The sequence below is a fragment of the Lissotriton helveticus genome, chromosome 4_1 (assembly GCF_964261635.1).
Source record: "Lissotriton helveticus chromosome 4_1, aLisHel1.1, whole genome shotgun sequence".
In the NCBI taxonomy this organism is placed as follows: domain Eukaryota; kingdom Metazoa; phylum Chordata; class Amphibia; order Caudata; family Salamandridae; genus Lissotriton; species Lissotriton helveticus.
Genome location: NC_136063.1, coordinates 85,347,857 through 85,587,139, shown reverse-complemented (window position 1 = coordinate 85,587,139; position 239,283 = coordinate 85,347,857). Strand labels below are relative to the sequence as shown.

Below are 239,283 nucleotides of genomic sequence, written 5' to 3'. Positions count from 1 at the left end.
TAGCATGCGCAGGATGTTGAAGCACGACGAGGAGACGGCGTTGACTTGTCTGGTCATGGAGAGGGAGGAGTCCAGGATGAAGCCCAGGTTGCGTGCGTGGTCTGTTGGTTTGGGTGCGCTGCCTAGGGCGGGGAGCCACCAGGAGTCGTCCCAAGCGGCGGGTGAGGATCCCAGGATGAGGACTTCCGTCTTATCTGAGTTCAGTTTCAGGCGGCTGTTCTTCATCCATTCGGCTACCTCTTTCATCCCTTCGTGAAGGTTGGCTCTGGCGGTGGCGGGGTCGTTGGTAAGGGAGAGGATCAGCTGGGTGTCGTCGGTGTAGGAGATGATGTTGAGGTTGTGCTGGCGTGCGATGTCTGCGAGGGGGCTCATGTAGATGTTGAAGAGGGTTGGACTGAGCGAGGAGCCTTGAGGGATGCCGCAGATGACTTCGGTGGCTTCAGATCCGAACGGAGGGAGGTGGACTCTCTGTGTCCTTCCGGCGAGGAAGGAGATGATCCACTCCAGTGCCTTCTCCTGGACTCCGACGTTGCTGAGGCGTTGTACTAGGGTACGATGGCAGACAGTGTCGAAGGCCGCAGAGAGGTCCAGGAGGATGAGGGCCGCTGTTTCTCCGTTGTCGAGCAGCGCTCGGATGTCATCGGTGACTGCGATCAGGGCGGTCTCGGTGCTGTGGTTGGCCCGGAAGCCAGACTGCGAGGGGTCGAGGGATCCATTCGTCTCGATGAAGGCAGCCAGCTGCTTGTTGACAGTCTTCTCGATGACTTTTGCAGGAAACGGGAGCAGCGAGATGGGGCGGTAGTTCTTGAGGTCGGTGGGGTCGGCTGATGGCTTCTTTAGTAGAGCGCTGAGTTCGGTGTGCTTCCAGCTCTCTGGGAAGGTAGCGGTGTCGAAGGTGGTGTTGATGATGTCCCGCAGGTGGGGTGCGATGATAGCGTCGGCCTTGTTGAAGACGTGGTGAGGGCAGGGGTCGGTCGGCGATCCGGAGTGGATGGAGTTCATCGTGAGGACGGTGTCTTCGGTGCTGATCGGAGTCCAGGCGGAGGGTGGTGGTGGAGGGCGGTGGTTCGGTCGTGGTGTTCGTTGGTTGAGTGCTGAAGCTGTTGTGTATGTCAGCGATCTTGTTGTGGAAGTAGGAGGCGAGGGAGTTGCAGGGTCTTGCGAAGGGGTGATGTCGTTGTTTCCAGCGTTGGGGTTGGAGAGCTCTTTCACGATGTTGAAGAGTTCCTTGCTGTTGTGTGCGTTGTTGTCCAGTCGTTCCTTGAATGCTGTTTTCTTGGTGGCGTGAATCAGTTGATGGTGCTTTCGGGTGGCGAGCTTTCGGGTGGTCATGTTGTCCGGTGTTGGGTCTTTTCTCCAGGCTTTCTCGAGGGCTCGGCAGTTCTTCTTGGACCTCTTGAGTTCGTCGGTGAACCATGGGGCCTTCTTGCTGCCGTGTGTTTGTTCTACAAAAGAAAGCTCCCCACTTAGAAGTATATTTGGTAGTAACCGCTTTCTTAAATGCTGTCGAGAAATGCATGCGTTTAAAATTCAATGACAAGGTCAAAACTAACCATGTGCTATGAATGTATATTTTCATTCTGTTATATGTGTTTTTTTCCCCTTTTTTCCCCTTTCTCTTCCAGAGACCAGTGCGTCTTTTTTCATTTTTTTAAGCTTCACACCGGGCCAACTCATGCCCTGAAGCACAAACTTATTTTTGCTATCGGTTTGTAGGACTCTAGGCAAAATATTTAGAACTGAGTACCTCCTAGTAGGGACCACCAGAGGTCCTGATGATCAGACAGTAGGGGACTGTCTGTGAAACATGTCGACCTGGTAGGTGCCAACAGCCCTACCTCACAACCCCTTTTTAACATTCCCAGCCAGGGAAGCGAATAAAATTATTTTTTCCACTAGCCAGGGAATTTTTAAACCTTTTAATCATATCACCAGGTCCCTACACCTCACTACCTCCACTGTCACTGCACTAACACATAGTCATTCACCACAAAATAAAGTGCTCCCGCGTAGCTCGTAGGTCGTAGCACGCCCCGCCCCGTAGAGGGACGGGAAGACCCCCATGATGAAGCATGACACTAAGGGATTCTTAGTGTGTGAGGGGTATTTTAAAAGCACATAGTGCCTTCATCCCACTGGTCTGATGAAGAGCCACACTCTACTTTTCTTTCAATAGAAGAAAATTGAAAAAATCCTAAAAATTAACACTTGCACTTTTTTTGATAGAATCTCTTTGTTTATACGGATCTACCAGGAGGGTGATTCTATCATTTCCTCTACACTTCCTTTTTTGTTTTGGAGCACCAACACAGGTTCCAGGCACCTCCCATGAGACCCCTGGTGTTAGGCTCTGGCACCCCTATGTGCCACGCTGAGGTACCCTTCTGTACCCATCTGCTTCCAGATCGCCCTGTAACTCCGCCACAGCCCTGGAGACGGTGACCGTCACCGCCAGGGCCCCCCACTACCCCGCTCTTTGTCTCTTACCTCCAACCCTTCTGCTCTAAAGCTTCCTACAAGTCTAAACGGAACTAGTCCATCCCTTTTAGCGATAGGTGGACCCCATCAGCTTCATAATAACCTTTGACCCTTTCCTGGATCATTTTGTGCAAAATGAAACCTAGGCCCCTCTGCTCCGTGAATTGGCGCATGGAGCTGTTAACGCGTCTCCTGGATCGCTCCGTGCCACACCCTGCGCGGCACGATCTCTGACCATCAGAGCTCACACTGCCCCATGCACTTGCTGACCTTCCCCAAATCAGAGTTCATCATTTGCAGCAGTAAAGTCTTCCAGAGGTAGTGAGGTCATTTCCCCCCAGATGTATCACCAAACAATTGGGAGGGGCTTCCAGCGTAGCTAGCGAGTGCTCAAGTCTGTTCATGAGGCTGTTCCAACGCATTCCTGGGTAACCCAACCACTCAAACTTTGTCTGTGAAAATCCACGCATCCAGTTCCTGATCGATGCCCAGCGGGATAACCTGGAAATGGCCGAGTGCCCAATGACCACACCCTGGAACCTGATAAAACAAAGGACACGTTTCAACTCAGAATTTTTATTAATACCTTCATTATGCTATTGTTCAAACACTGCTAAACACCACAAACCAAATTATCACACGACACTGCAAGCTAAGTTCTACAACATAGACACCCTCACGTGTAGATATAGAATTTGTAACATTGGGAATCCCAGCGTCCCACTTTCTTCACACCTGCCGGATCCATGCATGATTTTAAGGCAGAGGTAGCGGCCCCAATCTTGAACGAATGGCTGGAATATTTTTTGCCCGAGCAAAGGAGGCCAGCCCTGGACAAGCACGCCTCTATTATGCGCTCCATCTGATACTTAGTTAAAGGCCCACGGTCTGCGGGGATCAATAAATACTCGGGTGCCGCTGGGTGCAGCGCTATGTACTCCCTGACCTTGAAGACCGGACAGTATCTGGGGTCACCCAACGGACTTAACACAACCTCTGCGCCCTTCCCTGCCTGATCTGTTTTCGATTTCCTGAGGTGGACCGTGATGGAGCGGGATAAAAAACAAAAATTTGTTTAAACCCATGAAGTCACACTTCCATAAATAAATTAATAATGCTAACAACTTGTGCTGTGTGTATAATAATTCAACCTAGTTTAAAGTTGCATACACAAAAGACATGTGGGAAACTAACATGTGTGCTCATAAATGTGCATTATGTTGCATTCTTATGTATGTGGAAAATAATAAATTAATCTTGTCTATTGTCATGTCATAACTAATAGCAGCTGTTTTTAAAATAATGGCATGTGCTTATTTTGCTTCCCTTGTCTATGTGATGTCATTTCTACTATTCTAGGTGCACATAAGGCTTTATGGATTTATGAAGACTGGTAAATATAAAATGCTGCTTTATTTGTGCTTTACTGCTAGGTAATTTAGACTAATGGGTTAATAATTAGCAATGATGGGAGGCAACAGAACAAACTGTATTTCTTTCATTAATTATTCTTTGTGTTTGTTTATATAATAGTTTTACAAGTGAAGCTTAGAGATGGCTGCAGGAAAATAGTACCCTTTTAAAAGTGACGCAGGGACAGTGGCGCAGAAAATTGACGCTTTCTGAAAGAGGCCTAATGATGAAAATGGCTCAAGTGAAAATAATTCCAAGAAGGATGGAAAAGGCCTCTGAGCTTTTATTTTGAAAGGTTTTGGAATGAACTGCTAAAAAGATGACTTTCTGGAGAAATTTGCTAACGTTTGCTAACGTGCCACGGGAGTTCAGAGCTGACTAAACTCAAGGTTAAAAAGGAAGCTGTCGCTACAAAATGTAGCAGTCTAAGGAGAGCTGCCAAGACTTCTAAATGAACAATGGACTAGTGAATTTTGCCCGGGCATGTAAGAAGGAGGTGTCACAGTTTACTGTGGTACGAGGTGGCTCAGCCAATGGAGAACTAGAATTCGTCTGCTGGAATGTGAAAAATAGTTAGCTCAGCTAAAATTAGGGTATAAGAATAGGTTCAGAGAACACATAGTTGGCTTACGCTCGAGAAATTCTGGAGGACGATGTTATGCTGATGGACTTTACACGTGAGGACAGGAGTTTTTTATTAATTACTTTATTACTAGGTGATGAGGGTAGAGACAGAAATATAGTTAGGATTTTGGGAAATGCTTAATTTTACTTATTCCTGCTAATGAATAATAATTCTTGATTTATGCTCTTTTTATTAATACTGAATAAATCTTTCTTTATGACATTTTCTAATGCTTGTTTAATAAAATACCAAAACCTAAGTTTTTCTAGATGTGTTAAATTAAACTTTCTAAAATGACAAGCTGGTCTTGATTATTGCAGATGGTTTAAACAACTATATTTAGATCTTATCGCCTCATGATTCAAGCGCTCTATTGTTGTTATGGGCCTAGTGTTGTAGTGTAAGTTTTGTGGTAGTAGATAGTGTCATTTGTGCAATATTTTGGTGAGAGCGCTGGATCAATTTCTGGTAGCCATCGGACGGTTTATATATGTTGTTTTTGACATACAAGTTACATGCATGATACATATATGTTGGTAAATTCATAGGATTAAGTTTTAACACATGTTGAGTTTGTTTATTTTGTGCTATGTGTGTACCGGTACAAAAACTGTGTGATGAGAATGTAGTCATGCAGAATATCTGATCTGTTTCTGTGATATCGCCGAGTATCACTGTTGGTATCGCCGTGTACCAGAAGTATTGTCGCCGTGCAATACAGTGTTGTCGCCGTGCAACACAGTTTTAGGGCTAGGTGTGAATCTTGTATAGTGAGGGTTTTCTAAGAAATTAGAGCAGCATGAGAATAGGGACAAAGCGCCTTCCATAAAACTCACTGTGATAAGAGTATTAGTTATATTCGAGCTTGAGTGAAGGGCAGGGTAATGTCGGTGCATGATTATCTATAAACAGGTTAGAGTCCTGTACGGGTACATGTTTTATATCTATAAACAGGTGAGAGCCCTGTACGGATAACGGTGTTATTTTGCTAACGGTGCATGATTTCTATAAACAGGTGAGAGTCCTGTACGGATTTCATGTGTGACTGAAGTTAGGGAATTTTCAGTGTGAAAGTGCGTGATTGTTTTGTAAGGTATGTTCAAGTGGAACTCTTAGAACTTTCACTTCGCGGTGGGTTCAGAGCAAAATGAGTTCATATTCTTACGTGTTAGAAGGGTAGGGTAAGAGTTGCTCTACTGGCAAATGGAAATTATCCTTAGTGTGAATAGCGCCGTCTATTCCGAAGTGTGGGTACTTGAATGTATGTAAACTATCCTAATTAGAGAAGCAGACAGATGTGTTTCGTTTTAAATATTCACTAAAATGTACCAAAAGTAATTCTAAGGTACTTAGGAAAGTTCAGGATAAAGTCTGTACCATTCTAAGACTTTTTATGATGTTGTGCAGTGTTTAAATACATTTAAAAGCTCTGCACGTTAATAAAAATCAATTGAAAAGTGTTCAGCATAGTTGAAAAGTATAAAAAGGTGAACTATGCTATTTTAAAACATTCAGGAGCATTTTAGAATGTTTTGTGTTAATTAGGCAATAATTAAGGTATTCCACGTTATTAAACTCGTTAAAATAAGTAAAAAGCGATTAATATTCATTTTATAAACATTCCACACTTTAATTATAATAAACTGTTCTCCGTGGTTTAAATCCATTAAAATGTGCCCCGATCGAAAATTGTAAGGGAGGGGCTGGTTTTAGGAGTGGGAACGTGTGAGGAGAGAGCCTGCAGCTGCAGCAGCTGCTTACGTCAGAAACAGCCGCGCTCGGATTGGATAGAGCGTCTGGTTTGTCATTAAAAAGCTGCCCCCTGATTGGCTAAAGACGTCAGGAGTGACTGAGCAAAGCCGCGCTCTGATTGGGCTAGAGCGTCGAGCTATAATTCACTGGAGTGTTTCAATTGTTAAGAAGTAAATGCGCTTAAATGCGCGTCACCACAGTTATTATAATTGTTTATAAAAATTAAATGACCCCGTTTTCATTTATTTCTTTGCTAGCTATAACTGCGAGTATTTTATTAGAAGTTCATTTCATTTGAAAACGCGAAGAAATGAGAGCGGGAACAGCTGTGTGAACCTGTGACTCTATTAATTAAAAGAGGAGCATAGCGACTCTGTTAAAATACAAAAAGTAAGGGAGGGGCTGTTTACTGCGAGTAGAAACGCAAGGGGAGAGCTGCCAGCTGCAGCGGCTGCTTGCGTCAGCCGCCGCACTCCCATTCGTTAAAACGCCGTCGCGTCATCGCAAGGCCGCGCACCCATTGGATATCGACGCGCAGCGTCATAGCAGGGCCGCCCCTTGATTGGTCTAGACGCCGTCGCGTCATAGACAGAGCCGCGCTCCTATTGGGCGAGGCTCTGTAATTGTTTATAGGTATCTTGTTATTGAATAAAAATTAAAACCCTGCGTTAGCCCTTTTCCTCAACGCTTTAATGAATTAAAAGAAAAGCGTGTTGTGGGTAAAGTGAAAGAACGAGTGCACGCTAAATAAATTTGCATAAATAAATTAAGTTAAAGCGATTGCGCGTTGTATTTAAATAACAATTTGGTAAAGCGCGGAGAACTGAGAGCTGCAGCAATTGTGTGATGCCGCCGCGCTCTGATTTGTTGGAATATCCGAAGTGTTAGGGTAAAGCCGTGCTCTGATAGGTTAAGGCTTCAGGAGCGTCAGAGTAAGGAAGCGCTCCGATTTGGCTGAAGCTTTCATAACGTCACCGCAAAGTCGTGATTGTGATTGGCTAGAGCTATCGAACATTATTATAAAGCAACTCAATGATTGGCTAGTGCTCCGAGTTGTTTGCAATTTGTCCCCGTTTTGATTTTTTCCTAAATGCGCTAATAAATTAAAACAGAGTGTGTCACATCATATGAATAACAAAAGTTGCGCGCTGTATTTATTAAAAAGAGGTTAAGCTTGAAGCTGCTGTGGTAGGGTGTGATAAAGTCGACATGTTCTGATTAATAGAAATCGACCAGCGCGTCATAAATAGAGCCGCGCTCCTATTGGGTGAGGCTCCGTAAGCCCCGCTCTGATTGGGCGAGGCTCTCCCATTAGTTAATATATGGTCTGGAGTGTCTTGGGGCTGCCTCGCTCATAGGAAAGACATGCTGTGATTGGCTGGAACCGCGAATGTCCCCGTTTTATTGATTGTCTAAGTTGTAAGGGAAAAAGAGTGTCACAGCTGATGTGGGCCAGAGACTGTGCGCTATATTAAAATATTTCTTGAAGCATAGCGCGAGTGGGGGGAGAGAGATTGCAGCAGCAACAGCATACATTAGCATCAGTTGCTGTGTTGTGATTGGCTGATGCGATGTGTTGTGATTGGCTGATGAGCTATTGATGAGTGTTAAAGCCGAGTAGTTACTTTAAAAGGGAGATTAAAATGCTGTCATCGCGCTAGTGTGAGGTGATGTTTGTGGGGGCATAGAAAGGCTGTGGAGGCATTTAAAGGGCTGTGGATATTGGAATGAATGCTGGTGAGCGCTAAACAAAGTGCAGTAGTGGTGAGGTGGAGGAAGGCAGATTCACAAGCTGGAGATTGTAGGGAGTGGTTTGAAGTTTTACAGCAGTATCATTTATATAAAATAAAAGGAAAAACGAAAATTCTCAAAATTAATGTACAAATGTATAAAAATTATGCCCAGTCACATTTAAAGTGTTGAATAAAATTTTTATATTGCTGTTTTACAAATACAAAAAAAAAAAAAAAAAAAAAAAAAAAAAAAAAAAAAAAAAAAAATGCCTTATGTTAAGGAGAGCACTTCAAAGTGTTCTGTTTTTAAAAAATGCTGTAAGATGACTCTGGTATGTCTGCTCATTTTAGTTCTGCTCTGGTTGGTACTAGCTGTGATTATCCCTTTAGAAATGAATAGAGAATTACACAAAGTTAACATAACAAGCAAAGCTCTGGTTAGCCAAACTAAACATAGTACATCTGCAAAAGTTATTAATCATCAGCCTAACGTTCATCAAGATAAATCAATAGGTGATTTTTCAAGTAATACATTCACAAAGCTATTGAGTGAATATGTAAAGGTAATGGATGCAAAAGACTGCTATGTCTGTGTTAAGTTACCTACTTCTGTTTCTGAGGGAGTAACATATAATATGCTTCCTCTCACTTATGCTGTAACATGTAGTGTATTAACTAGTTTATTTTATCAAACTGGTCGTTTAGAATATTACTATTCAAATTATGATGAAATTTTTGCTAATGTTAAGATTGACAATGCTTTAAATAAGCATAAGAAAGCAAAACAAATGAGAGAATATTTCCTTGTTACTAACGAACTCACTTACGAGTATGCTTACAAGAATAATCTAACATGTAAATTAAGTGCTGAAGGAAAGAAATTTTTGAATATGGTTGAGGAGAGAAGAGCAATTTATAAAAGAAATGAATTAGTCAAGCAGACTAAGTCAGCCTTCTGGCAAAAAGAGGATGAAAGATTAAATGGCAAAATGCTTGAAAATATTGCAATTCACATAGACAAACCAGTTAGTGGAAAACTTTGCATTAGAAGAGATAATACACTTTTTGATAATTATTTTGTAGGTGCAAGTAACTGTGAAGATACTTATCAGATTATGGGAGGTTGGGGATTTAAAGGTGGAAAAGATCCTATCTTTCCTGGGATTTATTTTGTTTGTGGTGACAAAGCCTACTACAACCTTCCAGACCATTGGTATGGAACTTGTTATGTGGGAATTGTTTTTCCTAAAGTGTTTCATGTTGACAGAGATTCAGAAGGATTATTTAAAATTCATAATTATGTAAATAGAGCTAAAAGAGAAACTTTTACTGAAGTTCTGGGAGATATTTTCCAAGCTGTAATACCTTTTGTTGGTATAACCCTAAATGCAGGGAGAATCAGAAAATTGTCCACTATAGTTGATAGATTATCAACTGACACTGCTGATGGGTTTCAATTAGTGAATGTTGAAGTTATTGCAATTAGATCCATGGTAATTCAAGATCGTCTTGCTTTAGACATACTCCTAGCAAAGGAGGGAGGAGTCTGTGGCATTTTACATGTCCAACATTGCTGTACATATATACCGGATGAAAGTAAAAATATTGAAATGTATATTAAGAATATTACACAAATGCATTCTGAAATAATTCCTTTAGAAGAAGAAGATTTTACTGGGAAACTTTCAAATAGGTTTCAAGCAATTAAAAACTGGTTTCATAATATCGGAAGTTCAATTCTTGGCAAGATTCTGGCACCTTTGATTATAATTATATTTATTTTTATTTTGACTAAAGTAGGATGTCTGTTGCATAAAAGAAAGAAGCATTTAAAAGAAAAGAAAAGAATCTATAAACTCAGAAAAGAAGAAGAAAGGGAGATCGAATTACAGGAGTTACATAGAGAGCGTCATGTTAATTGCAAAGATTATGCAGAAACAGACTTTTAGGTTTACTGATACAAATGAATTTGAATCGATTTCTTATAAATTTAATTTACCAAAATTTTGAGTGCTGGTGTGGTGATTTGTTAATCACCAGATGAGGGAGTTGATGGAGCGAGATAGAAAACAAAATTTTGTTTAAACTCGCAAAGTCACATTTCCATAACATGAATAAAATTATTAATGATTTGTGATATGTCGTGCTAATACAACTTAGATTAAACTTTACACGTGGGGGGACTAACATGTGTGCTCATAAACGTGCATAAATGTTGCATCTTTTTGTTCGTACAAAATAATAAAATAATTTATTGTTTTCGTTTTTTGTCATTACTAATTGCTGCAAACTTAAAAGAAGCATGTGCTTGTTTTGCTTTTCTTTGTCTGTGTGATGTCATTTCTACTATTTTAGGTGCATATGGGTCTCATGGAAAAACGGAGACTGGTAAATATAAACGCTGCTTTATTTGTTTGCAATGGCTAGGTAACATTTTGATTAATCGGGTGGGTTAATTAATTAGTAAACCATGGGGTGGATACAGAATCTACTTTATTTCTTACATTAATACTTTTCTTGTGTTTGTTTTATACTAGAAAACATAAGTTGCCTGCTTTTGGGCCTAGTCATTTGAACCGCAGAAAAAGAGCTGACATATAATTCTGCAGAAAGTCACGAGACGCCCATTCTGAATTAAAGCGTTTGTCAAAAGCTGCGTTCACAAAGCAAAAACTAATGCTGTCATCATTCTGTCGGACATGGCCAAGGTCGAAAGTGAACATTTTGTCAATCCTTAACTTGGCATCCGCGGAAGTATAATGAAAGTCAATGGACGCTGTGAGAATGACTTAATACATTTGTTGCAATATGAGGAAGCTTCTGGCTTCACGTGGAAGGAACAATGGTCTCTATGAAATATGATTTAGTGGAACTTTTTGAAAACTGGGTGACATGTCACTTGTCACTCTCAGCCAATGGGACGTCGAAGATTTCTGAAAACTTTCCTTTGCTTAGTTCAGTTAGCGTAGAAAGGTATAAAAAGTCATGCCCTTAGGGATGGGCTGGCTGCTGCTTTCTGACTTTCCGATGAGGGTGAAGTGCTGCTGGACTTTGCGTGGAGCACGTAAGAATCCTCAAAGATCTTTACTTTAATTTCTGTCTATTTAGCTCAGTTAGGGAAATAGATTTTAGAAATGCTAAACTTTATATAATTTCTTTAAACTGATTCAATTGCTTAATTTGTATTTTTCTTATTTCTTACTATCATGCTTGCTTTATTGCAAATAAATTTCATTTATAAAACTTACAACATATATACCATAATTTAGAAAATAAAATCTTACTTTTAACAAACAAGCTGGTCTTGGTTATTTAGAAGTATAGGTTACCATTAGCTAGATCACGTCGCCTATAGTGGTCGTTTAAATGGTTGAGTTTTATTCTAATGACGATATTCTTTCTGCAAATGTATAAAAATGTATATATTGTGTAGATAATGTGTATATAGATTTATTCTGACCACCTGATTCAGTAGGCCCAAAATATATCAGGTTCATAAATGGGTCCATGTTTAGTATAGAATTTTGTTTATAGGTTATGAAGTTGGGTAGCGTAGTTTATGATATATTTTCTATAGCCCGCTGGATCAATTATTTCCATAACATGAATAAAATTATTAATGATTTGTGATATGTCGTGCTAATACAACTTAGATTAAACTTTACACGTGGGGGGACTAACATGTGTGCTCATAAACGTGCATAAATGTTGCATCTTTTTGTTCGTACAAAATAATAAAATAATTTATTGTTTTCGTTTTTTGTCATTACTAATTGCTGCAAACTTAAAAGAAGCATGTGCTTGTTTTGCTTTTCTTTGTCTGTGTGATGTCATTTCTACTATTTTAGGTGCATATGGGTCTCATGGAAAAACGGAGACTGGTAAATATAAACGCTGCTTTATTTGTTTGCAATGGCTAGGTAACATTTTGATTAATCGGGTGGGTTAATTAATTAGTAAACCATGGGGTGGATACAGAATCTACTTTATTTCTTACATTAATACTTTTCTTGTGTTTGTTTTATACTAGAAAACATAAGTTGCCTGCTTTTGGGCCTAGTCATTTGAACCGCAGAAAAAGAGCTGACATATAATTCTGCAGAAAGTCACGAGACGCCCATTCTGAATTAAAGCGTTTGTCAAAAGCTGCGTTCACAAAGCAAAAACTAATGCTGTCATCATTCTGTCGGACATGGCCAAGGTCGAAAGTGAACATTTTGTCAATCCTTAACTTGGCATCCGCGGAAGTATAATGAAAGTCAATGGACGCTGTGAGAATGACTTAATACATTTGTTGCAATATGAGGAAGCTTCTGGCTTCACGTGGAAGGAACAATGGTCTCTATGAAATATGATTTAGTGGAACTTTTTGAAAACTGGGTGACATGTCACTTGTCACTCTCAGCCAATGGGACGTCGAAGATTTCTGAAAACTTTCCTTTGCTTAGTTCAGTTAGCGTAGAAAGGTATAAAAAGTCATGCCCTTAGGGATGGGCTGGCTGCTGCTTTCTGACTTTCCGATGAGGGTGAAGTGCTGCTGGACTTTGCGTGGAGCACGTAAGAATCCTCAAAGATCTTTACTTTAATTTCTGTCTATTTAGCTCAGTTAGGGAAATAGATTTTAGAAATGCTAAACTTTATATAATTTCTTTAAACTGATTCAATTGCTTAATTTGTATTTTTCTTATTTCTTACTATCATGCTTGCTTTATTGCAAATAAATTTCATTTATAAAACTTACAACATATATACCATAATTTAGAAAATAAAATCTTACTTTTAACAAACAAGCTGGTCTTGGTTATTTAGAAGTATAGGTTACCATTAGCTAGATCACGTCGCCTATAGTGGTCGTTTAAATGGTTGAGTTTTATTCTAATGACGATATTCTTTCTGCAAATGTATAAAAATGTATATATTGTGTAGATAATGTGTATATAGATTTATTCTGACCACCTGATTCAGTAGGCCCAAAATATATCAGGTTCATAAATGGGTCCATGTTTAGTATAGAATTTTGTTTATAGGTTATGAAGTTGGGTAGCGTAGTTTATGATATATTTTCTATAGCCCGCTGGATCAATTATCTGGTAGCCATCGGACGGTTTATATATGTTGTTTTTGACATACATGTTACATGCATGATACATATATGTTGGTAAAATCATAGGATTAAGTTTTAACACATGTTGAGTTTGTTTATTTTGTGCTATGTGTGTACCGGTACAAAAACTGTGTGATGAGAGAAGTGTTAGGGTAAAGCCGTGCTCTGATAGGTTAAGGCTTCAGGAGCGTCAGAGTAAGGAAGCGCTCCGATTTGGCTGAAGCTTTCATAACGTCACCGCAAAGTCGTGATTGTGATTGGCTAGAGCTATCGAACATTATTATAAAGCAACTCAATGATTGGCTAGTGCTCCGAGTTGTTTGCAATTTGTCCCCGTTTTGATTTTTTCCTAAATGCGCTAATAAATTAAAACAGAGTGTGTCACATCATATGAATAACAAAAGTTGCGCGCTGTATTTATTAAAAAGAGGTTAAGCTTGAAGCTGCTGTGGTAGGGTGTGATAAAGTCGACATGTTCTGATTAATAGAAATCGACCAGCGCGTCATAAATAGAGCCGCGCTCCTATTGGGTGAGGCTCCGTAAGCCCCGCTCTGATTGGGCGAGGCTCTCCCATTAGTTAATATATGGTCTGGAGTGTCTTGGGGCTGCCTCGCTCATAGGAAAGACATGCTGTGATTGGCTGGAACCGCGAATGTCCCCGTTTTATTGATTGTCTAAGTTGTAAGGGAAAAAGAGTGTCACAGCTGATGTGGGCCAGAGACTGTGCGCTATATTAAAATATTTCTTGAAGCATAGCGCGAGTGGGGGGAGAGAGATTGCAGCAGCAACAGCATACATTAGCATCAGTTGCTGTGTTGTGATTGGCTGATGCGATGTGTTGTGATTGGCTGATGAGCTATTGATGAGTGTTAAAGCCGAGTAGTTACTTTAAAAGGGAGATTAAAATGCTGTCATCGCGCTAGTGTGAGGTGATGTTTGTGGGGGCATAGAAAGGCTGTGGAGGCATTTAAAGGGCTGTGGATATTGGAATGAATGCTGGTGAGCGCTAAACAAAGTGCAGTAGTGGTGAGGTGGAGGAAGGCAGATTCACAAGCTGGAGATTGTAGGGAGTGGTTTGAAGTTTTACAGCAGTATCATTTATATAAAATAAAAGGAAAAACGAAAATTCTCAAAATTAATGTACAAATGTATAAAAATTATGCCCAGTCACATTTAAAGTGTTGAATAAAATTTTTATATTGCTGTTTTACAAATACATAATTTTTTCAGGTTTATTAAAATTAAGATACAAAAAATTAAGGCAAAACTAGTTAGGTTTTCTTTTTCACAGGTATATGTTGCAGAAGGTGTGTAAGTGAAAAATAAGTACATTTAAAACACATGTGATTATATGTTGATATTTACTGTTATAAAATAAAATTTTGCGTTACTACTGTTTTTGCAAATTAAAATTTTTCTCTACAGGTTAATTAAATTTAGTGATACAGGTAAATTAGGAGAAATATTAAATTGACCAAATTATTAAGTTTTCTACACCTGATAGTATTAAATTAATTAATTAATTGATCAGCAAACGCTGCAAGGCAAATTTAGAGAGTACATTTACCAAATTAATTAAAGAAAATGTCTTCCTTATACAAGAAAATGAAAAAGGTTGTTGCCAAATGCGAGAGTAAATTAAAGATTCCAAAATTAGCGAAAATAAATAATAAAAGTGTCAGAGTAGAAAATATTGATCAGTGTAAAAATAATGTTGTAAATATTGATCAGAACAGGAATTCAATAGGACCCCCAGAACAGATTGATGTAACGCCAAAAATGCCAGATCAGATTGATAGAATGTCAGCTCAGACTTCTTCTGAAAATGATGCAACTGAAAAACATAATGAGATGCTTGGTACATCTGGAATTAATATTCCTGATTATGTAAATTCATCAAATGATTTGAAGGAGTCCATGAAAATTTTGGAAAAAGAGATAGTGCCTGTACTTAGAAAAGATGAAATTAATTCCGCAGTTTTAAAGGTTCCATTAACTGAAAAGGTTTATTCTATTGTACTTGAAATTGAATTAGTAGGGATTGCAACCGAGCAAGAAAAAGAGATGACTTCAGTTCTGGTAAGTGAGAAGTCTGATATTGATCTGATTAAATTGACACAGTCAGACGAGTCAAAATTATGTTCAAAGGAAAAGGAGTTTGAAATAAATGAGCTGAATGAACAGCTACAAATACAGCGACAGGTAATGGTTCAGCAGAATGACATGGCTTCATTGCCATTACAAATCTTTGTTAATGAACAGATAGACAATGCAGATACAGGATTAAATAAAGAACAGGAAAACAGTCCAAAAGGATTAAATGCACTTCCAGAATATTGGTATGAAAATGATGTTCTTTTGAGTGAAGACATTAAAATGAAGGACGCAATTGATCAACAGATTAAAACATTGACTTTTACAGGTTCGCTTATCAGAAATGCAAATTTGATTAAAGGGTTGATTGATGATATACAATTGGCAGAAAGGTTTGCTGTCATGATATGTGCAGCATACAAAATGAATGATGAACATGCTTTGAGTTCACTAATACTAACATCTGTAGTTGAAACATGGCAGAGAGTCAAAGATTTACAAGATGATGTAACTCATGAGGAGAAAAACACATGGTTGAGAAACACATGGTTGAGTACAGATTTTAAACAGCGAGATGAGGATGAGATTTTGACACACAGAGATGACAGAGTAGTTTTGCTAAATAGCATGATTACTGATATGGACAGAATGTACCATAGATTTATAGAATTTCTTTACCAGAAGTGTCTGACTTATCAGCAAGTAAACACAATTAAGAGAACAATTGTGGGAATAGAAACAGAATTACAGGAGAGTGGTTCGTTGAACAGATTACAAATGGATTTCTGTGAGATGTCACTGAATGACAAACTGTGCTACATTTTTGTGATTTACTGTTTGATTACTAAATGGGTTGAAACATTTCAGATGCGACATGATGATGAAATTACTGTTGCAAAGTTATCAGATAACAGAAGACATATTGAAAACAGATTGCTCCATTGTACAGATAGAATAGAAATTTTAGATGTTGAGGAGCATGAGAATGTTACTATAAAAGACAGAGATGCAAAATTGTGCCTAGCTGCAGGTACAAAGTGGACAGATGTTCTTCCACTTGTTTTGATGTTTCTGAGAAACACTACTGATAAAAAGACAGATTTAAGTCCACGTGAGATTATGATGGACAAGGTCATGAGACAGACATTCATACCAGAGAAAAGAATAATGACTATTATTGATAACATCAATTTGGAGAACTGCAGGAATTTATCAGATGAAATGATTTCTGTGTTTGATGAAGATGAAACTGAAGTACAAACAAGAGAAAAAGAGCAAGTACTTGATCAGTTACCAGGTAAAAGGATCAGGAAAAAGGTTCGTCTAAAAAGAAATTCTCTAGTGCCAAGGTGGCAGAAAAGGAGGCTAATCAGTCTTGTCACAACAAATGCAGAGAAGTGCAAAAGACTGAAGAGGTGGATTGACACTGACCATACTTTTAGTGTATCTACACCTGAAAATCCTGATGAGGATAATGTCACAATTGATGATTCAGATTCTGAAGAAGAGCCTGAAGAGAATCCAGATCTTGAAGATCGACAAGTTGGTCGACATCTGGAGAACATGAAAAGAAAACAAGCCTTGATTGAAGAAGACTTGAAAGTTGTGACTGAAGACTCAGAAAATGATGGAAATCTGCCAGAAAAAGAAGCAGAAGAAGAATGTGATCAGATTATGATTCAAGACCAGGAGAGTATTGAAAAGCAGAAAAGTAGCTCTGAAAGCAGGAACAAGAATTCTGAAACTGGGAAGTTGAAGGTAATTGAAGAAGAAAATGAATTGCCAAGTACCAGCTACAAAGATGACGTTCCTAACGGAGTGAAGCTGCTGAGTAAAGAAGTACCTGAGTCCAGAATGAAAATTTCTGACACTGAAACTGATGAAAGTGATGAAGATTCTCAGATGAGAAAATTCAGAAAAGGAGCTTGGAGAACAGAATGTAATGTGACCAAGCAAAAGAAGAAATTACCAAGAAAAAGTGATGAATGGTCAGGAGAAAATGAAGGCCTAAAATTCAAATTGAGATACAGATCAAAGAAACAGATTGATGAGATATCAAGTCAAAAAGATTCTGAAAAGAAAAGTGAGGCAGGAAAGAAAATAGAAGTGATACCTGTAATGGAGGTAAATAGTCACAGTCAGGAAAAGATTGAAAACAAAAGTGACAATGATTGAAGTACATGCCTGTTAAAATTTTTGGTTTCTATTTTTGGCATAAGGCTGAAGAAATCTTGTTAGATGACACAAGGTCGAAGAAATTCTGTTAGCTGAAAAAAAAAAAAATTTAATTTGTGACATTAGGTCGAAGAAAAACTGTTAGAAGGTTTAAAGAGTATAAAAAAAAAAAAAAAAAAAAATTTGAAAAAGGGGGGTGTTAGAAATTTTTAGAAAATTTAGGTAAAATTTTTAAAATTTTTGTTTTATTTTTCTTTGCAAGCTTAATGCAATTATAATTCTGCTTTGGATAATTTAGGTTATTGTTCTTTTAGAAATAATCAAGGAGAAGTTTAAAGTTTATATGACAAGCAAGATACAGACATTTTATTAGTTATAGTTTTTGCAACACTTTTGTCGAAGCTTAGTTGTATGATACACAAGAGAAAGAAATAGAACTAGAGGGGTTTCTTAAAACTCAATATGAGAGTTGTAGATAAACTGATGAGATAAGTCTTTAGAAATACTAACACAGGTGAAATTGAATCATGTTCATCTTAGATAAAATCTTTGCTAAATTTTTGGGTGCTGGTGTGGTGATTTGTTAATCACCAGATGAGGGAGTTGATGGAGCGGGATAGAAAACAAAAATTTGTTTAAACCCATGAAGTCACACTTCCATAAATAAATTAATAATGCTAACAACTTGTGCTGTGTGTATAATAATTCAACCTAGTTTAAAGTTGCATACACAAAAGACATGTGGGAAACTAACATGTGTGCTCATAAATGTGCATTATGTTGCATTCTTATGTATGTGGAAAATAATAAATTAATCTTGTCTATTGTCATGTCATAACTAATAGCAGCTGTTTTTAAAATAATGGCATGTGCTTATTTTGCTTCCCTTGTCTATGTGATGTCATTTCTACTATTCTAGGTGCACATAAGGCTTTATGGATTTATGAAGACTGGTAAATATAAAATGCTGCTTTATTTGTGCTTTACTGCTAGGTAATTTAGACTAATGGGTTAATAATTAGCAATGATGGGAGGCAACAGAACAAACTGTATTTCTTTCATTAATTATTCTTTGTGTTTGTTTATATAATAGTTTTACAAGTGAAGCTTAGAGATGGCTGCAGGAAAATAGTACCCTTTTAAAAGTGACGCAGGGACAGTGGCGCAGAAAATTGACGCTTTCTGAAAGAGGCCTAATGATGAAAATGGCTCAAGTGAAAATAATTCCAAGAAGGATGGAAAAGGCCTCTGAGCTTTTATTTTGAAAGGTTTTGGAATGAACTGCTAAAAAGATGACTTTCTGGAGAAATTTGCTAACGTTTGCTAACGTGCCACGGGAGTTCAGAGCTGACTAAACTCAAGGTTAAAAAGGAAGCTGTCGCTACAAAATGTAGCAGTCTAAGGAGAGCTGCCAAGACTTCTAAATGAACAATGGACTAGTGAATTTTGCCCGGGCATGTAAGAAGGAGGTGTCACAGTTTACTGTGGTACGAGGTGGCTCAGCCAATGGAGAACTAGAATTCGTCTGCTGGAATGTGAAAAATAGTTAGCTCAGCTAAAATTAGGGTATAAGAATAGGTTCAGAGAACACATAGTTGGCTTACGCTCGAGAAATTCTGGAGGACGATGTTATGCTGATGGACTTTACACGTGAGGACAGGAGTTTTTTATTAATTACTTTATTACTAGGTGATGAGGGTAGAGACAGAAATATAGTTAGGATTTTGGGAAATGCTTAATTTTACTTATTCCTGCTAATGAATAATAATTCTTGATTTATGCTCTTTTTATTAATACTGAATAAATCTTTCTTTATGACATTTTCTAATGCTTGTTTAATAAAATACCAAAACCTAAGTTTTTTCTAGATGTGTTAAATTAAACTTTCTAAAATGACAAGCTGGTCTTGATTATTGCAGATGGTTTAAACAACTATATTTAGATCTTATCGCCTCATGATTCAAGCGCTCTATTGTTGTTATGGGCCTAGTGTTGTAGTGTAAGTTTTGTGGTAGTAGATAGTGTCATTTGTGCAATATTTTGGTGAGAGCGCTGGATCAACCGTCAACCTGTCCTCCAGGCTGATATCTGGTATACCCAAGGCATCCCCTGAACTGTCAGTTTTCGAGCGCGCCACTAGCTCACTAATGCGGAAGGCTCCGAAAAAGGCCAAGCAGAATGCAGCCGCAAATAAGGAAGCCTCGAAGGGTGAGTGGGTGACCACTCCTAAGACATCCAGCATGGCCTGGGGTATATTAAAGTCGATGGTCGACCTTCTGTCTGGATCCCTGCGCTCCTCCCTGGCCCACCCTTTCAATGCCGCCCTGATAACAAAGGACTTAGCTGGGTCCTGCCCCCCTCTCAACCTGGCATCATGGCTGACTGCCACCAAATGTCCACTAACCCGGGAGTGGGTTTTGCCCTGTTTCCTCGCCCATACCACAAAAGCCTGTACTTTGCCCTCCATTGGTATCTCAGATAAGCCCAAGGCATCCACCACTTTGTTGAACAAAGTCAGCTGGCTCAAATAACGCTTCCTAGTACCTGGGGCCAAGGACTGCTCCCCCAGTGCTCTCAACTCTTGCTCCAATCCAAGATTCACCAGAGGGTTGACGGGAAGGGGGTTGTTAGAACTGGCTATTTCTGGTTGGCTAAGGCTGACGCCAAAGCTAGCCAGAAACCACCATTTCTAGTCAGGGCAAGGAAGTCACACGCCAAGATAACCCCTGCTCACCCCCTTGGTAGCTTGGCACGAGCAGACAGGCTTATCCCGGAGGCAATGTGTTAAGCATTTGCGCACGCACACAACAGCAACAACATCCTAGGCACACCACAAAAGGAACTCCACACAAGGTTATATAAAAATAACTTTTGTATTGTCAAAACACATCAGATAGTAATCACACAATATACATGGTGCCACCTGTCACGGGCAATATTCACAAGGGATTATTTACACCAGGACAGGGCCACGTGGGCCACTGTCAGAATCAGCACTTATTATAAATACTGTAAGAAATAGCACTTTTGAACATATAACAATTAGTAGTTTCACACATGATGCATAGAACATTCAGAGATGTAGGAAAGACACATGATGTATAAACATACATTCAGCGGTGTACAGAACAAGGCACATGACGCATCAAAACACATTCAGAGGTGCAGCACAGGAAAAACACATGATGCATAAAAACATTCAGAGGTGTAGGTAAGACACATAATGCATAAAACACATTCAGAGGTGTCACAGGCATAATGGCATAGCACATTACGAATAACTCACATTTGGGCCTAACTAGTAAAAACTACAGTAGGCAATCTCTCACTAGTCTAAACACCTTAGACTCTGCCCCTAAGCATAACTCACATTTAGGGACGTAACTCACATAGTGAAATAAACTCTCACTAGCATAAACCTACATAGATAAAATAACCTCATAATCACATTGCGCAAACATCACCTTAGGCAATTACCATTATAAACATAGTAAAATCACATTGCACAAAAATCACATATCAGCTCCCTGGCCAACTGGCCATCTAATAAAGGGACTCAAAAAGCCCGGTGTCCAGAATGTCAGGGCGTGCTGCCAATGCAGCGCCAGTCAGCGGTGCGCCACAGGCACAAACCTAAACGTTGCAGCTGCCCACTACTTGCTGGGCAGCTGGGAACAGTAACAAGGCCTAAACGTTGCAGCTGGCACTAAGTGCTGCGCAGCTGTAAAAGGCCTGGCACCTCTGTGCCATCTCTGTCCCTCCTAGGGACTCTATCTTGTGCCTAAACGGTGCAGCTGCCCACTAATTGCTGGGCAGCTGAGACATCAGAAAAAAACTGTGGCATGGGCTCTCACTAGCCCTGGAGCAAAAGACTGCGCCAAAACGTTGGCTCTGAAATCAATTATGCCCTCGGAGCACTCTGGCTCCCAAACCAATCATGCGCCCTAGAACTGGGGCCCTCAGGGGCAAGAACACGGGCCCCTCTGGCCCTCGGGACCCCCCTGGGCACTTCAAACACATGTGGCCCAGTCAGAGCCACACAGGCCCTTAAAAATCATAATGCCCCTCGGGGGAGCCACCGGGGCTCGAGAACTTCTGCCCGCACACGTTGGAGCGGCCCACTGCTAGATGGGGCCGTTCTGACTGCCACCGGGCCCTCACTTGCCCTCTGTCCTCCTTCACTGCGGTGGCCCTCTGTCAGGTGGGGCCGCCCAGTACACAACACAGAGCCCCCCCCCACGACACTCACCGGGTCTGGCGATCCCTCTCCTTCCACCTCCCCTCAGCGCGGAAGCACCTCCTCCTGAGGCAGTGGCGCTTCTCTCGTCGGTGCAGCAGCGGGCGGGGCTCTCTCGCTCCTGAGAGGGCCTCGCAGGGACCAGCTGTACCGTGCTTCACCCGGAGCAACTCCTCCACGCTGCAGGCCTCCCTCCGAGCCCTGCCGAGCCGCCATGCTTCTCCTTCCTCCTGGGCAGATTGAACGCGCTGCCCAATCAGAGCACGGGCCTAAGGAAGATGCTGCGGCCTGGGAACCAATCCCAGCGCTGCATTTACTGAGGGGGCTCGTCACTCTGAGCCAATCAGGGCTCCGCTCCTTCGGTTTCTCCTTCGGCTGCCCCGGGCAGCGGCAGTGAAAGTGGCTCTTATTATAAATTTAAATCAAAGCCACCAACAGGCATGTTAAGCGGGGTGGGCTCCCGTACTGAGTAAAAATCAAACATAAATACGGGCATATTTAAAATACGCGCTTCCAGGCGCTAGGGCAAGAAAATAAAGCGCTTCCAGGCGCTAGGGCAATACAGCGCTCTCAGCGCTAGAAATACAAATAAAGCGCTCAGGAAACACAAAGTCCAGCCAGAATAAAGCGCTCTCCCAGGCACTAAGGGGGCAGAGTCCATCAAGCCCCCAAGACAAAGACTCCCATAGAAAAGGGGTCCCAGCATCCAGCAGCCCATCAGGTATCCAGGGGGCTGGGCAGTGCCCAGGGAGGCAAGCCTTCCCCTGGGCCCAAGCAGAAGCACGCCCCTGGCAGGATTCAAGTCAGAAACAAGAACATTTTATAAGGGGACACAACCCCTTTTTATACAGAGAAATTCTTTGTCTAGCAGGGTGCAGGCAGTGTGAGAACCACCAGCTACAACTGGTTACAGGGAACTCCTTTCACAGGCCAGGCTAGGGACATCAGACGCACCACAGGGGGTGGGGCCAGCATTGTGTGGGGAAAGCCCAGCCCTATTCAGGCCCAGGTGCACCCTTCCCCTCACATCAACATGCTAAACACTCCATTCACCACCGGGGCGGACCCTCCCAGACTCTTAGAGCCAGGCTCACCAGACAATCACATGCCAGACACAAATTTCACAAATATGCCAACTTCTAAAAGTGGCACTTCTACACTAGACACAATCATGCCGCATATATCATTGCGCAGCATTCAATCTCACGAGTTCGCACATACCAAACTCGACCCTGCACTCCCCACACATCAGGAACTACCATGGTCATACATATTCCCCGTGCATTCCTACGGGAGGGCAGGTCACTCACCACACATACACAGAGAGCTCACGCACTTTACACTGTACCACAGTGAAAAAGTGCGCAGAGGCCTAAAATCACCAACACCAGGTCACAGAAACAGGCTAGGAAAAAGCAAAAAGTTTCGGGGTGAACCTGCCAAAAAGGGCCAGGTCCAACAGGGGTCATCTCTGCCCCCGCCTGCGGCCATGCCTCCCAGAAACGGTGGCACTGAAAAAGAGAGAGAGCGTCAGCTGCCATGTTTTTGACCCCCTCAATATGTCTGACCCTACACTCGATGTTGCAGCGCAATCTCCCTCTGGCTTGCTGTCTTAGTAAGCACAGCTTGCAGGCACTTGGCTGTCTGCCCATTAATGGCCTGTACCACCGCCATGTTGTCAGACCAGAATAGGACCTTTCTGTCTGACAGAATCTCTGGCCAAGGGTGGAGTGCGATGATGATGGGGAAGAGCTTCAGGACAGTGATCTTGGACATAATGCAGCACTTGCGCCAGGCGTTGGGCCATTCCTGTGCACACAATCGCTCACCCAGGATTGCCCCAAAGCCCTCCCTCCCAGATGCATCACTGAGCAAGCTAAGCTCGGGACTGTCAACCCATGGGGCCCTCCAGATAACCGTGCCATTGAACTGAGACGAGAACTCCCCCCACATAGCCAGGTCCTTCTTCAGACCTAGAGACAGCTTAACAAAGTGGTGCATCTTGTAATCCTTAGCAGTGGCCCTGGCCAATCTCCTGGCAAACACCCTCCACACCGGAATGACTCTGGCTGCGAAGTTAAGTTTGCCCAAGAGGCTCTGGATGACACCCAGCGGTGCCTTGTCTTTCCCCAGCAGTGACCGGATGTCCTGTTGCAATGCCTGCACCTTCTCAGCAGGGAGTCTCGACACACCCATCACCGTGTCCAACTCAATGCCCAGAAAAGTGAGAACCTGCGCAGGGCCTTCCGTCTTGCCAGGTGCCAACGGCACCCCTAGGTATCGAGCCAAATCCTGAAAGCATTGTAGTCCCCGGCTGCATTCCTGCGTACCAACTCCCCCGATGAACAGGAAATCATCCAGGTAGTGGGTCACCCCCTCGACGTTAACTTTTTGTGAGAGTGCCCACTGCAGGAATGAGCTGAAGGCCTCAAAGTAGGCACGAGACACCGGACCGCCCATGAGCATGCCCCTGTCGAAAAAGAATTCCTCTTGCCACTTGAAACCAAGAAGATGCTGGCAGTAGTCGGAATGCTGACTCAATGTCAGCCTTGGCCAACCATGTTCCCTTCCCTGTCCTCCTGACCATGTCGACAGCTATGTCAAGGGAACAGTACCAGACCGAGCATGAGCCCTAATACAGCCAGAAGTTCACTGAGTCACCCTCTGGGTAGGACAGATGCTGGATCAACCTGAAGGCCCCTGGCTCCTTCTTAGGGACCACACCCAAGGGAGAGACCACAAAGTTCAGGAGGGGGGATGCTGGAAGGGGCCCTCCCCAGGGCTACCTCCTTCCTAACCTTGGCTCCCACCACCTCAGGGTGATCCCTGGTCGACCTGAGGTTCTCAGAGTCCCTACCAACCATTGGCCCCTGATAAGGAATTTTGAATCCTTCCAGGAACCCTTGCGCTGACACAACCCTATCTTTAGCATTGGGGTACTCCCGTAGCAGAGGTAGCAATTTTGGAATGTCAATAGGTGATGGGCCTTTGGCCAGGGGAAGTCCGAGAAGCGCATCAGGGAGAGGAATTGCAACTGTGGCCTTAGTAGCGGGAGGGGGACGTGCAGGGGTGGCCAAGGTGTAGGAAGGGGGTGGTGGGGGGCCCTAGCTGCATTTGGCGGGTCAGAGAACTACTTGGCTTGTCTAGCGGACCCAGAGGAGGACACACGCTTGTCACACACGGTGGCGGGATGGGTACCACCACACTTGCTGCAGGTGTGAGAGAATCTACAAGCCTTCCCCCAGGAGCATTTCCCCCCATTATAGAGCCTGCACGTCCATTGAAGGGTCTTCTAGTTCCTTGCTTCTGCCTCCAGCCACGACCTCCCCGAAAGGACTGCCTAAACTGACCCTTCTTATCCTGCTTCTGTCTCTTGCTCATCTCCCCTTTCTTATGGTTAGTAGTAGCCTTCTCGCCGGGCTCCGACCTTCCCTTGCCCATGTGCTGCATCCAAAGACGCACTTCTATCTGGTCCCACCCCAGTTTTGGGCACATGGCCATCTTCTTCCCAAATTCACAATCGTACTTGTACCACCCCATGACCCCATTGGTCTCAGCCTCGTTGGTGATGATTCTTGCATATTGGAACAGACCCGTCCCTGTTCTGGGTATCGCTCCATCACTACCGCTGCCAGGATAGCGAAGGCCTGTCCCCATGTCTTGTATCGATTTCTCAGGCCATGCCTGAAAGTGCTCTTTCTTATCATCGTCCTTGCTGCCCATTTTCCTGGTATCTAGACCCTCTGCCCCATGCATTAGTAAAGTAAAAACATCAATGAACTCCCTCCGCCATATCCCTTCCTTGGCTGCAAGTGGCACTTCCCACGCTAAGGAGCACTGACCTGACAACAGAGGGGCCAAAGTCGCCACAAGCGCCGACTGCATCGCTACTCTGGGAGTGGGACTGGTCGTTGCTGGGAGTGCGGGTGGTGGGGGCACGGCTGCAGCACTTGACAGGGGTGGGGAGGGCACTGTTGTTGACAGCGCAACATGCTCTACCCTCTGCTGACCTCCTAAGTCACTTGAAGTCCCCCCTGTCGCTCCCCCCCTTGCATGGGTAATGTGTGAACTCGGGCCTCCTTGTGTCCCCACTGAATCGTCCCCTCCACCAGGGGCGGTGGGTGAGATTTTAAAGTGGTGGGGCGCAAAGTGATTTGCATATAGCACTGTAGCGAGCGAGCGCAGCAAGCGAGCCCGTACCCCAAAAGGGGGGTTTGGGGTGGTTCCTCCCCCCCAAGAAAATTTCGGAAAAAAAGAAGTAAAATCGTGCATTTTCAAGCAAATTTGAGAAAGCAGGAAGGTTAATAAAGCAATTGTGAAAGTGCAGTTATTACATTATTAGATGGCCTAACATAGGTAGATGCTTATTCAGTATAACCACAGAGCTTCATACATTCCGTCCTTTTATGCTCAGGTGCTGAATTCGGACTATAAGACTTTCATGGAAATCTCAGCTCTAAGAGTAGAAGAAGTTGCACAGCAGTGTAATGGTTGCCAGGCTCGTTCCGCAGGAGCGTCAGGAACTTGAAGAAAAGTCTACAGTCTTCCACTACGGCCTTCCGACTCTATTAGACTCTAGAGTAACGAATGGCACGCAAGGGGAAAACAGGGAAACAAAACAAGGAAAGGCGGGGGAAGAAAAACAGGTCTTGAGCGTGGGAACCTCTTCGTGAATTCTTGAAGAATAGGCACTGGCAGGCTGTAAAGGAAGATGTTACGCTCTATTCTTATCTATACCAGAGAGAGTATGAACCAGCACACACTTGTATATACAACCTACACAGCTTTCAGTCTTGGTTCTAGTAGACAAATGGTTAACATAGGTTGCAACAGAAGGATAAGATTATGAGCGCTATGGTCCAACACAATGTCAGTATATACAATAATAAGGTATGTATGGCACACCACTCTATTCCCAGAGAGGAGTAAGACGAGTACGTATTCTTCTGTAGGTTATACGTTCAAAGAATAATCTGCCAGGAGAGAGTGGTCAAAAGGTCACATGAAAGTCTTACAATGTACTGAATACAAAAAAGGCAGCGCAACGCGCTGTTACCGTGATTCTGGTTGAGCTGAGCTTTGTACACACACTTCACATAGGTCCACGCAAGTACCCCAAACATAAATGGTATAAAGGTTTTCGCAATTTGCCAAGGGGAAAGGTTTGATAGGCAACACAAGCAATGAATCGTTCACCCTGCGGGAGACAGGTCCGGCCAGTGAACAAAGGTGAGCAAATCTGTGTAGTCTCCAAATAGAACAAACACTACAAAACTTTTAAAAACAGCGATAACAACGCATTTCTTACCTCAATCAGAATTTTTTGTATTCTACAAACAAGTAGCAGCATTCACTTTTTGTGAATGAAATCAGCACGTCTGTCTTTCAGTGTAGCAAACTTGTCAATTACTTTCATGTTGAAGTCCGGTATCTTTTGGACTAGCTTGCTCTCTACAGATAGCATTGCCAAAGCATTTAGACTTTCCTCTTGCATGGTGATCCTGAGGAATGTCTTTATGCGCTTTAAGGCTGAAAAACATCATTCAGCTTCTGCTGTTGTCATTGGAGTCGTAATCACATTTTTTAGTAAAGTCACTGTCTCTGTAAGTGAGTTTTCCATATGCAGTTTATGAATTAAACTCAGCAAAGTCAAGGCGCTTGTGGCCTTCCGGTACACAGGCATTCTGTAGAGTACAGATAGCTCAGTTCTCAGCTGCTCTTTTTTGAGCATAGGATATGCTTCCACAGCCTGATTCAGAGCACGCTCAGGGAAGGATTCTTCATATTGTGCAAACTCTTTACTTTGCAATAAAGTGGCACTCACCAAATGTTTTGTAAATGAAAAACGTTCTTGTGCCTGCACAATTACAATGTCACATATCTCCTTTCCAATTCGAACCAGAGAGGTGATGTTTTGTCTGCGGTTTGCAAAAATAGAATTCTCCGGCAGTTTGCTCTCTAAATCGTCAACCCCATCTCTCACTTTCAAAATCTGTTGTACAAATGCAGATGTATTGGCTTTCACAGAGACAGTATCTAGGTCTTTTTTTTGCAACTGATCGTATAACACATCAACAGGAGTCATTATGTCATGAAATAAAAACAGTAAGAACTGAAACTCTTTGTCTTGTAGTGTTCTAATAAAGCCATGGGTTTCACCCTGACTTGTGTGATCAAAGTCTGCTCTGGATGCTATGGCGACAAAACATTTCTCAAGGCCCTCCCTCTGTTCAAAGATTAAGTTGACTGTACGAATGTGAAAGTTCCAATGAGTTGAGGATCCCCTTGGTACGCTTTTGTCCACAATCTCATGAAGGGCTTTTGTTCTTTTGGGGGAACGTGTGAAGAATGCTGCTATGCCTCCGATATCCTGAAAGAAAACTTGTGTCTCTCTGATCTTTGATACCGCCTGTTGCATAATAAGATTGAGTTGGTGGGCGTAACAGTGCACAAAATGAGCATTAGGGTACACATCTCGAATTCGTTTCTGTACTCCACTAAGGCTTCCACTCATTACGGATGCACCATCATAGCTTTGTGCAATAAGTTTTTGTTTTTGAGGCAGGTCTGGGAAAATTAAGTCCAGTTGATCCAGTATTGCTTTAGTGATGGTTGCTGCACTAGAGTCACTTCAATGTGTGAAGCCATAAAATCTTTCCACAACGTTTCTGTCACTGTCAAGGTACCGAAACACTAACACGGACTGTGTTTGAGTGGACACATCAGTGGTGTCATCAACCTGAATAGCCGCAAAGTCTGTGTTTCGCAACTCTTGCACAATATGGCTTCTTATAACTTCGAGCATACAGTCAAGGAGTTCATTTTGTATTGTATTAGAGTTGCCCTTAAAGACTGTAGCACGTGCTAAATGTCTTTCCAAATCCTGGTCTATGGTTGACATTAAATCCACTAGGCCTCGGAAGATCCCAGGTTTTGAGGAAGTTTCTGATTCGTCATGGCCTCGCAATGCCAGTTCGAAAGCACCACAGAAACGAATGCAATCAATGATCTTGGATAGATTTTGTCTGTTCTTATCAACAGCTTCATTGTGTTTTTGAAGGGATTTGCGATACTCATCATTTATCTGCTGCTCAATTGGTGCGTCTTCCCCCAACATTCCCAGTCTTGTCAGGTTTTCCAGATGATTTCTTGTGAGCGCATGCTTCTTTATTTTTTCAGCGATGTGCTTCAGGTCGACCATTCCTTGCCGTGTCCAAGAAAAGTCACTGCCAAACAGCAAGCAGGGGAAGCAGAACAGAGAATTTCTTATAGGGCACCCTGTAAGCCAATCAGCTTTTTTGTACCAGGCATTTGAGAATGTACGTTTTGACATTTTTCCTCTGTCCTGGGTAGTTTGCTGTAGGTTTATTTCAGGCTGATGAGGTCCTAATTGTTTTATCTGTAGTTTTTGTTCAAGTGGCCGTGACTGGAATGACTTTGTAATCAGCTCTTGTACTGTATTCATGATGGTGTGTTGCTGGCCTTACCAATATATATATATTAAAGAAACCTGTCAATAATCGAAGTACAACGTATATGGTGCAGTGCAATAATATCAAATTTCAGTATAAATACATTATACATATATCTTGTGGATTATCCTAATACATCTCAAATGACTGCTAAAAATAGAGCCGTACTCGCTCCTGCCTCTCTGTGCCATAGTGGTTGCTGGAGGCACTGAAAGAGACACTGCTTCAGGGCCTGGAGAGTTACCAGATACATAGCCCTAACTCCATGTAAAAAAAAATATATAGCATCAGTTTCCTTACCTTTAACACTGGTCACTGGTGTTTGCTGGGTTGTAGCTGGGGTCAGGTGAGAGAGCAGCAAAGGAGGTTGGGGTCCTCTTGTTGTTTGCTGATAACCCTGTCAATAATCAAAGTACAACGTATAAGGTGGAGTGCAATAATATGAAATTTCAGTTCAAATACATCTCCAACAGCTCCCCTTCCCACAAAATGACTGCTAAAATAGAGCCGCACTCGCTCCTGCCTCTCTGTGCCATAGTGGTTGCTGGAGGGACTGAAAGAGACACTGCTTCAGGGCCTGGAGAGTGACCAGATACATAGCCCTAACTCCCATGTAAAAGAAATATATAGCATCAGTTTCCTTACCTTTAACACTGGTCACTGGTGTTTGCTGGGTTGTAGCTGGGGTCAGGTGAGAGAGCAGCAAAGGAGGTTGGGGTCCTCTTGTTTGCGAAAAATTGGCCCAAAATGCGCTAATGTCTCAGGTTGTCAGGCTTGACCAGGCGCTGGAAATGAAAAGATAACAATTTATTTTTCAAACACTAGGGTAACACTAACTTTAACGAGTACACATGCACTTTTAGGGCCGAGGTAACTTAGAAATGGGTGCATGTATTGCCATCCTCTGTGGCTCTGTGCATTAAGACAGTTGTGCCCATCACTACACCACCAGACAAAATCAATCACCCTGTGCGTAATAAAATGAATGTGTTCTTGTGTGCTTATGAAAAGCGCTGCAATGCTTGCGGGTCGTGTTCGCGCTAAGTAAAACTGCAGAAAAACACACACACACACACTGGTGTGAACCTGACATAGTGGGTTGCGAGCGAATCTATCATAAACCTTATGTAATGTTGTTGTGTAACTGTAATGTGCTTGGTATCTTACACACTAGGTCGTGTAACCATCTAGTCCTCAGGCACACACACGCACATACAATTTCTCCGACACTTAGAGGCGACTTCCAAGTGTGCCACTGCCAAGGTTTCATCATTGGGCCTGCAAACAGCAAAGCAACCAGGCCTTTAGTGGGCCGGGCCCGGGTCCTGCCGGTTCTCACACTGACAGTTCTAAAATAGTAGATGCTGAGTCGGGCCACTATACGGCTCTCCATTTTTGCTCTCACCCTCCAGGTGAAAAGAAAAAACTCTGCAGCACCACCCTTTCCTGCCTTTGATGTAACTTCGAAGCACCTCGCCTTTCATAGTCTCATCATTTCAGAAGTGAAGTATTTTCAATATGATATACAACAAAACCATAGTTAATTTATGAGAAATTGGGATTAAAATAAGTCTCACTATTATGAATAAGTAACAGTAGGAAGCCAGATACACGAGCAAATGAAGAGCAACAATCTGGTTAAGAGAGAAAAACAGAATTAAACCTGCAAATCTGTCAAAGAGACAAAGTGAGCTCAGAAACACAGTTATTATGAAAAATGAGTGCTCCACCTGCAACCACACGCTAAGATTAAGCACTGCACACCACTTTAATCTAAATCCACCAAATGGAGCCATTTCATTGCAATAATGTATAAACGTTTTGTCCATGGTCGACCACAATATAGCAAACATAAATGCTGCAAAATCACTAGATTAGATTGAGATTTTAAGCACCTCACTCAGGGCTGACCTCACTTACTAAAGACCAGACTCGTCACATGTATAGATCTCAAACCTCCACTTCTGCACCACACACTAAAATGAATGCATATTGAAGCTGAAAGTCATTTCACACTGCACTGCATCATACCAGAGCTCTCATTGTGCTACTCTGACTGCTGCGCTACCACCAGGAAATGTGGTTCCCTGGTGGTTGTGGAGGTCCGCCGCCATAGTCTTAATACAGCAGTCGGACCACTGGTGTGGCAGTCCTCATCCGCCACCGCACCTTCACCATGGGAACTCGTAATCAGGCCCTTAGACTACCAAACATGATTTGCACTGGCATCAATATAGAATCTTATTTGTTTGCCATTTGGTACGACCTCCAGTAATAAGTCGTTCAAAATGGACTTCCCACTTTCCTAATCCTGGACCTCTCTTAGACCTTTGATACAGTGCACCTTACTCCCTTACCACACAGACTCAACAATCTCAGAATACAAGGGACTTCGCTGTAGTGGATCTCATATCTTATAAATAGTTCTCAAATAATCTCCCTTTCTTCGCCACGGCCACACTTTCCTCTCCTCTGCAGATGTCTCTTAATGCTCCATGACCATATGCCTATCCCAACCATTTAATGGACATCATCCAGTCTTTTAGCCTCTTCTGCAGCCGCTATGCTCACAATCCCCATGTAACCCTAAAAGTGAAAGATTTTAGAAGGAGACCGGCTCACCCTAGATGCTTGCCTTTTAACAGTGGATTAATAAATGTCACAACAATCTAAACCTCAGCGCTTCAGAAACAGAAATACTCACTTGTAGAACACCATTCCCCGAAGATTCTTATTACTAGGACTTCTCCGCCACTCCCAATCACTATCAGCAAAATTAGGACCCTCTCTCTTTTCTATTTCAGGAAAACAAGGTTACCAAACACAATAGCACTGCTCCTGACCGTAATCTATGAACAACCAGCTCTATCGATCACCAGGTCGGTAGTGAATTTTCTGATTCTGGATGGGGTAGCGTTGCAGAGCTTGGCCATCTGAACCTCAAAAGAAACCCCAATAAGGCAGAACGTTTTGACTCGAAGTGTGGTCAGGAGCAGTGCTATTGTTGAGCAGGTCAGTCTTGGTTAGTAGGTGCAGAAATTCTGTAGTAAATAAGATCAGCCTGGCATCATGGATTCTGCAAGCTTTTAAGATAAACATGGCTATTGGGAATCAGTGAAGGGCTTGGAGGGGTAGGTGATGTGATCATGATTGTGGATGTGTAGTAGCAGTCCTGCTTAAGCATTCTGATGCTGTGGTCTGCATTGGTTAAAGCATGTGGCTTGCCCTGCACCTTTGACAAATCCATTAGCATATTCTAAGCTGGGAGAACTATAGGGATGGTAGCCTGTACCCTTGGAGGGAATCTACTCTCTGGGAAGATAAAAATGCAAGGTCCCCATGGTGAAGGCGTGTTTGGTAACCTTGTTTTCCTGAAATAGAAAAGAGAGAGGGTCCTAATTTTGCTGATTGTGATTGGGAGTGGCGGAGAAGTCCTAGTAATAAGAATCTTCGGGGAATGGTGTTCTACAAGTGAGTATTTCTGTTTCTGAAGTGCTGAGGTTTAGATTGTTGTGACATTTATTAATCCATTGTTAAAAGGCAAGCATCTAGGGTGAGCCGGTCTCCTTCTAAAATCTTTCACTTTTAGGGTTACATGGCGATTGTGAGCATAGCGGCTGCAGAAGAGGCTAAAAGACTGGATGATGTCCATTAAATGGTTGGGATAGGCATATGGTCATGGAGCATTAAGAGACATCTGCAGAGGAGAGGAAAGTGTGGCCGTGGCGAAGAAAGGGAGATTATTTGAGAACTATTTATAAGATATGAGATCCACTACAGCGAAGTCCCTTGTATTCTGAGATTGTTGAGTCTGTGTGGTAAGGGAGTAAGGTGCACTGTATCAAAGGTCTAAGAGAGGTCCAGGATTAGGAAAGTGGGAAGTCCATTTTGAACGACTTATTATTGGAGGTCGTACCAAATGGCAAACAAATAAGATTCTATATTGATGCCAGTGCAAATCATGTTTGGTAGTCTAAGGGCCTGATTACGACTTCCCATGGTGAAGGTGCGGTGGCGGATGAGGACTGCCACACCAGTGGTCCGACTGCTGTATTAAGACTATGGCGGCGGACCTCCACAACCACCAGGGAACCACATTTCCTGGTGGTAGCGCAGCAGTCAGAGTAGCACAATGAGAGCTCTGGTATGATGCAGTGCAGTGTGAAATGACTTTCAGCTTCAATATGCATTCATTTTAGTGTGTGGTGCAGAAGTGGAGGTTTGAGATCTATACACGTGACGAGTCTGGTCTTTAGTAAGTGAGGTCAGCCCTGAGTGAGGTGCTTAAAATCTCAATCTAATCTAGTGATTTCGCAGCATTTATGTTTGCTATATTGTGGTCGACCATGGACAAAACGTTTATACATTATTGCAATGAAATGGCTCCATTTGGTGGATTTAGATTAAAGTGGTGTGCAGTGCTTAATCTTAGCGTGTGGTTGCAGGTGGAGCACTCATTTTTCATAATAACTGTGTTTCTGAGCTCACTTTGTCTCTTTGACAGATTTGCAGGTTTAATTCTGTTTTTCTCTCTTAACCAGATTGTTGCTCTTCATTTGCTCGTGTATCTGGCTTCCTACTGTTACTTATTCATAATAGTGAGACTTATTTTAATCCCAATTTCTCATAAATTAACTATGGTTTTGTTGTATATAATATTGAAAATACTTCACTTCTGAAATGATGAGACTATGAAAGGCGAGGTGCTTCGAAGTTACATCAAAGGCAGGAAAGGGTGGTGCTGCAGAGTTTTTTCTTTTCACCTGGAGGGTGAGAGCAGAAATGGAGAGCCGTATAGTGGCCCGACTCAGCATTTACTATTTTAGAACTGTCAGTGTGAGAACCGGCAGGACCCGGGCCCGGCCCACTAAAGGCCTGGTTGCTTTGCTGTTTGCAGGCCCAATGATGAAACCTTGGCAGTGGCACACTTGGAAGTCGCCTATAAGTGTCGGAGAAATTGTATGTGCGTGTGTGTGCCTGAGAACTAGATGGTTACACGACCTAGTGTGTAAGATACCAAGCACATTACAGTTACACAACAACATTACATAAGGTTTATGATAGATTCGCTCGCAACCCACTATGTCAGGTTCACACCAGTGTGTGTGTGTGTTTTTCTGCAGTTTTACTTAGCGCGAACACGACCCGCAAGCATTGCAGCGCTTTTCATAAGCACACAAGAACACATTCATTTTATTACGCACAGGGTGATTGATTTTGTCTGGTGGTGTAGTGATGGGCACAACGGTCTTAATGCACAGAGCCACAGAGGATGGCAATACATGCACCCATTTCTAAGTTACCTCGGCCGTAAAAGTGCATGTGTACTCGTTAAAGTTAGTGTTACCCTAGTGTTTGAAAAATAAATTGTTATCTTTTCATTTCCAGCGCCTGGTCAAGCCTGACAACCTGAGACATTAGCGCATTTTGGGCCAATTTTTCGCAAACAAGAGGACCCCAACCTCCTTTGCTGCTCTCTCACCTGACCCCAGCTACAACCCAGCAAACACCAGTGACCAGTGTTAAAGGTAAGGAAACTGATGCTATATATTTCTTTTACATGGGAGTTAGGGCTATGTATCTGGTCACTCTCCAGGCCCTGAAGCAGTGTCTCTTTCAGTGCCTCCAGCAACCACTATGGCACAGAGAGGCAGGAGCGAGTATGGCTCTATTTTTAGCAGTCATTTGAGATGTATTAGGATAATCCACAAGATATATGTATAATGTATTTATACTGAAATGTGATATTATTGCACTGCACCTTATACGTTGTACTTTGATTATTGACAGGTTTCTTTAATATATATATATATTGGTAAGGCCAGCAACACACCATCAGGAATACAGTACAAGAGCTGATTACAAAGTCATTCCAGTCACTGCTACTTGAACAAAAACTACAGATAAAACAATTAGGACCTCATCAGCCTGAAATGAACCTACAGCAAACTACCCAGGACAGAGGAGAAATGTCAAAACGTACATTCTCAAATGCCTGGTACAAAAACGCTGATTGGCTTACAGGGTGCCCTATAAGAAATTCTCTGTTCTGCTTCCCCTGCTTGCTGTTTGGCGGTGACTTTTCTTGGACACGGCAAGGAATGGTCGACCTGAAGCACATCGCTGAAAAAATAAAGAAGCATGCGCTCACAAGAAATCATCTGGAAAACCTGACAAGACTGGGAATGTTGGGGGAAGACGCACCAATTGAGCAGCAGATAAATGGTGCGTATCGCAAATCCATTCAAAAACCTAATGAAGCTGTTGATAAGAACAGACAAAATCTATCCAAGATCATTGATTGCATTCGTTTCTGTGGTGATTTCGAACTGGCATTGCGAGGCCATGACGAATCAGAAACTTCCTCAAAACCTGGGATCTTCCGAGGCCTAGTGGATTTAATGTCAACCATAGACCAGGATTTGGAAAGACATTTAGCACGTGCTACAGTCTTTAAGTGCACCTCTAATACAATACAAAATGAACTCCTTGACTGTATGCTCGAAATTATAAGAAGCCATATTGTGCAAGAGTTGCGAAACACACACTTTGTGGCTATTCAGGCTGAGGACACCACTGATGTGTCCACTCAAACACAGTCCGTGTTAGTGTTTCGGTACCTTGACAGTGACAGAAACGTTGTGGAAAGATTTTATGGCTTCAAACATTTAAGTGACTCTAGTGCAGCAACCATCACTAAACAATACTGGATCAACTGGACTTAATTTTCCCGGACCTGCCTCAAAAACAAAAACTTTTCGCACAAAGCTATGATGGTGCGTCCGTAATGAGTGGAAGCCTTAGTGGAGTACAGAAACGAATTCGAGATGTGTACCCTAATGCTCATTTTGTGCACTGTTACGCCCACCAACTCAATCTTATTATGCAACAGGCGGTATCAAAGATCAGAGAGACACGAGTTTTCTTTCAGGATATCGGAGGCACAGCAGGATTCTTCACACGTTCCCCCAAAAGAACAAAAGCCCTTCATGAGATTGTGGACAAAAGCGTACCAAGGGGATCCTCAACTCGTTGGAACTTTCACATTCGTACAGTCAACTTAATCTTTGAACAGAGGGAGGGCCTTGAGAAATGTTTTGTCGCCATAGCATCCAGAGCAGACTTTGATCACACAAGTCAGGGTGAAGCCCATGGCTTTATTAGAACACTACAAGACAAAGAGTTTCAGTTCTTACTGTTTTTATTTCATGACATAATGACTCCTGTTGATGTGTTATACGATCAGTTGCAAAAAAGACCTAGATACTGCCTCTGTGAAAGCCAATACATCTGCATTTGTACAACAGATTATGAAAGTGAGAGATGGGGTTTACGATTTAGAGAGCAAACTGCCGGAGAATTCTATTTTTGCAAACCGCACACAAAACATCACCTCTCTGGTTCGAATTGGAAAGGAGGTATGTGACATTGTAATTGTGCAGGCAAAAGAACATTTTTCATTCACAAAACATTTGGTGAGTGCAACTTTATTGCAAAGTAAAGAGTTTGCACAATATGATGAATCCTTCCCTGAGCGTGCTCTGAATCTGGCTGTGGAAGCATATCCTATGCTCAAAAAAGAGCAGCTGAGAACTGAGCTATCTGTACTCTACAGAATGCCTGTGTACCGGAAGGCCACAAGCGCCTTGACTTTGCTGAGTTTAATTTATAAACTGCATATGGAAAACTCACTTACAGAGACAGTGACTTTACTAAAAATTGTGATTACGACTCCAATGACAACAGTAGAAGCTGAACGATGTTTTTCAGCCTTAAAGCGCATAAAGACATTCGTCAGGAAAACCATGCTAGGGGAAAGACTAAATGCTTTGGCGATGCTATCTGTAGAGAGCAAGCTAGTCCAAAAGATACCGGACTTCAACATGAAAGTAATTGACAAGTTTGCTACACTGAAAGAAAGTCGTGCGGATTTCATTTACAAAAAGTGAATGCTGCTACTTGTTTGTTGAATACAAAAAATTCTGATTGAGGTAAGAAATGCATTATTATCTCTGTTTTTGAAAGTTTTGTAGTGTTTGTTCTATTTGGAGACTACACAGATTTGCTCACCTTTGTTCACTGGCCGGACCTGTCTCCCGCAGGGTGAACGATTCGTTGCTTGTGTTGCCTATCAAAACTTTCCCCTTGGCAAATTACAAAAACCTTTTATACCATTTATATTTGGGATACTTGCGTGGACCTATGTGAAGTGTGTGTACAAAGCTCAGCTGAACTAGAATCACGGTACCAGCGCATTGCGCTGCCTCTTTTATATTCAGTATATTGTAAGACTGTTTTTCTTCCCCCACCTTTCCTTGTTTTGTTTCCCTGTTTTCCCCTTGCTTGCCATTCGTTACTCTAGAGTCTAATATTCAGTATGTTGCAAGACTGTTTTTCTTCCCCCGCCTTTCCTTGTTTTGTTTCCCTGTTTTCCCCTTGCGTGCCATTCGTTACTCTAGAGTCTAATAGAGTCGGAAGGCCGTAGGGGAAGACTGTGGACTTTTCTTCAAGTCACTGACGCTCCTGCGGAACGAGCCTGGCAACCATTACACTGCTGTGCAACTTCTTCTACTCTTAGAGCTGAGATTTCCATGAAAGTCTTATGGTCTGAATCAGCACCTGAGCATAATAGGACAGAATGTATGAAGCTCTATGGTAATACTGAATAAGCAGCTACCTATGGTATGCCATCTATTAATGTAATAACTGCACTTTCACAATTGCTTTATTGACCTTCCTGCTTTATCAAATTTGCTTGAAAATGCACTATTTTTCTTCTTTTTTTTCAAAATTTTCTTGGGGGGGGCGGTAATCCCCCCAAACCCCCCTTTTGGGGTTTGGGCTCGCTTGCTGCGCTCGCTCGCTACGGTGCTGTATGCTAATTAGTTTGCGCCCCACCACTTTAAAATCTCACCCACCGCCCCTGTTAACCATGCGGTCCGGTTGAATCGCCTGGTTGAGATTGAAATAGAAGGCTCAGCACTAAATTTGTTCTGCTCTTCTCTTTCACTCAGAGAACAGTTGGTTGCTCTGGGGCAATTGGTTTCTAAGACCTTGACTTTGCGGTGTGGGGTCCTTCAGAGCTCGTCACTGAGCCCTACGTTGTTTAACATTTGTGTAGCCCCCTTTACAAGACTAATTTGAGCTTTTTGGATTTGCTCCAGTCCAATACGCAGATGACACACTGATTGTGGTGTCTATCTCGGAGGATGTGGATGAAATGGGCTTCCTGACATGCTTTACCATGGCGGCAATGCCGCCACAGAAAGGCATGCGAAGACTCCCTGCGGGGGCCCGTTGCGGGCCCCCTCGGAGTCCGGGGGGTGGGGGGTGCACATGGGTACCCACCCGCATTTCTAAGTGCAACATGGCAGGCACCGCGCTGTGCCTGTCATTTTGTGCTTTGAAATGCACAACGTGCATTTTTACCATTTCGGCGGGCGGCGCTTTCTGCACCGCCCGCCGCAATGGTATAAATACAGGATGCGCCCGCCTGTATGGTGGGCTCATCCTAATGCTCAAGGCGGGACCGCCGCTCCTATGGCGGGCGGTCCCGTTTTGCACGAGGATGGCGGGCGGGCAAGGTCCACCCGCCATCCTAATGACCCCCCTAGTTGCTTCAATGGCTGTAAGGGAGCCACTGAACAATGGATGAACAATACAATTCTTATTCTTAACTCGGCTAAGACCGAAGTTCTTCTGTTTAGCAAAGCTCCTATATCCTGGGGTCAATCTTGGTGGTCCCTGAACCTGAGCTCTCCTCCCACTCCAGTATTAAATCGGTAAGGAATTTGGGTATAATCCTTGATTCTGTTATGTTATGTTATGTTACGTTATGTTATAGGTGTTTGTATAGCGCACGGCTGCCCCAGCCAAGGGGCGTCCCGGCGCTAGCTGCCATTGTCCAAGGGGACAGCTGAAGATGTAAATTGGAGGGGAGGTTATCCTGAAGTGAACACAACATAACTAACTTAAAAGGTGAATTTTAATGGCTTTTCTGAAGGATAAAAGATCATTCATCTCACGGATCTGGGCTGGGAGTCCATTCCTGAGTTTGGGAGCTAGGTATCCAAATGAGTGACCGCCCATTCGGCATAGTTTGATGCGGGGGATGGTAACCAGGTTCTGTCCCTCCGACCGAAGAGTGCGTCGGGGAACGTAGGGAGAGAGGAGTGGGCATAGCATGGGGGGGAGGAGAGTTTCAAAATTTTAAAAGCAAGGCATAAGGTTTTAAAATGGATCCTCTTTTCAACTGGGAGCCAATGTAGGCTCTTGAGAGTAGAGGAAACCGATTTGTGCCAGGGTAGACCCGTCAGGGCTCTCGCGACAGTGTTTTGAACTCGCTGTAATCTGACCTTCACAGCTACGTTAGTTCCCAACAGCAAGGAGCTAGCGTAGTCCAACCGCGAGAGAATTGCTGATTGTACCACCACTTGGCGGGTCTGATGGTCAAAATATTTTAAAATAGGCCGAAGGTTTCGTAAAATTCAAAAACATGTGGCAGCCACTTTTTTAGTATGGTGGGTAAAGTTCAAGGCAGAGTCCAACCATACTCCTAGGTTTTTTACCACATTTTTGGGTACAGGTGGTTGATCCATAGTTTCAGGCCACCAGTTGTTTCCCCAGGCCGTTGTGTCTTTACCTAGCAACAGGGCCTCCATTTTGCCAGCATTAAGTTGGAGGTAGTTTGCTGACATCCAGCTGGTGATGTCTGCGCGGGTTTGTTTGAAATTCTGTGCACTCAGGCCGCTCTCGTCTTTTAGTGCTACCACCAGCTGGGTGTCGTCGGCATAGGATACCAGTGAGAGCCCACGCTTCCTGGCTACATCTGCCAACGGAAGAGCATAAACATTGAACAGGGTGGGGCTGAGAGCAGACCCCTGGGGAACTCCCTGTTCAACGGGACATTCCTTAGAGAGGAAAGGTGGAATGGAGACCCTGAAAGATCTGTCTCACAGGAAAGCCTTAAACCAGCTAAGAGCCTGCCCGAGAACCCCTACTTCCTCGAGTCTGGATAACAGCACCTTGTGGGAAACCGTGTCGAAGGCAGCACTGAGGTCTAAAAGAATCAGTGCTGCCGTTCCTCCTGAGTCAAGTATGGTCCGGAGATGTTCAATGACGCTCAGGAGGGCAGTTTCGGTGCTGTGCCCGGCTCGGAATCCATGTTGAGATCTGTCTAGAATGGAATTATTCAGAAAAGGGGGTGGTGATGAACAGAGTGTCTGAATTAAGCAGACCACTCTTACCCAGTCCAAAGATCAGGGCTTGATCATCACCGTTTTTCAGCTCACTGCACCATCCCAGCTCAGAACTTGGCTATATGCAAATTAGTCTGACCCTGGCCCAGTGCATCATGGGAACAGGGCAGACCAAACTACCAAGCCAATTCTTATACTGGAAAGGAAACAAGCTACCAGGGACCATTTTCTGGCATTTCAGCCGTCTTCGGCCCGGCTTGCTTGAATCCTGATGGTGCAATGAGCTAGGGACTCACATCTGAGTATACCCTTCCACGCTTATGGTGGACAAAAATGATTCAGAAAAGGGGGTGGTGATGAACATAGTGTCTGAATTAAGCAGACCACTCTTACCCAGTCCAAAGATCAGGGCTTGATCCATCACCGTTTTTCAGCTCACTGCACCATCCCAGCTCAGAACTTGGCTATATGCAAATTAGTCTGACCCTGGCCCAGTGCATCATGGGAACAGGGCAGACCAAACTACCAAGCCAATTCTTATACTGGGAAGGAAACAAGCTACCGGGGACCAGTATCTGGCATTTCAGCCGTCTTCGGCCCGGCTTGCTTGAATCCTGATGGCGAAATGAGCTAGGGACTCACATCTGAGTATACCCTTCCACGCTTATGGTGGACAAAAGTGATTCAGAAAAGGGGGTGGTGATGAACAGAGTGTCTGAATTAAGCAGACCACTCTTACCCAGTCCAAAGATCAGGGCTTGATCCATCACCGTTTTTCAGCTCACTGCACCATCCCAGCTCAGAACTTGGCTATATGCAAATTAGTCTGACCCTGGCCCAGTGCATCATGGGAACAGGGCAGCCCAAACTACCAAGCCAATTCTTATACTGGGAAGGAAACAAGCTACCGGGGACCGGTTTCTGGCATTTCAGCCGTCTTCGGCTGAAATGCCAGCTCAGAACTTGGCTATATGCAAATTAGCCCTGATCTTTGGACTGGGTAAGAGTGGTCTGCTTAATTCAGACACTCTGTTCATCACCACCCCCTTTTCTGAATCGTTTTTGGCCACTATAGGTGTGGCAGGGTATACTCAGACATGAGTCCCTTGCTCACTGCACCATCAGGATTCAAGCAAGCCGGGCCAACGACGGCTGAAATGCCAGAAACCGGTCCCCGGAAGCTTGTTTCCTTCCCAGTATAAGAATTGGCTTGGTAGTTTGGTTTGCCCTGTTCCCATCATGCACTGGGACAGGAACAGACTAATTTGCATGTAGCCAGGTTCTGAGCTGGGATGGTGCAGTGAGCTAAAAAACGGTGATGGATCAAGCCCTGATCTTTGGACTGGGTAAGAGTGGTCTGCTTAATTCAGACACTCTGTTCATCACCACCCCCTTTTCTGAATCGTTTTTGGCCACTATAGGTGTGGCAGGGTATACTCAGACATGAGTCCCTTGCTCACTGCACCATCAGGATTCAAGCAAGCCGGGCCGACGACGGCTGAAATGCCAGAAACCGGTCCCCGGAAGCTTGTTTCCTTCCCAGTATAAGAATTGGCTTGGTAGTTTGGTTTGCCCTGTTCCCATCATGCACTGGGACAGGAACAGACTAATTTGCATGTAGCCAGGTTCTGAGCTGGGATGGTGCAGTGAGCTAAAAAAAGGTGATGGATCAAGCCCTGATCTTTGGACTGGGTAAGAGTGGTCTGCTTAATTCAGACACTCTGTTCATCACCACCCCCTTTTCTGAATCGTTTTTGGCCACTATAGGTGTGGCAGGGTATACTCAGACATGAGTCCCTTGCTCACTGCACCATCAGGATTCAAGCAAGCCGGGCCGACGACTGCTGAAATGCCAGAAACCGGTCCCCGGAAGCTTGATTTCTTCCCAGTATAAGAATTGGCTTGGTAGTTTGGTTTGCCCTGTTCCCATCATGCACTGGGACAGGAACAGACTAATTTGCATGTAGTCAGGTTCTGAGCTGGTATGGTGCCGTGAGCTAAAAAACGGTGATGGATCAAGCCCTGATCTTTGGACTGGGTAAGAGTGGTCTGCTTAATTCAGACACTCTGTTCATCACCACCCCCTTTTCTGAATAGAATGGAATTAGACACCAAAAAGTTGGTCAAGGTGGAATTAACATGGGCTTCTGCCACTTTGGCTGGCCAGGGGAGCAGAGAGATTGGCCTGAAATTCTCAGGGAGGTTAGGGTCAAGTGAGGGTTTTTTTTATAATGGGAGAGACCCATGCTTGCTTCCAGGTGGCGGGAATGTTGGCCGTAAGGAAGGAGGAGTTAGTTATATCTCTGAGTGGGCCTAGTATTAGTTCACCAGCTTCTCTAAAAAATTCAGGTTTCAGGGGATCTGCGGGGGAACCGGATTTAATTTTGCCGCATAGTGTCAGATAATTTACATGACTAATGGCCGGAATGATGAAGAGTTTGGGTCTATGAGAGTCGGTTATGGAAGTGGGTTGAGACGTAGTCGTAAACAAGTTGTAGATTTTCTTAATTTTATCCAAGAAAAAAGTGGCCAGATTATCACAGAGAACAGGAGAGGTGTTAGGGTTATTTACAGTTTTCTTAGCGCTAAGCTCTTTCAGGATTCTAAAAATAGTTTTAGAAGCGTTCTGGCTGTTGTGAATCTCAGTGGCGTAATATGCAGCTCTGGTTCTACATATATTGCGGTGGTAGCTTTTTTGTAGCTGGACATATAGGCTCTTGGATGTGGGATCATAGTCCCTTCTCCATCTATGCTCTACTATTTTTAATTCTTTTCTTAGTAAAGTAAGCTCATTGTTGAACCAAGGGCTGGATTCATGGGTTCGAGGTTATATCCATTGAACTGGAATCAGCGAATCTAAAGCTTTGTTTATCTGGTCACAGAGACTGTCATACTCTAGATTGGGATCTTCATTAAGCATGGGGGAATCTGCTGTGAGAAGGGCGTGGAATTCCTCAAGACAAATTTTTTTCCACGGTCTTTTCTTAACCTGGTGGGTAGGATTAGGGTATGAGTCGCTCCCAGAGGGTAAATCCATAGTCACTAGGTGGTGATCTGTTCAAGTCATGGGGATGGGTGGTTTAACCTTCAGGTTGGGCAGGTTGGAGAAGATCGGGTCTAGGAGGTGCATACCACTATGCGTGGGCCCACTCACAAGTTGACAGAGCTGTAAGGCAGCTAAATCAGCAATTAAGGAATTGATCTTATCTGTGGTGGTGTCAAAGTGAATATTTAAGTCCCCAATAATAGAGAAATTGGTGGTTTTAATAACCAAGGAGCAGGCATTCTCTAGGAGAGATCTTATAAAGTTTGCATCAGCACCCAGAGGTCTGTAGATCAAAAGACCCGTGAGGGTAAGTTGGGGGTTAATCTTGATATTATATCGGGCGCATTCACAGTCCTCAATCTCTAGTCTAGTGAAGGTACACGTAAGGTGGGATTTAGCTATCATCGCTATCCCACCACCCCTAGTGTGTCTGTTTAGGGTATACGTAGTGAAGCCCTTCGGGGTTGCTAGATTTACAACAGAGTCCATATCATCCTTCAGCCACGTTTCGGTTACAAATAAGATGTCTAGGGTGTGATTGGACAGTAAATCGTGGATTTCCAGGTGGTGCTTTGGTAGGGCCCTGATATTCAGTAGTCCTAGACTGAGGTTTTGAAAAGGGGCTTTGATGCAAGACGGTAGAAGTGAAAGGGTTGGTGAGGGGAAACCACAAGGACAAACAGCGAGGGTGTTGCTGTGAGAAAGGCAGAATTTAGTCCAGTTGTCATGCCAACGATTGAGAGGTAATAACTTGTGTTTTGAGTATCTAAAATCACCTTTCTTAATTACTCCTGGTGCCTGGGCGAGGGGCGACGTACAGGCGCGGACGGGCGCAGACGGGCAGGACTCTGGCGCGACTCTGGCGCAGGTCCGGCGCATCCGCTTCTCTGTCTTTTAATGCACAGATTAATAAATGCACTTCTTCTTGTTCTTTGTGTTGTGTAAGATTAGGAAAAATCTCCCTTTCATCCCGTATGAACTCCAAGAAGTCGGTGGTTAAAGCCTTGGTGGTATCAAGGCTGGACTACTGCAATGCATTATATCAAGGCGTTCTCCAACGCCCTCTGAAATACTTCAATGTTTACAGAATACAGCAGCTCGACGTTTAAACAGAATTCCTAATTTCATGCCGGTGTCTGATACATTACGAGAGTTGCGTCGGCTCCCAATGGAAACAAGAGTCCGGTTTAAGGCTCTGAGTTTAACACATAAAACACTATGGAGATGGCCCAGCATACCTGAAGAAAAATCTTGTTTGGTATAGTCCTCCTCAAACTTAACGCTCAACTAACTCTTAGACTGTAGTGTTAAGGTTAGAAACTTGAAAACCAAGACTTGGGGAGGTAGGAGGTTTGTCAATTGTACTGCACATCTCTAGAGCAGCCTACCTGAACATCTAAGAGGTCAATCTGATCAAAGCAACTTCAGGAAACAGCTTCAAACCTGGCTATTCTCCACCCAAAGTAGTTAGATGCAACTGCGAGTCTTGTTGGTTTGTTCCCTACTCAGGGATGTAGTTATTAGTGCCAAGACCCCATTGGCGATGGCATGCGTTACAAGCATATCAATTTCAATTTCCACAATATGTCAACAAATAGCCACAGACTGTACATACTATGCGTACGAGCCAAGAATCACATCTACAAAAAATGTTTTGTTACCAAGGTTCGAGTTCTAAGACGCTTTCATGATCAACCAATGCGAGATGAGAGTGCCTACCGCCACAGATTGCACTGTTGTGTGTTTCAGATAATGTCTTATGTTTATTTACTGTTGGTGGAGGGCAGTCCCCTGATTGTTGACGTTTGTGAAACTGCACCTAAAAGCCCATCAGCTGAAGAAAGGCGCTATCTTCTACACTACATTGGGTCATGGATCGGTCCTATAAAGACTTCAATCACTATGTTTAACAGTTCATATAAACATTGACTCTTCCTCGCCCATCCACATTCCTGGTGCCCTGACTCCCAGTGTCCAGTGCTCTTGCACCCTCAGTCTTGTGAAGCTACTTTATTTTTCAACACGTCATTGTTCCGCTGGTTGGTATCCGTTCTTTTAAACGGCTTACTTGTGTTGGGTTCTGAATATCACCTAATTATAACCTGCTTGGAGTTAGCAGTATCTGTGTTTAGATTCAGGAGTGCCTGCGATAGGAGCAAAGGTCAGCTGGAACTGAGTGAGCAGTGCCTGTTCATGGATTAAGCAGGGACTGTGTTTTCATCAATAGTGATCGTGCCCCTGGGCTTGGAGTCAGCATTACCTGTAGTGAGTCTGGGGTGGTTGTTTCTGGAGTCAACAGTGCCTGTGATCTGAATCAGAATTACCTGTAATCCAGTGAGCAGTGCCTGTCCATGGAGTGAGCATTAAGTGTACTGGAGTCACGAGTGCATGTATATGGAGTAAAGAAAATGTATTTATAATTTAGTGAGTAGTGCCTGTGCCTGGAGTCAGCAGTGCCTGTGTTGGGAATCAATGATGGCTATAATGGAGTCAGCAGCACATGTGTTTTGCATCAGTAGTGCCTGTGTTTGAAGTCAGGAATGCCTGTAGCGCTCATGCTGGGAGACTGGAATGCCTGTGACTGGAGTTACCAGTACCAGAGTTTGGAAAGAGATTATCTGTATTTGCGTGAGCATTGCCTGTTTGTGGTTTTAGCAGTGACAGTATTTCACATCAGTAGTGCCCATGTTTAGCAGCGCCTGTATTTGTAGTCAGCATTATTTATCATGAATCGTGAGTGACTGTTCTTGGAGTGTTCAGTGCCTGTGATTTGAAAGAAAAGAGGCTGGGCTTGGAGTCACGTGCCATTGCGTGGAGTCAGTAGTGCCTGTGTTTTAAGTTAGCAGTGCCTGTATTTGGAGTCAGGGTTATTTGTAACTGAGGCAGCAGTGCCTGTGTGTCAGTACTAGATGCACTGGAGACAGTGGTGTTCTGTGTAAGAATTATCCATAACTGAGTGAGCAGTGCCTGTTCTTGGAATCTGGACAGACTATGACTTGAGGGCTATCTGAAATTGAGTCACCAGTGTCTGTGTTTGGATTCAGCAGTACTTGTAATTTAATTCAGCAGTGCCTGTGGTTGAGGCCAGTAGTGCCTGTATCAGCAGTGCCTGTGGTTGAGGCCAGTAGTGCCTGTATCAGCAGTGCATGTGGTTGAGGCCAGTAGTGCCTGCATCAGCAGCGCCTATTTTCAATGAGCAGTGCCTGAGACTGGAGACAATAGTTCCTGTTTTGAATCATATTTTTCTTGCACCAGCAGTACCTGGTTGGAATTAGCATTAGCAGTACCGCGGTCAGCAGTGCCTGTGGAGTGAATGTGATTGAAGTCAGCAGTGCCATTTGCTTGTAGTTTGGGTTACCTGTGTTTGAGTGAACAGTGTCTGCGAAGTAAGCTGTGACAGTGTTTACATTGGTAGAGCATGTGCTTGGAGTCAGTAGTGCCTAGTCACTGAATCGGGAGTGCCTGTGACAGCAGTCTAAACAACTAAACAAGTGCCAATACTGTTATCTCTAAATCAACCTTCTGAGGTTCTCAACACAAAGAATAAAACTTAGTGTGAGTACGAGACTTGGAAATCAGTCGGAATGAATCACTTTTATTTTTATATATTTTTGAAGACATTCGTTGGTTAAATTTCACCAAATTTCACAATTAACATAGAATAAGCAATACAAAAAACAATTTCATAGTAAAAACTTCAACCTCAACTTTCATACATCGTTGATCAACATTACACATTCCATTCTTACACTCTCACACACACCCGACAAGCATACTTTATTTACAATTTATTATACAGTGGTACATATAATTATCACCATAGACAGTAATTTGTTCAACTTTGAGAATTATATCACATATGTAGCTATTTTGAAGATCTTATGGTGTAGCAAAACGGTCTACGCGTTTCGAACCCCTATTGAGTATGGAGTTCTCATCAGGACCTCATAGCTTACGGCTGGAATGTGCCCTAATTCGTTAAGTACCCGGCGTGGAACAATCGCTTCGGGAATGCCAATGAAAAATGCAGGAATTGTTTAATTATTCGTCTTCCTGTGAGTGTTGACTGTGCCAATAGTTGTTTGTGGAACTTTCAATTTGCGATGCGTTCTCTGTCACGCAGCCTGTGTTTACAAAGGCGTGACAGCAGTCAGCAGTGCCAATGTCTGGCATGAGTGCCTGTGATTGGAGCCGGCGTTATGTGTGAGCAGTGCCTGTTTGAGGAATAAGTAGTGACAGTGTTTGACATCAGTAGTCCACGTGCTTGGAGTCAGCAGCGCCTGCTCTTGAAGTCCATGTTAGCTGTAATGAAGTTAGCAGTGCCTGTTCTTGAAGCCCACGTTAGCTGTAATGGTGTCAGCAGTGCTTGTGCATTGAAGAGGCAGTGCCAGTGACTGGAATCAGCAGTGCCCACTTTGAATCAGCAGTCATTGAGTTTTGAATCAGCAGTGCCTGTGTTTGGAGCTAGTAGTGCCTGTGGCTGGAGTCCGGTGTATCTGTGCTGGGGCTCATAAGTGCATACGGTTGGAGTCGGGAGTGCCTGTGACAGGAGTCTGTTATACCTGTTCCAGGAGTTATGGTTATCCGTATTTTAGTGAGCAGTGCCTGTTTTTGGAGTATGTAGTGACAGTAGTGTCCATGTTTAGTTAGCAGTGCCTGGATCTGAAGTTAGGGTTATCTGTAACTGAGCGAGCAGTGCCTGTGTCTGGAGCTATCATTATGTTTTTTGAGATTGAGGAGGGCCTGTGACTGGAGTCGAGAGTGCCTGTATTACGAGTCTGTGTTATTTGAAATGGAGCTGCCTGTCGGTAACCAGCAGTGCCTGTGGTCTCAGTGCCTACATTTGGAGTCGGGTGTGCATGTGGATTCGGTGCTGAATTTTACTTTAATGACAAATTAGGAGGAGAAGGGGTTATATCTGAGCTGGGAGATGGAATGTCACTGCTCCAACAACAGGTGACCTGGCACCCCTCCCCCACACAAGCCACAGCCTCTCCCCCCACACTGGAGTCGCTGCAGCTCCTACACCAGCCTCATCTCTGCTCCTACCCAAACGTAGAGAAACCCCCTATCTTGGAGACAGAAGAACGGGAAGAGCCTGTGCGTGAAGGGGGTCCGGGGGAAAGTGTAGAGAAGCTCCATGGAGTCCGCATTGTACAGGGACAGCCGCCCCCCCTTGTAGTCCAGATACACCCCCAGCTTCAGGGGCTCCTCACGAGGGGACAGAGGGGTCTCAGGGGAGGTCAGAGCCCTGTACTGACCCTTCCACCTCTCCACAGCCCAGACTCCCCCCTCAGGGGACCATGTGATCTGTCCCTTCCTCTCCACAGACTCTGCTGCGACCCCCACAGTCAATCCCCCCTCCTGCAGCAGCTGCACCTCCCAGTAATGTCTGCCAGAGGTGAACCCCTCACTCCCCAGCACACAGGGCCAGGAGGTAAATCTCTTGGGGGTGTCCATCAGGGGCTGGGCTATGCCTGTCCATCTAACACGTCTCTCCCCCTCGGATAGGCGGAGCTGCGGATGTGCTGTGTCTGGATCCAGAGTCACCATCACTGCAGAGAAGAGAATCAGAATTAGAGCACAGAGGACCAATCACAAAGAACCACACTGCACTTTACTCTGCACTAGCCAGCACCTACACGGAAGGAGCACACTGTACTATAAAATAAACCGCACTATACTGCAGTTAAAGGAATCTACACACTGTACTGCACTAGACAGTACCTATCCTATCATGGTCTACTGAGCTACACTGCACCATACAGCAACTACATGCAAGGAGCGCACTGTACTACACAATACACTGCACTGCACCACACCTACCTGGAAGGAGCACACTGTACTGTAAAATACACTGCACTACACCACACCTACCTGGAAGGAGCACACTGCACTGTACAATACACTGCACTACACCACACCTACCTGGAAGGAGCACACTGCACTGTACAATGCACTGCACTACACCACACCTACCTGGAAGGAGCACACTGCACTGTACAATACACTGCACTACACCACACCAACCTGGAAGAAGCACACTGCACTGTACAATACACTGCACTACACCACACCTACCTGGAAGGAGGGCACTGTACTGTACAATACACTGCACTAGACCACACCTATCTGGAAAGAGCACACTGTACTATACAATACACTTGCACTACACCACACGTATCTGGAAGGAGTACAATGTACTGTACAATATAATGCACTACAACACACCTACCTGGAAGGAGCGCACTGTAATGTACTGTACTACTCTACATTAGCAGAACCAATCCGGAAGGAGCACATTGCAGTGCACTGTAAACTGAACTAAACAGCATCTATCTGGACGCACTGCACTGCACAATATACAACATTACATTGTACCCACCTGGAAAGAACACAGTGTACTGTACACTGCACTATGCAGGACCTATCACAAAGAACCACAATGTACCTCACACTGCATGCAAGGAGTGCACTGTAATGTACTGCACTAGCAGCACCTACCTGGAAGGATACACTGAAAAGCCCTAGACACCACCTAATCTGAAAGAAGCATACTTATGTGGAGTGTACGCTGCACTAGAAAGTACTTATCGGTAAGGAGCGCTCTGTACAGTACACTGTGCTGGACATCACCTATCGGGAAGGCGTGCACTGCACTGAACACTGCACTAGACGGCGCCGATCTGGAGGAGCAGAGATGAGCTTTATACACACTTCTGTTGTAGAAGGAGCAGCGCACCCACGAGGCGCTAGATATGGAACATTAGGTGGATGTGGTCATGCCAAAACAGGAACTTGTCAGTACACTGCAGTACAGAGTACAACACAGCGAGTGCTTAAGAGCCCACAGTACTTAACACTGCACTACAGCACCCACTGTCCTAGGTGAGACTGCATTAAATCGCGATCTGCACTGAAAATGGTAATTGAGCTGGAGAACACTCTGTAGGTAGCACACACTGCACCAGACAAAATACTGCACCAGATCATGGACTGCACTAAAAAGATAACTGCACAGAACACGGCTAGGCAGACCACTGTGCTAAATACTGCACTAGAGCATCCACAGCACCAAGAGGACACTGTACTAGATGGAGCACTACACTAGACAGCACAATATACTCGAGAGCACACTGAAGACAGCACAGGGCTCTAAAGCACCCACTGTCCTAGACGGTAGACTACACTAGACAGCTTGCTGTACTACAGAGCACTCTGAAGAGAGTTAACTGTGCTAGAGTACACCCCACTGTCCTAGACAGAGCACTGTGCTTGAGAGACCCCTGTACTACACACTGTGATAGATACTCACAGTACTACACTGCATACTGCTCTAGGCCACTCTTTGCACCAGATGATACTCAGTAATACACTGTGCAGGGCAACGCACACTGCACTAGACAGCACACTCCATTAGATGGTGCACAGCTCTAGACAGCACACCACAAAAGACCACTGTACCTGATGTTAAGCTGCACAATATCTCGTAACAATACAGAAAGAACCCTGTGCAGAACGACAGCACAATGTTTTATAATTTAGTAGAGGAGGCACTGTGCACTGCTCTAAACAACACACAATGATAGGCAGCACACTGCAGTAGCTGCTATGCTGCACTGGGCATTACGGTGCTACAGAGCGCACACAGTCCTCGATGCACACTGCACTATTAAGCACACTATACTAGACATACAATCCATTCAACTGAACCCTAAAATAGTGCAATGTACCAGACCGTGCACAGCACAAATTAGCACACTGCATGAGATCGCTCACTGCAATAGGCAGCCCAAAGTGCTACACAATACACTATACACTGCACTAGAACTAACACTACATTAGCACACTGCACAAGAAAATACACTGTACTAGACAGTACATAGTTCTAGGCAGCATACAGCACTGGAGAGCACAACACAAGATACAATACACTATTTCACAAAACACTGCACCAGACAGCACACTGTGTCACACTGTATTAGATGACGCCTTGCTCTAGAGACCACACTGCACTAGACAGTACACTATACTACACTGACCACAGTGATGCACTAGACAGTACACAGTGCTAGGGAGCTCACTGCACTAGATGACACACGGTAATAGACGGTATACTATATTAGAAAGCCCACTGCACTCGACAGCTCACTGCACTAGTGGACACATTGTACTAGACAGAAATCTGTACTAAGCAGTGCACTGTACAAGGTGTCACACTCTGTTGAAAGGTACGCTGCAGTAGACATCACCCTGCCCCAGAGGGCACACTGTACAAGACAGCACAACTAGCAAGATATCTGTGTGGTGTTGAACACTGTACAAGACTGTACCGTGCACAAGACAGCATTAACAAGAACTGTGCACTGTATGGCACACTGCCCTAGAGGGTACACTGTACACAACAGTACCGTGAGCATGAGAGGACTAGCAAAACACGGCACTGTGTGGGACACTGCACTGGAGAGCGCACCGTACAAGACAGTGCAGTGCACAAGCCAGCTCACGTTGCTCTACATATCCTAGTTTACTAGAGATGCCAATGACCAGATACAGCCCCAATTTCAGGCTCCATTTTCACCCTACCATTATTTTGGATGTTTTTAAATCGGAGAGGTAAGTGTGTATGTGTGTGGATATATATATATATATATATATATATATATCTCTATCTCTATCTCTATCTATATCTATATATATATATCTATATATATATATATATATATATATATATATATATATATATATATATATATATATCACTGAAAAAACCATAGGTTATAGACCATATATAGTTAGGAATTAGTATTTACAAAACCTTATTTTACTCACACAAAACCATTGAAATTTGCATATATAGTTAGTTGCACTAACAATATATCGTGCACCCGCAATCCACTGCTAAAGATGTCACATATTACATCATTCATGACATGGTCAGTGACATCACTGATGACATCACTGATGACATCATCCAGTGACTGTATGTTTCTGTAAAGTTAAAATATGTCTTACATATTGAAGAATGAGTGGATATATAAGTGTCTGGATGAAGGATTTAGTAGGTGCATGACTGACTGTATGAGAGAGTGATTAAATGTGTCTACTGAGTGCATGGGTTAGTGATTAAACGGTCTTAATTTGTGCATCATTATGTCTGTTGTTCTGTAAACTGCTGCATGTGTTGATCAGTAGCTATATGAGTAACTATATGGGTTATTGATTGGTTGCCCAAGTATTTGTATGGGAGAGTGAGTGTGTGGGTGGCTGGGAGGTGTGTGACTCTGTGCATAGATGTGTGAACAGTTGATTCACTAGGTGTATGGGTTCAAAACTGCATGTGGAAACAGCTGTATGGGTGGTTGACTGTGTGCATGAGTGTATTAGTGAGTGAATGGATATCTCAGTGCTACATGTCAAAGTAAGTACATATGTAAAACACAGTACATGTGAGAGTTGACATATATAAATTACTGTGTATAAGAGCCAGTGAATGTGTGAGTGGCTGCATGGATCATTGAAAACTTGTATCAGTGATTGTATAAGAGAGTAAATATGTGTTAGAATATGTTTGAATAAGTAAGGTGTGTATAACTGTATAGTTGAGGAAATGGAGGTGTGATTGATTCTTTGCATGACTGACTAGGTGTATGAGTAACTCCATGGATGAGTGACAATCTGTGAGTGTCTGTTTACACTGAGTGTATCTAAGGTTATATTAGAGTCTGAAGAGGTTCATCGTATTATCACATGAATGATGTCATCAGTGATGTTGTCAGTGATGTCATTTGAGTTGTCATCAGTGATGTCACTGACCATGTCATGAATGATGTAATATGTGACATCATCAGCAGTGGATTGCGGGTGCACGATATATAGTTAGTGCAACTAACTATATATGCGAATTTCAATGGGTTTGTGTGAGTAAAATAAGGTTTTGTAAATACGAATTCCTAACTATATATGGTCTATAACCTATGGTTTTTTCAGTGCATTTTCAAGGTTTTGTAAATGCTAATTCGTAACTCTATATGGTCTATAACCTATGGTTTTTTCAGTGAATTTTCAAGGTTTTGTAAATGCTAATTCCTAACTATATATGGTCTATAACCTATGGTTTTTTCAGTGAATTTCAATGGTTTTTTAATAGCAAATATCAAAAGCTGTAAAATGTATTCTTCTTTTAAAGGAAAAATATATTTTATATGTATTTAATATAATTTTTTTATGCATTGCCAAACCCTGACCTCTTAATAGTGCACTGTGGTGGAAATGATTTGGGCACTATGACTGGGGTTGGTCTGGAAATGCTTTTAAAGGCCACCTTTCATCAATTGATGACACTTTTTCCCCAAACTGCCTTAGTATATTCCAATATATGCTAAAGACAGAAATGGAACTGGTCCAACCAATTTTGTCCACAATTTGAGAAAGCACGGAAACATGTGAATAAATCTGTTTCTGCTTACATGAGAGACTTTAGAATGGGTTCAATATACAACAACAACTTGCGTTACAACATGCAAGACATCTACAGAGGAGATGGTGTGCACTTCTCAGATGAGGGGAATAGAATATTCCTCCTGAATTTAAGACTGTGCATTGGAACCTACTTGTAGGTACCTAAATCAGCAAAAGAACCCAAAAGCTCTTTTCAGAGCTACCCTACCTCTGATCATTCAAAACGTTTATCTTTTTCTAACTTTTTTCACTATTTTTCACCAAAGTACGCTCCCCGGTACGCTTACCGGTGCGCGTACCGGTGCGCGTACCGGGCGCTCCCCACGTGAATTTTTTTTTTTTTTTTGCCTATATGAGCGTCCTAAGCCCCCCTCAGAAAACCTAGAGGGTCAGGAAGTGTCTACCGTGCCCCCTTCTACCCATTCCGGACATTGTTTGCCCTCCATCTTGTGTCTCAATTCTACCGAAACACAAAATGGAGGACTCCCGTAACGCTGCCGGTACGCGTACCGGGGCGCGCACCGGTAAGCGCTCGCTAAAAAAAGGTGGGAAAGTAATTTACAGAAAAACCACTGGAGACACTTTCTTCAAATATAGAATAGGCCCTACTACATAGCAGTCCCTACCATTTACCCAAATTTGGTGGTATTCCATTGAGCCATTTGGGCTGTAGCCCTGTCTAAATATCCTGAGGTAAATTACATGACAAAAACACATATGAAACTGTTTGAATTTTTAACCAATTAAAATGTTACTTACTTTTTGTACTTTTATGTGCTGACTTTGATTGGTTAAGTACATGAATATATATAAAAAATGAGAGGGAAACACAGCCATTTTGACTAACACTACCTAAGGTACATTTGGAAAAGAATTTGACAGAAAACTTCAACTACTTTGAAGAAGGTAAGTTGTTAATTTGAAAGGAGAACTATGTTATGCACTTTAAGTTAATTTTGTAACACGTTTTCAGATAGTTATATACTGTCCCTCTATAAGAGTTAGAAATTGAGAAAGGCTTATTTATTTAAATTATTGATTGAGTTAGGCTTCTGTGGTATAATTATGAATTTACTTAGGCTTCATCACAGGCACTTTTTAATAGTTCTACTTCCTGCCTGAAACCATACACTGCCCAAAGATAACTTCACTGTTAAAAACTCACTAGTACCTGTGTGAACTTAAACCCAACAGTGCCCTATCTCTACTGATATATTTATTTTTTATGCAATTTACAGCAAGAAAATGGAAGCACAACAAAATGAAAATAATATTTCATTTCAAATTAATATGGAAAACAATCCTAAGGAAGACATAGACTTTTTGGATGGCACTGTAGACCAAGACTTAATTAAATGTGTTGAAGAAATTGAATCATGGAATGAAAAGGAGGACATACCAGATGAATTAATGTTGCAAATTCTTTTAGATTTTGAAAAATCACAACAATAAATTTAAATTTTAAAAGTTAAAATTGTTTGAGACATTCTTTTTTATATGAAAATTATGAAATAGTACCCAAAAAGATATAATATAAAGTGAGACTTAAAATATACTGTGCAACTTTTTTGTGTTACATAGTAAGTTTGCTCATAGTTACTTCCTTTCTCCAGCGGCCGCTCCAGACTGTTTAGAATGTTTACAGACACCCAAGAGCCAATCAGCTCTCCGCGCGCAAGTCGCGTAGCGCGCCCGGAGCACTCCCCGGTGCGCGTACCGGGGCGCGCTTACAGATATATATATTTTTTTGAACCTAAATTACTCAAAATCTACTAGAGCACATATCTTGAGACTTAGCAAAGGCACATCGGACTACCAGTCCCTACAATTTTGCCAAGTTTCATAGAAATCCATTCAGCCCTTCGAGCTAAAAGTGAGTCCAACCACCCTATGGAAAACTCAATGTTAAAAACACGTTTTGGGACCCCCTTTTTTCTTGGCCCCCACTTCACGTAACCCCCCCAAACTTTCAGGGGACGCTCAGAAACAAAATGTGCCATTTTCCTGAAAATTTCAACCAATTCCGTCCATCAACGCCAAAGTTATTCAACATAGAATTTGCAGAAATCCCTATAAAATCCTAACTATATATACCTACTGGCGACCGCCAGTTGGTAATATATATATATATATATATATATATATATATATATATATATATATCTTGCACCTGTGCATCTGTGTTCTGAGTGAGAGAAGCTTGTTCTTCTGTATGTGTATATCTGGCCTGTGTGTGAGACCTGTTCTGAGTGTAGGAAGCTTGTATGTTTGCGTACGTCACCTTTCACCTACCCCTGCATGTCATAGACAAGCTCTGTAGAAGGGAAACCTGCACTTCTGTGTGTCTTTAACTATTATGAGTAACGGAAGCTTGTACGTCTTTGTCTCATGGACATGTGCATAGTGAGAGAAGCTTGCACCTCTTTTGCAAAAGGAGGGCCTGTTCTGAGAGAAGGAAGCTTGCACTTCCATGTATGTATACCTGGTCTGAGTGTGGAAAATGTGCACTTTCTGAATGTGTTAGACCAGTTGTGAACGACACACACTTGCACTTCTGCATCTCCTAAGCATGTTCAGAGTCAGGGAAGCCTGCACCTACACCAAGGAACACTACAAAACACACAGTATCAGTATACATTAAACAGTACACTCTACGAAACAGCAAACACGGTACTAGGCTGTCCTAGTGCACATAGTGTAAAAGACCCACTGTACTAGAAAGAGCATCAGACATCACACTGCACTAAACACTGCACTAGAGATTACACTGCAAACTACAGTACACGGAGTACAGCAGGACTGCTTTTGATTAATAGTTCACACTGTGCACCCTTCCCCGTGAAAGGACTGTACTGCCGCTTATACAGGCCCCAGGATCAGACACACAGTGTCTAAGGATGCAGAAACCCTCCCAGGACAGTAGGTGCAGTAGGCTGCATACACAGACCAGGCCTTCCTCGGATTATAATTTCACACTATGCAGCCTCCCCCGTGAGAGGACTGTACTGCAGCTTATACAGGCTCCAGGATTGGACACACGTTAGTTTCACTGTGTTCATGATCGAGCTCCGCCCTGAAGGGACCCCCTTTCAATTGCTCTGGGCAAGGGCCAGAGGCTCTGGACTTAGAAGGGGTCTTCTTACAGATCCGTGGGGTGGGGGTGAATGGGACCTATTACAAAACAACTAATTATCTCAAAGCCATCCCTGCACTCCTCCCTCACAGTGTGGGGTTTGTAGCACATGGAGTTGCAGCCAAGAAGAGAAATCCCAGATGATGAATTATGCCACGTCAGTGGGTGATGGAAGCTTTGCTTGTGCCATATGTCTCTAGTGCTTTTTTAAGTCTGTCGGTGGATAATCAGTTGTTTTGTAATATCCGCGCAGGTCTCAAAATTTCCCTTGCACCCTCTATCCTCCGTTCTGTATTTTCAGGGAATGGGACCGGTCAGCTTAAGTCCACTTACCTTTATATTTCTTGATATTTTCTGGAACCTGAAACTTCACCTCCTCACACCTGAAGGGACACAAATCATGTTAGTGTCACAGACACACAGAGGCAAAGGGATATGAAAAGGAACAGCACAAACACCTCAGTATTAGAAATAAAATACTGGCATCACAGGACTACCTGCAGGAAAGCACTGTCTTACTACACACACTCTCTCTCACACACACACACAACACCTTCACCTCTAGGGGGCATCCGAAAGTGTCACACACTCTGCCTTCCACTCTGACCCCTCCTCTGCTCAGAACCTCCCAGGGATTCGCACCCGATAATACAAGCTTCAGTATCTCGGAGGAAACAGTGAAAAACTCAGCTATCAACACACACGCCCACTCTCTCTCCATCTCTGTCTATTTCCAATCCAAAAATTCTTATTTCGGTTGTCAAAACCATAAAAGATACATAAAACACATTACTAAAATAGGAATATTAATGTCATTCATAAAACACATTAGAATACATTCTGTACATATAGGTCATGACACATTACAAGGAAACTAGGAAGTTTAAAAAGTTTTAAGACTTAGAGTTCAACGTCAATTAGTTGGGAACTTTTAACCCACATAGCTTGCAAATACTTGGAAAGTGCATACACAGTGGGACTAGCTCTGTCCGTCTTAAGAATTCTAAAAGCATAAGAGCATTTTCTGAAACCCAGATTTCTGCAAAGTGGCATCAGCCAGTACTTTCTGGATTTGGTGTAGGCTGGGCAGAAGAAGAGAACATGAAGTTCATCTTCTCTGTCACAGCTACACCAGGACAGGACTTGTTAGTAGAGGTCGACCACTTTCTAGTAAACTCCCTAGGTGTTAGGGTCCCATATCTCCATTGTATAAAAAGTTTCCTCGCTAAAATTGGGAACACAACATCCATAAAACCTTCAAAGAGGTAAGAGTTTTTGAAAGTTAAAAACAAATTGGTCAGGGTGCCGTGATTGGTGGAGCAAACTGCCCAGTTAATTTTTGTTCTCCCTGAAGATCCTGTTAAGATCCTTGCGTGACACATCCGAGCAACCCCTTTCCGGGTTGTGCCACATGTCAGACAAGCCTAGACTCATTAGTTCACGCTTAACAAACCTCGGGCAAGGGATTTTACAAGCCTTATTGTAGCTTAGTATCTGCTCCAGCTCTTGTGTATAGTTGAGCAGATCTGTTGTGACCCATACTCGACGCCAGAACCTAAGTGGCTTCAGTGCTAGCTCTTCTTGGATGGGGGCAGGCCCAGGTCTAACCTTAACAGTAACAACGGGGTGCTTTGTGGAAGTGACAGCAGCCCTCTTTTAAATTTTGTTTCTATTTTAGTAGTATCAGAGACTGGGGAGTGACCCCATAGCTCACCACCATAAAGAGCTGCTGCCCTTGCTTGGCTCTTGAAAATCTCAAGAGCTGGGCTCACCGGCTTGAATGTCGATGTATTAGAGACTTTTGAGATTCCGCCAACTAGCTGTGCTAATTTTAGTTCTGCGTTGACTTGCTGGGGTCGCCAGGATAAATTTTCATGTAGAGTAACCCCAAGTACTGGAATATCGTGACCCTTTCGAGCCTCACACTACCCAAGATCGGATTGGGTCAAGTGGATGGAGGAGGATTGAATATCATGAATTTAGTTTTGTCAAGGTTTATCTCGAGGCCACAACACCGGCAGAAGTCCCCAAAACCGTCCATGATTCGTTGAATCCCCATCGGGGACTTGGAAAGCAAGAGGGTGTCATCGGCGAACATGATCGCTGGCATCCTCCTGCCGGCCAGCCTGGGCGCATCATTATCAGGAATACCATCCAGATGAGAAATTACACCATTAACATATAGGCAAAACAGGGTCGGTGCCAGGACACAGCCCTGTCTCACCCCTCTGGCGTCGGAAAATCTTGGTGACAGAGCCCTGTTTCTACCGCATCTGACTTGGGCAAAGTTTCCCATATGTAGCCTTATCAGGACATTCAGTATTTGAAGCAGGACGCCCAGATCTTGTAGAACCCCCCAGGGTTTCACCCTCTGCACCAGGTCAAAGGCAGACCGGAGATCCACGAAGACTATGTAGAGGCTACCGCCCTCAATTGTAACAGATTTCCAGTACAAAAGGATCAGACGGAAAATCTGGTCAACAGTGGACGAGTTCGTCCGGAAGCCCGCCTGTAAGGGCCTTAACACATCATGGTCTTCCATCCAAGCTAGCAGATGATCAAAGACGAGCCGCGCAAACATTTTTTGTGGGACATCTATCAAACTAATAGGCCTATAGTTGGCTGGGAGCAGACGAGAACCCTTCTTAAAAATTGGGACTATCTCCGCTCCCAGCCAAGTACAGGGCACCTCCATCCCCCTCAGGACTGCATTAAAGAGAATGAGTAAATATGGTCCCCAGATCCCTGGTTGATGCCTGAAAAGGTCCCCAGGGAGCTTCTCGAGGCCCGGTGCCTTCCCTACAGCCAATTTGCTAATTGCAACAGATACTTATCCCAAGGTAAACTCCATAGGGTCAGCGGAGTCATTTAAAAATGTGGGTCCCACCATGCTACCTTCATCCAGTTCAGGTGCATATAGAGCTTTGAAATGCGATTCCCACACTGAGGCATCAGTGTTTGGCTCGATCGCAGTCTTCGGTTCTCCTGAGCCTATGTTTACCAATGACCAAAATCTGCGTTGGTCTTTGGCATCGAAAGCAGACGTTAAATTGGTCCACCTATCCAGGTCCCAATCGCTCTTTGCTTGGATGAATATTTTCTTATAGTGATGCCTTCTATCTTGGATTATAGCCTCATTGGTGCCGTCTTTTACCGCCATCATCAATTCAGCCTTAGCCTTCCTGCAAGTTGAATTATACCAGGAATAAACTGGTAATCTACTCTTCCTTGCCACCACCGTCTGCCTATTTATCGGATTACCTGTGTCACTCTCTCTTCCTCGGTCACATTGCTTTGTGTTTCTCTCTCTTGCTGCCTCTATGAGTGTCTCTTCCTAACTCCCTCTCTTTCAGAGAGCTCCAGGGATCTCAAAGGTAACTGTGAACATTCCTTGTTACTGCAAATGCAAACACTCACACTCACTATATGCCACACTCTCTACTTTGTTTCACTCTCTATCTCCTCCCCAACTTTTTCTCTCTCTGTGACTCTAACAGCACAAAGATCATTGTGAACAATTGCTGTTACTACACTCACTCCCTCTATCTCGGTCTCAACATCTGTATCACTCTCTCTGCCCCTCGTTACGTCATTGTTTAACTGAATAACACTTGTCACCATACACGGACGCTTGCACGCACACACACAAAAATACACACACACTTTCTTTTTCACTCTCACTTGGTCTCTTTCTCTCGCAGTTTAGGGGATGTGGGTGTACTTGTAAAGCGCACTGTGACTCCAAGGAGTATCCTGGCGCTGAAGACTGCTGGGGAACCAGTCCTGGTTTTCCCTGTGAGATGGTACCTTTCTGGGTATCTCCAAGGTGAAACCAGGCATCCCCGGCGTCTGTGGGGGGCCGTTGTAGAGATGAGGCAAGCTAATGCCCAGAGTTGCAGAGTGTGTTCCCTGGTTAGAGTGGGCACCAAGGTGAGAATTATCAAGTCCGTTTGACCCTGGCCCACGACCCTGCCGCATCGGGGATTGAACCCTGGTCCCGGGCCGTTCTCTGCTTACGGGTCTGCCGCCTCTAACTAGTGAGCCACACCACTCCACTAAGGGATCTCAAAGGCAGGTGTGAATAATCACACACACACACACACACACACTCTCACTCCCTCTTTCAATCTCTGCATATGCCTTCTGATCTTGTACTTGCTTTCACAATCTCCTGTCTGCACGTCGAAATCTCAGTAGTGCTGACTACAATAATCGGTGAAATCCTGCATCCTGTTGGTGAAAGCCTTCGACCTGGAATTTCTATATGTCCTGCATCTTCGAATCATTGAATCCCCGGAACCCTGCACACTGGACTCACTGAAGTTCTGCCTCTCAGAATTTATCAAGCGCTACACATTTTAGGCTATGAGCTCCCGCACCTTCTGGTCTATAAGTTCCTGCCCCTTGGGGTCTCTGGGGGTTCCCCCCTTAGAGTCTCTAAGGTTCTGCCCCTTGGAGTCTCTGAGGTCCTGCTCCCTGAGGACTTGTACCCTGTATTCTCTGAGGTCCTGCACCTTGGAGTCTTTGAGGTCCTGCACCTTGGAGTCTGGGAGGTCCTGCACCTTGGAGTCTGGGAGGTCCTGCACCTTGGAGTCTGGGAGGTCCTGCACCTTGGAGTCTGGGAGGTCCTGCACCTTGGAGTCTGGGAGGTCCTGCACCTTGGAGTCTGGGAGGTCCTGCACCTTGGAGTCTGGGAGGTCCTGTACCTTGGACCCTGCTGCAAATTCTGTTTGTGGATATCTCTTTCAGTCTACAGCCTTTGGGTTGACTGCGTCTTGCTGGCTGCTTCAAACACCCCCCTAAGATGGGTCCTCGACTTTTCTTCTTTCGCTTGTTGTTGTGAACTGTACCCAGGTGTCATTCTGTAAAGTATCAGAGGATTAGCCCCTCTGTCACGACCCAAACTGCTTTCACATTATCCTAAACCACGTGCACTGGAGATTCACTCCAGGGCAGCTCCAAAAGTGAAATGGTGCCACCAGCAAGCAGGGGCTCTGTCTCCAATTCCTGCCTGTGTCTCTTTCACTATCCTTGTCTCCACCTCCCTCTGCATTTCTCCCCCCTTCTCACTCCCTTCCTGGTCGAATCGCCTTGGTCTCTTCTTCTACCTCTTTCTTCTTCCACCTTCTCTCTATTTCTCAGTATTTTAGTCTCTGTCGCTCTTTCCTATCTTTGTTGCCTTAAGTGAGGGCTCTGGAACACTTTCAAAGGTTAGAGGATTGGTTTGATGCTGACCCGAGGATGCTGCAGACTGAAGGGAAGTCACTGAGGGACAGAAAGAGGTTTCTTTTCACCAAAAGCAGATTTAAGGAACAGGGTTGGGCTCATGAGGACTGGAGGAGCCCTTTGAAGACTGGAGCGATAGTACTAAAGAATGAGTAAAAAATAAACGCATTACTATGAATTAATATCCAGATTAATGGAACTAAATCTAACAAGTGGAACTGAAGGGAAAGCATAAAGTGTCCTTTTTTATAGAAAGACCAGTGGATTTATTTATAGCTGTATTTTGGACAATACATGACATTGTGACTCAGACACAGGTACAAGCCCATTTCTGTGCTCAGTGTTCCAGTGCACGCAGGACGTCTTAATTCAACTGCGACTTTCACTAGCCCAGGGCAAAATCTTAGAGTGCCATTCCCTCATGCGCATCTTTATGACACTGAATGATATCGACATAATCCATGCTTATTTTATATTGTCTCTATTTTCAAAAACTGCTGCACTCCAACCACTTCTCTTTTTCATACATTTTTTTCCTTTTGAAGCCCTCACCAGGGCTGAAACCGGTGGATTGATGTGCAGCGCGTTACACATGTCAGGTGAACACATCACCATGAGAGTAGAGTTTGCTTCAAAATGTAATAACTGCTCTAAAGCTTTTCCCCTGGGAAAGCCCTAGTGTTAATCACAAGTGGGTGAGACGTGTTTTGGCACAGCCTTCTGAACATAAGGAATGTGTGCGGAATGCACAATTATGTGTAAACCTCTGAATGTGAAATAATAAGCCTGAATAACAAATGTATTATAATATTGTAACTCTGCAACCACACACTTTGCCTCAGTTTGAACAAATAGAGTATACGTCTCTCTACTATACCCGTCGTTCTCTCAGAATTTGTTGCTTTCATATAGCTGCTAATTGCCCAGAAAAAGTTAGCAAATTCTTCCTACTCATTTCTATTGGTAATTTAACTCTGGGTACTGGAGCCACTTGCAGTCAGACAGGCACCAGCAATACGTAATGTATGTTCCTTAAACTAGGGCATAAAACTAGGGATGTAGCCATCTACGGCCCCACACAGGCTCCTTACTAAAGGATGAGACAGGGTTAGGAGAGGATGTGGGGTTTAGACATTTCCAATGATGTTTCAAAGCACTAGAGGGACATTTGAGGATGAGCACTGAAACCGGGAAGTACTGAAGGAGGTTTTGAGTTCTCGGTGATTGTGGAAAACATGAAGTAGTTTCTGTGGACAAAGGGGCTTTTCCTGGACACGAGAGAGTTTCCCTGGAGTGAGGGGTATTTTTATAAGACTAGGAGTTTGTGGAATCTCAAATGATTTTTTGGAAACTCAATTAATGTTTCTTAGAATGAAAAGGAGTTTTTAAAGACTGTGGAGGTTTTGAGAACAAGCCAGGGGGCCTCAGCACTGTTTGTAAGGTAGGAGAGTAGTTATGACGGGATCTGCATATAATAATTGTGTGAGGTGGTATTGCTCTGGCAGCAGAGTGGGTTTCTGTGAGCTCAGTACTGACATTTGCACACCACAGACAGACCTGCTCCATACACACTGAGAGGAGGACAATAAACCAACCTTACCTGCCCAGGGTGCCTCTGACATCCTGAAAAACAGAAGAACAGGCAGAAGGACATCAGTTTCCACAATCAAAATTAAATTCTCGCAGGCGTTTAGGTATTACTTGTGCAATTCAGGTTAATGCAAGGTTCTCATCTAAGGAGACACAAGGGTGCTGACCTCAACATAGACAGTCTGTGATATTCTTAATAGGGCCACATTACAGCACAGCTTGTGGTATCCCAAATGGGCCCTCAAGACAGCAGAACTTTTAAATTCAGAGTGAGGGCAGATGGAGTACAGTCTGATATATTCTGAATGCGTCATGTATTATATTCAAGAGTTCCTGAGATCAGGCAGCACACCTGCTAAAACTCCTCCATCACTAGAAATAATTGCTGACATAGCAGAGAAACAACTGTATCCATGCTCAAAGTACACCAGGCCAAAATACTTCTAACCCTTTTATACAGAATTAAATGAACCTCTGTAAAAAAACAAGGATTTTGGATAAAGCACAGGATTAGACCTTTAAGCCTCTTGTTTCTGTTAGAAAACGTCTATCCATACAAGCTGCAAAACGAGAACTGGGTATAACCTGTACTCAGGAAAATGCACTACAGTCTCCTATGCCAGGGTGTTTTCGTTGGAAACAGGAGGCTCTTAATACCCTGTTGAGAATGGGTGACACTTGAAATGGAACATAAAATTATTTTCTATGTAAAAAATTGGACTTTGCTCTGAATTGTTTCAGTTTGAACAACAAATTATAAAATGAATAAACGTACATATTTCGGGTCAGGAAATCTTTAGGGGGGGGGCTTGGAATAATCTCGCAAAGTACTCTGGCGGGCATGTCTCTGACTTTTCTCACAGTCTTGATCCCAACGATTCAATTGGAAATAATTGCAGAAAGTTTAATGAAGAGATTACAGCGAACTTGGATAAAATACTCCTCTTATTAAGTTAAAACCCTGTAACCATCTATCTGCCCCATGGTATAATCATTAAAAGCAACAAAACTAGAATGCAGACAATAAGAAAGGAAATCCCGTCTGTCTTACATGGAAGTAGACAAACCACAATAAATAAGTATAAAAAGGAGATACGCACAGCAAAAGCTGAGTTTTACACGATTCTATTTTAGCGGCCGCTAATAGCACAAAGAAGGCCTTTGAGGTCTTCGGGGGCTTATCTAATCCGCAGTGCTTAAAACATGATATTATTCCAATGCAGCAGCCGTGTGATGATCTTGCGGTCTTCTCTATAAAGAGATTCAGCAAGATCTGGGAGGACATTGGTAATTCTGCTGGGGTGGAAGCTGCACCTTCCAGTGATAGCACCACCATGACTGCTGCTTCTTTCTCTAATGGAGATGCTTTAGAAATGTCGAGGCTTGTGAGTAGTCAGAGCACCCATTGGAGGATTGAATTCTTTAAGCCAATTACAGAGGAAATCTTGTTAACAATTACTTTGTCCACAACGTCTGAAATCTCCATTGGACCCTCTTCCACCTAAACAGCGGAAAAAATGGATGGATGGGTTGGTGCCACCACTAACATTACACTGTAATCAATCACTAAACAACTACTACCTTGCAGCTGGAAGAAGGCTGTGGTCCTGCCTCCGATGAAGAAGCCATCAGCAAACCCAGCGGTTTTGAGTAATTTCTCACCTTCCTTTCCAGGTGAAAATTCTGGAGCGTCATGTTAGTAAGATCTTATCTTCCTTCTTAGAGTCTTACCTTTAGACCGGGCCATGGTGCAGAGACTGCACTGTATGAGATCCGTATGAGAGCAGAGAGTGGTCAGTGTACAGTCCTTGTCCTGCTGGATTTGTTGACCACTTTCGATATGGTCAACCACCACACCCTGCTGACAAGGCTGGCGGACTTGGGTGTTGGTGGGACCGTATGGAAGTGGATAAAATCCTATTTGCAAGATCGCTGTCAGGTGGTGGCGCTCCCCCTGATCAATCACTTTTCAGACATATTAAACTGGGGGGGCCCCAAGGTTCAGCACTGAGCCCGGTGCTGTTTAACATTTATCTGCAGCTTTTAATTTCTCTGATAGACGCATCACATTTCTGTGGTTAATTATGCAGATTAGCAGCTGATTCGGTCTTTTAATATTAATGGTGTCTTTTGATGTCATTTCACTATACACACAAATACCTCAGGAGAAGGCTTAGAAGCCCTGGAATATTTCCTTGAAACCTGTCCTAAACCACAAAGAGTGCCCACAGGATTTATCATAGACCTTGCTAGGATCGCATTAAAAAGGAACTACTTTTGGTTCATGGACACGTTCTACATGCAGGTGAAGGGGACCGTCATGGGGTGTCCTTATGCCCCGGAGATGGCGGTCCTCTTAATGGCCCTGTATGAGGAGCGCTTTGTGTACCAAAATAACCCCTATCGCAATCAGATCGTAACATGGTATCGTTACATCGACGATATTTGGTGTCAGTGGAATGGTACGACAGACACCTTGACTCAATTCCATGAATGGCTAAACACGAGACATCCAGACATCAAATTCACGGTCTCAAGTAGTAAAACCCGCCTCACATTCCTCGATGTAGAGGTTTTGCCACAAGAACAAAAACTAATCACCACATTACACCGTAAGGCAACAGATAAAAACACAATCCTCCACTATAAAAGCTACCATCCTCAAAACCTAAAAGCCAACCTTCCCTATAGGCAAATGCTTAGGATTAGGAGGAATTGTTCTAGAAATGAGGACTTTGCAGCACATGCAGAAATTCTCAGTAATCAGTTAAAAGAGCGAGGTTATCCGGGCAAAATGCTAAAACAGTCCGCCAAACGATCCAGGTTTACACCTAGAGAAGAATTGTTGACAAAAAAAGAACCATTGGAGAAGCTGGTATGTGTGACAACCTATGGGCCCTACACCAATAATTTCAAAGCCATAATCATGAAAAACTGGCATCTAGTAGCGGGTCTAGACATGTCCTTTGAAAAACCACTTTTTGCTCTTAAAAAAACAGGAGCATAGGACAGCAGCTGGTAAGGGCAGACTTAGGAGCAAGACAGGCTAAATCTGACTTACGTGCCAAATTGAAGTTAAAACCCATCGAAGGACATCATAAATGTGGCACTTGTATCTCATGTGCCAGCACGATTGAAGGCGTTGAATTCCAGTATAACTCCATCAAATGGACCCATAAGGAATTCACCAATTGCAAAAGCCGCAATCTGGTTTATGCAATTATGTGCCCCTGCCCTAAACTGTATATTGGGAAAACGACACAACAAATCAACCAAAGAATAGCCCAGCATAGATCGAGAATAAAACAAAACATACTGACAGCGCCAATGGTACAGCATTTCCAACAGTGTGGACACACCGAAAAAGAATTCAGGTGGACTGTGTTGTCCGCAATCAAAACCCCAACACGAGGGGGAGATGTTGATACACTACTGTTGCGCAGAGAAGCATATCTGATTTTAAAGTTCAATTGTGTGATGGATGGAATGAATGAACAGAGTGAACTACAAAGAAACTTACATTGATTCCTCTGTGTACACCACCGGCACCCTGCAATATCCACCCTGCATGAGCATCCGCAGGCATGGATCAATAACAATGACACCTATCACCCCCGAAAATGTGTTCAAACAACAGCAGTCGGTTCACAAAATAACCAAAAACTACTACTCCCAGAATCCATAGGAGGGAGTGCAGTCAGATGACACCAACACTGACTTCCGCATATACCTGCAGCCAGTCCACACCCACACGCCAAACAGGAGCAAGCATTTTGGAATTAGAGACAAACGAGAAAGGTGAGCCGCGATCTTTAACTTATGGTGGTATCCATAGCCACGTTAATTGAGCGCACTGACACACAGCTCTTAACTCTTTTTAGCCGGACACAGCGACCGCGGCCAAAAAGTAAAAAAATGGAGACGTAACATTGTATAACGGAGAGATGAACTTTTCACAAACAAACGTAAGCACCCGTTTGAGATAAAAAGACATTCGGCTCTCCAAAACAAACTCCGTAAGAAAATAACAAAAGTTCAACTCTTTCTTCCCATAGAAGAAGTTCAACACAAACAGCTTGAGTAACACGAACGGGTCTGCGCGTTTGAGCCATTAACACAAGTAAGTGTTTATATTGCAAAGATGTAGAAATGCCACACTAAAAGATAGTAGAGACATTCAATATGTCCCGTACTGTTTACACAGGCACCCAAAATTTTTAAGTTAGAGGAAGCACGATGACACACGCAGCGCTGGAGCATTAAGGTACTATTATGTTCTAAAAAGCGCTAGTTTAGCTGAAAAATAGGAGAAGGCACTAAAATAGTATTTTATTTTTAACTTATTAGGTACCCAGGTTGCCCTGAGAAAAACCTGTCCCGAATCATAGGACCGGGTTTGGAAACGCGTCGGCATTTCCAAAAGTGATTCATCCAGTATCACCAACGGCGCAAAATGAGCAATTGACTAACTCTTAAAAAAACAATACCCTTGGTGATATTCAGTCCCAAACATAATAAATAACAAGGAGACAGGACTGAAATTGAATATTTTGATTGCTTCTGGTGTACCATTATGCAACATGAGTAAAATATTGCATATTTGAGATTGAATGTACTTAGAATTTTGATCAATTTGAGTTGTTTTTGCTTAAAACGTGTACAATTTTGCAAATATATGTTTGTAATTGTGAACAAGAAATGTTTATAATTCGGTCAGGTTATGTTTAAACCTCAATGTTTGAATTCAAGTAAACGCTAATGTGAAAACAAGTGAAAAGTCACAGGAGCTATCTTAGTAATTGGAAGCTCCAAGTTGCTGATAAAATAAAAAAACAGCATCAAACTCGAGACCAGGCACGTTTATATTTTACAAGTAAAATCTTTCCAGGCCGGTTTAGTCGATGTAGTACATGGGATGCGTGCAAACTGCCTTAAACTAAACAGGAGTAAGACCACATTTTTATGCTGCTAGGCAAAAAAAATTCGATGCCACTAGCGATGAATTTTGGGCCACTCCCGACAGAGACTGAGTTATGCTTCTCAGAAGCAGTACACAATCTTGAGTCACTTTTGATGATCCTCTTTCCTTCGAAAAGTAGTTTCACTGGATTCGGTGGTATAGGTAATAGGGTAAGGTGCCTATAGGTAATTCCACTAGGTATTATGCAAAGGTCCTAAGTAGTGACGGTGCTCAAAGGGGTAGAGAGAACCACCTGCCTCTCTAGGATCTGTGGCAAAAGCAACAAGACATTAACAAAATGTATCCCCTAGCACACATACAATCAACCAGGTATATTCCAATGGGAATCACACACAAAACACAAAATCAATCTGCTATTTTGTCTCCTGTTTTCCTTTCTTTATCTTTATTTTGATCTTCAAGTTTTCAGTTAGTGAACAGTTCCCAAGCCAACACATGTTTCGTCGTCTCAGTAGAGTTGTACATACGACTTGTTCATGGCTGAACAGTTTCACTGTATTGCGGTGTCTAGTGCTGTGCAGCAATATTTACAAGCCACACTAATCCTGTGGCGTGAGGTAAAATCCAGATTTTTCGATCAAGAGACTGAATAGAGTTCAGGGGGCTGCAGCAAACCTGGTTTTAAACAGGCCACAGGGGTCGGCGGCTTCCAAGGCTCTGAGGGAGCTTTATTGGATCCCTGTGGAGCGGAGGGTTTTCTTCAAGGCAATGTGTATTGTGTTTCAGGTCCTACAGAATAAGGGTCCTACACCTCTGCAGCCTAGACTGAAAAGACATGCTCCGGGGAGGGCGCAACGGTCTGCAACCGCTAATCGTATTAAGGAACACGAGTTCCCGCAGGTTCGACAAGGGGGTTGCGCCTTTCCAGTGAAGGCTGCCTAGACTTGGAATAGGATACCGTCTGAATTGAGAGCTTGGTAGATTTGCTGAATCTTAGGAAAGCCTTGAAGACCTGGCTGTTTCCTAAATAATGGATGTCTGTAACACTGCACTGCCTTGGTTCTTTTTAATCCTTGTGTATACAATTGCTGCTACAGTCCAGGATATCAGTCTGGTCACAGTGAGTCCATAAATAATATAAATAAATACATTTAAGAACTTGAGCACCAACGGAGCTTGATTACAGATTGGATAAACGCCCTGAAACTGATTAAAACGTTTGAAACTAAATTATGGAGCCATATTTCACAATGTGACCGTTCTACAAGAACCTTCTTTCTTCATCTACGCACACGTGGTTTGTGGTTAAATGTAAATAAGGGGAGGTGGGACGGTGCTAGCGGGACTGACAAAAACTGCACACACTGTAGTAATTATATGTAGGGTCTCAACCAGTCAATGAATGCAAGCAGTCCTCACTCCATTTATTTAAATTCCATCGATAATAGCATTATTAGTAAATTATCAAATGTGTTATCATGATATTTTAGTATAAGAATAAAATGTAAATGTATTTATATTTTACACTGTTTTAAGGATGTTGATAGAATTCACTTTTCGATGCTCTAATTACCCTATGATGACGTGTGAGTTAGCATCATATGACTAACTAATGCATTTACGTAAACACACTTATGCTGAATTCTGAATTCATATTCTTATATATTCCTGTATATGTGTGACCATATTAGTTTCTTAGCTTAGCTTGTGTGCCACCATTTTGTGTAACTCTCTGTGCCTGCGGCCTCTGCTCGCTCATGCCCCTCCCGCAGGAATACAGAAATATACCGAGACAGCATTTTTCGTTTCTCGGCTCACTGTGACCGAAACTAACAATTTATGTTATCTGTAATGTTCTCATGCCCAGAGACGCCGAAGCCTAGCTCCCTGGCCTTGAGCAGAGATAATAATGTATCCCTCGCAGGTGCAGATGCCTGCTGTATGAGAGCATTGTTCACTGGTCTGGGACTCGGTAGTTTTCCACAAGGGGCGTACCCCATCTACTGTATTGCATTATAATGTATTGCCGTGATGCAGAGAGTCAGTCCTCTCGTTCGCACTCCCAGGAGTGAGGTCGGACAGGGCCCTCTCATATGAGTGTTGTTTGGCCTAATAAAAACTTTTGTTTATACTTCTCCACTGTCCGGCTGACTTCCTATAAGGTAATTATAGGTGAGTGCTGTAAGTCACTCCAGTGGATTTGAGCCACGCTTATCAGATGGCGCCCGAATAGGGACCCCGCGATAAGGATCTTTCTCACCCGTAAGTGGGTAGCAGAAGACCGGGGACCCGCTGGTCGGCACGGTGGGCCCGGGATCCCATTTGATGCCGAGCTTGGTTCTCGCAGCGCTGCCCCACCCTGCTGATCGGGAGAGGTCCCGGTTCGGATCTTACGCCGGGGTCCAGAAGGCGGAACTTGAAGCTGACCGTGTTGGTCCTGGCAGCCGGAGGTGGAGAACGGTAGAGGTCGGTACTGCACACGGAAGGTGAGTGGTCCACCTGTGATTGTTGCAGGAACGGGAGTGTTCCGGGAGACTAGAGTGTCTCCGATGGTTTGAGGAGCCGGTGTGCTCCTGGGGCTAGTGTGCTCCGGGGAACTCAGAGTACGAGTCGGTGCTCTGACAGACCTGACGGGGTTGGGGACGTATTTCGAGGTAATTGTTTGTGGCGATCCGACCGAATGGTACTGTGGTGAAGGCGTGGCTCATTGTGGGTAGACTCTGGTGCGCTTACCCTGAACTCCTAGTGTGGTGATTCAGTGGAGGTGTGATCCGGGTTTCCCGCGGTAAAGTGCGCAGCGATCCATAGTGCCGCACGGGTGGCGGATCCGTTCCCCGTCCTCAGAACAGTTAGCGTACTGTTCGGTCTGCGGTAGAGTCCAGGTTCCCCAGGACTTGGTCGACGGGCCTTGTCCCATTTGGTAACACGTGTTTTGGAGATATTGTATATGTGTACGTGGTTCGTCTATATGTTTGTGTGTGAATGAACTTGAGTTGTGATTCAAGATAAAGTAAAGATGCCGTGTTTTAGCAAGTTGCGATGTTTTGGATGCTGTTGTCGACCCTCAGACACTAGACTGGCCGAGAGCCAACCCGCACCCCCTGAAGGGACACCGAGTTTTGATATGTATGTTAAACATGGACTGGTCCCGATTTTGTTTGGTACTTTGTGGCATCGATACACTGCTGATAATGTGGATTTACAATGGCCTTTGACGGGTTCTTTTGATGAAGCTAAATTGGATTATTTGCAAGATAAACTGTTTGCTAGGCGTAGCCGCCAGAGTATGTTCGACTCTTTGCGAGTATGGCAGAAAGAGGCAAGGAAGCGTAAGATGCGAGAGGAGAAAGAGGAGTATAAAAAATACACGCAGACTATGGCGCAAAAAGCGAGGGAACAGGTGGGGAATGAGAATGCACTACGCATGGAGCGCGCAGATAGACTCTGTAGATTGAAAGAAAATAAAAGTTACGTAGTACGAGAGGACGACCCAGATGAGATGGAGGACATTTTGAATGCCCGACCCCCTCCCCCTTATGCCCCGCAGCCATTGTACCCCTCCTTGCCACTTTCGGCCCCTAGTAGCGCCATTCCAGGTCCTTCAGCGAGTGCCCCCCAACAATCCCTGCCCTCGACACCCCTCGTTTCTCTACTCCAGCCCACTTCACCCGCCCCCTCGCCATTTTCTTTAGCACTCCCTACTGTTTCAGCTAGCACCACCCCCAGTCAGGAGATGCTAACACCGAGTCGCGGCGCAGGTAGGGGATTGTTCTCACAGGTACGGAAACTGCTTACACGTTCTACAGTTGGTTTGGATGAAAAAAGTTTGGTGGCTAACTAGGCATGTCAATGGGCCAGGAATAATATTTATTCGTTCGAAGATATCTGGTCCACCATGAAAGATTTTGAGCCATTAATGCAGCAGCACGCTTTGTGGCACATGGCTAGTGTATTGATACCGCTATGGGAGCAGGGATATGGAGGTGTGGCTCCGGCGGTTTTGCGGGATATACAGGCTGGAGCGTACAGAACGAACACGGGGGTGAAGGAAGTGATGAGTAGTCTGCGCGCGCTATTGCAATACAGGAATGAATTGCCCTCTGCCGGTACACCCCATTTCCCAGGTCTCCACCCAATGCGAGAGGTGCACCCTATTTTTCATCCTGAGGTCCCCGAGTTGTTAGACCCAGTCACGAGGGCTGTTACAAGGAACAGAATTGATGCGCATTTTCAGGAGCAATGGGTGTATACGCCATGGAAGAGAAGTGAGGTGTTGTCATTGAAGGCTCAGCTGCCGGATTCTAGAAAGAATCCGACCGCCTATTACAAAGAGCTTACGGAAGCGGCGTCTTCTACTGTGATGACGTTGGCTGATGTTGAATTGTTTTTCGGGCTTTTGGTCCCGGTTGATGTGTGGCGACAGGTGAAAGGTACGGATCATACGGAGGAGCTGGGTGGTACATGGCAGGAGTTGCAGGATTGGGACAAGGAGCGTAAGCCAGGAGAGAAGCCGAATTCTGAGATATTGGCTTTGCCAGGGCGTATTATAAAATATATGCATTCTCTCATTCCCCCGAAGAAGGTGGATTGGGACAAACTAACGGCTTGTAAGCAGAACAAGGATGAGGCGGTCTCTGATTTCTTTACGAGGTTTGAGGAAACGTTTATGGATTTTAGTGGGCAGGATGTGTCACAGGATGGGGGGTTACGGCTCTTCGTCAACAGGTTTGTCACAAACTTATTGCCTGAAATATCAGCCAGGCTGCAAGCGTCGGAGAGCACGTGGACGACGTCCTCCCCTTCGGGAATATTAAGTATGGCGCAATATTACGAGCATAGGGAAAATGAGAACAAGGATAAGCAGGAGAAGAAGGCTAAAGATTTAAAGACGAGGGTTTTGTTGCAGCAGGTGGCAAGAGGCAGAGGGAGAGGTGCGGGGCTGAGCCGCGGAGGTGGATTTGGAAGAGGTGAGAGCAGGGACAGGCTGGGACCGAATCAGTGCGCCAAGTGCAAGCAGGAGGGGCACGGGTGGAGGGATTGCCCGCTGCTTCAGGCGAGCGCTGGTGTAGGGCGCGGACGAGGAAGAGGTGGTGGTGATACCGGAAGACAGGTGGTACGATCGGAAGGAGGCAGGAGGCCGGGGGGCAACTATTTTGACAATAATACAAATAGGCAACAGTTGCAGAGTGATGGTGCCCAGTACTATAACGATGATTACTCAGTTGATGATTTGACAGGGTTCTCCCACAACTAGGACAGCGTAGGACAGAGCATGGGACCAGTACTTATGGAAGTTGATAAGAGGGGACCTTATGTCGAAGCCGACTTACTAGGGTCTCAGCAGAAATTTCTAGTGGATACGGGTGCAATGAAAAGTTCAGTGGCTCGTTCTCGGGTCCCAGGGGCGGCTCTGTCTGGCAAGAATAACATATCTGTGGGTTTCGCAGGAACTCCGGTGATTAGCCCCATTTCTAAACCTCTCACGTTAACGATTGGTCCTTTTACTGTTGATTCACCGTTTTTATTGACATCAAATTGTGGTGAAAATTTGTTGGGCTTAGACTTATTGAAGAGATTGCATGCCACCATCTATTGTTCCCCGGATGGCGTGTACCTTACTCTAGGCCCCAATGTTGCCCGCCCACTACAGTGTTTTTCAAAAGACGACCCGCTGCCACCTGAGTTTCGAGGCATACCCGACAGCTTGTGGGCTGTCAGTGATAATGATGTGGGGAGAATGGACATTGCCCCGGTGTCAATAAGAGTGAAGGTGGGAGCCAAATTGCCCAGAATACCGCAATACAAAATACCTAGAGAGGGTGAGAAGGCCTTGTTACAAATAATTCAAGATTTAATACAGTCTGGAGTAGTGGAAGAGACTGATTCGAATATATGTAACAGTCCTATTTTGCCTGTACTTAAAAGACGGTCACCTGATGCAACTGATAATACTCCTGATGTCTATAGATTTGTGATTGATTTGCGCCAGGTAAATAGAGTAGTGGAGCCACAGTATCCGGTGGTCTCGGACATCACTACGATACTGACAATGATTCCACCTTCGGCAAAATATTTCTCTGTCCTGGATTTGAAAAACGCTTTCTTCAGTATTCCAGTACATGAAGATAGCAGGTACCTTTTCGGATTCTCATTGGCTGGCCGTAGCTTCCGCTTCAAGAGAATTCCTCAGGGGTACACTGAGAGTCCTAGTATATACAGTCAAGCTCTGAAGGCACAATTGGATGATCTGGAACTTCCACCGGGCAATGTAATGTTGCAGTACGTGGATGATATCCTAATAGCATTGGATGAAGAGCAGGGTTGTCGGGATGCTACTGTAAAATTGTTACACCATTTGGCTAAAAGGGGGCATAAAGTGTCCCTTCCGAAATTCCAATACTGTCGAACGGAGGTCACCTACCTCGGTCACCTCCTTTCGAAAGTGGGGAGGAGATTGACGCCGGAGCGCATAAAAGCGATCACTAACATGCAGGTACCTAACACGCAGCGAGAAGTGCGCGCGTTCCTAGGCATAACATCGTATTGTCGTCAGTGGATACCTAACTATGCATTACTAACAAAACCCCTATTGTATCTGACTACCAAAGAAGTGCGCGAACCCCTACCCTGGACCCCCGCATGTCAGGAAGCGTTTGAGTCACTAAAAACGTCTTTGTGTTCTGCGCCAGTTCTTGGAACACCTGATTACCAGAAGCCTTTTGTTCTCTACGTGCACGAGGCGGAAGGTTGCGCGTTGTCTGTCCTAACTCAGTGTTTTGGGGGGAAGCAGAGACCGTGTGCGTACTTCTCTGCAATGCTCGATAATGTGGCAAGAGCGCTGCCGAGCTGTCTGAGAGCCACGGCGGCTGCTGCGGTCTCTATAAGACAATCGGCAGGGCTCGTGCTGGGAACAGATCTCACAGTAATGGTACCGCATGCTGTGGATATTTTACTGAACAGGACACAGACGCAGCATTTAACAAGCGCTCGTCTGACGGGTTACGAGATGACTCTTTTTGCACCCCATGTGACAATTAAAAGGTGTGCCACATTGAACACCGCCACCTTGTTACCTATCCCCACAGATAGTGACACAAATGATGATGACATACATGACTGCTTGTATAGGACTGAGGAGGAGACAAAGGGGAGGGTGGATCTGACAGACAGGCCCATGGAAGAACCAGATGGGGAACTGTATGTTGATGGATCCTGTTTTAAATTACCAGACGGGACATCGACAGCAGCATATGCAATAACGACATTACAGACGGTGGTAGAGACTTCTAGAATACCTTACAATTCTGCTCAGGCTGCAGAGATTATCGCCTTACTGAGAGCATGTGAGTTGAGTGAGGGGTTGGATGTCAACATTTACACTGATAGCCAATAAGCCTTTGGCGTGGTTCATAATTATGGGCGACTTTGGGCAGAACGGGGATTCTTGACATCCCATGGACAACGCATCCAACATGGCCCACTGATATTACGACTGCTAACGGCACTGACTTTACCCAAAAGATTGGCTGTGATAAAATGTAGCGCACACAAGACGATAGTGGACGATGTCGGGCGAGGCAACGCTTTTGCCGACGAGACAGCAAAAGAGACTGCTAGAGAAAAATTACCACGAATGTTTGTGGCAGGGCCAGCACGATGGGTCCCAGATATTCATATGTTCGCAGACACGGTACAGAGTGTCAAGAACATACAGGGCAAGGCGACGGATGAGGAATTGAGAGCATGGAAGGATGGGCAGGGACGACTGGATGCGGATGAATGCTGGACAGATGTGACAGATAAGAGACGATGGATGTTACCGAATGCGTATGTCCTTCCGGTAGTGACGATGGCACACGGTCCTGCCCATGTGAGCGCGAAGGGCATTTGCAAATTGTTAGACCCAGTATGGAGCAATAAGAATATCTCTAAGATGGCCACCAATTTGGTTCGTCAGTGTATGGTGTGTTTGAGACACAATACTGGAAAGGGTACCCCTGTCCCAACTGGAAATTTTGCACCCCCCTCTTTCCCTTTTGAAGTGATTCAGATGGATTACATCGAAATGGAAAGAGTCAACAACTTGAAGTACGTCCTTGTAGTCGTATGCGCCTTTAGTAGGTGGGTGGAGGCGTTCCCAACGAAAGACTGCACGGCTATGTCTACTGCAAAAATGTTGATAAAGGAGTATTTCTCCCGCTTCGGATTACCTAGGGTGATCTGGAGTGATAATGGCACGTCCTTTAATGCTGAATTAGTGAAGAATATATGCAAAGGTCTACACATCACCCAGAAGTTCCACTCAGCCTTGCATCCTCAGGCAGCAGGACTGGTGGAACGGTTTAACGGCACACTCAAGTTAAAAATGGCCAAGATATGTGAGAGTACAGGTCTCCGTTGGCCAGATGCACTTCCCTTAGCTTTGCTTTCCACAAGAGTCACTGTAAATGCAAAAATGGGCGTCTCCCCGCACGAGGTGGTATTTGGCCGCCCGGCCAATATCTGGGGAGTGCCCCGACCTAAATGTTTTTCAGAAGTTCCTTACCCTCTGTTGACAGATTATCTGTATGCTTTGACTAAAGATCTTCGTTCTATTCATCAGCAGGTAGCAGACACTCTGAAGCCGTTGCCGGAGGGGCCTGGACACACCATCCACCCAGGGGATTGGGTCGTGGTGCGACGATACCAGCGGAAGTCCTGTTTGGAGCCGAGGTGGTCAGAGCCTCGTCAGGTGCTCCTCACCACGCGCACAGCACTGCGGATTGACGGCAGAAAGGCGTGGACCCATGCCTCTCATGTGAAGAGGGTCCCGCTCCCGTTACCCTATGATTAATGGGTACAAGACGGCATCGCTGACCAGGAGTTCGAACATATCCCGAGGTATGTTCCTTTCTCGGATGCTTCACTGATTGGAGAAGAGCAAAGCGGAATTGAAGATACTGTGAGCTCTACCACTCCTTTTGTTGCTAGCAAAGAGATATCGGAAAGTTCAGCATCTGCCACAGATACACCTGCTTTGTTTTCTGACCCCGAAGTGCCAGGGAGCACTCGTTACAATTTCCGGCCCCGAAGAAAATAAGTACAGTGCTGGAATATGATGGACTAAATACTGGAAGAAGGGCTTAGTGGACATTCTGAAAAAGAAGATTTAGTGGTAGGGATGGACTTGTAAGAGCCCTGGTGTTTAGCCGAAGATTGTGTTCTTTGAGACTAAAGCGTGGTGCGGGGCCCGAATTAAGTGCTTCCCTTATTTCAAAGTGTTGACCAACGACGTGGGAATAGGTATGAACGGTAAAAGCCTGCCTGTGAGGCTTTGAAGGACACAGGGAAGAAGATCCCTTTTTTAAGGGTTGAAGAACCCCTCTGGCCGGTTGAGGATTGTCTGGGACTATTTTTTTAGTAGTAGTGTGATTTTTATTTTTTTTGATTTTTGGTGTTGAAAAGCATACAGAATGTATCCGTTTGGGCGGCCAATTCCTGATGAGGAGCAGCCTTTTGCAGCTCCCCCGAGACGTGAGCCTGATTCCCCTTGGTTGGCCCTTTCCCGAAATGGAAAAATTGTAGTGGTCGTAATATTTTTAATTGCCTTTCTGGTGACTCTTGGAATATTGTTTTTTCTAGATAAACATTATCCCGTTCATACATTTGCACCCACACCTACTGCTGTTCCGGAACACAAAATGTTAACTGTTGAATATGGTGAGAGAATGATACGTGCCAACTATAAAGATAATGTTTTTATTAAGACTTTGCATCATGCACATGCCACTACCAACATGACAGATTGCTGGGTTTGTGGGCTTTTGCCTTCTGCTGCTTATAAGAAAGATAGATTCCTTGCTCTTCCTTTGACTCCGGTAAATAGTTGTGTGGGATGGTACACCCTTATAGGTCTAGTTAAATATTTCCAACAGCCAGATTCCCTAACACCCCGACTACAGAATAGGGGGTGGACAATGACAATGCGAGTACGCCCTTTGCCTTCAGCTTCCCTTGGACGAATATACACCGACGGACGTTTTGACCAGACTTTTATAGAGACATGTGAGAAAAGGTTGGGTCGATTCTTGACACCTAATGATACTGATAGGCTTAGGGATAGTTTCATGAAATTGAATGCCACTTTGTCTTATAGGCACCCCCCTAAGAATAACGACAGCTCCAAGTCTTTGATACCTCTGGCTGTGGTGGGTCCTCCTCCGTTTTTCTGTATAGAGGGAAGGGGTCCCATAAAGGTTGGAAATAGCTCTTGTAATGTGACTGCTTCAATACGCCTGCCCGTTAGCCCCTCATTGATTGCCCCACCCAGTGTCTATTTTGTATGCGGTGAAAATGGATACTTATGGTTGCCCGAGGGTTGGGGTGGGGTGTGTTACCTGGCTTATCTGATTCCTCCTGTGTATGTGGCCCCCTCTGATTACCACAGAACTCATCGACGATTCCCCAGTCCTCAAGAGCAGCCGCGAGAGCAGCGTAAAAGGAGGGAACTTCAGGTAGAGGACGTTGATCAGACAGATACCTCGTATCAGCAATGGACTGATTTTTCTAAGGGTCTGCTTCCTTTCTGGGGTCCTATATTCAACAGTAGAGCTATTAGACGACTTTCTAGGGTAATGGAAAAGGTGGTTCTGGTTGAGGCTGACATTACGACTAACATCTCTGTTGAGGTTCAGGCTATGAGATTATTTACGATCCAGAATAGGATGGTCCTTGACGTCATACTGGCTGATAGGGGCGGGGCCTGTCGCGTCATCGGGACCTCTTGTTGTGTCTATATCCCTGACTCCGCCCCGACTGTTAACTTGGCAGTGCAAAAATTGCATAGATTAGCGACTGAACTGCACCAAGATAATGGAACATGGTCCCTCCAAGGGTGGCTCTGGGGCGCCTTTTCTTCCTGGGGCTGGAAAATACTGATGGGTTTGGTTGGAGTGGTGAGTGTAATTTTGTCATGCTGCCTTTGCATATATTGCCTTCCTCCATGTTGTTCAATGTGTGCTGCAAATATACGTCCGAAAAAGAAGTTACATGGTCAATATACCACTTCTATGATTACTGAAATTCCTGCTGATGCAAGTTGGTTAATGTTTATTGCAGAAGATGTTCTCGACTGAAGTAATATAGGCCTGCCCCTAGAATGTATGTCGACACTACCTTTTGGCAAATAAATGAGGCTATAGTTAGCCAATGATGCTAAAAGGAGGGTCTGATAGAATTCACTTTTCGATGCTCTAATTACCCTATGATGACGTGTGAGTTAGCATCATATGACTAACTAATGCATTTACGTAAACACACTTATGCTGAATTCTGAATTCATATTCTTATATATTCCTGTATATGTGTGACCATATTAGTTTCTTAGCTTAGCTTGTGTGCCACCATTTTGTGTAACTCTCTGTGCCTGCGGCCTCTGCTCGCTCATGCCCCTCCCGCAGGAATACAGAAATATACCGAGACAGCATTTTTCGTTTCTCGGCTCACTGTGACCGAAACTAACAATTTATGTTATCTGTAATGTTCTCATGCCCAGAGACGCCGAAGCCTAGCTCCCTGGCCTTGAGCAGAGATAATAATGTATCCCTCGCAGGTGCAGATGCCTGCTGTATGAGAGCATTGTTCACTGGTCTGGGACTCGGTAGTTTTCCACAAGGGGCGTACCCCATCTACTGTATTGCATTATAATGTATTGCCGTGATGCAGAGAGTCAGTCCTCTCGTTCGCACTCCCAGGAGTGAGGTCGGACAGGGCCCTCTCATATGAGTGTTGTTTGGCCTAATAAAAACTTTTGTTTATACTTCTCCACTGTCCGGCTGACTTCCTATAAGGTAATTATAGGTGAGTGCTGTAAGTCACTCCAGTGGATTTGAGCCACGCTTATCAGATGGCGCCCGAATAGGGACCCCGCGATAAGGATCTTTCTCACCCGTAAGTGGGTAGCAGAAGACCGGGGACCCGCTGGTCGGCACGGTGGGCCCGGGATCCCATTTGATGCCGAGCTTGGTTCTCGCAGCGCTGCCCCACCCTGCTGATCGGGAGAGGTCCCGGTTCGGATCTTACGCCGGGGTCCAGAAGGCGGAACTTGAAGCTGACCGTGTTGGTCCTGGCAGCCGGAGGTGGAGAACGGTAGAGGTCGGTGCTGCACACGGAAGGTGAGTGGTCCACCTGTGATTGTTGCAGGAACGGGAGTGTTCCGGGAGACTAGAGTGTCTCCGATGGTTTGAGGAGCCGGTGTGCTCCTGGGGCTAGTGTGCTCCATAATTTTTAAGTTAGAGGAAGCACGATGACACACGCAGCGCTGGAGCATTAAGGTACTATTATGTTCTAAAAAGCGCTAGTTTAGCTGAAAAATAGGAGAAGGCACTAAAATAGTATTTTATTTTTAACTTATTAGGTACCCAGGTTGCCCTGAGAAAAACCTGTCCCGAATCATAGGACCGGGTTTGGAAACGCGTCGGCATTTCCAAAAGTGATTCATCCAGTATCACCAATGGCGCAAAATGAGCAATTGACTAACTCTTAAAAAAACAATACCCTTGGTGATATTCAGTCCCAAACATAATAAATAACAAGGAGACAGGACTGAAATTGAATATTTTGATTGCTTCTGGTGTACCATTATGCAACATGAGTAAAATATTGCATATTTGAGATTGAATGTACTTAGAATTTTGATCAATTTGAGTTGTTTTTGCTTAAAACGTGTACAATTTTGCAAATATATGTTTGTAATTGTGAACAAGAAATGTTTATAATTCGGTCAGGTTATGTTTAAACCTCAATGTTTGAATTCAAGTAAACGCTAATGTGAAAACAAGTGAAAAGTCACAGGAGCTATCTTAGTAATTGGACGCTCCAAGTTGCTGATAAAATAAAAGAACAGCATCAAACTCGAGACCAGGCACGTTTATATTTTACAAGTAAAATCTTTCCAGGCCTGTTTAGTCGATGTTGTACATGGGATGAGTGCAAACTGCCTTAAACTAAACAGGAGTAAGACCACATTTTTATGCTGCTAGGCAAAAAAAATTCGATGCCACTAGCGATGAATTTTGGGCCACTCCCGACAGAGACTGAGTTATGCTTCTCAGAAGCAGTACACAATCTTGAGTCACTTTTGATGATCCTCTTTCCTTCGAAAAGTAGTTTCACTGGATTCGGTGGTATAGGTAATAGGGTAAGGTGCTTATAGGTAATTCCACTAGGTATTATGCAAAGGTCCTAAGTAGTGACGGTGCTCAAAGGGGTAGAGAGAACCACCTGCCTCTCTAGGTTCTGTGGCAAAAGCAACAAGACATTAACAAAATGTATCCCCTAGCACACATACAATCAACCAGGTTTATTCCAATGGGAATCACACACAAAACACAAAATCAATCTGCTATTTTGTCTCCTGTTTTCCTTTCTTTATCTTTATTTTGATCTTCAAGTTTTCAGTTAGTGAACAGTTCCCAAGCCAACACATGTTTCGTCGTCTCAGTAGAGTTGTACATACGACTTGTTCATGGCTGAACAGTTTCACTGTATTGCGGTGTCTAGTGCTGTGCAGCAATATTTACAAGCCACACTAATCCTGTGGCGTGGAGTAAAATCCCGATTTTTCGATCAAGAGACTGCACAGAGTTCAGGGGGCTGCAGCAAACCTGGTATTAAACAGGCCACAGGGGTCCGCGGCTTCCAAGGCTCTGAGGGAACTTTATTGGCTCCCTTGGGAGCAGAGGGTTTTCTTCAAGGCAATGTGTATTGTGTTTCAGGTCCTACAGAATAAGGGTCCTACACCGCTGCAGCCTAGACTGAAAAGACATGCCCCAGGGAGGGCGCTACTGTCTGCAACCGATAATCGTATTAAGGAACACGAGTTCCTGCAGGTTCGACAAGGGGGTTGCGCCTTTCCAGTGAAGGCTGCCTAGACTTGGAATTGGATACCGTCTGAATTGAGAGCTTGGTAGATTTGCTGAATCTTAGGAAAGCCTTGAAGACCTGGCTGTTTCCTAAATAATGGATGTCTGTAAGACTGCACTGCCTTGGTTCTTTTTAATCCTTGTGTATACAATTGCTGCTACAGTCCAGGATATCAGTCTGGTCACAGTGCGCTCCATAAATAATATAAATAAATACATTTAAGACCTCGAGCACCAACGGAGCTTGATTACAGATTGGATAAACGCCCTGAAACTGATTAAAACGTTTGAAACTAAAGTATGGAGCCATATTTCACAATGTGACCGTTCTACAAGAACCTTCTTTCTTCATCTACGCACACGTGGTTTGTGGTTAAATGTAAATAAGGGGAGGTGGGACGGTGCTAGCGGGACTGACAAAAACTGCACACACTGTAGTAATTATATGTAGGGTCTCAACCAGTCAATGAATGCAAGCAGTCCTCACTCCATTTATTTAAATTCCATCGATAATAGCATTATTAGTAAATTATCAAATGTGTTATCATGATATTTTAGTATAAGAATAAAATGTAAATGTATTTATATTTTACACTGTTTTAAAGATGTTCACTGTTGACCTCCATAGGAGATTTTTAGCAATAATCTATAACTACATTCTGAATGAGGTCACGCGACACAGCGCAGTGTGATATTCTGAATGGGATCGTTTGACGTAGTACAGCTGTTCTTTATACCGTGTTGGGCTGTCAGTCTGTACATTTCGTTGGGTCGTCAGTGCAGAAGGATTTGCGTTAGTTTAACTTGTCTGCATATTTTGTTGGGTTGTCTGAAAATAGGAGCTCAGTGTGAATTAACCCTGTTTGTTGATCATGCATGTTCTCCACTTACATTCAACGCCTCACACGCCAATGAATGTAGCTCTTCTGTTTTGTCTTGTATTTATCAAGCGGTGTCTCACCTTCAGGAGGTCCAACGCTGATTCCTCGCATTTCTTCTCTAGATCTGTTATCAGGGCATTTAGAGAAGTGATTTGATTGGACAGTCTGGATATATTTGCATTTTCTTCCATGGTAATCCTCTTCTCCATCTCCTCCAGTCTCTGGTTCAGCGTCTGCTCTTTATCTCTCAGGAGCTGGCGCAGCTGTTCAACCTCAGTCTCAATTTTCTGCTTCTCAGCTCTCACCTTGTTCTGTCAGGATCAAAGAAATGATGGTTAGATTCTGGGAAGATTCAATGAGCCCCGCCATATGTAGAGTACAGGCTGGAGGGGGGTGGGGGGGGTCGCAAGGCGTTCTGAAAGAAACCAACAAAACTAGGGCTGGTGCCATATTTAGGGGCGCAGGTGGTGCAAAGTTAAAGCTAAGCACGAAAACTGTGTTTTTGCAGCTGCACACTCTTGCTGCCTTCCCTTCTGCTGTCTTAGTTGTCCTCTCCCACCAACACAGCCCCTCACTGGCTGTGCACTATCCACCCACCTCCCCCTGAGCTCTGCACGGTCCACTAACACAGCCCCTCACTGGGCTGCGCATTATCCACCCACCTCCGCCCTGAGCTCTGCACTGTCTACCAAGACAGACCCTCCCCCCATTGGGCTGTGCACTGCCCACCCAACTCCCCCACTGAGCGGTGAACTGTCCATCAGCACAGACCCCACAGACCCCCAGGGAGCTGTATAATACCCAAGCACACAGACCCCCCCCACTGAGGTGTGCACTACTGACCCACTTAGCCCTCCACTGAGCTGGCCACTGCCCACGGACGCAGCCTTCCACTGACGTGTGCACTGCACACCTACATTCCCAAAGAGCAGTACAGATCCTCTCTAGGCTGTGCACTGCCATAGAGGACCTACAGCCACTCTCTTGGTAGAACTGAGATCCTAAGCTGCATGAATACACAATGTCTCTGCAATTTGGAAAACTTCCTGTGATGAGCTTTCTTGACAAGGAGCTGAGGCAACACACAAGCAACGACTGGGAGATTCTTTAGGACACCACAGTTAGAGTACCTACTGCCAAATCCCCTCGCATGGTAAAGATTCAACTAGTCTGCCAGGAGGGGTGATCTTGATCCTGCTTCGAAGGAGTGACCTGAATGATTACTGTGGGGACACACTGGAGATATCCTTACATTCGAAAGAGACCGCTCAGAAGAAGAGGGGATGCAAAGGATGCCAGACAACTTTAAACCCGCACTAACACAAGTCAAGGTCATTACCGCTGTACTACAGGTGAGGTCCTGGATATGTCTCCCCAGTGAAGGTGGCTGCACTGACACGGAGGCCCAGAGTGTCTTAGAACTCAACAAGCTGCCTGTTCTGCTGTGCCGTCAAACACCAAACAACATATGAAGAACTAAAAAAGTTTGGGATGCAATCAGTAGTAGGGAAAGAAGAAATGACATGAGCAGGAAGAAGTAGGGCACAATCAGAAGGCAACTGCACCTGCACAGAGAGCTCACCCCGGGGACACAGACTGAGGGTAGCTGCTTGCTTGGGTGCAGGGTTTGAAATTGGACCCAAGAAGAAGGCAAGCTTGTGGTCAGGATCTCCTTGACCACAAGCAGCACAATCCCATCACACCCTCCTCTTGAATTGTGTTGACACTGCCACAGCTTGCTTAAGGTTGTGACCATCACCACCCTTATCGTGAATTGTAACCACCCATCGACTGAGAAGGGCAAAGATTGCAGCATCACTGCTCAGTGAGTTATGCATGGCGTACAGCATCCGGAATTAAAGGGAACCCGCAGAATAGAGACGTCGGCCGTCGCTGCCGGCACGAAAGAACTTCACAAACTTTTCGCACCAAGGACAGAGATGTACTGCAACATTCCAGGACAGGAAAGATGCAAGACTAGCGGGGGACAGAACCAGAATATTCAAAGTGAGCACCACTAATTGAATGGCCCCAATAGTATCACTGAGAACCCCCATGGCAGAGCCAGGGGTCAATGTGACTTACGGCTGGTCAGACCCTGTTGAGGGAGCCATGGGGAAGGCAGAGGGTCGAGGGCCTCAACCATAGGTCACTGCAAAGTTGGTCAAGTCCCACCCCCAGCCGCGGTCCGTGCAGGTAACAGCGGTGGGGCCAGGTAAGGAGGGATTTCGAGGGACGATACGGAGGGAAAATTAAATAAATAATTCATTTTCCCATGGCATCGTCGCACAAATAACTACTTGTGTAACAATATATCTGTAAGAGACATTAGTTAGTGATAGATTCCTTACCTTAGAATATCCCCAGGCGCCAGACTGGATCCGGAAAGTTTTGCTAGCAGTACCCCTGTGTGTCAGTAGGTGGCGTCCTGCAGCTCCCCGTCCGTCGCCGGCATCGTATGCGCCGAGATGACGTCACGGAGACTACTTGGGCGCCACCCATGCGCGCTGACGTCAATTCTGTACACGACTTTCCACGCCAGGACGCAGAGCCATGCAAGATACTGACCACTGGTGCATTGGTCCACTAGGGCCCTGGATGGGATGACCTTAACCCTGGGAATCAGTTCGCAGAACGGGGAGGATGGGAGGGGCTGTAAGGAATCTATCACTAACTAATATCTCTTACAGATATATCGTTACACAAGTAGTAACTTGTGCATCTGAAAGAGCCACGTTAGTGAAAGATTCCTTACCTTAGAATAGATACACCAGCAAAACCAACCTCAGTGGTGGGTCTGCGAACAAGATTACACCAGAAAGTCACGGAGAACAGAACGGCCAAAGAAGCCGTCGCTCTGGACTTGACAATCAAGACAGTAATGCTTGGTAAACGTGTGCAGTGAGACCCACGTAGCTACCTGACAAATGTCCTGCATGGGAACGCCACGTCGAAGGCAGTAGTGGCTGCCGTTGCCCTGGTGGAATGGGCACGCAGCCCCACAGGAGGCTCCTTCTTAGCCAACGAGTAACAGGCTTTGATTCAAAGAATGACCCACTGAGAGATGGTCCGTTTGTGCACGGCCCGACCTTTTTTGACGCCCACGTAGCCAACAAAGAGCTGGTCATCCACCCGGAACCGTTGTGTGCGCTTCAGAGAGAACGAGAGCGCACGTTTGGGTCCAGCAGGTGGAGCCTCTCTTCCTCCTTCGTGGGATGCGGAGGCAGAAAAAAGGTTGGCAAGGTAATGGTGTGCCGATGTGGAAGGGCGTAACAACCTTTGCCAAGAAAGAAGGACGGGTCCTTAAAACCACCTTTTCCAGATGAACAGAAAGGAAAGGAGGTTTAGAAGAAAGAGCCTGGAGCTCACTCACTCTTCTGGCAGAGGTGATAGCTACCAGGAAAACTGGCTTGAGAGTGAGAAGGCATAAAGGACAGTTATGAAGGGGCTCAAAGGGAGCGCACAACAGGTATGTCAAGACAAGATTTAGGTCCCACCGAGGCATTATAAACGGCACAGGAGGTAACATGTGCGTAATGCCTTCCAGGAAACAGTTAACAACTGGGGACTTAAAAAGAGATGGTTGATCAGGAAGCCATAGAAAGGCGGAGATGGCAGAAAGATAACCTTTGATATTGCACAGAGCAGAGGCCAGACGGGCCAAAGAAAGAATAAACAGAAGGACCTCAGAAAGAGGGGCAGAATGGGGATTCACAGCCTTAGCTATGAATCATGCCACAAACTTGTTCCACCTGCAGGCCAGAATGACATCACAGACTTCAGGAGGAAGATCGAAAGCAGTCAACTTTCGCCGTGCAATCTCCATGCATGAAGGTGGAGGCTGGACAGGTTCGGGTGGAGGACCATCCTCTGCTGCTGAGACAGAAGATCCTCCCGAAGAGGCAGTCGAATCGGGGGATTGATCGCCATGCTGAGTAGCTCAGGATGCCAGTATCTTCGTGACCAATCCTGAGCCACAAGGAAGACTTGGGCCGGTCGCACCGAATCTTCTTCAGCACTCTGGGCAGAAGTGGTATTTTCGGAAGGCGTACAACAGACCGCGACTCCATTCGCAACGAAAAGCGTCTCCTTGGAAATTCCAAAGCGCAGAATTGATGACATTGCACGTTCTCTTCGGTGGCGAATAGATGTAACCAAGGCTCTCCCAAATGCAGGAAGAGACCTTGCGCCACGTCCGAGTTCAGACATCATTCTGTCGCGTTCCAATCTAGGACCCCGATCAATACTGTGACATAATGCCCCTATACGGCTATAATACATTCATATCCCTATATTGGCATAAACGATCAAATGCAATATTCAGAAACTCGTCTCTGGCCTCAGACTATCAGAGCCACATTTCAGAATCTCTTCCTCTGCAGCTTCCTCTGCAGCTCTTTAGAGCAAATGTCACAGCAGAAGCCACTATCTGAGATTCCTAGATTACACTCCAAGTTCTTCAACAAGATAAAACTCAGCAACCTGGGAAATCCCCGCTTGCTATGTTTTGATTAGTAATAGAACTCTAATGAGCACTGAGAGACGATCACTTCCTAGTGACATCTTTATTGATGTCTTATGTCCAAAAACGTACGTCAAACCAGGCACCTTTCAGGTATAAATATTACCAACGTTGCCTTAAGCAAACGCTGATGAATGCTGATGCTATCGCTGCCTCAACGACATCGATGATAGCGATGGTGTGGTGAACATAGGAGCAGAACAGCTGTCCCCCTGCAAAGCCCAGCAGATGCAAGCTGCCCACGGATGCTGCCCCTCCTCCTCCTCGACGCACTGAGAGAGACGCTGTCTTTTCTCTTGCCAAGAAAATCCAGCTCCGGCGTTTCCAGCCCACTCTTGCGAGTGACTGGGATATCGAGTCCTGGAAGGAGATACAAGACCTCCAACATTCTATTCCAGAGGTATGGTGTTGACTAAACCCTTAGAGAGAATTCTTGAAGCAAACTTTGGCAAAACCAACTTAACTAAAATTGCTACTTACTTACTCCCTCCCAAGTATTAGGCTTAGGTCAGGTACACTGGGGTAGGCGTAGTTAGAAGCACCAGTTGAGTATGTTAGCCTAATGTATATATGTTTTATTCATTTTAAACCATTGTATGGCTAAGAAACCATATCAATGCTTTTACAGTATTATTTCGCAATCCTCATTTTACTGTACGCACTTTTTATAATAACTAGTCTTGCAATTGTGGCAATTCATTTCTCTTGCACGAGAAGAAAGACTGTTCAATAAATAATACCTTTTTATTGAAAACGCCCGTCTCTCTATTCTCTGCATATTGGTGAAAGTAATCTGCATAAAACTGACTGAGTAAAATAACTGTCTATTGTTTCACACGACTCTAGAGATTGACTCTTATTCTAAGGAGCAAAGATGTCATGTTTATGCGGTTGTTGGAAAACTGAATCCCTTCTTGTCTGTACCAGGGAAGCTGATCACTTCCTATTCAGTCAAGAAAGTTTCCAGTGACCTCTGAGCTAGTTGGTAACAAACCCAATTAAGTTTAGCATAGTCAGTGGAGACCTGGAAGATCCGCACTTCTACGTCCATACTACTGTTTGTTATTCCAATGCGCAGGGCCTATTGGGAAAATAGGAACTACACTACAATTCGTGATCCATCAAGCACCGGTGGCTGAGTTTGTCCGCCCTGGCGTTCAGAGAACCTGCCAGATGTTGAACCACCAGGGTAATGCCCGTATGTTCCAGCCATGTCCAGAGGTGCAGACCCTCCCAACATAGGGTCCAGGACCCAAACCCGCCCTGCTTGTTGCAATACCACATGGCTGTGGTGTTGTCCGTGAACACCTGCACTACACTCCCCCAGACAGAGGGAGGGAAGGCCTTCAGTGCAAGTCGGATCGCCCGAACCTCCAAAAGATTGATGTGGAGCCGGGACTCCGCCGGAGACCAAAGGCCTCTGATCTTCGCCTCTGCCAAGAGGCCACCCCATCCCAGGAGGGACGCATCAGTCACCACTGTGTGCTCTGGTTGGGGAAGAGAGAGGGATCTGCCAGTGACCCAGTCGCGATTAGTGAGCCACCATTGCTAGTGTTGTGCAGTGCCCTCCGAAATCTGGACGTGATCAGACAGGTTGCCCTGATGCTGTGCCCACTGGCACTGCAGAGCCCGCATATGCCATCTGGCATGTTGCACCAGCAGGATGCAGGAGGCCATCAGGTCCAGGAGCCAGAGGGTCATCCTGACTGAAACCCGGGATAGAGGCTGAAAAATCAGAATCATAGCCTGAATATCCAGGACTCGCTGCTCGGGAGTATAAACCCGAAACCGCATCAAATCCAGAACCGCTCCGATGAAAGGGAGCGTCTGAGAGGAACTCAGGTGCGACTTCGGCACATTGATGGAGAACCCCAGTGTAGCGGGAATTCCGTTCTCCTACAGAACTGTGCATAGAGACCTGGAACCTCGGTGAATTAGGATAGACCAAAACTCACCTCAGTACCCAAAATCCCCTTACCGAGCTAGCTAAAGTGTCTCATTGGTCATAACAAACTCCCAATGCTTAGACAGACCAGAACATGAACTTAGATTACCTCAGGTATCGTGGAACACATGAACACTCTTTCGTTATATAATCATTACAAACCAGAACGTGGAGTAAAAGAGGACACGTGCATGTTTGAAATATTTATTTACTAATGCAAGGTTCTCAAACGCGATATCTTGTACAATACTAGCAAACATATTATAAGCAACAAAGTTATCAGCATAGTTACTAGTCCATAAAAGGCGAATGGTGACAGCATACTAAGATGCTGTAATGAATAGGAATTAACAATACCTAATTCACACCCTCCCTATTTAGCATAGTATTTTATATCTATGAAGGTCTCATTTGGGTTTAAGCAGGGCGGGCCCATACCTCAAAATCTCAGTGGCAGAGGATCACATCATCTTCCACCAGTTCTCTGCATGCGAAGCACCATCAAGTGTGTCTCGTGTGTGTTCAGCAAAACAATATAAAACCCGCCTAGAGCCAGATTTTGGCAGCAGCAGGTGTGTTATGTCTATGGACGTGCGAAGATCAGACCTCACAACAACATCGTGTCTAGTTATCCTTGCGACCTTCAGCACTCACTGTGCAGACAGTGTACCGAGCAAAACTGATATCAGAGCAATAACATATTATTTCTCAAGTAAATCACGAAGCTCTTCTGGGTTGAAAGCTAAGACAACAATTATGTGTTGTGTGCAAAATGAGGCAGAAAGGTAAAAATGGCGTTTAAACATTTAATAAGCTCATGCTAAGTTAACACAGTGTATAGAAAAGAATTAGCTATATGACACCAGCAGATGCAGGAGGTTGACCGTAGTCTGGGGGTGGCTGACAACCATTTTGGGCGAGCCCGCCTTCAACAACCAGTCATGGAGGTAGGGGAAGACTGATACCCCTGACCTGCGCAGATGAGCTGCGACCATCGCCATCACTTTCGTGAACACCCGAGGGGCACTGGTAAGGCCGAAGGGGAGCACGGCAAACTGAAAATGCCCCTGGCCTACCGTGAACCGCAGGTAACGCCGATGGGCCGGCAGGACGGGGATGTGAAAATATGTGTCCTGCAAGTCCAATGCTACCATCCAGTCTCCACGGTCGAGGGCAGCCAAGACCTGAGCCAGAGTCAACATTTTGAACTTCTCCTTCCGGAGGAAGCGATTGATATCCCCGAGGTCCAAGATGGGGCGGAAGCCCCCTTAGTCCTTCTTGGGGACCAGAAAGTAGTGGGAATAACAACCACATCCTACTTCCGGCCCAGGAGCGCGCTCAATGGCCCCCTTGGCTAAGAGGGTCACAACTAAGTGTGTCTCGTGTGTGTTCAGCAAAACAATATAAAACCCGCCTAAAGCCAGATTTTGGCAGCAGCATGTGTGTTATGTCTATGGACGTGCGAAGATCAGACCTCACAACAACATCGTGTCTAGTTATCCTTGCGGCCTTCAGCACTCACTGTGCAGACAGTGTACCGAGCAAAACTGATATCAGAGCAATAACATATTATTTCTCAAGTAAATCACGAAGGTCTTATGGGTTGAAAGCTAAGACAACAATTAGGTGTTGTGTGAAAAATGAGGCAGAAAGGTAAAAATGGCGTTTAAACATTTAATAAGCTCATGCTAACTTAACACAGTATATAGAAAAGAATTAGCTATATGACACCCCCCCAATGATCCGAGCATGGACAAAATCAAGGTAAGGTAACACCAGAACAGGGGCATAACATGAAAGCAAAGTTCAATAATAATAACCTAAGCTAATCTGAAAAGGCATACATGAAGGCCTATAGTGGCCAAATAAAGGGTTCAAAATCCTCAAAGATAATGTCAATAGGCCTGGGGCGTATAAAAAGAACTCCGCGTAAGGAAAAGGCACCATAAAAAAAAATACAAACTGGTACGTGCCTAAATAATAAAAAGTTTCTGAGGCATCTCAGGGAAGCACTGTATACGCAAAATATGCAGCCACAGCTTCTAAAATGAAATCACTGTCATCATCCGAAAACAGTTCAGCCATCCAATTAAGCAGCTGAAAAGAATATACGTGCTCATCCAGCATTGAATCCTCTAGCAGCATCAGAGGACAACTCGGTGGGCTTTCAAGAATGCTATGTGCCAAGAACTCATGCGCCGCTGCGAGTATGTCCCAATGACCCATTAGTCCATGCATCGCTTCCAAGGCCATAATCCTTTCGCCAGAACAAACCAACTCGTGAGCAACTACGGGGCTCATCAGATGATTAAAATAGACGTCAGGAGACACCGTCAAGCAGAGACACAAATCAAGGGCCCATTCGAAATCGCAGCTCAGACAATGAAAAACAGGCTGGACACATGTGAAATGGGAAAATCGAAACGAAAATCGAAAAGCTGTGCTTAAAGTCGCAAGCGGCAGGGTGCCATAGTAATCAAGCATCCGGTTGCGAAACAGCAGTAGGAGGGGCTCTGCGGCTTCCAGCGCAGGACCAGCATCCATGTTTAACAAAACTAAATATAATCAAAACGCCTGCAGCTAATGCCAGCAAAACCGAGAAGCCGCCAAACAGACTCGAAAATATAGAATGGAAAAAGCTAGGGATGATTCCAAATATCTTCTCGAATGAAGTCAAGAGACCACTGCTAACCAATTTAAAAAAATGAGCCAGGCCAGAAGTGGAGGAGGCATTAAAGATTTGGTGAACCAGCTCACTGAAATGTAACGGTAAATCAGTGTTCAAAAGGGCCTGCACCTCTGTGCGCGTGTTAGCTATGTGAAGGACGAATGTTTCTCGGGCCGAACTCAGGGCCACTTCTTTTTGAGACAAAAGGGCTCTTATTCTAGTCATACCATTGAACTCCGCTTTCAAGGTTGGGATGCGCGGCCAGATGGAAACAGCTGAACTCCCATGCGTAGGGGGATACAGAACGTTTTTGCAACAGACGACACGCTCGGATACAGTTAACACATAAGCGACCCCTTTAATTAAACTACAACACTCCTCGATGTTCAACAGCAAATAACTACCATTCGCCAGTAATGTGAATGTGGGAACTATCGCAGGAACTGGGGTCCCTTTTAAAAAACAGGCTAAATTAGTCCGGTCCTGATTACAAGAACCATGTAACTGGATGTGTCTGCATATCAATGAATGGTCAGGGGACTCTGTGCATTCTTCCCCATTAAGGTACAACTCTTTCCCGTCTTTCAGGCATCTATAAGTGAATGGAAGAGACCACGTCTCGTGGAGGAATGAGTTCCCTAATGGTTCATATCTTCCTATAGCTATGTAACGCATACAATTAGTAAACTTGTACAAGGCAAACGGCAATGTGATTAATCCGTGGATAAGCCACGCAGCAGCAGTAGCTTCAGCAACAGAAATCGGTAAAGACTCCAAACTCTCAATGTGTAACATGGAAAATGAAGCATCACGCATTGAAAGCATGCGTTGTTTGTCAGTTAAATTAAAAGGGGCAAAAAGAGAGGAAACGTTCATGTAACTCCAAGGCACACGACCAGCCTTAAGCGTCTGCAGGGTCCAAACAAATTGCATAATAGATCGCAATTGATTTTGACCATGGTACAAAACAGACAATTCATCATGTACGATGTCAACAATAGATGAAACAATATTATTCAATGTATTAATGCGAAAAGAAAGCATGTTAATACTGTTATCCACAACAGCAAGCCCTTTTTCCCAATTAGCTTGATCTATCGCTCTTAGGCGCTTAGCAGCCTCAACCTGTGAAGTTTTCCAGATTTCATTGTAAATTGCATAAATCCATCTTTTAGATCTACCATTAGCCGGGCCCTTTATGAAGTCATTTAAATCCACATCAGTCAGTTTGGAAAGATGTAATTTAACAGCAGCTAATGTAGAATGTTGTAGCCAATTCTGACATAATTTGCCCACTGAGTAAGTGGTGACAGTATGGTCAGCATCAAAACGTGGATCAGGCCTGACTTGTGTAAAACCTTCAGCTAAACCTAAAAAGCGACGTTGGCAAGAATCAGAGCTTCTGTGCCACCTCAGCCAACCCCTAGGATCCCAACTGGATATATTGAAGGATGCATTGTGCATTAACGTTTGCAATTCTCGAATGGAAAACTGTGTATAATTATTCCAACCCGAATATTCTTCTAAATCAGGAAAAGAAGGGGTATTTCATTTTTTTGAAGTAGCCAATCCAAAGCATGTTGTCTGGAAAATGGTAGAATTTAAAAACAACATATGATTTGGGATGAGACATGCACGGTGCAAAGCCTCAGTGCCTTGTACCTGCCAATTATTAGAACCCCAAACCGATTTAAGGTCAATGGTTTCCCTCCATAGCTCATAGCCATCTGCAGCTAATCTGTCTAGAAAGGACTTCGAATTCAACAATTTAGTATCGGTAAGTCTAACTTTGGACATGGGCTTTTGTGTCATCTTAAAGTAAAAGGACTCAGGACTTGATTGATTAAAGTCGGTAAAATAAGTGTACTTTTTCAAAAATGTACTGGAGCTGCCTTGTAACGGTGCTGGACAATGTTCCCACTGTGAGTAATTTACAGTACCCCTTCTGGAACTTGTTTTATGCAAGAAATGGTTACCAAAATGTTGGAAGCAAAATAAATCACCATAATTAGCAGATTTTAAATACAAATCTTCAGCATCAAAGGCAGCATATTATTTCAAATCTGAAAATAATGATTCTACGACCTGAACATCCCAATCATCAGAACAAATGTTTTGTTTCACCACATCCCCCATGTTCACTCTAAGTACATTAGGGACATTAACCACTTCAGTTGGGCCATGGATTTGAAATTTAACTGCATCCCACACAATCCCATCAAGAACCGGCCAAGCAGTGATGTTCACAAAATTCAAGTCTCTCTTCAGTCTGTGTGCAGAATGGGACGAGGAAAGGGGGGCCAAAGTTCCATTAAGATGCTGAATGCATGTTCTCTCCTCGACATAGTGTCCATCGACTAGACAGAAAAAATAAAACACAAATCCAATTGACATAAAAAGATAAACTGAAAAAAGCACCAGCCAAATATATGTCCATGGCGGGACCAAAAAATGTTTTTTAAATAATGTGGCATATGTTGCTAGACGTGAGGGTTTCTTCGAATTTACTGAAACAGAGTCAAATGAGAATCGGGATTCTGTGGTCAAACGTGTCTGTATATCAGGCATCGACAAATCAGCAGGATAGGCATAGTCTAAGCCATCAATGTTATTAACGTGAAAAGTATTCAATAAAGGATTGGAAATGGCAGGCATCTCGAGGGCCACTTCTGGCTCAGCATTAGAAATAGTGGCCAACACAGAATTTCTCACAACCAAAGGACAGGAGACCGCCGGTGCCATACTATGAAGAATCGGCCACCCTGTGTAACTTGACATGGTCAATTGAGATAAACCTGTTTTCCTTACAACCTGGAAGTGGTGGTAAAACAACTGTTCTTGTGCCCTTCACTCCAAGAACGGGAACCGGTGCTCGATAGGAAGGACCAAATTATTTCTTGTTATCGATCTTCTCTCGAACCAGTTCTCCAACTTTGGGTAGCCAGCCAACTACCGGGATCTACAACGCATCATCCGATGTGGATGGCAAATGTTCCTTTGCAAGACTGTATCTGGTCTTTTGTAGATCCTGTAAAACATTGCAATGTTCATCCACGTCAAAGGCCGTGGCTTGAGCCACGCAGTCTAGACCGTCGAGGTTAGGGGCATACATCTTGATACCAAAGAGCATTTCGTATGGGGTCCCCCCACCCAGAGACCTTCAAGGGAGATTGTTTAGAGCACGCTGCACACCATTAAGGTGGGCTAACCAGTTTCTGCCAGTGCCTATAACTCGAGCTGTCAAAGATTGTATTAAGTCACGGTTCATTCGCTCCACTACACTATTACCCTCAGGTCTGTATGGAGACGAAAACTTGACTTGGACCCCCAACGAAATCATAGCATCCATATACGCCTTAGAGGCGAAAGCCGGACCCTGATCCGAATGGAAGGTACCACAGGCAAAAATCCCTACAAAGACACGCAAATCTCTTATGACAGTCCGTGAACCAGCGCTGCGATGGGGCCATACCCACAAAAAGCGTGTGCATAAATCAACTGCTACTAAGATGTATTTATACGCAGTATCAGAAGAAAAAGGACCGCAGTGATCTAAATAAACGCAACCCAGTGGTTTATTAGATATGTACGACTGTGTCTTAGGCGGATGCGCAGCAGTCGAAGGCTTGATCTGCTTGCAAATGTCACATTGAAGGACATAATCAGGCGTCTGTTTGTATAGTCCCCGCCACCAGAACCTCTGTTGAAGCTGAGTTACAGTGGTTGAGACGCCCGCATGCGCAGACGCCACACCTTCATGAGCCGCTGTAATCAAAGTAGCTCTGCGATCCGAGTTGGGAATCAAACGTTCACCAACACCAGGAATTTTGACATAAGGAACCTTATCGGGACTTAAGTGGTATGTGTACTTCGAAGGGAACCCCGCAGGATATTTACCTCCCTTCTCAGTGGCAGCAACCGCCGCCAAGATGTCATCATCTATTTTACTTTTGGACCGTGTAACTGCTGCAACTAAGTATTTCGATACTGCAGATTTCGCTGCTTCATCAGCAAGCGAGTTACCAACAGCATGGACTCCTACACGCTGATGGCAGAGAGTATGAATCACAAACACAAGTGGCAACCGCTCTTTAAGCTCAGCCACTCGGACCCAGATCATTTTATGTTTTATTGTGGTACCCTTGGAATCACGAAAGTCATTCTAAATCCAATAGATCAAGTTCTCATTGTAAGACTGGACACAGTAGTAAGAATCACTTACTATTAGAGTTGTCACACACGGATCAGCGTACTCTAATGCAAGCATCAGAGCACAACGCTTTGCCAATTGTGCAGTGCAGTCCCCTAGTGTCTGCGTGTGCACAACACTGGACTTAAACTCGTCGTTCACCATGGCACCGACCACAATGGCGCATGCGGAAACTTAGGCATGTTTAGAGCCATGCGCAACCTGCGCCGAACCATCAGTGTAAATGATGCAATGGAAATCCTCCAGGGGTCACATTGCTAAAGGAGCCGGATGAACGAATTCATACTGCAAGTACTCCTGCAACTGTAACGAGGCGTCAAAAATAAACGTGACATCCTGGGAGGTCAAGGATGCAGCCCATTGAATCCACCGAGGGTGCAAAGCCTTAGAATTTGGTACACTGGCTTTTGTGACTGCCTCGAAGGCAGGACACGGGGTAACAACCAACATGTGCTTTCACTGTGACAGGGCACGTTCCTTAAGAATTGCCATCTGCACAGCCGTCAAAACCTTCTCCACAGTGGAAAAGCGCAATTCAGCCGAAGTGTACAAGTGTGACTTGTAAGCAATAGGTACTGCCTCTCCTTCATTAAAAGTCAGGTACGTGAAACCCATCGTCCCGGGATAATTCTTATCACCAGGGTGGTCTGGTTATCACGAGTCAGTAAGAATTTAGAAGCGAGCAGATCAGCTTGCAAAGACTGCAGAATAGCCAAATGCTCTGGCAGCCAGCATGATTTGGAAAAAGATGGTTGTAGCAAAGAATAAAACGGCTTGATACGCTGGGCATATTCCGGAATGTATGTCCTCCCGAAATTCAAGAAGCCCAGTTGAGATTGTAATTTTTTCAGTGTTGTTGGAGCGGGCAATTGTGTGCATTTCTGCAGGAAGTGAGGAGCCAATCCCTTTCCCTCACTGTTGAGCTCGTAGCCCAGAAACAACACTGTGAACTCTGCAATGTGCGATTTTGCAAAGTTGAATTTGTAACCTAAGGCGGCAAAGGCACAAATAATCCCGTTGACTCGACACAGATGCTCCCAAAGTTCGTCGTCTGTGAGATATATGTCATCCACATACGAACAAGCATCTGGGTCGATTCCCTCTAAGAGGGGGAGACAATGCGGGCAGTGAAAATCCCAGGACTATTCTTATAGCCCATAGGCAAACGCCGCTATTGTTTTTTGACACCGCCGCAAGTAAAGGATGTCCATTGGGAATTTAGAGCATCCAATCGATGGGCATAAAAATCGTTGGAAATGTCAAGCGTGGTTTTAAACCGCTTACGCACAAGACTATTCACTAGAGCAGAGCCGTGTGTATTCTGTACTGCACCGTTACGGCAATGCGAGTTTAAATGCCGGTAATCCAATACCAAACGATATGAACCGTCTGGCTTGTTCACAGTAAAAAGAGGGTTATTCATTGGTGACACACAGGTTTCAATCACACCTTGATATTCCATTTGTTCAAGGATAGCCGCAACGGAAGCCTTTGCTTCTCGCCGTATGGGATATTGAGGTGGAGGCTGCCGCTGAGACCGTAAAGGAATCTCATGGCATGGGGACAATCTAGCCCAACCACATTGATTGCGATACACAGCCGGAGCTAGAGCCAGAGCCCACTCTTCTGCAAAGTGCAGCGCATCCTCTTTCGAAACTGTGTTCGCGAAACTGGGGAGGATGACCTCCTCGCCTCGCGGAGCTGCGAGCACAAAAGGTGGGGGCCAGTCAGCCTCCGAAAGCAAAATGTCATATGTAGATGAAAGATTTTCCCAAAATACCCCTTTTATGGTTTGCTGTATGTCACCCTCGATTAGCAGGACAATTTCAAAAAGTCTATCAGGGGGAGCAACTCTGGTATCAGCTGTTTCAATGACAACATAAGTATCAGTCGCTTTCACCTTCAGTAGTGGACGGAGGGCATCTCTCTCTATGGTAATCTCCGCCGCGCTGTCCAGCAAGGTCAGAGCCCACGTCAGATTCCGAAGCCGCGTTCTCACTATCTGGGGCATATCGATGCGCTGTTAAGGCTGCGACTTTCTTCTTGGCAAACTGCGGTCTCTTAGGCGTAGAGCCTTCCTGCTTTTCTGCACCGTTCCTCGTGCAGGGCTGGTCACGTCCTTGCTGGCCACCCCGACCCCTGCCGCCCCCTCCACCACCGGTTGTCGGGGCCGATAAGTCCTGAAAGGAACGAGGAGAGCGTTGGTCAGAAGCCTGAAAACGATCAGGAGCAAGTCATAAATACGTTCCGACTGAGCTGGCAATGGAGACGAAGGACGAGAACTTTGGGTCTGTTGTGGTTTCTGTTGCTTACCCGGTTTCTGTTTTGTAGGCCAATTTTGTTTTTTTGGACTTTCGGCTGAACTTCAGTTTCCGAAGCTTGTCCCTGGGGCTGCTTTTTCTCTTTAACAGAAAAAGGCTTAAGTCCCTTGGCATTGCGACCCACGGTTTTATAAGCCGCCACAATGATCTTCGCTAAATGTCGGGGTTTCTCAGCATCGGGAAGCGCCGCCAACACGTTAGCCACCTGAAAGTTCACTGCATCTCACTTGACATTCGCAAGGATCAGATCGCAAACCACATCAAAGGTGCCACACAGGTGAATGCCCAATTCAACCGCAGACTCCGGTCCGTGATCATCTTGAACACGTTTAAGGACCGAAGACAGCACGGACATAGACGGGGTGCCATAGCACCTCGCATAGACCGCTGCAAACGTCTTACCCCAGGTCTCACAGTCGACGAGCTCAGGGGCCAAATCTTTCGGCAAACTTAGCGTAAGAATCCGGTGTTTTTCACCCGGAGTCGTAAAAGGAAATACAGCTTCCAGCTGGTCAAACTTCTCGGCAAGCCTGAAAGGAAAATCATCCTTATCCTGGGCCTTCTTGCCCATGACCGCATTCACCATGACAGGACTCATTTTCAAACCGCCCTGTCCGGCTGGAAGCACCACACCCCCCGGAGCTCCACCCGGAAGATTACGGCCCATGTAATGCACTAAGGCTCTAATCACGGCCATCGCGACTACATGCAGTCGTCAGAGTTCAGCCATGTTACAATTGCCGTGTAGATGATGAGGAGTAAATCCAGCCAAAACAGGCCAACTAGCGCCTGGAATGGACGAAGGACCGAACCTCGGAGCGGTTAAAGAATGAGGTAGGGCGCCAACCAAACCAAACTCCATGCTGCCAAACATCAATAGGATCTTCCTGTGCCCTGTACGGAGTATACTCATTAGGTACAGCCGTGGGAGTGTACGTGTGGAATACACCAGAATTAGCGTCCACTGCCGGAAATGCCACCCACAAATAAAACAGTTCGTAAGGATAAGCATGTTCCGCACTCACCACCATGATCACAGCCAAGCCTTCCAAAGGCACATTGTACATCCGCAAATGATCTCGCACCGCAATGCGACTATGCTGCGGAATGTCCACGGCAGCCATGACGGCACATGAAATAAGAAAAGCAAGTAAACTTTGTAGCACAACTGGGTAGTAATTCAAGGAAACCGTTTTAGTAAGAATCAAGCTTGAAAAGACCTATTTCAAAAATAGGTAGGTTTTTCCGACACCACCGTTTTCCGGAAACGACAGTGAAGGGGTTAAGGTTTGAATGATATACTACTTGAGTGTCATGATATAAGGCCAACAACGTATGGGCGCCATGTAGCGGGAATTCCGTTCTCCTACAGAACTGTGCATAGAGACCTGGAACCTCGGTGAATTAGGATAGACCAAAACTCACCTCAGTACCCAAAATCCCCTTACCGAGCTAGCTAAAGTGTCTCATTGGTCATAACAAACTCCCAATGCTTAGACAGACCAGAACATGAACTTAGATTACCTCAGGTATCGTGGAACACATGAACACTCTTTCGTTATATAATCATTACAAACCAGAACGTGGAGTAAAAGAGGACACGTGCATGTTTGAAATATTTATTTACTAATGCAAGGTTCTCAAATGCAGTATCTTGTACAATACTAGCAAACATATTATAAGCAACAAAGTTATCAGCATAGTTACTAGTCCATAAAAGGCGAATGGTGACAGCATACTAAGATGCTGTAATGAATAGGAACTAACAATACCTAATTCACACCCTCCCTATTTAGCATAGTATTTTATATCTATGAAGGTCTCATTTGGGTTTAAGCAGGGCGGGCCCATACCTCAAAATCTCAGTGGCAGAGGATCACATCATCTTCCACCAGTTCTCTGCATGCGAAGCACCATCAAGTGTGTCTCGTGTGTGTTCAGCAAAACAATATAAAACCCGCCTAGAGCCAGATTTTGGCAGCAGCAGGTGTGTTATGTCTATGGACGTGCGAAGATCAGACCTCACAACAACATCGTGTCTAGTTATCCTTGCGACCTTCAGCACTCACTGTGCAGACAGTGTACCGAGCAAAACTGATATCAGAGCAATAACATATTATTTCTCAAGTAAATCACGAAGCTCTTCTGGGTTGAAAGCTAAGACAACAATTATGTGTTGTGTGCAAAATGAGGCAGAAAGGTAAAAATGGCGTTTAAACATTTAATAAGCTCATGCTAAGTTAACACAGTGTATAGAAAAGAATTAGCTATATGACACCAGCAGATGCAGGAGGTTGACCGTAGTCTGGGGGTGGCTGACAACCATTTTGGGCGAGCCCGCCTTCAACAACCAGTCATGGAGGTAGGGGAAGACTGATACCCCTGACCTGCGCAGATGAGCTGCGACCATCGCCATCACTTTCGTGAACACCCGAGGGGCACTGGTAAGGCCGAAGGGGAGCACGGCAAACTGAAAATGCCCCTGGCCTACCGTGAACCGCAGGTAACGCCGATGGGCCGGCAGGACGGGGATGTGAAAATATGTGTCCTGCAAGTCCAATGCTACCATCCAGTCTCCACGGTCGAGGGCAGCCAAGACCTGAGCCAGAGTCAACATTTTGAACTTCTCCTTCCGGAGGAAGCGATTGATATCCCCGAGGTCCAAGATGGGGCGGAAGCCCCCTTAGTCCTTCTTGGGGACCAGAAAGTAGTGGGAATAACAACCACATCCTACTTCCGGCCCAGGAGCGCGCTCAATGGCCCCCTTGGCTAAGAGGGTCACAACTTCCTGCTGGAGAAGCGCAAAGTGATTCCCCGACATGTGGTGGAACTGAGGTGGCATGGCCAGGGGTAGACTCGAAGGGGAGAGAGTAGCCCCTCCCGACAAGTTGCAGCACCCACTTGTCGGAAATGACAGAATGCCAATGGGGGAGGTGATGATGAATCCTGCCACCCACCGGCATGAGGTGCAACCCGAAGCTCAGACTAGGAAGGCTTCAAGGAAGAGGTCGTGGGGCGGAGGTGGACTGACCCTCACGCCGGTCCCCGGACCCACCTCGGTGGCCTCCACAGCATGCGGAGTTTGGTTTTGCGTAGGATTTGACTGAACGAGCGGGCAGGTGCGCCTCTGCCATTGCCACGAAAGGAATGAAAAGTAGACGTGGCCGGGCACATGGCGGAAAGGCCCAAAGACTTGGCTGTAGCTCGAGAGTCCTTAAAACGCTCCAGCGCACAGTCAGCATTATCACCAAACAGGCAAGTGCTGTCAAAGGGCATATCCATGAGCGAGCTCTGGACGTCCAAGGAGAACCCGGTGGACCTCAACCAGGTGTGGTGATGAAGCACCACGGTCGTGGAAATTGCCCTATCGAGGGAGTCCGCTGTGTCTAAGCCACAACGAATGGCGTACCTAGGCGCGTCCTTACCCTCGGCCACAGCCTGAGACAGCACAGACTGGACCTCTTCCAAGCACTGAGGTAACACCTCAGCAACAGTATCCCATACCGAGTGGGAATAGCAGCCCAGGAGGCATGCTGTGTTCACAGACCGCAGCCCTAAGCTGGCCGAAGAGAACATCCGCTTGCCAAACTGCTCCAACTTTTTTGAGTCCTTATCCGGCGGAGCCGTGGGAAAGGCACTCTGCCACGTTGAAGCTTGAATGACCTGAGACTCTCAGGTGGGGAATGAGTGGTCAGAAAGGCAGGATCACCCGGCACCGGTGATGAAGCCTGGCGACATTCTCATCCACAGGGGCCCCTGTAGCTGGCCGCGACCAAGTGCCCAACAGAACTTCCGTCAGGGCATCATTAATGGCTCTGATGAAGTGGACGCAGACTGGAGCACCTCAGTGAGGAGATTAGTCTTGAGGGTCAATGTTAGACCTGGCACCGTGGCGTGGTTCTCCCTTCCACTTTTTGTTGCTGTGCCTCATATGTTTTGCTGTTGTTAGCTGCTCAGAGCACTGTGCCACTGCCAACCAGGGCCACAGTGCAAGTGCTCCCTGTGTAAATTGCTATATTGATTGGATTCCATGATTTGCTTATTTGGTATGTCAGACCCTAGTACAGTGCACTAGGAGTGCCCATGGCTTGTAAATCCAAATGCTGCTAGTGGGCTTGCAGCACTGCTTGTGCCACCCACAGAAGCAGCCTTGTAAAGCATGTCTAAGGTCTGCCATTGCAGATCCTGCATGCAGGCTGGTACTGTCATGCTTACTGGGCAAGGGCACCTACTTGCCAGTCCCTAAACCTTCATATTAGTCAACCCTATGGTAGACCCAACGGCAGGGTGCATGGTAAGTATAAGGTAGGACAAGCCCTGATGTGTGTGGCATGTCCTAATCGTGAATTACAGCCATTTTCGTTGTTCCCTATTGTAAGGCTACCTGTTCTCCATAGGCCAGAATGGGCTGTTAGAATTATTACATTCAGTAATACTAACTGACTCACAGAACATGGTAGAAATTTGAGTTTAGTATGCCTGAACTCAGAATAATAAAATACATATTTTAGTAAAGTTTATTTTAATATTCTGTGTTTTCAAATACCACTTTTAGAAAGTATTTGCTTGCCTAACCATTTCAGCCCACCTCTGCTAGGATGTGTATCTGCTGTCTGTTTTCTGTGAGTGATAGGGCTAGGGGATTCCAGGAGACAGGCTGGGGCAGCCCGGTGGTGAATAGAGAGATTTACATCCAGATGGGTGGGAGGAGTGCACCTGAACTCTGAATAGGACTGTGCCTTTCCACCACAATGCTGGCTCCACCTCCTGTGGAGTGTCTGATGTCTCTAGCCTGCTCCCTGAATGAAAAGTCAGATTCATGTCAACAGAGTGCTCCAGAACTGGTTTAAACTAGGCACAGGCCTCTCAGCCCCAGAGGAACAAAGGATTTAGGGGTATAAGTATTGGGACCCTGCTCCCAAGAAATGAGATCCTGATCAGAAGAAGATACTTCAGAAGCCTCAGAAGTTACAAGAAGGAACCTCTGCCTGAAGAGAAGGAACTGGGAAAGCTGAAGGATGAACACTGTCCCGGACCTGGGGGATTGGCCTGCAGTGGTGCCTTGCTTCTAAAGGAGAGGAGAAAGACTCAAAGACTTTAATTTCAACTTGTGCAAAGATCTATAAGGGTTTGGAAGTGAGCTTGCCCCCTGAACGAAGTCCCAGGACCAGTGGACTTCACCAGCCTCGCAAATTGCTGCTGGAAATGCTGTTTTCAGCATCTACAGAGGCTGGGAGCTGTGTATGTCTCGTACGGTCGCATCGGGACCTGAACGCACCATACCAAGCTCCCTCTGTTACTTCGCAGCACCTCTAATCTGCTGATTTTTAGGAAGGGCCTTAAAACCTGGCTTTTTGCCCAGTAGTCTGTTTCTGTTCTTGCCTCTCCTTGCTTCAATGTGTTGTGTTACTCTGTGATGGTTGTATTAAAAGCGCCGGGACACTCCATGGAGTAGCCGTGCGCTATGAAAGACAAAGTTAACATAACATAACATAACCAAGCATAGCAGCCTCGATCAACGCAAGCTCTGCGCCCAACGACTCGTACAAACAGCGTCAACGAGCCGTAGCTCGCACCGTGACTGGAAGGCACCGCAAAGTACATTGCTTCACCCATCGAATCGCACAGGTCGGGACGACGTGCACACCGCCCCTGAGGTAGAGTCCGAGAATCGCACCGGAGTTGGGTACGCATCAAACTGCACGACTCGCACCGCTTTCAAAGACTGTATGCCACCCGCTCCCGAAGTACGGCTCGTACGCCTCAATATAAGCTGATCGCACCGCGCTAAGCACCGTCCGCCTCGATCAACGCGACTGAGTTCAACGACCCGTGCAGACGACGTCAACAAGCCATAGCTCCCACCGTGACCGGAGGACACCGCTTCGTACAACGCTTTCTTTTTGCATCGCTTTGTCCGTGACGAACTCATCAAACAAAGGTACTGTGTACGACTTGCATGCCATTTTGGTACGCATAGGACCGGAGCGTCCGCTGCGTTTGTTAGACTCTTTTGGGCATTCATCACCGTGAGAGCTGGACAAAGGGTACTAATCGCACAGAACTCTAAAACTAAGCATTTTAACAAGAACTCTTTGTTGCTAACAGTATTGTGGATTATTTTTGTCGTTATTTGGTCTTGTGCTCAGTCTTATATACATTTTTTGATATTCAACTAGTGTGGTGTCCATTTGTAGTGTTGTCACCGAGTTACTGTATGTGGTCACAAATCCTTAACCTAAAACGCCTCTGAAATAAGCCTTTTCTGCTCGTGTCACACTACCTGGAAGGTGAGCAGGGGTTATTTTGAGAGGGTAATCCCCTTGTCCTGACTAGAGGAGAGGGTCCCTGCTTGTCACAAGTACCTACCTGTGCCAACCAGAGACCCCCAATTCTAACAGTCACCGTGGGGAGATCGAGGTTAAGGACCTCAGCTACCCGACGGAGCACCACCGTGTACAAGGCACCTTCCTCCATAGTGGGAGGGGGGATAGGCAAACCCTGGATCAGAGGAGGCATCAAGGCCACCGGCCTCCTCCAAGTCGTCCAGCCAATCCTGCTCAGAATCACACTGACGAGCAAGAGGGTCCTCGGAACCCTCCCAGTCATCCTCCACCGGCACCGTATGTTGCACAGCCCTCTGTGGCGGGGCAGGGATCGGGGAAGGAACAAACGGCGCCGGGAACAGCGCCCGCCAGGACCGAGCCAGCGCCGTGCCCCAATTCAGATCCCAGGTGGGAACAAAACCGTCCGGGAACCGGGGCAGAGGTGGCACCAAAGGCATCCACTGTGGCGCCACTGGCGGAGCCGAGGGCAGTGCCGGGGCTGGAGCCGGCAGCATAGGACCTCTTGGAGCCGTGGCCGGAACCTGCGGCGCCGGAGCTGCTGGCGGCGCCAGGGCTGGATCCGTTGGAGGAGTCAACGGACCAGCAGGTTCCTGACACGGGACCGCGAGGCCTGAAGGCTCACCGGCGGGAACCCGAGGCCTAAACAGACAGTCCATGGCAGTAGGAAACTCTTGCATCTGTGCGGGAGTTGCCGATGGACCCGGGTAAGGCGGGTATGCCACGGGACTCCCAGGCTCTGAAGGAGCCGCATCGGTGGAACCCGGTCTCCCTCGTCCGCATCAGGGGGCCGACGGGGGGACGTCAAAGACCAAAAACGCGTCTTCGGCTTATTTTTGTGTCATCTCTTACCTGAATCAGAGGGTGAAGACTTGGATCCCGAGGAGCGGTGATGGTGGCTCCTCAAACGTTCACAGGAACAGCCCCTGGACATCGAAAGCTGCGGGGATGAATGCCAATCTTCAAGCAACTTCCGGCGCCTCGCCCTCAAGGCCTTCGGGGTCATGGACCTACAGTCCAGACAGGACTGGGAGTCATGGTCGCGCTCCAGGCAGTAGAGACAGACGTTGTGCGGGTCCACTACCGACATATTACGGCGGCAGGCCTGACAGGACCTAAAACCAGGCATTCCTACTCGCACCAGAGAAGACCAACAAGAGACAAAAAGTCTCAAAAAAGATACTCAAAAAATTACTTAGGTACGTGCTCTAACCCGATCTGCGCTTACTGGCACGGAAAAAGAAAGAACTGACGTCAGCGCACATGGGTGGCGCCTAAGTAGTCTCCGTGATGTCATCTCGGCGGATACGACGCTAGCGGTGGACGCGGTGCCGCAGGACACCACCTACTGATGCGCAGGGGTACTGCTAGCAAAACTTTCCGGATCCAGTCTGATGCCTGGGGAGATTCTAAGGTAAGGAATCTATCACTAATGTATCTCTTTCAGATCCTCGAAATCCCCCCTACGGTGCCCCACCGCTGTTACTGGCATGGACCGCGGCTGACAACCCCTTCACACTTGACACTCAAGGTAGCGAGAGTAAGCAGTCATAGGCCTCTCAGGACTGTAGTTTGGGGGTTCTCAAGCTCAGCGCTCAACAATCAAATAAAAGACACATCAATCTTAAAAGTTCCGCCCGGTGGTTTTCTTTAGGAGTATGAAAGTACTTCAAGCACACAGTTGTACTAAATTTTACACATTTCAATGAGCATACAACATAGTGTTGCGTGTAATCCCTGGAAGGCTCTGCCATTGCCCTTCTCCCTCTATACTGCTCCCCAGTGATCCCCCTGGATTAAGTTTCCCTTCCCTTTTGGTGACATGAGTAGAGTGTGGGCTCAGGTGCAGTTTATATGTGCCCACAGTCTGTTTGCGTCCTTCTGGTGTATCTTGTACAGGTGCTGGACCTACTGAGTGCCCAGTAGGCGATGCACAGAACCCACAAGTCTTCTGATGGCCGTCAGAGCCCGATGCAGGCCATGTCTGGCAGCGCACTCACCCAGCCCACATCAAGGCCTCTGCAATTAGGCAATTAATGCTCGCATCTGGCACTACAGAAATCTTGAAGTTGCAGCCCTCGGCTGTCACTATGGCAATCACTCAGTTACAACCATAACTAGACCGTTGAGGGCCACAGAACAATCATTCTCACCAGGAACTGAGAGCAGAGACTCGGGCGCACCAGGGTTCTCGTGAGATCGCTCGAGTAGTCTGCTTCATCCTAGACAAACTGGACCTCTCTCTTCCTGGAGAGTGTCATCACCTGCAGGGTCAGGAAAACAACTTACAACTCCTAGCAGACAGCCAGGCTTCAAGGCAGGTCCACAGCTTCTCCAGTAGATAGGAGAGACTTCATGTTATGTCCCTGCACCTTTGGGAGAATGGCTGTCGGCAAACATCATTCCTGATTGCACAGCAGTCTTTTTAGTAATATGCTAATCATTCCCATTAATGGTCATAATGTAACTAGAACAAAGTGGATGGTCCAATTTTATATACAACTTCTAGAAAGAGAATATGGATTCACTACGTCAAACTACAGAACCGGTTTGGGGTGACTTTTCTTTCAATATAACATAACATTTGTATTTGCAAAACACACATTCGATCTTGGGTCTCTTGCCACTGAAATAACAGATGTTTATTGTTAGCCAATTCAAAGTCACTCCTTTTATGGAGCTCAGAGGAATGAAAGGCTGAGTGGACCCACCGGGATTCCAACCTTTGACCATCAGATGATCCCCCTTATTCCTGGAGTGGGTACATTAGTCCCCTGACCCACCAGACCCAGCATGTGTTCTCCTCAGGCTGTTTCAAGAGGCCCCTTCAGGCTGCTCTCCAGACACAACCTTTGTGTAGAGTGATGGTTTTCACAATAGGTAGCACCGGGCCGTCTCCATTCTGTAGCATCCACAACAGAGCCATAAAGAGGAGTGAGATTTCTGTACCTAGATGTTATCAGCCCAACTGAAGGAGTAATAGGGACAGACAAAAGTGGAGCCCTCACCTAGAGACTTACTCACTTTTCACAACAGATTCTACAATCCCACCAGTCACCTTCACCCTCCACCAAATGGCAGTGCTCAGGAAGACTATTCAGCAACTCATTAATTGCAAACGAAAAGTCTCATTGAATTACAAAAGGCCCCCCTGTCTCCACTCCCCTCACTTCAGTCTCTGGTTATTTCTGTTTCATCACCCTTCACTTTGTTCTAGGCCTGTCTAGGGCTTTCCAAAATGGGTCCCATTCTCCTAAATTACTCTGACTCACTGACATAAGTGCTACACTCACAAACATGTGTGACATGCATTTGGGATGTCAGCACGAAGGACTGACCCTGTTATGTCAATTTGTAGACCGTGCTAATCACCCGCGAGGGTATCCCGGTGCTGGAGCAGGAGTAAAGGTGAGAGGTCCCTGCAACTTTATTCGAATAGCCGGGTCTTCAGTTTCTTGCAGAACTGAAGAAGTGAAGAGGAGGCTCTGATGTGCTGAGGGAATTGGTTCTAAGATTTTTGGTAGGATGTAGGAGAGCACGTGCCTTCCTTTTGTGATTTTACAAATGCAGGGGGCATGTACGAGTGAGAGTGTGCCTTTGCATAAATGTCTAGCAGGTTGACGAAAGTGTATTTGGCTGTTCAGGTATGCCGGTCCGGTGTTGTACACAGCTTTGTTCGTGTGCATGAAGAGGTTGAACTGAGAGTGTTTGTGAGTGGGGAGCTGGTTAAGCTCTCTAAGGTGAGTGCGGTGTGGAGGTTGAGGAAGCGTTCTGGAGTCTGTGAGTTGCTTGGAGATTCCCAAGTATTGTGCGTTGCTATAGTTGGTCTGCTCATGATAAGTGCCTGCGTGATGGCTCGACTGGTGCTCTGTGGCATCCATTTGAAGATCTTTAGGAGCATCATAGGATGTGGAACAGGCAGTGCTCACTGCATTGACTTGTGTTGTCATGTTGATCTTGTTATCCAGGGTGATCCAAAAGTTTCTGGTGTGGTTTGGGTGGTGTTGATGTTGGTTCTAGCTCAGTTAGCCACCAGGTGGTGCCTCTTGTTTCTGAAGACCAGTACTTCTGTCTACTCAAAAATAAACTTCAGGCAGTTGGTCCTCATCCAGTCTGCTACCATGGTCATGCAGTTGGTGAAGTTGGTTCTGTTGGTGTTCGTGTTGTTTATCAGGAGCGTGAGCTCCATGTCATTGTGTAGAAGATTATGTTAATGTCTAGGGATTGAATGGTGTCGGTTGGTGGTGTCATGTAGACATTAAAAAGGTTACGGCTGAGGGACGATCCATGGGGGACTCTGGGGATCAGGTTCCTAGATTCCGATGTGAAGAGTGGCAGTGTGACTTTTTGGATTCTTCCTGTGAGGAAGGATCCGATCCATTTGAGAGTGGGTCCTTGTGAGGTAATTGGAATTTTTATGGTCAAGTGTGTCCCCTAACGTAGACCCCAACGGCTCCATGTACGCACTTCGAGTACATGTAATTTCCCTCCACAACCGAATCTGAAGACGCAAATACATTTGCGTCCAACGTTAACATGTCCTCTATCAGATCCACCATGAATGGATCGATAATTCCGTTCCTAAGTAGGCAGTGCCACCATCTTTATGTGGTGCACTTTCACGTTTTCCTGGCTCTGCCGAGCTAGGCCCTGATTTCTGTCTTCAAGCCACTTCTGCCTCTGCCTCTGAAAGCTGCAGCATGGAGACGCATCCCTGACCTCTGCCTTACTTCCTGCCAACCGAGCAGTGCCCGGCTCGGCCTGGTCTGCCTGCCAAAAACAGTATTTTGCCTTCAAGTTATCAGCGTAGCCAGCTCAGCTCCTCGAAAACACATTCCTGTCTAGTGAAATACGAAAACATATCCCCGACTGCAGAGCAAGGGCCAAGCCTTCCTGTCCTCCCTTATGAAATTCATTGCTCCCGTTACCATGGTAGGCCCCTGGCTCCGAGCATTTGCACCTAGACACGCATGCATTCAGTAAACACATTCCTGTCTAGTGAAATACGAAAACATATCCCCGACTGCAGAGCAAGGGCCAAGCCTTCCTGTCCTCCCTTATGAAATTCATTGCTCCCGTTACCATGGTAGGCGCCTGGCTCCGAGCATTTGCACCTAGACACGCATGCATTCAGTATAGAATAGCCTCTGCCCAAGAGACCTTTTCCTCTAGATTAAACATCCTCCAAACACATGATATCAGATATGTTTAGGGACAGGTCGATCTGACATGCCAGACTTCTGTCTCTTCTACTAGTGTTAAAAGTCAGACTCTTAGCTTCCTCCAGATGTACGTCAATCACACGTCATATTAGCTGCGCGCGCATCCAGGCCATAGGTTTCAGCTGACTCTGCAAGAATTCTCTAAGCATCCACCCACTTATGACACTTTTCTGTGACGTTTCTAGTTCACGCCTCTGTGCACACCCATGTTCACGCCTTTTTGCTACGCACATGTGTTCTTATCATATACATTTCACTTGTCACGCCTCCTGTATTCAATGCTATTGTGTCATTTTACTATATATGTCATGTACTGTGAATAAATTGACATCTTTTCCTGCCATCATTGCATACCCGAACCCTTGTATTGATGGACTAGATCTCCATTGACTCGAGTCATTTAGTCATTTATGATTAAAGGCCTTAAGACTCAGACACCCCGGACTCTGCCTCTCATTTGATTGAGCTATTCTTTTGTAACCTGTCTGAATTTATATGGAAAAATAGTATACGGTAGAATATTTACCACATAATTTGGCGCCCGAATAGGGACCCCTCCCCCACCCCACGCGCCGGTGATGCGTCGCAGGCTTTGCCCCCGACTACAGCTGTGACGGACCCCATGCGCATCTGCAGGATTTCCTGTATTTCCCTCAGGCCTACGGGGGTGACGGAGACTGCGGCCGACATCCAGACGAGGCGGTGAGGAGTGCGGAGGATCCCGACCAGAGCCCAGCCGAGAGAGCAGTGTCCGAGGTATCGAGAGGCCCACCTGTAGTGTTGAGGCGCATGCGTAGTGCGCGGCAGAAGCAGTGACGTCAGTCAGTCCAGTCGAGTTTCCGAGGCCTTCCATTCCGTGCTTCCCGGTGAGTACCGTTGCTGGGGACGCATCTAGACGGGTGCATTAATTTGTGTCCGGTCAAGACGGGTTTGGGTACGCAGACCCGGTCTGCACTGTTTTAGCAGTGTATCTGTACTGTTTAGCAGTGCATCTAGTATCGAGGTATCAAGTTATTGTTGTTCGTTTCAAAATGTTTCAATGTGTTTTAATGTCGTGGTATGAGTGATTGTTCGCATTTTTTTATTGTGATTATTGTGTATAGTGTCTAGATCAAGGTAGTTATGCCTTTATTCTCGAAATTACGACAGATAGGAACTAGGAAAGGGATACTTGAAGAAGCTGTCCCCATACCACCCAGGGACACCCCCGGATATTTTATGTACCACAAGCACGGCTTAGATGCCATATTATTTCTCGACTTGTGGGTGGAATACACGAAGGACTTAGCAGAGAATCAGAGATGGCCCGTTACATGGCCGAGTGCATCATGAGAGTAGAAGAAGCGTTGTGGAAAAAGAAAGCCAGACAGTCACAGAAAGATGCCATCGAATTATGGCGTAAAGAATCACATAGACGGACAGAGAAAGCACTCAGAAAGGCAGAGAAAAGTAGAGAGGATTCTGAAAAAGCCAAAGAAAAAGAACTACTAGAAGAAGGAGAACGAGTTAGAATGGAACAACACGACAGACAGAGTAATGCCATTTTGACAGGACTGTATCCAGTCCTGGCCGAGGGCCTGCCCAAGGCGACCCCGGAAACACCGAAAAATCTGCCCCCTCCATTGGTTCCGACTAAATTACGTCACAAGACTGCAGCAGACATTTTCCTTTCTTCCTATTTAGACGACGTAGCTCCCGCATATACCAATGTACCTGCTCATGTACCCGTACCACCTGCTGACAATAATCTGCCACATGATCATCTGCCCCCGGGTCCGCAACAGCAGACCCCTCCCGGTCCGCTTCCTGCACCCTTACCCGTTGTTCCCCCTATTATACATCCGCTTAACCCTTTTGGGTCTGGCGCTGTTCAGATTACAACCCCGTTACAGCAGATACCGACCCTACAGCCAGGTTATGCTCAAGCCTCCGCCTCAGGAGGTGCTACAGGAGGTTATCGCACCCCGCCCCAGTTACATCGAGTGACAATGAGAGAATTCGCAATGTCGCGAACACCTAAAGGAGCCCCGGCCGAACAGCTTAAAGAACAGCTTACAGATCGCAGATATGACACAGTGCCTGGTAAAACAGGACCCATGTTGTTAGCGTCCCTACATTTAAGACGTGTTACAGATTATTTGCAATTACTACCAGAAATGCCAGATCATCTAGACAATTTGTATCATTTTATTAGAACAGGAGAAAGACCGGCGTGTGTTGGTGAAGCAATGTCACGTCAGAAAGTTGAGAACAAAGGTTTAATTATGCGATTTTTGGTTAATTGTTTGATAAGGGAACAAGATCAGACAGGCTTTCCACAAGAGGAGATGGATAGATTGAACAGATGGAGCCAGAATATTTCGGAGGGTAAACATGATAAAGAGAAATGTGTACATGCTATGGTTAGAAAGATCCGCAAAGAAATAATAGCAATACATGCCCGTCGAGAATCTGAAGAGCCACTCGAATCAGACGATCAGGACTCCTCGCAGGAGGATGAACCAGAGGATTCAGCGGAAACATCGCAACAGGCTGATAGAAAAATGGTGGCATATGTAGGTAGAGAGAAACTCCCTAGGCCGTATCCTCTTGATAGGCCCTTCGATAGGCCCATTCGTTTAGAAAACAAGAAACGTTACCTTTGTCCGATACCAGAGCGATGCACCCTTGAACATGTATTTCAAGCTACTGATAAAGTACTGAAAGAAAGGGTAGGTTATCACGAACTCAATACCTTACGTGATCAGGAACTAGCCCGGTCCGCAGTACAGTGGGCCGGAGATGACCGCATATATAAAGACGATTCAGTAGTGCAAACATTTTTAAGTCTTACTCCAGAAGAACAGCGACTAGCTGGTATATACATGACCCAACACCTCATTATACAGTACGAAAACCAAGCATCTGATCCAGGTCCGTTATATAGTTTATTGCAAGACTTACTCCTGAGAAGATGGAGAGGCCTAGGTACCGATCTAATTGAAACGATTTTAGAACAACGTCACAAATATAGAACTTTCTTGACTCCACATCTTGTTTCCGTTCCACCCCCAGTCAGGCAACCATATCACTTTGACAAACAGAATCCTTTACGAGAAGTACATCCAATCCGGAACCCTGATGATACCTTTGCACGTGTGTATGTATACACGCCCATAACTAAAATGGAACTATTGGAAATGAAGAAAATAGTGCCCAGTCATGATAAAGACCCTGCAGGTTTCCACCGTGAAATAAAAGACATGTTACTCATGGGAGATTATACTTATCCCGACATTATGAAAATATTGAAAGTGTTATTGCCTGCCGGTGTTTACGAGAAACTCAAAGAAAAAGAATGGGAGGTGGGAGACAAAAAGATTGATTGGGCTGCATTAGAAGCCGAAGAAACGACTCGAACCCCAGGTGTAGGACTTGGGGATAAAACTAAAGCATTACCAGGATTGTTAGTACAGGTTTTGCCACGATTGCTAGCAACTAAAAAGGAGGACTGGGATGCAATCTCAGCCTGCAAACAGAAACCCGACGAAGACACTAGTGATTTTTATTCCCGATTTGAGAAATGTTTTATTTTTAATAGTGGCCTGAAAACAAGTAGCGAGTCATACCCACACCTTTTTGTATCCAAATTGGTCGAGAATTCATTGCCCCAGGTTAAGAACCGTGTACTGAAAGTCGAGAGCACATGGCAAGCAAATTCGCCTTCCCAAATGTTACAAATGTTACAGTATCACCAGAATAGAATTAGAGAGGAACATGATCACGAACAGAGACGTATGAAAGACACGAAAATGAAAGTACTAGTTGCTCAGTCAGTTCCAGGTGACGGTCATAAAAGGGGTACGACTCAATCCAATAATTCAAATTCAGCAGCTCCTGTTAAAGGGATATGCAACTATTGTAAACAGCCAGGTCACTATGTAAACGATTGTGCAGTTTTGAAACACAACATAGCCACGGGTAAAACTAAAGAGAGACCGCGTCCTCCTAGACAGGACCAGGTCCAACAACACGTTCCACAGAATGTCCAACCTATGCAGGTCCCACAACAGACTGTAGCGGTACCACAGCCACAGCCCATTGCCGCAACACAACATGTCACACAGCAGATGTACCAGTATGCGCAATCCGACTACCCCGATTACCAGCAATACACATGAAACAGCCTAGAGAGGGAGGTTGGCTTGCCCCTTATCGAGGTTCCTGTAGATCAAGAAGGCCCTTATGTACACAGTCAGGTATTAGGGAAGGATAGAAAATTTTTAATTGACACAGGGGCAAGCAGGACAACCATCAGTCACGACGAGGTTCCAGGGGCACCCCTCTCAGGCTCACAGAATGTTTCCCTTGGATTTTCAGGAAAGCCTATTGTTAATGAAGTATCGAAACCAGTTCCCCTTGCAGTTGGTCCATTGTCCCGCACTACAGATTTATTGCTCACAAAATCATGCCCAGAAAACTTGTTTGGTATAAAGACCCTGAAGGCTCTAGGAGCTGTAATTTGTTGTTCTCCGGAAGGAGTAAAGTTGTTCCTTCGTGATTTTAAGGGACATTATGTATTGAGAGATTTTGACCCCAGGTTACAGAATGTTCCTGCACATTTATGGGCGAAAGGCCCCACTGATGTAGGTTGTATGCACATTACTCCATATCGTGTCACACTCAAGCCGGGAGTAGTACTACCACGCATTCGACAATACAAGTTACCACCAGATGCTGTAGTCAGACCCTCCAGGATATCGCGATTTCGCGATTTCGCGATTTGCCGCGAAATCGGCACTTTTGAAAAAATGCCGCGATTTTTGCATAAGTGCCCGCGAAATCGGCACTTTTGAAGAAATCGCTGCATTTTGACAAAAGCTGCTATATCCTGGGGGGTCTGGGGCCACTTACGTTGTTTATTGGGGCGGGCGGGAAGGACTCAGAAGCACTTAAGAATCACTTTTCAGGGCTTAATGGGGCATTAACAGCTTACTGTGACGGGCTTTGAAGTTCCCCTCCCTCCTCTGGCTCCCCGCTGGAGACCCTCCCGGTGACTGGGGCGAGGCGCCGCCCTCTCCCCTGGAGCCGAGGGTCTAGATGGTAAAGAAAGGGCATCGCCTCGGTAGACGGCTATAGTCATAATAAGACCCTATGACGTTGGTTGGAGCTTGTTCTCAAATAAACGGCTATGAAGAATATTACTCTTAATGAATGTTTCTTCTTAAAAACTGGGTATTGGCATCTAATGAATTCTAGTTTCCTTTTTACATGTTTATTTAACAAATGGCAATTCCTTCGTTGTTTTCAAACAACTGTTGCTCAGTGTAGAAAAACTCTCAGGAAGCCAGTGATTTAAATAGAAACCATAAATCATTTGCACGTATTTATCTGGAATACACAGCCGGATACATCGCAGATAGCACAGTGGGTTACTGCAAGCGTCTGTTGATCATATGGATAACCTGCAGGTAATTTGACTAAAGCTCAGCAGATCGACCACGCGTGTAACCCTTGAGAATTGAGAATTTTATAAAATAATGAGCAATTTTTTATGGAAATTCCTATAATTAAAGGAGCTTTGAAAAGGCAAAAATGTGCAGTACAGTGTGAAAAGCAATTAACAAGTTGGGGTGTAATTGAATCGAAAGAGGAACGTTTGGTAGAATGAGGAACACTTTTACTTTCTACAAAAATATCAAACATATGGTCTTTAGAAAGGCTTATTTAACTCATTCATATTTGCTAAAATAGTACACTGATCATGCATCAACGTGACTCTCTCTGGGATTCTCACTGGGATTACCATTTCTGTTCAGGTTCCTACGACGTGCATTGTTTCGAAAGCTGTGACAATTACATTAATTATATTAAAAATGGTCTGTTTATGCGCAGTGCTGTGACGCAACTTCTGACTTACCAATCACTGTACCCTGGCCCCCTTGAAAGGTGTGGGCCCTGGGCAATTGCCCACTATGCCCACTTTGACCGTGCCGTAAAACGTCTGATGGATCCCCTACAGAATAAGCAACAGTGGCGTAACACAGGCCATTACAGCCCCCGCAGTGCGGTGGGGGCCCCGAGCTGCAGGGGGCACCTTCAGCAGAGTATTCTGCCCAGAGAGCTGAATAAGTCTGGAGCGGGGGCCACGTACCTTGTAGGGCGGACCCCTCAGGTTTCGTTCCACCACTGATAAGCAGAGCAATTTAAATGATCACCAGAGAGGTGAATGAGGATCAAGAAAGTCCCAGTACATTTTTACCCTTGAGTGTGCCATACCACTGCAAGTAGGAGTTCAGGAGGTTTTAACAAAAAGTAACCCCTAAACCAGAGCCTTACCACTACATTGTGGACATTCATTTTGTGTAACTGTCAAGCTGTAGGAAAAGGGAATTACTTAAACCCACAATCAAGAGTGTTTCTATGGAGGAATGCTTACATTATTATACATACACAGCTTCATGTTGTTAAATAACTAAAAAAAACGAAGATATCTGTGTTTGTTGTATGAAAAATGGCCAAATAAAATGCCGCAAAATTGCCGCTAAATTTCCATATTTGTGCCGCTAAATTTCAATTTTTGTGCCGCTAAATTTGCTAATCCATGCCGCTATATCCTGGGGGGTCTGGCTTTACTGAAAATCATTGACGAGCTCATTGCACAAGGAGTGGTTGTAGAAACCGACTCAAATGTTTGTAATTCCCCTATCATTCCAATTCTTAAACGTACTGATCCAAATGCACCTCCAGTTTATCGATTAGTTATCGATTTACGAGAATTGAATAAATGCATTATACCGCAATATCCCGTGGTCCCGGACATTTCGTCCTCATTGACTGCTATTGATTCCAAAGCGACGTTCTTTACTGTAATTGACCTCAAGAACGCCTTCTTTAGTGTTCCCATTGATCCGGAAAGCCAATATCTTTTCGGATTCTGTTTAAATGGCCGAAGCTTCAAATTTGCACGCGCACCTCAAGGATTCACAGAAAGTCCCAGCATCTATAGCCAAGCATTAAAACGACAACTTGACAGTATTCACATGCCTGCCAATACTGCCCTACTTCAGTACGTCGATGATCTATTGATCACCGCCCGTAGTGAACCAGAATGTGAACAAGCATCGCTGACAGTTTTACTTTTCCTGGCGGACAAGGGACACAAGGTGTCTCCTTCGAAGCTACAATTCTGTGCTCAGCAAGTGGTGTACCTTGGGCACTTGCTGACCAAGTGATGTAGGCAGCTGACACCTGAACGCATTCAGTTAATTGCACATCTTCCGCAACCCAAGACACAGAAAGAAGTACGAGCCTTCATTGGACTCACTTCCTATTGCAGACAATGGATTCCACAATATGCATTTCTAGCTAAACCACTCATACAGTTGACAACACAGGAGGCAGCGTCTTCGACTGTCCTCCCTTGGACTCAGGAACATACACAAGCTTTTGACGAATTAAAGAAAGCCTTATGTCAAGCACCAGTTTTAGCGACACCATGTTACAGCAAACCTTTTACACTTTTTGTCACAGAACGCGACGGCACAGCGTTGTCAGTTCTCACTCAGTTACAAGCAGACAAACACAGACCGTGTGCTTATTTTTCGAGTTCATTGGATCCAGTAGCCCAGGCCTTGCCTGCGTGCTTAAAGTCAGTTGCAGCTACAGCTCTAGCAATCAGACAAAGCGATTCCATTGTATTAGGACATCCATTGACAGTACAAGTTCCACATTCTGTAGAGGTTCTTTTAAACAGAACACAGACTCAACACTTGACTGTAGCACGACTGACAGGTTATGAATTGACGTTATTCCAACCACACATAGAAATTAGACGTTGCAATACACTGAATCCTGCTACACTTTTACCATCGAGCACAACAGATCCTACTCCACATGACCGCGTAGAAGTGGTTGACACAGTTACGAAGCCCAGACAAGACTTGACAGATGTTGCATTACCCGATCCAGACCTGACACTTTACGTGGATGGTTCATGTTTAAGAACAAGTACAGGAGAGTTAGTGGCCGCATATGCAGTGACCACTGAAACTGAAGTCATAGAAACACATCGCATTGACACCCTGTCTGCTCAAGCAGCAGAGCATATTGCTCTGACCCTAGCCTGTATACGTGCAAAGAACCAGAAAGTAAACATATACACAGATTCACGTTATGCATTCGGAGTTGTACATGATTTCGGTGTCCTCTGGCAAGAAAGAGGTTTCTTGACCTCTCACGGAGCCAAGATCCAACATGGTCCCCTCATTCAAGCCCTATTGGAAGCAATACATTTGCCTACAGCTATAGCTATCATGAAGTGCAAGGCACATACAAAGGTCACAGACAAGATTTCTCAGGGCAACGACTTTGCAGATCGAATAGCGAAACATACAGCACTGACTCATACTCAAACGACGGACATGACCAAGACAGACGTAACTTCACAGACACATTGCATGACAGTCAGGGACCCCGCATTAGATGTCATCGACATACAGACACATGCCACTCCAGATGAAATAAAGAAATGGGCTGAACAAGGAGGGGTCCAGACAGATCAAGGATGGATGACGAGGGGAAAGACCACATGGTTTCTCCCCGACTCTATGGTTCAAGTTATCATTAACACAGCACTTAGTCCAGCACATTTAGGAGAAAAAGCCATGTTAGACAGTTTACAGAACCTTTGGTTCAACAAGCATTTACGAGCAGCAGCGAAACAGAAAGTGCGTACCTGCATGATCTGTTGTCAGTTCAATCCAGGAAAAGGGATTCCCGTAGAGCAAGGTGGATTTCATCCTCCCGACTATCCTTTTGAAGTCCTCCAGATGGATTATATCCAGATGGACAGATGCCGAGGATTTAAGTATGTCCTCGTAGTCGTATGTGCCCTATCCCGATGGACAGAAGCATATCCCGTCCCAGATTACACCGCCCCGACCACTGCCAGGCAGTTGGTTCGTGAGTTTTTCCCTCGATATGGTTTGCCCCGTGTCGTGTATTCAGATAACGGTCAGCCATTCTCATCCGAACTCATGAAGCAGGTCTCGCTTCTATTGGGGTACCAGTGGAAGTTTCACTGTGTCCGGCATCCGGAGGCAGCAGGTCTCGTGGAGCGGCACAATCAGACTCTGAAAACTCGCCTTGCAAAAGTGTGTAAAGAGAAGGGAGTAGATTGGATAGTGCTGTTTTTTATATGAGAATGGTAGCCCACTCTAGGACAGGGCTATCCCCGTATGAGGTGGTCTTCGGTAGACCTCCTAATATGTGGGGGACGCCTCTGCCGCGAAAGATTACCGATGTTGATAGTACTATGTTGACAGATTACCTTGCTTCCTTGATGTCTGCACTACAATCATGTCGTTCACAGGTCGCGGCAGCCTTCCCAGACAACACCGAGGTGAAGCCCCATGAACTGGTTCCAGGCGATGTAGTCGTCGTTCGCAACTTTGACAGATCAAGCCCTTTGGAGCCCCGCTGGAAGAAGCCGAAGATTGTTCTATTAACAACAAGGACTGCAGTGAAACTTGAGGGACGTAAGGGGTGGGTACACTCCAGTCACGTCAAACGCTTTAATGGACTTCCGCCAAAATCCGAATCCCAGGACTCCCACGTACCAGTGACTGATACCAAACTTCCCCTTCTAGAGAAAACTCCCCAAGAGGAGTACAGGCAAAAGTTGAGGTCTAGTAAGTCAGACAGTTTAATTGTTTAAGTCCCCTCCTGGGTGAAGCGGTTAGGCAGTTCTGACAATGTACAAGTTAGACCCAAATAGAGAGAGAGATAGTCAGGAGACCAAGAAACGAAAATACTGTAAAAGTCTCCGGAGCAGATGTATCTGCACATTACTTATTATGTTTTTTCTGAGTCTTACGATTATTGCTTTAAGTTGGATGCTTTATATGTATTTTCCTCTTGCACATTTTTCTAATAACACTGCAGAACACACGTTTAGTGCTCTACCCCCACACGAATTGTCTTATCGACTTGCGCTGCGCAACAATACATTCATTCGTATGTTACACCATTCTGCCCAGATCAACAATGCCACTAATTGTTGGATATGTGGCCGACTCCCTCCCTACCAGAACTACAAGGGAGCTCTGCCTCTCTTTCCTTACCCGTTTACACATAATGGTTCCTGTGGTGCCTGGTTTAGTTTAATATCTGCCATAGATACTGACTCTAAAGTTTCCCAAGGAAATTGGATAAGGGGAAATCTGAACACAGTCATGAACAAAGCATGTTTCCCGAACGAAGAAGGTCTTCCACAAATGACAGGGACAGATCTAGAAAACGAAGTGTATGGATTAGGCAATTTTACACTTAACCTCATGATTCTAAATGTTCAGTCAGAAACCAGTCCAGACCTGCCATCCATATCAGTTCTACCAGCGAAAGGTGTATTATGTTTCAGAAAAAAATGGTTCAGTACATCTAGGTCACAGTGACTGTACTACTGTGGTCGAATTCAGTGATCAAGGCAAGTCTACATTCAAAGCTTCCCGACATTCCTATTTTATATGTGGTCAGACAGCTTATGTCCGTTTACCTCCAGACTGGGATGGTACCTGTTTCATTGCATTCTTATTGCCACCAGTATTTCTAGCCCCATCTGACTATCACAGGAATTCCCGCCTTAATATTGTTAGACACAAAAGAGACCTCCCAATAGTTGATCAGACTGAAACTACATGGGAACAATATACTGATTTCAATAAAGGATTCTTTCCCTACTTAGGAACTGTCTCCAATAGTAAACTGATACGCAAATTAACCAGAATCCTAGAAGCAGTAGTGAATGAGACTACTTCAGCTTTGGGCAACTTAACAGAGGAGCAGTCTGCTATGAGACTTGTTGTTCTTCAGAACCGCCTTGTCCTTGACGTCATCCTGGCCGATAGGGGCGGGGCTTGTAGAGTCATCGGATCCAGTTGCTGCGTATTTATTCCAAATAATGCGCCATCAGTCTATAAAGCTATTACCCGACTTCACGAAATTGCCCATCTGATACATCAGAATCCAGGCTCCTGGACTTGGTCCGGTTGGCTCTGGAGTGTAGTAACGGCCTGGGGATGGAAGCTACTGTCATTCCTAGGAATCATATTGGCCATAGTATTCAGTTGTTGTCTATGTTTACAATGTGGACCAGCGATTTGCGGCTTGTGCGCCACAGCTTGTATTCCCCATTCAAGTGCACGTTCCCATTCCCGAAAACAGAAAGAAGAGCAAATGATGTTATATGAACAGATTGATGGTCTCATGAAAATCGACATATCATGAAGGGTCCGTAGGGGACAAGGAGGGAATGAGGTAATTGGAATTTTTATGGTCAAGTGTGTCCCCTAACGTAGACCCCAACGGCTCCATGTACGCACTTCAAGTACATGTAATTTCCCTCCACAACCGAATCTGAAGACGCAAATACATTTGCGTCCAACGTCAACATGTCCTCTATCAGATCCACCATGAATGGATCGATAATTCCGTTCCTAAGTAGGCCGTGCCACCGTCTTTATGTGGTGCACTTTCACGTTTTCCTGGCTCTGCCGAGCTAGGCCCTGATTTTTGTCTTCAAGCCACTTCTGCCTCTGCCTCTGAAAGCTGCAGCATGGAGACGCATCCCTGACCTCTGCCTTACTTCTTGCCAACCGAGCAGTGCCCGGCTGAGCTGTGCACTGCCCACCCGTACAGTGTAAGAAAGCAAAACTAAAGCCCATGTGGTATATATAATACTTAAACAAAAAATGACTATGCAAAATAAAGTGATCCAGCGTGGCTCTCAAACAACCCTCCCAACTCATCTCACTTTACCCAGGAGCTGGCTTGTTTTACTCATCCGTGGGGCCCATAGCACCGAGAGTCACACATTCACACACCACACTACTCCTGGGATCAGCGAAAACAGAAGGCGAGCTGCTGGACAGCGGAGCACCTTATTAACCTAAATCTAGAATATATATATTTCCAAACTTGCTTCGGTAACCCACCACCTCCAAATCAAAAGGCGCGTCACCGCTTTACGGACCTCCGAAACACGGTCCCACGTATGCCCACTTCTCCGACCAAACAATGGAAAGTCGACGCCGTGTCACTTCAAAAATGTCTTTTAATGTCAGCAGATGAAAAAGTTAGACGCGTTTCGCCTGCCCAGCAGGCTTGGTCACTAACATTTTAAATAAAGTTTTTCCGACATTTTAACTGTGTTTCTGAGAAAACTACAAAGTAATACAGGGTGAAGACATACTCGTAGTTTTAGCAAAACATTACAATCTGTTTAAGCAAAAGTGCCGAAATGCACATCAATTTCAAAGCGCAATTCAATGTATTGCGGTTAAACTATTTCAACCGTTGAGAACATTTGAAATCTATTCTTTGCCGATTCTGTTTCAAAAGATTTTAATTAAAACAGCGATTCCTGGAAACGGCATGTTATTAATGAGCATGTGATTTCGTACACATCATGGTAACAATATTCATCTCAATTTCATTAAAAGCCTAAGTGGGCTTAGCATTTCTTAATGAAAACCGCATGCATTTATCAATGTGTCTGGATTTTGCGCTAGTGCGCCTATCTTCTTATATTTATATGCAAACTGGCCCAAAATCAGGCCTAATCATGTGCACTGTTGCTATACATAAACTTACGAACTGCCTATTACACCTATTGTGAACCTGAGATTAAAAACCAGCTAAAATCAAGGAACGTATGGCAGCCTCCATATCTTATAAATCATAAATATGTATATAAATCTAGCAATAATTCCTATCTTCGATACGTGGGCCACAAACAAGGATTGAGGTGGGACATCGTTCGCTGCGGCCCATCTGCGGGCTTGAAATGGAAGATGGGAATTAGTGCTACCATCGAGGGATGCAAATAAAGGGACTTCAGTACCCATAATGCAGCAGTCATTTGACCGGCCAATACATGGAGTAATAACAGCATTAAAGGGACTGAAACCGGATATGCACACATTCAATTCCGAGAAGCCTCTGAAGAAGAAAGAATGAACTTTCAAAACGAGTCAGGTGGAGGAATTGCTATCCTAAGTGAGCAGAGAACAGAAGTCCTTCCATACCCGGATTAAAGGCTTACCACCTTATGTTTGTGGTCGTGTGCTGGCTCAACGCAGGGGTAACTTGGAGCATTGATATTAGGCGGCTGCCTAGCTGCCGCGCCGCGCACTGCCCCAGAACAGGAGTGACACGCGGCTAAGAATATTCTTGCCGATATGTGGGCCACAAACAGGGCTTGAGGAGGGACATCCTTCGCTGCGGCCCATCTGCGGGCTTGAAATGGAAGATAGGAATTAGTGCTACCATCGAGGGATGCAAATAAAGGGACTTCAGTACCCATAATGCAGCAGTCATTTGACCGGCCAATACATGGAGTAATAACAGCATTAAAGGGACTGAAACCGGATATGCACACATTCAATTCCGAGAAGCCTCTGAAGAAGAAAGAATGAACTTTCGAAACACGTCAGGCGGAGGAATTGGCTATCCTAAGTGAGCAGAGTAGAGAAGTCCTTCCATACCCGGATTAAAGGCTTACCACCTTATGTTTGTGGTTGTGTGCTGGCTCAACGGAGGGGTAACTAGGAGCATTGAGAGATTACACATACATATATATATATACATATACATATATATATGTATATATATATATATATATATATATATATACACACATACACACACACACACACATATATACATATATATATATATATTCACTTAAAAAAACATAGGTTTCAGGCCTTCTATAGTTAGGAATTAGCATTTAAAAAAGCATTGAAATTGCTCCTATATAGTTGGTTGTACTAACTATATTTCGCACACCTGCAATCCACTGCTGATGATGTCACATATTATATCATTCATGACATGGTCAGTTACAGCACTGATGACATCACTGATGGCATCTCATTTGGCATCACTGATGACATCACTGATGACATCATCCAGTGACTGTAAAGGTTAAATATGTTTTACATATTGAAGAATGAGTGGATGTATAAGTGTCTGGATGAAGGATTTAGTAGGTGCGTGACTGACTGTATGAGTGAGTGATTAAATGTGTCTTACTAAATGCATGGGTTAGTGACTAAACTGTCTGAATGTGTGCATCAGTATGTCTGTTGTTGTGTAAGCTGCTGCATGTGTTGATCAGTAGCTATATGAGTGGCTATATGGGTTTTGATTGGTTGCCCAAGTATTTGAATGGGAGACTGAGTATGTGTGTGGGTGGCTGGGAGGTGTGTGACTCTGCATAGATGTGTGAGCAGTTGAATCACTAGGTGTAGGAGTTCAAGAGTGCATGTGGAAACGGCTATATGGGTGGTTGACTGTGTGCATGGGTGTGTTGGTGAGTGAATGGATATCTCAGTGCTACATGTCCAAGTAAGTACATATGTAAAACACAGTGCATGTGAGAGTTAGCATATATAAATGACTATACATGAGAGCCAGTGAATATTCGAGTGGCTGTATGGATCATTGTGTACTTGTATCAGTGAATGTATAAGAGAGTAAGTATGTGTTAGTTTATGTTTGAATAAGTAAGGTGTGTGTATAACTGTATAGTTGAGGGAATGGAAGTATGATTGATTCTTTGCATGACTGACTAGGTGTGTGAGTAACTCCATGGATGAGTGGCAGTGTGTGAGTGTCTGTATAGGTGTATGAGTGCATAGGATAGTGTTGTATTGATGAGTGACTGCATGTATGAGTGATTCTATGGGTGAATGAGTGAATGTGTGTGTAGACCTAGGAATCAGTGAGTGCGTATGTAGTAACTGGTATTGGTGTGTCAATGGTTTCAAGAATGGTAGTCTGTATTTAACACTGGGTGTATCAAAGGTTATATTCGAGTGTGAGGAGGTGCATCGTATTATCACATGAATGATATCATCAGTGATGTGATCAGTGATGTCAAATGAGAGGTTATCAGTAATGTCATCAGTGATGTCACTGACCATGTCATGAATGATGTAATATGTGACATCAGCAGTGGATTGCGGGTGCGTGAAATATAGTTAGTACAACTAACTATATAGGAGCAATTTCAATGGTTTTTTAAATGCTAATTCCTAACTATATAAGGCCTGAAACCTATGGTTTTTTAAGTGAAGTTGCAAGGTTTTTAAAATGCTAATTCCCAACTATATACAGCCTGAAACCTATGGTTTTTTAAGTGAATTTGCAAGGTTTTTGAAATGCCCTTGGGGTCCTTCTGGGACCCCCTGAGAAGGGCTAGAGGGTTGGGGGTCTCTTCCCTGCCCCTTTTCGTGTTTTCCACTCTTGCTTTGGGCTCTCTTGTGCCTCAGTTCTCCTGAAAAACAAGATGGTGGCCAACCCTTCCTGGTGGTTTGGACAGTTTGGAATGTTGACAGTCGACTGCCAGCCAATCAGAAACTTGCTCGCGCACGTACGTGTACGGTACGCGTACAGTGAGCGCATATAGATATATAATTTGCTCAAATTCAATTTTCTCAACAACTACTGGAGGGATTTTCACCAAATATAGAAAAGGCACTACTGCATACCTGTCCCTACCATTTTGCCAAGTTTGGTGTAATTCCGTGCAGCCGTTATGGCTGTAGCCGTGTCTAAAGGTCCCATAGAAATTGCCATTTGAAAATTTTCAAATTCAATTTTCTCAAGAACTACTGGAGGGATTTTCACCAAACATAGCAAAGGCACATGTGCATACCAGGCCCTACCATTTTGCCATGTTAGGTGTAATTCCATTCAGCAGTTCGGGCTGTAGCCGTGTCTAAAGGTCCCTCTGGAAATTAACATGGGGAAAACACATTTTGGGACCCCCTTTTGGCCCCTGCTTGACGAATCCCCCCGAAATTCTCAGGGAAGGAGCTGAGCGAAGCTGGCCAAAATTCTGGAAAATTACACGCAGATTCCTCAATCGGCGCCAAAGTTATTCCCAATAGAATGTTGAGCACATATAGATATATAATTTGCTCAAATTCAATTTTCTCAACAACTACTGGAGGGATTTTCACCAAATAAAGAAAAGGCACTACTGCATACCTGTCCCTACCATTTTGCCAAGTTTGGTGTAATTCCGTTCAGCCGTGTCTAAAGGTACCATACAAAATGCCATTTGAAAAATTTCAAATTCAATTTTCTCAAGAACTACTGGAGGGATTCACACCAAACATACAAAAGGCACTGCTGCATACCAGTCCCTACCATTTTGCCAAATCTGGTGTAATTCCGTTCAGCCATTCGAGCTGTAGCCTTGTCAGAATGTCCCTATGGAAATTAACATGGGGAAAACACGTTTTGGGACCCCCCTTTTTTCTCGGCCCCCGCTTGGCGAATCCCCCCCGAAACTTTCAGGGAAGGAGCGGAGCACTGCGAGGCAAATTTAAGGAAAATTACAGGCAGATCCTTCAATCGGTTATTCCCAATAGAATGTTCGTAATTTCCTATGGTAACTAGGTCCTAAATATATATACCTACTGGCGATATATTCACTTAAAAAACCATAGGTTTCACACCAGTTATAGTTAGCTGGAAATTTTACTGACATAAAACCATTGAAATTCCCACGTTATAATTAGTTGGACTCACTATAACTTGCGCGCCTGCAATACACTGCTGATGACGTCACATATTACATCACTCATGACATGTCAGTGACATCACTCATGACATCACTCATGACACCATCCAGTGAATGTGTGTCTTTCTGAAAAATCAATATGTTTTATATATGTATTTGTAAAGGTCGATGGACGAATAAATGTTTAAATAAGGTGTATAAGTGGCTGCATGGGTTGATGAGTAGCTACATGTGTGTGTATATGGGTTATTAGATGTTTTTTTTAGTATCAGTATGAGTGTCTGTATGGTTTGGTGGGGGTGTTAACACACAGATGCATCAATGATTGACTCACTGTTTCTATGTCTTTTGAAGACAGCATATGTGCAGGACTGTATGGGTGGATGTGTGTATATGTGTGTGTTAGTGAGTGAATGACTGTCTCACTAGTGTCTTTATCAGTAACAGTAACAGTATCAGTAACTTTTGGATGACTGTCGGTGTGTAACAGGATGTATATGTGTATCACTACATATGATGAGTGAGTATATGTATGAGTGACTATATAGAACTGTTGCTGAATGAGGGGATGTGTATATAGATGGTGGAATTACTGAATTGGTTGTTGTAACTGGTATGGGTATCTCCTTTTTTTTGAAAATGTTAGTTTCTATTTTTGATTATGTTTTTCAAGGGTTACATTACACTGAAAGGAGGTCTCTCACTCTGTCACAAAGATGGTGTCATCAGTGATGTAATGAGTGATGTCACTGACCATGTCATGAGTGATGTAATATGTGACGTCATCAGCAGTGCATTGCAGGCGCGCAAGTTATAGTGAGTACAACTAACTATAACGTGGGAATTTCAATGGTTTTATGTCAGTAAAATTTCCAGCTAACTATAACTGGTGTGAAACCTATGGTTTTTTCAGTGAATTTAATAGGTTTTTTTAAATGCTAATTCCTAAATATAACGGATGTGAAACCTATGGTTTTTTCAGTGAATTTCATAGGTTTTTTTAAATGCTAATTCCTAACTATAACTGGTGTGAAACCTATGGTTTTTTGAGTGAATTTCATAGGTTTTTTTAAATGCTAATTCCTAACTATATATTCCGGCTGCACGGAATTACACCAAACCTATGTTTTTTTCTTTGAATTTCAAAATGTTGTTAATAGCAAATGTCTATAGCTATAAAATGTAATATTTTTGAAAATGAATGAATCCTATATTTTATTTGTATTTAAAACAATTTTTTTAATGTATATATATATATATATATATTTTTTTTTTTTTACCCTGGAGCGCTCCCGGGGCGCGCCCCAGTGTGCGCCCCGGAAAGCGTAGTCTTTTAAAGCGCCCCAGGGCGCGCTCCAGAGAGCGTCCTGTTAGAGCTATTGCCGCCAACGAAAACATCATCGTGACGTATCGCGTAGCCGCGTCCACGTGATACGCACGGCGTAAGCGCACCCGGAAGCACTCGAGCGAATACGATAGCGCAATGTAAACATGTAACGCGCTTACGCGACGCGCCCGGGGGCGCGCCGCTTAAGCGCGTCGGTCATGTGACCTGAAAATAACACTTTTTATTGGTGCAGAACAGTTTTGGTTTCATAATGATGAAATCCCTGGTCTTGTGACCTGAAAATAACACTTCTCATTGGTTCAGGACTTTTTTTTTCCAAATGATGAAAGACCCCACCTTTTTTCCTTATTCTGACTTTGTCCTTTGACTTAGGAAGACCTGTTTTGCAATCTTTGAGGTATATTTTGTACTTTGAAATGGCTTCAATAGCAGCAGCAGCTGGAGCATCTGCACCACCACCACAACCACCAAGAGGACCACCACAAGATTACATTGGTGGTCAACAAGAGGAGGAGGAGGAGGAGGAGGAGGAGGAGGAGGAGGAGGGGAGGAGAAGATGGCTGCAAGAACACAATACCCCATACCAGCCAAAACCGCACATTGTATGGGAGTTTTTTTCGATCCCAGAGGGCAAGAAAAAAGTAAATGCGGCCAAGGTGACTTGCCTAATCTGTGGCATGGAATTTTCCAGGGGGAACCCTAATAAAAAATACTCTTTTGGAAACAACACCATGATTCGCCACATGCAGCGCAGGCATCCGATGAACTATTCTGCTGCAGAGATGAGGGAACTGGCCAGTAACCCTCCCCAATCTTCAAGCACCACCTCCAAAAGAAAGCAACCCACTCCATCAGGACCAGAGGCAAGGGAGACGATCCCTTGCATTCAGCCACGGTTTGCGGATTACCGTATAACATGTATCCATTGTGGTAAGACCATCTCCTATGGTGAACTGAGCATAAAGCTTATCGTCCTTGCTGGGGACAACCACAAATGCCCCAAAAAACCTAATTTTTTCTTATTTTTTTTTTTGCTCCAGTTGAGCCATTTTCAATTCCCTGTTTTTTCATTTCTCCCCATAAAAATAAAAAAAATATATAAAATAGTTCATAAAATCCAAAAAAAAGTACAAAATGTTCCCAAAACACAAAAAAATATAAAACAACAAAAAGAAGAAAAAAAAAACTGTTCTTTTTAGAACTACCTCCAATTTATAAAAAAAGGCTAAATTTTTTAATAACTCTGTCATTCTTCTTTCCCCATGGGCCGCTCACCGGTCCGCTCCCCGGTGCGCGTACCGGGCGCTCCCCCTGCGCAAATCCCCCCAAAAATAAAAAATTATTTTGCACCGCGGGGCCCTTTTATAGCCCCCACATCAAACCTAAGGGGTCAGGGGGGGTCTACCCTGCCCCCTTATGGTCATTTCCCCCTTTTTTTTCCACCTCTTGTGTCTCTATCCTACCGAGACACAAGATGGCGGCCGGTCCGGACTGTTTCGAATGTTTACAGACACCCGAGAGCCAATCAGCTTTCCGTGCGCACCTCTCGTGTCGCGCCCGCTGCGCGGCCATAGATATATATATTTTTTTGAACCTAAATTACTCAAAATCCACTGGAGCACATATCTTGAGACATAGCAAAGGCACATCGGGCTACCAGTCCCTACAATTTTGCCAAGTTTGGTGGAAATCCATCCAGCCGTTCGGGCTAAAAGTGAGTTTGACCGCCCTATGGAAATTAACATGGAGAAACCACGTTTTGGGACCCCCCTTTTATCTCGGCCACCGCTTGACGAATCCCCCCCAAACTTTCAAGGAAGGACCGGAGCTCCACGAGGCAAATTTGAGGAAATTTTCAGGCAGATTCGTCAACTGGCACCAAAGTTATTCACAATAGAATTTTGAGATTTTGCATTGAAAAAAATCCTAACTATAACTACCTACTGGCGACCAGTAGGTAATATATATATATCCATCTATAGAAGGTTCGTCTCCTTCGTTGCTGGCGTGCTGCTGCGCATAGCGGTTTTCGTAAGGAGTTGAATATATATATATATATATCCACCTTGCGTTGGCGAAGAAGCTGTGTGCCACTAACAGCGGCGGGCCGGGACGGTACGCCACTCCCCCGTATTCAACAAACAGTCGTTTTCCTTTCTCTCCACAGAATGATATCCAGGCCACAGTTCGATTCAAAAGTGTTTTCTATTCACAAACGCACTCGACGCGTTTTGGGAAACAAGCTCCCTTGTTCACGGGTATATATATATATATATATATATATATATATATATATATATATATATATATTAGAATCCACAATCCTGAAGCGCAGAGGAAACCAAACGGACACAGCCAGGTACAGACCACAAACCAAGGATTTTAGAAGAAATAGTGTGCTTTTATTCCATCAATGGGGATGGCAGCATGACGCGTTTCGTCCGGGGAACCAAGACCCAGAGACATATGTGGTTATATACTGATGTACAAACAGAACTCCTCCCACAAGTTGATAGACATGGAAGAAATATCATTCACAGTGTAAAATGCAACATCCAAAAATTGCAGTATAGTAAAATTCCATGCATGAGTGCATACAATTATAACAAAACATTATACATATTGTAAACATCTAAACTCTGCTCATCGTATAGAGGGCAAGTGCCCAAATGGATTGCTACAAAATTAAAATGCATGTAATGACTGGATGAAATTAGAATCAGTGCCCATAGGGTCCGTTATTTTTTCAGTATATTGATCTAAAAACCACTACTAAGTTCAAAAGTGTAAAGAGAAAAGTGCAGGGTGCTAAATCCCAATATTAGGGAACAAACATGATATAACCAGGAAAACCCTGGAGCAGAAGAATTGTTCTAATAAAGTGCAAAGTGGCAAAAAAGTGCAAAAGTCGGCAATGCATAAATTATGTTGTTTAAGGGGAGATGCAATCAGTAATCTCATTATCTATAGCAGCAGTAATAGTGAGAAACCAAGATTCATAATGACACAGCTGGATAGTATATACATGTCGTATTCTTCAATAATTGATTAGATGACCAGAGCAGATCTTAGTAAACCATCCTCAACATGAATAAATAGATTAAAACCATAAATAGTAAAAAATCCATTATAAGAGGTCATGCATATGGCAAACTGAAATATTTACGGAAAGTTATTCAGGTCTTCTCCCATGTTTAAGCCATTAGGGATCTTACTGTTAAGCCTCAGAATATATTGGCTTTCTAGTTGCCTAAGTCTTTTCTCTCTGTCACCACCCTGTTTCGAATGTTTACAGACACCCGAGAGCCAATCAGCTTTCCGTGCATATATACATATATATACATATATACATACATATATATATACATATATATATATACATATATATACATATATATATATATATATATATATATACATATATATATATATACATATATATAGATCTTTTCACGTGAGCGGCATATATATATATATATATATATATATATATATATATATATATATATACCCCAATTTCTCCCAATATCGAGAAAATAAGCACTCACTGGGTAGCGTTGTACGGATCTGTTTATTTCTTCAACATACCGCGTTTTGGCGGTCTGCCTTCCTCAGTCTTACCGACACACCGCAGGCAGCAGTCTTTCAATTCATTATCGGCAGAGCAATAGATAGAGGACGGGATAAGATCATACATTTCATTGTAATACTGCCTCCATCTTTAAACAGTTTCTTAACCAGGATTTTCGTTTTTTTCGTAGCATTGCAACAAAATTTTTCAATTGTAAAATACAGGTATAACTCATATTGCCACATTTGCAATATATTCAGTTCTTTGCATATATGTGTAAATGTATTCATGTTCGCATGATTCCAAACTTTTTAGCTGTGGATCGGCAACGGTCCGCCATGAAAATAAATATTATGAAAGCGGACCGACATGTTGTTCATTCTTTTTGTGCTCAATAAAGCATTACAAAACCACTCTCGCCGTGAATCGGCAACAGTCCACTATTTATATCACTAGTGGACTTCGTACTTCATGCTCATCAAATACTGAATCCTATATTGAATGTAATTCTATATCACCAGTTATACATTACGCATTGAAATTGCTATATGCAGAGAATAGGGTCATAATTTCAAATTGCAATTTATCAAGCCGTATATCAGTAAATTCTCTGACATTCTGAACTCTTCATGCCGAACTACATCTACTTACTAGCAAAACTATTCTGTGACAACATAAAGGTAATACTTGAAATAAATCTATACTAATATAATAAAGAGAGAGCCCAAACCTTTGAGGCGGGTAATCTCAGGAACCACAGCACCAATCACAACACCCAATACAGCATTGGAAAGGGCAGTTGCAACAGAAGGACATAGGCTATGCAGACGCCCACAATATACATTTAAAAGGTACAAGAACCGTGCCAGCAAAGTAGTCCCTTGTGGGCGTGTCTGCGTTGTGCTGTGGGCGTGTGCTGGGGGCGTGACAAACGCTGGGGGCATGTGGTACGTTCCACCCTTCATGCCATGACTCATATCGTGTGCTGTGGGCGTGTGCTGGGGGCGTGGGCGTGTGCGGGGCGCGGGATTACGGAAAAAAAAAGCGAGCGTTGTGCCCAATATTTCATTGTTTTTTCTTCCCGGGTTCTGTACATTCCAACTTCAGGTGTCCACCCTGCTCCCTTTAAATACCCCTGCACCCCATAATCATAACCCACACTTACTCCTTAAAATACCCCAACACCCTTAAACACTAACCCATCTTAACCCTATAAATATACCCTGTACCCCAAAACCCAAACCTATCCCTAAACCCTAAAAATACCCCTGTACCCCAAAACCCAAACCTAGCCCTGAACCCTAAAAATACCCCTGTACCACAAAACCCAAACCTACCCCTGAACCCTAAAATATCCCTGTACCCCAAAACCCAAACCTAGTCCTGAACCCTTAAAATACCCCTGTACCCCAAAACCCAAACCTACCCCTGAACCCTAAAAATACCCCTGTACCCCAAAACCCAAACCTAGCCCTGATTCATAAAAATAACCCTGTACCCCAAAACCCAAACCTACCCCTGAACCCTAAAATACCCCTGTACCCCAAAACCCAAACCTAGCCCTGAACCCTAAAAATACCCCTGTACCCCAAACCCCAAACCTAGCCCTGAACCCTTAAAATACCCCTGTACCGCAAAACCTAAACCTACCCCTGAACCCTAAAAATATCTCTATACCCCAAAACCCAAACCTAGCCCTGAACCCTAAAAATACCCCTGTACCCCAAAACCCATACCTATCCCTAAACCCTAAAACTAACCCTGTACCCGATAACCCAAAACTATATCTGAACCCTTAAAATACCCAAACACCCCAAAACATATACCTCAGTACCCCAAAACATATACCCCTATACCCATACTTACCTTATCCAAACATTTTTAAAAAAACATGCTTTTACCATTCATGCATTTACAACGAATTTCGTTGTAAATGTATGCGTGGTAAAAGCATATAAAATGTAATGCCATGCGTTATAATGGCATTGCGGAGTCATGGTACTTTCGTAATGAAAGTATGCGGAGTGATGGTATGCGGAAAGAAAGTTGAGGAATAATGGGTGTTTACCCTCCCCCGGTAAGTACATTGGTGGCACGGCGGCCCACATCTCCAGCAACATACTCATATTTTTCACCACCGATTTGAAAAATGCACAGGTCTCTCTCATTGATGGCCAGCACCGACATACACTTTTAGACACACCTCCCGCCACAAGTTCTAGAATGGCGAACTTTAGAGCTGGGGAGCTACGTTCGAATCTCAGCATCAGCTCAACATCCTGGGATTCCAGGCAAATTGCTTTGTCTCTCCGTGCCTACCACAAATGAATGTGTTCTTCTGTAATCTAAATTGTGCTCATGCCATGTTGTCGAGTTCACGCTATATAATATTGCAAGGAAAAATAAAGTAGGGAAACTCGAGTTCACACACTACTGAACGCGCACTCTTAAGTGCATCAGCAGTGCACCGTGAATCGGAGCGTTTCACAGGCCTGTCACAGATAAGAAAAGCTATCAAAACGAAATCCTACAAAACAATATACTACTGGCCGGCAGCAATTCATACCCGGACAACGTCGGAACAGGCTGCTAGTCACAAATAAAGGGTAAAAAATCGTTTTAAAACCCCTCAATAGTATGCATCATTGCAGAAAATACCCAATATCACATTTTCTATCATTCTCATCATAGAGTTAATATATAGGTAAATGCTACAATACATCGCATCACACATGTTGTCTCAGAACTCTATTCTTGAATATTTTCATACATGTTCATAGATTCACATCCGGAATGCTATTTTTTCAAACTATGCTTATAAGGTTCAACAACAGTGGTTACCTTCCCAGATGTGATGTAAGCTCCTCACTGCTGTTTAGCCCCTTAGGAAATTTCATTTGGAGGTCTAGCATATATCAAGACTCTAATCTTCACAGTTTTTTTAACCTATCACCACCTCTTATGTGGTCTTTTACATGGTCAAGACCAAAGAACGATAGCAAGTTTCTATCACTAGAATGCTTTTCTGCAAAGTGCCTTGCCACAGGGTACGTTACATCATTCTTAGCAATCGCCCTTAGATGTTCAAGAATTCTGATCTTCAAAGGGTGTACAGTGCTGCCAATGTAGCGTAGGCCACAAGGGCAGACTAGGCAATATACTGTGTATGGGGTGCTGCAGGTCAAACATTTGGTTATCGGTTTCTTAAGGTTAATGTCCGTGATGTTATAAGACAAGACTCTTACTAGTGCTGCAGGCTTTACACCTGCCACATGGAAAGAAGCCACACATTTCTTTGAGGTTCCTTTTCTAGATAGCTATGAACCAAAGCGTCTCTCAGCGATCTCGCCTTTTTAAAGATGATCAGAGGAAATGGCGGTATATCCTCATTGATGATATCATCTGCTTTAAGAATGTGCCAATTCTTTCTCATGATCTTTTTTACAAAATTTGCCTCTCCTGAGTATGTCGTAATCATCCTGAACTTGCCTTGGTTTGGATCTTTGTCTCCTACCTGCTTTTTTACATCATCTTTGAGCAATTGCTCTCTTGATATCTTTCTAACTCTCTCTAGTGTGTTTTGCAAGAGTGTACGATAATAGCCTCTGACCTCAAATCTCAACAGACTATCTTTAGTTGCTGCCTCGAAATCACAAGTTCTAGAACTATTCCTCTTCACCCTCAATAACTCACCATAGGGTATACTTTGGTTTAGTTTTGGTGGATTATTGCTGGTCGCATAGAGAGTGGAATTACCCGCTGTTGTTTTGCGGTACAAAGCAGTATTTAGTTTGCCTTCAGACACAAACACTCATAGGTCCAGGTAGTCCACTGCCACTGGACTTACTGTACCCGAGAAGTGTAAATTTACGTTGTTCTCATTTAACATATCAATGTAATTGTATGCTGTCTCCATGTTCCCTTCCCACACGATGAAAAGGTCATCTATGTATCGATGCCAAACAATGGCACAACCTTTACTCTGTTCTCTCTTGTAGGTTCTGCCCACCAGCCTATAAACAAGTTTGCATACCTGGGGCAAAACAGGTGCCCATCGTTGTCCCTGATATTTGTTTAAAAAACCTTTCTCCAAAAACAAAGATATTATTAGTGAGACAGAAAGTAGCAAAGTCAATTAACATAGCATTGTGTTCGGCAAATCGTAATTGTATCTTGTTTAGAAAAAAAACGGTACAGCTTGTAGTCCATCCTCGTGTTTAATACACGTATACAGACTTGTGAATTCTAGCACCATCAGTAAATACTTCGGATCCCAAGACATGTTCTCAATCTTCACTGGGTTGCTGTTCCTTAAAAACAGATCTTTCTCTACCCCCAGCATAGACTTAGCATACCATTTTCTGAGTAGATTTTCAAAATCACATACACTTTGTTGATATTCCTTTTGTGTTGACGGGGCATAATATTTGGTGTCTGATAGTTGTCTTAAGGCTTCCTCGCAGTAATTTACTCTTGTCTGTAATACTACGTTTCCGCCTTTGTCAGAAGGCTTGATCACGATCGATGTATCCTGGAGGAGACCATTCAATGCTTGTTTTTCTTCCCAATTTAGGTTATACCTTCTGTAGTTCTTTACTCTTTTGCTCTGTCTGAATTTCAATAAATCATTGACAGTAGCTTCTGAAAAGACATCAATCACGTCAAACAGCATTTGAGGCATGAAAACAGATTTGGGTTTGAATGGACTTTCCTGTCTATCTTGTTCAATCCCAGCTTTTATTGCTCTCGTTGCCATAGTTTCCATGTCCTCGGATTGATTCTCCTGGGTGTTGGGAAGATTTTGTAGCGATTCCATTGCACACAAGTCATTACATGATAAGAGGTCTGTTGCTGTTATCCTTAGTGATAGATTTTTTCGGTTTCTCCACTGTAGGAAGGGGGAGTCTCCAGTTGGCGCAGTGCAACACTAGCGACAAGCAGGGACTCTCCTCTTCCTCGTCAGGGCTGAGGGTTACCTTCCAGACAACCTCTGCTTACCCTCTAGGTAGTGTGGCTTAAGCAGTCGTAGGCTAATCTTTGGGGCATATAGGTTAAACACTTGCAATAGTACACCTTTACAACCAACCCACCACACAACGAGACCAGACTGTATTCTGTAAAAATATATATCTTTATATAAATTTTAAGCAGGCTTGTGAATACAGTCAACGTACTTTACGATAACGGTTGCAAGTTACTCAGTTCAGGTTACCACAGTTCTTTCTAGTAGTTTAAGCGTTCTCTTAGGGCCCTCAGGCCGATGTCAACAAAAGTTCTTGTGGAGTCGGCGGCTTCCAGGGGATCTGTCCCACGTCGCGTTGCCTTCCCGGGGTCGCTGTTCGTTGCGGCTCTCAGCCGAGCAGTTCACGGGTCATCCGGGGCAGCGGTGTTCTGTGGCGGCAGGGTCCTCTTCTCGTCGTCCGCTCCGACCCTGGAGGCGGCGGCTGTGCGGTGGAGGCAAGTGGCAGTACGGTCCCCAAGTGCAGGACGTACCCAGCCAAGTGCCGGTGCAGCTGTGCGCTCACAGCAGGGCTGTCGGGCAGGCTACCGACCTTGCGGATTCTCACAGGGCAACTGTCCGTCTTTGCAGGTGAGTGGCTGCTCGTTGCGCAGTCAACTCGAGAGCTCGGACCGGACGGGTCCTCCTTTGCTTTGCTCTCGGGCTCCCGGTGCAGTTGCGGTCACGGAGCTCGGGCCAGCGGCGGCTGGTCCTCACTTTGCTTTCGCTGTTGCTTTGGGCCCCGGTCACGGTGGTCAGGTGGATGTCGTTGCCTTGGAGGAGATTCCTCCGTCGGTACTGCGGCGATGGTCAGCACCCGCAGTCGCTTTCTTTCAGGGGGTAGCGTCCACTGGTCCTGGGACGCTGGTCAGGGGGCAAGTTCAGTTGCAAGCCCTTGGAGATCTCTTGAGCAGAGTTTGGCACAAAGTAAAGCAAAAGTCTTCTCGTAGTCTTTTCTTCTTCCTCTCCTTCGGCAGCAAGGCACCAGACACAGGCAAGAGTCAGCACCTTTCCTTGTCTCTCACGGTCCTTCTCGTAGGGCAGAGTCCTTCTGTGGCCCAAACAGGATCTAATTCTCAAGGAGCAGGGCTCCTTCTTTTATAGGCCAATTCTTTTGTTCTCGCAGGCCAGGGGGGCCTTGCATAGCCACTCTCAGTCCTTGAGTACCCCGGTGGGTGTACTCCGGCTTCTGCTTTCAGTGTGAGGGGCAGGCGCATCAGACGCCCCACAGGAGGTGGAGCCAGCATTGTGCGGACAGGAGCGGCCAGAGTACCTTGTTGATGGGGGCTTCGCCCTTCCTGGGCCAGGTGCCGGCCGAGTCATCCGCCGCTCCCCAGGAGGGTGGAGCCAGCATTGTGGTGGCCGCGCACAGCTACAGTTCGAGTCAAGAGGCACTCCTACCTACCACTAAGGTGTAATCTGCGCATTCACCACCCGTCATCCCCCCAGCCCTGTCACTCACACGTCCCAGACAGTCAGATACACATACCAGCAGAGGCGGGCTGAAATGGTTAAGCAAGCAAACGCTAACTTTCTAAAAGTAGCATTTGCAAACCCAGGATACTAAAATAAACATGACTACAAGAAATATTTTATCATCCTGAGTTCAGGCATACTAAACACGACTCGCTACCATGCTCCTTGAGCCTGCTGGGATTATAGGGTGTAATAATTCCAGCAGCTCAGTCTGGCCTAATGGAGCAGGTAGCCTTCAATAGTGAGATACGGTTTTTAGTTGAAAGTCACTACTAGGACATGCCACACACATCAGGGCTTGTCCTACCTTCCACTTACAACGCACCCTGCCCGCAGGCCTACCATAGGGGTGACTAATATGTAGTCAAGGGAAGGTTCGAGGCTGGCAAGTGGGTGCACTCGCCCAGCTAGCGTGGCAGTACGAGACCGCACGCGGGTTCTGCGGTCGCAGTTCCCAGACACATCTTTACGGCTGCTTCGGTGGGTGGCGCAACCAGCGCTGCAGGCCCACCAGCAGTATTGGCATCTATAAGCCCCGGCACTCTTTAGTGCGCATTACTAGGGACTGACAGTAAATCCAATGCACCAATCATGGATACCAATCGCATGTACAATTTACAGTAGGGAGCACTTGCACTGCGGCACGGGTCAGCCGTGGTGCAGTGCCCTGAGTATCGGAAAACCAGCAAAACATCGGAGGCACACCAGCAAAAAGTGGAAGGGAGACTCACGCCAAGGTGCCAGGTCTAACATGTGTCCCCTCCAGCTGAAATGTGGGGGGAACTACCCTTCCCCAGGGAGTTCCACATCACTAAGGCGGAAAAATCTGGACAGACCGTCAGCGTTGGCGTGATCGGTGCCAGGGCGGTGTTCCACCGTAAAGTCCATATTAAAGATGATCAGAGGAAATGGCGGTATATCCTCATTGATGATATCATCTGCTTTAAGAATGTGCCAATTCTTTCTCATGATCTTTTTTACAAAATTTGCCTCTCCTGAGTATGTCGTAATCATCCTGAACTTGCCTTGGTTTGGATCTTTGTCTCCTACCTGCTTTTTTACATCATCTTTGAGCAATTGCTCTCTTGATATCTTTCTAACTCTCTCTAGTGTGTTTTGCAAGAGTGTACGATAATAGCCTCTGACCTCAAATCTCAACAGACTATCTTTAGTTGCTGCCTCGAAATCACAAGTTCTAGAACTATTCCTCTTCACCCTCAATAACTCACCATAGGGTATACTTTGGTTTAGTTTTGGTGGATTATTGCTGGTCGCATAGAGAGTGGAATTACCCGCTGTTGTTTTGCGGTACAAAGCAGTATTTAGTTTGCCTTCAGACACAAACACTCATAGGTCCAGGTAGTCCACTGCCACTGGACTTACTGTACCCGAGAAGTGTAAATTTACGTTGTTCTCATTTAACATATCAATGTAATTGTATGCTGTCTCCATGTTCCCTTCCCACACGATGAAAAGGTCATCTATGTATCGATGCCAAACAATGGCACAACCTTTACTCTGTTCTCTCTTGTAGGTTCTGCCCACCAGCCTATAAACAAGTTTGCATACCTGGGGCAAAACAGGTGCCCATCGTTGTCCCTGATATTTGTTTAAAAAACCTTTCTCCAAAAACAAAGATATTATTAGTGAGACAGAAAGTAGCAAAGTCAATTAACATAGCATTGTGTTCGGCAAATCGTAATTGTATCTTGTTTAGAAAAAAAACGGTACAGCTTGTAGTCCATCCTCGTGTTTAATACACGTATACAGACTTGTGAATTCTAGCACCATCAGTAAATACTTCGGATCCCAAGACATGTTCTCAATCTTCACTGGGTTGCTGTTCCTTAAAAACAGATCTTTCTCTACCCCCAGCATAGACTTAGCATACCATTTTCTGAGTAGATTTTCAAAATCACATACACTTTGTTGATATTCCTTTTGTGTTGACGGGGCATAATATTTGGTGTCTGATAGTTGTCTTAAGGCTTCCTCGCAGTAATTTACTCTTGTCTGTAATACTACGTTTCCGCCTTTGTCAGAAGGCTTGATCACGATCGATGTATCCTGGAGGAGACCATTCAATGCTTGTTTTTCTTCCCAATTTAGGTTATACCTTCTGTAGTTCTTTACTCTTTTGCTCTGTCTGAATTTCAATAAATCATTGACAGTAGCTTCTGAAAAGACATCAATCACGTCAAACAGCATTTGAGGCATGAAAACAGATTTGGGTTTGAATGGACTTTCCTGTCTATCTTGTTCAATCCCAGCTTTTATTGCTCTCGTTGCCATAGTTTCCATGTCCTCGGATTGATTCTCCTGGGTGTTGGGAAGATTTTGTAGCGATTCCATTGCACACAAGTCATTACATGATAAGAGGTCTGTTGCTGTTATCCTTAGTGATAGATTTTTTCGGTTTCTCCACTGTAGGAAGGGGGAGTCTCCAGTTGGCGCAGTGCAACACTAGCGACAAGCAGGGACTCTCCTCTTCCTCGTCAGGGCTGAGGGTTACCTTCCAGACAACCTCTGCTTACCCTCTAGGTAGTGTGGCTTAAGCAGTCGTAGGCTAATCTTTGGGGCATATAGGTTAAACACTTGCAATAGTACACCTTTACAACCAACCCACCACACAACGACACCAGACTGTATTCTGTAAAAATATATATCTTTATATAAATTTTAAGCAGGCTTGTGAATACAGTCAACGTACTTTACGATAACGGTTGCAAGTTACTCAGTTCAGGTTACCACAGTTCTTTCTAGTAGTTTAAGCGTTCTCTTAGGGCCCTCAGGCCGATGTCAACAAAAGTTCTTGTGGAGTCGGCGGCTTCCAGGGGATCTGTCCCACGTCGCGTTGCCTTCCCGGGGTCGCTGTTCGTTGCGGCTCTCAGCCGAGCAGTTCACGGGTCATCCGGGGCAGCGGTGTTCTGTGGCGGCAGGGTCCTCTTCTCGTCGTCCGCTCCGACCCTGGAGGCGGCGGCTGTGCGGTGGAGGCAAGTGGCAGTACGGTCCCCAAGTGCAGGACGTACCCAGCCAAGTGCCGGTGCAGCTGTGCGCTCACAGCTGGGCTGTCGGGCAGGCTACCGACCTTGCGGATTCTCACAGGGCAACTGTCCGTCTTTGCAGGTGAGTGGCTGCTCGTTGCGCAGTCAACTCGAGAGCTCGGACCGGACGGGTCCTCCTTTGCTTTGCTCTCGGGCTCCCGGTGCAGTTGCGGTCACGGAGCTCGGGCCAGCGGCGGCTGGTCCTCACTTTGCTTTCGCTGTTGCTTTGGGCCCCGGTCACGGTGGTCAGGTGGATGTCGTTGCCTTGGAGGAGATTCCTCCGTCGGTACTGCGGCGATGGTCAGCACCCGCAGTCGCTTTCTTTCAGGGGGTAGCGTCCACTGGTCCTGGGACGCTGGTCAGGGGGCAAGTTCAGTTGCAAGCCCTTGGAGATCTCTTGAGCAGAGTTTGGCACAAAGTAAAGCAAAAGTCTTCTCGTAGTCTTTTCTTCTTCCTCTCCTTCGGCAGCAAGGCACCAGACACAGGCAAGAGTCAGCACCTTTCCTTGTCTCTCACGGTCCTTCTCGTAGGGCAGAGTCCTTCTGTGGCCCAAACAGGATCTAATTCTCAAGGAGCAGGGCTCCTTCTTTTATAGGCCAATTCTTTTGTTCTCGCAGGCCAGGGGGGCCTTTGCATAGCCACTCTCAGTCCTTGAGTACCCCGGTGGGTGTACTCCGGCTTCTGCTTTCAGTGTGAGGGGCAGGCGCATCAGACGCCCCACAGGAGGTGGAGCCAGCATTGTGCGGACAGGAGCGGCCAGAGTACCTTGTTGATGGGGGCTTCGCCCTTCCTGGGCCAGGTGCCGGCCGAGTCATCCGCCGCTCCCCAGGAGGGTGGAGCCAGCATTGTGGTGGCCGCGCACAGCTACAGTTCGAGTCAAGAGGCACTCCTACCTACCACTAAGGTGTAATCTGCGCATTCACCACCCGTCATCCCCCCAGCCCTGTCACTCACACGTCCCAGACAGTCAGATACACATACCAGCAGAGGCGGGCTGAAATGGTTAAGCAAGCAAATGCTAACTTTCTAAAAGTAGCATTTGCAAACCCAGGATACTAAAATAAACTTGACTACAAGAAATATTTTATCATCCTGAGTTCAGGCATACTAAACACGACTCGCTACCATGCTCCTTGAGCCTGCTGGGATTATAGGGTGTAATAATTCCAGCAGCTCAGTCTGGCCTAATGGAGCAGGTAGCCTTCAATAGTGAGATACGGTTTTTAGTTGAAAGTCACTACTAGGACATGCCACACACATCAGGGCTTGTCCTACCTTCCACTTACAACGCACCCTGCCCGCAGGCCTACCATAGGGGTGACTAATATGTAGTCAAGGGAAGGTTCGAGGCTGGCAAGTGGGTGCACTCGCCCAGCTAGCGTGGCAGTACGAGACCGCACGCGGGTTCTGCGGTCGCAGTTCCCAGACACATCTTTACGGCTGCTTCGGTGGGTGGCGCAACCAGCGCTGCAGGCCCACCAGCAGTATTGGCATCTATAAGCCCCGGCACTCTTTAGTGCGCATTACTAGGGACTGACAGTAAATCCAATGCACCAATCATGGATACCAATCGCATGTACAATTTACAGTAGGGAGCACTTGCACTGCGGCACGGGTCAGCCGTGGTGCAGTGCCCTGAGTATCGGAAAACCAGCAAAACATCGGAGGCACACCAGCAAAAAGTGGAAGGGAGACTCACGCCAAGGTGCCAGGTCTAATATGTGTCCCCTCCAGCTGAAATGTGGGGGGAACTACCCTTCCCCAGGGAGTTCCACATCACTAAGGCGGAAAAATCTGGACAGACCGTCAGCGTTGGCGTGATCGGTGCCAGGGCGGTGTTCCACCGTAAAGTCCATACTCTGTAGAGAAATGGACCACCTCAACAGTTTCGGGTTCTCACCCCTCATTTGCATCAACCATCTGAGGGGCCTGTGGTCCGTCTGAACTCTGAAGTGAGACCCAAACAAGTAGGGTCTTAGCTTCTTCAGCGCCCAGACCACAGCAAATGCTTCACGCTCTATTGCACTCCACCTACTTTCCCGCGGAAGTAACCTCCTACTTATGAAGGCTACGGGTTGGTCAAAGCCCTCCTCAGTCATCTGTGAAAGAACCGCCCCTACACCATGCTCTGAAGCGTCTGTTTGCACTATGAACTCCTTGGAGAAATCAGGGGCCAGGAGCACGGGCGCCGTGCACATGGCAGTCTTCAGGGTGTCAAAAGCCTTCTGACAGGTGTCAGTCCAAATCACATTCCTGGGCTGCTTCTTCGAAGTCAGCTCTGTCAAGGGGGTCACGATCGTGCCATAACCCTTGACAAACCTCCTGTAATACCCAGTGAGCCCCAGGAAGGCTCTCACTGCAGTCTGGGTCTTGGGGGGTTCCCAAGCCAGGATGGTCTCGATTTTGGGCTGCAAGGGGGCTACCTTGCCACTCCCAACTTGGTGTCCCAAGTACACCACTGAACCCTGCCCAATCTGGCACTTGCTTGCCTTGATTGTGAGGCCTGCTCTGCGCAGGGCCATCAACACTTCCCAGAGGTGTCGCAGGTGTTCTGGCCAGGTGCCACTGAACACCGCAATGTCATCCAGGTAGGCGGCACTGAACTCATCCAGCCCAGCCAGCACCTGGTTGACCAATCTCTGAAAGGTGGCAGGGGCATTCTTCATTCCAAATGGCATAACCCGGAACTGGAAATGCCCATCTGGTGTAGAGAATGCCGACCTCTCCTTTGCCCCATCGGTCAAGGCGATCTGCCAGTACCCAGACGTTAAATCAAACGTACTAAGGAACTTGGCAGCCCCCAGCCGATCAATGAGCTCATCAGCTCTGGGGATGGGGTGCGCGTCAGTCTTCGTGACTGAATTGAGTCCTCTGTAGTCCACACAGAACCGGAGTTCGGGTGTGGCACCCGGCGCAGCAGCCTTCGGAACCAAGACCACGGGGCTGGACCAAGGACTGCTGGAAGACTCAACCACCCCGAGGGCAAGCATCTTGGAGACCTCCTCCTTGATGCAGGCCCGGACCCTGTCAGTCACCCTGTAAGCCTTATGCTTCACAGGTAAGCTGTCTCCAGTGTCCACATCATGGACGCACCAATCTGTGACACTCGGAACCAGGGAGAACAGATCTGGAAACTGCCCCAGCAACTGGCGGCAGTCTTCCTGTTGTTCGGCGGTCAGGGTGGGTGAGAGGTTAACTCCATCCACTGACCCATCTTTCTCACAGGCCACCAAGAGGTCAGGAAGAGGCTCCGACTCCTCCTCCATTCTGTCATCAGTTGCCAACAACATGCCCACTTCGGACCTTCGCAAGTGGGGCTTGAGGCGGTTGACATGTAGGACCCGCAAAGGGTTCCTGGGCGTCTTCATGTCCACCAAGTATGTCACGGGGCTCTTGCGCTCCACAACCTCAAATGGGCCTGTCCACTTATCTTGAAGGGCACAGGGCTCCACTGGGGCCAGGACATACACCTCTTGTCCAGGCTGAAGCTCGACCATAGTGGCATTCTGGTCGTACCACCGCTTCATTTCCTCCTGGCTTGCTTCCAGATTTGCCTCGGCAAGTTGTCTGAAGCGTCTGGTCTGGTTTCTGAAGGCCAGCATGTAGCTATATACATTCTGGGGAGGTTTCCTGGGAGATTGCTCCCAGCCTTCCTTTACCAAACTCAGCGGTCCTCTCACGGGGTGACCGTACAGTAGTTCAAAGGGGCTGAACCCTGGGGACTTCTGTGGTACCTCGCGATATGCAAAGAGCAGGCATGGTAAGAGGACGTCCCGCTTACGCCTCATCGGACCTTCTAGGCCCATGATCATGCCTTTCAGGGTTCGGTTGAATCTCTCAACCAACCCGTTACCTTGGGGATGGTAAGGCGTGGTGAACTTATACGTTACGCCACACTCTTGCCAAAGGGACTTCATATACTTGGATATGAAATTGGTCCCCCTGTCGCTCACCACCTCTAGAGGGAATCCCACTCGTGAGAATATTCCCATCAGTGCACGTCCCACCACGGGGGCCGTCACTGTCCTCAGAGGGATGGCTTCAGGGTACCGGGTGGCATGATCCACCAAGACCAGGATGAACCTGTTGCCCATGGCTGTCTTGGGGTCCAGAGGCCCAACGATGTCAATACCCACTAGCTGGAATGGCGTACCGACCACAAGGAAGGGTTGGAGGGGAGCCTTGTTCTTCCCTCCCGTCTTCCCACTTGCCTGGCAAGTCGGACAGGTTCTGCAATGAGCATCTGAACTCTTATGCATTTGGGGCCAGTAAAAGTGGGTGACAAGCCTGTCATAGGTCTTGTCCATCCCCAAATGTCCTGCTAAAGGTACATCATGAGCCAGACCCAGTAGGAAGGCTCTGAACTTCTGGGGTACCACCAGCACACGGGCTGACCCAGGTTCAGCAGCCTTAGGCTCCGAATACAGGAGGTCGTTCTCCCAGTACACGTAATGTGTTTTGGCCTGAACACCATTGGCCTGGTCTGCGGCCTGCTGCCGCATACCCGCGAGAGAAGGGCATTCTTTCTGCTCCTTTCAGAATTCCTCCCTGGAGGGTCCTCCTTCTTGCTGCCAATGGGTCAGCTCAGGCAGGTCCCCCAGTTCGGCGATCTGTTCCCCTGTAGGCTCCAGGGCATCCCCCTCAAGGTCTGCTTCCTCCTGGACCGTGGGAACCTCAGGGGCCGGTTTCCCGCGCCCCCTGCGCCTTCTCCCTAAGGCCGGCTCCTGGGCCTCTCCTTCAGGCCCCAGGACCTCTCGATCACCCCTACTGGCTGCCATTGACCGGATGGTCACGCACGCCCAGTCAGGCAGACCCACCATCTGCAGGTGAGTCGTCTTCTCCACCTTTTCCCAAGGGGAGTGCTCCAAGTCGTTCCCTAGCAAACAGTCAACAGGCATGGTTTTTCTCACACAGACCTGCAGAGTACCAGAGACCCCCCCCCCACTCGAAGGGAACTTGAGCCATCGGACACTGACTCTCAGAATTATCAGCGTTGATAACCCTACAGTAGGCATGGGGTACAACCTGCTCTTGAGACACCAGGTGCTGCCTCACTGCAGTCCCACTGGCTCCTGTATCTCTAAGAGCCTCAGCTTCCTTACCATTGATGATCACCACCTGCCCATATTTCTTAGTGTTAGAGGGCAGGTAGTTCGTAGGGATCATCTCACTGTCTCCTAGCGAGACTAGGGTCATGTGAACGGGATCTCCAACCCCCGGGACCATCATTTCTTCTCCCAGGTGAACGCTAGTCACTTGTCGGGGCGGAGCACTAGTGGGTGTGGGTTTTCCAAACAGGCAACACTTGGGGTCACTGGATATGTGCCCAGGCTCGCCACATTTGAAACAATTGAAGGGCCCCTTTGGAACAGGTTTACCTGTCGGGGCTCCATTCTGCTTTGGGGGTGGGGGAGGCTGAGAACCCTGCTGCGGGCTCCCCTGGGAACTACTTTGGGGGCCTTTTTGGAACCCTTTCTGTTTTCCCCTCTTGTCCCCCCCACTCTTCTGCTGGGGACCCTGCCCACTTTTGGCGGAGTCTCCCACGGGACCCTTGTGGACCCTGGTGCTGAGCCAGCGGTCCGCCTCCTCAGCAAGCTTCCTCGGGTTGGACAGCTTGCTATTGATCAGGTGTTGGCGTAACTCAGGAAAACAGTGATCAGACAAGTGCTCCCATGCAATCAAATCAAAGAGACCTTGAAAATCATTATCTTTGCTACCCTTCACTCAACCATCCAGTGCTCTGCAAAAGTAAGTCACATACTCCACATACGTATTCCCAGGCCGCTTAGTACATCCCCTAAACTTCTGTCTATACATTTCAGGGGTAAGCCCGTACCTGTTCATTAAAGCTTCTTTTATGTGGGAATAGGATCTCTGATTTTCAACGGGCAAATCTAGCAAGGTATCTCTCCCTTCGCTAAGGAACCTTCCCCACAACCCCGCGCCCCAATCCTTGTCAGGGACCCGGTGGGAGGACATGGCTACCTCGTATGCCCTAAACCATTGTCCTATGTCATCCCCCTTAAAGAACTCCTTAACTACGTCCTTCGGGATGTGCACTCTTGACTCTACCTGCACTGGCGATGCGCTGCCACCAGAGGGAGGACGATCCAAGTCTCTCTCCTTGAGACTTATCTCCCTCATTTTTACTTCATAATCCATTTGGTGCTTTCGCTCTTCCAGCGCCATTCTTTTCGTTTCAAGCTCCAGTTGGATTTTCAATTCTGCCAGCTTTCTTTCGTGATTCCTCGTTTCCTTCCTGTCCGCCAGCTCCTCTGGCGACAGGCCTTTACCAAAGCTGTGCACGCTGTCTTGCCTTTCGAGGTCAATCAGATCCCCAAGTGCATTCTGCTCCTCCGTTGCATTCTGCTCGGCGAGGGCGTCTTGATCCTCCGGGGTCTTTCTGGACTCTACCCAGTCTTTCAGGGCCTTGGAGAGCTGGGTCTTGTTTTTGCAACCAGCGTGCGGAACCTTGAGTTTCTTGCAAAAGAACTTCAGTTCATCCCTGGAATATTTATCCAGTTTTGCGGGGTCCCACTCCACCTCCAACACCTCGGAGGTCGTGGATTCCGCTCCATCCAGGCTCTTTGTGCCCGGCATGGCTTTCACACTCGGAATCTTCTTTTCGGCAAAATTCAAAAGCAAAGTCTGTGGCTAAGTAACTGGACCGTAATCCTTGTGTAGTGGTCAGAAGCTCAGGTATAGATATCGCAAGTGTAAATTCGAAATCCTCACCGCTGCGTCCAATGTAGGAAGGGGGAGTCTCTAGTTGGCGCAGTGCAACACTAGCGACAAGCAGGGACTCTCCTCTTCCTCGTCAGGGCTGAGGGTTACCTTCCAGACAACCTCTGCTTACCCTCTAGGTAGTGTGGCTTAAGCAGTCGTAGGCTAATCTTTGGGGCATATAGGTTAAACACTTGCAATAGTACACCTTTACAACCAACCCACCACACAACGAGACCAGACTGTATTCTGTAAAAATATATATCTTTATATAGATTTTAAGCAGGCTTGTGAATACAGTCAACGTACTTTACGATAACGGTTGCAAGTTACTCAGTTCAGGTTACCACAGTTCTTTCTAGTAGTTTAAGCGTTCTCTTAGGGCCCTCAGGCCGATGTCAACAAAAGTTCTTGTGGAGTCGGCGGCTTCCAGGGGATCTGTCCCACGTCGCGTTGCCTTCCCGGGGTCGCTGTTCGTTGCGGCTCTCAGCCGAGCAGTTCACGGGTCATCCGGGGCAGCGGTGTTCTGTGGCGGCAGGGTCCTCTTCTCGTCATCCGCTCCGACCCTGGAGGCGGCGGCTGTGCGGTGGAGGCAAGTGGCAGTACGGTCCCCAAGTGCAGGACGTACCCAGCCAAGTGCCGGTGCAGCTGTGCGCTCACAGCTGGGCTGTCGGGCAGGCTACCGACCTTGCGGATTCTCACAGGGCAACTGTCCGTCTTTGCAGGTGAGTGGCTGCTCGTTGCGCAGTCAACTCGAGAGCTCGGACCGGACGGGTCCTCCTTTGCTTTGCTCTCGGGCTCCCGGTGCAGTTGCGGTCACGGTGTTCGGGCCAGCGGCGGCTGGTCCTCACTTTGCTTTCGCTGTTGCTTTGGGCCCCGGTCACGGTGGTCAGGTGGATGTCGTTGCCTTGGAGGAGATTCCTCCGTCGGTACTGCGGCGATGGTCAGCACCCGCAGTCGCTTTCTTTCAGGGGGTAGCGTCCACTGGTCCTGGGACGCTGGTCAGGGGGCAAGTTCAGTTGCAAGCCCTTGGAGATCTCTTTAGCAGAGTTTGGCACAAAGTAAAGCAAAAGTCTTCTCGTAGTCTTTTCTTCTTCCTCTCCTTCGGCAGCAAGGCACCAGACACAGGCAAGAGTCAGCACCCTTCCTTGTCTCTCACGGTCCTTCTCGTAGGGCAGAGTCCTTCTGTGGCCCAAACAGGATCTAATTCTCAAGGAGCAGGGCTCCTTCTTTTATAGGCCAATTCTTTTGTTCTCGCAGGCCAGGGGGGCCTTTGCATAGCCACTATCAGTCCTTGAGTACCCCGGTGGGTGTACTCCGGCTTCTGCTTTCAGTGTGAGGGGCAGGCGCATCAGACGCCCCACAGGAGATGGAGCCAGCATTGTGCGGACAGGAGCGGCCAGAGTACCTTGTTGATGGGGGCTTCGCCCTTCCTGGGCCAGGTGCCGGCCGAGTCATCCGCCGCTCCCCAGGAGGGTGGAGCCAGCATTGTGGTGGCCGCGCACAGCTACAGTTCGAGTCAAGAGGCACTCCTACCTCCCACTAAGGTGTAATCTGCGCATTCACCACCCGTCATCCCCCCAGCCCTGTCACTCACACGTCCCAGACAGTCAGATACACATACCAGCAGAGGCGGGCTGAAATGGTTAAGCAAGCAAATGCTAACTTTCTAAAAGTATTTACAACAAGGGGTGGTGAGGGACAGAGTCTCTGAATTAAACAGAATACTCTCACCCAGTCAAGAGATCAGGGCTAGATCCAACACCGTTTTTTAGCTCACTGCACCATCCCAGTTTCAGAACCTGGCTGTATGCAAATTAGTCTGTTCCTGTCCCAGTGCATGATGGGAACAGGGCAAACCAAACTACAAAAGCCAATTCTTACACTGGGAAGGAAACAAGCTACCGGGGACCGGTTTCTGGCATTTCAGCCTCTTCGGCCCGGCTTGCTTGAATCCTGATGGTGCAATGAGCAAGGGACTCACATCTGAGTATACCCTTCCACGCTTAGGGTGGACAAAAATATTTACAACAAGGGGTGGTGAGGGACAGAGTCTCTGAATTAAACAGAATACTCTCACCCAGTCAAGAGATCAGGGCTAGATCCAACACCGTTTTTTAGCTCACTGCACCATCCCAGTTTCAGAACCTGGCTGTATGCAAATTAGTCTGTTCCTGTCCCAGTGCATGATGGGAACAGGGCAAACCAAACTACAAAAGCCAATTCTTACACTGGGAAGGAAACAAGCTACCGGGGACCGGTTTCTGGCATTTCAGCCTCTTCGGCCCGGCTTGCTTGAATCCTGATGGTGCAATGAGCAAGGGACTCACATCTGAGTATACCCTTCCACGCTTAGGGTGGACAAAAATATTTACAACAAGGGGTGGTGAGGGACAGAGTCTCTGAATTAAACAGAATACTCTCACCCAGTCAAGAGATCAGGGCTAGATCCAACACCGTTTTTTAGCTCACTGCACCATCCCAGTTTCAGAACCTGGCTGTATGCAAATTAGTCTGTTCCTGTCCCAGTGCATGATGGGAACAGGGCAAACCAAACTACAAAAGCCAATTCTTACACTGGGAAGGAAACAAGCTACCGGGGACCGGTTTCTGGCATTTCAGCCTCTTCGGCCCGGCTTGCTTGAATCCTGATGGTGCAATGAGCAAGGGACTCACATCTGAGTATACCCTTCCACGCTTAGGGTGGACAAAAATATTTACAACAAGGGGTGGTGAGGGACAGAGTCTCTGAATTAAACAGAATACTCTCACCCAGTCAAGAGATCAGGGCTAGATCCAACACCGTTTTTTAGCTCACTGCACCATCCCAGTTTCAGAACCTGGCTGTATGCAAATTAGTCTGTTCCTGTCCCAGTGCATGATGGGAACAGGGCAAACCAAACTACAAAAGCCAATTCTTACACTGGGAAGGAAACAAGCTACCGGGGACCGGTTTCTGGCATTTCAGCCTCTTCGGCCCGGCTTGCTTGAATCCTGATGGTGCAATGAGCAAGGGACTCACATCTGAGTATACCCTTCCACGCTTAGGGTGGACAAAAATATTTACAACAAGGGGTGGTGAGGGACAGAGTCTCTGAATTAAACAGAATACTCTCACCCAGTCAAGAGATCAGGGCTAGATCCAACACCGTTTTTTAGCTCACTGCACCATCCCAGTTTCAGAACCTGGCTGTATGCAAATTAGTCTGTTCCTGTCCCAGTGCATGATGGGAACAGGGCAAACCAAACTACAAAAGCCAATTCTTACACTGGGAAGGAAACAAGCTACCGGGGACCGGTTTCTGGCATTTCAGCCTCTTCGGCCCGGCTTGCTTGAATCCTGATGGTGCAATGAGCAAGGGACTCACATCTGAGTATACCCTTCCACGCTTAGGGTGGACAAAAATATTTACAACAAGGGGTGGTGAGGGACAGAGTCTCTGAATTAAACAGAATACTCTCACCCAGTCAAGAGATCAGGGCTAGATCCAACACCGTTTTTTAGCTCACTGCACCATCCCAGTTTCAGAACCTGGCTGTATGCAAATTAGTCTGTTCCTGTCCCAGTGCATGATGGGAACAGGGCAAACCAAACTACAAAAGCCAATTCTTACACTGGGAAGGAAACAAGCTACCGGGGACCGGTTTCTGGCATTTCAGCCTCTTCGGCCCGGCTTGCTTGAATCCTGATGGTGCAATGAGCAAGGGACTCACATCTGAGTATACCCTTCCACGCTTAGGGTGGACAAAAATATTTACAACAAGGGGTGGTGAGGGACAGAGTCTCTGAATTAAACAGAATACTCTCACCCAGTCAAGAGATCAGGGCTAGATCCAACACCGTTTTTTAGCTCACTGCACCATCCCAGTTTCAGAACCTGGCTGTATGCAAATTAGTCTGTTCCTGTCCCAGTGCATGATGGGAACAGGGCAAACCAAACTACAAAAGCCAATTCTTACACTGGGAAGGAAACAAGCTACCGGGGACCGGTTTCTGGCATTTCAGCCTCTTCGGCCCGGCTTGCTTGAATCCTGATGGTGCAATGAGCAAGGGACTCACATCTGAGTATACCCTTCCACGCTTAGGGTGGACAAAAATATTTACAACAAGGGGTGGTGAGGGACAGAGTCTCTGAATTAAACAGAATACTCTCACCCAGTCAAGAGATCAGGGCTAGATCCAACACCGTTTTTTAGCTCACTGCACCATCCCAGTTTCAGAACCTGGCTGTATGCAAATTAGTCTGTTCCTGTCCCAGTGCATGATGGGAACAGGGCAAACCAAACTACAAAAGCCAATTCTTACACTGGGAAGGAAACAAGCTACCGGGGACCGGTTTCTGGCATTTCAGCCTCTTCGGCCCGGCTTGCTTGAATCCTGATGGTGCAATGAGCAAGGGACTCACATCTGAGTATACCCTTCCACGCTTAGGGTGGACAAAAATATTTACAACAAGGGGTGGTGAGGGACAGAGTCTCTGAATTAAACAGAATACTCTCACCCAGTCAAGAGCCAGGTTCTGAAACTGGGATGGTGCAGTGAGCTAAAAAACGGTGTTGGATCTAGCCCTGATCTCTTGACTGGGTGAGAGTTTTCTGCTTAATTCAGAGACTCTGTCCCTCACCACCCCTTGTTGTAAATATTTTTGTCCACCCTAAGCGTGGAAGGGTATACTCAGACATGAGTCCCTTGCTCATTGCACCATCAGGATTCAAGCAAACCGGGCCGAAGACGGCTGTAATGCCAGAAACCGGTCCCCGGGAGCTTGTTTCCTTCCCAGTGTAAGAATTGGCTTTGTAGTTTGGTTTGCCCTGTTCCCATCATGCACTGGGACAGGAACAGACTAATTTGCATACAGCCAGGTTCTGAAACTGGGATGGTGCAGTGAGCTAAAAAACGGTGTTGGATCTAGCCCTGATCTCTTGACTGGGTGAGAGTTTTCTGCTTAATTCAGAGACTCTGTCCCTCACCACCCCTTGTTGTAAAAACTTTCTAAAAGTAGCATTTGCAAACCCAGGATACTAAAATAAACTTGACTACAAGAAATATTTTATCATCCTGAGTTCAGGCATACTAAACACGACTCGCTACCATGCTCCTTGAGCCTGCTGGGATTATAGGGTGTAATAATTCCAGCAGCTCAGTCTGGCCTAATGGAGCAGGTAGCCTTCAATAGTGAGATACGGTTTTGGTTGTAAGTCACTACTAGGACATGCCACACACATCAGGGCTTGTCCTACCTTACACCTACAATGCACCCTGCCCGCAGGCCTACCATAGGGGTGACTAATATGTAGTCAAGGGAAGGTTCGAGGCTGGCAAGTGGGTGCACTCGCCCAGCTAGCGTGGCAGTACGAGACCGCACGCGGGTTCTGCGGTCGCAGTTCCCAGACACATCTTTACGGCTGCTTCGGTTGGTGGCGCAACCAGCGCTGCAGGCCCACCAGCAGTATTGGCATCTACAAGCCCCGGCACTCTTTAGTGCGCATTACTAGGGACTGACAGTAAATCCAATGCACCAATCATGGATACCAATCGCATGTACAATTTACAGTAGGGAGCACTTGCACTGCGGCACGGCTCAGCCGTGGCGCAGTGCCCTGAGTATCGGAAAACCAGCAAAACATCGGAGGCACACCAGCAAAAAGTGGAAGGGAGACTCACGCCAAGGTGCCAGGTCTAACATCCACATTAGGTCTCAATTTGAAATACTTGTATAGTTTCAATTTACGTACAAAACAGAAAAGGTTGATTCTAGATTGGGAGAATTCCAAGTTACTAGTCAGGCTAAAGATTAAACCCAAAGATAGAACTTTCTTCTCACTATTTGATAACTGTTTTGGCATTAGATTGAAAACTGTTAGATTTTCTCCCGCTACTGCCGTTTGTTGAACTTCTTCTTAAGGGTTCTCCAGGCAGGAGGTCTTCCCCTTCCACCCACTTTTTGGAACATGAACACTGTGTCAATGACATAAAATGGACAGTAGTAGTACAGCTGTCGTCAGAGCAAGGACTCTTTGAAAAAGAACAAAGATGGTATTCCGTTTGGGGACTAGTATCCAAGGCCTGAACAACAACATCCCCTGTGGACAATTAGTATAGGGATTGTCCATTTTCTCAGCAACTTAAAACAGAGCCCACTTTGACTTTATGAATGATCAGTTAAATAAATGTGCAAACACGCTGAACAGTAACAGTGCTATGACAACCGCCTCCCGAGAATGTTATCCAACCTGACCACAAGCAGACACACACTAGAGCTTTTTCTTTGAGCATAGTATTAAGCCTTCCAGATACGTTGCAAAAGGAAATCAACTGAACTAGCCCAACAGCACTAGCATCTACGGTTAACAAGTGCACACCGTTTAAAAGTACAATAGTCTAACCTGAACACACACGGGCTCAAGGTCATCTTTCATGAACAGGACTCTGGGAGTCTGTTAAGGTACCGAATGTAGCTAGCCATTTTTCCGACAAAATTAGCACATTAGCAGTAAAGTAAATGACTGATTTTTAATGATTTTTAATGAATTACTTCAATTCAATTCCTTTGGGCACTGTACAAACTTTATTTTAAAGGGGGCATGAGCTACGTGGGACAAGCTACACGCATGCGCTAACGGAACACATCAGCATAGAGCCGCAAGCAGAACCGACAAGAAGCCATTAAAAGGTCAGGGAGGAAACGCCAATTAAACACTTAATCCATTATCTCAGCCCCGGAAAAGGTACAAATACCCCATCCTTTGACTCACTTCGGCATAATCACCGGAGCCACGGAAGGGTTGGTCGGGAAGCATTACCTCGGTGATATCGTGAGTACGTACAGCAAAGGGCAGCTCTGTCTCCACGACGCCAATGTAAGTAAGAGCAGCACTCAGAACTTCGTTTATCTCTCCAGGTGCAAAGCAGCAGGATGGACCCAGATGTTTGGCTCATGGGGCATCTCTACCCCTTCAAAACAGTATGTTACCTGCATACAGGGTCATGTAGGGTCTCTCTTTTTTCCTTACAGGGGCACTAAACAATATGACAAACATCTATGATTACAAACTGTGTTACTATATGAATAACGCCACACGCTAAATCTATAAAGTGTGTGTTTTATGTTATGTGTCAGTGAGTCTGTTCTGTCCTATTCTTAAAATTCCACTATAGGCACGAATTTCACCTATAGTATGTGAGTAAGCCGCAATTTTTGTCACCTGTAACCACTGGTCACTTTACCCACGGTTGTTGGAAAGAAAAGCGGACCGCCACAAAAGATATTTTGTCCTCTTCTCTTAACAGGTCGACTATACAGCGGCGTTTTGTTAGGTACATTATTTTACCTGCACTGTAGATCTCACTTTTTAGAGACTCTCAAAAAAAGTTAGAGAAACGTGAGTGAGGTGGGGATTTGTGTACCCCATCCCGAAGAAGGTGTTTTACACCGAAACATGTCTACGCACACAGGAAGGAGGTGATGCACATTGTTTTGCGTTGATAACCTCCCACACTTAATTTTAATAGCATCAGCCCGGGGGCCCATTAAAAAATTTTGCCACCCCACGAGGCAGGTACTTTTTAAACTTCACTCACTTAAGATTAAAACCCCACCTCACACTCACATCAAGAAACCTCATCCACACCACACATAGTCATTATAAGTGCTTCCGTGTATTCGCAGGTTGTAGCATGCCGTACCCCGTAGAGGGGTATGAGGACCCTAATGATGAAACATGACACCTAGGGGCCTGTTGGTGTGTGAGGGGACCAACAACACCAAGGGTACTCCCCATTACTGGAGGACACACCCGACACCCAAGAAGTGGATTCCTTTTGTTTATTTATATTAGTCTAGGGAGAACGAATCCATTTCGATCAACTCTCTCTCTCCACTTTTTGTTATTGATAGTAGAGCTCAGGATCTAGACATGCGTCCCTACAGGAGAATGCGGGGGCATTCGCTTCCCACTACGAAAAACTCTGTACAACTACATCCGGGTATACGAAACTAGAGGGCATAGAATTACTCAAAGATATCAACCTGCCAGGCTTGATGACTGAGGAAAGAGATGAGCTGGAAGGCAACTCGACAGTAGAGGAGATTGGCATGGCGCCCAGGCCATGTAGTCTGGGAAAGCCATGGGACTGAACGGTCTCCCACCGGATGTATTCAAATGTTACTGGACAAAGTGGCCCCACATCTTCTCTCAATGTTTCGAGAAGCATGGCAGACCAGGGATTTGCCCATGGATCAGCGATTGGCACTGATAAAAGTGATACCTAAGGAGGGCAAACCCCTGTTGAAATGTGGATCGTATAGACCCATATAACTCGTAAACTTTGAGGTCAAGGTTCTCGCAAAGATACTTGCCACATGCCTACGGGCGGTAATTAGTTCACTGGTGCACCCGGCCCAATCAGGCTTCATTCCACACAGAAATACCAGACTCAATCTGCGTAGGTTGTTTGGAGTCATGTATGTGACTGGGCAGGATTCCTAACCGCCTTCGGCGCTCCCGTCGTTAGATGCCAGGAGGTTTTTTGATAGCATACCCTGGGACCAGCTTTGGGCAGTCCTGGTGCGTATGGGGATTGGACTGACATTTATTGGTTGGCTAAAGCAGCTGTATGAGCAGCCATTGGCAAGGGTGGGAGCCAATGCCAAGGTATCCCACAAGCTCATCATGCATAAGGGAACAAGACAGGGTTGCCCTCTCTCCCCGATATTGTTCGCCCTGGCACTGGAGCCATTGGCAGCATGGGTTCGTCAAGACCCGTTGATATGGGGAGTCCCAGTTGGGGATGAGTGGGATAAACGGATCTCCCTGTATACTGATGTCATTCTTCTATATGTCCAGCATCCGGGGCAATCCATTCAATCAATCAATATATTTGTAGACCACGCTATTTACCCGTGAGGGTCTCAAGGCACTGAGGGGGGATGGGGGAAGCTTCACTACTGTTCGAAGAGCCAGGTCTTGAGGAGTCTTCTTAATGAGAGTAGGTCTTCGGTGAGCCGTAGGTGGGTAGGAAGAGTGTTCCAGGCCTTGGCAGCGAAGTAGGAGAAGGATCTGCCGCCTGAGGTTGTTCGTTGGATGCGGGAGACGGCGGTGAGGCTGGTGGAGCAGAGTTGGCGGGTCAGGCTGTGGAAGCAGAATCTGCTGTTCAGGTAGGCTGGTCAGGCGTTGTGGAGTTCCTTGTGTGCGTGGGTGAGGAGTTTGAATGTGATCCTCTTGTCGAAGGGGAGCCAGTGTAGGTTTCTCAGGTGGGGGGGGTGATGTGGCTGCTGCGGGGGACGTTGATGATCAGTCGGGCGGAGGCATTTTGGATGCGCTCTAGTCGTAGGTGTTTGGCTGGGATTCCGGCATAGAGTGCGTTGCCGCAGTCCAGCCTGCTGCTGACGAGGGCCTGTGTCACCCTTCTTGTTTCGGTCGGGATCCACTTGTAAATCCTGTGGAGCATGCGGAGGGTGTTGTAGCAGGAGGAGGAGACGGCGTTGACCTTTTTGGACATGGAGAGGGAAGGGAGTGGAGAAGTGTGGCTCAATGGTTAGAGCAGCAGACCCTGATGCAGAGGTCTAGCCCGGGACCAGGGTTCAATTCCCGCCTCGGCGGATCTTGGGCTCAATTTTCGTGGACCTGATAATTCTCGCCTCAGTGCCTATTCTAATCATGGGTCCCACTCTGCAACTCTGGGCAATAGCTTGCTTAATCTCCACAACGGCCCCAACAACGCTAGGATGCCTGGCTTCACCTTGGGGGTGCCCAGGAGTGGGCACTTCACAGGGAAAAGCCTGGAAGGGTTCCACAGCGGTATGCGTACAAGTGCCTGAGATACGTCTTCAGGGGTCGATTCGGTGCGCTATACAAATACTACTACATTTACATTTACAGGGAGGAGTCTAGTATGAATCCAAGATTGCGTGCGTGGTCGGTGGGTGTCGGTGTTGTCCCTAGAGTGGTTGGCCAACAGAAATCGTCCCAGGCTGAGGGGTTGGGTCCGAGGATGAGGACCTCCGTCTTGTCCGAGTTCAGTTTCAGATGGCTGCTCCTTATCCAGTCGGTGATGGTCTTCATTCCGTCGTGGATGTTGGCTTTGGCGGTCCGTGGGTCCTTGGTGAGGGAGTGTCGTCGGCGTAGGAGATGATGTTGAGGTTGTGGTGGCGGGCCACTTGCGCGAGGGGGGCCATGTAGATGTTGAACAGCGTCAGGCTGAGGGAGGAGCCCTGGGGATGCCGCAGATAATGTCGGTGGCTTTGGATTGGAAAGGTGGGAGGCGGATGCTCTGGGATCTGTCGGAGAGGAAGGATGTGGTCCAGTCGAGGGTCTTCTCTTGGATACCGGTTTCTTGGAGGCGTGTTTTTAGAGTGCAATGGCAGACCGTGTCGAAGGCAGCCGAGAGGTCCAGGAGGATGAGGGCAGATGTTTTGCCGTTGTCTAATTGGAACCTGATGTTGTCTGTGGCTGTGATGAGGGCTGTCTCTGTGCTGTGGTTTCGTCTGAAACCAGATTGGGATGGGTCCAGGCTGTTGTTTCCTTCGAGGTGGCGGATCAGTTGCATGTTGACTATTTTCTCGATGACCTTCGCCGGCAACGGGAGCAGGGAGATGGGCCGTAAGTTCTTGAGGTCCTTGGTGCCCACCTTGGGCTTTTTGAGGAGGGCGTTTATTTTGGCGTGCTTCCAGATTTCCGGGAATGTCGCTGTTTCGAAGGAGATGTTGATGATCTTCCGTAGTTGGGGTGCGATGGCTGCGTCTGCCTTGTTGAGTATGTGGTGTGGGCACGGGTCTGTCGGTAATCCTGAGTGGATGGAGTTCATGACCTTGCGTGTCTCAACATCGCTGACGTTGGACCAGGAGGTCAGGCGGTTGGTGCTGTTGGTGTTCAGGAGAGGGGTGGAGTCTGGCGTGGTCGGGTCGGTCGTGGTGTGAAGCTTTTGTGGATGTCGGCGATCTTGCGATGGAAGAAGATGGCCAGTGAGTCGCACAGTTCCTGTGAGGGCGGGATGTCGTTAGTGTTGGCGCTGGGGTTGGAGAGTTTTTTTACGATGCGGAAGAGCTCTTTGCTGTCGTGTGCGTTTTTATCCAGGCGGTCTTTGAAGGAGGATCTCTTGGCTGATCTGATGAGGTGGTGGTGTCTGCGAGTGGCATCCTTGAGGGCTGCGTGGTTGTCCGGTGTGCGTTCGTGGAGCCATTTCTTCTCCAGTTTCCGGCGTGCGCGTTTGAAGGCCAGGAGCTCGTCGGTGAACGAGGTGGCTCTCTTGCTGGCGTGGTTGTTGGAGGGTTTCTTCAGTGGGGCGAGGGTGTTGGAACAGTCGTTGATCCACTGTCTGAGGCTGCGGGCTGCGGCGTCTGGGTTGGTGTGGGGGTTCTGGGAGAGGGTGGTGATCAGCTGATCTTCGGTGACTTTGCTCCAGCAGCGGCGAAACAGCTGTTAGGTTCGATGGTGCGTGGTTGGTTTTTTGAAGGTGAAGTGAATGCAGCGGTGGTCGGTCCAGTGGGGTTCGGTGGTGTGGTCGAAGGTGACATGGGTGCTTGTGGAGAAGATGGCATCCAGCGTGTGGCCGGCGACGTGGGTGGGCGCTGTGACGAGTTGTCTGATGCCGAGGTTGGCGAGGTTTGTTGATCAGCGTGGAGGAGTTGAGGTCGTTGTTGTTCTCGAGGTGGAATTTCAGGTCCCCGAGGAGGATGTAGTCCTTGGAGGTGAGTGCATAGGTGCTGGCGAGGTCGGCGATGGAGTCACTGAAGCGGACCCGGGGTCCGGGGGGGTCTGTAGATGAGAGTTCCTCTGATGGTGGTGTTGGGGTCGGTGTGGATCTGGAAGTGCAGGTGTTCGGCGGTGTTGAGGGAGTCGTCTGCGTGGGTGGTGACCTTGAGGGTGGACTTCTGGACGATGGCTATTCCTCCTCCGATGCAGTTGGCGCGGTCCCTGCGGTTGATGTTGTTCAGTCTGGGATGGCCACAGCGATGTCTGGTGCAGAGGAGTCGTTCCATCACATCTTGGTCAGGAAGGCTACGTCCGGGTCGTGGTGTCGAGCAATCCATTGACAGAATCCTGCAAATCTTTTGTATATTCGGGGACTACTCAGGGTATTGCATCAATTGAGATAAATCTTTACTATTTCCATTATCAGGGGGGATTCCTAACCAGACATCGAGGTGTGAGGTCCCTTTGGATTTGCATGGGTTTAGGTATTTAGGGATCAATATTACGAGGGACCCAAGAAGTTCTAAGAGAGAAACCTGCTACCCCAACTGTACAGATTTAAAAGTGATCCAGCAGATTGAAGACACTACCCTTAACGCTAATTGGCCGAGGTGCCCAATTCGAAATGATGATGCTTCCCAGTTTACTCTACGTCATATAAAACTCTCCATATCTGATCCAGTCATCTTTCTTCAGAGCGGTGGAGGCGGAACTGCGCTCCCTTCTATGAATGGGAGGTGCGGCAAGGATAGCCTTACATAAATTAGAAAGGAGCCTCTACTACGGAGGATAGGCAGTACCAGACGTAAGGTACTATTACTGGGCCGCCCAGCTAATTGTGGTGAATGACTGGATGTTCGGAGAAAGGACTTAACCAGCCTGTAGAGAGGACAGAGAGTACATGGGAATAAGGGGTTGTGAACAATTACTTTATGGCAAAAGAGCAAATAAGGAGCTACTGATACATACATAAACGTCAAAACACTTAGGTTGGGTGGGGAAACTGACAGATGACCCCCCTGTGGGCAAGCACACAACTAGAGAAAGTGGGCAGACAGAAGGGCTTTGGGAAATAGGAATTGCTGGGCTTGAAAAACGAGGCGATGTTTGGAGGAGCTACCGATATATACACAAACATCAAAACACTTAGGTTGGGTGGGGAAACTGACAGAGATGACCCCCCTGAGGGCAAGCACACAACTAGGGAAAGTGGGCAGACTAAAGGGCTTTGGGAAATAGGAATTGCTGGGGTTTAAAAAATAGGCAATGTTTGGAGGAATAACGCGTTCATAAAGTTTGACACTCTCCAACAAGAGTACGAACTAGGACCCGAAGAGTGGTTAAGATATCTGCAGCTGGACAATGCCATTAGGGAACACATCGGCAATAGTGAAGAACTGGCTGAGCCCTCCCCTAAGGGAATAGACTTTAACAGACCCCTTGGAGGGGAAGGTGATATCATTAGTGTACAAAAAACTGGTGAACAATGCACCAGACCACCTGGGATCAATGAGAGCCGCATAGGTGGGAGATTTCGGTCCGATAGAGAACGAAGATTGGATGTAGGCCCTACAGGGACCGAGAGATATAGCAATTCACTGCTCTTTCTGCCTTATTCAATTAAAGGTATTCCACCGCATATACTGCTCCAGAAGGCTGTTGTATTGTATGGGCAGGGCGGAGAAATCACAGTGCCACCTTATATGGGAATGCCCGCAGACATACTGGCGTAAAATTGGAAGAGTTATGGCACAAGTGGCGGGTTGAAGGTTCCCCTAAAACCGAAGTGAAGGGAAGTGGCATAGTCAAGATACACTGGGATCTGGCTGGCGTTGGCTGCAGGGGTGGCCAAGTGCAACCTAACCAGGTTTTAGAAGCCCGAGCCTTACCCAAGGTTGAGGACTGGCAGACGGATCTCGACCAGTGCTGGTTAGCAGAACAAACTATTTATCATAACAGAGGTTGTCCGAAGAAATGGTGGAAGACCTGGAGGCAGTGGCAAAACTATCTGGGGCAATAACTGGGACGTTAGGCAGGGCTGTGCATTACTGGTGAGATACCCGCTCTGATAATAGAAAAGAAACCGTAAACCACATGGTCGGATTATCTGTAAAGTGATGGTATTTATTTATTTACGGTTTCATATAGCGCTGGCTAGACCCAGAGGCATCAGAGAACTTTACATGAGTATGAAGGTGGTAAAAGTGTAAAACAATAATTCAACAGCCTGGAATATAAACAAGTTAACAGAAGAGAAACAGTATAAGTGTACACATATCGAATAAACAGATAGATAGAGCAAGAGCTATAAACATGTAAAGCATGGAGATGAGAGTTTAGGTTTTGTATAATGGTATAGGAAGGTGATGGGCATGAGGGTAGCACGTAGAAGGAAGCTAGACGTGTAGAAGGGGGTGGGAGGCAGATCAGGGGAGGGTGAAATTTGTTCAGAGAGAAGGGATGGAAAGGACTCGAAGAGGGAGCAGATGAGAGCAGATAGGAAGGGAAAACGTAGAGCCAGTGGGATGTAGGGGGGGGGGAGGGGAGGGAGACACTAGGAAGGTAGGGGGTTAGGGCTGGACCAGAAAAGTGGAAGGGGGAGGCTCAATACAGGGCCCTGGCTAAGGCCACCAGTATTTGTTTATTTGATAATTAAATATGCATGACTTTTGCTTTTGTACTTAAGGGAATTATTTGTTTTATTTAAAGTCTTAATTAATGTAATGATTAGTGTTTTTGAAAGTTTGCTTGTTAATTATTTTTTTAAGTATTAAGTTAAATTAATTTTGTGGTACTTATTTCAATAATGTGTTTTTTTGTAGTTTGGTAAGTGAATGTTAGAAGTAATTGTATTATTTATTTATTTTAGTTTTTGTAATTTCAGAGAGAATTTGTTTGTAATATTATTTGATAATTGGTTTATATGTATCAAAATATATTTAGTAAATTATTAGGATTTGTATTCCTAATATGTAATTCATTCAAAGTCAATCTCTTTACCTACCATTCTGTAGATTGGAGTGGGAAAAGTAAATCTAACCCCTAAGAAGTCCAACACTTTCCGTATGTTGGTGAAACTAGATTGATATTATTATTGATGTGTTTAATTTTAATATTGGTTATATTTGTATAATTATTTTAAGCTTATATAAGTTTTAGCAAAATGTGTTTGTTGTTTTGGGATTTTATTACTTTACCATTTAATGTAGTGGCCATAATAATTATTACATTTTGTAATAGAACTGTGTAGAAATACTTTTCCCTGCTACATAAATTATTAATGTAGTTTTTTAAATTGTGTATATATATCATGTTTTCTATGTCTATGGTCATGTGACGACATTGAAGGTGGGGCTTAAACAAGTCACTAAGCAATATAGAAACAAAAAAGTTTGACTAGATCTTTGCATGTGAACAAGGGTTCGTGGAGCCCGAAACGCGTATTGCCCTCCTGTTATGCCAGCTGACAGTGCAATAAAGGATCTGTGAATTTCAGTGGTCCGTCTCCTACCTTGCTTCGCCGGTCCTGTGTGGATTTGAAAGTGGCGTTTTTTGGAGTACGAAAGTATCCATCTATCTATCCAGATCTATATCCATATCTATAGATCTATCTATCTATATATATATATACATATATATATATATACACACATATATACATATATATACATACACATATATACACATACACGCTCCTTCTCCTGTTGGGGTGAATAAAGCACTCACAGGGTTATCGGCGTTTCAGCAAATTTTATTTCTCAAATGCTAGCAGCCACAACATGACGCGTTTCGGCTACTGCCTTACTCAAATGTTGTTCAGTTCTCTAGCGAGTGAAGCGCCATTTTTAAAACATCAATGTCATAAGGTCACATGTTGCACTTAGTTACAGAAAACTAAGGAAGGACTGTAAGCTCACCAAATCGTGGGCGCCATCTTAACATGTCTAAATACAGTTCATTTTATATACTTTCAATGGTGAAATGTAAAATCGTTTGACATATCAGAATTAAAACTAACATTAAATCGTTAAATCACATTTCCTAAACTCAATATGTATATTATTTACACAATAGAGTCTGTTGTCTAATAGTCATATAAATTAATATAGAACTGTGTAATCATAAAGCCGTGTATCGGCATGACTTCAAATTTCTGAGTTAATCTGGCCGTGATTTGGCTAAACCAGTCTATTCCTCAATGTGCTTTTGTGACCACAAAAATACATATGTTTATATAAACTAGGCATGTTCTCCAAATATCTTAACAGTAATTTCATCATTTACAATGATGTGTTATCCAGAATTTTCAGTCTCCCAGATGTATTGACAATTCTTCCCCCATATTAATCTCGCTGGGGGCCTTAGTCCCAAGGTCGATAATGTATCTTGACTCAAGCCTGCGTAATTTCCTTATCCGGTCTCCTCCTCTGATATCCACAGGTACTGTATCAATACCATAATACCTTAGGTGCTCCCTGTTACTATCGTGTTGTTCTGCAAAATGCCTCGCGACCGGGTAGGTCGGGTCCTTCTTAGCAATAGCCCTAAGATGTTCCAGGACTCTCATTTTGATGCTATTAATCGTGCTTCCTATGTATTTTAACCCACAGGGGCACTCCAAGCAATAAACCACATAAGTAGTACTGCATGTGATGAACTTCTTTATGAGCCTAGGTTCCTTAAGTCCTATGACTTCATATTTAAGAGTTCGCCTGCTACCTGCACAAGCCTTGCATTTCCCGCAAGGATAAAACCCTCTAAGGTCCCTTAGAGTGTTACTTGTGATAGGAATTGCTTCAAAATGACTCTGTACTAGGTTATCCCTAAGCGATCTAGCTTTTCTATATGTAATAGAAGGGACCACCAGTATGTCTGAATCAATGATTTAATCGGCTTTTAGGATATTCCAATGCTTTCTCATGATCTTGTTAATTGCATTGGCATCCTTGGAGTATGTAGTTATCATCCTGAATTTGTTATCAATATCCTTAGTTTTCTCCTTAGTCCTCTCTCTTAAGAGACCTTCTCGTGAAATTCTCTCTACCCTTTTAAGGGTCGTTTCCAGAAAGTCTCGGTTGTACCCTCTATTCTCAAACCTTCCCAGGCTGGCTATGGCTGCGGTCTTAAAGTCAGCTTCTAGTGTACAATTACGTTTTAATTGTAAAAGTTCCCCATACGGGATGCTCTTAACCAGTTTGGGTGGATGATTACTGTCAGCATGGAGTACCGAATTTCCAGAATAGATAAAATAAAGCAGGTGCTCGAGCACCTGCTTTATTTTATCTATTAGTGCTTCCTGTTGAAGCTAACTGAAGCTAACTTAGTAACTATTTTAGGATGGCGCTAGCAACTTGCTGGTGCCATCCTAAAATAGTTACAACTTCAAGCTTGAAGGCTTGAACTTTTGCCCCCCAAATCCGCCGCTCGCGGATTTTCGGCAAATTCGCGGATTGACCGAAAATTCGCGAGCGGAACCGATTTTCCGCTCATGCTTAATCCCTGTCCACCACCTTGTGACCACTGTACAGAGTTAATAGTGTTCCTGCCCTCCCCTCTACTACTTCGTTCTCCCGTACTCCTTTGAAGTGCGTCACAAAATGGCTGACAGCAGTGAACCATTCCCACCCAATAAGGACCAAACTTGTGCTCTGAACACTTTAGCCAATAAACTGTCCATGCCGTTCCGCAGAGGGGGAGTGAATGGCTGCCAACACTTCTACTTTTAATGCTTCACAGCCAATTAACATTAAGCTTGGGAAGGTCCTGCTTGGAACACGTTACCCAATGAGATGTCCCTAATACTCTGCAGAGGAGGAAGGAATCGCTGACAACACTTCTACTTTCAATTGTTTACAGCCAATCAATATTAAGCTTGGGACAGTCCTCCTTGGAACACGTCAGCCAATTAAATGTCCCTCCTACTCCACGGAGGGGAAGGGAATGGCTGGCAAAACTTGTACTTTCAATGGTTCGCAACCAATCAACATTAAGCTCTGAAAGCTCTTACTTAGAATGTGAGTCAATCAGATATCCTTGACTCTCCGCGGAAGGGAAGTGAATGGCTGGCAACACTACTACTTTCAATGGTTCGCAGCTAATGACATTAAGCTTGTTGTTGGAACACCTCAGCCAATTAAACGTTAATTCAACACGCCCTCCCACATAATATTACATTTTGTGTAACAAAGTGACACTATCCGTGATAAAAGTGAACACTGCACTATAAGTAAACATTACTCAGTATTATATTAAAGGAAGGCCGCAATACGGCGCATTGTTGTTCTCCCGATATAATTTCCACAGCCTACTAAACATTTCCACAATATGGCGCATCGTTGTTTTGATGAAGTGATTTCCATGGACTTCGCAACATTCACACTACCTGTGTGTGCACCCTACACAATGCTTCTCGCGATACGGCACATTGTTTTCCAAAGGGCTTATCAGAGCCTACGCAACCTTGCCGCAATACTGCGCACCGTTGTTCTGCGAACGGGATTTCCACGGCCGACACAACATTCAAACTCCCTGCATCTGCACCATACAGACTGCTTAAAGTAACTCCACAGTGTTCCTACTATACTGTCTTTACAATTTTTCTCTTTTTTTCCCCTACTCTTTTCAACTGAGTCCCAAAATTGCGGCCAACACTTCCTAGTTTCAACCATTCTCAGCCAATGAGCCACAAGCTCGTGCTTGTAACCCCTCAGCCAATCAGATGTCAGAATTCTCAAATATCGATATCTGTAAAATCTGATATTTCTCAAAAACTACTGGCTGGATATATACCATTTAAACAAAAGTGTGCTTTCTGGGCCAACACCTTTCTCTCTTCCAAACTTGGCGTAATTCCGTTCAGCAGTTTGACCAGTAGCATTGCCTAAAGTTTCCAATGGAAATTGCACACGTTTTAGGACCCCTCCTTCTTTTTCTCAGCCCCCCCCTTGACCAATCACCCCCAAACTTTCAAGATAGGAGCTGATCAAAAACGAGAAACTTTTTGTCAAACGACACCAAAGTTATAAGCACATGGAGGGCTCCAGGAGGGGCAACATGAGTGATGCCCCGGGGCTGGGGGCCCCCGCTATTACTTAAGAAATGCCCCCGGGACCTAGCCCACCCAGGGGCCTCATTAAAATAAAATGCAGGAACCCGCGACTCCAGCACGAATTGTGCCTAAAATTTTTTTTTAAAACATGCTTTTTTGGCCTTGGGCGTCCTTTTGGGACCCCCTGGCCAGGCCTAGGGGGTCAGGGTGTTTCTACCCTGCCCCCTTCTCTTGTTTTATATCTTTGTTTATCAGTTTTCTGGTAACTCGCTTCTACAGAGTCACAAGATGGCTGCCAACACTGCCTAGTTTGGAGTGTTAACAAATGGGTTGTGAACTGCACACCTGTGTACTCCTTGTTCATAATGCTTAACCACTTCAGAACTATAGAGGCGTGCACAGCCATTTCAGCAACTGAATGAATCCAATCAATTAAATTATCCATTTTATCTTAGTTTGTACTCCACGCTTAATCCATTACTCTTTATCCATCTTCTTTTTGTTTCTTCAATTCATTTTATTCATTCCATAACAATGCCGCGCTTTACACATCAACAACGAATGACACCAAATACTTCAACATGTTGTATTTTTATTTTAAAATGATCCAATGCATTTCGGGAAGCCATCTTCCCTTCTTCACGGGTATCGTGACAAAAGGGCTGTCTTCATTAAGAAAGACCCGAATTCCCATTTATCGTGGCCAATTCTCCAAACTGATGTGCATTCCAAGTCTGAATCTTTCTTACTCCATTGCGTGCACGCAACAGGACAAGTCTGTTGTGAATGCGTTTTGAACTGTAGCGGAAGCAGTTTGTCCCCGTTTGCTTCCTGTACCCGGGGAATGATGGAGGCGCCGGACAGTGATGCAGAAGGAGACACTTTGTTACGTATGGGAAACCTCTCGAGCCTCTGGAAGAAGGTAATTCACAATTGACTTGAGATGATCATTTTACTTCTTTCCCTGGGATGCGGGCATTTGTCCTAGCAAGGGCTGTGAGGCAATTTGCGTGGCATTAATGTTTACACACATGACTAACACGGAGCAGTACAGTCACAATGCCCTGTACTTTGTGGTGTTGACGCGCTGGGTACACCTGTGGCTTTCAACATGTAAACCTCTATAGAGAGTACATTTGTCTCAGGTCTATGCACGATTAGCTCACTGAGTCCATGTTTATCTTTTGCATTCTGTGGCCTGCAGCCTGTTTGTTTCATTGTAAAGTAAGTAATACAAGTATCAGAATGCAAAGAAAAAACTGGAGTGGGATGACCGCCAATGCATGAACCTGGGAATATTAAAATATCACATACGTAAGCAGAGATACAAACACGGGCAGATGTGTGCTTGGAGGGACTGCTTTGAAGCGTTTGGCCATGTGACAGGGATATAAGGAGTCTGGCCATACATTTACTGAGCACATCCGCTCAATACAAAAGGCTGTGACCCTGGGAATGACAGGAACTGTGGCGATGCTGAACTTTGAATTGGTTATGCTTTTCCACCACAGGACTACCAACAGTCTCTATGAGCACAAGGAGGAGAATGTCATGGGGAGAAACCGCAATGGGCTAATGAGAAGGGTGGACCGCCAAGGAAAGGCAAACTAACAGAGAAAGAAAACAATCCATTTTGTTTCGCCTTAATATGCACAAATGCCATTTGGGTGTAGTATCACTTTAAAACCATACTAGTTGGTTTTGTCAAAGCTAGGTGTTTTGAGACGGTGCAGCACAAGTCTGCAGAACTACACTCTGTTACTAGGTGTCTCTTATTTTGTTTGACTTAACATAATTTACGAGTAGGATCGGCCTTGCATGCTACAGCTCTCCTTTTATGACTTCTAACTAGAGTTTTTGTAAAGAGATATATCCATATCCTGAGGAGACCATTTTGAGTTGTGGAAGGGCCAAAACTAAACCTCTACATAATACAGGGATTGCTTTTCACAAACCGTGTTCACATAGCATATGGATAACTTTGTTCTATTATAACAATACATGCACTTCTGAGCACTTTGCCAACTTCACTCAAACAAATATTTTGATATAGCAGCAACTGTACTTGAATCCTTTCAATAAATATTTTCGTTTACAACACAATAGGTCTCATTGTCTTTTTACATCATGTCAATTTGTGAATAATGTCACAGTAAAAGCAAAACACAGAGTAAATGATAGCCGCGCACGAGTGAATAACTAATGCTGCTATTTTGAAGCACACGCGTGCTTGTCACAGTAAAAGCAAATCACACTGCTGGCACTGCAATCGTGTGTTTGCTGGCCCGGGAGTGGTGCGTGCACGCGTGCGTGCTGGCGCAGTCTGCTCTTTTTGGAAGCACATACTCGTGCTTGTGGTGCGCCCCTGCTTGCTCCAGCAAGGTGGATGCCGCTACAAGCACAAGTATGTGCTTCCAAAAAGCGCAGAGCAATCGCTAAAGGTCTTCCTATGCAACGCATGCAGGCTGCGTAGGCGAGACCTAAAAAGGTCAATAATAAAAATGTTGAAATACCAGCTAGCATGGCTTGTTAATGCATGTGGCTGCAAAGGAAAAATAGTTCTTAGGACAATATCCCCAACCAGGACAATCACTCTCGCTCAAGAATCGTTAGGTCCACAGCAGGCCAAAGAGGGTGACCATTGGTGTTCCAAAGCCTGTATTGCTGTGAACGAAACAAAGATCTATAGCAACCATCTTGTAGGATTTAATTAATGCACAGTCCATATGTTAAGACTTTCAAATGGAAAACCTTTATAATTAGTAAGCAACATACATTATAAGAGTTTGTGCACAGACCTGGAAAACGTACAAGATAAAAATCTGTATGTAGTAAAATCAATATTGCATTGGCCTTCTCCTATTTTGTGCAATGTAATGTAAATTACTGTGACCACATACATTAAGAAATTTTAAGGGGATAACTTGTTATTTAAGACTTGCATTAATATAGTATTGATGAACGTCAATGTAAATAGGTGTAGGCCCACTCTCTACCAAAAGCAGTTTCTAGAGAGCGAGGAATGCCATTGATGAAGCAGGATACCCGGTGATGTGTGAAGACAGTATTTCACATTTTGTGAGATACCCAGCACCCCATTAATTAGTACCTATTGAATGTCAGTGTTTGTGAAATCAGAAATGTATTCAGGGTAGCTTCATTTTGTGTGTGCATATTTGGTTTGGAGGCCAGATCACCCTGAACACCCGTAGCCTCTAGTTCCCTCCCCTAGAAAGAACTAGGGTTTTGCGTGTGGATTGAATATAAATAGAACTACAGTTGTCATCTGGGATGTGACATCTTTCATACAATAAGGTGCAGTTGTCCGTTCCAACACCAAGCAAAATACACGATGCAACTTAAGGTCCTCTCTGCTAATTACTGCACCACTATCAGCGACAACACAAATGCTGCCTGCATCCTAGAGGGCAGGAGGAATATGTGGGTGGCGGCAGCCTAAGACTAACTACTTTGCCACTGGCCTGTCCCTCCTAGATGCAGAGCAGTCACTCACAATGCCACACACCACTAACAGCAATTAATATCCAGTGGGTGGACCCAAAATGTGGCCAACAACCCGAACAAAGCAATGGCTCTGCAGGGCTGTGCCATTGCCCCATGTTTGGTGTCCTACCTGTGGGAAGAGGCAGAAAGTGAATGCACTATTGTTATCCAGCATATTATTTATGAGTTATTAATAAACGCTCCAGAGAATATGGCTTCAGCCCAGACTTAGCAAGCCTCCAGTCCAAAAGATGGCAGGCCTCACTGGATCTTCATTTGACACAAAAACAGAAGCAGCACTGTCATGGATTCTCCACTGCTATTTGATTAAGAGCAATGAAGGGCAGATAGCATGGACCCTTCATTATGTTCCTGCATTTGCTACTAAACTCAATGAAGGTCAAATAGCAAGGCAGCCTTCATTACTGAGCTGCTTTTGTTTCTACGTGAAATGAAGATTGGATGGGAGGGAAGCGTTTATTATAGCACTGCTTTGTTCACTGCCATTGATCCCAAAGAACATAAATTAAACTCAATCTCACCGTAGGCTTCAGGATCACTATTTAGGATCTAGTCCTCTCACACCTCGATGGTGGTAATGCTATACTTGAAAGTCTTCCCAAAACAGCAGTGGACGCCCTCGGAGCCATTCTACATGAGGATGTACACTTAGTCAAAGACACCAAGTATTCAGAACATAGCACCCTATAAATATAAAGAAATCCAGTGGCACGTCCTAGATTGCAGAAAATGCTATGCACCACCTACAAATCTCTGCACCTTTGTCTGCCCTCCTAGTTGGAAGACAAACTTAGCATTACTGGAGTAATCATAACTGACACTAGAAATCCAGGAGTACAAAAATACAAAACACTGAACCAAACCCTCATATGTCTGGCTACAAGACTGAAGCAATCTGCCTGAGAATCTCAGACCCAATGACAACTCAACTGCCATCCAAGAGAAACTTGAAGAGCCACCTAATCAAAGTTTATCTTAAATAACACATTTTCCATATTTCCCTGACAAACGCCCACACCACCTAGCCGTTGATGTTATCCACATTATTATTAATCTGTCTCCTTCCTAATTTTTAGTGTATTCCTTGTTAATGATGAAGCGTGCTGCTTCCCGTGTGGCTACGCCCAGGCTTCATTAATACATTTGCTAACTGAATAAATAATGCCTTTGTTGCACATATAGACTGGAAAAGAAACCAGTATGTGTTTACAATCAATGTGTGAAATAAAGAATTGCAATTATAAAAAATGTGTGGACTTATTGCATTGAAAGCTATGAAGCAGGAAAAAACGTGACTCAACTAACTGGTAACAAAGGGTGAGTGACATGTAGAAATCAGGGATGGAAATATCAGGTGGCACATGCATAATTAGAGGTCAGGAGCTAATCTGCAAATGCACATTAATGTATCTATCTATTATTATTCATAAAGCATAAACACTGACTTTGTGATCACATGGGTGATCATGTGGGTGGCCCATGTGCCAAGGCAAACATACAGCTGCAGATATTGCTTCAGCAGATGCCTGTGATGGAATCGCTCAAAGACAATATAAAAGAGACCAACTTGTGTGCAGGTCCATGAAGTCCTATTGGTGCAGAGCGCAGCGAATAGATTATATACAAAAAGCATTCACTCTAAGTTACATAGTTTATCACAAATGAAAATACTGAACTAACCAACATGCTAGAAATTCTGTTAAAGGACACTTGCAAACTGGGGATCTCTACCCTTATTCTTGCCCACCATAATGCTGAATCTAATTTTTAAATAGTAAGGCAGGCAGATACCAATGCCACAACAAATTACACGGGTAGGTACTAAAACTACGCCCTGAGCACAGTTTTATATTTGGACTTATCAGGCAAATTCTTTGTAGGGAGAGTCGATGATTATTAGGTAAGTACAAGGAAACGTTCAAATAAATACTGTCACTTACAGAACTTAAAATTGCAGAAGTCGGTATGAAGCACTATATAAAAAACTGGTTCTTTTATTATTATTCATAATCAATAATCCAACTGCAATCCCTTATACACTAATCCCTAGACAGCTACAGATTGCTTGGCGTTCTGGCCACAAATAATGTATCCAGTAAGAACCAGCTGAGAAGACTTCAGTATTTACTGGCTGTGCAAGTTATATTCCATTTTGATTTAAGTTCCTTGGACCAGCGGATAACTTGCTCCCCAGTGAGAGGAAAGCCAACGGCGATGGGTGCTTTATGCCTCTGTGATTTGTGCCAGGTTTTACCTGACAAATTGTGCAGGAAAAATCTCATTGTGCCCGTTTACTGTGTTGAGAATACAAACACCATTCGGGGGTACATAAAAGTTTGTGTCAAACTCACAATGTGTGGCCTCCCATAAGGAATGACTTAGTATTCTTCTTTATCCTATAACACCTATTCTTCCACAAAGCAAGCCCTCATACGTATCCACCAGTCAAGTATAAATACAACTCGTGCACAACGAAACTGTAGGCTACGCACTTTACGAGTTTGTGGCTCTAAGTCTACATCGTAAGTTTTTTGGGCGGCATCTTTAAAAGCACTTCATAATATTTTCTAGGATCAAGACTCCGATAGTAACCCCAAGTTCAATGTAAAGCATAAGAAATATCATCCATATGCCATACCTGAAAACTGTGACTAGAAGAAACGGTTCACAACCTCTTTCCTTCTTTCATTTAGTTGCTTCCCTGTGAAATGGATCCAAAAAGACAAGTGTGCCGGCCTCGCGCTGAGGAGGGGAGGAGGAGGCAGTAGGGGGAGGGGATGAGAGGAGGGGGCTTGTGCCGGATTCCCTTGTGGGAGCGTGCCAAAATTCGCTCCCGCTAGGGAATCGCCAAACATGCACGTGTTGCCATTGAAGGCATTGCAATGCGTGCACGTTTTTGGCAGCCAAACTGAAACAATGGCTAAAGGTCTTTTGTCAAGCAGCGCATTGGTGCTGCGTAGGCGAGACCTAAAAATGTAGCTCTACCTTTTTGCCAATTTTGGGGTAATTCCGTTCAGCAGTTCGGGCTGTAGCCCGTCACAAAACTTCCCATGGAAATTAACATGGGGAAAACGCGTTTTGGGCACCCCCTTTGGTCTCAGCCCCGCTTGAAAAATCACCCCCAAACTTTCAGGATAGGAGCTGACCTGGATAGACCTGTTTGGGGAGAATTTTGCAAAGGTTCGTTAAACGACGCCAAACTTATTAGCAAATCGATAAATGCTTTTTCTATGGAACCTAGGTTCTAACTATAACTACCTACTGCGACCGCCAGTACGAGATATATATATATATATATATATATATATATATATATATATATATATATATATATATTGGTTACCAAGCCGCATTTCCTCTCGATTAAGGATGTATATATATGACCAAGTTACCAAACACAATGAGATTACACTAGGAAATACAGGAGAAATATACATATGTAAAAAACAAGTTGCTAAAAGTATATCAATGGATTGAGAATTTGGGAAGTTCTGTAAATGATTGTAAATAGTGTATCAGCTGTTGTAAGGATAAAAGAAGTGATAGAATGGATAACAACTAATTACTTTAATTTGGAATAGTGATCAACAAGTACTTCACGATGAATGAAATAACTCTAAATTAGAGTCAAAGTGCATGCTGTGTACATTGAAATCAGGACGATTCAATTCAAACTCAATTATAATTACATATGTGTACTTTACTGTGAATATTATTTGAAATTTGAGTTAGAATTTTTTCACTCAACTAAAATGGCGCCTACCTTTTGGCCGTAATTTGTAATAGAAGGTTGACTGTCTAGAGGAGCAATGGAAAGGGAAAAAGGGCACGCTCACTAGGTATTTTAAGAAGGTCTATATATCAGGGACTCTATGGTCCAGTGGAAGGCTGCAGAAGGCGAAACGCGTAGGCCGTCCTATCTTGCACGTAATCTTGCACATGGTGTGTAAAAAATAAAACTTTTGAAAAACTTACCTGCTGCTGTGCCGTGACTTCTGCCAGAAGGAAACCAGAGGGCTAGAAGATTTAAAGTAGTACTCAGCACGAGAAACTGGGTGTGCATCACAGGCACTCACAAACTGAGGTGAAGCGGTCAAACAAGGATTGCCAGTTCACTGTTGCGAAGAGAAATTGACCGACGCCTCTGCTGTCAACTCTGATCCCCGCGTCGTGAAGGAAAAACAGATGTGGTGGCTTGAGACGCCGAAAACCCAAGCGGTGAGTGTGCGGGCTGGAGGGTGGGCGGTGTCTGCACTGCTAGTTAGCGCGACGGAGGTGGCGTACAAGCAGCGGGGTCCCGCGACTACCGCCTGTGCACAAACCGTGGGGGAAGAGTAACCGAGCGCTGGAGCGTCCGTAAACATCATGGATATATTGGCTGCAAGTTTAACATGAAAAGCACAGGACGCCGTGCACTCAAAAGATCAGAGCAGATAAGCGCAACGGAGCGCGAATAAAAACCGAATAACCCGAAGCCCGGAAGAACTTTTTCCGAGGGGCACGGAGGTTAAAGGGACAGAACAGCATTTTTGTGATACTGAGAGCGCGAGAGTGTTAGCAAGAAGCAGCAGGCAAATGGGTGAATCCGTCAAGTCTCTCTCAAGAGCAGACAACGGAAAATCCGAATAGAATACATCAACATACCCGACTACAAGAAAACGAGCAATAAAAGAAAAATATTACAACCTTGATTACATGGCTGGCAGACAAGTTAAGGAATCGCCAACAAAGGGCGAGTGAACAACTCAATGATGAGAACACCCTCATAACGAACACAAGCACAAGAGGAACTACAGTAGGAAAGGAACAAGACAACAGGAATACCTTGAACATCGTGAGAGAATTACAGCAGAACAAAATATTAGAGATTAATAAATGGTGGGAGAAAACAACATTAGAAAAATACATAGAGTTCAAGAGAATCCCTCGGGGGCTCAAGATATTGATCATGCCCACCTTAAATGACCTGGACCGGGACCTGATTAAGTTATGGCAAACAGATACTAATGAATGTTCCTACAAACTTATGAGGACACTTATAATACCTGCTGAAAGAAAATTGGAAAAAAAAATCACAAGCGTGATTGGAGCCCTGGAATTAGCCAACATTCCGACATCAGATGAGTCTAAAGAACTAATTGAGAATATAGAGAGAAAAAAAAAAATAAATTAAAAAAAAATAAAAATAAAAATCGCTAAACATGAAGCGGGGGTGGAAAACGGAAATGTACAAATGTAAATGTAAATGTACAGGAATTTATATAGCGCAAATCACCGAGCGGTTTCTAAGCGCTTGCTTAGGGAACCCGTCCTGGTATTCTCCTGTGAGATAACCCCGGCAGGGTATCCGCAAGGTGAAAGCCAGGCCGTTGTGGAGATTAAGCACGCTATTGCCCAGAGTCGCAGAGTGTGAACCCGTGAATCGAGTAGGCACCGGAGCGAGAATTGTCGAGTCCATGGACATTTTTTTTTTTTTTTTTTAGGACTCAAGACCCCGCCGAGCCGGGAATTGAACCCTGGTCCCGGGCTGACCTCTGCTTTCAGGTCTGCCGTCTCTAACCAGTAAGCCAGCAAGTTTACAAGGGACAGATTGGATTATGCGAATGGGCGTGTTTATACATTCGCTCGAAAATATGATACATTGAGAAATCGAGTTTTGATGGATAAGTGCGCAGGGACAGAACACATAGACATAAATGATAGCTCAGAAATGAGCTCAACTGATGAAGATGCAACAATACTCCTCTGGATTTTCGTGGGGAAATCCAACTAGTCCAGATGATAACGCGGCAAAGAGGACGAGGCAGAATGAACACATGGGGGAGGGAAACCCCAAAACCCCAGCCAAAACCACAACCAGAAAGAGGGGCAGGATGAGCAAAACCAAAGAGAGGCAGAGGAAAGCAAAAGTAATCCTAAAAAAGAAGAAAAAAACAACTGATAATATAGTCATCAATTTATCTAGCAAAAAACTATCTGAGACACATTTGAAACTTTTAAATAGAGGACTGTCCTATTGCCCAAACAAAAACATGGATGTTCCCAACGCACAAATTGATTTATATAAATTTTGCCAGAAAGTCAAACTAAGGAAATATTTTTCAGAAAGAAAACCTCAGAGAACTGAACAACACTTTGGTGGCCAGACAACTCTGCTGCCCCCCCCAGACAGTGTCGTCAGCTAGGAATCTTGGTGTAATCTTTGACTCCGAACTCTCCTTCGATCAGCATGCCAGAACCGTCGCTGGCAAATGCTTTGGAACCATTAGATCCTTGAGAAAGTTCTTTGACTTTCTCCCCATCGATGCCAGAAAGACGGTGACAGTCGCACTCATAATCTCGCGACTGGATTACTGCAACGGCTTGCTCGCAGGAGTCAAGAAGAGCACCATCCTTAAACTGCAGAGCGTACTTCACACAGCCGCCCGTCTAGTCCTAGGTCTCCCCCGCAGGTCCTCTATTTCTGCAGCGCTTCGTTCGCTTCATTGGCTCCCCCTCCACAAAAGGATTCTTTTTAAAATCCTGATTATGGCATTTCGTGCCTACAATAAGACAGGCCCTAAATACCTCACAAGACGTTTTCCCCACTACTTGCCCAGCCGTCACCTTTGTTCAAGCGATGAAAATCTTATCATTCTTCCGAAGTACAACCTGAAAACGAAGGGCGCGAAAACCCTCAGCTTCCTCGCGACTAAAGCTTGGAACAAACTGCCCAAAACCCTCAGACAACAAACCCAGGAAAAACCCTTCAGAAAGCTCTTGAAAACATGGATTTTTAAACTCCCGGATGACTACTCTAAGGCTTCCATCTAATTCCTCCTGGACCGGCTCTAAGTTCACCAGCGCCAAGATGCTCCCTCCGGAGCGAACGTCGCGCTCTACAAATACCCCACAAATATCACAAATATCACGTGGGAGATAGAAATCGATCATCCATCACTCAAAAGTATTTACCAACTATGAGAGTTCTGACACATCTAGAAGAGAGCTCAATCTCAACAGAGGAAAATGAAAGCTCATATCAATCAGACACTGACTTTTGTAAGAAATCTGGTTTAGCCACAAATAAAGGAGGGGACAGTGGTCTGCGGAAACAATCAAGATTCTGTCCACAACTTCCACCTGGGAATAAAGTGGATCTATTCCAAGAAATAATGGTGGAAGAAATAGCAAGATTATCAAGCAAATCCATCAACAATAAAACTGAAACATGGAAAAGCAAATCAAGCAATCTCTCGCCAAAAGAATATCAGTCGATATCAGAACTGAAGAATGATCCCACCATAATAATAAAGTCCTCGGACAAAGGGGGAAATATTGTGGTGCAGAATATGTCAGACTATATTAATGAGGTGAAACGACAACTAAACAACCAGGATCATTATATATTACTCAAGAACAACCCAATGGAAGGTTGGACAGAGGAATATCATGCCCTATTATTGGGCTGGAAAGATCGAGGACTGATTGATTTCAATGAATACTCATATTTGAAAACGGATAATCCTATCATAGCTACTATATATTTTCTGCCGAAAGTGCATAAGGCAATGAAAAATCCACCTGGCAGACCAATAGTGAGCTCTATAGGATCATTGCTGGAAACAACTTCAAGATTTATCAACATATTCCTGATGAACTATGTAACATCACAACCCTCATATCTGAGGAATACAATTGGATTTTCTCAATAAAATGTCAAACATGGAATGGAAAACAGGATATCTGATGACAACCATAGACGTATCATCATTGTACACCTCGATATGCCATGAGGACGGAATAAGAGCCATCAAGAAGATGTTGGAGACGCGATGAACCAGCCAATTGGAACATTCCGCAATGCTGATTGATATGTTGGCCTATTTCCTAAACCACAATATTTTTCTTTTCCTGGGAAACCTGTATCTACAGAAGCAGGGTACTGCAATGGGGACATCTTTTGCTCCAACATATGCGAACCTGCTGATGGCCATTTGGGAGAATGAAGTTGTGGAAAAAGAGAAGAAAAAACATTCAAAAATCAAAGCATGGTGTTGTTTCATCAACGACTTGTTTGTCGTATGGGACGGGAATAAGGCGGAGCTCCAAACTTTCATAGATTCATTGGAAACCAACAACTACAATCTCAACTTTACGTCTTCTATAAGTGAAACTAATCTGGTATTTTTAGATTGTGCAGTAAAATACATAGAAAACCAACTTCTTGTAACAGCATTCTTCATGCCAACAGTGGGCATCCAGCAAGATTGAAGTGTAGTATACCCTACGGCCAGATGTTAAGAGCTAAGCGCAATTGCTCTGAAGATGGGGACCTGAAACAGGAAATTGAAAAAAATGAGTGATCGTTTTCTGGGAAGGGGGTACCCAATAGAAGTGGTTGAGACAGCGGTATCAAGAATGAATTTGAAAGAGAGAACAGATCTCCTAATACCAGTAACCAACACAAGAAGAGAAATGAAATATGGATCAGGAGAGGAAATGGAAAAAACTTGCCTAATAATGGACTTTCACAATCAGAGTGATGGACTGAGGAGGTCACCAAAGAAACATTAGAAGATTCTATTACTGGATGAAACCTTAAAGGAGAATTTAACATCATTCCCAAGTGTAACCCACAGGAAAAAGTCCTCATTACGAGACATCCTAACCAAAAGTCATTTAGAAATTAAACCACCAATGAAGTCATCGTGGCTAACTACTCCTGGATTTTGGCGGTGCGCAAAGTGCAAGGCCTGTGAACATAGTCTCAATATTACAGAGTATAAATTACAGAATGGCAGGTTTGAAAAAATTGTGGATCACATTACATGTGAATCGAAATATGTGGTCTACAGACTTTCATGCCCATGTGGGAAGTCCTATATAGGAAGTACCATCAATAAATTGAAACTAAGAATACTCCAACACCTAGGTGCGATCAAGAACAAGGACCCCAATTACCCGATGACAAAACACTTCGAAGAATACCATCTGAGCGATTGCAGCCAATTAAAATACTCAGGGATAAAGATTAGTAAACAATCACAGAGGGGGTGATCGCACTATGCAACTTGGCAAACTGGAGTCCAGGATGATCCTGGGAATGGTAACGGAGTACCCTTATGGACATAACCAAGATGCAGAACTGTATGTACATCTGTAAATAGACTATAAGACTTTGAAAATGAATAACTCATGGACATGGATTTCCAATTTCATTTAGCCAAATGTATAGAAGTGTAAATATCTCAGAAAAGAGTGACTTAACTAACCCATCAAACTTGAGTGGTAATGAAACATGACGGCTGCAAGAGTCATTGATCACAAAAGTTGACATTTCCAGTTTCCCTTTTGAACATTATTAGCTATGTACCTACAAAAGAATAACTCAATTCATATAAATATCATAACATGAACTTTGTAAATATGTATAAATGAATGCCCTAGTGAATAGATTCTGGTACTTTTCAGAAATGACCAAGTTACCAAACATAATGAGATTACACTAGGAAATACAGGAGAAATATACATATATGTAAAAAACAAGTGGCAAAAAGTATATCAATGGATTGAGAATTTGGGAAGTTCTGTAAAGGATTGTAAATAGTGTACATAGTGGGACTGACAATGGAAAAACCAATCTATCAACTGTTGTAAGGATTAAAGAAGTGATAGAATGGATAACAACTAATTACTTTAATTTGGAATAGTGATCAACAAGTACTTCACGATGAATGAAATAACTCTAATTAGAGTCAAAGTGCATGCTGTGTACATTGAAATCAGTAAGATTCAAATCAAACTCAATTATAATTACATATGTGTACTTTACTGTCAGTATTATTTGAAATTTGAGTTCGAATGTTTTCACTCAAGTAAAATGGCGCCTACCTTTTGGCCGTAATTTGTAATAGAAGGTTGACTGTCTAGAGGAGCAGTGGAAAGGGAAAAAGGGCATGCTCACTAAGTATTTTAAGAAGGTCTAGACATCAGGGACTCTATGGTCCAGTGGAAGGTTGCAGAAGCCGAAACGCGTAGGCCGTCCTATCTTGCATGTAATCTTGCACATGGTGTGTAAAAAATAAAACTTTTGAAAAACGTACCTGCTGCTGTGCCGTGACTTCTGCCAGAAGGAAACCAGAGGGCTAGAAGATTCAAAGTAATAATATATATATATATATATATATATATATATATATATATTTCACTGAAAAAACCATAGGTTTCACACACGTTATAGTTAGGAATTAGCATTTAAAAAACCTTACAAATTCATTGAAAAAACCATAACTTTCACACGTTATAGTTAGCTGAACATTTCTCTCATACAAAACCTTTGAAATTTCTCTGTTATAGTTAGCTCAGCTAACTGTAACTTGCGCGCCCGCAATGCACTGATGAAGACATCACATATTACATCACTCATGACATGGTCAGTGACATCACTCATGACATCACTGATGACATCTCAAATGACATCCCTGATGACATCATCCAGTAAATGTGTGTCTTTCTGAAAAAGATTTTTTTTTATATATGTATATCTAAAGGTCGATGGAAGAATAAATGGGTAAATAAGTGTCTAAATGGATGGTTTTTTTTTGTAAAATTGATTTAATAACTGACTTATTAAGTATATCTTAGTGAATACATGTATTAGCGACTAATGTTTAAATATGTAAATATCTGTATCAGTGTCTCACTTTGTATATAAGTATTTGTATTTAAGTGGCTAGATGGGTTGGTGAGTAGCTACATGAGTGTCTGTAAGTTATTAGTTGGCTTTTTGAGTATGAGTGTCTGTATGGTTCGTTGAGGAGTATTACTTAGCGCATAGATGCATGAATGAGTGACTCACTGTTTGTATGTGTTTTGAAGACAGCATGTGTGCAGGACTGTATGGGTGGAGGAGTATGTGTATGGGTGTGTTAGTGAGTGAATGAGTATTGATGTATATAAGTGAGTATATCTGAGAGCGACAGATTCTAAGACTTCCTGTATAAATAAGTATGTGTTTCTATAAGTGATTGTTTAAGAGAGTAAGTATTATACGATTCTGTAGAAGTTAGTGTAGTGGTGGGTGTATAGCTGTATATGCAAGTAAATGGATATTTGATTGTTTATTTGCATGTATAAGTATGTGTGTGAGTAACTTTATAGATGAGTGTTGGTGTATAACAGGATATATAGGTGTATGAGTACATATGAAGAGTCAGTTCATGTATGAGTGACTATATAGAACTGTTGGTAAATGAGTGGATGTGTATGTAGATTTTGGGGTTACTCAATAGGTTGTTCTAACTGGAATTGGTGTCTCCATTTTTTTTTTAACTTTTTCTTTCTATTTTTGATCGTGTGTATCAAAGGTTATATTACAGTAAGAGGAGGTGTGGCACAAGGATGATGTCATCAGTGATGTCATCAGGGATGTCATCAGTGATGTCACTGACCATGTCATGAGTGATGTAATATGTGACGTCATCAGAAGTGCATTGCGGGCTCACAAGTTATAGTTAGCTGAGCTAACTTTAACAGAGGAATTTCATAGGTTTTGTGTGAGAGAAATGTTCAGCTAACTACAACGTGTGAAACCTATGGTTTTTTCAATGAATTTGCAAGGGTTTTTAAATGCTAATTCCTAACTATAACGTGTGTGAAACCTATGGTTTTGTCAGTGTATTTCATAGGTTATGTAAATGATAATTTATAATTGTATTAATTATTAGGTCTTTCTTTTTATACGAATTTTATATTTTTAATATAAATATCTATATTTTTTTGAGATTATATTTCATATTCTGATTATAAAATAATTACAAAACTAAATTGCAAAGTAATTTTTGGATGAATTATTGCTTGACGTCGGTTGCAAGTATAACACAGCTCCATCAATTCTCATGGGGCCCTATGCTCACAATGCTGTATCAATCCTTACACCTGCTTCAAGCACGTGCAAGGATGCAGAATAAGCTCAAAAGTCACTGAATAAAATGTTATACATTTCACTCAGTCACTTTTAGGAGGCCTTGCTGCACCCCCTTCTGCACAAGAAAGCCTCTTCTGGTGCAGCGCTTTACAATGTAATACACGCTCCGGATGCGTCACATTGTTAATAGCACACACCATGGCACATCTTTTGCACCACCGCTGTGTCACAAAAGTGACGCAACGGCTGTGTAAAAGAGGCACAAGGGGATTGTAAATCCGCCCCCAAGACATACAAATTCACCGAGGCACTTTCACCAGCAGCGCAAATTGAAATATAGACTTGTAACATATGTATGTACATATGATACATTCAAGTGCTTTGGACATACTACAGTATAGTATAGATAAACACCTTATAGATTTATGCTGTGGCAGTTCCTTATAGTTCTGCACTTTCACATTCTCCATACACTAGTAACATATTCATTCATTCCTTTATGAACTACACATTCATTCTGAGAAACTTTTACACACTAACATAGAAATATAGTTCTTTCTTTGACCAGTGAAGGTAGTTCTAAAAAGAACAGTTTTTTTTGTTTTGTATTTTTTGGTGTGTTTTCTCAACAAATTCCAAGCGGAACAAAAGAATGAAAAAAAGAACAACTAATGTCGAGGACAACAATGATCCTGCATCCTGCGTTTCATCAAGTCTATAGACTGGTCCCCATAACACAAAAGTTTATCGCAATAAATGCATAGAATTTTAACTTTAGCAAAGTCAGAATCAATATGTGGGTGTGGACTGCTTGCTGAAAATGCTGCTGCCGCAGTTGATGTGCTTGGTGCACAAGCAGGTGGGTTTTCGTACAACCTCCGTCTTGCAGCTCGAGCAAAGTTTTTGGGGTGCAAGCTCTTCACGCGTCGCACCATATTTGCTGTGCCAAAGGAGTATTTTTTACATGGATCACCCCTTGAAAGAGTTGTTTCGCAAATTTTACAAGTTACTTTGAAGCATTAACCTTTTTTTGACCTTCCGGAAAAGTGAAAAACTTCCAAGTTAGAGCTTCTATCCTCTTCTTTGGAGGCTCTTCAGGAATGAAATCTCCCTCTGAAGAACTGCTGGAAGATGACTCCATTGCTCCTATTATGGTAATCTTCCTTCTATTTAAGAAGATTCTCAGAACAAATGCTTCTTCTTAGAAAGTCAAAGTCGAATAATTATTATGGGATGGAACTTTTAACAGTCGCAATAGGAAAAGTTATGAACCAATCAAATCTCTCCTTTTAAAGTCACATGGCTTTGCGTACGCTTATGATGCGTTTGCGCAGCTCTTTTGTGGTAAATAAATTAATTACCCCAACATAATTTCTATACATTAACAAGGAGCATATTTCTAATGAGAGGCAAAGTCTGTGGCGTCCGTTTCAGAAGGGCTTTATTACATTCGCTGCAGCCAATGGAGAATCAGGTTCCATCACCACTAAGGTTCAGGAAGGATCGACATCTAACGTTTATTCACAGAGTACATCATTTATAGTACGAATGTACATTAATCTTGCATGGAGAAGGTGGAGCAAGTGAAAGAGAGAGAGATAAGAACACATAGATATGTAAAAGGGCGTACATGTAGGCATTCCCTTGGTGAGTCACAAGTGTGTCATAGGTGGGTGGATACCTGGAGGGGGGTCTGCATGGCTTGGATGGGGTCATGGAAGGGGTCTGAATGTCCAGCTGGAACCTTTACCCTACTTGAGTGCATAACCTAGCCATGACGTGTAACAGACGTGTAGCTGGGGGAGACAGGAGGGGGTTGACTTTTGTGCTACTAGGAGGAGTCTTGGATGTCAGAACGACCTGTACCTCGAGTACTATCTAGTATCTTTAGTTTCGGAGAATATATTATCTAACTTAAAGGTCGCTCGGACAAAGGCTATTCATCACTGAATGCTAGTATGGGCCTATATTTCTCCATGCATAGCATGGGGGCTGGGGCTTTCTTATGGATGCGAGCTCTGTAAATTACTTGAATGGAGACAGGAAGGCTAGGCCCTATCTTCTGCAGGCTGAATAGGTTTATCCTTTTCATTAAGCAGGAATGCGTTTCTGTGGAGCAGAACAGATAACTGTAGGCAAAATACTGTCTTGGCAGGCCAGACCGGGCACCTCTCGGCTGAGTAGGAAGTAAGGGAGAGGTCAGGAATGAATAACTAAACTGCATTTTCCAGAGCATTCAGGAGGCTGAATTCGGGTCCTGGCTCGACTAGGCCACAAAAACGGGTGCATCTTATAAAGACATTGGCAACATAGGCTTAAAAGCAGAAATATCGTTTCTAACATGGAGGGCCTAGTAACTGACATGTTAACGTTGGACGCAAATGCATATGCGTCTTCATTTTGGCCATAGAGGGAAAATGCATGGATGTCATACATGTACATTGAACGTTGGGGTACACGATAGGGGACATACTTGGCCATATAAAATTCAATTTTCCTCATTCCCTCCTTGTCCCCTACGTTCCCTTCAAGTCACATCTATTTGCATAAGACCTTGTATATGGTCATACTGCATCATTAGCTCATCTTTTCTCTTCTGGATACGTGGATGGGGAATACAGGCAGTGGCGCACAAGCCGCAAATCGCTGGGCCACATTGTAGACAGAGGCAACAACTGAACAGAATAAGCAGCGCTATTCCTATGAATGACAGTACTTTCCATCCCCATGCTGCTATTACATTCCAGAGCCAACCGAACCAAGTCCATGTGCCTGGGTTCTGATGTATCTCGTGAGCTATCTTATGTAGTCTGGTTATTGCTGCATACACGGAGGGCGCGTTATTTGGAATAAACACGCAACAACTGGATCCGATGACTCTACAAGCTCCGCCCCTATCTGCCAGGATGACGTCAAGAACAAGGCGGTTCTGAAGAACGACAAGTCTCATAGCAGACTGCTCCTCTGTTAAGTTTGCTAAAGCAGATGCAGTCTCATTTATTACTGCTTCAAGGGTTCTTGTCAACCTACGTATTAATTTACTGTTTTGAATGGGACCTATGAAGAAAAAGAATCCTTTATTGAAATCTGTATATTGCTCCAAAGTTGTTTCAGTCTGATCGACAATTAGGGAATCTGTCTCCCTCTTAGTTCTAACGTGTACTAGTCGGGAATCTCGATGATAATGGGATGGGGCTAGAAAAACTGGTGGCAAAAGGAACGCTATATAACATGTTCCACCCCAGTCCAAAGGCAGACGAATATATGCTGTCTGACCACAAATGAAATAGGAATGGCGGGATGCTTTGAAAGTAGACATTCCTTTATCATTAAACTCGACTACTGTTTTACAATCACTGTGTCCTAAATGTACTGATCCCTGTTTTCTAATGCATAATTCACCTTTTACGGGTAGAACTGATATGAAGGGAGAACCTGTGTTATTCTCAGACTGGACATTTAAAATCATAAAGTTAAGGGAAGCATTTCCTTGTTCATATACCTCGTTTTCTAGATCTGTTCCTTTCCTTTGGGGAAGACCGTCTGTGTAACATGCCTCATTCATTACTTTGTTCAAATCACCCCATACCCAATTGCTCGGGAGATCTGTAACCTTTTTGTCTAGTGAGGACATTAGAGCAAACCATGCTCCACATGAACCATTATGCGTAAACGGGAAAGGAAAGAGGCAAAACTCCCTTTGTTTTCTGGTAAGGTGGGAGTCGGACACATACCCAGCAATTCGTTACATTGCTGGCCTGATGAGAATGGTGCAACATTCGAATAAAAGTATTATTGTGTAGTGCTAGTCGATATGACAGTTCATGAGGTGGCAGATCACTGAACACGTGCTCTGTGGTGTCATTGAAAAAAGAATGTGTATGCGAAGCAAGAGGTGGAAAGAAAACATGTAGCGTTAGACTGATACATATAACTGATATGCTTAGAAGAAACATAATTATCGGGGTTACTATACATCTACTGCGAAGGGACTTGCAGTATTTCACTCTCTAATCTCACTTTCTAGTACTATTCTGATCTACAGTCTCATACATGTCAGGAACCTGTCTAACCGCTTCACCCGAGAGGGACTTAAACAATTAAACTGTCTGACTTACTATTCCGTAATTTTAATTTATACTCCTGTTGCGGAGTTTTTTCTAGCAAAGGGGGTTTTGAGTCACGGGTTTCAAGGCAGTCTTTTGGTTTAATTACAGTCTCTGTTTTCCCATGGAATTTCTTAACATGCTGGGCATGGATCCAGCCCTTCCTTCCCTCGACCTTCACTGCAGTCCTTGTTGTTAGAAGTACCAGCTTGGGCGTCTTCCAGCGGGGCTCGAGAGGACTTGATCGGTCGAAATTTCGCACAAGGACTGTATCCCCAGGGACAACAGCATGCTCTTTCACTTGGGTGTTTAGGGGAAGGCGGCTGCAACCTGTGAACGACAAGATAGGAGTGCAGACATCAAGGAAGCCAGGTAATCTGTCAGCATATTACTGTCAACATCTGTTATTTTCTGGGGAATCGGCGTACCCCACATATTTGGTGGTCTACCAAAAATAACTTCATAAGGAGACAATCCTGTTCTGGAATGAGCTACCATACGCATATAAAAGAGGGCAACTGGCAAGGCTACCATCCAATCTACGCCTTTTTCTACACAGACTTTCGCTAACTTGGTCTTGAGGGTCTGATTGTGTCTGTCAGGATCCGACCTGTGCCTACCCAATGATAGCCCAGAAACTACAAATCCCAGAAAGCTTAGCGAGCATCGGTTCGGAATGAGAACATAAAACTCCGTGAGAACAGGAGTGCGGTGCACGTAATTTTGTCTTTTCGGAGATCAGAGATTGGAAGCTTCTGTGACTGTCTTCTGGATTACAAGTGTTTGAAATTGTGTTTCCGTAACCCGCGGCTGCGGGGTTACCTTGTCCTTGGGATCGAGTCTACCCGACACGAGAGACGCGAGGATTGCACCCTCTCGTGATTTCGGGAACTGTGTTAGAACTCGTTTTGTGGCATTCGGAGAGACGCCGGATTTCACCCTCTCGAGTGCGGCGTTTTGAATATTGTTTGCATACTGGTGGTGGGATTTTGGGTTCACGTGAGAGACGCTGGATTTGCACCCTCTCGAGTGACGCAATCGAGTTGATCTGTTTCAGGAAACAGATCGAGTTCTTCCGACGTGAGAGACGCAGGATTGCCCCCTCTCATGGTCGGTGTGCCATGGTATTTTCGGAATGACATTTAATTCCTTCTTCATTTCCTGTGACTGGTAAGAGCAGCATAACTGATGGGGTGTTGTTCAAGTAGTTCCATCCGTAGTAGCTGGTGAAGAAGGTACTTGGTATCAAACCAGAACAGTCATAACTTTTATAGTTCTTGTTTCCTGATTAAACACTGTGGCTTTTTGTCAGTAACAATAAAGCCGAAGTAGAACCTTTTAAAGTAAGGGACTGGAAAATATCGGGTATGTATGGAAACCCACACCAAGATATATAGTCAGTGTTTCGGGAGGGAAGTGAATGTAACCCAGTGTGTGTATTCTTGTATTTTCCAGATAAATATCCGGGTGTTGAGAGAAAGTATCTCGTATATAGAAGGGAGAGGTCCTGAGAAGCATCAGGTAGGAAGGAATTCAGCAGAGGGATCTAGTGAGGGACATAAAGAATAGGGTTCTCCTCTTACTGTGTGTTCTTTGTGTCTTTACAGAAACCTCGTCTACAATCGTTTCCAGTCCCGGACCTTTTCTCCCTCGCCTGCTTACTATCGTGCTCGGTGGTATTTATTCCCAGAGCACGGAGAAAGCTGGAGGTGGAACCCATATAGCATCTTCCGATCCTGAGGAGCCGTTGGACCGTGACAGTGTCTTTCTACGAGTCCGGCTGCCTCGGGATGTCGTACACAATGGAACTTCCACTGGTACCCTAAGAGAAGGGATACTTGTTTCATTAACTCGGAGGAGAATGGCTGACCATTATCTGAATACACGACATGTGGCAATCCGTATCGTGGGAAATACTCTCGGACCAACTGCTTGGCAGTTGTTACAGCAGTGTAATCTGGGACTGGATATGCTTCTGTCCATCAGGATAGTGCACATACAATTACTAAGACGTACTTGTATCCTCGACATCTGTCCATCTGGATATAATCCATCTGGAGGACTTCAAAAGGGTGGTCAGGGGGATGGAATCCACCTTGTTCCACCGGAATGCCTTTACCTGGATTGAACTGGCAACAGATCATACAGGTGCGTACTTTCTGTTTCTCTGCTGCACGCAGGTGTTTGTTAAACCAAATGTTCTGTAAACTGTCTAGCATAGCCTTTTCTCCTAAGTGTGCTGGACTATGTGCTGGGTTTACGATTATTTGAACCATGGAATCTGGGAGAAACCATGTAGCTTTGCCTTTTGTCATCCAACCCTGGTCAGTCTGTACCCCTCCTTGTTCGGTCCATTTCTTTATCTCGTCTGGAGTGGCATGTGTCTGTATGTCGAGCACATCTTGTGAGGGATCCCTAACTGTCATGTTATTCGTCAGTGATGGTACTTCTGTCTTTGTCGTGTCCGTTGGAGTCTGGGCTGTCGATTTAGCTGTTCGGTCTGCCAGGTCGTTACCCTGGGAAATGGTGTCTGTGACTTTCGTATGTGCTTTACATTTCATGATGGCTATGGCTGTAGGCAAGTGTATTGCTTCTAACAGGGCTTGAATAAGGGGGCCATGCTGAATTCTGGTCCCGTGAGAGGTCAAGAAACCTCTTTCCTGCCACAGCACACCGAAGTCGTGAACGACTCCGAAAGCGTACTGTGAGTCTGTATAAACATTTACTTTCAGGTTCTTGGCTCGTTTGCAGGCTTGTGTCAGAGCGATGAGCTCTGCTGCTTGTGCTGACAGTGTGTCTATTCTGTGTGTCTCAATAACTTCCGTATCAGTGGTCACGGCATACGCGGCCACTAACTCTCCTGTGCTTGTTCTCATACATGAACCGTCAACGTAAAGTGTCAGGTCAGGGTCGGGCAGTGCAATGTCTGTCAGATCTTGTCTTGGTTTCGTCAATGTAGCAATTACTTCCACACAGTCATGTGGTGTTGTCTCTACTGTACTTGAAGGCAAGAGTGTAGCCGGGTTTAGTATATTACATCGTCTGATCTCTATGTGTGGCTGAAATAATGTCAGTTCGTATCCTGTCAGTCTTGCTATAGTCAGGTGCTGTGTCTGTGTTCGGTTCAAGAGAACTTCGACTGCATGCGGGACTTGTACTGTCAGGGGATGGCCTAACACAATAGAGTCACTTTGTCTGATAGCTAGTGCTGTTGCTGCAACGGATTTCAGGCACGCAGGCAGAGCCTGGGCCACCGGATCGAGTGTACTAGAAAAATAAGCACACGGCTTGTGTTTTCCTGCTTGATCTTGCGTAAGGACAGATAATGCTGTTCCATCTCGCTCAGTGACAAAAAGCGTGAAAGGCTTGCTGTAATAAGGAGTCGCTAAAACTGGTGCTTGACATAAGGCTTTTTTCAGTTCCTCAAATGCAAGTGTATGTTTTTGTGTCCAAGGGAGGACAGTCGAAGAGGCTGCCTCCTGTGTTGTCAACTGTATAAGTGGTTTGGCTAGATATGCATACTGGGGAATCCATTGTCTGCAGTAAGACGTGAGGCCAATAAAGGCCTGTACTTCCTTTTGTGTCTTGGGCTGGGAAAGATTGGCAATTAACTGGATACGGTCTTATGTCAGCTGTCTACCCCTCTTGGACAGCAAGTGACCTAGGTAGACCACTTGCTGGGCACAGAATTGTAACTTCGAAGGGGACACCTTGTGTCCCTTGTCTGCCAGAAAGTATAAGACTGTCAGTGATGCATGTTCACAGTCAAGTTCTGTATGAGCAGTTATCAGAAGGTCATCGACATACTGGAGCAGTGCGGTATTGTCAGGCATGTGAATACTGTCTAGTTGTCTTTTTAACGCTTAGCTGTAAATACTAGGACTCTCGGTGAACCCTTGAGGAGCCCTCGTAAATTTAAAGCTTCGTCCATTTAAACAGAATCCGAAAAGGCACTGGCTATCTGGATGTAACGGGACACTGAAGAAGGCGTTCTTGAGGTCTATTACAGTAAAGAACGTCGCTTCAGAATCAATCGCAGTTAGTAAGGAAGAAATGTCTGGGACCACTGGGTATTGCGGAATTATACACTTGTTTAGTTCCCGAAGATCAATCACTAGTCTGTAGACTGGTGGTGCATTAGGGTCTGTTTGTTTGAGAATGGGGATAACAGGAGAATTACATATGTTAGAGTCTGTTTCTACTACCACTCCTTGTGCAATGAGCTCGTCAACAATTTTCAGTAATGCTACTATGGCATCTGGTGGCAACTTGTATTGTCTGATTCGTGGCAGTACTACTCCTGATTTTAGCGTGACGCGATATGGTGTGATGTGCATGCAACCTACATCAGTCGGGCCTTGTGCCCATAAATGCGGTGGTACATTCTGGAGTCTGGGATCAAAATCTCTCATCACATAATGTCCTTTAAAATCACGTAAAAACAATCTCACTCCTTCCGGAGAACAACAAATAACAGCTCCTAGCTCTTTCAACGTCTTAATACCAAGCAAATTTTCTGGGCATGACTTAATCAGCAACAAGTCTGTAGTACGGGACAATGGACCAACTCCTAAGGGAACTGGCTTTGACACTTCGTTAACAATAGGCTTTCCTGAAAAACCCAGGGAAACATTCTGTGAGCCTGAGAGGGGTGCCCCTGGAACCTCGTCATGACTGATGGTAGTTCTGCTTGCCCCTGTGTCAATCAAAAACTTTCTGTCTTTTCCCAATACACGACTATGTACATAAGGACCTTCTTGATCTACAGGAATCTCGATAAGAGGCAAGCCAACCTCCCTCTCTGGGCTGTTTCATGAGTACTGCTGAAATTCTGGATCTGACTGTGCGTACTGGTACATCTGTTGTGTGACCTGTTGAGTGGCAGCTATCGGTTGTGGTAGGGCTACTGTCTGTTGCGTGTTCTGTGGGGTGCTGTTCTGTCTAGGAGGATGCGGTCTTTCTTTTGTCTTGCCTGTAGCTATATTGTGTTTCAGGACTGCGCATTCATTAACATAGTGACCTGGTTGTTTGCAATAGTTGCAATTTCCTTTAACTGGGGGAGTGCCTTTTCTATTTCCATTAGCTGGTAAGGATTGTGCAACTAGCATTTTCATTTTCGTATCTTTCAAACGTTTCTTTTCATGTTCCTGTTCTTCTCTAATTCTGTTCTGGTGGTACTGTAACATTTGTAACATTTGGGAAGGACTATTTGCTTGCCAAGTACTCTCAACCTTCAGTACTCTATTCTTGATCTGGGGTGTAGAATTCTCTACCAGTTTGCTCACAAAGAGATGTGGATATGATTCACTACTTGGCTTAAGGCCACTATTAATAGAAAAACATTTCTCGAATCTGGAATAAAAATCACTAGTGTCTTCATCTGGTTTCTGTTTACAGGCTCAAATAGCATCCCAATCTTCCTTTTTAGTAATCAATAATCTCGGCAGGACCTGTATCAAGAGTTCAGGTAATGCTTTAGCTTGCTCCCCCAGACCTGTGCCAGGGAGCCGTCCTTTGTCCTCTGTTTCCAATAATGCCCAATCTATCTTTTTCTCTCCTAATTCCCAATCTTTTTCTTTAAGCTTTTCATACATGCCTGCAGGTAACAGTACTTTCAATAACTTAATAATATCAGCGTACGTGTAATCCCCTATGTGGAGAATGTCTTTTAATTCACGATGGAATCCCCCTGGATCTTTATCATGACAGGGAAGCATCTTTTTCATTTCTAATATTTCCATTTTCATCAAGGGTGTGTAAACATATACACGTAGGAGTGTACCGTCATTATCTTTAACGGGATGCACTTCTCGAAGGGGGTTCTGTCTGTCAAAATGTAAACCATGTCTGTTGTGGTGTGGGACAGGAATCAGAAAAGTTACATACTTATGTCGTTGGTCCAGAATAACATTAATTCAGTACCAGTACTTGTCCATCTATCTAAAAGTACGTCGTCTAGTAATTTGTACAAGGGACCGGGATCAGCATATTGACTTTCATACAACGTGATCAGATGTTGAACCATGTAAATACCAGCTAAACGCTGTTCATTTGGAGAAAGACTCAAAAAGGTCTGAGCCACTATGTCACCATTATATATATTAGAGTTAGACACCCATTGAACCGCTGACCGGGCCAATTCTTGTTCATGTGGGGTGTGGGGTCTGTCACACTCTACTCTTTTTCTCAGTGCGTTCTCAGTAGCTTGGAACAGATTTTCGAGAGAAAATCGTTCTTTTATAAGGGGTCCCTTCTTGCGGTAATCAAGACATATGGGCCTGTCGAATGGTCGTGCTCTACCTACATAAGCAATTCTATCGGGGTTCTCGGTGTCATCCTCTTCCGAGGTTGAATCCTCCTTCTCTTCAGACTCTTTTTGGTGTATTTTTAAAATCTCTTTTCGTATTTTCCTATACATGCATTCTGTCTTTCCCACTGTATCATGTTTACCAGCAGATATTTTGTCACTCCAAACAATCATGCTTCTAGTTACTCCTTTTCCTGGCTGGTCTTGTTCCCTGATCAGACAATTAATAAAAAAACGTAGAATCATGTTTTTAACCTCTACCTTTCTGTGTTTCATGGCATTTTCTATACTCTCTGGTCCTTCCCCTGTTCGAATGAAACGGTATATACTGTCTAAGTGTTCCTTCATGTCTGGTAATGGAGATAGATTTTCTGTAGCTCGTCTTAGTCGGAGTGAGTTCACTAACAGGGCACCTGCACCTGGATCATATATACATTGCGATATGGGTACGGCAGTAGTCCTATAGGGAGACAACATTGTCGGGGGTGTCCGTAGTCCTACGTCCTGCAATGACCTTGTTGGTGGCGGTGTTCTGGGTGCCGCAGCCCCTCCCACTGCCCCTTGTCCTGAGTCATCTCTCACTGTCGCTACAGTCGGTGGAGGTAGCGTTTGTATAGGCTGGGTCGGTGTAGGCTGAGTCTGTGATGCGGGTGGAGGGAGGAAAAAGGGATTGTTCGGATTATTGACGGGACGAGGAGGTGGGGATGCTGCATTTACATAGTCCGGAGCAGGCTCCGCTAGATAGGAAGAAATAAAAGCTTCAGCTTCTGTCTGTCTATGCATACGTACTTTGGTCGGAATCAGAGGTGGCGGTAAATGACTAGGTCCTTCCGCGAGGACAGGATATGCCCATGTTGAGGGCATGTTTCCCTCGGTCTACTTGTTCTCTCTGGACCCGCTCCCCCTCTTCTTTTAGTTCTTTTTCTCTGGCTTTTTCCCCAGCTTGTCTGGCTCTATCTGCTTTATTCATTTCTTTTTCGGTTCTCCTATGCGCTTCTTTACGCCATAATTCAATGGCATCTTTCTCTGACTGTCTCGATTTCTTTTTCCATAGCGCTTCCTCTATTCTCATAATGCATTCAGGATCCCATGTTCCTGAGGCAGGCCATCTATACTTCTCATCCAGATCTTTAGTGTAATCCACCCACAAATCTAGAAACAGTATGGCATCTAGTCCGTGTTTCTGATACATAAAATGACCAGGAGTATCTCTAGGTGAGACGGGAACGGATTCCTCGAGTATCCCTTTTCTTGTCCCTATCTGACGTAATTTCGAAAACAATGGCATGTTGGAACTACCTTTAACGAAAACACAATGTACAAAAAACAGACTGAGAACAACCATTCATACCACAACACTAGAACATTGAGAACAGATACATCCTAACTAGTACATAAGAATAACTCGATCCTGGCAACTATTTACTTTATGCACTGCGAAGCAGCACAGTCATACCGGTCTCATAAAGAGACACGTCTTTACCGCGCCCCCCCAATGGTGGCACGTCTTTACCCGGTCTGCGTACCCAGACCCGTCTTTACCGGACTCAAATAAATGAATCCGTCTTTATGCGTTCCCAATAATGGTACTCACCGGGAAGCAGAACTTGAACTGGAAGGCCTCGGACACTCGATACTGCTACTGCGGTTGCTGCGCATGCGCCTTGGAACAGGTGGGCCTCGGGATACCTCGGACCTTGCTCTCTCGTCTTGGGCTCTGGTTGGGATGGTCCGCAATCCTCACCGCCTCGTGTGGATGCCTGGTCGCAGTCTCCGTCACCTCCGTGGGCCTGAGGGAGTAGGCAGGAAATCCTGTGTTGTGTACACTTGAGATCCGTCACGGCTGTAGAAGGGTGGGGGGCTCGACCTACATCGCCGGCGAGTGGGGAAGGGGACTAGTCCCTATTCGGGCGCCAGATTAATGTGGTAAATAAATTAATTACCCCAACATAATTTCTATACATTAACAAGGAGCATATTTCTAATGAGAGGCAGAGTCCGTGGCGTCCGTTTCAGAAGGGCTTTATTACATTCGCTGCAGCCAATGGAGAATCGGGTTCCATCACCACTAAGGTTCAGGAAGGATCGACATCTAACGTTTATTCACAGAGTACATCATTTATAGTACGAATGTACATTAATCTTGCATGGAGAAGGTGGAGCAAGTGAAAGAGAGAGAGATAAGAACACATAGACGTGTAAAAGGGCATACATGTAGGCGTTCCCTTGGTGAGTCACAAGTGTGTCATAGGTGGGTGGATACCTGGAGGGGGGTCTGCATGGCTTGGATGGGGTCATGGAAGGGGTCTGAATGTCCAGCTGGAACCTTTACCCTACTTGAGTGCGTAACCTAGCCATGACGTGTAACAGACGTGTAGCTGGGGGAAGACAGGAGGGGGTTGACTTTTGTGCTAGTAGAGGAGTCTTGGATGTCAGAACGACCTGTACCTCGAGTACTATCTAGTATCTTTAGTTTCGGAGAATATATTATCTAACTTAAAGGTCGCTCGGGCAAAGGCTATTCATCACTGAATGCTAGTATGGGCCTATATTTCTCCATGCATAGCATGGGGGCTGGGGCTTTCTTATGGATGCAAGCTCTGTAAATTACTTGAATGGAGACAGGAAGGCTAGGCCCTATCTTCTACAGGCTGAATATGTTTATCCTTTTCATTAAGCAGGAATGCGTTTCTGTGGAGCAGAACAGATAACTGTAGGCAAAATACTGTCTTGGCAGGCCAGACCGGGCACCTCTCGGCTGAGTAGGAAGTAAGGGAGAGGTCAGGAATGAATAACTAAACTGCATTTTCCAGAGCATTCAGGAGGCTGAAATCAGGTCCTGGCTCGACTAGGCCACAAAAACGGGTGCATCTTATAAAGACATTGGCAACATAGGCTTAAAAGCAGAGATATCGTTTCTAACATGGAGGGCCTAGTAACTGACATGTTAACGTTGGACGCAAATGCATATGCGTCTTCATTTCGGCCATAGAGGGAAAATGCATGGATGTCATACATGTACATTGAACGTTGGGGTACACGATAGGGGACATACTTGGCCATATAAAATTCAATTTTCCTCACTTTCAATACGAGTACGCATGATGTTCTACCGCGATTTGTGTAATTCTTTTTAAAAGTAATATAGGATTATTACAAGTATTAAAAAAATTCATTGTTATCCCAAATTCTGCCCTTAGTATGTACATTAAATACATACATGTTTTAAACCAAGTAGAAACTTTGCCCCCTTTCGCATACAGAATGCCACACATGACGTCACACCGAAGCTTTTAAGGCGACGCGTAGCGTCAAAGCATATTTGTACCGTATGCGCGGGTACACGCGGAGTATGATAAGCAGTACAAACTATGGTGCGATCACCCTCAGTGACAAATCAGAGCTCAGGGCGCGCTAAGGAGAATGATTAGAAGTGCTGACTCATTGCAGATCCGATTCTGGGCCTGCCTCTGTGTACATTATAACACCGCCCCATCTCTCTCTGTTGTTAATTGTTAGTGCACACACTCGTACTTGCACATGCGTGGTGCACGCCCGCCCACACTACCCACATGCCACCAGCTAGCATGCTTGCTATCATTTAGCCTGCAAACCAATACATTACCCAATGGCATGTCTCCCAGGGCCATCATTCTTGTAGACCGCGAAAACGCTACCAATGACAGCCCTAGGCTTGGTTTGGTCAGCCCCCGCGGTACCCATATAATGCGGGCACTGACGTCAGCACGCTCTCTTTTGCCTGCCTCTGCTGCGGTGACAGACAGACTGTCTAAAACACCCCAGACTCAGCGAAACACGGCAAAAGACAACAGAAGCAAAGGTGAGAGAAGACGTCACAACATCAGCCTCCACTGTAAATTGTATATGCATAATGCTATTTTTTTATCCTTCATATGGCTTTCCTACCCCTCAATGGTTTGAAATTGTACTTACATAATTGAAATATTTCTTTATAAGTCACGAGGTCCTATACACCTCTAATCTTAAAAATTATGCGTGCATAAATTTCTGTGTCGTATTTCTGTACTACGCCACGTGCTTAGTCCTCTATTATTATTAATTGGGCGCCCATGATAGTATTTTTTTTCTGCGTCACGAGGCCGTCCCAAGCCTCAATTAACTTATTGATCTTCCTTTCTTTGCTGGAGCTGCAACAGTCCTAACTACGGAATATTAAGAACCCACATTAAAATTCACTTTTTATAGTTACGCAACTCAGTTTACGATGACTAATTAAAATGTCCTTTTGTTTTCTTCAGCAAACATCGTTCAGAAGCAACCACGGCCTATCGAGCAACAGCAATGGAATTCTCTGCAACTTATTGAATATACTTTGACGTACAGAAGCAGAGTTCAAGTCGAGTGATGACCTCCGATGGCCGCACTGTTTATACAAGATAAGCACAGCAGCCTACATATACAATGCCATCATAGCAATGCATTAGAAATAAGTCGCCACAACTGAAATATACCAGGTACACTGCACTCGTAAAACTGTAGTGATAGCTTTATTTGTGAAACGAGAGAGGGCCATATTATCAAGCCTGGATGACTAAATTATCGCCACTTTATCGGCAGGAAAGTGCCGCTAAAGTGGCGATAATGGGTTTGATAATATGCTCCATCGAATTCCAATCGAAGCTCATGTTACATGTGAAGGACATCAGACATGATCTTCGATTGGAATTCCATAGAGCAGATTATCAAACCCATTATCGCCACTTTAGCGACACTTTCCTGCCGATAAAGTAGCGATAATTTTGTCGCCCAGGCTTGATATCATGACCCAGAGTGCGTAGTGTACAGGAGCTTCTCTGCAAAATCTATAATTACCTCTGAGCAGTGACAACAGATAGCTTACAACAGTCTGACAAACAGATCCACAACCTTATTACGCCACTTTTGAGTCACTTTTAACATGGGTAAAGTGATGCAAGGAGCTAGTAAATCTACGTCTGACTTTTCAATAAAAAAATCGCAACTCCAGACTCTGCGACACAGTTTTAATGTTGTTTTCTCTCTCTCTCGGTCGCACTCTCTGTGACATCATTTCTCTTTCTCTCTTAAACTTAAGACACTGCTGTCTGCTTGGACGTGTAGAAGAATTGTTGAAGTGAAGTTGTGAAGTCTACTTCCATATGTGTTTGGCCGCAAGGTTTATACAATGGTAAGCACAGAGGCCTAGATCTATAAATCCTTCATAGGAATGCTTTAGAAATATTTCAGCATAACGGGCATTACTAACGCAGTAGGCACTTCCATATAGACACCACTTGAACGCGGCACTATAACAAGTAAAATGTACCAGGTACACTGCACTCGTAAAACTGTAGTGTTAGCTTTATTTGTGAAACGAGACAGGGCCATATTATCAAGCCTTGGCGACAAAATTATCGCCACTTTATCGGCAGCAAACTGCCGCTACAATGGCTATAATAGGTTTGATAATATGCTCTATTCAATTCCAATCGAAGCTCATGTTAGATGTGAAGGACATCTAACGTGAGCTTCGATTGGAATTCCATAGAGCATATTATCAAACCCATTACCGCCACTTTAGCAACACTTTCCTTCCGATAAAGTGGCGATAATTTTATCACCCAGGCTTGATATCATGACCCAGAGTGCGTAGTGTACAACAGCTTCTCTGTAAAATCTATAATTACCTCCGAGCAGTGACAACAGATAGGTTACAACAGTCTGACAAACAGATCCACAACCTTATTACGCCACTTTTGAGTCACTTTTAACATGGATAAAGTGATGCAAGGAGCTAGTAAATCTACATCTCACTTTTCAAGAAAAAATCTCAACTCCAGACTCTGCGACACAGTTTTAATGTTGTTTTCTCTCTCTTTCTCTCTCTCTCTCTCACTGTCTGTGACATCATTTCTCTTTCTCTTTTAAACTTAGACACTACTGTCTTGAACGTGTAGAAGAATTGTTCAGAATAAGTTGTGACACCAACTGTCTGAAATGTTTACCCGCCAAGTTTATACAACGGTAAGCACAGAGGCCTAGATGTACAAAGCCTTCATAGGAATGCATAAGAAATAAGTCGCCATAGCGGGCGTCAGTAACGCAGTAGGCACTTCCATATAGACACCACTTGAACGCGGCACTATAACAGAACTGGAATGTACGAGTCACACTGCACACATAAAACAGTAGAGTTACCAAAACTTGTAGGGACATAGTATCAAGAATGGCAATAAAAGAATCGCCGTTTCAGCGCCAGGAACCTGCCGCTAAAGCGTCGATAATGGGCTTGATAATATGCCCTTCTGAATTCCCATAGTAGCCCAGGTTAACACCAGAACCTGGACTGCTATGGGAATTCACAACATCATATTATCAAGCCCATTATCGCCGCTTTAGTGGCAGTTTCCTGCCGCTGAAACAGCGATAATTTTATCACCGTTCTTGATAATATGCCCCGTACTGCTTCAGCTCATTAACTCACATCTACATGATTCTAAACTCTAATTTTCTTTTTTGTTTTGCAGATTACCAATCGGACACCTTTTGGAATCCATTTCACAATTTGTTTAGGACATTGTTTAATTTTTTTTCCATTCTAATATAGTTATAATTGAGTTTCGTTTATATTTATTGTTTAATAAAAGTTAATTAATAAAAACTACATACTTTTTTTATTTTGTGGGGGAGGTGTATGACCGCTCACAATAAAAATAATGTTGAAATACTATAGTAAGATATTCAAGACCAGGATTGAAAACTACTGAGTTCTACCTAACAGATATAATAAAAACAACGGTGAGAAACTATGAAAATGGCGATGGACGGAGTACGTAATCAACGTTTGGCGCCTCGGCACTACCTTTCAAATAAATATATAAAAAATATGACACTTAATACAGTACAAAAGTACAGCAGCAGATGACACACACGAACCAGGAAAAGAAAGCAACAGATTTACTAACTGATACAAAGAAAGGTTTGCTTGTTGAACTTGAAAAAAAAGAAAACGTGGGCTTCAAAACGACGCTGAGCATGCGAAGAGAGTACAACTGCTACACCAAAAAAAATGGAAAGCTTTACATACGATCATAGAAATTAAGAAGCATATTATAGACAAAAGGTGATACATTATCGTCGCTTTTATCGACAGGAAGCTGCTGATAAAGCGGTGATAATGTGCTTGATAATAGGCCCTTGTAAATTCCCATAGCAGCCCAAGTTCTGATGTTAACCTAGGCTGCTATGGTTATTCACAAGAGCATATTATCAAGCCCATTATCGCCGCTTTATCGGCAGTTTCCTGCCAATAAAAGCGACAATAATGTATCGCCTTTTGTTGATAATATGGCCCATTGCTCTTTTTTTTTTACCAGTAAACTTAGGTGCATATTATCAAGGACCGCTGTTAAAATTATCGCTGTTTTATTGGCAGGAAACTGCAGATAAAACGGCGATAATGAGCTTCATAATACGGCCTTGTTATATCCCATAGAAGCCTATGTTAACACCAGAACATAGGCTTCTATGGGAATTTACAAGGACGTATTATCAAGCCCACCCTCCCAACATTAATAAAAAACTCCAGACAATGCAGGTACCCGGAGCTAGAAGGTCATTTTACATATCACTGCCCCAGAAATGTGGCGTTCCCCGCGGCATGTACGGGGAGAGAGAGAGCGAGAGAGCTCAAAACATATATTTTTTTTTTAAAAGACACGAGGGGTGCCGCTCACCGAGACTGCGGGGAGTACGACCGTAAACCCCTTGCATACTTCAAAATAAAACCAGAGGAGTGCTGTTCCCCAGTGCTCGGGGCACCTTACAAGCCCCCATTATGCAGAAACATTGCCCCCGTAATTTAAGGGACCTAATGAATAAAACGGACTTCTACTTTTTTTTCACCTTTTCCACTGCGTACAAGTACTGCACGAGTACCCCGCCATTTTTTTATTTAAAAAAATAAGAATTGAGCCTAAAGATCCATGTACCACCCCCTGACCAACACTATAGACTCTGAATCTTTCCACCCTGCCCCGTTTCCTTATTTCTCAACTTTGTTTTACTGTTTTCTTGTGATTCTCCTCACCCGACAAACAACATGGCTGCCAACACTTCCTGGTTTGGAGTATTGACAGCCAATCAGCATGCAGCTCCTGCTCGTAAATGTACGTATTTCCATACACGTACGCCGCGATTTTTCTTTAAAAAATAAAAATAAAAAATAGAGCCTAAACATCCATGTACGACCCACTGAACAAGCCTAGAGGGTAAGAATGTCTCTACCCTACCCCCTACCCTTATTTCTCAACTTTGTTTTACTGTTTTCTCGTGACTCGGTTCTAGAGAGGCACAAGATGGCTGCCAACACTCCCTGGTTTCGAGTGTTGACAGACAGTTAACAGCCAATCAGCATGCAGCTCGCGCTCGTAATTGAACAGATTTCAGTACGCGTGCTGAACTCAGTTTCTAGATATCGCTATGATTTTACTTGCAATTTTCTCAGAAACTACTGAACGGATTTACACCATTTAAAAAAATGCACAATCTGCGAACAGAACCCTACCTCTCTGCCACATTTCGTGTAATTCCGTTAAGCCGTTCGGGCTGTAGCCCTGGCTAAAGGTCCCTATGGAAAACTGCCTGGGGAAAACCCGTTTTGGGACCCCCCTTTTTTCTCTGCCCCCACTTAACGAATCACCCCCAAACTTTCAGGGAAAGAGCAGAACCGAGCAGGCCATTGTCTTCACAAAGATTCGTCCACCGGCGCCAAAGTTATTCCAAATAGATTGTTGTGGATTTCCTATGGAAACTAGGTCCTAACTATAACTACCTACTGGCGACCGCCAGTAGGTAATTAATATATATATATATATATATATATATATATATATATAAAAATATATATATATATATATATATATATATATATACACACACACACACACACACACATACATATACTGCGACCGCCATTACGATATGGATATATATATTACACAAACAAAAGGTTAACCTTGAGGAAGAGCCGCCAGGTAGATTGTTACTGCACTTACTTTATTGCGATACAGTAGTGCGTACAGAAAAGAAACGTGCTTTAAAATCAATAGCGCCGGCTGCCAGACGTGTTTAGAGTGTCCTCTTAATCATTGGCATTCAGATGCAGCAATTAATCCAGACACGCATACTGCTCATTAGAACACATGACCCACCCCACCCTTACCTTACCTTACCAGTGGGCGATGCCGCAACTGCCACCTTCTGGTACGTGTAGTAGCATGAAATCGTGTTTCTCAAGTGACTTTTGCCCAAAGTCTTGCGTTCAACGGTGAAATCCCTAGTGGGTAAAGACCAAGTTCTCGTGAAGCGCCTTGCTCAATTCATGTATCACAAAAGGCTTTACCTCCTGCATCACAATGACCTCACGTCCGAAGTCACCGCAGGTCCGCAGCAGCAGAGGAAGAGCCGCTAGGTAGATTGTTAGGACACTCGAAGAGTATCTGTCTTGTTCCTTTCTTGATATCAAATGAGGAGGACAAAACGCCATTGATTTTAACTCTGGCCACTGGATGATCATGTAAAACATTTATGTATAAAAGAAATTACAACCCGAAGTTCAATTGAGTAAGAACATGCTGTATGGGGGCCAGTCCGGAGAATCAAAGTCCTTTCCAAAATCAATGATCCTTAGTGCAGAGGGGGAGAGAAGTCCTCCATTCATGTGAGTGCAGTCTGAACTCTTCGGATGCAACGACTAGTGCCCCTGTTTGGCATGAAGCCATTTTGGCTTCTTTATATCAAGGAGTCAATTACTCCCATTAGCCTGTCGGCCAATGCATTGGCAAGGACCTTTTTTTAACTTTATTTTTCATTTTACATTTTGCAAATATAAAAACAAATTGGCGTCAATACAGCGTATGTATGCATACCGTTGAATTGGCAAGGACCGTAACTTAATTAATGATATTGGCCTATACAATTGACAAACGCTGGGCGGTTTGCAAGGTTTAAAAAGTACTGCTATTGTAGATGAATGGAGATCTCCAGGCGGAGATATGTTCAATCTGGCTTCATCCAACATACAGCAGGTGAGATGACGTATTCAATGCAATCTGCAGGAAGAACACCATAGGGAATCCATTTGGACTTGCGTCTTACCGGTTTGCTCCAAAGATCATTGGATAGAACTTGAAGGGGAAGGTCACCTATCAGGGGAGGCAGATGCTCTATCTTGGGAATGGGCGTGGAGCTATGCAAGGAGCGATATTGGTCTGTGAATACATCAGCAATCTCAAAGGCGTCCGTCTTCATTATACTGTAAGTGTCTCCGATAGAGGGGGCTAGTCTAGAGGTGGTCTCTCTGTGTCAACTAGTACAACAGTTCACCCGATTTGTCCCCGTCGCATATATCTCAATAGAGATGCTATTCATGTTAATCTAGCTGTGTCTAATGTCATTTGAAGGAGAGATTCTTTGGAGATCTCTAATTGGCATAGCATTGAGGTCTCCATAGTAGATTTGGAGTATATTTATTTTACGATAACTAATGTCTATCTTGTAATACATTTTTATGGGCTAGATAGGATTTGGCTTTCTCCCTAATTACAGTTTTAAGGGCTATTTATTGTGCTACAGCCCAACTCATGAAATAATCATGGGCAGTGGATCTCAGCTGATCCAAGCATCAATTGAGACTCATCAAGAGAAGGGAGCAATCACTGACTGGATCTCAGCTGTTTTACACAAAATCCATCAAGGAGAGGAAAAAAATCACTGACGTTGCATCTCAGTTCTTCCAAATCCATCAAGAACATGATCTAATCACTGACACAGGACCTAAGTTGGTCCAATATTTCTCAAAAACCCATCAATACCTTTCATTATTCTTAATTAGAAATTAGTTGAGAAGTACATCTCTTATCCAATGAGATAAAATTGACATGGTTTAGAAAATCCTAAAACTGACCTGGCACCCTCACAATGCTTTAGGACATAATCTCAACCCCACAAAGGTCAACAAGCATAAATCTCAACAATAAAAGGTCAACAACACAATACTGACTACAATAACACATTCCCCTCGTCATGCTCAGTACACCACTTATCCAATGGCATGTTAAAAAGACAATATTCTGTGGCTAGTGACAAGCAGATAGTAAGCACTCTCTGTCAATAATGTAGTCCTGAGTCTGGAATCAAGAAATGTTTTAGTAGACATTTGGAATTCAGATTATGAAAGCAAAACAACAGTTTAAAGACACACAGACAAATGCAAACACACATTCATACTCTGTTGCGGCACAAACTTACTGACAGATAATTCCAGACACATTCAAACACAAACTCAGTGGCACAAACACTCACATAGTAGCATGAATTGACCCAGTGATGCAATTCCTCCACACCCAAACATACACAAACCCATAAACAGACATGTACAAACAGCCACAGGTAAGTGTACGCTTACAAAGAGATGACTAAGAAATCATACACACACACACACAAACACACAGATGCATGACCTCCCCCAAAGGACTGTTACCATACACACACAAACACACCAACAGACACATGCACACAAATAAATAGATAAATGTCTGCATGGACACACTTACAACCAGATGCCTACAAACCATGCATACTTTCTCTGGCACAGGCCACATAACCATGTGATTACTACTTAAAGGTTGGGAGAGTAATTCTTGTTTATGCTTCTTTCAGGAAGACCCTTGGAAAGATGTGGGCTCCAACCCCCCACCCCCCCAGACCGTGTCTCTCCAGCCGGTACATTTATCTGGTGGAGGCACGACCCAGGCTACAGGGCGAACAATAAGTCTCTCTGAATCTCTAGCCTAGAGAGGAGCATGTACAGACCTGCACATACACAATGACAGATCTTTAACTGCACAGGGCTCACGGCTGCCACTCACCCTCAGGGTGTGATACTGTTCCTCTTCCCCGAGTTTAGACTCCAGAATGTATCCCATCTCTTTCCTCAGAGGACACAGCCAGTCCTGGAGCTTCACCTGCAGAGAGGAAAGCGCACAAGTGACAACTGATCTGTGAAGGGAAGTCAATTATTTGATCATAAACAATAATAATCCACACATATACAGATTGTAATTACCAGCCGTATATTTACATTTTAATTACCATTCACACATATCTTGATTTGCAAATTTTAACCACTGTTTTCCAAGCAAGAAGCATCAGTCACACATACCCGAAATGTAAGTACCACGCCACACATGGACAGATTTTAGATTTGTTTGTATTATAATAGAACTGTTGACCAAATGTAATAGATTTGCCCTGTATTGTTTAGATTCTGTAAGGTATGTCCCTTTCCTATATTTGATGTGGTTTGTTTGATACATTTTGCCTCAACAAGTTTGCAACTTGTTTTTAGAGTATATAGTATGAATCCTATGCTTTTAATAATATATAAAAAACATCCTTGAGAATTGCAGCCCTGATGAAGCTTGGGATACAACATCGAAACGTGCTGGCTGTCTTGCTGAGCCTTATGCTACTTACTTGAAAAAAATAAAAGAATTCATCTACAATAGAAGTCTGGACATCTTTGGTTATTTGGAGTCATTGACTCTTCTATTTTGGTGGTTGTTGCCTATCCATTTGTGTATGAATTTAGCAGTTTGGATTGGGGGGGGGGCTGATTCAGGGAGGTGGTTGCCTTTTTAAAAAGAAGGTTTACAGGAACCCTAACATTTGGCCTTCAACCCTCCCGTTTGCTGATTTTGTGTTGCTAGTTTTAGGACTCTGTGCGCTTTACCACTGCTAAGCAGTGCTAAAATGCTAGTGCGCTCTACTTAAAACATGGTACGGTTGGCTTATACCCAATTGGCACACTTAATTTACTTGCAAGTCTCTAGTAAAGGAGCACTACTTGCAGCAATGATTGTGCCACCCACATAAGAAGCAAAACACAACATGATGGACGGAGTGCTGAAACTTTTCAACCACTCACCCCCAGTCAAAGATCTGGGTTCAATCCATTGTTCTTTTGCTCAATATGCCACTCCAATTTGGACCCAGCCTTATGCAAATCAGTCTTGATCTTGCTCCTCATTCGAACAGTCCAGGCGGAACTCCCAGGCCAAGTCCTCCCTGGACTGGAAACAAGCACCCTGGGACCGGTTTTTGGGGTGTCACCCCTCATCAGCCAGGCCAGCGTGAATCCAGGGATATAGAGAGCAAGGGACCCACATCAGGGCATACCATTCGTCACTTAGGGCGAACATAGCAAACTCAACAAGATGATGGACAGAGTGATGAAACATTTCAACCGCACACCCACAGTCACAGATCTAGGTTTAATCCACATAAGTAGCACTTTAAACAGGACGCTCCTTAGCTGGAGCATCTGTGCGCCTAATAAAAACCACATAACATAACATAACATAACATAACATAACATGCCTAAGATCTGCCATTGAAGCCTCTGTGTACAGTTCTAAACTGCCATTTTAACCTAGTAAAATAAAGCTTTTGATAGGCCCAGCCTTTCGATTTTAATACATTTGTCACCTCTAGGGTAGGCACTGGACAGCCAAAAGGGCAGGGTGTAGTGTATTTAAAAAGTTGGAAATGTACTTTTAAGTTTCAAAAGTACTGGTAGTGAAAAACTCCTAGTCAGGTTTCATTACTACACGGCCTACCTCTCCAACTTTGGAGCTACCTTATTACATTTAATAAGTGTAGCTTCCAAATGGGAACAGGTAATCAGGTCATGTTTGGTGTCATTGGAATTATAATGAAAAATCCTAACTTATGGTAAAGTCAGATTTAAAATTAAAATTTTGAAAATGTCACTTTTGGAAAGTTACTATTACCCTGGCTTAGCCATTTGGTGCCTGCAGCCTATCTCTGGGACACATGACTAGGTGTGCATGACAGTTGGGCATTGTGTATTCCTCCTAGTCAGTCACACACAATAGTGAGATTAGGTGTGCCTCGTTGGACCATCATAGGCAGGACGGGAGGGAGGAACTCGATTCAGTCCCACTTACACTTGAAGAGACTGTGTCCTGTCTCCACCCAAAGGGCTTCTTTCTACCTGAAGTTAGTCTGGAGCTAAGGCAGGGCATCTGTGCATGTCAAAGGCCTACCTCTAGAAGCTTCTCCCCAATTCATAGGCTCAACTTGGAAAGTATACTGGACCTCAGACAGCACCACTTCATTTCACTTCTGGTCTGTGGATACTATGCTAGTAAGAAAGACTACTGTGCTACTGAAAGGACTGCCACTCTGCTTGACAGAGCTGCTCTTAAGGACTGCTGTCCTGCTATACTGATTGGGTGCCTCCTGCCCTCTTGCCTGGATGAAGAGGACTGGACCTGCATCTCTTAAACCCGGAATTCCAGAGTGACTTCAAGAGCTAGTTGCCTGGCCTCCTGATCTGAACCCTCAGGGACACAACAGGCTTCCAACAATCTTGACCCTGGACCTGGCCTGAAAATTCAGCGTATCTGTCCATTTTTAGCCTCCAGGCACCCGTTTAAAATGTTAACACAATTTTTAGCATCAGAGAGTCTACCCTAAGTGGTGCCACCTCTGTCTATACCATTAGAAGTGGACTTAAGGTGCTCTGCCAGCCTCTGTGGACACTGCAGAACTGAGGCATCTCTTCTGATGCTGGACGCAAACTTAAGCAGAAACAACCCATCACAGCTGCTGTGTGGATTGGATACATCGTAAAGATCATCATCACTAAGCAACCCCATTAGAACAGCCACTGTGCAACACATCCTAGGCGCAGGCCGTCACATTCCCTGTTGACAGCAGCCTCAATGCCGGATTCTGCATAGCACCCTCGTAACTCTTCTGAACTGATGCATCACCCCGGCTGAGTGCCTCATACTGGACGTCGGACTTTGCATCGCAAGCCCCATTGATGGGATCCTTGCTGAAGACACAGGCCCTCGGATCCCAGCCTAGCCACATCTAGGAACTGATGCATCACTTCGGTTGCAACGCTCCTCAAATAAAGATTTAAGGTGCTCTGTTCAGCTGTAGTAACTGGGTCCGTGTTGCTGGCTCGCGCTCCATTGCGGTCTGCCTAAACTAGTGAATTTGTCCTGGTCTGGCACAACCAGATATCCACAGCTGGCGATTTGTGCTTCTTGGCACTATTTTCACTAAAATCTTTAAACTTGAATATCTCTTGTTCTACTGTTTGAATCTTTACCATTTTGGTATTGTTTTATTTGTTAAAGAAAGTTATATTTCTCTAACTTGGTGTGGGATCATTTCTGGGTAGATGTTTGTCTTTATGGCTATTTGACGTGTTGTATAAACACTTAACACTTTTCCTTAATGTTAAGCCGGACTGCTCGATGCAATGCTACCCAAGGTTTGTCCTGTGGTTCTTAGGCCCTGGGCATATACATGTCCATGTTACAGGCTTGCGTTTAGAAATGACATCTTTTACACAGACCTTTAACATACATTTGCCTATGCACCAGCACATGATAAGGTAGAGGGAATGTATTTGCATACATATCCACTTCTCGTAGACACCTTATTTCCTAGAACATTCTGTTCAAGGGCGGGGTGCACTGAGTTAATTGTTGCTATTTATAGTGTCTGTTTAGCGACACCTCGGGAGGGTAGAATGAACAAACACGCCAGACAGAGCTCAGGTAGCAGAACATATGAGGGCCCTATCCTGAGAAGGAAGGCTGCCCGCTCTACATCAGCCCCAGCTGCTGGATGAAACACACACGCACACAGGTAACTGGGGATGGGCCACTCTTGGTATCTTGGTAGATGCAGACACCTATGCTTGATTAGGATAGGCTGAGGTAGGCAGGAGAACAATTACATCTATGTATATAATCATCTGCTAAATGTACAATGGTTGAACTCTTCATTCTGTTCACCATCATAATTATGCTGATGACTTTATTTGGTCTCATTTTATTAATCATTGCAGCACACGTATTATAGGCAAGGATACAATTGCCTCAATAATGGTATTTAAGTGCCAATCTGTGTCTTTCTTGTGTCTCTCTCTGGGCACCCTTGAGTTACAAGCGAAAGGGTAAGATTTGTTTCCACCATTCCTTGTGGAATTAGGGTTGCCGTGCTCTAAGGTCGCAGACACCATCCAGTACCTTGTAATATATATATATATATATATATTTCTCAAAGAAAGAACCCAGCCAGGCTCCTGTCAGCAGCCCAGATTCTCCACAGCACAGACAGAATTCAGACGTTTCTTCAAAATTGAGGTATTTTATTTCATTACAATATCATTAGTGCAACATAAGAGATCGGTATATATCAACATATTCTAATGGTATATGTGGAGATGGTACCATAAAGCTGTAAAGCTTATGTTGGCAAAAAGCCCAATCTTACTGATAAGTGAGAACCCTATGACAGGTTTAGCACAGGTTGATATAGGGTTGGCTTGACAAAACTGTGGTTGCTGCTTGACACGGACTCACACCCCAGTCAACTAACAAACCAATTTCTTACAGTAAAAGGTGATTAGAGTGAGCAGACTGGGTTGACTAGTAGGCACCTGCTGAGGGGGCATTGAGAGGTGAGTAGAGGGAACAGAGTAGGGTGATAAGTAGGCATGTACTTAAGGGGCAATGAGAGGTGAGTAGAGGGGGCAGAGTAGGGTGATGAGTAGGTGTACTGGGGGTGAGCAGAGGAAGAAGAGCATGGTTATGAATAGACGTGTACTGAGAGTACCCAATCACATAAAGGGTGAGGGAGCACACTGCCTCTTATACTATCACATTCACACATCCAGTTGCATGGTGGTAAATGCCTTGCATAACAGCACTCACTTTAATTACATTATTTAGTGTTCACCGTTGTTGGTGCAGCCAATGCTGTGATTCTCTAGACACGTTTCAAGATATTTGCCCTTCTTCAGTCAATAGTACAAAGTTAAATTTGGGGGGTAATGGCAATGCTGCCCACAATTTCTCAGGGTCGATTACCACTTCCAGAGCACAGGTGCATCTAAGATCTCATCAGACAAGTTCAGCAAGGAGCCAATCACAACAAGAGGGGAGGGAGCACACTGCCTGGCGAACCAGCACACAATTTACCCAGAAGCATTGTGGCAAAAGCAGTGCATAATTACACTTTCTCATTAAGGAGAGGGCAGGTTAACTTGTGACTCGGATTTGCTTGTGACAGGCGCGTGCATCTGTTTGAAGCTTGACATCTGCAGGCATAATCTCCCCTGGTCATCCAGTCAGGAGGAGGTCGCTCCTACCCGCATTAGAGGTCCAATAACACGAAATATCAAAGTCTATACAATGAAAGCCAGTCCATAAAGCAGCAGGCGCCGCTGTGAGGGCAGAAGAGGAAATTAGACCAAATTCCACGGCAACCTTTTATCTGATGGAGCGGCTTTTAGTTAAATAAATGCAAGCTGTGTAGGAGAGTAGGGTCTGCTTCCTATGTTCACCCCCACTTTTTGCTGCAATTCTCTGGTTTTTCGACTTTAATGTGGCTGTGGGCCTCCTAACCAGACCCACAGCCCAGCTGTTTTCGCTCTAAATTGCTACCATGCACTTTAGGTGCATACCAGATTGGTTACTGGGTCACCCTTGTGAGCCCCTGTATAGTGTACCATAGGTACCCAGGGCATAGGTGCACCCCCGCCTACCAGGGGCTGCAGCATGTATTGTGCCACCCCTGGTTTTCCTTCCAAACTGACACCAAAGGTCTGTTCACACAGCCTGGGTAAGGTGGTGTAATAACCCCTTACTTAGATATAGTATACCTATATCTACCTTTACATATAGACACATATACACCTATAAGCCACTCCTATGGTAGGCCTCGACAATCCTTGAGGCAGAGTGCTTGGTTTTAAGTGAGAGGGTGCTCTGGCATGAGCTGAGCCCCTCTGCAGCTTTCAGAACCATCTCCTTATAGCTGTTCTACTATATAGCCAGACCATATACTCTCAAGTGCATTATAATCCTCGCAGTTACTGCTAACTTTGGTTTGGCTTTATCAAAACATGTCGTGTAAGGTGTCAAACACTTTGGAATACTACCCCCCCTGCCAATTCTGGCGGCGGGGATATCATTCCACCCTTCTAGGAGAGAAAGACATGTAGTTCACTGCTTTACCCGGTTAAAGTTAAACAGAGCCTCAGCATCACAAAATGGATGCTGCTGCCACAGACACGAGTCTGACCTCCTGTTGCTGGGGGAAACTCCAGCAAGGGTGGCCTGGGCAATAGGTTTCCTGTCCAGAGAGGTACCAGCACCTCCCCAGACAAGGGTTTTGTGTATTGGGGCAGGGAGGGCTGCATTCATTGAATGCATCTAAACACTGCCTGGGGCACACAAGGTGCTCCATGCATAGCTCGGTTCAAACCAGTTGCTGGGGACCTCCAATCCCCAGCTCCGGTGTGACACTAGACAAAGGGAAAGGCGTGTAACCACACCTTTCTCAGGTGCACTCATAGGAGGAACTTAGTAAGGTAATCCAGCCCCCTTTCTTAGTATAAGTATAGGAGCTGTGTCCCTAGGACTTTAGATTATCCTGGACGAATCTTTGAAAGACATATCTTGGACCTTCGACATACCATTCTGACTGGAAGACGGAAGACATCTACCTTGTGATCAAGGAGTGACCACCCTGCGCAAACAGGCACAGAGCAACTTCACCAGCCTGCAGTTTCAAGGCTCCCGTTGGAACCCGTAGACTCTGCGACTCAAGAACTGGACTTCCAGACTTCTCTGACCCTGACCCATGTCCACAGCAAAACTGAGACCGGTGGCTGACACGAGAGACGTAGGACCGGACATCTTGGACATCCTGCATTTTGCTACCTGCACTCCTTTCCTGAAGCCTCAGTAAGTTGTGCATTGGGGTACAAGAAGCCCCAGCCCGAGCAACATTTGCACTGATGCTCAAGCCCCCACACTCCACAAATGTCCCGTGGGCCCAGCCTTTACATTTGTGCTCAACGCGTCTTCCCGGATCCTTGCTCATTGGCTAGTCATCCCCCTGAAGATACCATCTTGAATCTAACTTGCGATCCTGGTTGCTCCAGGCTTACTCCAGCTTCCCTGAAAAGGAGAAGCGCCACAGACCTTCCTGGTCTGCAACCGAGCCAATCTTGACATCCTGCTTGGGCTGCGGTTGCCAAGGCTTGTTGGCTCCAATCCGGATACCAACACAGCAGTCATCTAGATCCATCATGGGACAACTCGAATCCAGCTCCTGGCCATTGTCGATGCCTCCTGGACCTCGTGGCTGAAGAGACAAACTCACCTTCTTCACCTTAAAGCACCCAACATCGTCTGGCTCCTTCCTGGTCACTGGCTAGTGACCCAGACTCTGTCCCCTCTGCTTTCAGGTTCTTCACATCTCTGTTCCACCCTTGGATCCACCGAGACACTCTGGTCGCCTGCAGCACTTCTTTGCAGCTCTCCATAGAAAACCACGACGAAACCCAACACGAAAAGACACCCATTCACCCGGCTTCCCTGGGTGAGGTAACACGAGTACTCCAGTGCCCCCATGGGTCTTGACTCTCAAAGTGTCCTAGTTTAAAAGGGTTCCATCCTAGTCCATCCGGAAGTGTCCTTAAACTGTAACTTTGTAACTTTTACGAACTCCCTAGAAAGTCAATGGGAACCGGCGCCTGTGTTTAGACACTGCACGCGGCTCCCGTGGGTCTCCTACTTCCTAACCTTTTGTTGTTTAGTGTAGCCCCAGTGATTCTTCAGGCCCTAGGCCTGCTTTCTAACTCTCTCGTGGTACTTATACCACTTTCTTAGTATATGGTTTGTGAGGCCCCTAGGGCATAACGTATATTGTGCAACTTATCGTATATTAACTGTGTGACTTGTATTGTATTTTTACCTCTGACCTCATCAAGAGTGAGGAGGGGTTGTGTTTAGATTAAATACATATATATTTGATATACACCTTCTGTGGTGTCCTTTTATTTGGTACTCAAGGGCTTATATAAGGTAAAACAACTTGCTTTTTGATTCATGCTACCACTAGGATAGCTTTCTATAAGGTTGACTTTACAACCCTCAATAAGGGTCGATTAGACTGGTGCAAGGTGCCCCTAGAACTAGTGGACATCATATGCCAGGCTAACTTCTCACATTGGTGTGCAGCGGTTGGGATAGGAGCTTGCAATTTGTTTTACCAAATAATCGAGATATCATCTGAAAGATCCTATCAAGGAACCTGTAGGTACATATAAATCAAGTCTTATATGCATAGGTTCTACTGAACTTAGTAGTTGGTGGTAAGGGCTTAGCACACCCCGACTACAACTCCTAGAGAAGTTCTAGTAGGAAACCAAATAGTGTAGGTAGGTGCACACACCACACCTCACTAGAAAGGTCCTTGGAAGCAGAGCCTAGTGGACCTCTTCAAGAAGACAACCAGAGGTTGCCTTCTAAGTATGACTCATTCACTTTTCAGGAATTGAGAAGCCTGTGTGCAGTCAGAAAGTTGAGACAAGGACAGAGTCCAACCTTTAACCACCTGATAGATATCTTAGTGGCTCATGACGTAGAGAATGCATCAGACCCAGGTAGCCAAGGGGGTAGAGAGGGGGGCCATCTCTCAACTAAGAATACAACTGGGGAAGATCCAGTGGCCTCTAATGATGATGCAGATGAAACTGACCTCGGCAACACAGGACTATCTGGAGGTGGAGAGGGCATTGTAAGGCCCCCCTCTAACCTTCCAAATAGGCCTAAAAGTGGAAACAGGAGGCGCAGATCACTTTCTAGTGGTTCTGAGCATTCTGATTCCTGAGTAGTGTCCAATGCCTCTGCTCTGAGGAGGATGACTTCCCCTCAGAGGCGAGAGCAGAAAGCTAGAATGAAAGAGGTCAAGCTGAGGATCAAGAGGCAAGAAGTTGCCCTGGCAAAAGAGACCCTAGCTCTTGAAAGAGAGAAGAAATTGAGTGGGCTGGAGCCAACTGGTGGCAGCATAATTCCTAGAGATAGGGAAAGGTCTCATGACCATAGAAACCTGAACAAGGTTGTCCCTCCCTATCAGATTGGGGATGACATCCACAAATGGATAACTGCTTTGGAGAGGGCCTGCAAAGTACACCAGGTACCCCAGAGTCAGTGGGCAGCAATCCTGTGGCTCTCCTTTGCAGAGAAAGGAAGAGACAAGTTCCTCACTGTTAGAGAAGAGGATGCTGACAACTACACTGTCCTGAAGAGTGCTTTGATAGATGGGTTTGGCCTAACCACTGAACAGTACAGGTTGCTGTTCAGGGATACCCAAAAGACACAGACTCAGGACTGGACTGATTTTGTAGATTGTGCTACTAAGGCTCTGAAAGGCTGGTTACTGGACTGTAAAGTAAGTGACTATACAGGATTGTATAATCTGATTATGAGAGAACAAATTCTTAACAACTGTCAAAACCAGTTATTGCATCAACACGTGGTTGCCTCGGATCTGACCTCTCCCCAAGAATTGGGAAAGCAGGCAGACAAATGGGTCAGAACAAGGGTGAAGAAGAAGGTACAGAACCAAGGTGATGATCAGAAGAAGCAAGACCAAAAGGGTGGGGAGAAAGCAAAAGACCAGAAGCCTTCTCAAGGTCCCAAAAAAGCTTCTAATGATGGGGGTGCCCAACAATCTAAGAAGAAAGAAGGCACAAAGAAACCTTGGTGCAAGATTTGTAAAGTAAATACTCACTGAACCAGTGAGTGATTGTGCCAAAAAGGGGACAGCTCCAGCCACCATTGCCCCTAAGGCAACTGTTCACCATAGTTCAGCTCCAAGTGGTGGTTCTCAACAGAAGGGTGTAGTAGGGTTAACCCTGGGAACTTAGATGGATTCTGGCCTAGTCAGAATACCAACTCAAGCTGTTTTGATCTGTGATGGGGACGCAATTCTGTCCTCTACTGTGAGTTCTAATAACTTGGGCAAGTACAGACAAACTCCTTTAATTAATGACAAAGTGACTCAGGCCTACAAGGACACATGTGCTAGTGTCACAATGGTGACGCCTGGCTTTGTGGACCCTGGACAGATCATACTAGGTAAAAATTACCTAGTGACCAATGCTAGCAATGTCACTACCACTCACAGTATGGCAAATGTCAATTTCTCCTGGGGAGGGGTAACTGGCCTCAAAAAGGTTGTGATTAGCTCAGACCTCCCTGTAGAATGTTTGCTTGGAAATGACCTGGAGACTTCAGCTTGGGCTGAAGTGGAGTATAGGACACATGCAGAAATGTTAGGGATATCAGCACATGTCCTTGCTGTGACTAGGTCACAGGTCAGAAATTGCAACACTGAACAGGCACTGGATTCTGGAACAATGGACCAGTTGCCTACCAGGAAGAGAAGCAGTGGGGTTAAGGCAGTGCCTTCCCCCTTGCCTCAGGAAGAGGATCAGCCTTCTCAGGAAGCGGATTGTGAGACCCAGGAGGAAACGGTCATAGAAGAGCTTGAGCCTGATCAGGTTGAGTTTCTAGGGACAGGGGGACCCTCCAGGGCTGATCTGAGGCAGGCGCAGTTGGACTGCCCTTCTCTTGAACCCCTCAGACAGCAAGCTGCTGTTGAGGCTGCAGGGAATGCTAGTGGGACCCATAACGTTTATTGGGATGATGGGCTCCTGTATTCAGAGACTAGAGACCCCAATCCTGGAGCTTCCAGGAGGTTGGTCATACATTTAGCATTCAGGGGCTTCCTTCTCACACTAGCTCATGATATTCCCCTTGCAGGACATCTTGGCCAGAACAAGACTTGGGACAAGTTTGTCCCTCATTTTCACTGACCTCATATGTCAGAGGATACCAAGGAGTTTTGTCGCTCCTGTGTCACCTGCCAAGCCAGTGGCAAATTCGGTGGCACCACAAAGGCACCCCTAATACCACTACCTGTTGTGGGGGTTCACTTTGAACGTGTAGGGATTGACATTGTTGGACCAATGGATCCCCAAACAGCCTCTGGGCACAGTTGAATTCTGGTGGTAGTGGATCATGCCACCAGATACCAGGAAACTATTCCACTTAGGACCAGAACAGCACATGTTGTGGCAAGAGCCCTCCTGGGAGTTTTCTCAAGAGTGGGCTTTCCTAAGGAGGTTGTCTCAGACAGGAGGCGCAAACGTTATGTCTGAATACCTGACTGCAATGTGGAAGGAGTGTGGAGTGAACTACAAATTCACCACACCCTATTATCCACAGTGCAATGGTCTAGTTGATAGATTCAACAAGACCTTAAAGGGCATGATTAAGTGTCTCCCTGAAAGGCTTAGGTGGAGATTGAACATCATGCTGCCCTGCCTTTTGTTTGCTTACAGAGAGGTCCCACAGAAGGGGGTTGGCTACAGCCCTTTTGAGCTTCTGTTTGGGCATCCTGTAAGAGGACCCCTTTGTCTGGTGAAGGAGGGATGGGAGTTACCTCTCAAACAGGACATTGTGGATTATGTACTTGGTCTCGGCTCCAGGATGGCTATCTAAAAAATGAGGCTAGTCAGGAATTGCAAAAGGCCTGGCATGACCAGAAGACTGCGCTGACTGTTTAACAGCCAGGACAGAAAGTGTGGGTGTTGGAGCCTGTGGCCCCAGCAGCTCTCCAAGACAAGTGGAGTGGACCCCACACTATTGATGAACAGAAGGGAGAAGTCACCTATTTGGTTGACCTTTGAACTCCCAGGAGCACCCACAGGGTGCTTCAGGTCAACAGATTGAAACCATATGTTGACAGAGCAGACATGGGCTTGCTCATGGCTACTGACGAGGGACAGGAGGAAGAGAGTGACCCTCTCTCAGACCTGCTTTTTCAGAACCCTGATGATGGTTCCGTTGATGGTATAGCCTTGGCAGGCAACCTCACTGACCAACAGCAGCAGGACTGCAGACAGGTTCTACAGTCCTACAGACATATGTTTTCACTGACTCCAAGTCAGACTCTGGTGCACTCATGAAGTGGACACTGGGGACAATCTGCCTGTTAAAAGTAAGATTTACAGGCAACCTGATCAGGTCAGGGACTGTATCAGGGCAGAGGTCCAAAAGATGTTGGATTTGGGAAGTCATTGAGCCCTCAGAGAGCCCTTGGGCCAGTCCAGTAGTCCAGGTGCCTAAACCTCACACCCAAGATGGTAAGAGAGAGATGAGGTTTTGCGTGTATTACAGAGGCCGCAATGCTGTCACTAGGACAGATGCCCATCCAATACCCAGGGCAGATTAACTCAGACAGTTTGGCATCTGCCAAGTTTTTGAGTACATTTGACCTGACAGATGGCTACTGGCAGATCAGACTAGCTAATGATGCAAAGACAGCATTTTCAAGCCCTGGTGGGCATTTTCAATTTGTGGCGATGCCCTTTGGTCTGAAAAATGCACCTGCCACATTCCAAAGGTTGGTGAACCAAGTCCTATCAAGCTGCACAGTAGTCATCCAGACCTATCTAAATGATATTGCTGTCTTTAGCTCCACTTGGGAAGATCACCTGATCCACCTAAAGAATGTTTTGGAGGCCCTGCAAAAGGCAGGCCGAACTATCAAGGCTAACCAGTGCCAGACAGGGCAGAGTCAGGTTGTATACCTGGGCCACCTTGTAGGTGGGGGCCAGGTTCAACCATTGGAGAGCAAGATCCAGACAATAATTGACTGGACTGCTCCAACCACCCAGACTCAGGTCAGAGCTTTCTTGGGCCTGACTGGGTACTACAGGAAATTCCCCAAGGGGTATGGTTCCATAGTGAAACCTCTGAATGACAACTTCCAAAGAAAATGCCAAAGAAAGTTCAGTGGACAGTCAGCTGTCAAAAGGCATTTGATGACCTGAAGCAGGCCATGTGCATTGCTCCTATTCTGCAAAGTCCAGACTACTCCAAGGAATTCATTGTTCAAACAGATGCTTCTGAGTTGGGTGTAGGTGCTGTGCTTTCACAACTGAATAAAGATGGTCAAGATCAGCCAGTAGCTTTTATCAGCAGAAAGCTGGCCCCTTGAGAGAAACGTTGGTCAGCTATTGAGAGGGATTCCTTTGCTGTGGTTTGGGCCCTGAAGAAGCTGAGGCCATACTAGTTTGGTACTCACTTCAAGATTCAGACAGACCATAAGCCCCTTTTGTGGCTAAACCAGATAAAGGGTGAAAATCCCAAACTGCTCAAGTGGTCCATTTCCCTACAGGGGATGGACTTTACAGTGGAACATAGACCTGGGACTGACCATGCCAATGCATATGGACTCTCCAGATATTTCCACTTAGAACATGAAGACTCAACTGGTCAAGGTTAGTTTAATGTCCCTGCGTTTGGGGGGGGTCTGACCTGCTGTTGCTGGACAAAACTCCGGCAGCGGAGGCCTGGACAATAGGTTTCCTGTCCAGGGAGGTGCTGGCACCTCCCCAGACAGGGGTTTTGTGTATTGGGGCAGGGAGGGCTGCATTCAGTGAATGCTTCTAGACACTGCCTGGGGCACACAAGGTGCTCCATGCATAGCCCAGTTCAAACCGGTTGCTGGGGCACACAGCCCCAGCTCTGGCGCGAAACTGGACAAAGGGAACGGGGTGTAACCACCCCCTTCTCAGGTTCACACATAGGAGAGACCCAGCCAGGTAGTCCAGCCCCCATCCTTAGTATAAGTATAGGAACTGTGTCCCTAGGACTTTAGATTTTCCTGGATGAATCTTTGAAAGACATATCTTGGGCCTTCGACATTCCATTCTGACTGGAAGACGGAAGACATCTCCCTTGTGGTCAAGGAGTGATCACCCTGTGCAAACAGGCACCAACAGCATCTTTGCCGGTCTTCATTTTCAAGCCTCCTGTTGGAACCCGAAGACTCTGGGACACAAGAACTGGACTTCCAGACTTCTGACCCCGACCCACCTCCACAGCAAAGCTGAGACACATGGTGGACACGAGAGATGTGGGAACGGGATCTTGGACATCCTGCATTTTGCTACCTGCACTCCTTTTCTGAAGCCTCAGTAAAATGAGCATTGGGGTACAAGAAGCCCCAGCCCTGAGCACCATTTGCACCAAAGCCCAGGCCCCCACACTCCGCGAGTGTCCCATGGGCCCCGCCTTTTCATTTGAGCTTGATGAGTCTTCCCGGTTCCTTGCCCATTGGCTTGTGAGCCCCCTGAAGACCTTCCTTTGAATTTAACTTGCTTTTCTGGTTGCTCCAGGCTTGCTCCAGCTTCCCTGAAAAAGAGAAGTGCCACAACCTTGCTGGTCTGCAACAGAGTCAATCTCGACATCCTGCTTAGGTTGCAGTTGCCAAGGCTTTTTGGGTTCAATACGGATAGCGACAGCAGTCATCTAGATCCATCATGGGACAGCTCAAATCCAGTGCCTGGTCATCGTCGATGCCTCCTGGACCTCGTAGCTGAAGAGACTACTTCGCCTGAAATCATCTGACATCGCTTGGTTCCTTCCTGGTCACTGGCTAGTGACCCAGACTCTGTCCCTTCTGCTTTCAGGTTCTTCACATCTCCGATCCACCCTTGGATCCACCCGGACACTTTTCTTCTGGTCGCCTGCAGCACATAGTTGCAGCTCTCCATTGAAAACGATGACGAAACCGGACACGAAAAGAGACCTATGCACCTCGCTTCCCTGGGTGAGGTAACAAGAGTACTCCGGTGCTCCTGTGGGTCTTGACTCTCAAAGTATCCTAGTCCATCCGGAAGTGTCCTTAAATCGTAACTTTTACGATCGCCATAGAAAGCCCATGGTAACCTGCGCCTGTGTTTAGACACTGCACGCGGCTCCCGTGGGCCTCCTACTCCCTAACCTTTGATTGTTTAGTGTAGCCCCAGCGATTCCATAGGCCCTGGGCCTGCTTTCTAATTCTCTTGTGGTACTTATACCACTTTCTTAGTATATGGTTTGTGAGGCCCCTAGGGCATAATGTATATTGTGCAAGTTATCGTTTATTAACCCCTTCGGTGCTGATGACGGCTCCCGGCCGTCATGAGTTACGGTGGGTGTGTGCTGAGACGGCTGGGAGCCGTCATGACCACGCCCGCGATCGGAATGTCCCGCACAGGCGCGGAATTCCAGCCACAGCCAGGGGGTTAACTGTGTGACTTGTACTGTATTTTTACCTCTGACATCATAAAGAGTGCAGAGGGGTTGTGTTTAGATTAAATACATATATATTGGATATGTACCTTGTGTGGTGTCCTTTCATTTGGTATTCAAGGGATTATGGGCCCGTTGTAGGTCGGTCGGTACCGGCCGAAAATCGGTATTTTGGGCCGTTACCGATCGGTAAATAGGTGATTGGCATGTAGGGGGCTTTATTTTACCGAATCGGTAAAATTACCGATTCGGTAATTTTACCGATTCAGTAAAATAAGAAATTGGTAAAATTACCGATTCGGAGCCACCCATATGTAGGTGGGACTCTTCAGAGTCCCAGGAGCCTTAACGAATCGATATTTTACCATCAAATCCAATTTGATGGTAAAATACCGATTCCGGTGTGCATGCACATGTGTGCATGCACACCTATGCCATGTGACAGGCAGACCTGCCCTTAGGGCAGGTATGCCTGCCACATGGCACCCGTGCCTGTTTTGGGGGTGCCAGAGGGTGTCAAAGTGACACCCCCTGCACCCTTGTGCAATTCGGTATTTACCGATTCAGTAAATACCGAATCTGTAATGCCCATTCATTCCTATGGGCTTCAAAGCCCATAGGAATGAATGGGCATTACCGATTCGGTATTTACCAAATCGGTAAATACCGAATTCATCCGATTCGGTATTCCAGCACATCTGGAATACCTACATGTCGGACCCATTGATTTACCGATTTTAAATTACCGAATCGGTAAAATTCGGTAATTTAAAATCGGTAAATCTTTCCTACCTACATCTAGCCCTATATATGGTAAAACAACTTGCTTAACTCGCCTACTGAAGTCTTAGCCTGAAGACTGCTGGTTCATGCTACCACTAGGATAGCTTTCTATAAGGTTGACTTTACAACCACCATCAATAAGGGTTGATTAGACTGTTGCAAGGTGCCCACTAGAACTAGTGGACATCATATGCCAGGCTAACTTCTCACAGCCCCGCTCACCCCTTTGGTAGCTTGGCACGAGCAGCCAGGCTTATCTTCAAGGCAAATGTGTAAGGTATTTGCAACCACTCTCACAGCAACCCAATGATATAGGAAAAGACCACACAATATAAATCCAACATAGCGTATTTGTAATATTTCTCCTGGCCGGTTTTTAGGCCAGCCGGCCCTTGTAAGTTCTGGCGATATTAATGAGCACTTCTAAACATTCTACAGTAATCCTAACAGGTCGTAATGCTAGAATCAGGCACTTTTGCAATGTAAAAATAATGCAATGCGTGTGCAACAATCAGGCACCTTGCATTGTAAAAAAAATGCAATGCGTAATACAACCACCAGGTACGTCGTTATACAGATGTCAGGCAATGCGTAATACACTAATCAGGTAGTTCGTTATGCAGAAACAATGCAATGCGTCATACGACAAACAGGTAGTTTGTTATTCAGAAACAATGCCTTGTGTCGTACACTAATCAGGTAGTTCATTATGCCGGAAAGATGCAATGCTCAACACACTAATCAGGTACTTCATTATGTAGAAATGATGCAATGTGTAATACAACATTCAGGTACTCCGTAAAGTCCATTTAGCCTTTCCTTGATTAAAATAACAAACTGCAGACCGGCCCCAGAATACACAGCAAGGGTCAGTCCTCTCCTTCAGTCTATTCAGTTGTTTCGTCCTTGGCAAAGGTTCTCTTGACCACGAAGTAGCTCCAGTCTTGTTCACACTTGATCAAGCAATTCTCCAAAATTCAGGGGCTTCAGCTCTCATAGTTATACCCCTCAATGGCTTTGAAGTATTTGTGTTTCAGGGGGCACTAACCCCTGTTCAAACCAGTTCTCGGTGCCTCCCTGCCAGTGACACTTTTCTTCCTTTGATTAGTGGGGGTCTGGATTCTCAATCACTCAGCAGGAGATGAGCCAATTGTTTTATATCAGCAACCCAGGCCTCTTCACCTCTAGGGGCTTCTCCTCCCCCTACACTCTTGATGCAGGTCAACCTGTTGCGGTCTCAGCTCCTCCCCTGGGTCAAGATATTCCACAGATCCTATTGCTTTCAAATCCAGGCAGTCAATGCACAGCCAGGCAGACACACATAGACATGTTAGAGCACAAAACCCAGCCACTTCTAAAAGAGTTACTTCTAAACATACAATGCAAAAACCACCTTCATAAAAAGACGTGTTATTTTCATTGGGAGTTCAGGCCTACTAAACTTCACCTTTCCATCTTAAGCCTTTGGGAAGATAGGCTGGGAAACATATTACATAGCCTCCCCATTTGGTCCTTTGGGCAAGATGGCCTTTCAACAGTGAAAAACAAAAAGGAGATTTTTTCACTGTCAGGACATGGCACACACCTTAGTACTTGTTCTACCTTTCACATGGACTGCACCCTACCAAGGGGGTACCCTAGACCTACCACAAGGGTGTCAGATGTGCACAGAAAGGGAAAGGTAAGGTCTGGCAAGTGAGTACACTTGTCAGAACAAATTGGCAGTTTAACAAACTGCGAGCAGGCCCTGCAATGGCAGGCCTAAGTTCCCTTTTTAAGGCTACTGGTGTGGGTGGCACAAATAGTGCTGCAGGTCCACTAGTAGTAGTTGCATTACCAGCCCTGGCACACAGTGCACGTTACTAGGGACTTTACTAGTAAGGCAAACATGCCAATCATGGATAACCAATTACCATTACACTTACACAGGGAGCACTTGCACTTTGACACTGTTTAGCAGTGACATAGTGTCCAAAGCATCTAAGTTGGCAACACCATGCCAGAAATAAAGGTCTATGGGGAAAGCAAAAACGTTTAGGGACTTTAGCGAAAAAGGGCCAAGTCCTACACCTCCCTTGACTGGATCAAAGACCGACTGCCAGATCTCCGCTAGGCAGATCACTGTGGTTACAGCTGAGCCGCTGCAGCGCCGCTGAAGACATAGCAGGTCTGATGAGAAAGCCATATTTAATGAGTCAGCGCAGTAAAGTGTTTTATCAAAAAACAAACTCCAAATTTTGTTATAGAAAAACAAAAAAGAAAAGTAACTGAGAATGTTCTCTCAGATCGAGGAGGTTAATGTCTTTGGTTTCCTGTGTGAGACCACCAGGCGCTCCCTGGGAGCCCAATCAGGAGAACTGAACTCCAGAACAACTTCCATCTTTCGTAGAGTGACTGAGGACCAGCAGCAGATGGGCCTTTAGAAAGGGTTTCTGCTGATGGAGCCCAGGGAGGTGCTGCTGATGGAGCCCAGGGAGGTGCTGCTGATGGAACCCAGGGAGGAACCCAGGGAGGTGCTGCTGAGGGAGCCCAGAGAGGCGCTGCTGATGGAGCCCAGAGAGGCGCTGCTGATGGAGCCCAGAGAGGCGCTGCTGATGGAGCCCAGAGAGGCGCTGCTGATGGAGCCCAGAGAGGCGCTGCTGATGGAGCCAAGGGAGGTGCTGCTGATGGAGCCCAGGGAGGCGCTGCTCCTGAGTAAGCAGAGCGGGTGGACTGCGAGTTTGGTGGACGCAACATCCACAGCTTTTTGGTGGATCCCTGCATCTGCCAAACTCGGTGCTGCCCAGACTCAGTTATTCCTGGCAGGGGTCTCTGCGTCTCTACTAAAATGGCAGGAATAATCCCTGGTCTTCTACTCCCTAGCCTAGCGGCTCAAGTGTGAGACCTCTAATCCCAGGGCTGTAGCAGACGAACCATGTGCTCCTCTGCAGACATTTCTCTGCAGCTCACTTGCCCAAAGTGTGATTCAAAGGCTGTGACACACACACCGTGTGTTCTTCTGCAGCCTCGTCTGTGGGAGTGGGACTCTCAGTTTGTGACTAGTGATCCCTGGGCTGCAACAGCCATGGCTTGTGCCTTCTTGCACAGGGGTATCACGGCATGAGATCGGTCATCCCGACACAGACATAAGATGTACTCCTGGCCCTCTCTCTGTATAGAGACACAGATCTCCCTGAGATTCTGAAACATATGATGTGTACCCTTGGGTCACTTTCGCTATAGAGCCCACGGTGCTTGAGATCCCTGAACACTCCCAGACATACTGTGTACTCTTGGGCTTCCTTCTTTACGGAGCACAGAGCACCGCTTGAGGTAGACATGTTGTGTACTCTCAGGCCTCTTTCTCTATAGAGCAGACAGAACCGCTTTAAACCTCTGAATGCTGATGCGTTTGTCGACAAAAATCAACTATTGCCCGAATTAATAGAATCCCCCGTCCCGAACTCCACATGTACCTCAACACGCAAGTATGTGGTCAGACACGCCCTGCAACCGAGGTACGCGATCACTGAATGACGGGTCACAGGTGGCAGGAGGCGTAGCTGGCAGGCAAACATGTGGACAGGAAACTCTTGATCAATCCCAGAGATAGGCGCAGCGACATCACCATGGTCGGGGAAGATTTGACAAACAAAGCACACAGGTCCCAAGGGAGTACGTGCGCTTCAAAAACACAATAAACTCAGATGCCACATGAGTTAGCAACAGAGCCAATCAGGATCTAGCACAAGTAGTGATCACGCGCTCCCCAGGCAGGCCATCTAGACACATTTATCAATGGCCACACTGTGTCCGTGCAAGGTCGAGACCCACCTGGAGTAACTTTTGACCATTAATTTACAACTCTAAGGCACCAACCAACCAGAATATGGGATTCTGGTTGTGTTATGGCTTTATGTAAAAAAATTATAAACAATTAAAACCAACACAATGTACATTGAGGCATTTTGACCATGGGCCTGTAACTGTTCTCCGGGCTGAATTGTTTAATTAAACAAAATTGTTTCTGTTTTGCCAAACGCCTCTTGTCTCCTGTTTTACTAAGAATTTGAACCGAAGCAAAAAAATCCTTTCGCACGCACACAAACCAGAAATACACGCTTGGGCCACCTCCTGAATACATACCAGAGCAGTGCTGGAGACACCAAAGCCTTCAGAGACACAAGCCTTGGGCCTTCTTCCCAATCAAGCTCATGGAACCACTGAGGATCCCTGGACACCCACAGACATTCTGTGTACTCTTGGGCATCCTTCAGACTCACCTGTGAGACTTGAGGTGTGGGATGTGTGGTTCCAGGTCTATGACAATCATACCTTGGCTCTTCTGCCGCATCTATGGGATTCGGGGTGCCAACCTTACAACCCCCAACGCTGTGACACGCGTGCCTTTCTGCCCTTGAGCTGCCTTTTTCTGTAGTCCTAAGAATGCAATGAGTGATCCCTGAACTCCTGCAGACACACCTTATGCTCTTCTGCATCCTCCTGTATGAACTCACAAAGTGTCTCTTCATTTATGAATCCTGAACACCCACACACAAACCTTGTGATCTTTGTCACCCCTCTCTATGGAATCTTAGGAGTCCCTTGTATTTCCCGTCATCTAAGCACAAACCTTGTCATCCTTTGCAGCCTTCTCCATGGGATTCAGGAAGTGATGTCACTGGTAAACACTGAACACCCACAGACACACTTTGTACACTTCTGCAGCATCTTCTGTGGGGGATCAGGTTGTGGGACATGTGACACAGGGCTGGGACAGACATACCATTCCTTATTATCTTGGCAAGACCCTTCTATGAGGGTCACACCTTGTGCAGAATTTTCTATGGAGACCGTGCGGTGCAAGGAGTGATCTCTGAATTCCTCCAGACCAGCTCTGTGCCCCTGGGCAGAATTCTCCGCTGAGCCCTTAGTAAGTAGTTAGTTGTGGCTGGATTGATACAGACACCCCTTGTACATCTTCAGCCCTCTACGGGGCTCAGTGTGAGGCCGTGATCCCAGGGCTGTGACACACCTTACTACTCCTAGATAGCCCCCTCAATGTAGTTTTAAGTCTGCAATCGGAGCCCGTTAGGGATAAAACAACACACCCTGGATTTCCAGATCTGCACGGCCTTGGGTGAGCCTGGCCCAACCTATAGAGCCGGCCCGCTTCCCTGCATTACTCAAGGAGTGGCTTCATCCAGGCAGACGGCGGGAATCTGCTGCTGTCCATGAGTGTGCTGCTCCTGTTAAGTCTCCAGGCAGTCATAACCCGGCAGTCTGGTGTCATGCTGAAGGATAAGGCCCTCCGCTGCACTGCATATTTATTCCCCATGCTGTATTTTTAGGTCTTGCAGAGAGACCTATTGGGGTGAAACCAGAAAGTTAAACCAGGAGGATTGCGAGTGCGATTTCCAACAGTTCACGTGAAATCACGTGACCACAAGCACTCGCATTTCCCCACATCAAAGCCTCAGCCTCCCTCCCACAAGCTTCCCCAGCGCGCTTGCCGTAATTGCATAAGACCCGACCTTACCATTTGCTCATGTGCTTCCCCGCCCACTGCTCCACACTTCACGGCCGCCAGGCCGTGACTCGCATTGTCCCAGAGCTTCAAAGCTCCCTGGGCTTCTTCCTTCACACTTCACGGCCGCCAGGCCGTGACTTGCATTCTCCGAGAGCTTCAAAGCTCCCCTGGGCTTCTAACTTTCATCCCCCTTCCAGGCTCTACCAATATCGCCACCCCACTGGTGCTGCACTTATGTAAGCACAACCTGCCATTGTCATTTCCCGACTGCCGCGTTGCACATCTGTAGGCACTACCTGCCATACACTTTTTTCCCCACGGTCGAGCACACATCATGTCTGGGTCTCACTTACTGTGCCTGCTTCTCATTTTGTATTAACCACCCATATGACTCGATTGTCTCACACGCCACTTCAGGGTCTCACAAACACGGCATCAGTGTCTCATGCAAATCACTTTAGTAATATACACACATCACTTCAGTATCACAAACACCAATCCAATGACCCGCAAACATCTCTTCAGTCAAACACTTAACTTTAGTCGGGTGCACATACCACTTGAGTAACACACAAACACCAATAGCGCTTCTTACATCTCACATCAGTTCACACCGTTTCAGTGTGTCACACGCATCAATTCAGTGTTTCACTGGTGTACATCCACCTCAGGGTCTTACGCGCAAAGCTGCGGTCTCACACACGCTCATGCTAAAAGATATTTGCATTGCAAAAAACCCAGTTGATGGACAGAATGCAGAACAATGTCTTACATTCACCCCAGTACAAAGATCTGGGCCTAAATCCATTGTTTTTTTGCACTCCACACCACCCTAGGTCAGACAATGGCTATATGCAAATCAGCCTTGACCCTGTGCCTCATGGAAACACTTGAGTAACACACAAACACCAATAGCGCTTCTTACATCTCACATCAGTTCACAGAGACATTGTTTCAGTGTTTCACAAGCATCAATTCAGTATTCCACTGGTGTACATCCACCTCAGGGTCTTACGCGCAAAGCTGCGGTCTCACACACGCTCATGCTAAAAGATATTTGCATGGCATGGCTTAGTGCTAGAATCACAAATGTTTTCCAGTTCACCGTGTGTTAATATCTAATAATGACAATCCCACGAGGTAATAACATGAAGAACTTGCAAATGGGTAATGTATGTTATGGAATACACCCCTTGTACGCATATACGAAGCTGACATGCACTATGAATTCATTCATTTACTTGGGATACTTGATATAGCGCCAACATGCTCCAATAAGTAACCAATCGCCTTGCCCCCCCCCCATCTGAAAGGTCCATGCTGCTGCCGCAGCCCACCCCAAGTAATCCTTTATTTTCTTTGTTTTTTTAATTTTTATTAACTCGCCCAACCTCAGATCCCAACTGGTTCCTTGTGTTGTCTTCAACCCGCTCCCCCTATCAGCTCTTCCACTACCATCATGGTCCTCAAAACCCAGCAGCTGCCACTTGCAACTAGGTGGCGCACTTTTTAAAAACATGCTTTCGCTCCAAATTTTGCCTGCCATCTTGTTTCATTTACGTTAAGCACTCCGTGAGAGTGCGTGCGTTTTGCACCTCTGCTGCTACTTCCCCACTGAAATCCCTGCCCCCATCGCACCAAATGCTTTTTTTTTTTTTAATGCTCTTGCACGGTCACAAGAATTCTTCACCCAGGGGCCATACTGGTCACTATCGCGAGGGAATGCAATTACTTCTATATTTCACAATCACCATTGACTACTTATGAATGCAAAGATCACCTTCAGAGTACGTGCCCTGCATACAAAGCCATTCAGCAAACCAATATTCCTGGCCTATCAGAGCTTAATAAGATAATGCAGTGCACCAAGGCCGGCAAACAGAAGAAACACAGTCACGCTCATTTCGACACAACGAAGATCCGCAAAATAATGTACACTCAGCTAACCAATGCCACTGGAAACAAGGGCTCTGCCTTCTGTGTTTGCCCGCGGTTCCTTAATAGACAGGACTTGTTGCCGACACAATGAGGGCAAGAAAGCTAAGTGGGTTCCTGTGCATGCGGCAGATGTGTGCCTAACTGGCAGGACAGAGGCTTTAACCCAGGCATGGCCAACTCCCCTTACATCCATTAAAATCGTTCCTGTAACAGGAGCACACACTTCCTGGGTGGACAGCTAGCTGTGTGCTATCTAACTCGTTGAATCCCGAGTAAATGCCACCATAGCAAACGAGAGAGTGCATTTTTACTTTTATATCACCCACTTTTAGCTTGTGCTTTTTTTTACATTTCCCCATGATAGGGACGTGTATTATTATCTGGTCATATTTATCCGGACTCCGGAAAGGGCTTTGAAATGCTTTGAAATGCTTGTTAGGTAAAGGATCATAAAAGTGCAACCCAGCGCGGCCATCTGCCTTTCCTTTGTCATGGGTAATTAAGCGCCTCTCTCCAGGCACCCTTTCATGTCCGCGAGCAGGCCAATGCCCCCATGCTGTTGCAATAACAGGCTCACGTTTCACCCGGCCCTCGTACCACTACAGAGACACAACTTAACACACTGGGCACTCACACTACTTTAGCCCACACACACTGCACCCTCACACTACTTTAGGCCACACACACTCTGCACCCTCACACACCCTGCATCCTCACACAAACTACACCCTCACACACTCAGTGCCACATAAATACATGCCACAAAATTACACTCTACTGAATACAACATACACTCCACACAATACCACTCAGTGCCACATAATTATGTGCTACATAATTACACTGCGCTCAACGCAACATACACTTCGAATACCACTCAGTGCCACATAATTACACACCACATAATTACACTCTACTGAATGCAACACACACTCCACACAATACCACAGCATCACTCAGCACCACCACAGCATCACTCAGCGCAACCCCAGCATCACTCAGCGCAACCCCAGCATCACTCAGCGCAACCCCAGCATCACTCAGCGCAACCCCAGCATCACTCAGCGTAACCCCAGCATCACTCAGCACCACCCCAGCATCACTCAGCACCACCACAGCATCACTCAGCACCACCTAAGCGCAACCACAGCACCACTCAGCGCAACCACAGCACCACTCAGCGCAACCACAGCACCACTCAGCGCAACCACAGCACCACTCAGCGCAACCACAGCATCACTGGTTCAAATATTTTCTCTCAATGTTTTAAGCTTTATTACAAATGTCACAAAAAGATGTTAATATTTCACTTCTGTTCTTGGATTTTCGTCACAATAAAATACACTGAACATAATCTTCACAAAAGTTATTTACAAAAGTTTAGCCTCATAGGAGCGTTGAACGTTCAGCGCCCAGTGCTGAACGTTCGAATAACGAATGCTGGCCCGTCGGCCAACGGTCGTGCGCAGCACTGGCAAGGTAGTGCTCGCGACGACCGCTGGCCGACGGCAGCACTTAAGGGGTTAAGCTACTGCCATTATAAATTACAATCACTTTTATTTAAGTATTAATTATTTATAAAAAAATTAAAAGCAATTGTTATTTGTAATATCAATACATCTAAGTCACGTAAAACAAAACATGTTGCATTACAAATGCTATAGGTGTCACATTTGCGAAAGTTATAACTATTGGCATTGTAAATGACAAAGCTATTAATTTACCTATTTTCAAAAACAACACATAAATAAAAAAATTGTCATTTACAAGACCAATAGCTCAAACTTTCCGAATGCGAGACCTATTGCATTGCAAATGCTTGTTTTCTTTGGTTTGCTTCCTTACTGCCAACCTACTATGTACTGTCCTTCTGTGTTTTTTTACTGTGTGTATGTAAAGCGCTCTGATACCTACGGGTCAAGCTAGCGCTATATACAACTTTTAAACTAAAAATAAATACATAAATAAAATCCCATAAACTCAGACACATACCTTGTAATCCTCTGCAGCCTTCCCTATAATCCTCAAGAACTCGGAGTCACTTCCCTTGTGATCCCATAACACCCGCACACATACCTTGTACTCCTCGGCAGCCTCCTCAATAGGACTAACTGAGTGAGATTTATGGGCCTTGGACTCCCGGCAGACCACACATATCACCCTCTGATCCTCGTCACAGAAAAGCCTCAGTTTCTCCTCGTGTTTTACGCACAGATTCTCCTGTGGGGGCTCCACGGGGGGCAGGTGTAGCTGTTTTACCATTTCCACCATGTTTCCGAGTTGCCTGTTGGGTCGGAGGCTTCTCCCTGTTGATATTTCTCTGCACTGTGGACAGGGGAAGTTTCCATCTCTTCCCTCCCAGCTCTGAGTGATGCAGGAGCGGCAGAAGTTGTGTCCACAGTCGATAATCACAGGATCCGTAAAATATTCCAAACAGATGGAACACGTGGCCTCGTCTTTGAGATTCCTGACCTGTGCTGCGGCGGCCATGATCCCAGGAATGCGGGAAGGTGAAGGTAAGTTTCTTTTCTCTGTTTGTAAAGTGGGCGTGTCTGTGTGTCTCCTCCTCTGGTGTGTGTGTGCTTGAACTGGTTCGTTCTAAAGTGGGGGTGTCTGTGTGTCTTCTTTTGCGGCCCCCGGGGGAATGCAGGTCGACAGACTAGTCTTCCCCCGGGGTATTCGCGCGAGGACACGGCGGGCGGATGTGAGGTAGGGGGTTTAGGTCAGGGGTGGGAGGGGTTAGATAGGAGGTTATTTAAGGGGGACAGGAAGGGAACGACTTCCTTTCCTGTCCCCGGTGCCTCAGGGGAAAGTTAGGTTTTTGTGTTAGGTGGTGTGTAACTTAGTTAGGCGGTGTGTGATTTGAGGCGGGTTCGTTTCCCTGGTGTCCCAGGGCGACGTGCAGTGCAGGTTAGTTTCCGCGGCGCGGTTAGGCGGAGGGCGATTTAGCAGCGTTCATTCATTCTCGGAGCGGGAGCTCCGGGCGGCGAGCGGAGGGTGCCAAACGTCACGCATCTCGCGGACGTTTAGGTCGGGTGACGATCCTCACGCATCTCGCGGAGGGTGTTTTTGGCCCGTTTTTCACAATGGCTGTTCCTGATGCAGAGGCAGTTAGGGCTGCTTTGTTAGTTCTTGGCAGGGCTGGGAGGGCTGATCTCCTCCAGCCAGGGGTGCTGGACCAGGCTTGGGTGGGCATGACCCGCACGCCCAGGGCTGCGTCGGCGGGGGTGGCAGCTGTGGTAGCTGCCTGCAAGGATGAGCCTGCTGGGTCGAGGGATGGAGGGAACAAGAGGGGGAAGGCCAGAAAGGTTCAGGAGCTTCCGAAGGCGGGAGGGGGCAGTCTGGCTCCCCCGGTTGAGGCTGGGGCTACGGGGGAATTGGTCCAGGAGGGGTTTGGGGAGGCGGGGGGCCCCGAGCTGGGGGCGGTTGAGCAAGGGCAGGTGTCTGGGTACGGGGGGAGCGGTGCTGGCAGTGGGGGGGAGGACCCTGAGGAGTGGGAGGTGGCGGCTGGGGGCGATTTTGCCCTCTTGCTGTCGGGCGAGGAGTCTGGGGGGGAGGCTAGTTTCTCGGCTGAGGAGCAGCCGGTCGACCTGTCCAGGGGGCGTAAGGGAGGGGGAAAGTCCCAGGGTTCAAAGGGCAAGGGCCCCGCCAAGGTACAGCAGCGGGGTGGGGCAGGACACGGTGCGGGTGGGGCTGTGGCCCCCGGGCCCGGGAGCGGGAAGGGAGGGCCGGGGCAGACTCCCATGTTTGAGCGTTGGACCCGGATGACAGAAGAGGAGAGGGCGAGGGACCAGCGGCGGGTCATTGAGGAGTATGAAAGGGAGTGGCAGCGCCTGTGCGACGCCCGGGAGGGGAAGATGGGTGGGGTGCCTGTGGGCAATGGGGCCCAGGCATCAGGGCGAGGCGGGGTGTCGGCCGTTGGCCGTGGTAGGGGGGCTCCTGGGGCACGCGGCCAGTGGGTGTGGGTGGAGTCTGCAGGGACTGCCTTGACGGATCAGAGACCTGGTGGCACCGGGGCCTCCTCGAGCGCATACGGCTCGGGGGGGGGGGGGGGGTCAAGCCAGCAGGGTTGGCTGGCAGAGGCCGGGGTGGGCCGGCGGGGCGCAAAACGGCCTCCAAACGCCGGGACGAAGATGCAGGGGGGTCCGCGGCGGCCTGCCCTCCACCGAGGGAGCGGGCACCGACCTTGTTGGAGTGTGAATTTACGCCTGGTATGAAAGGGAAGGGTGCTAAACGAGTCGTGACTGAGGTTGTGCCGCTGGATGTCCAGGATGAATGGTTGGATTACGAGGAGGATGAGGATGAGTTGGAAGAGGGTGAGTTGCGTGAGCCTGAGCGAGTGTGCAGGGCTAAAGGGGCAGCTACCAAGGTTGGTGCTTCTCAGGAGGCACGAGATGGCGCCGGTCGGGCCACCAGCGGGATGTCGAGGCCGGCGGACGCACGGCGACAGGAGCGTGGGGCTCCTGCAACTTTGTCAGGTGAGGGCTCTTGGTGGGACGCCTGGCTGGATGGGGGGAGCGGGGGGAGGAAGAAGCCCTGCCGGTCGGTGGGGGTGGGGGATGGGTCTGTGCGGGCTGGAGCCCTAGGTGATGGGGAGCCGGTGAAGGCTGTTGGGGGCAAGCAGGTCGCGACGGCCGGTGCGCAGACAGACAAGGTGGAAGATCTGGAGGGTGTGACCGGGGTGGAGAAACTGAGGAAGAAGTTGCCATACATGGGGCTGGGTGTGCCTCTGGGGTCTCATTTGTCGGAGAAGACGAGGGCAAGGATTTGGAAACATGAGTATGTGGATGTGTTCAAGCTTTTGCACAGGGAGGTCCAGGCGAAGGAAGGGTCTAAGGAGGAGGAATGGGAGCTGACTAGGCGGCCGAGGGTTCCGGTTACTATGGAGAATTGGACTTCTGCCTTTCTGATTTATGCAAGTATCTATTGCGAGAAGCATGGGGATCGGGCTATCGCTTTGTTTAAATACATGGACGTGATAAGGAAGGCACAGATGCACTTCGGGGGTTTCGCTTGGTTGAGCTATGACGAGGAGTTCAGGGCTCGGGTCAGTGTTAACCCGGATAAGCCATGGGGGGATGTGGATCAGGAGCTGTGGCTCCAGTGGATGTCCTCGACGCAGGCGGCGGCGTCTACCCATACGGCCAGCGGTCTCCCGGTCACGTATCGGTCTTTTCAGCAGCGTCCCGCCCAATCTGGGGCGGGTAGCCAGGGTGCCACAGGTGGTCATGGGGCCCAGCCCGTGTGGTCCGGGTCAGCGGGTCAGCAATACAAGCCGGTCGCTTCGGGAGCATGCTGGGGGTTTAACAGAGGTTTCTGCAATCGCCCCGCCTGTAAGTTCAAGCATGAGTGTTCTAAGTGTGGGGGACGCCACCCGGTCACGCAGTGCCTCACCCTGGCTTCGCCGTCAGAACAGTGGAAATTTGCCAAGGGTAGGGGGCAGCCTGGGCCGAAGGGCCCGTACTCCGGTTAATGTGGAGGCCATGGGTCCATGGCTCTCCCGGTACCCTGATAAGGAGGCGGCATTGCGACTGTACTGGGGGTTTGTGGAAGGATTTCGGATTGGCTATCAGGGGCCCAGGGAGAGGCGGTGGGCTGAGAACTTGCGGTCAGCTAAGGAGTTGCTGGGGGTGGTGGCGTGTAAATTGGAGAAGGAGGTGTCGGAGGGCAGGATTGCGGGTCCTTTCTCGGAGTGGCCCTTGGCGGATCTCATCGTGTCACCGTTGGGGGTGGTGCCCAAGAAGGAGCAGGGGGAGTACCGGTTGATCCATCATTTGTCCTGGCCGGAAGGCGGGTCGGTGAATGATTTCATTGCTGAGGAGGACTCGAAGGTGTTGTATGCTTCGGTGGATGATGCCATTGGGTTGGTGCGGTTGTGTGGGAGGGGGGCGGAGATGGCCAAGTGTGACATCAAGTCGGCCTTTCGGCTTCTTCCCATTCATCCGGCGGATTTCTCTCTCCTGGGTATGCAGTTTGATGGGGCCATTTTTGTGGACATGGTGCTGCCAATGGGTTGTGCGATTTCCTGCGCGCTCTTCGAGACTTTCAGCTCTTTTTTGCAGTGGGCCTTTGTGGACCGCAGTGGGCACCGGCTGGTGTCTCACTATCTGGATGATTTTCTGTTTGTGGGTTCTGGACGCTCGGGTGATTGTGGTCAGGCACTGAGGCAGTTTCAGTTGTTGGCTGAGGATTTTGGGGTGCCTTTGGCGCCGGAGAAGACCGCGGGGCCCAGTTGTTGTCTGACGTTCCTCGGAATTGAATTGGATTCGGTGGCTTGGCGGGCGCGCTTGCCGGCGGTGAAGGTGGTTGAGATGCAGGAGGCTTTGAGGAGTGCGATTGCGGTGCAGAAGCTGGATTTGAGATCTGTGCAGCGCTTGCTGGGCTTGTTGAACTTTGCCTGTAGAGTGGTGAGGGCGGGGAGGACTTTCTGTAGGCGACTCGGCATGGCCATGTCGGGCGTGGCCCTCCCACATCACAGGGTCAGGATCACGCTGGGGGTCCGGTCGGACTTGCGGGTGTGGCTGGTCTTTCTCGAGGATTTCAATGGTGTGTCGCTGGATTTCGCGCGTGACAAGATGGTGTGGCAGGTTCAGCTCTACTCGGATGCAGCAGGGGCGGCTGGTTTTGGAATTTTCTGGGACGGTCGCTGGTGCGCAGAAAGATGGCCGGATCATTGGCTACGGCAGGGCAGGAGCATTGCTTTCCTGGAGTTCTTTCCCTTGTTGGTGGCGTTGCTGGTGTGGGGCCCGGAATTCAGGAACAGGTCTGTGTTGTTTCACGTGGACAATATGACGGTGGTGGACTTGGTCAACAACCAGAAAGCGAGAGATGTGAGGGTGCTGCGCTTGCTGCGAAGTTTCATGCTGCTATGTCTGCGTTACAATGTGCTGTTTCGCGCGCAACATGTGCCTGGCGCGAGTAACGAAATTGCTGATGCGTTATCTCGTTCGCAGTGGCTGCGCTTCAGAGAGTTGGCGCCGGGAGCGGAGGCTTGCAAGACCAAGGTGCCGGAGGGTATCTGGGCGTGGGGGGAGTGAGAGTGGTGGGGTTGGTGGAACGGTCGCTGGCGGTGTCTACCAGGCGGGCGTACAGGTTGGCTTGGAATGAGTTTGGCGAGTCTGTGGGTCTGGGAGCTGGGGTGTTGGGTTTGCCGAGAGACGAGTGCGAGAGGCGGGTTGTGCGCTTTGTGCTGGACTGCATGGATAAAGGGCTATCACAGACAACGATTGCTGGCAAGTTGGCGGGTGTGTCTTTTTACTGCTTGTTGTACTTGGGTTTTGATCCGGCTAGTTCGGATTTACTGAGCAGAATGTTGAAGGGTTGGGGGCGGGTGCGGGCTGAGTTGGGGGGCGGGGAGTTGCCCAGGGAGGCGGTCACGTTTGACCTTTTGAAGTTGATTTTGCAGGAATTTGTTTTTTGTTGCTATGATGAAAGGGAATTGGCGCTGTTTCGCCTATGCATGATCTGGATGTTTTTTGGAGCATTTCGGGTGTCTGAGCTGCTTGGGGCGCGGGGGGCTCCGGGTAGGCGGTTTGATGATGTGCGGGTGGACGGGCTTCGTCTGGGCATTTGGTTGGGGCGGTCCAAGACTGACCAGCTGGGTCGGGGTAAATGGGTGTGGTTGTCGGTGAGTGGGTGTGCGGGTGTGTGTCCGGTGAGGGAGTGGCTGTGTTTTCAGCAGAAAGTGCAGCGGACAGAGGGGGAGATTTTTGTGCATATGTCACAGAAGCGTTTGACGTCGAGTCAGTTGTTGGCTGTGCTGCGAATGGCTTTGCGGAAGCTGGGTAGGGACCCGGCCCGTTTTGGCACGCATTCCTTTCGAATCGGGGCGGCTACTGCGGCGGCGGGTTTGGGTTGGTCATGGGAGGAGATCAGGAGGATTGGTCGCTGGAGGTCGCGGTGCTGCGAACGCTACGTGCGTAAGTAGGGGAGGGAGCGCTACGCTTGGACGGCGACGCTGCTTGGCGTAGTTTCTTGTCTGCCTTGGTATTAATACCTTTTTCTTCGTAGGTTGCGTTCGGGGGCCAGGGGCCAAGACGGTCACTTGGATCGTGGGACACTCGTTTGTTCATTGGGCTTCGAGGTATGCTGCCAGGCAGGTGTACGGTCGTAGCCTGGGCCTGAGGAGCAGCCATCATGAAGTGCATTGGTGGGGTAAGAGCGGGATGAGATGGGGTGAACTGTTACCATGGCTGACAAAGAAAGTGTCGCAGCTGGGCTGCCCGGATTTGATCATCATCCACCTGGGGGAAAATGATTTGGTGAGACAATCGGGGGTGTCATTGACCTATTTGATGCAGAGGGACTTGGAGGTTATGAAGAACAATCTGGCTGGCGCCTGCATTGTGTGGACTGCTTTTGTGCCAAGAAGGATTTGGAGGGGTGCACTTAAGCCTGCGGCTGTGGAAAGGGCCCGCAGGAAACTGAATAGGGCCATGAGCCTTTTTTGCGCAGATCGAGGGATTAAAGTGCTGGCTCATGACGGGCTCCAGCTGGAACAACCTCTTCTTTTCAGGGACGACGGCGTGCACCTTTCTCACATGGGAAATGCATTCTACCTTATGGAGCTGCGGGACTTGATTAGTTGTCTGTGGAACGAGTCCATCTGGTGTGGGAGAGTTTGAGTTCGAAAGGTGCACGCTTGGTGGGGCAGGTAACCGCCCTCCGGGGGTTCCCTGGGTGGCGGGAACCGGGAGGGGTGGGGAGTCCATGACGGGCAGAATCACCCTTACAGGGAGGGGGTTACAGGCGCAGGATGGGAGAGAGTGGTAGACGGGAGTGCGATGGACAGAAATGACCGAGGAGTCGGGAAGTGGAAAGGGGGAAGTGAATGGGATGCAAAGAGGTTGTGGTGTGATTTGGGAATGGATGGTGGAGCACGTGAGTGAATGACGGTTGAAAGGCAGAATGTTGGGGGGATTGTTAAAGTTGATAAGTTGATAATGTTATGTTTTGATAATCTGTCATGCCTGTCCTAATAAATGGCCTTTTACGCAAAACTGATGCGTGGAGTGGTTCATTGCGCGATGCGGCCCCCGGGGGAATGCAGGTCGACAGACTAGTCTTCCCCCGGGGTATTCGCGCGAGGACACGGCGGGCGGATGTGAGGTAGGGGGTTTAGGTCAGGGGTGGGAGGGGTTAGATAGGAGGTTATTTAAGGGGGACAGGAAGGGAACGACTTCCTTTCCTGTCCCCGGTGCCTCAGGGGAAAGTTAGGTTTTTCCACCCGCCCACCCTACAAGGAGAAGGGTTTTTTGGGTGCGGTGTTTTTTCTGGTTGCCGTGTTGGGCAACGTGCCAGTTTAGGACAGGATGGCAAGGGGGAGACGTTCCGGGAACCGGGAGGGGTGGGGAGTCCATGACGGGCAGAATCACCCTTACAGGGAGGGGGTTACAGGCGCAGGATGGGAGAGAGTGGTAGACGGGAGTGCGATGGACAGAAATGACCGAGGAGTCGGGAAGTGGAAAGGGGGAAGTGAATGGGATGCAAAGAGGTTGTGGTGTGATTTGGGAATGGATGGTGGAGCACGTGAGTGAATGACGGTTGAAAGGCAGAATGTTGGGGGGATTGTTAAAGTTGATAAGTTGATAATGTTATGTTTTGATAATCTGTCATGCCTGTCCTAATAAATGGCCTTTTACGCAAAACTGATGCGTGGAGTGGTTCATTGCGCGATGCGTGTTGCTCTGAGTTTTTTGTCCTATACTGCGCTCTGGCCGCTGCTGAAAGGATGAACAGCCGCAAACCGCCTGTCGCTTCCTCTGGGTCTACTGAATACAGCCTCTCTAATTGTACTGTAATTGCATGGAGATAGCGCGTATTACCTCGACATCGCAGCGCTATAATGTGCAAGTTCAGCTCTGACTGCAGCAACCCGGGCCTCGGAGGCTCGTAAATCACCCCAGACTGGTCCACGGGTGCTTTATTTCTGGGCAGCAGAGGGATGAGAGAAATACAGGAAATTAAAAGTGGAACCAAGACTTTCGCTCTGAGAAAAACACAGGAAAGCAGCGGGTGGGAGAAAGAATACACGGGGGTAAAACAATGTGTGAGAGAATCAATGGGGAAAGGAGGAAAGAAGGAGAAGAAGGTAGAGAGAGGGGAGGAAAAAGAATGTGTGAAGAGAAAAGGCAGCAACAAGAGGTGGAGAAACGGAAAGGACAAGGGAATAGAAGACGCTTCAGCTTTGTATAATTGAAAGTTTCACAAAGCTTCATTAACAGTCTAAATAGACACCGCAGGGGTTGCAGCAATGCAAACCTCCTTTAACTGCACAGAACAGGCACGCCTATAGCTGCTCTTTGGCTCTTTTATAGCGTTTAGTGCATTCTGGGACTTGTAGTTTGCATTTTACATTCTGAGTATTAGCTCAAAGCTCATGGCAAGCGAGAGTTGAGAGCTAAAATGCCAGGACTGCTGGGAGGTGTCAAACACACAGAAGGTGATGCAGGAATGCTTCCATCTGTTAAACCCAATCCTATTACAGGACCCGAGGTTTCGGACTATGCTTTCTCTTTCTTTTACTGTAATCACAGCAGCCAATGAAAAACGTTCAATCAGTAACAAAACTACATTGCCCATGATGCTCTTGCTTCAGTCACGCCCCATCAGCCCCAATAAGAGCCATTAACACAGTCCCATAATCCTCTTTCTTTGCTGCTCAGAGTTAAGTACTACCTCGCTTTGTCTTTATTGAGCCGATATTTGTGCTTACTATTGCAGTGTGGGGTTCCAGTAAAAAGACCTGGTTTAAATGAGGGTTGTATTTTCCACGCACAACAAATAATGTGTTAATATTTGAAAACAAGACCGTTTGCGATAAAAATTAAAATTGCTCGGTTTAACAAACTAACCGGTTGTCGTTTGATTCAATCTCAACAACCCTCATTTAAACCAGGTCTTTTTACTGGAACCCCAGTTTTGGCTTTCTGTTGGTTATTAGTATTAGTTGGACTCAGCCTCACTGAGTAATGAGTCAAGGCCCTCTTTTGATTCTTTTACTATT

At 45.5% G+C, this 239,283-nt stretch overlaps 1 protein-coding gene across 1 annotated transcript; it reads right to left on the bottom strand.

The window, feature by feature from the left end:
* Positions 1-48,170: 48,170 nt before the first annotated feature.
* LOC144828381 (E3 ubiquitin-protein ligase TRIM39-like) lies at positions 48,171-230,797 on the bottom strand. Its single transcript, XM_078686495.1, has 6 exons — positions 230,355-230,797; positions 204,926-205,021; positions 83,522-83,752; positions 63,749-63,771; positions 57,256-57,305; positions 48,171-48,883 (listed from the first exon to the last, which is right to left on the bottom strand). The coding sequence occupies exons 1-6, from the start codon at positions 230,766-230,768 to the stop codon at positions 48,351-48,353; spliced, it is 1,347 nt and encodes a 448-aa protein (XP_078542621.1). The 5' UTR covers positions 230,769-230,797; the 3' UTR covers positions 48,171-48,350.
* Between the last annotated feature and the right edge of the window lie 8,486 nt (positions 230,798-239,283).

Excerpts from the sequence above, each read along its gene's own strand:
- LOC144828381 (XM_078686495.1), bottom strand. The coding sequence starts at position 230,768 with ATGGCCGCCGCAGCACAGGTCAGGAATCTCAAAGACGAGGCCACGTGT. Across the intron at positions 83,753-204,925 it reads AACAGTATCACACCCTGAGG|AACAAGGTGAGAGCTGAGAA; the intron begins GTGAGTGGCAGC and ends TGATCCTGACAG. Across the intron at positions 48,884-57,255 it reads AAATATCAAGAAATATAAAG|TGATGGTGACTCTGGATCCA; the intron begins GTAAGTGGACTT and ends TCTTCTCTGCAG.